Below are 288,358 nucleotides of genomic sequence, written 5' to 3'. Positions count from 1 at the left end.
ACAGGAACCAGAGAAATGGCTAGCATGATGACAATCATACAACCAGAACTCATGTACCGGTAAATCCCACTACCCCTTATAATGAATCTGAGTTCAGCATTTATGATATGAATGACCAAGACCCTTCCGACTTATCCTGGTTGCATGATGGCCACTATCCAACTGTATTTTCTACATCAGACACAGTTGCACAACACAGATCAAACCCAAATGGTGCAAAAAATATTGATGAAAATACTGTTGAGAAATATGTTGCCCTATCTAATGAATGGGAAGGTGGGGGGCAGGCAGGATATTTCCAATACAGCATGGGGAAGAAAGGAAAACACTGGGACGTCTGGGAGGGAATAGAAGGAGGAAAAGGGGGCCGGGACGAAAGAGATATGATGAGTACCCTGGGCTGGGTCTAGATACAATAGAAGACCCACAACAACCACACCAGTCTAACAAATGGTACGCAGACATGAGCACCACCGCAAAACAGACAACCAATGAGAGCTGCTATGTGTGCTCTCTGATACCCCATACCTCGGGTACTCCTAAAGTGCGATTACCACAAGAGTCACATGTTGCAGAGGCACAATATCTCCTTCATCTTGCACTATGCAGAATAAAAGGCACACACTGTTTCATTTGAAATGCTGCAGAATGAGAAGACATGCTATGCAAAACCGAAAGGAGTAATATACCTGAAAGAACCTTTTTTGGTAATTAAAGGAACATTACATTTGGACAATAAGTGGCAAGAAGAGCAAATAACATGAAAGCAGAAGCACTGCGAGGACTGTCAGATGAAAAGCTACAATGGATCCAGAGAACATGCACTCCGATATGGACCCAACACATCACAAAGCTTATGCGGGTAACGGCCCTTGAAAAACCAAACTGCAGAAGGAGATATCTTATGAGCACAAGAACTGTAGCAAAACACTCATCATTCCAGACATGAAAAAAGGAACGGCTGCATTAATGGACACTTACTGGGTTTGCGACAAACAGGCGTACTTGCACCTTCCAGAGTCATGGAGGGGCACGTGCTCTCTGGCAACGCTGCATTCCGCCCTGATGGTGATACCCGAAAGCCATATCCAAGGGGGCAAGGGGCCGTCGACACTCAAAGATCCGGAGACCTTACCAACAACTGAAGACACCCACATATAAGCCCTATCCGAGGAGAAGCTACAAAGCACAGTCTCACAAAAAGGAAGATTGTCAAACTATATCTCCAAGGCATTCTCTGAACTTTTGGCACAGATTCCAGATCGATTCCGACTGTTCAACTCAGCTGAGATGTCTTTGCTGACCTTGTTCCAAGCATCCAAGCATGGGCCAATGCAAAATGTCTCCAAATAGCGTGCCGGGAACTGATCCAATTGGCCAATGACACAGAAGAGGGGTTCAACGCAATAAAGGTGGAGCTAAGGGCCCTGCGGTTGATGACGATGCAGAACAGGTTTGTCCTAGACCTGTTGACAGCTATTGATGGAGGTGTTTGCCGCACAATCGGGAGCACATGTTGCACTTGACTATAAATTCTCTCCCCTGTTAATGTGGAGCTTTCCCCTTGAGATGTAACAGAACGATCAACAAATAGTCCATCTAAATTGATTGCAATGAACGCGATATCTTGATCCACATGGGTGTATTCTATGATACAGGTTACATGTCTTCCAGTACCAAATACTCTTGCAAACGTATTGGATGCTAGGCGACTCATGTGTTATGATGTAAAATGTATAGTCCACATGATTAATTGTTTTTTAGTAGTGTGTATACTCGCAAATGTGCTGAGATGTTAGGAGACTCATGTGTACAATATAAAAGGTGCAGCTACAAGGCTAATGCAAATAGAGCAATTCCGTAGCACAGCGACCAAGGTATATGTGAAGACATAGCTCAAACCTGCTTTTTACCTGTTGCAAATTAAGTGAAAATAAACATGTTCAAGCCCCATTCCAATGGTTTACCTATAATTCCACTAATCAAACTGGGCCAAACATGGAAGAGCCACAAGGCCGTCTCCCCCCTCTCCAGCTGTGCAGCGCACAATGCACAACCACCCCCTCATGATGGTACTATGGCCAAAGGACCATGTCTCACTGATGCCTTAATGCAACAAATGTAGCCTCTCATCCTTCCGCTGTGCCCGCACAGATTGTTCACCCACATGCCCCCTGACACAAGATGACCCCATACCTTTTCCCCTTTCAGGGGAACAAGACAAATGTTTGTTTATACAACATGTGAAATCATATGATTCTTCCCCCAACTGTCATGATGTCAATGATCCTTTTTTATGAATGTTTTAATTGTGTAATTTGAAGTAGTCTTTAGATTAGAGAGTTAGGGCCTCATTACGACCCTGGCGGAGTGGGTTTACGCCAGCGTTATTCGCGGCGGACCCGTCCGCCCTACTACGAGATTCCGTAGCGCCATGGAGCGTTTTCCGCCTGGTTTTTCCGGGCGGAGAAATCCATGGCGCTACGGGACCTTGTCGTTAATTACGCCACCGTATTTTGAGGTGGCGTAATTAACGCCTTCCCCACTCCCATTATACCCTATGGGGCAAAAATGGGAATGGGGAAGGGTAAAATGGGGGATGGGGATTTACCGCCCCGCCAAGGTCGGAATGGGGCGGAAAATCCGCCAACCCCCATGGCGCTATCGGCAGCTTTCCGCCGTGCTCCAAGGTGCATTTTGCACCGCGATTTCCGCCAGGGTCGTAATGAGGCCCTTAGTATTAATCACCTTATCCGGAGCCACATAACCTTCACCTCACACAGACCAGCCTGGCTGAGGCATGTGATGTCCGCCTTCCCGCTAAGCAACTATCCAATCATCTGGAGGTGTCGCCTATGAAGCTATACTGGATGTGCAACTCTTCCAATGAAATGCAATTTTTGTACCACATACATTGTCATCATCAATGATGTTATAACTCTTTTTAAAGTGATGTCAGAGTAATGTTGGGCAGAGCGTTCTCAGAATTTTCAGAGTTCTCTGCTTGCCCTATTTTGGTTTTAGAAAAACGTTACCTTTAACTTCACCCACACTTGGGTTGTGTCCATTATGGACTCTCATTGGGGAGTATGAATTGCATTTTGGGGGACTGCTCACTTTCAGCACCTTCCCAGCAACAGTTTGAAATTGCTGCATCCTGATTTCGAGGGCACATACAGAAAAGCAAGTAAGTGCAGGGACCATATATTTCTGCCATAAATGCTCATAATATCCAGCTATGATAGCAATAGTATGAAGTCTAGCAGCTTGTTTGAGTGAGCATGTACCATTATCAAAGAACTGTGAAGGCAGCACTTACGTCTAACCTTGCCCCAATCCATTGGTAACTTGCACGTCTACTCCTGAACACAGCATTGAAACCTTGGAATAGGAGTTTAGTTCTTTACATACAAACCACACACTGCAAAGAAGCAAGCATGTTGGATTGGACATCTCATTACTGCACACTTACCCAAATGTGCTTGCAATCCAAGAGAACCTGCATTACCCTACAGGAGCTATACCATATGCCACTGAAACCTCCCCTCTCTTGCTGAAACACAGCAGTCACAGCGAATACTAATGTATATCAAGCCAAGGCACTAGTCCATCTTGTCCAGTCCAATTTGTTATCCAAACTAACTATAAATATATATTGTGTATTATATAAATTACCTGTTGCATATAGCCAACTTTCCATGGTGGGAGGGTTGGCAAGTCTAACCGAGAGCAGGAAAAAGGACAAGTGGAAGCAGGCAGATAGACGAGACTCGAAGCTGATGGACCTCAGGAATCATAGAATGTGAGTATATCTGTGCATGAAAATACCTGTTGTGTTTTTGTTTTTGAAGTTGACAAAGAGTATTGAAGAGAGAAATAGATACTTCCACAGTAGTTGGGAAGGCCACGTGGCAGGGCTTAAAGCCCAGCGTGCTTTGGGGAAATAAAGAGATAAGAATAGGAGATACCCCATATAATGGGAAGACAGCTGTGTAGAGCAGATTTGATTGATGTTGATTGTGTCAGCATTGTTTTGGTAAGTAAGAGGATGGTAGAGGTGTTTCTGTGCATTGACAGTGTAGCAGTTAGGATCGTTTGGGGGTAAAAATGGAGTAGATTGATATTGTGTATTGTTGGGGTGAGTTAGGAGGGATACTGTGTTGATATTGTGCGAAATTGTGAAGGAGGGGGGCGCTAAGGGGGAAGGAATGGTGGGAGTGTGTTGAAATGGCAATTGTTGAATTTAATTGGTAAGTTCAGTTTTATTATAGGGGAACAAGACAAATGTTTGTCTATACAACATGTGAAATCATATGATTCTTCCCCCAACTGTCATGATGTCAATGATCCTTTTTTATGAATGTTTTTATTGTGTAATTTGAAGTAGTCTTTAGATTAGAGAGTTAGTATAATGGCGGACACCCCTTTGCTCATTTGTGTTAGTCGTTTCCCCATAATAAATGAACTATTCATTAATACCATGTACAATGTGTCATAGATATGGCAGAAAAATGATCCAGCCATGGACCCACAAAGGGACACACGCAAAGCATCTGCTGCAATACATGCACACATATGTACACACCACACAAGAAATTACAGAGCAGGCTAAGCAAACCTGACATATGGAAGATGTTTGAGGGGGAGTAGCAGATCAAAAAGGAAAGTATGAGTAGAATAGACGATGAAGGGCATGTGCCGCCCACAGCACCTCCTCCCCTTCAACCATGTGCTCCGTATTCAACCGTGCCAGGATTAGACTCATTTCAAGCTGCTGTAGGTTACAATAATCCCTGATATGCACCCCCAGAGTTTGAAGACAATAACAATGAAAAGGGAAAATGTGGTGGCACTAAAAGCACTTTAGCAGAGTGAGTGGAATATGATAAACATCACAGTTTAGAAGCACAGCTAAGAGAACCGAAGGAAGAGTTCAAAAGCGTGAAAATCATAAAGGAAGAGGAACAAGAAGCATCAGTGATACCAGACAAATGGTTAGCATGAAAGATATAATATAATAGACAGAAAGAAAACTGACAATGACAACATGAACATCTTGTCAGAGAGGATGAGCAAGAGAGAAGGAGAGAAGAGTATAGAAGGGAAGTTCATGCCAGCATTAGTAGAAGACTGAGGACAGAGAAAGAGAGGAGAGTGTGTGGGAGACTGCATGTAGCGTTAGCAGAAACACGATAGACAAGATTGAAATAGGAGTGTATGTAAGTGGAGTTATCAGCAGCAAGGTGTTAGAAGAGGTACAGCGAGAGAAAGAAGAGTGGGAAGATGAAGAGGAGGAGGAAGATGAAGCAAAACAATCTCCTCAACAGGTGTGCCCAAAACACCAGAGTAACCACTAATAGATTTGCGGGAAGACAAGCTAATAGGGAGTAGGGCCTCATTACTCCCAGGACATCTCCCAATAAAATCAGGATCTAAAACACTGTATGTGAACAGAGTAAGAAATTTGGCAGACCACGAAGCAAGTCCTGGGAAGGTATGTTTGGTGGCCACAACCAGATGTCTACATTAGCATATTTGACAGTAGGGGAAGGAAAGTTGATTCATGAGTTGGAGAAAAAGACATCCGCAATGACATTAGCCATAGGGGACATACAGAGTTTGCTTGCTTCAACATGGGGAGAACCATCAGATGGAAAAGTGCAGGTTATGCCGCTGCGAATGGGGAAAATAATGCACATGATTGTTGGCCATTTAACAATTACCGAGCAGATGTTTGAAGGGTATTGACGGTGCAATACCCAGATACATCAGATATGAGTGCCTTTATGACACGCAAAATGAGGAAAGACGAGGATCCGGCAGCATATATACAAGAAATACATGAGAAGTGGCATTTAGAAACAAGGGAAGGCTGGGACAAAAATATACATATATTTTATCACATTTTATTCCGGGGTCTTCTCGACAAAGTGCAGAAACAGCTAAAGAAAATTGTTGGTATTGAAATAAAACAATGGCCTGAGATGCAGTTGAACATTGACCATTATTGTCGATTGAGACAAGAGAAGGAGAGGAATAAGATAGAAGAGAGGCAAAGAGAGGAAGTTAAATTGGTACAAAATAAATTGTCAAACATAATGATGAAGGGGGCGATGATAACAAACCTTGGGGGAGAAAATTATAAACAGGAATATCAACAGTAGTGTGTGAGTTGATATATGAGAGGAAGAAGGTGAAGTAGCTACTACCCAATGGGTAGGCTGTATGCACCGAGGGAAGAGAGAATGGGCTTTCAGGTGGTTACGGAGGAGTTTTTGTTGGAAAGGGACCACCATTTAGAGTGCTTGGAGGTTTTGGAGCACAGGTATGGATGTGCAGGAAGGTTGAGCATTATGCACAGGCATGTAGGAGCAGAGTGTCAATGAACGAAGGATGGCAGCCACCTGGTCCAAGAGGCGGGACTGTATTTCCCCTGCAATATTCTGTCAGGAGACAGCAAGAGCAGGGCACATTTCAATATATATGCAGCAGCAACCATTCCCGCAACAGATGCAACCACAAATGCAGTTGTTGCCGCAGATACACCAGACACCACAGCAACATACACCACAGATACAGCAGTTACAACAGCTGCTGCAAACACTGAATCTATTACAAATGCAAACACAACAGTCCGGACAGTGGGATAGGAATACATTGCAGTAAACTACGGTACCCACGACAGGGGGTGTGACAGTGGTGGGAGGGAATTCCTTCTTACGAACAGGGAGGAACATTTATCAACATTAGGACAGCCCACAGAGAAGCTTGTTGTGTCCAGTGCTAAGAGTAACTCCCAACTTGGAAGAGGAACCCTGAGTGGGGGGTGAGAGTGGGGGATAGGATGTTTTCCTTTTTGGTTGACACCCAAGGCAACAAGATCTTGTGTCAGGGAAGGAGGGTTTCCACTGTCAAAAATAACAATGGCTACTGAAGGGTTATCTGGGGCAATGACTAAGGTTCCATTTACAGAATAGCCACTTATAGCAGTGGGAGGAGATAAAATGGCAGCACCATTGATGCATTCTTGGAAAAAACAGTTAATATACTAGGAAGAGTTTAATGACTAGTGAGGAAGGGATAGTATGTTCAATACCAGGAATTCAATATGCAAATGCAAATGAGTTCTTATGGTTATTATGGCTAGAAAGCATTATGAGGAGTACCTTTAAAATCAGAGTATTCCTATATGGAGTACAGGTGTTGCTAGGATGGATTCTGCAAATACAGGATAAATCGGTATGATTACCGGCAGAGTTTCTGTTCAGAGCAAAAGTACCACAGATGTGGCAAAAGGAGGGAATATGATGACACATTTAGAGACAGCAGTGGTGTGAGAGGACATACTAGTGTTACTTGGGACAGACAAAGAAGATGCTAGCTGGTGCGTTGCCTTCTCACTGGACTCAACACAGAGTGACATGATAGATGATGAACTATTTGAAGATGATGGTACAGATGTTAAATTGATTTTTAAAATGTCCATTCCATACCACTTGCAAATACAGTACAGAAAAATATCTCAGATAATACTGTTGGCTAAAAAGGTAACATTCTTTATGAAACCAAATTTGGCAAAAGTACCAAGTGTACTATGGACTAGTGACGCTTATGATGTAGGTCTGATGAATGAGGGAGCAATTTTACCCAAAGTTAAACAGTATTCAATGTCAAGAGAAGCAGGCGAAGGCATGTATGAAATGATCGCTGCCTGGCTGTGAAAGGGTATCATTGGACCATCTGAATCCCCATGCAATACTGAAAGGGGCCCCTAGGGGTCCCTCGTGTTATTGAAACAAGGCAAGTCACCACACACGATAGATACGCCACACACGAGGTTGTATTCCCAAAGCTAGGGTTTATTACAAAGCAAATAGTCTCAGTTTGCCAACTCGGTCTCACGCCACGCGACGTGTATCTCTAGACCTTGAGGGACGCAAGAGAGTGAATTACGTACATCAGTTACATATATACAAAATGCATATCATACAATCAGCTGTGACATGTTTAACACCCCCCTTTATTGGGTTTCTTTGAACTCGGTTTGATGATGGACAATTTCGATGAATATGACACCTTCAAATATCTATTCTAGCAACAGTATGCAACCTTGCAAGTGTAGAGACATCTTTTCTTTATTGAACAGAACACAGTGCTTCTGTTCTTGTAAGCGAGCTACATATGGGGGAAGAGTCACATTCCAGACCTTGCTATCTATGAGGTGCTATTCGTGTCCTGGGAGCCGACACGCTCTACATGGCTTGATAAAGGGGGGCCGTAAGAAGAGCGTAATTCAAGTCTTTAGCTGCTTTATTCTAACATATTCTACCATATAAGGTGACTGGCTGGCAGCTGTGAAATGATTAAATGCCCTGCGGCTCTGCTTCAAGGCTACATTCGGGAGGGAGCCGGGCATTCCTCTCCGGAGCTGCCTACGTTGTGTTTCAACAAACTCTTATTAGCCTCGTGGCCTTGCGGCCTTGTCCTTTCATGTTCAGACAACAATGTTAACAGTTGAGCAGAGTAAGCAGAAATGTGCTGCGAAGCAGTTTGAACAGAAAGCAATGAGCAATCGTTAGAAAACAAAATGGCGATCCTTGTTACATCAAAATGGCCGCTCATTGGTCAAACTCAGAAACCTGTATTTCTATCGTTATGTACATGAGACGGTTGGCCTTCGGCTACCAAAATACATTTGCAGTTAATCGTGAGAGGTGTCCATTTTTCTAGACCGACAAACCCTCCTTTTGGCCGTATGTAAAACGTCTCATTCATTCAGTGTATCCTCCTCTGATGAAGATAAGTCTGAAGTACTTTTGTCTGAATTTTGCATTCTATTATAAGCATCATCATCGTCATCAATATCTATAGCCATTAATTCTTTCACTGTTTTCATTTCATTCGTGTCTCTGTCATCCCGGCCATAAGTTTGTTTTCTTTTTGTTATCATAGGCATACATCCCTTAGTACATCCCTCAGTTATCTCAGTGCAAACTATCGGTAGGCAGTGTATGCAACAACAGCACGTTATGAATATTCCAAACACTACTACTAATATCGCAATCAACTTCCATCCCCAAGAACGCAGCATTCCCCAAAACCAGGACTCTATTCCCCAGCCCCCTTCTTCAGTAGGGAGTTCAGAGCTTAGGACATGCATTTTTTTATTGCTTCAAAAATCATAGGGGAGTAGTCATCTACGAATACGCAGCATGCTGATCCCACAATCTTGCAAATTCCCCCACGATCAACCAGGATTACATCGAGAGCCATTCTATTTTGCGTGTCATTAACCTAATTCCTTTTTCTTCCAACGTTATGTTAAATAGTATATCTGTCGTTGTGTTTATGGTATCTTTTAGTGTTCTGGACAGCTGCCTTATGTTATAGGAGTTCACTATCTGGGACAAGAATGGTACGAATGATTTTGCTACAGCCTTCGCTATCAAAACACCTTTGCTACTCCTTTGGGTTCTAGATCTGGATAGCCTGGCCATGTCTGCTGTTTCTAAGATCAACACTCCCGGGAACATTAGACCTAGGTAACATGTACCTCCCCAGTATCTGTGCAACCAAGGATATGCTTTTTCTCCACATATAAAATAGACAGGATCTCCCACATATACTGGTTCTATTTCCCATTTTAGTACCGCTGTAGTCATGCATCCAGTAAATGTTCCTACTGAATAGGAGCCTTTCTTTTTTAGACAAAAAGGGACAGTACTCGGGTTGTAATTCACTGTGTAAGAAGGGGGGATTGCATCTTTGTTCCCATCCGTCCTTACACGAAACGTCATCACAGATGTTTTAACTGGCGGGGACAATCTATCTTGTCTATTTTGTCGTGTTTTTTTTCGCTTACTTTTTTTGTAGGTTCTGGGATCATCACTTATGCTTTATGGAATATGGAACAACCCACAGGCCTCATAATTATTCATGTGTGTTCTATCTAATTGACCAATACTACTCTTATTCCACTTCCCATAAAACATTGCACTTAAAGATGCACTGCATGCAGAACTTAATGGTAATGGTTGTACATACCAGCTTATTCCTTTCCCCGCATGCTGCGGTAAATGGGCACAAACCCAACAATTATTTTTCTTTAGAATTGCATGCGTCATGTTCATGATGAGTAATAGCGTATTGTTCCCATACCCTTCTCTGTGTCTCTCTTCCATTGGGGACAAGGTATAAGTAATCACCTGAACCGGGCTTTCAGTAGTGGATATATTAACTATTGTAAGAACATTCCCAATGGGTATGTAGCCTCCACATACCATAACACAAAGGCTGTCGTTATTGATGCTATCAAACTCATGAAGCACATGATTATTGTCAAAGCTATCATACAATTTTTTTTTACCATGCGTTTTCCCTAAGTTTACAGTCTTTATAACTAACTCATTCTCAGCAGTGGAGGAGGCTGAAACCGGCCCTGACATTTTTCTCACCGTCCTTCTTCTTCCTGACAAAGTTCATCGTGGATATCTCTCTTCGTTGTACTTGTCCGTATGTCAATAAGTTCAAAGGAATTGTCAACAGTTTAGTCTGCCAGCCCTTTGCAGCCTGGATTGCTTATTCGTTCTAGGCAGGATCACTTATCCTTTCTCACACTGCTCAGAGGACTTCTGCACAGTTGTCTGTTGCCTTTGTACCATGTGCGCCCAGCTTGTCGGCTCTGGTTCAGGACACATGTACTTTTTATGATCGCACCGAGGAGCCGCGTGTCTTGAATTGTCCGACTTGCACAATTCTCACGCTTCGCTCCTCTACACCTCTAGTTACTTCTCGTCCATGAGCGGAACCAGGGGTTAGCATAAACACCAAAGAACTGTGGATCACTCTGTCTTTCGAGGTCGCAAATCAAATCGCCTCTCTCCTGGTATTGTGTGATCCGTGAACAGTGCCGGTGCACTTCCAGATCCAGGCTCAAAGTCAGCCTTTGGCGCGATGGCACATGCTGGTGTGTGCCTCGACAGTGATGCGGATTCGGTCTTTAGCTCGGGCGCAATGGCAAGTGCTGGTGGGCGCCAAAGGGGCATACGTTTAGTGTCTGCCGTTATTTGCAATACAGATGTCATGTCGGCCAACAGTGATGTAGGTTCTGCTGGGCAACATTGGGGCACTCTTTGCCCTTCCCCCTTTTTGGCAATCTTTTCAGGCTTTGTTTCGAGTTTCGCTTCTCGTTCGGACAGATTTAGCGGCGATGGACTGGCAGCAGTTTCTTTCATTTCTGGGACTGTTGTCTCTCTTTGGTCATCCGGATTGGGCAAGTCTTTCAGTGAAGATGGGATCTTTTTGGCATGGGTGGCATGGATCCACGCCTTCCGTCCATCCACCCGTATTGCCGTCTGCATTGCCAGAAGTACTTGATAGGTGCTAACGATGATTTTCTCTCAAAGTTCTTAAGCAGCACCCAGTCTCCTGGCTCCAGTGCGTTCCCCGGACCAGTATATCTTACGGGTAGAGCCTCCTGCACCTGCTGATGAATCAAACGCAATTTTTGCATTAAAAGGCCACAATAAGTGCTAAGTACAGGATGTTCCACTTCACTCAGTCGCTTTGGCTGAAGTGCGCACCAAACATTCGCCGGCCTCCCCATCACAATCTCATACGGGGAGAGCCCAGTTCTAGCCTGTACAGACGTACGTATGCACAATAGCGTTATCGGTAATGCATCCGCCCAACTCAACTTGCTCCCTGCACATATCTTGCTAATTTTTGACTTGAGGATTCTGTTGTGCCAGTTTTTAGTTCCCTTGTCCACCCAACAACCCTCTAAATCTAACTCAGAAGAGCCCTCTGCCCACCCTTGTATCTCATCGGCCATGGCTTCGGCCTGCATTTCTTTGACAGTGGAAATTCCATCTTCTATCATACAGGGTACTTCCTCAGTCTAGACTGTCATCATTTTATTATTCAAATCAGTGGCAGTTTGTTTCGCAATTCTGTCTGCAAATGCGTTTCCCTCTCCCACTTTGCATGTTACCTTTTTATGTGCCTCGCATTTCACTATTGCTAGGCGCTTTGGAAACATGAGTGCAGACAGCAATCGTACAATCAAAGGGCCATGTTGAATTCTGGCCCCATGTGATGTCAAGAAACCCCTCTCAGCCCAGAGTCGACCAAAGTTATGAACCACCCCAAAAGCATAGTGACTATCAGTATAGATATTCACGTTCAAATTTTCAGAAATCTCACGGGCTCTGGTCAATGCTATTATTTCTGCGGCTTGTGCCGAGTTTTAGGGGATTCTTTTGCTTTCTACAACGTGCTCTAGGGTAGTGATTGCGTAAGCGGCAGCTGACGTGCCATCAGGTAGTTTAAAACAAGAGCCGTCACAAAATAACTCTCCATCTGGCTCCTTTTGTGGGATGTCACTTAAATCAACTCTCCCCTTTGTTTCTTCCTCAGTGACCATTAAGCAATCATGGGGTGGTGATTCGTTGGCACCAATTTCTTCTGTGGGTAGTGGCATTAATTCTGCAGGATTCAAAGCGCTACACCTCATAATTTGGATATGGGGCACGAATAAGATATTTCATATCTTGTCAGTCAAGCAGAGGTGAGGTGTTGCATCTGTCTCCTATTTAATAGGACATCTATGGCATGTGGCACCATCAGAATTAAAGTATGCCCCAATACCATCCCTTCCGTTTGTTTCACCGCTGCAGCAGCCACTGCGACAGATCGCAAACATCGTGGTAGTGCACGCTACAGGGTCCAGCGCAGAAGAAAAATAGCCGCACAGCCTATTTATTCCACCTTGTTCCTGTGTCAAAACAGCCAATGCACATCCTTCATTCTCGCATACGAACAATCTAAAAACTTTTTCATAATTTGGTGTGCCCAAAACTGGAGCAGAACATAATGCGGTTTTCAATTGATCAAACGCTCTCTGACAATCTTCGTACCACTGTAAAGGTATCACTGCATCCTTCTTAGTTAATAGCACCATTGGCTTCACAATTAACGCAAAATTACCGATCCACTGCCGGCAATAAGAATCCATGCCTATTATGGCTCTGACTCCTTTCTGTTTCTTTGGAATAGGGATACAAGAAAAACTTTCTATGCGTTCTGGCGTTAGCCTTCTCCCTTCTTTCGAAAGTAGGTAGCCCAAATAAGCTACCTCCTTTCGATTATATTGAAACTTCTTCAAACTAGCTTTATGGCCATGTGCCGCAAGGTGTGACAGTAGTAATACGGTGCTCTTTTTACAAATCTCTTCTGTATCAGCAGCGATCAACAGATCATCTATGTATTGCAATAGTACACACCCCACTGGTAATTCTAGCATGTCTAGCTGCTCTTTTAACGCTCTACTGTAAATACTTGGACTTTCCGTATATCCTTGAGGAATGCGCGTGAATGTAAATGATCGTCCCCCTAATGTGAACGCGAACAAATATCTACTGTCCTTGTCCACCGGAATGCTAAAGAAAGCATTTTTTAGATCAATTACACTAAAGTATTTTTCTGAGGCAGGTATCATTGTCAATATTGTAGTGACGTCTGGGACCAAAGGAAATTGTGGATCTACTACTTTGTTTAGCACGCGCAAATCAATTATGAAACAATATGGTACTTCATTGCCTCCTTTCTTAAACACTGGACGAATCGGGCTGTTACATGTACTGCCTGTAATTTCTTCAATTACCCCTAATTTCACCAAATCTGAAACAATACTTTTCAATCCTTTCTCTCCGTTAGCCGAAATTTTATACTGGGGAATTCTGGGTAGTGTAACTCCTTCTTTCAAAATGATCCTCACTGGCTCTATCTTCAAACATCCTACATCGTTGGCATGAATTGTCCATATACAAGTTGGCACTTTTCTTAACTCTCCTGGCAAAGATTCAGACATGAATTCTGACACAGGGGCATCTTGTGGCCAAATCGTCAGAAACACCCCGTCTGACGTGCAATGTATAATCGCACCTAGCTTTTTCAACAAGCTCAATCCCAACAGGTTTTCCCCACAATTTTCTGTTAGGAGAAAAGGATAATGTTCAGTGAATGGTCCTATAATAACTGGGACTAGTTGGGACACTGGGTTTATGACTGGTGTACCTGCGAACCCTACGGAAACATTCTTTTGCCCTGACAGTGGTATATCCGGAACCAAGTGATGGTCTATTGAACACTTTTGCGCTCCTGTATCTACAAGGAAGCGGTGCTCCTCATTCCCGACTCTCATTTCTACCTAGGGTCCTCTCTGATTCATGGGAATAGACACTGGTTCCAACCCCTGTCCTGGGCTGTCCTGTTGGGGAAATAACACATCATCCGATGTGTAGTCACTACTATTACTGTAATACGTATTTGGCTGCGTATTGAAAATGTTCCCATTCTTTCCTCTATTTCCCCCACTCTGATTCCCATACTGTTGGTTTTGCTGACCCTGACTCTGGTTAGGAGCACTTTGGGTTTGGGCTTGGTTTTGATTACCTTCATTATTGTGGTGCTGCTGCATACTATTCCTATTTGGTCCATTCGCTCCTTGGTGCCCTCTGTGCTGTCTTCGCTGGCCAGTTCCATTTCTATTCTGTAAATGTGGACATTATGCTCGCCAGTGTCCTTCCTCCTTACAGTATGCACACTGATTTGGTCCCAATGCCCCCATGCATATTCGAATTACTCCTCCCTTGTGCGTTCCCTCTTCCTCTATTATGTCCTGCTACTTGCTGCAGTAACACCCTTGTTTTCAAATGTACTCTTTCAAGTTTTCCCCCACCTGTTTTAATAACAATAATTCGTCCACCATCGCCTTTCGCCCCAGCGATGGTAACTGCTGCTGTCGATTGTGTGGCCCTAGCACTTCCTTCTATCTCTCCCGATATCCTTACCCCTGTACCCTGGTGCAGTAAACATTTCAGCATAATCGTTATCCAATTCATTTTTAAGCTCATAAATTCTATACACATGTTCCCTTACTTCTTCATCTCTTTCTCTACAGCGTGCTAATGCATTCAAGTCTAACAATCGCTGCGATGGTAATTTCCCAATTAACTGTTTCCATCTCTCCACCAAATATTCACCAATGCATTCCAACACTACCTGTCTTTCTTGATTCTTTGGAAGTCATACATCGAAGCCAATGCTGCCGTCCCATCATTCCCATCTATATACATTTCTGACTGTTGCTGCAATTCCACCTTCCTTTCTTTGCTGATTGCACGGCGAGTTACCCTTGTGCATCTACTTTGTTCAGCCCTGCCTCTCGCCCCCGTGGTTTCAACTTCAACCCCTGGAGGGACGGACGGTATCGAATCTGTATCTAAGGTGGGAGGTGCGGATGGGACAATGGGAACGGGGAGTGTCTGCTGTGGGCCTGGTTGGCTAATAGGAAGTGTTACATGCGCGGTCTGTGGCTGTGGGAGGGCTTGAGCTACGGAAGGGAGAGTTTGAGCTACGGGAGGGGCTTGAACAATAGTTACTGGCGCGTTTGGCCTTGCTTCTGATCTTGGGCCTTGCTATCTCAAAACTACCATTTATCGGCCACTGATGATCTTGTTGCTTTCTGGTTTGCCTATGCCAAGTCTCACAGAATATTATCGCTCCCACACCATACTTCACATACATCTCATACGCCGGCGTTCCCCCAGGTGGTGCAATTTGGCCATCTTCCAAAGATTGTCTACCGCAGCGGAAAAACCCTGCTAGGGTGGACAATACCCCAGGTATGTTTCAACCTCCCCTTGGTTAATCAACCTTACCCAGGGCGTTTGATTTTGCAAAGTCAACTCTCAACCAATATCATAGTTATTTTGAATCGGGGTATGACTCACCTGATAAATCAATTTGTCCTCCAGGACACAATTTGTCTGTATACTGACGCAACCAATGACGTTGCGTCTGCGTTTCTTGGATTCTGCCTCGTTTCGGGACCCTCGCCTCCTTGTTCTCTAGCCAGATACGTCGATCAGGGATCAGATGTGTGCAGATCTGCAAAGGAATCTCTCATCACTTCTACAGGGTGCCCCGAACACCTCTTGATCCTGCTCGATCGTCCCGTCCTCGTCGTTCTCCGACTTTACTCAATTACAACGTATATTATGGAACAAGTGGGGGAGGGTCCCTATTCGGGTGCCTTCTTGAAAGGGGCCCCTAGGGGTCCCTCGCGTTATGGAAACAAGGCATGTCACCACATACAATAGATAAGCCAGACACGAGGTTGTATTCCCAAAGCTAAGGTTTATTGCAAAGCAAATAGTCTCAGTAGGCCAACTCGGTCTCACGCCCCGCGAAGTGTATCTCTAGACCTCGAGGGATGCAAGAGAGTGAATTACGTACATCAGTTACATATATACAAAATGCATATCATACAATCAGCTGTGACATATTTAACACCCCCCTTTATTGGGTTTCTTTGAACTCGGTCTGATGATGGACAATTTCGACGAATATGACACCTTCAAATATCTATTCTAGCAACAGTATGCAACCTTGCAAGTGTAGAGACATCTTTTCTTTGTTGAACAGAACACAGTGCTTCTGTTCTTGTAAGCGAGCTACATACGGGGAAGAGTCACATTCCAGACCTTGCTATCTATGTGGTGCTATTCGTGTCCTGGGAGCCGACACACTCTACAGGGCTCGGAAAAGGGAGGCCGTAAGAAGAACATAATTGAAGCCTTTAGCTATTAGATATTCTACCATATAACGAGACTGGCTGGCAGCTGTGAAATGATTAAATGCCCTGCGGCTCTGCTTCAAGGCTACATTCGGGAGGGAGCCGGGCATTCCTCTCCGGAACTGCCTACGTTGTGTTTCAATGAACTCTTATTAGCCTCGCGGCCTTGCGGCCTTGTCCTTTCACGTTCAGACAACAATGTTAACAGTTGAGCAGAGTAAGCAGACATATGCTGCAAAGCAGTTTGAACAGAAAGCAATGAGCAATCGTTAGAAAACTAAATGGCGATCCTTGTTACATCAAAATGGATTCTCATTGGTCAAACTCAGAAACCTGTATTTCTATCGTTATGTACATGAGATGCTTGGCCTTCGGCCACCAAAATACGTTTGCCGTTAATCGTGAGAGGTATCCATTTTTCTAGACCGACAATACGGTGGTGTACCCTGTGAAAAAAGCAAAGGGAGGATTTTGGAGAGTCATACAAGATTTATGCCCCTTAAACAATATTGTGGTGGCAGAGTTAACCATTGTGCCTAATGCGTCTACACTAGTGTGTAACATACCAGCTACCACTACACATTTTAAAGTGATTAACCTAAAAAAAAAAAATAATTCATTACATGTAGATTCTCAGAATTTCACAGCGTTTACCTATTACCCGATCCAACTCATAAGACTTCCACAGGGGTACTCTGAGTCCCCCAGTGTTTTCAACAGAGTGCTACAGATGGACTTAGGAAATAGCAAGACACCCAGTAACATAATACAGTGCATCAATGATGTCTTAGTGTGCAGCACCACAAAGTAATTGTGCAGGACAGACTCAGTAATGTTATTAACAGTATTGGCTGAGAAGGGCTACATGCTGGACAAGGAAACATTGCATTATTTCTAGAAAGACGTACTATATTTGGTCCAGATAATATCAAAGGAAGGGAGGAGGGTGACACCTGATAAAGGAGAGGTAATTACAAACACACCCTGTCCTGTGACAGTGAAAGACTTACAGCAATTCCGGGGCCTGTGTAATCAATGTCATGTGTGGGTATTTAACTGCAGCACATATGTTCGGCACATTTTAGAAAGGTTAAAGGAAGCACAGAAAGAGAAACGCTCCCTAATGTGGGCATACAAGATGATCAATGTATGTGAGGCCCTAAAAGAAGTAATAAGCACAATCCCCATGTTCAGGATACCATATTATAAGGAAGAATTGTATTTATTCTCACATTCAAATAGATACATGACGGCTGTGGGGGTATACTCCCATGGCATATTACACTGGGATCTTAGATCCAGTGATGAGAGGACATTTCCCATGTGAATAAGCACTGGCTGCAGCAGCCATTGCAATAGAAAAATCATCTGCAATAGTGATGGGCTTTGTAGTAACATTGTATAAGGAGCACGCCCTGTTTGCATTTCTTGAAAAACCAAAGCCCACGCTCAATACACAGCAATCATTTGGATACAAGGCCATATTGCCCAATACATCAATACACATTGTTTGATATTCCATGCTGAATCCAGCGAGATTCATTGCTGAAACTGTAGAGGGAAGTGAATGGGTTCATGACATTTTTACAAAAACAGACATACATGGTGCTGTACCCCCAGTGAAAAAAAACTAAGAGGAGAAGAGGTGGTCTTCGTTGATGGTTCATCAATGATAAATCAGAGCATGGGATTGAGGCATTCCGGAGCAGTAGTGATGATTTTGAAATTGTGTCAAGCATCAGATTACCTTCACATTTTTCTGTGCAGGCCCCTGAGTTAGTAGCAATGATATTAGCATTTGACCAGCATGAGGACCAGTTAGTGATGATTTATTCTGACTCTGCTTATGTGACGTCTACAGTGTATTCAGGACAGTCACTGTGGAGAATGAGAGGCTTTCAGCGCACAGACCGGCACACCAGTACAGTATGCCATATTACAAGGGAGATTACTAGACACACTGGCATATCCCACAGTGGCTGCCTTGGCAAAGAACCAGCCCACACCAGGGCACATTTTTAGTTTCCTGTGGTAATGAAGCAGCAGACACACAAGCAAAAATGGTAGTATATTTCCCACAGATAGTAGACTTTGCAATTTCCCCGCACAAATGTCTTTTCAATATGAAGATAACAGCGGGCTATAATGCATTACCATTAACAAAATTAGTAGAACTACAGGGACGTGCACCAGAGATGAAGCAATATCTGTGGGTAGGTGGAGGTGCTAACTACCACACCACAGACCAGGTTTGGAGACAAAATCGCACAGGGAAGGGTTATGCACAGTAGTGTTAGAATAGCTGCAATAGCCAGCACACACCACAAGAGAATATGTAGCAGCAGATGTTTCAGAAAACTGGTTTATTCCGAACCTGCATGAGCATGTTGTTAATTGCATTGTCAATTGTGTCACGTGCAATCAATATACTGCTGGGCATACCCTGAGAATGGTAAGAGGAGCAATACCATGTTCTATAGGTCATCTTCGGCATTTACACATTGACTTTGTTGATATACTCCAAAGTTGTAGTGCATGCCGATCTATATAATTGTGGCAGTGTGTCCTTTTTCATGCTGGATAGAAGAAGGACCATGTACCCATGCAGATGCCAAGTCAGCTGATAAGTTGCTTGTACATGAGGTTTTTCCCTGTTGGGGAGTGTGCAAAGAATTGTGGTCAGATAACCGACCTCACTTTGTCAACAAGCTATTTTCTGAAATAACAACTTTGCTCGGCATCAAGCACAGCTTTGTTCCTCTTGCCACACACCAGCCAACAGCATTGTGGAATGCCTCCATGGCCTCTTAAAGGAACGCATTGCAACATTGAAAGATGCTTTGCACAACAATTGGTAGTACTGCCTTCCCCTGGCTCTTTTATCATTACACAATCAACCAGGCTCAGACCACCACCTCACACCACATGAAATAGTGACTGGCAGAAGGATGCACATCCCCATTGCTCCTCCCATGCATGCTTCATTGGATGCAGTGTGTTCTGCTACTGTACTGGGTGATGAGGTGCATAATTAATTATGACTAAATGTTTGAAATGTATTTCTTGACAGATAAAGGTGTGGCGGGGGCTAAGAAGCAACCAACAAAAACAGAGAGGGAGTTGTAGGTGGAAATGCTGTAACACTCTCCTTGTCCTTGTTCCCAGGAGATGTGATGTGTGTGAGAAACTTTGTTTGCAAGTGGCACAAGCCACATTTCGAAGGTCCATTTACTGTCCAGTATGCAATCCCCACCAGAGTAAAAGTGCTAAACAAGAAAGTGTGGGTACATCTAGGTGATGTCAAAAGGTTTGTAGGCACAGACACCCTGTCAGACGAAGAGGAGCCAGAAGGAGAAGAAGAAGAGGGGACCAGTCCCCAGATGAGGGAGAGAGTGAGGGCTGAACAGCAATGTGACACGTGATGCCACACTACCAAGAATGTAATTCTCAATAGATAAATACTCTGTTGCTTTCATATCTCAACATGTAATAGCTGTAAGGTTTTTAGTGATAATTCTACCAATGTAACTGTTAGCTCGAGTGATGGAATTACATGAGTGACAAGAGATGTGAGTGATAATTATTATCTACTGAGACAACACTTTAGGGGCTACACTCCAACAAAAATGAAACATTTGGTATAGGCACATTATGTGCCAAAAATGCATTTACTTAACTATGATTTTTATGCATAAACAAAATAAATAAAAAAGGTCTACCATGACCAATAGGAACCAGTTTTCTGAGGTTGACAGAGGATCCAAAGAACCCACAACGTCTATGCCTTTTCTTGCTAAAGGTTGCGCCTACACACACTTGTGTGCAGGTGGTTTATAAATGCCATATCATATCATATCACTGGAAGTTGAATTAAAGGGGCCTGTGTTGCCCCACGAGTCTCACAGGATGCTTAGCAAACATAACAGGATCTGACAAATTTTCATTTTTACTCTCACCTGTAGCCAGTAAAAATGGTAGACAGCCTGTGAGCTGCCTTGGTCACTTCAAAGTGACCCGCCAAAGCAATGTCAGAGCCATGTCCAATAGCAACCTTGTGTGGTATTGATGCACAACCAGGGTTAGCCCCTGTCTCAGAATGTGTTGGCTCACTGTAAATAAGACAATGTTCCCAGTACAACCTGAAAATCCTAGGGGATACCCCAATGAGGCTGTTATTCTGCCTGCTCATGCAGATGAGCCAGAGTGTGGTGAATTCTCTGCACCCTGCAAAAGTCAGCCTGAATTGGAACTTCAGCTCAGGCCAAAGTCCTCCGTTTTTGCACTCATTTAATGTCTGAAACAACTGAGTCCTCCAATTCGGGTTGTGGTTCTATGCCTGTAGGTAACCCTGAGATCACTGACTCTCTTGCAACTGCAATAAGCACCTGAGTGGCCATGAGGCCTACTCAGGCAGGGGCAGACACCTCTGGGGATCTTCCATGGACAGTACCGGTTTGTCAGGTTTCTTGTGATCTCCAGCTGGAAGAACCCTTGGCCAATAACCTCAAGTAATTCTTCCTGTGCTTGGTGACTAGTGACTGTGACATACGGGTCCGGTGTCCACACACAAGGCTCTGCTTAGGGGCTGAGAAAGTGGGTGTCTGAGTGCTAGGGGTACACTTTCTTCTCCTTTCTGTAGGAGTGGATAAAACATGTGGTTGAGATTTCCTGTCACATTTTGGGGGACCTTTCTTATCAGGAGGATACAGACCTTTTTATGTGTCCTTCTTTAATTACTTTTATCAAATGCCTTATCATCTCATTTAGCTGTAGTCTTCTGAGCCATTTCTGGGTTTGGGTGCACACATACCTGTCAGCTGCCTTTACAAGCCCCCTAGGGTCTGTGATATTCCTGTCCAATAAATGCTGGTGAAACTCATTCTCAAAGTGTTTAAGAGTATTCTCACATGCAACTCAATTATATATGCCCTCAAAAGTGTCAATGCTGTTATATTTGATCAATCCACTCAGATGATATAATAATTAAAGTCATTGCATTTGATCCATCTGCTCAGATACAATGTGCAATTGCCTCAAAGTTTTGACTTCTTGGTGAGCTCCCTAAAGCTCCTGGGGCACTGTTCCATGGTATTGCAGAAGTTCCTGAAGATGATCGCCTTCATTTTGTCATAATGGGGTATCTCCTCAGGAGCCAACTGAATTATTACATTAGTGCCAACTGTCAGTAGGTGGCCCATGAGTGCTGTTCTTTATAACTCTTGTTCTATCTTCTGAAGGGAGAAGACGAGATCCAGTTCCTGAAACCAAAGAACAATGTTATTTCCCCAGATCATATGGTTGGACTAAATCCTTGGGGATGTGGCTACTAGGCTTCCCTTTAATGCTGCTACTGGAGATGCTATCTTCTGTATTGAAAGTTTGCTTATGGGTCTCTTTTCAGTCCGTCAGCTCAGGCTTTTGATGCATCATAAAATCCCTTTATTACTTTTCCTCTGGGACCTTTTTCCGTGTCTCAAACGAGATTTTCATCCAAGTCAGTTCTTCTGCAGAGAGGCTATTCAGGGACCTTTAGGATCTATGTGATCTCTGGGATCTTTGAGAGACTACACTACAAGCAATATGAGACGGACAGTGGGACTCACCATCATTGTCCCGATATATCATCATGTTCCCTCATTGGGTTGGGTGATTGAACTGGAGGCACCAGTTCACTACCAGCACCCAGATTGCTACCCACTCCCTGGGATTCTTCCAACCCCCTAGCTTCCTCAAAAGTGTGGAGCTTTTTTACTAGTTCAGCCTTGTTAACGTTACAGCTATGAATGAGGTTTCTAATGTTGACCATACAAATGTATATTTTCGAAGAACAAGCTGTATGAACAGTCCGTATCAAAACCCAGCTGCTGCCACCAGTGTAACAAAATGACTACTGCCCTGCCGTAGTACAATTATGAGTAGTGGCTAAACTACAAAGTCACAACCAAAAGTGACCTGGGAAGGTGTAGGGAGAACAACTTACCCTTGACGAGGAACGCCTATACTCCCCATGTAGCAGAGGGTTTTGGATTGTACTGCTCTCCCAACACGGTCCAGAAGAATTCTTCTTGATGTAATTAAAGGTCCAAAGGTGAATCAAACAATGTTTGGAAGACCCTTGCTTTTGAAGGTAAGAGATCACACAGGGATTGGAGGAAATCAAGCCTTCTTTAAGGGATTTCATCCCTGTCTCTGACACGAGTGATCTTTGCCTCCTGAAGTCATTCCCAGATTACAATGTTGTGTATAGGGGAAAGGGAGGAGTGAGAATCCCACAGAAAATCATGATGGCAGAACGTTTCCTAAAGCCCCCTTGTGTTGTCTGACCAACGTAGCTCTGCGCCTGTCACACCTGCAGCTTCAAAGGCTCACTGGTGTGCAGAACCTAGGGTGAGTCAGGCCTTTCATATGGATTTGCCTCTTCCAAGTCAGACTTTCAATAGATCTCTTGGGGAGAACTTGGGGAGAACTTTGGGGCCTGGCAGGGAGGAGTTACCCATCCTTCTGGAGAGACAACAGTGGGATGCATCCTGCCTTTTTTGCACATCCAAGTGAATGCAGATAGTCCTGCTGCCTGGTATCCACATAACCTCTCACATCTGGTCTGAGTTTACAGGGTTCAGGCTGGTTTTCTACAAATCAGATGTAGATTTAACTATTATGTGAACTACCAGCCTCCATACCAAAACCTGTAAAGCTTATATTTCAAGATGACCCTGCTACCAGGGGGCATTTTGTCATAATTACGATGGCAGATTTAAATGCAAACTTTCAATGCAGTGATTTTGTTTTCAGCTGCAGCTGTCAAACAGGGCACCTGTGACATTTGATCTTGCTCTTTTCCACTGGAGAGCAGGAGCTGCATATCTAGTAGATTGATGGAGCATGTGTACACTATAGTTTTGGCATGGAGTTAAACGAAAGGAGTTCTGGTTAGCAGAGCACATGTTCTGGTGGTTACATGATTTGCGTATTTTTCTTTGCACTCCCTTTACGAAAATGTGCAAATGACAACTACAATTCATGGCTGTGTAAGGCATTTGCATTTGATTGCAATGGAAACTGCTTGCTTTTACCAGGTGTGAAAAACATATTATTTCATTGGGATCTATTGGTTTGCTGCCAGCATGAGTATTTCGGTTCTATGTCATTTCTTCGATGGGTGTCATTTCGATGTTTTTTTTACAAGTATGTTTACCAAAAAAACTCATCAAAATTGATGCAGTTTTTTATTTGGGGGGAATCCCCCCAAATCCCCATCCCTTATTCTTTGTTAACTAATCACAACCACCCATCCCTTATATACACTTTCCCAACCCACCCACCTATATATTTCAATGTGTTTTTAGGTAACAAATACAAGTTAAAAAAACATCGAAATTAAACCAGTCGATAAAAGAACGTTATACCGAGTATCTCATGCTCTTGGGAATTTTCTCAAGCAGATTACAAAAGCTGGCAGATTTGAAAAATTGGCCGTATAACTTTACCACTACTTTTCCCAAACCACAAGATCTCCAAAATGACCTTCTTTGTGAGCCCTCAGGGGCGAGAGAAAATACAAAACATTCTCAAACAGTGCCCTTGCCCACTCGCTCCTTATTTTACATAGAAAATGGCACCTTGCATAACTAAAGCCACCTGTCCCAAGCAGTAACGCTCAGCCATTAGCTGGAAGTATCTAAATACTGACTGTTATGGAACACAATGAATGCAGGAGGTCCACATTTTTTTCTGAAGTTACCAAATGACAGCTTGAAATGTGTATGGCACACAGATCTAACGAAATAAATTCATAAAAGGGCAAGTGCTGCTAAGAGGCCATTAGGAGACATTTTAGCAAATTTAAAACTCCTTACTATATGAAACAAATAACTATGTTGAAAAAGAAGGCAGGAAAAAAGAAATTATAATAGTCGCCATGCGTGTGATAATTGGACTTGACAATTCACAGACAGGACTGTAAAATGCAAAGCCAAGATCAGCTACTTATAGCTACTCAGAACATGCTTCTAGTTCTAACAAAAGGCATTTGAGATTGTTAAATGACATTGTTGGGAACTTGCTTGAAGGCTAGAAGCAGAGATCAATGAGTTCAGTCTCATTTTAGATTTAAATTAAATTTGCTATTAGCAGCAGAGGCAGATATTAAATGAAAACTTGATGAATTAAAGTGTGAGCATGAGCAATGAATGACATATGTGGAGTTAAAAGATGATTTCATTACCCAACTGACTAATGGAAAGGGGTTATAAATGCAAGTATGGCATTTCTGAATGCAGCAAACTCGTGTTAAGAAGTTGAAAGTAAGAGTAAACGCATGGATAGTCATGCTAACACAGAAGCGTAATCCTTTAGTTTCATTGTATTTTCTATGTATTTTCTTTTTATAGTGCCATCTCAGTACTATCAAACAAGGGAGGGACTAAGAGGACGCCCACTCTTGTTATTCAATTCTATATGGAACATTTGATTTTGGTAGCCCTTTCTGGGGCCTCATGAAGTCACTCTCATGGCTGGATGGTCCTGAGGAGATTTCCAGAAAGGTGGGCTTTCTGTCTTCATGCCTCTTCTGTTACTCTAAGGGAGGTTTTCATGTCAGCATTCCAGGAATATCTGAGGCAGGACAATATAGCATGAAGGTCTACACATATGCACTGTGTGGCTAAGAAACCTTTGAGAAGCATTAATGTCTAAACATGTGCCTCCAGGAAAACTGATGCAGCTACTCTACTCGGCCATTACCTGAACGTTGCTCGCTTAATACCAGAGCCTATGTTCCATTCCAATCTCAAATCCTCCAACCAAGCAAAGCCCCTTTTTGCAAAATGTAGAATAACTGAGATACCAGGCGTTGGAAACAGTAAGACGAGTCAGCCAGTAACCTACCAGTGGGTCTGACGGTTCACCAGCAGACTCGTAATGAGGGCCAATGTATATACAAATATACGTGTCAACTAGAACAAGATAAACATTTACAACCATCATCTCATACACATGATGATATATTACATATTGTCAGATACCTTTATAAAAATAAATCTATATGCTGAATGACCTGATTTCGTGGAGCTGTTTTCCTGCTGCCTTTTTAGGTGTTAAGCAATACCCAAGCTCTCTTCAAGAAACTCGTTATTTCAAACATATTATGCATTTCGTCTGTGGATGTTCAAAGTGCTAAAACCTCCACCTGGGTTCTTAGTCGTCTGCTAACTAAAATGGGTTAGAAACTTGGAATCATGAGTATGTAGTCCAGCTGTATAGTGGGCAAATAATGGAAAATGCAGCATATATATAATCAAACTTACTAGTATGAACACATGACTGTGGGTTGAGCTTTCAATGTTGGGTCATCAAATCAAAAGGGAGAGCACCAGGTGAAATGTTTATATAAATAGAAATATCATATAAAAAGCTCTATAAGTACTAAATAAAAAAAAAAAAACAAGATGAGAAACCGTCTTTTTTTCTAGATGTTGAGAATTGTGAGTGATGCTGCAGTGTTGAACAACTTCTTTGCATGGCCACTCCTAAAAGCTATTTTCGGTTTTGTACGATCAGACTGAAAAAAAAGGTCTGACCGTACAAAACGACTGAAAAATGCTACCACCAAAGGTTCGAACACCAAAAGTTCGAACCTTTGGTGGTAGCATTGCAGGTAAGTAAAAAAGAAAAAAGAAAACACTGCAGGGGCTGCGGGGGTTTCCCCCGCAACTCCCCGCTCACTATACTGTGTGGCATAGTGAGCGGGGTGTTGCGGGGTACTCCCCCGCAAAACAAACAGGGGCTGTAGGAGTGTCCCCCGCAACCCCCACTCATTATACTTTATAGTATAGTGAGTGATATGATATGATATGATATATCATTTATAACGCACCTATACAAAAGTGTTTCAAGGTGCAACGAAGAAAGGAGGGGGACAAAGGGAGGACAAACAATGATCATACTAGGCCAGGTGTCATTCAGATCACGCAAGTGCAAGGGAAGGGGGGAAAGGAAAAGTGCACAGGGGGAAGGGAGAGGGTACAGTGCAGTACATGGGAAGTGGGATAAATAAGACACATAAAAAGCCAGCTAGTGGCAGTGCAAGGAAGTGCAGACGTAAGTGCTGGTAGGGAGACTGAAGGGATACAGAAAACGGTCCCCAAGTGCAGGAGTTGCCAGGGAGGCTTGCAGGTGGGTAATTGATGGGGACTGGGCCAGAGATCAGATAGGGTGGCCAGGTAACCAGTGCAATTTCAGTCAGGAATTCAGCAAGGGAGGGGAGGACAGAAAGCTGAAGCAAAGAGGAAGGTTTTGAGGTGTTTCCGGAACCGGAGATGGTTCTCCTCGAGTTTCAGGGAGGCATGAAGGGTGTTCCAGAGCTAGGTCCCTGCCGAAGAGAGTGATCTACCATCAACTCGTTGCTTGGAGAAGCGACTCACCCTAAGGGAGTTGGAGGCAGATGAGCAAAGAGCTCGAGAAGGGAGATATTTAAGAAGAGAGTTGAAAGTATTGCGGCCTCAGACCCCAGAAGGCCTTGTGAACAATGCAGAGGGTTTTGAACTTAATCCTCGCAGCCACTGGGAGCCAGTGCAGAGATTTCAGTCCTGGAGAGACATGATCCCTGGGCTTGAGGCCAAAGACAAGTCTCGCAGTCCTGTTCTGGATAAGTTGCAGAGGGTGGAGAGTGGAGGCAGGCAGATTTAGATAGAGGCCGTTACAGTAGTCCAGCTTGGAGAGGACCAGGGCTCTGGAGACAGTGAGCTTCTGGGCGGAGGAGAGGAAAGGGGGTATACCTCTAAGGAGGTGCAGCTGGTAGTGCAACTTCTTAGAGAAGTCCGAGATGTGAGGGGAGAAGGAGAGTGCAGAGTCGAAGATGACCCCAAGGTTTTTAGCCTTGCGGGTGGGGGTGGTCGGAGGGCCAAGAGAGGCCGGACAGAGAGCTGCAGGGAAGGAGGGAGTGGGTGTGCCGATGAGTAGAATCTCAGTCTTACTGGCATTAAGGCAGAGGTCTTTGGTGGCACACCATTCCTGGATGGCAGACAGACAGTCAGAGATGAGGGAAGGAGAGGAGGAGGCCGAGGGTAGCCTGAAAATGAGCTGGGTATCATCCGCATAGCACTGAAAGTTGGGACCGAGAGCGGCGATGTGGTGGACAAGGAGTGCCAGGTACTGGTTGAATATCCAGGGAGAGAGGTTAGATCCCTGGGGCCACCACAGGTGGAGAAAAAGATGTCAGAGAGGAAAGACCCAAGTTGGACCTGGCCAGAGCCTGACCAGTGATATCCAGGTTATCACAGAGACGGTTGAGCAGGATGGCATGGTTGACAGTGTCAAAGGCAGATGATAGATCAAGGAAGATAAGAACGCAAGGGGTGTTAGGGTCGAGGTTAGTGAGCAGGTCTTCACGGATGTTCAGGAGAGCAGTTTCTGTGATTCTGGCAGCTCTGAAGCCAGACTGATGGTCATGAAGACAACCAACAGATTCAGTGTGGAGATTGAGCTGGGAGATGGTCAGTTTCTCCAGGACCTTGTCCAGTAAGGGAGTGATGGAGATTGGGTGATAGTTAGCTGGGCAGGAGGGGTCAACAGAGGGTTTCATAAGAAGAGGGTGCACAAGGGAGTACTTCAGGGGGGAAGGGAAGACTCCAGTGGTGAAGGAGTGATTGCAGAAGTCCACCAGGGCAGGAGCAAGGGGATTGCGGGGGAAAGGGGATTCGCATGAGAAAGGTGCAAACCTTTGGTAGTTCACACCTTTCTCATGCAAACTTTCCGGCCACCGCAAAATCAGCCGCGGTCGGATCACTTAGAATCGCTCTTTTCATTTTAGTTTTAGACTCAATTGCAATCTGAACAGGATCATCACATAATTTGGCTAGATTTAGTTCCCTGGCCAGGGAAAAGTTAAAGCTCCCAGGACTCAAAAGGCATTTTGAAGTACGTTCCTATATTCAAACAAATCAAACTGATACCAATGGTTTGAAAAATACACCAGAGGTAGAGACAACCTTGTGGGTTCGCTGTAGCGTGCACCCAGATTTCAATACAAATCATGGGGCGCAGACTCAAAGGATTCCTCATGGGCACATTTTCAGGAGTCACGAGGCAATTTGTTAATGCATAACCCCAAACCTCCATGCTATCGGTTGCTGCAGTGGCTATCTTAGCTCTGCATACAGCCAACATGGAGCTGATGACTTCCCTTCAACCATTACAAAATGCTAAGAACAACCCCCCTCTCTTGCGTGATACTCTTTGAGACTTGGTGGGTGTAGGTACAACTACTATTAAAGCAAATGCCTACATAATTGAATGCCTAAATGATTTTCCTACTTTTGCCTGTCTGCCATAGGTATGGTTGCAGAGATTAAGTTGATCACAAGGTTTGGGTGACCTCTTTCACCTCTTCTGAATCTTCGGAAGTGGATGGTCCTTGTGAACCTGAACATCCTAAGTTCTTAAAAGCCCTCTTTATGCTATGCAATACGATGTTTAAAGAACAGAAGATAATGAAAGAGGGCCTAACTATGATAGTAGATGTTCTTTTATAGAACTCCAATGCCAGAAACAAGAACAGGGTGGTGGAGAAGGGTGGTCCTAGTTATAGTGGACAGCCTGATATCCATAGATCCAAGGTTGTTTAGGAGAATGATGTACTTAACGCAGATGATTCAATACTAACTGTACACAGTGTAGACGAATCAGCCCCCGGCCAATTTAAAGATGCTTCAGTTGCCCGGGCAGGTCGGCCTAATTTGCCAACAAGATGTTGGTAGTGATGCTGCCCTAACAAAGAACAGGAAATGCAAATCTTAAAAGAAATGAAAAGGAACAGTGGACAAAAAAAATCAATGGCACTCAAGCGAAACATCATTAGAAAGAGTTAGAGGTGTCGAATCAGCTGCTATTTTTCAATTGATTAATGAACAAAATATTTTTAAAAACGTCAATGTAGTAGAAGTAAACAGCCTAGCAACAAAGCTGATGGAAAAGGCCCCTTGGAGTCATGCCTAAACAAGATACCTCAGACGACAGAGGGTAAGAATAAAGTCACATTTATACAATGCTATGAAAATAAGGATGAGTTAAGGAACATTGAGGAAACTGAGGAAGTTGATCTTACAGATTGTGAAGATAAAAGAATAGATGATCATGAAAGTTCGGCTATTAACAATAAAATTAAAAAAAATAATAATCTTGTAGGATATCTTATTACTTAGAGATGAACATGTCCACTATTAAAATCATCGATAATTATGCCGCTGATAGCAGTCCTTTCTTAAATAGCAACAACCCACTGGAGCTTACCCATCAAGTCTTTAATTGAAGGTTATAACCAGTAAGGACATAGTTCTTGTTGAGATCTCATTTTCTGCGCAAGAAGCAAACTGGGCAATTAATCATCTAGTTTTGCACATTATCACAGAACCTATTTTGGCTTATGGAAACAAGTTCTCAGAAATAGGTTATGACCTCATAAAATATTTGAACAATGAGGTGGGATTAGATATTAATAATTTAGTCAAATTTATTGTGGAAGTGTTATCAAAACATCTGGAAAATGGTTCAGATTGTGTGAGAACAAATCCTTTATTTGGCACTGATGAAGTGGACTGACAAAAGAGCATCATATAGACAGAATGGATTTTCTATCACGGAATATGAGAGGTTATCAATTGTTTCTATCTAATCAAGAAGGTCTTGCTCACCTATGCTGATATGTTTGCATTACAAGAAACCTTTCTGATGAATGATTTTGCTCTGGACTGATATACTATTGTTCAAAGAAAAGCAAAAAGAAATGAGAGAGGGAGACGTTTTGGAGGTTTGATCTTGGGGGCAAAAAATAAGTTGAAGCTAACTAAATTTCATCTGTTGGATAATTATCCATATCTACCAGCAGCAACAGTTAGAGTTAAAGTTACAGTTGAAGAAAAGGATACTCCAGATTATAGATTTACCTCTGGGGTTATAGAGGGGTTGGAAAATATTCTAGACAGTCAGACTTGTGACAACCCTGAGGCTTTATTCCTTAATTTCGGGTGATTTAAATTACCAATGATCTAATAAACTATCAAAAAAAGATATTGAATATATCACAATATTTCAGAATCAAAGGGGTGCAATGATTATTCATTATTCTGAGAAAGATAATATATCTTGCAAACCTTGGTTAGCTTTCATTGGTGTTAACCCTCTTTATCAGTTGATCACAAAAATGGGTCCCTTTTGCGCCAATTGATTTACATGGTCAGTCAGAAATAGATCCTCCTGGATTGACTATATACTCTTTCTGGTATCAATGTTCAAATTGGTAGATGATTTGCTTCTTATTACAACAAGACTTAGTGATCACATTGTTAAGAAATCTAGCCTGAAAGTGAATATGTGTATTAAAGAAAGAAATGGTAGGTCAGACTATGATACAAATGAAAGAAAAACGAATGCACCGGACAGTCAATAGTAGAAATAAATATATGTTTTGCTTTAATAATATAATTAAGAATATGTGGCCTCTTTCCATAGTACAAGCTAAAGAAATTGAATGGATATCTACGGCTGCCAAACAATATGTGCAAAAAAGAGAAACGCTCAACTAAATGCTCTCTTGTGGAAAAACATTTGACACAATAATAGCAAAATAAAAACGGCTGCTTTATAAAGAAATAAAAAGACTTAAAAGTCAAGGTTTAGAGATGACGTTACTTCATGGGACAATTGCTAACCTAAAGACAAGACATAAAAACGCTGTGAAAAGAAAATCTGCTTTGGAATCTTCTAATAGCTAGTTCCTAATGCCTGGTATAATATGAAACACTGATCTCCATCAATTTTGGAATTTATATAAAAACATATGGCTAAGCGGGGTGATGCAATGAAAGAGATTAGCTGTACCACAGAGCATACCAGGAGAGAATATATAGGGAAACTATATTCTAAGGAGGGGATTATTTCCTTGTCCATCCACTATCAAACTATCAATGACAAAGTTCTACCAGGGGTTGCTGAAGACATAGAGAGAATAATTGTTAAATTTAAAACCTTAATAGAGTGTGTATCTGATGAGATTCCAAATCTTATATATAAAAAAAGATCCAGCTCTGTGGGCACAAACTCTGGGTGATATACACAAGACTATTATAGTAACAGGTATTGGAAAGTGTTGATCTTAATCCCAATATTTAAGAAGGGAAGCAGAAAGAATCCATCAAACTACAGGCTTTTAGCTATGACCTGACCTGTTCTGTGGTTTTTTACTACTTTGAGAGTCCTCAGCCATCTCTAGAGTGGGGTGGCCTGATAGCTTATTTTGTATTTGTGCAAGGAGCCTGAGGTTGGTCATTCTAATTTACCAGGGGGAACCCAGAAATGGACCCCTTGCTCACTGAGCTCAGAGAGGCACAGCTCCACCTCACTGATGAGGCATGACTAGGCAGAAACACATGTCTTTGGTTTGCTGTAGACACTCTTGTCTAAAGGAGGTTTGTGAGGCATTTTGATGCTGGACTGCCCTTGTGGGCAGGACAAAAACTTATATGCAAATGGATATTCCTCATTTGTGAAAAGTAGAGTTATCAAAAAGTGATGGCTACAGACTCTCAAAGTGAGTAAAAACCAAGTTCTTCTAGAGAGTGCCGTCTGCTACCTTTTTGTATTTTTGCAAGGAATTTGGGGTTGGTCACCCTAGGTTACCTAGGGGAACCTAGAGGTGGACCCCTTGCTCACTGTGCTCAGAGAGGCACAGCTTCATCTCATTGATGAGACCCGACTAGGCCAAAACACGTGTCTGGGATTACTGTTGGCACTCTTGTTCAAAAGAGGTTTGCCAGGCATTTTGGTGCTGGACTGCCCTTGTGGGCAGGACAAAGACTGATATACAAATGAATATTCCACCTTTGTGAAAAGTACAGTGAACAAAAAGTGATAGCTGCGACTATCAAAATGGGTAAAAACAACAGAACAGGTTATCATGCCATGTTCTTTCTAAAGAGTTGTGCCTGCTACTTTTTTTGTATTTTTGCAAGGAACTTGGGGTTGGTCACCCTCAGTTACCCGTGGGAACTCAGACAGTGGCCCCTTGCTCATTGTGCTCAGAGAGGCACAGCTCCACCTCAGTGATGAGGCCTGACTAGGCCAAAAAGCATGTGTGGTTGCTGATGGTACTCTTGTTCAAAAAAGGTTTGCTAGGCAGTTCGGTGCTGGACTGTCCTTTTGGGCAGGACAAAGACTTATATGCAAATGGATATTCCTCATTTGTGAAAAGTACAGTGAGCAAAACGTGATGGCTGCAGACTCTCAAAGTGGTTAAAAACCAAAGAACAGGTTATCATGCCATGTTTGTTCTAGAGAGGTGCGCTTGCTACCTTTTTGTGTTTTTGCAAGGTACTTGGGAGTGGTCAACCTAAGTTACCTGGGGGAACCCAGACATGGTGCCATTGCTCACTGTGCTCAAGAGAGGCACTGCTCCACCTCACTGTAGAGGCCCGACTAGACCAAAACATATGTCTGGGGTTGCTGTTGGCACTCTTGTTCAAAGGAGGGTTGCCAGTCATTTCGATGCTGGGATGCCCTTGTGGGCTGGATAAAGACTGATATGCAAATGGATATTCCACCTTTGTGAAAAGTACAGTGAGCAAAAAGCGATAGCTGCGGACTCTCAAAGTGGGTAGAAACCACAGAACAGGTTATCATGACATGTTCTTTCTTTGGAGGGGTGCCTGCTACCTTTTTTGTATTTTTGCACAGAACTTTTTTTCACCCTAAATTAACTGGGGGTAACCAGACATGGACCCCTTGCTCACTCTGGTCAGAGAGGCATAGCTCCACCTTACTGATGAGGCCTGACTAAGCCAAAACACATGTGTGTGGTTGCTCATGGCACACTTGTTCAAAGGAAGTTTTGCAGGCATTTCTGTGCTGGACTGCCCTTGTGGGCAGGACAAAGACTGATATGTAAATAGATATTCCTCCTTTGTGAAAAGTACATTGAGCAAAAAACAATGCTGCTTACTCTCAAAGTGGGTAAAAACCACTGATCAGGTTATTATGCCATGTTCTTTCAAGAGAGGGGCACCTGCTACCTTTTTTGTATTTTTGCAAGGAACTTGGGTTGGTCACCATAAGTTAACTGGGGGAACCCAGACAGGGACCCCTTGCTCTCTGTGCTCTGAGAGGCACAACTCCACCTCACTTATGAGGCCTGACTAGGTTGAAACACGTGTCTTGGTATGCTGTTGGTACTCTTGTTCAAAAGAGGTTTGCCAGGCAGTTCGGTGCTGGACTTCCCTTTTAGGCAGGACAAAGACTTATATGCAAATGGTGTTGCTCCTTTGTGAAAAATACAGTGAGCAAAAAGTGAATGCTGCAGACTCTCAAAGTGGTTAAAAACCAAAGAACAGGTTATCATTCCATGCTTGTTCTAGAGAGGTGTGCCTGCTACCTTTTTTGTGTTTTTGCAAGGTACTTGCGATTGGTCAACCTAAGTTACCTGTGGGAACTCAGACAGTGACCCCTTGCTCATTGTGCTCAAGAGAGGCACTGCTCCACCACACTGATGAGGCCCGACTAGGCCGAAACATATGTCTGGGGTTGCTGTTGGCCCTCTTGTTCAAAGGAGGTTTGTCAGTCATTTCGATGCTGGGATGCCCTTGGGGATAAAGACTGATATGAAAATGGATATTCCCCCTTTGTGAAAAGTACAGTGAGCAAAAAGCGATAGCTGCAGACTCTCAAAGTGGGTAGAAACCACAGAACAGGTTATCATGACATGTTCTTTCTTGGGAAGGGTGCCTGCTACCTTTTTTGTATTTTTGCATGGAACTTGTTTTTTTTTCACCCTAAGTTACCTGGGGGAACCCAGACGTAGACTCCTTGCTCACTGTGGTCAGAGAGGCATAGCTCCACCTCACTGATGAGGCCTGACTAAGCCAAAATACATGTGTGCGGTTGCTGATGGCACACTTGTTCAAAGGAAGTTTGCCAGGCAATTCTGCGCTCGACTGCCCTTGTGGGCGGGACAAAGACTGATATCTAAATAGATATTCCTCCTTTGTGAAAAGTACATTGAGCAAAAAACAATGCTGCTTACTCTCAAAGTGGGTAAAAACCACTGATCAGGTGATCAAGCCATGTTCTTTCAAGAGAGGGGCACCTGCTACCTTTTTTGTATTTTTGCAAGGAACTTGGGTTTGGTCACCCTAAATTACCTGGGGGAACCCAGACAGGGACCCCTTGCTCACCGTGCTCAGAGAGGCACAGCTCCACCTCACTTATGAGGCCTGTCTAGGCCAAAACATGGTTCTGGGTATGCTGTTGGTACTCTTGTTCAAAAGAGGTTTGCCAGGCAGTTCAGTGCTGGACTTCCCTTTTAGGCAGGACAACGACTTATATGCAAATGGATTGTTCCTCCTTTGTGAAAAGTACAGTGAGCAAAAAGTCATGGCTGCAGACTCTCAAAGTGGGTAAAAAACGACAGAACAGGTTATCGTGCCGTGTTCTTTCTAGAGGGGAGCGCCTGCTCCCTTTTTTGTGTTTTTGCAAGGTACTTGGGATTGGTCAACCTAAGTTACCTGTGGGAACTCAGACAGTGACCCCTTGCTCATTGTGCTCAAGTGAGGCACTGCTCCACCACACTGATGAGGCCCGACTAGGCCGAAACATATGTCTGGGGTTGCTGTTGGCCCTCTTGTTCAAAGGAGGTTTGTCAGTCATTTCGATGCTGGGATGCCCTTGGGGATAAAGACTGATATGAAAATGGATATTCCCCCTTTGTGAAAAGTACAGTGAGCAAAAAGCGATAGCTGCAGACTCTCAAAGTGGGTAGAAACCACAGAACAGGTTATCATGACATGTTCTTTCTTGGGAAGGTGCCTGCTACCTTTTTTGTATTTTTGCATGGAACTTGTTTTTTTTTCACCCTAAGTTACCTGGGGGAACCCAGACGTGGACCCCTTGCTCACTGTGGTCAGAGAGGCATAGCTCCACCTCACTGATGAGGCCTGACTAAGCCAAAACACATGTGTGCGGTTGCTGATGGCACACTTGTTCAAAGGAAGTTTGCCAGGAATGTCTGTGCTCGACTGCCCTTGTGGGAGGGACAAAGACTGATATGTAAATAGATATTCCTCCTTTGTGAAAATTATATTGAGCAAAAAACAATGCTGCTTACTCTCAAAGTGGGTAAAAACCACTGATCAGGTGATCAAGCCATGTTCTTTCAAGAGAGGGGCACCTGCTACCTTTTTTGTATTTTTGCAAGGAACTTGGGTTTGGTCACCCTAAATTACCTGGGGGAACCCAGACAGGGACCCCTTGCTCACCGTGCTCAGAGAGGCACAGCTCCACCTCACTTATGAGGCCTGTCTAGGCCAAAACATGGTTCTGGTTATGCTGTTGGTACTCTTGTTCAAAAGAGGTTTGCCAGGCAGTTCAGTGCTGGACTTCCCTTTTAGGCAGGACAACGACTTATATGCAAATGGATGTTCCTCCTTTGTGAAAAGTACAGTGAGCAAAAAGTGATGGCTGCAGACTCTCAAAGTGGGTAAAAACGACAGAACAGGTTATCGTGCCGTGTTCTTTCTAGAGAGGAGCGCCTGCTCCCTTTTTTGTACTCTGGCAATGAACTTGAGGTTGGCCACTCTAAGTTACCTGGGGGAACCAAGACAAGGGGCCTCATTACACGGACGGCGGTAAGGGTTAACGGTCACCGTTAATGGCAACAGTGACCGTTAACCCTTACCGCCGTACTACGAGGTCCCTTTGCGGGTTGGAGGATTTAACGCCTGCTTCTTGCAAGCGTTAAAATCCAACCCGCTAAGGGACCTCGGAGCTAATTACGGCACCGCAAAATTGCGGTGCCGTAATTAGCGCCTTCCCCATTTCCATAGAGCCCTATGGGGCAGAAATGGGAATGGGGAAGGGCAATGGCGGAAAGGGGATTTACCGCCCCTCCAACCTTGGAATGGGGCGGTAAATCCCCTTTCCGCCAAGGCGGTGCCGGTATTTTACCGGCATGAGCCATGGCGCTAATAGCGCCATGGCTCACCGCCTACCGTGTAATGAGGCCCAAGGACCCCTTGCTCACTGTGCTCAGAGAAGCACAGCTCCACCTCACTGATGAGGCCTGACTAGGCTAAAACACCTGTCTGGGGTTGCTGTTGGGACTCTTGTTCAAAGGAGATTTGCCAGGCATTTCAGTGCTGGATTGCCCTTGTGTGCAGGACAAAGACTGGCATGCAAATTATTATTCCTTCTATGTGAAAAGTACAGTGAGCAAACATCAATAGCTGGTGACTCTCTAAGTGGGTGAAGATCACAGAACAGGTTTTCAAGCCATGTTCTATCTAGAGAGGTGGGCCTGGTACGTTTTATGCATTTTTGCAAGGAACTTGGGGTTGTTCACTTGGGGGGAGCCAGACGTGGACTTCTTGCTCGCTGTGCTAATAGAGGCACGGTTCAATCTCACTGCTGAGGCCTGACTAGGCCAAAACACGTGTCTGGGGTTGCTGTAGGCGCTCTTGTTCAAAGGAGGTTTGCCATGCATTTTGGGGCAAGACTGCCCTTGTTTGTGGGACAAAGACTGATATTCAAATGGATGTTCCTCCTTTGTGAAAAGTACAGTGAGAAAAAAGCGAGCTATAGGGCAGCAGTATGGCAAGCACTAAGGGCACAATACCCAGACACAACCGATATTGGGGCGATTACATCTCGGAAGATGAGGGAAGATGAAGACCCTGTACAGTAAAATCTGCAGATACAAGAGCTTTGGCGCCTTGAAACTCGTGAGCCGTGGGACAAACTACCAGCAATATTTTATCACATATTAGTACTGGGGCTACCAGAGCCTGTCCAGAAGAGTTTAGGAAAATTGGTAGGGATGGAAGCAAAAAGCTGGCCAGAAATACAACTCATGATAGTTCATCATTGTAGACTATGGTAGGAAAAGATTAAGAAAAAAGCAGCGGACAGGAAATGAGTACAGAGAAAACAATTGAAGTATGCAATGGAAGGGGTGGTCTCAACCAGCCCCACCCAACAGGCACAGCAGCCGCAGACACAACCAGAGCAGTTCTCACCGCCCATGGGTGGAGGGTATGTGGGGTGAGGTGTACCCAGCAAGGGTTCTGAGTAAGGGGGAGCCAACAGAGAGGATGTGGCTTCTGACCACAGATGCATCACTTCCAAGTGGACGTTTCAGAAGGGTTTTGAGGATATGGGCAGCAGGTGCAGCAGAGCCCAGAGGATTTTTCGGGGGTTTTCCAATAACAATGGAGGGAGCCACTGCAGTGTTGGACATGTGAGCAGTAAGGATATATTTTGAGAGTGTGTACGTACAGGGGGATGCAGCAGAATTGGGAAGTGCAGGGCCAGCAGGATTACTATGCACAAGACCAGCAACAGCAAGGACAGGTGCAAGGCACATATCAACAGATGCAACAAGCACAAGTACAAGCACCACAAGCACAAATGAAGGTACCACAGATGCCAGCACAGGTACCGCAGTATTCTCAAGCATCACAGATTCGATGAACACACAGCAATTAGCAAAGATACAGAGCAATGACGTAGCAGCACATGTGGACTCAATGGCGACAGTTCCCATCAGAAAACTGGGAGGAATTACCATGGTGGGGAACAATCCTTTTACAGGGAATGGGATGTCCCTGTACCCTCAATAGGACAGCCCACAGACAAACTTTATGTGTCCCATCCTGTCAATCACACTCACCCCTGCGGAGGAACCTTGCATATGGGTGGTGATAGGTTAAAAAAACGTTGATGTTGATGCCATGAACACTCAAGGATTATCTGGGGCTCGGGAAGTGATTCCTTTCAGAGACGACATCTCACTTTCTATAGGAGATCACAATCTATCTCTACCTTTATTTTACTCTCGACAGACACCTCTGAACATACTGGGATGAGACATTATGAGCAGACTGAACATGACCATTTAATTTACAGACAACGGAATAGTGTTTCCACTTGCTCAAAGTAAGACAGATAGTACAATCATACTGTGAACACATTATATTCAACAGATGCCTATTTTGGTTCTCCTGCTGTGACTGATGACTGCTTCCTCCCTCTCTAGCACCAAGATTCCTCCGGGTGAATGTTGTGCTTTACAAATTACATTAACATAGCATAACATAACACTGTACAGAGGTGGGTCCCAGTGGACGCAGAAATGTTCCAGGATGGGAATGACATTGCCATTGCATGGCTTCCAGGAATTGCCGGAAGATGTGGCGGGTTCCAAACGAGTACCTATGCAGGCTTGAGCTACCGATGGACGAGGAGGAGGGATCCCTAGTGCCAATAAAAATAGAGGCAGTGGTTGTGAGGGAGAATTGGATTGCAGTGCACAGGATGGATGACACTTGGTGGGCATAGAGAGCAGTGATTGCAGTGGCAGAAGGGTGCAAGTTAACCACAGTGTCAAATGAAGAGCTATTCAGGGAAGGCCTACTAGAAATAGAGATGGTGTTCGAAATAACTCTGACTTATTGGTTACTAATACATTACAGGGAAGTACCACAGAGAATGGCAATGGCACTGGAGGTGCCACTCTCATTCTGGGAGAAGGATATGGCCAAGGTACCCAGTCCCTATGACGTGGGTCACATTAAGAGCATAGGGGAGTGAAGATCAAGCTGAAGCAAGGAGCAATTTTACCAAGAGTGAAGCAGTACCCCCTAACTAAAGACACAAATGAGGGCATTTATGAGACAATAACAGCCCTGATTGAGAGAGGCATCCTTGTACCATCAGAGTCACCATGCAATACTGCAGTTTCTCCGTTGAGGAAAGCAAAGAGAGGGTGGTCATGCCAATTCATACAGGATTTAAGGCCTCTTAACCACATTGTAGAAGCAGAATATCCTTTAGTTGCAAATCCAGCGACAATTTTGTGCAGCATTCCGGCAGAAGCTGCCTGCTTCACGGTCATTGACTTAAAGAATTTATTATTCTCAGTACCAGACTCACAAAACATGACCAGATTTATGTATAGAAACCAGAAGTAGAAACATACTCGTCTCCAACAAGGGTACTGCGAGTTACCATCTATCTTTAACAGAATGATACAGATGGGCTGAAGCAACATACAGATGGAGAGCACAGTTTTACAGTATGTAGATTACATTTTGATTTGCAGCAAGCCAGAAGATCAGTGTAGGAAGGACTCAGTACACAAGCTCTGACTGTGTTAGCTGACAAAGGATACCAAGTGGACAAGGACAAGTTACAGTACTGTCAGAAGGAGGTGATATACATTGGACAGACTATATCCCAAGAAGGCTGACAGATCACCCCAGAGAGAGCACAGACAATACGTAAGACACCTAAGCCCATGACAGTGAGGGAAATGCAACAATTCTTAGGGTTGTGCAACTACTGAAGAGCATGGGTCTTTGACTACAGCACATATACAAGGAAGCACAGAAAGGGAACAGGAGACTGACATGGACCACTGAGTTGACTGAGGCATTCGAGGAACTGGAGAAAGCAATAAGCAGACCACCAGTGCTAGGGATCCCCGACTACAAAAAATAAATTGTTCTGTCTCTCTCATTGACGGTGTAGTGATGAAGACAGTACTTACACAAAAGACAAGCATGGGAGACAGGCCAGTAGTTTACTACAGTGGAAAACTCGACCCAGTAATGAGAGGACACCAACAGTGCAAACAAGCTTTGCCAGCTGCCGTATTTGCAGTGGAGAAGTCAGCAGCAATAACTATGGGGTGCACCACCACTCTTTACATGGAGCACACCCTCTTTGCAATGCTGCAGAAGCCAAAGTGCACTCTGATAACACAAAGAGCATCAGGGTACGAGGTGTTACTACCGAATGTGGGACTGAAGATAGTGAGATGCAGAATTGTCAACCCAGCAACATTTCTAGCAAATGTCCTACAGGTGGTAGACTATGCAGTCAACAGTACAGCAAACATATAGATGTTCAGTAACACTTGCACGGTAGAGGAGGATGCACTTGATGGGGGGAGACGTGTTCTACATTGATGGTTCTTCAACAATTGATCAGACAGATGGAGTCAGGCATACAGGGACTGCAGTAGTAAGACTGAAGGAAGCTGGGACAAGTGAAGTAATAGCCAATGCGCGACTAACATCCCATTACTCAGCACAAGCAGCATAACTAGTGGCCATAATACAAGTACTGGAACACAGCCTAGAGAAGGAGGTGACAATCTACTCTGACTCTGCATTTGTGATGTTCACAGTACACTCTAGACTGCAACGATGGCTCAGGAGATGGTTCAAAGGAGCAGACAGGACTCCAGTACAAGATGCACTTTTACTGGGCAGATTGATTGAAGTAATTGCTTGTCCAAGACTGATAGCAATAGTGAAGTGCCAAGCGCACACGAAAGGGGAAGATCCCATTTCAAGGGGAAACAAAGCAGCATGCCCTTTTTTGAGGCAAAATGCACAGCATATTTTGGGGAGCCATGGGAACTAGGAGGAACTCCTAAAGCGCAAGAGTGCACCAGAAATCTGATACTTAAGGAAGAATACAATGTACTGCCAGAAGCACAGATCATGGAGTTCCGGGAGCTGCACCCAGGGAAGAGAAGGAATTGTGGGCTAGGAGGGGATTGCTACAGGCATTGGTGAAAACATGGTTCTGTCCCCATCAGGCAGAAAACGTGGATGAATTTGTGAGCAATTGTTGGATTTGTCAGCAGATTACATCAGGGCATTGTATTGTATACTGACTTATAAAGCATAGCAAAGGCCCAAAGGCATCAAGGCGCTGAAGCAGTGAACTGCCAGAAAGGGAGAGAAAAAGAGCAGACTCAGAACAAACGTGTTTTCAGTTGCTTACGAAAGGCAGATCGAGTACTCCTAATATGCAACGGAAGTGCATTCCATAGCGTGGATGCCAGCACTGAAAAGGATCTGCCACCCATCCGAGTACGCCGAAAGCGGGGAACAGTCATCAGGAACTGAACAGCCGACTGAAGGTTTCTCTTAGTTTTATAAGGAGTAAACCTTGACTGAAGAATCAAGGCCATTGTAGCGTAGATGGCCCGATGAACAATACATACAATTTTGAACTCAACCCAAGACTTAACCGGGCGCCAGTGAAGGCGCCGCAGAAGGTCTCGAGAAGGAGCATGTCTAGAGGCACCAAGGCCAACCTAGCTGCCACACTCGGTAGAATTTTAAGAAGCTGCAATAATGCTGCCCGTTGACCCAGTTAAATGCCATTGCAGTAGTCAATAGCACCCATGATGGCGGCGGTGACAATTTTACTCCTAGCATTACTAGGAAGAAATCCCAGCACCTTCCTCATATATTAAGATTGGCGAAACCACTGCCGCATACTGCAGAGATATGTGCCTCTCTGGAATAGAACGGCATGATCTTAATGCCCAGGCTTTTCAGTACACTGCCCACAAATCCGCCTGGAACAAAAACCATACCTTAAGAAAAAACTTGGGGGCTCCTCCTTCTCCCACTTAGCTGCAAAAACCTCAAACAACATCCTGAAAGAAATAAGAAACACCAAAGTTTACCTACAATTCAGAAAATTACTAAAAACCTGGCTCTTCAACACCACAGACTAAAACTGAAAAACTGAAAAAACCAAACGGGAAACACAAAGAAAATGGATGACTGAATTTAGAATGACACTGACAACACCCAGAACCGACCAGAGATACTCTTACTACAACAAGAGAGACCATGCTAAGTCAAATAGGACACAAGCGACACCCTTTAGGACAGGAATCACCATCCCGAGCCAACTCAATGCCAACAACCTCATCCGCCCCATAATCCCTACTGTAGTACTTGTATGGAGTTGTATGAATGTTAGCACGGGCACTGACCATATGGGGTCGTGAATGAAAATAGGCATCGCCTCTGGACGTAATATCAACCAATGGCATGTGCCACGTTTCGAAGGGGATGGGAGCGACAGCCTGAAAAAATATGGATGGAGTAGCCTTGGCTAGTCAATGCCGCACACCGACTGGATTGGGAATGGTCTCTGGGCCAGACTGCAATGGATGCATAAATGCCTGCTAGCCCTGCATACAGAGAGGTGCCAAGTAGGTGGCCAAAAACGAACTTAGGTGGGGTTATGAATGTGAGTGGATGCCATGTGTGAAAGGGACTGTATATATCAGACAGCCCAGATCAGGACAGAAGACCCAGAGATGTTCCCGCACCCCATCTGGAGAGAACACAGAAACTCAGCGCCTCACTTCCAGACAGCATTGCCAATTAACCAATCCCATAACAATTTCACCCCTCTGCATACACCTCTCAAACTCTAAACCTACAACACAACAATCCGCACAAACTTCACTACACTGCAACAATAAAACAAATCACACATAGACTCGCACAACAGCACACAATGACTACTTACCATAAAACACCCCAAGCCCAGCCAATGGACCTACCGGGCTGAGGCCACCAACAGCACATCACTGCTCTCTTGCACTTTTCTAGCTTTTGCCCACTAACTGAGCCCCCACCCTTTTCTCCCTTTTTCAGAGCCGCCAGAGTGCCAGGGGACCACTCCATTGGTGATAGTGTGCAGTATAAATATCCTTTAACATTAACATTAACATTAACATTAACATAACACTAGCCGGTTGAGGGCAAGGCCCAAGGCAAGAGGACCAGTAGTCGGGAGTCCAACCCACGGTTGTCTTCCTGATAACAAGAATTTCGGATTTGTCTCTGCTTAGCTTTAACCAATTGTCGGACATCGATTGGCACACAGCAGAGAGACAGTCTTTCAAAAGGGCTGGGGGACTGTCGGCTGGTGCATTTAGAGGAAAGATGATTTGCATACTCTGAGAATTGTGAGAGGAGCCACCCCAAGACCAGTAGGCCCATTCCAGCATTTACATGTGGATTATGTAAATATGATCCAGGTTTGACAAGCATACCGCTACATGATAGTGGTTGTATGCCCATTTTCCAGGTGGATTGAGGCAGGCCCCTGTTCATATGCAGACGCCTTTATAGTGGCTAATTTCCTGGTCAGAGAAGTGTTCCCAAGATGGGGTGTGTGTGAGGTCCTATGGTCTGGCAACAGCCTTCACTTGGCCAATGAAGTGTTTCAGCACCTTACAGCGTTTTTGGGCATTCAACACAAATTTGCCTGTGCATACCATCTGCAAGCAAATGGGGTGCATGACTGGAATGCCTGAAAGGCCTGCCTAAGGAGTGCATAGAAAAGATCCAGCAGAGCACCAACATGAATTGGCTCAACTGCTTACCTCTCACATTGTTTGCATTGTGCAATAGGTCTGTGACCACCTTTTAATGCCCCATGAGGTGGTGCCGGGACGGCGCATGCATCTCCCTCTGGTACCCCCCACAACAGCACTGAAAGATTGTGAGAATAGTGCAGATGTGTTAGGAGGGGAAATGAGAAGAGGGCAAAACAGTCATGAGTATTTGCCCATGATATGGCAAGAGAGTTTGAAATCCTGGACACTGGTTATTTTCCCCTGATTGTGGTTGCTTTTTAGGGCACCAGTAAAGGACACATGGGCACACCCTTGTTTTTTTTGTGGTTGGCAAACCTTGTCAAGTATTTGGATACCAGGATTTTAATCAGGTTGTCATGTTCCCAGTGCAGACGCTTACCCACAAGACCACAAGCACTTGTTTAGTATTGGGATTTTGTTTACCAGGGAATATTTCACAACAGATAGCTGGGTTTAAAAGGTGAGCACCTTTTATAGTTTACCAGTATATTTATAATATGATATGTTATACACCTCTTGTAGAGCGCAACACGCTCGAAGGCCTCAGTGCGCAACAAAAGGCAATGTCTTAACGGCTTTCTTGAAACCTGAAATGCATGATGCATTACTAATGCAAACATGTATGGAGTTGCAAAGAGTTGGGGCACAAACAGTAAAACAACAGCCACCAAAGTTGTTTTACTTGAACCGAGGAACAAAGAGTATAGAGTGATCAGTGGACCTAGGAGTACAGAAGTACAGGTAGTGGGATTCTCAGGTACTCTATTAATTAGGTAGCCAGGTGCTCGATTAGTAAGACATTTATATGACAGGGTCAGAATTTTATGAGAGATACAGTGGTGTATTGGCGGCCAGCTTAGATCTCCTCTTGACTGGGTGACATGGTCATGCGGGCCCAAATTGCAAATTTTCCTCACCGCGTTGTTCTGAACTACTTGGAGACTATGAATATTCTTTTTAGAAGTGCCCGCAAGCAGGTCTTTACAATAGTCAAGTTGAGAATTGACAATGGTACAGCTAATGAGGCAAGATGTTCAGAAGACAAGTAAGGTTTATTCTGCCTCAGAAGTTTGTTAATATAGGAGCAGGAAGATTTAATTTTGGACAACATGATTGGCCAGAGTCCAGGATAACACTAATAGGGTAATTCATAGAATTTCGCACAAAAGTGGCGCACATGGCTGGCGCGCAGTGTCCCCGTGTGATACACTGTGCCAGCCGCGTGCGATAAAATCAATTTCATCGCACAGCGTATTCATGGATTTTAGCCTCCAAAACCAGCCGTGGTGCAGAGTGGCGCAGCGACCCTGCAGCAGCGCCAGTTACGCCCCCAAGAACGCCCTCGCGCAAGGAAAATCCATCAAAATCCCCAATTCATCGCAAATGTCTGCGCTAACCCTGGACCAGTTTACAGGGCTGCCAAACAGCAAATGCCAAGCGGGGTCCGTGTATTACTGGGCTGCGCGGGAAGTTTCACACGCGATTGGCTTGTGCGAGCGGGGTACGTGTATAACTGGGGAGCGCGGGAAGTTTCACACGCGATTTCAGCAGGGTACGTGTATTACTGGGGTGCGCGGGAAGTTTGACACGCAATTTCAGCAGGGTACGTGTATTACTGTGGTGCGCGGGAAGTTTTACACGCAATTGGCCCTGTGCGAGCGGGGTACGTGTATTACTGGGGTGCGCGGGAAGTTTCACACGCGATTGGCCCTGTGCGAGCAGGGTACGTATATTACTGGGGTGCGCAGGAAGTTTCACACGCGATTGGCCCTGTGCGAGAGGGGTACGTGTATTACTGGGGTGCGCGGGAAGTTTAACACGCGGTTGGCCCTGTGCGAGTGGGGTACGTGTATTACTGGGGTGCGCAGGAAGTTTCACACGCAATTTCAGCTGGGTACGTGTATTACTGGGGTGCGCGGGAAGTTTCACACGCGATTGGCCCTGTGCAAGCGGGGTACATGTATTACTGGGGTGCGTGGGAAGTTTCACACGTGAATTCAGCAGGGTACGTGTATTCCAGGGGTGCGCGGGAAGTATCACAAGCAAATTCAGCAGGGTACGTGTATTTCAGAGGTGCGCGGGAAGTTTCACATGCAAATTCAGCAGGGTACATGTATTTCAGGGGTGCGCGGGAAGTTCCACACGCGATTGTCCTGGGTACGTGTATTCCAGGGGTGCGCGGGAAGTATCGCACGCAAATTCAGCAGGGTACGTGTATTTCAGGGGTGCGCGGAAGTTTCACATGCGATTCCATCAGGGCACGTGTATTTCAGGGGTGCGTGGGAAGTTTCACACGCGATTCCATCAGGGCACGTGTATTTCAGGGGTGCGCATGAAGTTTCACACGCAAATTCAGCATGGTACGTGTCTTTCAGGGGTGCGCGGGACGTTTCACACGCGATTCCATCAGGGCACGTCTATTTCAGGGGTGCGCGTGAAGTTTCACACGCAAATTCAGCAGGGTACGTGTCTTTCAGGGGTGCGCAGGAAGTTTCACACGCGATTGTCCTGGGTACGTGTATTCCAGGGGTGCGCGGGAAGTATCACAACCAAATTCAGCAGGGTACGTTTATTTCAGGGGTGCGCTGGAAGTTTCACACGCAATTCCATCAGGGCACGTGTATTTCAGGGGTGCGTGGGAAGTTTCACACGTGAATTCAGCAGAATACGTGTCTTTCAGGGGTGCGCGGGAAGTTCCACACGCGATTGTCCTTGGTATGTATGTTCCAGGGGTGCGCGGGAAGTCTCACACGCAAATTCAGCAGGGTACGTGTATTTCAGGGGTGCGCGGGGAGTACTACACGTGATTTGGCCGCGTGGGTCCTCCCAGGTATTCCCTCTACACCCTCCACGGCCCCTGCAGGCAGCCCACACCACAGGGGACTACCCTGCACCCCTGCTCATGTCCCGCAGGAAGCCCATCCACCATGGGCATGCCCCCCAGCCAAGCCACATGTCACCTTGCACTACTGATCAACAACGCATGTCTCCCAGCACCCCCACCCCCCAGCACTGTGGGGCACCTGCCAGCAGGCCCCCACTCATGTCCAACTCATGTCCCCCTGCACCCCACCCCTCAGCATTCAGGGGCACCCTCCACCAGGCCCCCACACATGTCTTCCTGCACCCCCACCCCCCAGCATCCAGGGGCACCCTCCACCAGGCCCCCACTCATGTCCAACTCATGTCTCCCAGCACCCCCACCCCCCAGCAGTGCAGGGCACCCTCCACCAGGCCCCCACTCATGTCCAACTCATGTCTCCCAGCACCCCCACCCCCCAGCAGTGCAGGGCACCCTCCACCATGCCCCCACACATGTCTCCCAGCACCCCACCCCCCAGCATCCAGGGGCACACTCCACCAGGCCCCCACAATTGTCTCCCAGCACCCCCACCCCTACCCCCCAGCAGTGTAGGTCGCCCTCCACCAGACCCCCACACATGTCTCCCAACACCCCCACCCCCCAGCATCCAGGGGCACCCTCCACCAGGCCCCCACTCATGTCCCCCTGCACCCCCACCCCCCAGCAGTCAGGGGCACCCTCCACCAGGCCCCCACTCATGTCTCCCAGCACCCCCACCCCCAGCAGTGCAGGGCACCCTCCATCATGCCCCACACATGTCTCCCTGCACCCCCACCCCACAGCACCCAGGGGCACTCTCCACCAGGCCCCCACTCATGTCCAACACATGTCCCCCTGCACCCCCACCCCCAGCATCCAGGGGCACCCTCCACCAGGCCCCCACTCATGTCCAACTCATGTCCCCCCGCACCACCACACCCCAGCAGTCAGGGACACCGTCCACCAGGCCCCCACTCATGTCTCCCAGCACCCCCACCCCCCAGCAGTGCAGGGCACCCTCCACCATGCCCCCACACATGTCTCCCAGCACCCCCACCCTCCAGCATCCAGGGGCACCCTCCACCAGGTCCCCACTCATGTCCAACTCATGTCCCCCTGCACCCCCACCCCCCAGCATCCAGGGGCACCCTCCACCAGGCCCCCACTCATGTCCAAATCATGCCCCCCTGCACTGTAAGAGGATTCAATTCAACACTACAGCTAAGTCAACGCCTAGTCTGGGATACTGAATGGAAACCCTTATTGATATATCTTTATGTCCAGTTCATGCGTTCTGGATGACTACCCCTATATAACACCCCTCTCTTGGAATCCCCCTGACCCCACTGAGCCAAGAAGTAGTTCTGTTTTGCAAGTTAAAAGGTTTATTTGAGAATCTAAACAATATATATATATATATATCACACTTTATAATAAATTAATAATTGAATATCACACTTAATCTGAGCAGTAATCAATAATGGATAGTCTGGCACTAGCACACTTGTGAATAGGAACAGAAGAATAAGGTGGTAGAGAATGCTTTATATAAGTTCAGATGGATGCAATGTTGAATGAAAATGCAATACAGAAAATACTCAATATGATTTCAACAAAACAATGTAATCATTTTCTCTGGCAATCCACTCCCCCCTTTATGCAATGCAAGGAAATGGAAGGGAAGCACACAGTTCTCAGAAATGCAATCAAATTTAATTCAGTTCACCCCAGCAAGCTTAGACCACAGAAGTTGGAAACACAGGCCCAAAATGCTTTTATATGTGCTGGCAATGAAGTGAAAAATATGCTAAAATGCTTTTATATGTGCTGGCAATGAAGTGAAAAATATGCTAAAATGCTTTTAATTCCCTCTAGAGGTTCAGGGTGAGTGGTATCAAGTTAATATTAGTCCAGGCTCACTCTAGCAATGATTTAGGGATGGTTCTTAAGAGGCAAACGAATTTTTAGCAAGGAAAGCAAGGAAGCTGCTGTTTTCCCACGTGGAGAAATTTGCAAATCGCGGCAAATTCGCGAGTGCGTTTTTCGCGATGGCGGCAAAAGTGTATGGAATAGGAATGCGGTTCTAGGTTCGTTGAAAAGCCAAGATTCCCAGCTTTCAGAGGAAAGTTAAACCAAGTTCCTAGCACAAGTTTGGTTACAGAGTTATGAACGATTTTGTGAAGGTTGTTTTTCGGATTTGAAATTTTAAAAGTTCAAAGCGACAGGTTACAGCTTGCAGCTAAAAATGACAAGTGACAGCTTTGCAAATGACAGGTGACAACTTCTAGGAGGCAGTTCTGGTTAGATTAAAATAGATTGAATTATATTATTTTAACTAAGAGATTGGTTCTGCACAGTTCTGCTAGGTACTCACAATATATTTAGAAATAGAATGGGCCTCGCCACGGATCTGGTCAGGTTTTCTTCACTCGCCACAGACGGTTTCTGCGCACAGCGTCGGGGTCAGCTCTACTCTGCTGGTCTGGGTCTCTGGTTCTGATCAGGTCTGTTGGTCCGGATACAGCGGTCTCCGGTTCAGCTGGTCTCTCTCTGGATACAACACTGCTCTCTGGCAAATGGCAAGAGTTCTTGCAAAGAATTCAAACAGCTCGCCTGGCTGTGATAATGGCAATGATTTGAGGCCTGCTAAAGAGGGATTTAGCTTGTAGTTGACCTCTCTGCTACAAATTCTGAAGTAAAGTCTTGGTCTCTGAAGGTGGATAGATTGAAGTCTCTATGTTGGCTCTCTGGAGGTTGATGGAGGTAAAGTATGGATTTTCCCGGCAGAGCATCCCGCAGCAGATGGAATTGAATCTCCCTATCTGTCCTGACTGTCTGCTTTTATGTGTTTTGGAAATGGGTGGAGAGGCTAGCTTCCTAGGCCCTACCCCTCTCCACTTGTCATTGGCCACTTCCTCCTCTTCCCCTTGATTGGGGGAATGAAATGAAGTGTCATCATGATGAGGTCTGTTTATGATACAGAGTACCCACCCCTGTCAACTTCACACACAATCTATATTTGCTCAAAAAGACATATTTCATAGATACACAGTGGTTTGAAATTACATGCACCCATCACATATCACATGAGATATACCCTGTCCAAATCTGCTCTTCCTGAGAGCTTGCATTGAGAAATGGCAACATTTGCACTTTTTAACTGGTTTTGCAATATCGGACATTAACCCAAATTTACACACATGTGCGCAAGGAGTATGGACATTAATTGATGAAGTGTCAGATTTTTAACATGCATACATTTTAAGTAATACCCTCTTAACTGCTAGCTTGCCCCCAGATCATACCACCGGTTCTAAAAACCTCTTAAAATGTGGGCAGAAAAATCACAAGAATTATGGCATCATTTATAAAATTTTCACAAGTCCGCTCTATGAATGATCCATCTTTTTAGAGTTATGTTCTGGCCCCAAAGTGGTGTGGTTTCCCCCCAGCACAAGGTTGAATTTCTGGTTTTTCCAGTTCTGCCAAGCCAGCTTGCTCTCACATGCAGTGCTCCTCCCCTTTCCTTCCAGGAGGAAGCCACATTTACGACTCCCACCAATAAAACATTTGCCTGAGTCAGGACAGGGCTTTGTTCAATTTCCTGCAGAGCCCAGGTAATTCAATCAGAGAAGTGTCATATCCCTTTTGGTGGGAACAGCAAAAGGCAGCTAGGCCTGGGAACTGCTGTGGATCCAGTTTCACTCCAATTGGGGGGAAGTTGTCAAGCAGAATCCAATTCCTTAAGCCAGGCCCGAGCTAATGTCACTTTTAGTTACCCAGTTTTCTGCATTCAAATAAAACTAACAATTTTTACATATGCAGCTAGAATGCTGATTCTAAGTTTAAAATTATGACATTTAAACAATTGCAACCTATGTGACACTCAAAAGTAGGTCACTCATTTCTTTTAAACATTTAGGTTTTTAGTGTCTTTCAGTCCAAATTTACTTAAACTGCTGAAATCCACAGCTCAGCCAGTCTTGTTATAAACCTTCAAGTCACTTCAGAATATAACTTTACATTGTATCCACCTCTCAGTAAGTCTTTCTTTGGCCTGCTTTGGGTTCATTTATTCAGTTTTACACAAAAAAAAATCTGGTGTTGTTTTAAAACGCCGGCTTTCTGATAGTGGTGAGTACTGGTAATGCAACCATTTTTGGGATCTTTCTTGGATTAATGCATTCCAAACAGGAATGGTTCTTACATGGTAGTAAATCCTTGCTTAACATTGTTTTGATGGGGCTCCTTACAGTAAGATGGTTATGTGGATTCCCACAAAAGGGTTGAATCTTTAAAGTGGTCCAATGAGTCACGATTTCAGCAACTTTTTGACATCAGTAACAGTGGATTTTGTTAACAAAGATCTTTCTTTACACTGGTGGGTGCCAAGTTAGGTAACCATTTTGGTGTGCGCACAAACGGCGTGGTTCTCCTGGATTCTGGCGCACTTGTGGGCTTTTTGGCCATCTTGGATTTTCTAAGCCCACAGCACCAAATGTTGCAGCATGATAGCTCAAACGTGGGTCAGGACACCCAACAGCACCCCCACACCCCAGCAGTCAGGGGCACCGTCCACCAGGCCCCCACTCATGTCCTCCAGCACCCCCACCCCCCCAGCAGTGCAGAGCACCCTCCACCAGTGCCCCACACATGTCTCCCAGCACCCCCACCCCCCAGCATCCAGGGGCACCCTCCACCAGGCCGCCACACATGTCTTCCAGCACCCCCACCCCCAAGCAGTGCAGGGCACCCTCCACCAGGCCCCGACTCATGTGCCCCAGCCAACACGTCATCACAATCTAGATCCCTGGCCCTTATGGGCTGCCTCCACATGCCAAACACCCACCCCCAAGTATTGCATCCACCCACTTAGAAATGGCAATTACATGATACAACCCCAATGGCAAGTATGTAAATGAACACATGTCCCTCACATACAAACAATGGGTGTCAGTGAATGTCAAAACCCATATCATGATATCCATGAAACCAATGAGATGATACTACACATTGAAGTTTGATGAAGAACATGTATTAAAAGCAACATAAATGGAATCAAAAATAAACAAACGACAATGGGAATTAAAAACCAAAAGCAGCATGTCCGTAAAATAAAGTAAAACCACAAATCATAATCCAAAGGAAAGGTGTCCAAAGTCACAGTTCAAAAAAGTAAATCCAATGGAAAATCCAAACCGAAAACCATTGCTCCATGGGTAAATTCCAAATAAAAAAATAAAATCCAACACTCAACTATATACAGATAAACAATCCAGGGTCCATGATCCCAACAGAATAAATGAAAACTATCTAATAATACTACCTAATAAAAAAACTATATACAAAAAAAGTGGTCCATTGTCCAAAAGGTCCAAAAAAAATTAAAAAGCAAAGGAAACCTAACACTAACTACATAACTATTTACAAGGGCAGCAGGCTAGTCCGATGGCTCACTGGTTGTTGTCATGGGCCAGGGCATCATCGAACTCCTGTTCAATGGCTTGGAGGCAGGCATGTTCCCTGTCCCCGAGGTCTCGCAGGGATAATGCAGTGTCCAGATCCAACTCCCTGCGAATACCCTCGAGGCACTTAGCCCGCCTCAGCGCCCTCCACATGCAGCTCTCCACCCTGACCATTGTGAGCTGTTCCTCCTCTGCCCGCTCCACACCTATCTGCTGGCCCAACCGCTCCCACACGGAAGACACTCCCATTCCAAGGTTCTCCTGCGCTCCGGCCGATGCCTGCACCCCTGATGTTGATGGCCCCGAGCCATGATGCCTCCCACGTCGAGCTTGCCGCTGCCTCGAATGCAACTGCCTGTGCCAGCACGACGGCATCCAGGCTGATGGAATCCACCGACGCCGTCGTGCATGTGCCCTGCCCGATGATGCCGTCACATCCTCCATCTGCTGGGGTCCAGTTGCTGGTGTGTCCACCCCTGCTGGACCTCCGACCCCCGAATGTGGCAGGGATGGGATCCCCACCGAGTTGGCTGCGTTGGTCGGGGCAGGTCCACAGGGGGCCCTGGTGGCATCTGGGCCAGAAGACGGCATGGAGAACGACTGGCGCATAGCCTCCACAGAGGAGGAGAGGGTCGCCAGAGTGCCCGACACATGTACGAATCCTCCGACCATGGCCGCTCCCAACTGGGCCACGTTGGCACAGTGCTCTTTGTGATGACGTGCGTGCTCCCCCTGGGAAGCACGCACCACATCACGAATGACACCCGTGCGCAATGCGACACCAATCAGGACCTTCTCCATACGGCCAGGGGTCCCATCGTCCGCAGGTGGAGGGGAGTCAGATGACATGGACATCCCCCCTACCTGCGGACGGGCCTGGGATGGGGCATCCCTGCTGGTGCATGGTGGTGCAGTCACAGTGTCAGGGACAGTGACATGCACAGGCACCTCCACGGCGACCTGTGCTGCCTCCTACCCCTGGCCCTGGACTGCACCACTTGCACCAGCAGGGATGCCCCCACCAGGCCCCATGTGCGGCTCAGTAGCGGCCTCCTTCTCCTCTGTGGAAACCACCAACCTGGATGTCTCCACCCCGTCTTCCGCCGTTGCAAGCCCCTGCGGGTGCTCACCCACCCCTTCCGCTGCAGCCGTGGGGGCATCCCCGCCGCTTTGCTCCACAGCGCCATCTCCGACCTCTTCTTCACTTTGCGCTGTGTAGAGGGAGACATAGAACACAAGCATCAGGGTACTGTACAATGCTCCCCTAGACAGGAAGCAATAGCAGATGAGTGGCACTGTCAAAGATCCATTCCATCATGTCCCTCCACAACACATGGGTCAGTGCAGGCAAAACACATGCAGTAACAGGCATGGCGCATGCTATGGACATTAGCAAACATGTCCAAGGGACTCTTGAAACATACAATGTTGTTTTTGAACTCACATACATCACGGGTCATGCCTGTCACATGCAAACACTTCACCGTACTTTCATCCATCTGGACTCGTACACCCCAGACACAGTGGCTGCAAGGATAACTAGGCTGCATCAGTGATTCTGAACATTGTCACAGACATGTGTCATGCATCCATGGCATTCACAAGTCACAGACACGCAGGTCAGACACAAAGACATGGACACCATACATGCACATGGCATCAGCACCCATCCCTCACCCCCACCCATGTCCAGGAACAGAGACTGGCATGCTCTCATGTGTCCATTCCGCATAGGGCTCCCCATGTTGCATTTAAACACATACACCAACCGTGTGCTTCACACATTGCTGTTCTCAAATGCATGACCACGATGTAACTGCACACACACATGTGTACATGGCCTCTGTCACACATACAGGCAAGTATCAGACAACCAGCACACTGCAACATGCCCTGTCTCACACAGCAATGCTTTGCCACTTACCGCTCGACTCCAGACGCGTCTGCTTCTCAAGGACCTGGACGTGGAGCGCTGGGGATATGTGTTCCAGGACCCTCATCTGATCTTCCGACAAGTGGCCCCGGCACCCCTTAGTATCCGCTGCCTTCAAGAGGCACCGGGCCTTGTTGAGGGTCCTGGACCTGAAGTCCTCCCAGCGCTTCTTGACATGATGGAATAGTCGGACTGCCACCGCCTCCGCGTTGATGGCAGTCACGATGTCCGTCCAGATCCGAGTCCGTCCTTCCTTGTCGGCGCGTGATGATCCGAAGAGGGCATCATGATGCCCCAGGACAAGCTCCACCAGGACACCAACTTCCTTCTGACTGAAGCTGGTAGCCCTCTGCCCCTCTGGCTGGGGGTCGCCAGTGGTCTCGGATGGTGTTTGCCCCGACATGGCGACCCCCGAGGCAGGCGTTGGTGGGCAACTGGGTCCTGGGGCTGGGCTGTGGAGCGATGGTATCCCAGTCAGGAGTCTTCTGTTCCAGCAGGGGTGGACACAGCAACTGGACCCCTGCAGATGGCTGATGTGCAGGCACCAAATGGCAGGGCACGGTGGCAGCAGGCAGGCAGCAGCAGATGGCTCGTGGGAGGCTGCTCGGGGCTCTGGGGGGCAGTAATTCGGACTTTTGGGCAGGCGCGTGGTCTTCCGTGTGCTTACGCGTGGCCAGCTTGATACAGAGGGATTTGGCACGGGAAAATCCAGCATGTCTGCGTGTAATTCGAGGAAAGGGCCTTAGCGCGTAAGCGTGTCAGCACAAGTATGCGAATTCATTGGCCCAAAGGCCCCCAGCATGGAGGCGCGTCTATGACGTTACGCGCAAGTGCGTTTTCCATTTCGCGTAGAAAAATAAGCACGTCAGAGTGTCATAGCGCGCAATTGGTGGAAAGGGCCTCAGTGCGTATGCGCATCTGTGACGTGCGTGCACGGGCGTTTGCCTGTACACGGGTGCTTTTTTACACGTCCAATGACTGCACGTCAGAGTGTCAGCTCGTGTAATTGGAGGATAGGGCTTTAGCGCGTACACGCGGAAGTGACGCTGGACGTGTGGGCATGTTTAAAAGGTACGTGTAGAACGCCATTTCCTTGTACGTGCTTTTCGTGGAGAGCGAGTGGGTGAAATCTGTAGTTCTTGTCGGTTCACACGCGATTTACTTCACAGCGTTCCAAGTTCATACTCCCTGTTACCTCTGACAGCTTTTTCTCTTTTTGTCTTTTTCCTGGGCCTGTTTCCTCAAACGGCGTTCACTTCTTCTGTTGTCCTGACTCCTCAGACAGCGTACAATTCTTCTTTCGGCGGGGGTGTTGCCAACGCGCACACGCGCGTATTTTTCATGCGATTTTTCCTGGCAGAGGGTGAGTCGTGCACGTATTTAACATCTGTGCTTGCCCCGTGTGTTGTGTACCCCTTCAGAGGTCATTCTAGGCTGCGTGTGACACACATACGTTCATTTTTGTGTTTTTGGGTGCCACAGCATAGTGAGGGTTTATTTTTCCACGCACGTGGTCTAGGAGGGTTTGTGTGCACATTATCTCCCTTTTTTGGGGTGCCTGTGCGTTGCGTGACCCGTCATCTTCCCCCAGGGGTCACATACAGCCTTTCTAGAGCACTAGGGTACAAATTCCATCTAGTACCCTACCCCTTTGACCCCCATTTGCCCAGGACAATAGTTTACTGCAACTCCCATACGCACAACAACATCAGTGCCATGGTTGGGAGGCGAGCACACGGTAAGGGTGGCAAAGGTGGCCGAGCCTCAAGAGGTGGCCGTGGTGGATATGGTAGGGGACGTGGCCGGGACTTGCAGGGTGCCCCTAGCCCCCCATGTGTGGGTGACCAGTCAGGGACACCCATGCCCCCCCACCCCCCGGTTGAGGGTAATGTGGCTGACACCATCCCTGCTCAGCCCTTGTTGGACCAGCCCATTGTGGCACCAGACCTGGCACAGGGTTACTCCATGGCTGACTTCCAGGTCAGCAGGTCTAGGCCACGTGTGGCGGTGCACGTTGGTGTCACCAGGCCACGTGGATCAGGGGCAGCTATGTCATCTGCTGCCCCGAGTAGGCAGGGCGGGGCGGCTGCAGGGGCAGCTGCGGCTCCATCCACCCCAGCTCTGAGTCTCCCAGCCAGGACAGTGTCGGTCCCAGTCCATCCTGCTGACGTTCCCCCTGACTACATCACACTTCAGCTAATGCCTGCACCAAGTCCCATGGTGAGTGTTCATTCCCACACTCCTAGTCCACAGTCTACCGGGGCTCCTGCCCCTAGTGTCCAGAGCGGCGTAGGACACTCAGGATCCCCACCACCTTCCAAGCGGAAGAGGAAGAGTGCTCATCCAGTACAGGCTGATGCCCCAGACACGGTTACACAGTCCGGCCCACTAAGGAAGCCCAGCTTCAATCAGGCCGAACTTGATACACTTGTGGAGTATGTGTCCGCACATGACAGCGAAATGGTGATTACTGCAGGATGCAAGACCACACATGCACAACGTCAGGCACACTGGCAGACCATCGCGGACATCATAAGTGCCCTTGGATTCGTGAGGCGCCCAGCTAATGATTGCTACAAGCGCTGGAATGACCTGAAGCACAGGCCAAAGAAAAAGCTGGCCTCAAGTCATGCCACAACTCTAGTGACTGGAGGTGGGTCTCCAGCAGAGGACATTGAACTCACTCCACATGAGTATGTTGCTGGGACCTACGTCACGGAGTAACAGACCCAAGGCGTGGGAGACCTGCCAGATTACGAGGCATTGTCCAGTGAGTGCACATGCATGTGTGTGTCATCCATGTGCATGGTGTGTGTGTGAGGGCTTCTGATTGAGTGCCAGGTGAGGGTGTGTGTGCCTGAGTGGTTTGGGTCACCCATGTGCTTCATGCAATACATTCTGCGCACCAGGATTTGGGTATTGCAGGTCCCTTCTGGCAACAGTAGACATTTAGCCCAACCTCACGCCAGTTGCCCTTGAAGTGTCATCTTGCCACAACATAGTTGCGTATTATTCTGTGTTAATTTAGGTTGATTGTTTGCATTCCACCACTTTCACTAGGCATTTCTCAGTCCTATTGTCACATGTGTGACATGGCTATGGTACATGCCATCTGTGTGATGGCATGTGTCATGTATGTGTATTGGACATGCCAATCACAGGCCAATGTGTGATGGCACTGCTAGCCAGCATGCAGCAAATGTGTTGGTCTTCCATCATGGTGTCATCAGTGTGCCATTTGCCTCCCCTTCATACGCAGTGACGGTGCATGCATGGGAGGGTTATAGTCATGTGGGACATGTGTCAATGAAGTACTGTTTCTGTTGCTTCTCAGCCCTAATTGTGTGCCATGGTGCTAATGCCTGTTCCCATTTGTTTTCTTTCATGTCTTTGCAGGGGATGACGCACTTGATACTGCTGGGGTTGTGGAGATGGTGCAGACCCAGGAGGGGTCTCAGGCCCGACTGGGCACCAGCGAGGGATGTGGTGTGGTGGTGGGTGAGAACCCACACTTGCTGCAGACCATTATCTCAAGGGGTGTCTCTGGGTGCACCTCCCCCGAGCTCTATTCAGGTGTCGATTCGGATGATGAGACCTATGTGCGGTCGCAGGTAAGTGTTTCTGGGAGGGATTCTGTACTGTCCAACCCACCTGCACCAGGGTAGAACCCTCAATGGGGATGTCAGTGTTGGTAGGTTCACCTTTGGTGGTTACGGATGCAGGGTCACACTCCGCAACATCTGATCCTGTTCCTGGGCCAGCAGATCAGAGGGGGAATGCAGTCCTGCAGCCTCAGGCAGTGCCGGCACAGCAAGGCGCAGTTTTCCTTGCCCCAGACAGGTGTGGTGGCCGCCGACGCGGTGGCCGTACGCTACCTGGCAATGCCGCATCTGAGAAATCCATATACGGTATGGCAAACCAACAGGCAGCATCATCTGAGATGATGGCTCAGGCCATGGATAGGGTGGCCCCTTCCATGGTCCCCCAAGAAAGGCTGATGGAACAACTACAGCAGGCAACAGACTCCATTTGCCAGTCACACAGGGAGGACATGTTGGCGTCCAACAGGGACAGACGGGTGGCACTGGAGACTCTGCGGGAAGCCATTTCTATTGAGTCCCAGGGCCACAGGGAAGCCCTGAGGGTGGAACTCTGTCAGCTCAGGGTGACTCTTGTTGAGATTGAGGCTTCAACTGACACGAGGACAGAACAGCAGCTGCAGCGGCTCACACGTACGCTCTCAGCTGAGATGCAGGCAACTAGGGAGGAGGTCCGGAATTCCCGTGAGTTGTTGCATGGGGACCTCCGCATGATTATCCTCCAGAACCAGACCTTCCACACCTACATGCTTGCTGCCATGGAGGACCAGACTAGGGCTTTGCGTGGGCTGCCTCCCATAGTGCCACCACCTCCTGATGCAGCTGCAGAGGGTGAGGAGAGCGACAGCAGCGAATCTCTCACAATAGGGTAGCCGTGCAGGCCATGAGCCCATGGAGGTGTTTTTTTGTTCGCAAGATCCACACAGGTGGGTTTTGGTGTGCACCCTGTCCTCGGACCTCCTGGGTGGCCTCCCCAACACCCCCTGGCCCATTCATGGCCATTTTTGATTTTTGATTTTTTTGACAGTGTGTTGCCTTGTGTGGCTCCCATGGGCATACGCTGTATTGTGGCTGGGCACATGCAGGCTTGTCTTGAATTTGGGTTAGATGCTTGGGTTTGTGTGACACACACCCCTCCTGCTTCCCGTTTCCATGGGCTTGCAAAGGGTGTGCCCAAGTGACATTGACTTACACAGTACGTTGGACTCCCATTTGATGTGTGGGCAGTCTGTAGTCAATACTGTGTATACATTCCTAGTGCATATTGTTGTTGTATTGTACACTGCATGGTGTATTGATATGTGCCTATGCATCCATCTCATCCTCCTAATTTGCAGGTCCATTTCTCATGTCTTCACAAGGCGTTCTACTTTGGAAATGGAGTCCATGTTGTAAGCAGTGCACCTACACTTTTGCGTGGCGCTAACACTGTACAGCTGGAAGTGTTTGAAGTGCTGGCATTGTCAGGTAGTGAGACTACCAATTTTTAAAATCCGTACTGTCATGTTTATGGTAGGTTGGAGGTTGTGCAGGTGATTAGTATTATTGCTAAATATTTGGTAATGTGCGTTGTTGGTCCTGCGTTACTGTGAGCATTTCATGTGTGGCCAGTTTCCATTAGGGACACTGTAGTTTGTGACACTTGTGTCATGTTGTGGGGATTAATTTGTTTGCTCTCACATAGCATGACATGCCATGGTGTGTTGTGTGGCGGTGCCGGGGAGGGGTTGGGTGACATTGCACTGTTCTCATGTTGTATTTTGCAAGTGGGTATTCATTTTTGCAGTATAGAAGTGTACTTTTTATGACACTGCATTGGTGGTGTTTGTGTAGGTAGGGATGCACACATTGTGACATTTCCTGGTGAACAATCTCAGGCTGCTATGGTTATGACAGTTGACTGTCCCTTAATTCATCAGACTTGTCAGATTGAGTCATTATTGATTGTCAGATGGTATGTGCCAGGGCTGTGTGCACTCCACAGGGGTGTGATTTCTATGTGAAGTAATTAGCCACCAGATGCGTACGGGCTGCCTCCCCCCGTGCCCTTTCCCCTCCCATGCGCAGCGGGCATGCATGTGGTTGGGGATGTGGGGGCACCACCATTTCCACAGCCAGGCCCCGGCGTGTTGCAACATTGTGCAGGACACATGCTGCCACTATGATCCTGCACACTGCTGGGGGAGCGTATAACAGCTGCCTGCCACAACGGTCAAGGGAGCGAAAGCGTGACTTGAGCACTCCGAATGTGCGCTCCACTATGCCCCGCGTTGCAATATGGGCTGTGTTGTATCTTACCTTGGGAGGCATGATGGGGTTCCGAATTGGCGTCATCATGTGGGTGCTCAGAGGGTAGGCACTGTCCCCTGGGGAGGTGGTGATGGGGCTCATTAGTGGGGTAGTGACATTACTCTGTATCTGTCATGCATGCGTGTGCTGTGGCATTTATACTCACCAAGCAGCCATGCATCGCCATGCCGCCCAGCTTCCATGTCCCGGTTTAGGGTTGACATCCTGTAAATTAAGCTGTCGTGGGTGGACCCTGGATAGTTGGCATATACTGAGGTGATGATTCCCTTGGCATCACATACTACCTGGACGTTGATGGAATGCCAGTGCTTGCGGTTTCTATAGATGTGCTCAGATGCCCTGGGGGGACGGAGAGCCACATGGGTGCAATCAATGGCACCTAGCACTTTGGGGAATTGTGCCACCCTGTAGAAATCCTGGCTGACAGCCTGCCTTTCTGCAGGTGTTCTGGGCAGGTATATGTGCCTGCGGACTGATGGGCGTGCAGTGATGATGGCCAACACCTGGTGTAGGCACAGTGACTGCGTGGCCTGTGACACCCCCCCACTATGGCACTTGTCAGTTGAAATGATCCGGTAGCCAAGAAGTGCAGTACATTGAGGACCTTCTCCAGGGAGCTCAGTGCTTGGGAGCACAGGGTGGGTGATGTGAGGTCATCCTCCCACTCACTGACCAGGTCGAGTATTATGTGAGGTGGAAACCTGTACCTCCCATACACCTGGTCATCAGGCATACCAAAAAGGCTGGTTCTGGGTGTGAAGATTCTGGCCCTGACTATCCTCCTCCTCCTCCTGTGGTATCCCACGGCCACTGCTGCTAGGAACGGTATAGTCATCCTGGCGTCTGAGCTTGTTTGTTGTTTGCGCACACTTTTATGCTGCGCGGGACGTGCGCATGCTTCATGCTTTCCGGATGGGACCTTTTTTTTTGGCGCGTTGTAGGCGACCGTGTAAATCTTCCTGCCCACCCCAGGAATACACGTAACACGCTCTCCCAGGACCAGTCGCGAGTGAATATTCCCGTCCACCCCAGGAATACACGTAACACGCTCTCCCAGGCCTAGTCGCGTGTGGAAGTTCACGCGAACCCGTATAACACGTACCCTGCTGATATCGCGTGTGGAAGTTCACGCGAACCCCGTAATACGCGTACCCTGCTGATATCGCGTGTGGAAGTTCACGCGAACCCCGTAATACACGTACCCTGCTGATATCGCGTGTGGAAGTTCACGCGGACCCATAATACACTTACCCTGATGAAATCGCGTGTAAGACTACCCGCGCACCCCTGAATTACACGTACCCAGGCAAATCGCACTGCTGGGGGGTGGGGGTGCAGGGAGACATGAGAGTGGTCCTGGTGCAGGGTACCCCTGACTGCTGGGGGCCGGGGGTGCTGGGAGACATGAGTTGGACATGAGTGGGGCCTGGTGGAGGGTGTCCCTGATTGCTGGCTGGTGGGGGTGCTGGGAGACATGAGTGGGGGCCTGCTGGAGGGTGCCCCTGGATGCTGGGGGGTGGGGGTGCATGGCGACATGTGTGGGGGCCTGGTGGAGGGTGCCCCACAGTGCTGGAGGGTGGGGGTGCTGGGAGACAAGCGTTGTTGATCAGTAGTGCAAGGTGACATGTGGCTTGGCTGGGGGGCATGGCCCTGGTGGATGGGCTGCCTGCGGGACATGTGCAGGGGTGCAGGGTAGTCCCCTGTGGTGTGGGCCGCCTGCAGGAGCCGTGTAGGGTGTAGAGGGAACAGCTGGGAGGACCCACACAGCCAATTCACGTGTAGGACTCCCCGGCACCCCCGAAATACACGTAGGCTGCTGGATTTGCGTGTGGAATTTCCCGCGCACCCGGAGTACACGTACCCTGCTGAAATCGCGTGTGGAACTTCACGCACACACCGAAATACACGTACCCTGCAAATTCGCTTGTAAAACTTCCTGCGCACCTTGGAATACACGTACCCTGCTGAAATTGTGTGTGAAACTTCACACGCACCCCGAAATACACGTACCACGGACAATCGCGTGTGGAACTTCCCGCGCACCCCGAAATATGCGTACCCAGGCCAATCGCGTGTGGAACTTCCCGCACATCCCGAAATACACACACACGCTATTTTTCACACAGCGGGTGTCCGTGTTTGTCGGTACCCCTTTGCACCTCATTTGTTCTAGAGGGCCACAGTATGGATCATTCATCATAGCTGTATATAGGTGCTTTTTGTAAGCGCACATTTTGGCGCATATTTATTTCAGGTGCAGGGACGCTACCGCCTGCTTTCTTGTGGTGGACTTGTTTGGCCCTGTGCGCGTCTTTGACCGTCCGCTGGTTTGCCCTATTCGATTCCATGAATACAAGTTGTAGGTGAGCGTGTGGGCGTTCTGTGGACTTGCCTCCTGTACTTCCCCCGTGACGCCCATATTTTCACTCGTTGTTCTCCATTCCGAGTGTTACGCCCCGTGTTACGCCTACTTTTATTATGTGCGCCGCGCTATGTGCGATTTCGCTGTGGCCGTGGCGCACGCCGTTGGATGACCTGTGCGCTGGCGTGCGCCGCGCACTTTTTCAGCGCACATCCAATATTTTTCTCGCGCACAGACTTCCATGAATCGATGTGCGCTGGTTTCCCTGCGATTTTCGCACTTGCACTGCGATTCGCACATTTTGGCACCTCTGCGCCGGAATTTTCGGCGCACATTAATTCCATGAATCGGCCTGTAAGTGTGTTTACATGAGGACTAACCACAGTAAGACAAAGATAAGAAAGTGGGAAAACCATAGATCAAGTTTCGTAATTCTCTGAGGTGAGCCTATAATCATGAGTTCTGTCTTGTCATTATTTTGTGCTAATGAGTTGAAGATCATCCAGTTTTGAATCATATCATAGATACTGTTAACAAGAGAAAGATCAGAGTTATCTCCGTCATGTTCCAGGATGAACTGAGTGTCGTCTGCATAATTAGTGTAGACGACAGAAGCATTGTCAAACATGTCAGACAGAGGATGGTTGTGTATATTAAATAGAAGAGGCGAAAGGCAGACACCTTGTGTTACTCCATACAAAAGAGATTACGGGGGAGAGGGGGCTTAGAATTACCAATGGCTACCAGTGCTGTTCTAGGACCCAGGAATGAGGCAAACCAAGAGATTGTGCGTTCGGAGCATTTGACCTGGTTTCTCATTCTGTCCAGTAAAAATGAGTGGTCCATCATGTCAAAAGCGGCTGACAAGTCAAAGCATGACCGGGAGGGAAAGCTTGCATTTCACAGCTATTTCCGTGCAGTGCACGGCATGGCATCCAGATTGACAGGCACTGAGTAGGCCATGATGTTCCATGAGATTATGGATCTGCAAGTGCGCATTCCTATCCATTATCCTTAGCAGAATGCCGGTAACTCTCCGACTCCGCCATGGCGGAATGGGGAATTACCACCCCATTCCGAGGTTGGCGGAGTGGTAATTCCCCCTTCCGCCGTGGCCCTTCCCCATTCCCATTTTTGCCCCATAGGGCATAATGGGAATGGGGAAGGCGCTAAGTATGGTGCCGCAAATTGCGGCACTGTACTTAGCACCAAGGTCTCTTTGCGGCATGGTTTTTAACTCCTGCAAAAAGCAGGCGTTAAAATCACCATCCCGCAAAGGGACCTTGTAATCAGGCGTTAAGGGTCGGCGCCGTTTACGGTGCCATAAAACCCTTAACGCCTGACTCGTAATGAGGCCCAATAGTTGTTAACATTTCCCGGATCCAAAGTAGGCTTTTTCAAAATTGGTGTTATGCAAACTTCCTTCAGAAAGTAGGGATCAGTGGATGTATTAAACGAGGAGCTAACCATTTTTGACTGTGAATCGAGTCCTGGATAAGACTGGAAGGACATATATCTGAGGGACATGTTGTGGATTTAGCTCCTGAGCAGCATCACAGGATGATGTGTCTGATCTGCTAGAGGAGTTATCAGTGAGACTCGGCTGCACATGCGACAGATTCTTCTGTCTGTTGGTGATGTTAGTTTGATGACTTTATTTTATTAAAAAAAGCCTTGTTGTAATTCAGCGCATCACGAGTCACTGGTTTGGACAGGATTGTTCTTTCATTTCTTACTTGAGAGGACAGCTCAGAGGCAACGTTCTTGTATTAAAAACAAAACGATGCAGAGCAGCAAAGGTTTGATCCCTGTGACTGTGCTTAGAAACCTCTGGGTAGTAAGCGTGTTATAAATAAATAATTACAATTGCTTACAAGTTTCCTTTAGACATTTTTTTTTTTGTCAGATTTGGCTTTTGCAATTCTATTTTCAAAATATGATTTCTTTGTAGTAAACAAGACTCAAATTATAACAGAAGGCTCTGGTGGCTTTATAATTAGCATGTGAGTCAGAGCATGGATCTTTCCTCCACATCCTTTCCAGGAGCCTTTTCTGTTTCATAGAATCCAATAACTCTGCAGTAAATGTGACATAAGTGGAGGTTACCACTTTCTCTTTTTTCAGGAGGAGAGAGACAAGCGTGTTAATAGCCAATGAAGAGGTGTCAGTAAATTGTTGTACCGATAGATTGATGTCACTGGTCGTAGCACATGATATCAATAGGTTAGAGATAAGAGCCCGAAAAGCAGACTAGGACATGTTATTTAGATTTCTAGAAATATATTTCAGATTGGAAGAGGGAGTCATCATGTTTTGGTAACATGCTGTGTCCAGGTCGAAGAAAATGTGAAAATGGTCTGACCACCTGTGACCCCTTTGGTCTCCCTTGCTACCCCTTTGGTCTCCCCTGCTACTCCTAAAAAGAACACTTTTTTTTCGTTTTACAAATTGAAGCTCCTGGGCTGTGACCCATGCCATGTGACTCTTTGTTTTTAGAGTGGCTGGATTTCTTGTTAAGACTTCTTAAAAAAAAAACAAAAAAAACCAGGGGGTTCCACGAGTGTAACACTGAGCATTGACCCTAAATAAGAAAGAATAGGAATATTGAATAATTTGTGGTTCTGGAATTCTATACAATAATTGCTAGACCCATTAAAGGTTTATATCATGCACACTTCAGGTGGTGAGTAACTGATTTAGTCTGTTCTTAAATACCACAAATTCACAATGCAGACAACCACCTCCTAAAAACAATTAGAGTAAAATAAGCATCCATTTCGGACTATGTATTTTGCTTTTCACAAGTTGCAGTTATAGCATGTTTTTTCCTGCCGTTGTCTCTGTTACGATCATCGCAAGACATTCTAAATAAGTGTCCTCGGTCACTTGAAAAAATCTTTGCGCCAAAAACTTGTGTACAGTGTAGAAATGTTTGACCATAGCACATAAAGTGGCCTTTGATTTCATTGTGCCACGATTAATTATTTGTTGTAATGTGCCTATCTTTCCTATCTCCATGGCATGCTGCTCAGGATGTTTGTATTTAAGAGGCAAAGAGTACCCAGAGTTTGGTATGCCATGTGAGTGCCCTGCTTTCCCTGCGCTACTATACATTCTTTAATACACAGCTGTAAACCCACCCGTTCGGATGTATTTTGCCAGCCTCTGAAGCCTGAAAAGGAGAGTCACGCAGGCTTGCCATGTGGCCAACTTTGCACTGAACTTGCAGATGAAATGGCCTGATGTTAAATCTCAGTTACCAGTTTAATGGTATCCACTACAGAGTGTAATTTGCTTTCTGACTTTGAGAAAATTCAGACAAGTAATTGATCATTTTACTACAGCCAGTACGCTATCTATAGCCAGTAAGATGGCTCAAGAGGTCTAGCGCTTGCTGCTGCATTGTGTGATCTGCTGGTTGCAGGTTCAAGTCCTGGCAAGGGCAACTCAGCCCTTCATCCTTCTGAGGTTGATAAATGAGTACCAACACAGGTTGGGTGATATTGTATGTATATATGTTCTATATAAAGCACTTAAAGGTTAGTTCTATATATTAACACATCATTATCATTTGGCCTTGAATGTCTGCATGCCGTCGCAGTAATTTGGTAATATGGGCCTATACACACTGATATTAATGATAGATATGGTGGTGAATTTGTCTATGAAATGTATATCACATAACAGAGATATTGTTACCACATGTTTCGTAGTGTACTTAGGAACAATGCTATGTGATGCCACTAACTGTTTTGTCAAGGGTGAAATGTTGTGTATCTTCGCTTCCTGTGTTGTCACTTCGGGGTGGTGTCAAATTACATCACTTCTGTTGATGTCATCAGAGGTCATTGGGCATGTGATGGCACTTCCGCTACCACATGCATTATGGTGAAATGACATCCTTGGTGCTACGCCACCGATATTAACCTCAACTACTTGTACAGTGCTCTGTTGCTTTCTAGCTACAACCCAAATGCAAATCCAAAAACACAATGGGCCTCATTACAAGAGTGGTGGAATGGGTTAACGGGTGCCGCAAAAGGATGTGGACCCGTTAACACCATACCACCACATTATGAGGTCCCCTCACGGGACCCGCTCTGCACGTCTGGTTTCACCGAGCACACCTATTTAGAATGTCTTGCGATTATCGTAACAGAGACAATGGCAGGAAAAAACATGCTATAACTGCAACTTGTGAAAAGCAATATGCATAGTCCGAAATGGATGCTTATTTTACTTTAATTGTTTTTAGGAGGTGGTTTCACCAGACATGCAGAGCGGGTCCCGCGAGGGGAAGAGGGAGCTAACAACGGTCCGGTCGTAATCGGCCCATTGTTAGCTCCCTCCCCCATTCCCATTCAGCCCTATGGGGGCTGAAATGGAAATGGGGAAGGTGTGGGCCCGGGTTCCTGGAGGGAGGAAGTACCGGGCCATCCGAACTCGGAATGCCCCAGTAATTCCCCATTCTGGGAACCCGGACCCAATTTTGGCAGCAGCCATGCCGCTAATAGCGGCATGCTACCGCCAAAATCGTAATGAGGCCCAGTATATATGATTATGAACACTTCTATATGTGAACTGCCAGAGTACAAACATTGCTTCGTAGTTTCAGTAGAAAACAAATTGATTGTTATCGGTGCATGAACCTGTCTTTCCTATCTCCCAGGAGTTTAGCTGGACACTAATGGTCAGTGAAATAATATTTTATTGCTGTGGAGCAGAGAGCTCTCATCCTACTAAATTTCATTGCATCTCTCGGTCTCTCACACACCTGAGCAGCAGTTGACAGGGACCCAGAACTACTGGCCTGTTAAAGTCGTTTCTGGACTATAGAGTTCCAAATTTCCATACAATGCATTGTTATTTGAGTCCCTGTATACCTGGGGCAGGGCTACTAACCAGTCAGTTAAGTATTCCATGCACGTCACATGACTCAGCCTCATCAGACTTTCCGGAAGTTGTGGCCTTTTGAGAAATGGAGCTCAGATGTTAATATAACTTTTGCTGGATCTTTGTTTAGCATTCAGGTTCCAGTCTCCAATCCTTTTTTTTTAAATAATGTGGTGGCTTAATGCAATTGTTTTAATAATAAAGATTTAACGAGGCCGTCACATTTCACATCCCAGCTGATCTGAATTCTCTTTACACTTATGAATAAATAGCACAGCTTTGCAATTTATGAGAGGGCCACACACTTCTCGCCAAGTCTATTCCCGTTCAATGGAACAGGACAGCACCTTTTAAAAAGGAATACTGCTTTACCTTTGAAGGAATTTGGCGGAAGGTCTCAGTGGGATTGTTAACATTTAGTGGAACGCAATGACCACTGACCAACCTGCTAACCTCTACATAATAGGCTATTAATGGTCTGTAACAGGTTCCATTTCAAAGACCAATGCATTATTTTTGTGTGGAATACATCACACACTGCCTTTTTGCTTGGGGGATTGTTAGGCAAAGTTTGTATGCAGTTCCCTCTGGGAACACTACACACAACTATGACTACAGGTGTAAGCAAACCAACCTTTGGTATAAGTCTGAACTACACAGTTTTGTTAGCATGTTGAGCAGCCAGGCTTATCTCAAGAGGGGAATGTGAGCAGTAATGATGTTACACAGAGGTCTACAATCACAGGTGTTCAAATAAACTCTTACACTCAAGGTTTCTTGGATAATACATATAAAACATTGATTAGAAGGAGGCAATTATATAATAACACACAAATATACTTCAATACTTTTCAAGAGGAGTAAAAGGTAAAGGTTATCAGAACATAAAAGACTACAATTATTCTTAGACAGTGTAAATACTTAGAGTTCACCAGAAGAGTCAATACAAATCAATAGGCTAGGCCAAAGTCAATGGGTTAAAGTCTTGGATAGGATAATGCGGTTCCGGTAAGTAAACAGAAAAGTTTCTGAACAAGTTCTTAGAAGGAGTTTGTAAAAAGAAGAATCATATGTGGGGTCACAAGCTGATTAGGCCTGCGAGTTTCAAAAGTTACAAACACTTTCAGCACGAGAGGTAAGTACTTGCAGTCTTGTTTTACCTTTCAATGAAGAAAAAGATGCAGCTGATGACTTCTGTTCCTGGCAGTTTCTGCAGATCTCACTGTTCCTGGGCCTCAGTGGTGGGGACAAGAGGGAGGTAGTCGGGGGACTCCTGCACTGCACTGGGACTGGTCGAAAGCTTGCAACTGGCAAACTTCAATTTCAGTGGCTGTTTCGCGTTTCAGCTACCGCACTGGTAACAACACTGGTCTTGGCTGTCAAGGTGGACAGTCCTTGCTTCTGGGAGCCCACACTCAGCAGAGGGGGGTCAGGCTCAGTCGGTCCAATGTCGTGGGAGTCAGCAGGATGTTCCAAGCACTTTAGGCCAGCTTACAAGTAACACACACAATCTGGTGTCCCTCTCCCTGGCTCTAGGGTTTCCTGCAGCACTCTGAGGAGATGCAACCAGCTCGGAGATAGGTGTCCAGGTGGCTTACTTGGGAGATGATTGATCCTACCAACTTAAAGGGAGATGTCGTCCTTTGCAGGGCTTCTCTGTCGATGGGATGTGGACCTGCAGCAGGGCTTCACCGGGCAAACCAACGGTCCAGGAGATGCAATTGTTGTCCTCTTCAAGCTCTTCTTCGGTTTCTTCGTCCAGTGGTCGACTCTGCCTTCCAAGCCAAGAGACTCTCCTTTTATTCAGTTCTCTCCCATTCATTCCAGTCTAGCTGCCACTCACCCAGCTGGGTGGCTGTCCTTGCCGGACAGTCAGCCAGCCAATTAACACAGAGTGCATGTGGGTCTCCGAGGAGACTAAGCACCAGGAGTTTTGGGCACCTCACTCACTTCCTGCCTACCCCAGACACTCTGGAGCCAGAGGCGGTCTTCACTCCTGAAGCCCGCCAAAGACGAATGAACAAAGAGACCATACCTGGTTTGGCGCGCAGATAAAAACTCTAGAAGGACCTTTCCACAAAGAAATGGCAAAAAAAAGACTGGGACCTGTTTTAACAAAGGAGGCTCAGGCGCCATCTTGAAAAACATGGCTCTCGCGATTTAACGTTACCGGAGCTACGAATAGTTAGCGGTCTGTGAAAATCATGGTAGTTCATTGTAAAACCACTGCCATCAGCCATTCTGAGAGGAAAGGGTAATATTTGACTTTTACATAAGTATCTTGACATTGGGTATAGTAAGTAACCCCTCCATCACTCTATTGCAAGAAAGGGAGTGCTGGGTCTAGGAATTTAAAATACTAGTAAAGTCAATTTCACTTTACTTACTCTGGGAAACAGTAGTTCATCCCACAGAAGGTAGTTAAACGTTGGGAAAGCCTGAAAGGCTTCCCTGTGTCACTGCACTGAGTGTGCTGTGTGGCACAATTGAAAAAGATGATGCCTATGGAGTTGGTTAGACTCCATAACCAAGAAAACACAGAGGTAAAATACATATCAAAATAAATGAGAGAGTCGGTAAAAAGGCCACACTCTCTACAGGTAAGAAAATCAAGTCCTCAAAATTCAGCAAAGTTGCTGGGGGTCTCTAAGGTGAAGGAAATTAGCATATTTTTGAGAATTCTCCCTAACAGGGATATTTTAGCCAATCAGTTTGACCTGCACCACAATCTAATGGTGAGCAATGCAAGCAGTCAAAATCCACAACGCCATGAGGCTCATGAATTGCAGACCCCTGCTTCAAGGTGACAGTGTCAGCTGTTCTTAGGACTGCTTCTATGCTTGCCATAATCGTCATCTTCAGAGATGTTGCTTCTGTGTCATGTTGTTGGTTTTTGACACATTAGAAGTGAAATAGATGTGCAGAGAGTTCAGAATATCTCAACACCAAGTGCTTAAACCACCTGAGTTATTTTGCAGTCTTATCATACCGTCCAAGAAGGAATAGCTTTTTTTCCCATTCTGAAAGCTAAGCGAATGGAAGCTTGGAGTGCTGCCAGGCAATGTTTTCTAAATGACACCGATTTAGAAGCAATTTTTGCAATTTCATGCAGAATGGCCGCTTTAAGAAATAGTTTATATTTGAATCCGGTGGAAATATATTTAGTCAGGAAGCAATTTGTGCATTTTCATTTGTATCTCAAACAATGTAATGTAATTTAAGTGCGGATTTCAGATGTTTCCAAGTTCTTTATTGGCACTGTTTATTGGCAAAGTGTCCCCCTGGAAGCCTGTGATATCCAAATTAGGCTAATCCTGCAATGTACATTCAATAAAATGGAATTGATTTGTTTTAGTAAAGGGAAGAGCAGAATGCTGAGAGAGCTGAAGAGGAGGGAGGGGCTGTTGCAGGAGGGGGCAGAATAGGTAGGGTTATGGGGATGAGGGGGTCTGTGTATGGAATGGTGGAGGCTGTAGCAAAGGGATTTACGACATGAGCTAAATTGTGGACTGGGAATAACTCTATTAGCTACATGATAAACCGGTCAAAGGGAAGACGTGGGACAATAGCAAGGATATAGAGGAAGCCATCAATCCTCGGAGCGGTGGAGTAAAACAGCATTCAGATGGACCTGCATAAGGTGGTGTGGGGTGCTTGGGATTCCATCAGGGTGCTTGGGATTCCATCAATCAGAGATACTGTCCAGCTCCTTACTCAATCTGGAGCACCTGAATATACCGGACACATCTTGCCTCTTCATGGCAGAGACAGCGGGCTGTCTGCTTTGCCACTGAGGGACAGAGATGCAGAGTGTGTCATGCAAACTGAAGCCATGGACCAGATTAAGCTTGTTAGTAAGATTTGTAGGAGCTACAGAGAAGGACAGTGAACGTGTGAGCAATGAGGGAATGTGGGGCCTGACTGGCATGCCGGGCCTTCAGAGCACTTGTGGGTGTCCCAGGTAAGTGGTTATGTGTGTGTGGATGTGTGTGTCCATACGTCTATGTGGTGGGGGAAGGTGAGTGTTTGTGATGGGGAAAGGGGAAAAATGTAACTGTGTGTTTGTGTGTGTGTGTGTGTGTGTGTGTGTGTTTATGTGGTAGTTGAAGGAGGGGGAATGCTTGAGGAGAAGCATGAGAGAGGGTTGGGGACTCATGGGGTGAAAACCAACAACATCAAGTACATCCAGCCTGCATGGTTGGGGGTGGCAGCATGTGTGGAGGGGCACGTCTTGCCTGGAAGGTTGGGGGATAAACCTCCAAAAGAATGTGGTATTCCACTTTTTGCGAGCCAGCAAAAATCAGCCAACATAAAAAAAAAAATGTTTTGCAGTTGTTAGGCGGCCTTCAAAAAGCAGAAATATCACATAGCACCATAAATGTTTGGAATTCTGGTGTAGACTTAGTTCCGGGTATTGGAGTCAGGGTCGGACTGGGATAAGAAAGAGGCCCGGACACCCAAAAAAAGAGCCCTCCCCCTTGCCTCAAAAAAGTGACCCACCCCTTGCCTCACGACCAGTGACTTCTGATGAAATAACCGGAAGTGGTGTCATTTGATCCCACCCCAAAGTGACATCACGGGAAGGGATGAAACACAACTTTTCACCACTTGACAAAACAGGAAGTGGCATCAAATAGCATTGTTCCTAAGTACACTACGAAAAATATGGTTATGATTTCACTAATGTGATATACATTTCATACAAGAATGGATCACCATATGTATCATTAATATCTGTGTGTATGGATCCATATTGTCAAATTACTGTAAATACAAGCAGACTTCCAAGGCCAAATGATAATATGTTATGATAATATGTTATTTTATAGCACTTACGATTAAGCTCTTTTTTTATAGAACAAATATGTATAAAATATCACCCAACCTGTGTTGGTACTCATTTATCGACCAAAGAAGGATGAAAGGCTGAGATAGCACGGCTGGGATTCAAACATGCAGATCAGAAGCGAGTGCCCAGCCCACTGAGCTATCATATTGGCTATAGTAAAATGAGCAATTATTCTGTAGTGGAAACCATTAAACTGGTAACCGAGATTTAACAGCAGACCAGTTAAATTCATCTGCAGGTCTGGTGCATAGTTGGCCATATGTCAAGCCTGCATGCATCTACTTTCAGGCTTCAAAGGTTGGAAAAATAGGGAAATCAGCACACCTCATACATGCAAACAAACATCCTGAATGGCATACCAGGGATATGGGAAAGATAGACACATTACAACAAAGCATTCATTGTGGCACAATGCAGTCAATGGCCACTTGATGTGCTATGGTCAAATATGTCTATACTGTACAGAAGATTTTAGCCACAAGGATTTTGTCAAGTGACCGAGGACACCGAGATGGAAGGTCTTGTGATGATTGTAACAGAGACAACGGCAGAAAAAACACCTGCTATTACTGCAACTTGCAAAAGGCAAAATGCATGGTCAGAAACGGATGCTTATTCTACTCTAAAATTGGTAGTTTATCACTGATATCACTAATACATACATATCACTAATACAACAGCACAGCCACTACAGGGGGCACCATTCCCCCTGGAGTGGCAGCACAGAGACAGCCGCCGACCTTGCCGTGGCCCCGGCCCCTCAACTTTGCATGCCGCAGCAGCATGTGAATGATTCATGAATCATAATTTATGAGGCACACATCATGCTGCAAATCAATCAACAAAGCAAGGTAACATGTGTTACCTTGCTTTGATGAAATATGCTGTTGCAGGTGTTTTTTTTTTCTTTCAAAAACGGCCCAGGCATGGGCAGAAACCGGCCCCCACTCTCCAGAGACGATTTTGGCCTGACCACGTGCTGAGAGGCCAAGAGGCCAATGTGATGATTATCGGAGTGAAGGAAAGTGAGAACTTGGATAGCAGTTGAAGTTCAAACAAGAAAGCCTAGAAAACCTCCCCTACTTGAACATTGACTTCTCGGTCACGCAACCAACATTCTTGGATTTTTTTGCATAGTGAGATGGACGTAGGATAAGAAGTGAGGGGAAAGGGTACCAAGAATAATCATTAAGCCAATGAAGAGGACCTTAAAGAAGCAATTTGGTCTTCGAAGGGTTCATTTTTAGCCCTTTAAGAAACATCCAATTGTCCACCTTGTTGAAGTTAGCAGTGGGCTTCTGAAAACTTAATCGGAATTGGGAATGGTATTGTAACCCTGAGTTTACCAAATACAAGAACAAAGGCTGGATGTAAATATTAAACACAGGAGTCGTTAAAAGAGACCACTGCAGAACACCACAAGAGAAGTGAATGGGGTTAGAGACATGGAGGTCTATTTTGTCAGCCTTAGACCTGTCAATTGGAAAGGAAAAGCCAGCTCAGATGCCCCAACCAAGCATTTGGGACAGGAAAGCAGGATGGTATGATAAACATTTGTAGAGAAGCAGGCAGACACTTTCTCACTAGTTCCTGCGCCCTCACTGCCATCCTACAGGAACAGCAGGAGAAGTGGAAGACCCTGTATTGTTCCTATACTGCATCGAGTGTATGAGAGATGGTATGCACTCAGACAGCCATATAGAATATATACCCTCACACTGAAAGCATGGAAGGGTGCAGTGTGGAAGGATGCCGCATGGAAGGATGCCGCATGCAGGTTTGACAGAATGCAACTATGGATATCATGGGTGTACATTAAGCGAAATCTAACAAGGGCAGAGCAATGTCATAAAAAAGATATGTGAACCTATGATGAAACAATATGAACATACTTAAGAGTAATGATGAACTGAAACACCAAGAGAAACATGTAAATAAAGCTAAAGTCATCGTGGAAATAAAGAAGATGAAGTAACAAACTGACCAATAACTGTAAATACGCAGTAACGTAAGGTAGAAAGAAAATATATATAGGCTTTCTATAGAGGAATATGTAACATGGCAAGGATGGCCCTAGTTGGACAATGGACACTGGCTCATGTCGAATTCAACCAAGCTATCTCAGAGACAAACACAGGCTGCAGAATCAGGAGACACAGGTGAACAGCGCTGTGTGCTGAGCCGACGAAGAGTTAAGGTTGGCCCAGAATTAAGGATGCTATTTCGAGGGATAAGCACAGAGCACAAAGGGGGAACATGGATACGCTCTGCATAGGGGATATTCTACATAGATGGAAGAAGAAGAAAACATCTGTGAAAGCCAAACTTCTCGTCAATTAAAAGTGTATAAAATTCATGTGAGATAGAGTGAGCAAACCTCTAGAGGCAAGGCAGAGAAACAGCACCCTGCATAATTAAATCAAAGAGCAGTAAATAGATGGCTGAAATAGATGGCTGAATTGGACAAATTCGTGGTCTCGTCACACGTGACTCAGAAGTTGAAAAAAAAAGGTTATTCGTTAAAGCCTCAAGCTAAGATAGTGATGTGCTCACGCACCCTTGAATGTTCCAGGTGTGATGCTGGAAATGCATCGGAGGGACAGGGCCTCCGCATCCTTGTCCTTTACTGCTTTTTATTGTGTGTTCTGTCGTGTTTTCCGCTCAGGAGTTCATGTGGGACTCCTGGCGGTGCCGCTCTCTTTTAGTTTGGTGAACGGACCCATGGGATACCCTTATGGCACCCATGGGTGGGGGTGCAACCCTGTGCCCCTAGTGTATGTTTTTGGGCACCCGTGGGTGGCCCGCAGAGCAGGGTATGGGCTGGTGGCAGCTCCATGCTAAATTTGACAGGTGCGCGGAGTATCCTCCATTTTGGGAAACCCCAGCCCTGCCATTGGGATCTGTTGATTCATGATGGAAAACAAGATGGCCCCGGTGGCCTCTTGCTTTCTATTACCCATTACCTTGTTTTCCCAAGGTCCTGGGAAGCCCTGACTCTGTCCCTTCCCCCTGACTGGCTGTTGGGTGGAAATGCCATATATGGTGTTGTTGTGAAGGCCCGGCCAGACCAGCTGGAGCCTTCCCGGTGATGTATGTTGTGGGTACCTCCTGTGGGTGGGACCTGGGTGAATAGAGTGTGTGACGAATATGCATTCTGTGTTGTGGGTGTCTAGTATCTGGTGGTTGACACAATGACTGAGACACCCCAGCCCGAAACCGGTATGAATGCAGCTTGGAGTGTTGAATGGCTCGGTACTTGTCCCAATACACATAACTTGTTGTGAGTGTCTGGAGAGAAGTGAATGGCCTGAATACCTCGTGTGCCTGATTGGCTGCCTGCCTGCATGAATGCCCGTAGTCATGATTGGATGCTTGAGTGTGACCCAGCGGAATGAATGGGAGATCAACAGTATATCTGGGGACCTCTCACTGCTAGGAATCGTGTTCAGAAGCTGAAGTCCACTACGATGAGTAACTGGATTAACCGGTGCTTGACCTTGAAGCCCTGCTGGACGAGAAGAATTGCTGTTGCTCTCCTTCACAATCTGAAAGCTGCTGTGCCTCCAAGGACTGACCAAGAGAGGACCTGGTAAGGCACCCTTTTCCCGAGCTACGAGGGACCATCGTGCACAGCTGATCTTTGCCAACTCTCCCTGGTAGACAAACCTTCGACAGGCTGCCGACCCGATACGGGGACTGCTGCGGAACTCCAAGGAGAAGCACTCGGGCTGTTGTCCGCCACTGTCGATGACCTCCATCGCCGACCGGAGCCGCCGTGCTCCTGTTTGCCTAAGAACTTCCATTGATCATCGGACGCTCTCGCCTGCATCGTCACCCGCTTGTCTCCCGCTGGAGAAGGCCTGACTGTCGACGCGCCGAGGAGCAACCACCGGTGGGTTTCCTGCCACCTAAGGACCACAAAGACACCGACGACTCAACGCCCTTGCTGGGCGACAGTTCTTCATCATCTCTTTGCGGTCCAGAACTATCGTCACCGAGGGGCCCCGCACGCCTCTTCCTTGCAGGACGCCAACGCTCTTTCGTCGATGAGCACCGCTAGGAACGAAGCTGCCACTTCCCTGCCGTAGTTCCCCCTGTTCACCGACGGACGTTCGACGACCCGTGACTCCTGACTTAAAGGGAGGGCACTCAAGAAGGGCCGTCGATTCGCTGACACCGAACGCCAAGTTCCCCGACACATCTCGCCGATCCGTGGCTCCCGCCTGAAAGGGAGGCACTCAAGAAGGATCGGTCGATGCATCGTCGGAGAACTCTACTCCACCAGGTACATTGGGGGGGTAAAACCTTAATAGGAAGAAGTGAGACTATCGAACATTATATGGACTGGGCTTGTGCTATATATCTTTATTTACAGGTTGCCCAGGTGGGGGGATCTCCACACAGAACTGTGGCTAGTGGTAGGGGTCAGTTTTCTGCCTATTGTTTCAACCATCTTGCGTTCCTTCCTATCTCTATTGCTGGTTTCCTCGTTATTAATCTGTGTGACATTTTAACCGTACAGTTGATGCACTTTAATGAGATTTGATAACATTAGTGGTACCACTTTAGAATTGTATATATTTATCATTAGTGCCTTATTGTGATCGTGTACATACATTTGAATATTAATTATATAAAGACTGTGTTTTCAGTAATACTGTGTGTGGACATTCCTTTGTGGGGGTTCGGGGACTACACTGTACTTAAGAACCAGCCTGTATCACCTCCTGAGAAGCTAGGCCTTGATTTATCGTCCATTGTTACTGTATAGAGAATCTTGGCTGGGGTATTCTGTGCCTCTCCTCTACCATATAGAGAGCGGAAGTACAGATACCCCCTACCAGTCTTTACACCAGGACAGCAATCAGGCAACAAGGTGAACTACAGATGGAAGAATTTGGCTTATGGCCTACTGATGAGAGATGATGGACTATTTGGAAAAGCATGGAGTAGTCTGATGGGATTCAAACACCTAAGTTTCGTTTCACGTAAGTGCTGCTAAAGAGCCACAAGTCCAAGGTAGTAATAATATGCCAGTAAATCAATGGGTTTGAGGGACAACGTATCATGCAATGTAGCATAGACCAATCCACTGTTGTTTTGTCTGATATCAGTAACATACCTATTTAGAAGTAGTTCAAGGTGTGCCCTACAGATAAGCGGTACCCAATGATGTACTAATCCTTGTTATGGTTAAATTGCTAATCCCATAAAAAGAGCACTTTTTGGGGGGTTTATAACTTTGCTCCCCCTGGACGAATCCTCAAAACAACTTTGCAAAAAAGGTATATGGCCCACTCTGAATGCTTTTGCAAATTTTAGTGAGGTTTGGTTCAGGGGGTAAAAAGTTATAGGGGGGTCTAAACATTTCTTTTTTTCCCATAGACATAATGGGAAAAAACTTTGCGCATGCCTACAGCTCAAACCGCTGGTCGGATTTCCACCAAATTTGCAGCAGGGGCAGGAGCTTAGTCCTGAAAGCGTACAATTATGAGGAGAGTGTTGGCATGCAGAAGTGCTTGGGGAGGGTTGGGGGGTAAGAGATGGGTCAAGTACTGTATTTGTTTATATGACAGGTGCACCTGATGTGTTCGCCATGTCTGTGGTCGTAGCGGCTGTTCGCGGATATAGTCAATGCACTACTGGCTATTTCACTTTATTATGATGTTAGTTTTGGGTTGTTAGTAGAGGATTGATTGTAATTAATATCCCCTATAAGGAGCTCACATACCATAGTCAAAATGTTTGGTATTATAGGTGTGCTATGCAACACTCACACATGGTTTGTTACTTTTAAACATTAGTATTTTTTTTTGTATGTGTTTAATAGAAGGTTGCTATTTGCACAGTAGTTGGTAGTTTGTGGTAAAGCTAATGCATTTTGTAAGTGGCTTTCACTTCCAAAATATTTTCTCTGGATATGCTCTATTTCTTCAAGTAGTTGTTTGACTGTACCATGTAGAAGATTGTTATTTAAATTCACTAGTGCTAAAGGAGGACGTTTAGCATAGTAGAGTTTATGGACCAGATTGATATAGTTGCATGATGTGTTGATATCATTTTGAAATGATGGAAGGTGGTTTTGCAACTAGGTCCTGAAATGCAAGCTAATGAATGTACTTGTAGTCCTGTGTATTTGCGCACAGGACAGGTATCCATATGCTGTAGTAGTTTTATTTTGATTTTGTCTTTGCTTTTAACATACTAATTGAGGAAGTGGCGTAAAGATTTGAAAGATTTGTTGGCAATGTTACACATTGATGTGCACGGCCATTTGTAGACTGGACGTTTTGGTTTATTAGATCAGAGAGGTGATACTGAATTTTTTTGGGGATATTTTTTTGAGCAGAGTTTCCTTTTTCATAATGGTGTTAGTTTGTTTTTCATACCCTCGTCCACTGCTATATATGGCAATTGGTTGTTTGCTTTTGTGTATTTGCTTCTTCATGAAAATATGGTTCTGTGGTTGTGGCGTGACTCTATTCACTTACATAGATGTTTAAGGAGTTATTTTTGTTTATATTAAGTTTATTGAGAAGTGTTTTTTGTAATTTAGTAGTTAGTTTTGTTAGTGGTTTCATTCTGTTTAAAATTAAATAAATAACTTCTTTTTCAGAAGCATTGCACTGTTTATGAGAGCTTTTAGGATTACTTTTCTATCGTAGGTTTTAAGGGTTGTCCATGATTGCTCTCCTGTTTTTATAAGGTTCTAAAGGAGTCTGGAGTGAACACGGATTGCACTGTTTCTGAGAGCTTTTATGATTAATTTTCTATGGTAGGTTTTAAGGGTTGTCCATGTTTTCTCTCCTGTTTTTATAAGGTTTTGAAGGAGTCTGTGGCGGTACATATCTTGGTATGGTTAGTTGCTACTATATCCAGATGTATAGGTGCAGCATTATTAGTAGTGGTAAGTGAAGTCTTGTTAATCACTTTTTGTTTCGTTTTATATTTTGATAGAGGAGGGAAAGTGTCTGAATTGGAAGCTTGTTTTGTTTTGCATAATGACTGTATTAGCTGTTTTGGTTGAACCTTTTGTACAAAATCTGGTAGAGATGGATGATTATTTTCGACACTTTTATTTTGATTTGCTCTAATACTGCGTTGCTTTCTGCAGAGTTGGTTTTTGGTAGGCCTTCTTTGCGGTTTGTTGGAGAAAAAAAGTGTGGGTTGGGTTGTTGTGCAGTGTATGCGTGCTTTGTGCATGAGTGTCTGAGTATGATGTTATGGATGATTGTGGAGGTGTGTGATTGTGCAATGGGCAGCTATATTAAGTTGGGAAGGTTATTCTTGTATTTGTGTGTTAGTATACTGGGCTTGAGATGACAATATAAAGTATGCAACTGATAAGGGGAATCTGTAATAATACATCTAAAGGGAAAGGGTTAATACACTTCTTTGTTCTACAACAGTAAAATGCTAGTGTGTTTCAGTAATAGTTAGAAAATGATGTAAGTATTGCACTTACTTTTTTGTATGGAAAGAGTAGGTTTCTTCGAAGTTGTTGTTCATATTTTAGACGCTGCTGTTTTCCAGGAGAGTGGTCTTAACTGCAATTGTAAAAGAAAGAAGTTAGTGAATATGTGCGTTTATAGCACTTTTGTTAATGTAGACATTGTTTTTTTTTTTTGGTTGTATTAGTAGTGCTTTCTTACAACTGAGCATAGTATGCATATGCACTTTCCTTTGTCTATGTGCATTTTGTATATTTTATTTAGAATCTGTTAGTTGAATATGTTTTACAAATGAGTATAATAGTAAATGTATAGTGCACACTTGTTTTTTAATGTTATGTTATTGGATGGTAAGGGGTGGAAGAAAGAATCATATGCATTTTTTGCTATTTTTACAGGGTAAATGGCACAGATTGTACAGAGAAGCATGCAATGTATGCAATTGTGAAGGTGTGGGAAATAAAGGAGTAGGATTTCATATAGAGGCAGTGGTGTTGTTTGAGCTGGTAGCCTTTGTAATTATATTGTCTGTATTTGTGCTTGAATGAACATCCATGTACTCATCCTGGCTGTGTGTAATTTTATAACATACTGGACAGTCTTTTTTTCATAATTATACTGTTATTTCTCCCATCTTTTAATATGAAATACATTTTTTTTAGATAGCTCTGTGAATAAACACAAATTTGGAGAGGAGACAGGTTTGCAATTGATACATCATTATACCAGATGGGATAAATGAAGTAAGGTCATTTTAAGTTCATTCAGGGTAAGTGGAAGCTTCTCTGTTTATATGTATTCTTAGAAGAGCTGTACTTGTACTGTGGTGAAAATATTCATGCCTGTAGTCTGTGCTCATGCATGTGGATGTGCATGAATCTGCAAGTAGAAATATTGGGCAGTTTTATAGTAGTTGTTGCTGTAGGTCTGTTGTAGTGACAGCGGAATTGTACTGAAAGTGATCAATAGTACATCTAAAATGCTGATGTCTGATGATAGAGTTAGATGTTGAGTTCTTGGATGTGATTGGTGGATGATTGTGTGACTGTTTAACAGAGTACAATGAGGAAATGGTGCAGAGAGTGAAGTGGAAATGGTAGAAGGGTTGCCCCAGTTTTTACGCGCTCCTCGAACATCATGGGTGTTCGCAGGCAGAGTGTGCTACATCCGGGGTTTCTCAGCAAATGCAGTATGTAAAGGGGACTGTAGGGATGAGCCTATCAGGTGTTGAGGTTGTGGTTTGTGTTGAAAGAGGCTGTGTGTAGTGAAGATGGTAGAGGTGGAGAAAAGCAGGGTGTTGGTGGTTGGAGATATGTTTGTGCATGGTTTGGAGTGGTATGCTAAATGTAAGAATGTGGCAATAAATGTTGATATTAAAGGAATGGAGGTGGTGTGGAGCACTATGACTGGTTTTAATGTGCAGGGAATTGTCAAGTTTGTGGAGATATGGGCAGGGAAAACATTGCACATGTAGTTCTTTTGCACTGTGGATGTTTGCATTTGGGGTATATCAGTGCCCCTACTGTGTTGGCAGATTTTGAATATTCGGTTCAGGCAGTAAAGAAAATAGTTCAAAATGTCAAGGTTATTTTTTCTGGTTTAGTACTTAGGGCAATATGGGACAATAGTTTTGTTTTTTGTGCTCAGCAGGTGGAAAGAAGAAGATGTAGGGTGTGGATTATTGATGTAGGTGGCAGAACTTCTTATTCTCTGTTTTACAGTAATGTTGGAATCATTATATTTGAGCAATCTACAATTCATTTCTTTATATGCAGTGTAGTGACGTACATTGGTTGTGGGTGGTGCGTGGTAGAATATACCTAATGGTGTGATAGTTTACTATTTGTAAATCCAGTTAGCGTGCAGTTCTTTTTGGTACCATATACATTCTAACGTGAAAGCATTACTATTATGTATTTACTAAGTGTCTGTATTTGTAAGGTGGTAAGAGGCCCACACCGTTCATTTCGCTAGTGACCAAAAGTGGGATAATACAAACACGTGTGAGCAAATTATAGGCCATTAATATATCAGTGCGGTCATTGGGGTCAGGTTCAGCAGCGTGGGCGGAGGGGGTTGTAGCAGGGTTTGTTTTGTCATTCCTGTACGACCACTTGTTGTCAGGGCTCGAGACTTGCTTCTTTCAAAAATGTTTACCTGAGATGCTGTGTGAAGAGGAGATGCAGTGAGGTGACAGGTGGTGTGGCCTGACTGTGGGAGTCACTGGGAGAGGCGCGATGTTCTCCAGAAGAAAAAAATAAATCCGTACAAATGTTGTCTGCATTGGTGAATGGTAGTAAACAATGTATGTGTTTTTAAAAAATATTTGTAATGCCACTGTGGTGTGAAGTGCTATCGGTTCTCATTCTGAGTGAAGGTCAGCACCGTTGAATTTTTATTTTCTAGCTGAGCAAACCCACGCATGGTACACAGTATAAGGTTCAATTTTTTTTTTTTACCTTGAAACAAAGGGAGGATTGCGAACGGAATGCATGAAGGGAGGGAGGTAAGACTTTCAAATATGATAATGCTGACCATTCAAAAATTGGACAAAGGAACATGTCATTTCATTTTATGAAAATGTGTTGAAGTGAACAGAGTGTGTGTTTTACGCGATACAATGGAAATGCCGAATATTATGTAAGTTTTACTTGGATGATTTTATACACAAACTAATCAAATTATCATTCGGTGACATTATTGGTGCGGTAAATTGTATTTTTTGTTGTGTGTGGTATATTGCAATGACACGCAATTACAGGTTGTGTGTGTAGTTTGTTTTGTTGTGGGCACATGGGCAGTGCAGCATCTAGATGGGTGTAGTTCAGTAGTGGGTTCCCCCAGGTTCACAAACGCGTAATTGAATGCTAATATTTAATTAAAAGTTTGTGTATGTGTTGTTCTTGGTTTTACTTAGCTCTCTGATTGCAGCATCAGCTTTAGAATCCCATTTCGAGCTGACCATACTCCGTAGCAGTAACTTGTACAGCAGACTGAAGATTACTTTGCACTTTTTTTGTTTGAGTGATCATTGTTTGACTTTCGCGTTTATCAATAGTTGTAACAGGGGCCCAAATGAATGGCTAAAATGATAAACTCTAATTAGATCGGTGACTGAGACACATTTATTTATCTTTTTTTAAACAGCTACATCTTGACATTCTTCGATTGTCATGGATTCCAGATACCAACTGATGTTTTTTTTTAACCATCAGAACAGATTAATGTCAGCAGGTGGATCACAGTGACTCTTTTTTGGGATGATCAACACAGGCCCATATGCCTGTACGCCATACTAGCGATAGGGAGCAACTTGATATCGTTTATGGTGGCATAGCGCGAAGATCATGGCAAAGTCTTGCGATTCACAGTGCGTCCAATGCGTTGTTATATCAAGAAGGAACATTGCATGACTGATGATAAACATTTGTGGATCAAGAACGAAGAAAACAATTACCTATTTGCTTGCATATGTAAGTCTCTGGATGTTCTTAGAGCGTTTATTGTGAAACAAAAGTAGTTTATAAATTGTACAGTTTCGCTATTTCATTTAAAAGTATATTTGTTTGTGCCTTTATATAGTGCTACGAACCCTCAGGTATCTGAGCGCTGCTTATTTCCCACGGTGTGTGGTGCTCATTTATCAACCTCGGAAGGATGAAAGGCTGAGTTTGGCCCTGCCGGGATTCGAACCTGCATCAGCAGGCTCTGCATTGATGTCAAAGCGAGTGCTCTACTCGCTGTGCTATCTGACCGGCTTGTATGGTATGGTTTCATATTCAAAATTGGGACGCACTGTGTTGTGAGATGATGTGTGTTGATTTTCCGGGTTCTGCGTCAAGTAGCGTTATGAGGTTGGTGATGATTGGGTGAGTTTTACTACGCTGTATAGTAATGTTCTGGAGATAGGTGAAGCATATCACTAGGTTTGGTGATGGTAGCCTCAGGTGCGGGGCATATGAATTAGTGCCGCCAGTGCAGTCCACCTTGGGTGATGCGGGAACGGATTAGATTATCACAAGATGGCCACACCCTGCTGCTTGATTTCACATGTGTAAAAAAGAGGAAAATTATGGTAAGGTGCCTAGGAAATGTTTGTATGACCGATCAATGTATGCTTAGAAGTACATGTCTGAACACTTGGGAAAATAATATTTCTTAGTGCACTATCATTTTAATAGATCCATTTTTTGGTTCATTCGTTGCAGAAGATTTTCTAAGGTCTGTTTCTGTATTATTTTTAATGTCTGTATGGTGTGTTTACATATTTTTTTTAAAGTACACATAAAGTAATGGGTAATACTTTGTTTATATAGAGAAGTATGTTGTCTTCCATTAGGAGGGCTGTTCTTACACTTGATTGTACCCCAGGCACGAAGCATCATTGGCGCCCCTCCCCGCAACAAAAAATGACAACAAAATAACTTGGGTGCAGATGAGCACAGTCCCTCTTACTATAGTATTTTAGGGGCGTGATTCAGGGCGGGCTATGTTTAGAATTAATACAAGAACTAATTACAACTGCATGACTTTCCCTGCAGAATATTCCCACTATACAATGCATTATTCACCAATATAAATATGTTATCCATTCTCTTGAAAACGGGTTATAAAAAGAGGCATGTTAGTAGGACTTCAATTCTACAGTTCACTATACAAATGTGGATCTTGCACCAACTAAATGTAAGGTTAGTAAGATGGAGAGAGGTAAAAGGTATGGGTAAATCATATTGCTTGGCAATACTGTGATACAAGCGTCATTGCTGGTGTTTGATGGGTCCAATGTCCACATACCTTTACAATGTGCAGGCATTTACAAACAGAATGCCACTGAGTTGTTGGTTGAGAGGGTGCACACTGTGAGCCTACTTAGCAGACTTCTGCTAAGATGTTGTATACAACTGAGTATGCTGGAATTTTCAAACACGACGAATGAGGATTTCTGTGCTATAAAGGAAGTTGTTTCAATGCATAAATAAACACGTTTCCAATCACTGTATCAGCAACTAGTCTGCCAAACATTGGTTTCAGTTCGATATGTTCCACACTACATTTAAAGGTTGTCTTCCTATCCTGCTGTCCAGTCAGTGCACTTTTGAGCCTTGCTTGTATTTCTAAACTCCCTGCCACTACTTGATGTCCAAGTGCATAGCTTCCATGTGAGCCACTAAGATCCATTTCTGGATTTTCTCATTGCATGATTGGATGTGTAGTTTCATGTTTCCCTTGCTAAGTATGGGCCTACAAATTCCAGCTTGTAAAGTCAAACGCAAAGACAGGCTTGTGTTATCGGGCATGATATGGGACCACTTGACAGCTATGCAAGTGTCCATCAAAAACTCATGCTCCCGTCCCGGCAGGTTTTGCGACTGCTCTTCACACTCTGCTATGCCCAGTTGTGTGCTTTTAAATGCTCATGTAGTAGATGTGTTACCACGTGTGCATTTTTAGGTAAACTAAAGCATGTGTGCGCCCTATATTTTTAAGAAGACGGTTCCTTAATTCTGAGAACACCTCATGGTGCCCACAGTTGTGAGACGTTCAGCAAATGGTTATTTCAGTCCTATTAGTGTAAATTCAGGTTCTTAGGGTTTTCAATTCCAGTTATAAATGCATGATAGTACATATTCTAGAAGGCACAGAGATTTAAGTTAAGTGCTACGACACGAGTGACTAGGCTGGTTCAATGTGATGGGGACCCAGTCCTGCTCCCCAGACACTCGTGTGATCTGGTGCTACATCCCGAGTCTCCCCACAGGGTTTTAGTCCTATGCCACAGGCGTGTCTGGGTGTCTGAAAGAGTGTGTGTGTGTGTGTGTGTGATCACGCCATGTATTTTTGAAATGTCAAAATTAATTTGCAGGATAAAATCACTTCTTTTAATCCTGCGTGTTAATTTTGCTTCCCATTCACAGCTCGTTCACACTCCCATTCACACCTACTGGTGGTGGCGCCCTCTAGAAACTGGCACATCAGGCAGCCGTCTGCATGGCCGGATGCAAAGAATGGCCCTAGTATCATTGTTTTTACTTATTTCATCACGAGGAACATTTGCTTCCAGCCATCCCAAAGTAGTAGAGATTTCTGTGTAAAAAGAAATATATATATATTAGTTTTACTGTACCTATTACAGAAAGTTTATAAATATATAAAATCAGTGAAAAAAACTTTGTTAAAGGGATGTTATGTTTAAGTTGCGCTACTAAAAACCTATGAAATTCAGTGAAACAAACTTTGTTAAAGGGATGTTGTGATTAAGTTGCGCTACTGAAAACCTATGAAAATCAGTAAAAAAAACTTTGTTAAAGGGACGTTATGGATCGAAGTAAAACCGGAAAACCCCTGAAGTTCGCAAGTTATGGTAAGTTAAGGAACCATAACTCGCGCCACCACCGTGCATTGCTAAGACTAATACCCAGGACATCAACAATGACATCACAAATGTCATAGATGATGCATATTGGGGTATAAGACCTCTATAGAATCAAGCTACTATGTGAGTGTGCAAGCATAAGTCGGACGTCTGTGCATCCTCCCTACTTTATTATATGTCTACAAAGTAGTGCCTTGCCAAATTCCTTGATTATTTGGCCTTAGATCATTATTTGTAATTCCATCCAGCATATAAGATGCTTCAAGGTGCTAGAGCACATTTGGTAGCAGTGGATGGTTACTGTCTAGTCGGCCTAGGCCAGATCCAGACCCCCAGAAGCTCGGCTGCTCCTGCCATTATCCAGAAGACCGCCATCTTCCTGTGGAGATCGGCACTCAGAATCACATGCAAGAAGATTTGGTGGGCAGATCCTCCTTTCATCAAATTCCTGCCAGGTCCCACAGGTGCCGTCTGGATGGAAGTCAAACTGGTCGATTGAGGGAGAGTCGATGCCAGAAGACTTGAACTGAGTCACAGATGTAACTAGAACAATGAAGGTGTTAAAAATAAGGGGTGGGATTGTGTTGTATATTATCATTATAAAAAGTAACAAGATTTTTTTGTGAGATTGTAAAGAGGAGTAGATACCTCGATTCCTGGTTCCAAGGGGACAGAATGGTACGCACTAAAGTAAAGGGTATTAAGGATTCCTGATGCAAGGCCCACAGAAGAGTGCATATCAAATGCCAAAATGGAGTGAAACAGAGAAGAGATACATTTACTAAGTAAAGGAAGGCGTATGCAGTAACATTTAAAAAGCGCACATGTGTGGGGTTATGAAAATGTCAATATAAATATTTTGTTGTGTCTAGACTAATGACTATAGAACAATAGTAAAAAAGTAAAGAGATTGGTGAAAAGTTGGATTAAGAGATTGACGTAAAACAGGAAGGAAAACATCAAAGGAAAATAATATAAAGAAAGAAGAGACTCCTAAAATACAAATAATAAAAGAACGAGATAATAAAACTTGATAGACAGTGTAAATGAAGAAGCAAATAGAATATCATTGCATAGATTCTTTTAAAGTCACAAAGTGAGCAGTTGAAATATTTCCTGATTAGGGATTATAAACAGTGATCGATGGTGCCTGTGCCAATTGACCTGTGTGGTATATTTGAAAAAATAAAGAATTTTAAAAAAGAATGGGTAAGTATTGATGATCGGAACTGATTACCACTCTTACATTTGTCTAGGAAATTGCCGAGATACACAGCGAAGAGTAAATATCATTTGAAATTTGAAATGTATTCAAGGCTTCACCAATAAGACACTCAAGCTGTGGCCTCAGGAGGTTTCGCTGTCAAAAACTGTATTGCACCACATGACAACATACTTGCATGTCACATATAGGAGGAACAGGTTGGCCATTTTAGATCTGTGGAAAATGTATCAGAGTGAGAAGGAAGATCCAGCCTATATGGAGTGGATGCTCAATCGGCATAAAAGGGAGGATTAAATGCCTTTGACTCCGCTTTCCCCTCCTGAAGAGAAGAGCGTAGATACAGAGGAGAAGGGATTTTATCCTCTAAAGGAATTAAAAGCAACAACAGGGTACATTATTCCAATGTATGCTCCCCCCGCATATCACAGCGAGGATAATGTGGAAGAGAGCAAGAGGAGAGAATGCAAAAATATATCAGCTCGCAATGAAAATAAACAGCTTGATGAGAAAGAACAGACAAGACAGACAAATGGATATAGAGGAAGAAGCAGGGAAACAGAACAAAATAAAGGATAAAGCTAATGGAATAATAATAGCACAGAATGAATGGATGGGAGGACCAAAATTGAGAGCTCACTGTCCCCAAAATTGAGAGCTCACTGGCCCTCTCTAGGCTTGACTACTGCAATAGCCTCTTTCTAAATCTGCCTGCCTGCCTCTTCTCTCCGTCTTCTGCAACGCATCGAAAAAAGGACTGCAAGACTGGTCCTTGGCCTCAAGTCCAGGGATCATATCCTTCCAGGACTGAAATCTCTGCATTGGCTAGCAGTGACAGTGAGGATTATGTTCAAAACCCTATGCATTGTCCACAAGGCCTTCTGGGGCCACAATTCCTTCAACTCTCTCTTCCTAAATATCTTCCTTCTCAATCTCGTTGCATATCCACCTCCAAATCCCTCAGGGTCAATCACTTCTCCAAGCAACAAGTTGGTGCTAGATCTCTCTCTTCGGCTGGAGCCTCCCTCTGGAACAGCCTCGCTGCCTCTCTGAAAATTGAGGAGAACCATCTCTTGTTCCGCAACTCAAGAACTTCCTCTTTGCTTTTGCTTTCTCTCCTCCTCTGCCCTGTTGAACTCCTGACTGAAACTGAAACTGCACTGGTCACCTGCCTACACTCTGTTCTCTGGCCCAGGTCCCCTCCCCGCCAGTTGCACACATGCACTGCCCCCTGGCAACCCTTGAACTTTGCAGCTGTTTCTGTATCCCTACAGCCCCCTAACAGCACTCAACACTGATGTCTGCACTTACCTTTACACCTGCCACCAGCTGGCCACACTTCTTATTATTGTTCTTATTTTTTTTTAAATTGATTTACTGTCTATCTTATGCACTGCGCTTACTCTCCCCAACCCACTTGGGGTTCCCCCCTGCACTTGCGTGATCTCAATATCACCCAGCCTAGTAAGATCGTTGTCTCTGTTTTCCCTCTGTTCCCCTCCCTTGCCTCGTTGTGCCTTGAAACACCTATATAGGCGCGTCACAAATGCCATATCATATCATATCATGGCCAGGACACAGGAGACATAGAGCAAAGGCTTGGGAATGTATAAAGGCAAATGAGGGATGAAGACATGTATAAAACCCAAGATAACGTAGAAGAGTGCCTATGGAGGGAAACTGAAGATAGATTAGATGTCATTATGACAGACAAGTATGGAGCGCTGTCTTTTAATTGACTAGTTCTCGATGATGCAGAGAAGGACAACAGCCAGGTGAGCCCGGGCATAATGATGTCAGATCAAGAAAGAAAAGAGAGTGGGAGGGCAAAAAGAGAGGGTGCATTTGGGTTTTCAAAGGAATCAAGTATAGAGAAAGGGGTAAAATTGTCAGATTTAGAGGACACCAGAACCAACGCTCTATACTGAACGACCACAAGTATGATCGGGTACTGTATGGGATATATCCCTGCCATAAGTAAGCAGGTTAAAATAATAGCAGGAAGGATGACCAGACTGCACACATTCAACTGACATCTTCACCACCTAACACTAGGATGCAGCTACCATCTGGCAATTACATTAGCTGAACACATAACTGGTGCACCCACACACCCTACAACACTTTCTCTCTCTACTGACCTGGACTGCGGTCCCCGAGGGCGTTCAACCTACCAGCGATTTGAGATCATACCAATGACATATAGGGTGCTATATAAATGCCAAATAATATAACATAACATAATATAACGACAAGAATGTACACTGTGGCCGCAGATGGATACAAAAAATTTAAGGTGCAAATTGCCGGGTTTGACTTCTGGTGCCAGAAAATTGATTTATGAGTTAGAGAGAATGACATCAGGAATGACATTAGGTATAGGTGACGTAAAAGGGCTGATAGCAGCTATCCTAGGTGCAATATTTGGAAATGAGCAGGATACGCAGGTGTGACTGCACAGAACACGACACATGATTGAGCGCCATTTAATAATTGCAGAGCAAACGTATGGCGGGTGCTTAAAATACAATACCCCAATACAGCAGACATAGGTGTAATTATGACTAGGAAAATAGGGGAGGACCATGTTGCTTACATTCAAGATATTCAGGATAGATGGCGACAGGAGACTTGTGAACCGTGGGATAAAACGGTAGCATTATTTTTTCAAATTTTGTGTCATGAGCTGTCCAAGCCAGTGTAAGGGTAATTGAAAAAATAGGTGGGAATGGAAGCAAAGCCATGGCCAGAAATATAATTGGCAGTCATGCATCACTGCCGATTAATGCAGAAGAAGAATACAAAGAAAAGCTGAGAACAGAAAGCAGGAGAAAGCAAAGTTAGTCCAGAATACTTTGTATAAAATAGCTATCCAGGGAGTGGTGTTGTTGAGTAATGAAGGAGGGTTGACACAGGAGATGCAGCCATGACAGCAGAAAAAAAACAGCATATCCCACAGACCAGAGTGGGTACAATTTTTGGCCAAGAGGAAGAGGGAATGGAACTAGATGAGTAAGACGAGGTGGATTTCAAAATTCTCAGGAAAGAGGAGGATATAATGGCAGACAGCCACAGCAACGTTGGAATTGCGGAAGAATATGACACATAGCTAGGACATACAAGTGCAGGAGAGGCATGAAACAAAATTGGCAAGCTCCAAGAGGGGGGATAGGTTATGCTCCACAGTATAATACAGCACCACATGGATATTATGGCCAAAATTATGAGCAGGCATAGAGATATGCACTGCAACCAGAACACATGCAGCCAGCACCACTGCAAATACAATCACCACATGGCCAACCACAGCAGATACCCATGAAAACACAACAGGAAAAACCACAGCAAGTACAGACACAGCAGGCTATGGTACCACAATGGAACATGACCCCAGGGGCCCAACAAGTGCCCACAACTAAATTTGGGAGTGTAACTGTGATAGTAGGAAATAATTTCACAGGTACAGGGATGACTTTATATCCACCATAGGACAGCCCACAAATTGACATTATGTGTTCAGTGCTATCAGTGACACCAGTTCCCAAGAGGAACCAAGTGTCAAGGTAATGATAGGAGGCAAGACATTCTAATTTCTAGTAGACACTGGACCCATGTGTGCGTCCATGAGGGAAAATACCTAATGTCGTGGACTGCCATGAATTCTCAGCGATTCTCTGGGGTGATAAGTTTAGTTCCTTTTACATATGAATTTCCAATCTCTTTTGGAGAACACGACATGTAAATGGCATTATTATATTCTAAGCAGACTCCAGTTAACATATTAGCATGTGACTTAATGACAAAGCTTAACATGATGATATCTTTTACTGACAAAGGAATAGTGTGTTCTATTCCAGGGATACACTACATGAATGTAGGAGAGTTTATATTAGCCTTTACAGGTCAGACATCATTATAAAGAGTTCCCTTAGATCCAGAAGTATTTTTGTATGGAGTGACTATCTTATTATCATGGTTACCCAGACTGGTAGGTAAAATATTGAGAATAGCTGATGAATTCTTGTTTAGCTCAGAGATTCGTACTGATGGTGAGAAAGGGCAGACTATTCCCTTAGAGTTAGAAGCAGAAGTGGTCAGAGAAGAAAGGGTGATGCTTCATTGTAGAGATGTTGAAGGAAAATAATTTCCCCCATGATAGCCCTCATTGAAGGATATAGGTTGACAGATTTGACAGACAAAGTTCTGTTTACTGATGACCACCCTAATGATGTACTAGTGTTTTTTATAAGTATCACTTATTGTATCAAAGTAAAGAATATGGGCCTCATTACGACCCAGGCGGTAAGGGGTTAACGGCAGCGTTAACAGTGCCGACCCTTACCGCCTGAGTACGAGGTCCCTTAGCGCCATGGCGCTTTTAACACCTGCTTTTAGCAGGTGTTAAAATCCATGGCGCTAAGGGACCATGGAGTTAATTACGCCACCGTAATTTACGGTGGCGTAATTAACGCCTTCCCCACTCCCATTATACCCTATGGGGCAAAAATGGGAATGGGGAAGGGTAAATGGGGATTGGGGACTTACCGCCCCGCCAAGGTCGGAATGGGGCGGTAAGTCCGCCAACCACCATGGCGTAAACGTAGTTTACGCCATGGTGGTAAAGTCACGGCCCAGGCGGTAACTTACCGCCTGGGTCGTAATGAGGCCCTATGTAAATAACACAGAGAAAGGTGTTGGTAAAGAGAAGATATCATTCTGTCAGGTGGACTAAGAGAAGATGCCAGACGTGTTATGGACCAAAAGCCGATATGATGTGGGACTATTAAAAGGGATAGATTCAGTTAAAATTAAACTAAAACCAGGAGCTATTTTACCACAAGCAAATAAATATTCCATGTCTAGGGAGGCGGAAAAGGTATATTTGAGACCATTTCCACTTTACTAAAACAAACTTTAATGGTGCCATCAGATTCATCAATGTGTGCCCCTTGAGTTAATCAAAGGGGGGATTGTGGAGATTCATTTGGGGCCTTCGCTCCCTAAAAAATACAGTCAAAGTGGAGTTTCATTTAGTTCTAAATCCTGCGACACTACTGTGTAACATTCCATCAAAGGCACAATATTTCAGTTATCGATTTAAAAAATGCATTTTTCTTAATTCCCCTTCATGAAGACTCACAAGTTTTAACTTCCGTTTTGTATAAAAAAAAACACACCTGAAACATATTTGTTTGTCCCAGAGGTACTATTAACAGAGTCCTCCAGATGGACCTGTGTAATGTCCAACTCAAAAGCGTAATCATTCAGTATGGGGAAGACATTTTGTTATGTAGTGATACAGAAGAAAGATGTAGAGACGACTCAGCTAATCGCATGACTATACTCTCAGGAAAGGATACAAGGTAGATAAAAAGACATTATAATATTGTCAAGAAGTCTTGTACACTGAACAGTTGATCTCTCACGAAAGGAGAAAGGTGACACCTGAAAGAGCAGAAGCAATTATGAAAACCATACCACCTAAAACAGTGAGTGAAATGCAGCAGTGTCTAGGCTTATTCAATTATTGCAGGGCCTGGGTTTTCAACTCTAGTACATACATTCAATCACTTTTAAAAGGACTTAAAGAAGCACAGGTAGATAAGAGCACAATAACAGGGACAGATGAGATGACTCAAGGGTTTGAAGATTTAAAAAAGGAAATCACAACAGCCCCTGTGTTGGGATCCCAATTTACATTGAAGAATTGTATCTATTCTCTCATTCAAATGGAGAAGTCAACACAACAGTCCTTGCACAGAAGACAACATTAGGACATATGCACAAACCATTGGTTTATGATAGTGGAATTTTAGATCCAGCTCTGAAGGGACATTATCCCTGTGAGCAGTCACTAGATGTTGCTTCTGAAAATATTTCAAGTATAACAATGGAATGCCCAATAACATTATTTGTAGAGCATGCATTATTTGCAATTTTAGAGAAGCCTAAAAGTGCATTGACCACACAAAGAGCATCGGGGTATGAGGTAATTATTTGCAACCCTGTGATTCAAATTGTTAGATGCAAGATAGTAAATTGTGCAATGTTTATAGCAGAAATAGTGGGAGAGGAAGTAAATGACTGCACAAAGTATACTGAGAAATATGATATTCCCCAGGCTGGAAAAAAATGCCCTCAGGAGGGTTGAAGTTGTTTTTATTGATGGCTCCTCAAAAATTGACCAGTCAACTGGTGAAAGGAATACGGTAGCAGAGTAGTAAAGCTGAATCGAGAAGGTGAATTTGAGGTAGTGACGAGTATGAAACGGTCCCCAAATTATTCAGCATAGGCTGCAGAATTAGTGGTGCTCATCATAGAACTGCTGAAATTTGAGGAGTTGGAAGTGACAATGTACTCAGACTCCTCTTATGTGACGTCTACTGTACATGACAGATGGCACGTGCAACATCCGGCCCTATTGGATGGGCTTACAGAAGCACAAAGTATCCCATTGTCTCTAGCAGTTGTAATATTTTCAGCGCATTCTAATCAAACAGATTTCATCTCCAGCAGAAATGAAGCCATGATTTAGAGGCTAAAAAAGCAACCTATCATCCACCCACATCTTTCTTGGAAAGAGAATTTGTTAAACAGATGATAGGACAATGCATGCTAGCAAGGAGGGTTTTAACATGCTGTCTATTGTCCAGTTAAAGGAAATACAAGATCAAGCTCCACATTAAGAACAGGAATTATGGAAAAATTAGGGGTGTTTTCTATTACCAACTGAGAAAAGTTGGAGACAGGATAGCACTGGGAAGCCAGTTATACCTCTAGTATTATTGAGAGTAGCACTGGAGCAGCTTCATTACACAACACAAATGACTCGATAGAGTTTTGCTGCTACAATTGCAGAATAATGGTTCTCACCAAATCTATTAGAGCATGTGACATAGTTTATTGTGAATTGGTTTGTGTGCCAGATATCTGACAAAGGACCACACTTTGTATACAAATTATTTGAACAGGTAGGTATAAAACATATGCTTATCACCCACCGGTGAATGGCATATGTGAGCGATTAAACAGATTGTTAAAGGAATGCATAGCCAAGTTGAAAATGACTCTGAAAAATGGATTTCGATACATTGCCATCACTTGCCTTGTATGCCTTAAGAAACAACCTGGTTCAGATACCATCTGACTCCTCATGAGTTGGTGACTGGGAGCTGCATGAGAACCCCACTTGTTCCTCCATTTTACAAGGTGCTAGAGCACACATTGTAAAATGGTGCCAAGAAATCTACCAGAACAAGAAGTAACATGGAACCCTCTTTCACGTGACGCAGAATATCACCTAAACAGGTATTAGGGTGCTTTCTTTACAGGGGTGGAATCCAGATTGTAAGATGTTTACATTTTTAAATTTGTCCATGTAGCTCTGTAGGTTACAAGCAGCTAATTTTTGTAAAACCTTGGCAATCCCCGGGGGTCTGGCAATAAGGTCATAATTCATTAATGAACCTGAGCGCTGAGACAAATTGACTTCTGCCCTGTACAAGGATGAATAGACACTAAAATGCCCTCTCAGCCCAAAACAAGAACCAAAACAATCATAAAGGTAAAACAGGCCCAGTCAAGAAATGACCTAATTTTCCTTTTATGGTAATGTGGGCCGAGGGAAAGCTATGCTCTTAAGAGAGCTGTAAATGTGATTCAATACATATCAGTTCAAAATAAAGGAAATGTCCAATCAAGGTTCTATAAAAATAGATATACTTTAACAAAACACACCATCTGCAAAAAAAAGTAAATGGCAAAACACTACACAAAAACAACACCTGAGGAAAGAACTGAGGATAAGCAAAGAAACCACAATGCAACACACTGAGTAATGAATCAGTAGGTTTGAGGCAAGGAAAAAATACAATGGCCTTCATTACGAGTCCAGTGATAGCCGTGCCAGTAAAACCGGCAGGCTGCTGCCAGACCCGTAGTGAATTACCGGTGCAGGACCTGCCGGATTTACTGGGGCATTACAACCCCGGCGGTCCGGTAAATCCAGCGCCGGCAATTCTGTAAATCCCCATTCTCGTGGAGTCCAATAGGACTCCACGGGAATGGGGTCCGCGGAAAAACATGTCGTAATGGTGCCGTTCTTTCCATGCATCTCTGCGGGCAGGTGCCGTTCCGCCCTCGAGGTTAGACATGGCAGGTGGTATGGCACCCGCCCACAGAACTCGCAGTTTGTCGGTCCAGAAAACAGTGCCGGTATGGTTTTATCAGCACCATTAATTCCTTACCAGCAAACATGTAATGAGGGCCAATGTTCTTTAAAATGGCTATTTTTCTTGGATGCAAAAAGGGATTATTGACCTAACCAGTCTCTCTGGCCCTAAATTGAACAAATGGGGTATTTTATAGTCAATAGTACCTTCTTGGGGCTCTTGGGGTTTGACTGCATCAAACCAGGCTCAGAGCTGTTCTACAAGTGGGCTGAACACAGTTTAAGGACTGTCTATTGCAGTTGATCCAAGTGTAGAGTGGTCATGGAGCCAGGTTGAATATGGGAGCTCTGGCGTTCGAAGGCTGCACTTGAGCAATGCAGGTCGGAATGTGCTCCAGGGTCACTTCAAAGTCGAACCGATACAAGACGGGTGTATTTGCTGGTTAGGCTCAATGAGTGATCCTTCAGAAGTTTGCAATGAGGTCAGGTATGGGTGTGAAATGGTGACCTTATGCAGTTTGGCGAGGCAGTGGTTTAAGGTTGAGCAGGATTGTATCGTTTGGGGGAGGAAGTCAGCGAGTAATGTCCCAGCGGCCCAATTCGAAAGTCATCAAGGAGCAGTTGATGCGAGCAGACAGGTGACTATCTCAGCAAGGTATGAGGTGGCATCAGGGTGATTCGATCAGTGCAAGCCCATCAAGTCGAACAGTTCGATTTCAGGTCGTAAGCAGTTGTTCAGATGAGGTGAGGCCGAAGCACATTGAGGTTTGAAATGTTGCTCAAAGAGGTTCAGATCTTGAGGCCCACCAGTGTCAGTGCTGGCAAGGATGCTGGTGACTGGATGTGCAGATAGGTGCGAGGGGTTTCAAGCTGTGTCCGAATATTGCAGTTTGAGTGAGTCCTCCGGGATCTGTTCAGCTGCTGATGAGGATAGAAAATGAAGGTGCTAGCTGGCAATGACGGACTGAGCTGGTGCAGTGCAGCAACAATCCTATTCAGACACGCAGCAAAGTGGTTCAAGGAGGTAGTGTGCCAAAGGCAGATCTGGAGGGTACTGTAGGATCGGAGGTATCATACCGGGCTTGATTCATAGTTCAAAATTCTTCAACTGAAGAAAACAGGATTTCTGGCAGGCTTGAAACTCTGGTTGCTATGCGTCCTTGGGGGCTCAAAGATGAGTTTTGAAATGTGTTCTCATTTTCCAATCACTATGTGTCCTACACCACAGTGAGGTCCTGGATACCACTGTGGCTGGCAGAGAGGCAGATGTTGTCCCAACAGCAGGTCATTCTCAATGGCGCATGGGGATGGTTAGGAGTCAGAGCTTGCCTCTGCCTTGGATACTCAATCTTCACCTCACAGGCAGAGGACTTTGAAGAAATCAACTCCCCCAACCGAGGTCCAATGAAATCTTCTTGAAAGGGCTGAAGTTCAAAATATAATTCAAAGAGGTTGTGTGAGACCCTTCTTTTAAATGTAAATGTTCACAGGTTGTTGAACTAAAGCTAGCCTGATTTAGGGGTTCAATCCCTGATCTTGGAAAAAGTGGACTTTGCCGTTCTGACATCACAGCCAAAGTGCTTTGTGCTAGAGGACGTAGAGTGGGCAGGAAGGAGAGGTAGAGAGAAACAAGATTGTAGAAATCTCTCTCAAATGTAAAGAACTCTCCCTATCTACTATAACCCTGCCACGTCCCTTCCCAATAGGATCAAAGGGCTTTAGGTATGCAGCACCTTATTGTGAGGCCAAGCCTTTCGAGAATGATTGTGCTCTTTGATTCCTGCTTCCAGGACAGTTTCCAGTAGAGTGGCTGTCCATGGAAAAGATTGCTACCTTACAAAGCAACACAGAGAGGCAATCACCCGGGCTACATTCACACCAGTAGGGCAAGGACCATCCTGACTGGGTAGGCTACTCATAAACTTTCCAAAGCTGTACTGGGCCTACAGGGCTGACATAAAATGTTTGGTTGTGGATACGATTGTGAGCAGTGCAATGCCCCTTGCCCTACCTCAAGCCTGACCTGTATTTAGAGTTTTACCCTGCCATCTGTATGGGCGACTTATAACCATCATAGTGTTGGTGCAGGTGTGCATATCTTAAATGCTGCCCCAGTGCTGCAAAGACTTGGCTGTCACTACAGCTGTCAAGTTGGCAACTGTGAACCCTGAATCTGCTCGGTGCCACTGATAGAACAGGTGCTGCAAATCAGGAAACCAATGCAGAAGGTGCAAGTACACATTTTTGGTGTGGATTTTTAGAGAGGGGGGTCTCATCAACAGATTTCCCTTTCAGAGATGGAATTATTTGCATAATTTATTTAAATAAATAAAAGCCAAAAAAGACAGGGCTTCTACACCATTGCCAAATGGAAATCCTTCACAGATCCAAAGAGGATTATTCAATATGGGGATGAACAGAGACTGCTTCATAGTAAAGGGGTCTACAACCTGACTGAAAAAGTGATTTATAAAGTTACCAATGAGAATACCCAAGGGTCTAGCATCTAGACAGGCTTTCTGAAGGGGCAGAACATCAATCCGAATGTGAGTTGGTTTTAATGCAATTAGTAAGGCAGTAACATTCTCAGCCAGCCCAAGCTGAAAGGAACACTTTAGGACCACTGAGGCAGATTCAGTCTACGATGTGTAAGGCAAGTCCCGATCCAAAAATCAATCCAAAATAATCACATATAAACAGATGCACAATATATAAGAAAAAACAAATGTATTATAACTATCTAGGCAGGGAAACAGCTACAAAGACATTCATTTGTAAAAATGGGCAGTTTTATAGTGTATTACAGAAAGGACAAAACAACAAATGTTACAAATCAATTACATTTTACAGGCTTCTAATTCGCCCGCTGTCATTTACACTATAAGTGTTTCCATACATTTCCTATCTCTATTAGTTTACTCTAACCTTGTGACTAAGTTACATTATTAAAAAGGTTAACTCATTTACATTGAGCTCATCTTCTTCCAAACACTTTCTAATTTCGAAAGCTCTCTTTTAAACATGCATTAACTAAATATAACTTACAATTGTTTGCTGTAGAAGAGGTATGAGTAGAGTGAATGATTAAATACATTTCAACCAATCCCTATGTGAGGGGAGTGAAGGCATCACAGACAACAGATACAAAGGAATACTCAACAGTTGTATTTAACTTAATATGTAGGATGGGGTAAGGCCTAGCTTGCACTATGCTAAGGTTGGATTTCCCTACCCAAAGAACACTGAGTACAGTCTGTATCAGAATGTCCAATCAAATAACATTTTGTGTTGAAATCCTATACTTTCCCTCACAACTAACTGTTTACAATGTGTTGGGATGTAAGCATTAAAAGGGATAGTGTTCGAAATAAAGTTCTGAGATTCTTCTAGCTCTTGGCTTGCAATCAGCTTCCCAAAGTTCAAAACAGTTTATAGGATATTGGGGTCCCTTCCCCAAGAGTTTACATCTTCCATCTTTTCAAAACAATACCATTCTTTGGGACACGTCCAAGCTCTCTTGTCATCAGTACTTTTCACTGGTTCACTGGTTCACAAAGGTGAGTCTGTTTCTTGACTTCAAAATCACATAAACGTCTGTTGCAAAACAAAAGCGTCTTTATGGATATGGGCCTTTTCCATAAAGGAGGGTACTCGGTCTAGGCGCAGTTGTCGGACCATGCGGTCCACCCAATACCGGTCACGCAACCGATACCCCTTCTTATCTGGTTTTCATCAACACTTGTCTACTGCTTTCCTTTGTCAGTGAAGCTTGTCTCTTTCATCAGTGTCACACTCTTCCAACAATTTATTTTGGCTTGGTTGGCCACCATGAACTTTGTTAAACCTTTTGTATTCTTCTGGCTCTTGCCTATACAGGTTGTCCCTTAACCTGCAGTTCCTTGAACTTTTCAAGCTTTTCTCAATACTTGGTTTCTTCTCTCATACCCTTCTAGGTATTCTATTGGATTTGCCAACAATTGTGTCTCATACCATTCATTCTGCGGTATCTGCTACTTGCACAAAATTGCTTTCAGTGTATTCACAAGTACTCAGTACTTGTTTTTGCTCTGTGCGGCATTCAAAAAGTGCTTATACTGTCTTTCAATTTGTTTGGTATTCAAAAGTATCTGTTTAAGCCGTCAGAAGTGTTAATAACTTTCAGTTTGTTCAATTTTCTAAAGCACTTGTTTCGGGTTTCAAAAGTGCTGTAAACCATCTCAGTCTCCCGGAGCATCCCAGTAGGAGGGTTTTCCTGTTTTCGCTCACTAACTCCACACGGCAGCTCTGTTTGGCTTCCCTCCTGCTCCTCGTACTACTTTCCGGTTTCTCGTGACTCCGCTCTTCCTTCACAGAGGCAATAGAGAGCATCGCTCGGCCTCCTGGCTCTTGCGGCAACTGGAGTGCTTCGGCGTCCCACCGATCCCGCTGCATTCACCCGGCAAGGAGGGCTTGCTGGGCTTCCAGACCCTCTCACGGCCATCCACTGCCACAGCATCTCTCCATTTCGATACAGCTTTTGACTCCCATTTCACTCGCTCCCCTTTCTCCAGCCAGCTGCTCTCCAGCCAGCTTCTGTGTTCCAGCACCCTTCTGTGTTCTCCTTGTTGCTGTGCGGCCAGGCTTTTTATACTTATGTGAATTGTTAAATGACCACAGGTGTGGGTCATTTAGTTCAATTGTCTGACCATAGAGAAACAGCTGGACATGTCTGGCTGTTACATCAGTACAACTCCATAGCCCTCTTCTTCGTCTCAGTACCAGAGTGGTGTTTGGGGATATCTGAATTAAAGCATGTACATATATACACATATCTGTGTCATTGTAAGAGAATGCAAGCAGCTACTTCCCAGTATGAAAGGGCGAAGGAAGGATATATGAAATCATGAGAAAAGGAAGCAGGCATGTAATGTTTCCAATGACGAGTCGCAAAGTGTACTAACGATGAGAATGGTAAAATGGTGCCAAACCGCTTAGGTCAATGGGGGAGGATGTCAGGTAACAATCTCAATGCCACACTGTCACACCTGTGAAGAACCTGCTGGTGTCCTCACTTCTTTTTCTCCAGGATCCTCCTCTCAGGAGGCCACGGAAAGGCCATTGCTTTTGTATTCCGACCCTGGGGTGAATATGCAAGGGAGGATTTCCTGGTCAAGAATGGGTGAATCCTGGTCCTGTTGCATGTATGAAGATTATGTGCTTTTGATTTAGCTGAGAACTACTTCAAATGAGTGTGTGTGTGGATGTATATATTGAGTTTTATTTATTTTCATTTGATATTTTATTTGATATTTATATAGCACACAAGGCCCAGAGGCATCAAGGCGCTTTAACTTAAGAATATGGTTCCAGTAAGTTCTTGAGGAAAATAGGTTCCAATAGTTACAGACCAGGCATAAATTGGACCTGGATAGTGCAAAATACATACTTGGAAAAGCTTGCCTCTAGTTGCAGGGAGCTACATCAAGAATATGTTTGAAGGACATAACAGGTACATTCGATACATAGTTGGGAAAGCTCACCTGTTTTTACAAGGAACTACTTCAGGAGTACATATGAGTAATACATACTTGGGAAAACTCGCCTCTTGTAGCGGGGAACTAGATCTGAAGTACGTATGAGGGACATAATAGGTACATTTCACACAGATGCAAATGTCAAGCAATGGACAAAATGCAGGGTGCCTACCCCAAGTTACAAGGTGGCAGCAGCACACAGATGCGATAGTCCAGCAATGGGAAAAATGCATGGTGCCTACCCCAAGTTACAAGGCGGCAGCAGCACACCGATGCGATAGTCCAGCAATGGGCAAAATGCATGGTGCTACCCCAAGTTACAAGGCGGCAGCATCACACAGATGAGAAAGTCAAACAATGGGAAAATACATGGTGCCTACCCCATGTTGCAGGGAGGCAGCAGCACACAGATGCGAAAGTCCAGCAATGGGAGAAATGCATGGTGCCTACCCCATATTGCAGGGCGGCAGCAGCACACCGATGCGATAGTCCAGCAATGGGCAAAATGCATGGTGCTACCCCAAGTTACAAGGCGGCAGCATCACACAGATGAGAAAGTCAAACAATGGGAAAATACATGGTGCCTACCCCATGTTGCAGGGAGGCAGCAGCACACAGATGCAAAAGTCCAGCAATGGGCAAAATGCTAATGTTCACACATGGGCCCCTCTCCAGTTGGTCATGTCATCTTCTCCTCCATCTTCTTCACACGTGTGTAACGGCCTCTTCACCTAGCTGGAAAGCATGAGAGAGTTATACAACAAGGGAAATAACAATAGAGTACACTTAAAAAGAAATAACATTAAGTGTATAGATGGAAGGATATGGAGAGAGGAGATACAAAGTCACCACTCTAGAAAAAGCTATGAAACCTGTGACCAGACTGAGTAGGGTCTGAAAAAGAACAAGGGTAGTCAAAGAGAAGGCAGTCATGTCATTTAAGTACCTTCTGCCACTCTACAATGTCCCCTAGACGCAGCCCATCGGGAATTAATCTACCCTATTGCAATACCTGCAGTAGCCAAATCTCGAAAAAAGGAAAAGTCAACATGTCAGATAAAATTGTGTGATGAAGGTGAGCAACCAGCTGAGTTATTGTATCGGGAATAAAATGTGGTCAATTTAATAAATATGTATCTGGACCACGAAAAGAAGATTCTTTCTGCTACCAACACCCACTTTGATGATGATATGGAATTTGGGTAGAATGGCGCTACTTAGATAATGCATGTTTGGTCTTGCCAATGCATGGACTATTAGTGTGACATAATACTCTAAAATAATTAAAGCCCTTATTTGCTTATAGTGGGATGAGGGCTCTTGCAGCATACTTGTGCCTCTCCGACAGTCAATCAAGAATACGCCTGCGCCTCTACCTGAGCCAATCAAGGCCACTTCTGCGCACCTTTCACAGCCAATGAACACCCCCCCTCCCACAGCTAATCAGAGTCTGACCCTTTTGCTGGGACTCACCTGCTCCCGCCTGAGCGGAAAACCACAGGGAACCTGAGACATGCAGTCTGGAATCCAAAAAGCTCTGGAAACGAGAACCTTATTTAGAATTACACAAACCTCAAAGGTGAGGATGCTAGCATTTTTTGTAACCTGTGCTGTGGGGAATACATGCAAGACATCTTTGGATGTCACGCATGGATATGCATGGAGAGCAGTCTATGTGTCACTTGCTTTTGCAGCCCATCACAACCCTTCTTTATACAAATCCCCTGAGTGATCATGTGGGGTCCATCCGGATTGCCATGCCTGACACTGCTCCATCAGGATAATCGTGAGAACACAGCGGAGGGCACCTGGAACGCAGAGGGTGATGTGGTAGGACAATTTCTGCAGGAGCAACAGATGCAGGCCCCCATTTTTTTCATTTCACTTGTACATTTTTAGACCAACTACATATTTGATGTATTTTATTTTGGCCTATCAATACAGAAGATCATGGACTTGTCTCCCTGTGCCCCCCTCGAGTTCTTAACTAGATATTTATTTATTTATTTATTGTTCATTTATATAGCACTTATACACAGGTGAAGTGCTTCAAAGCACTTCAAGGCGGGATGGGAACATGGGAGTACCGTAATCATTCTTAGACCTTGAAGATGCCGAATGATCTAAACAGAAAAACTAGCATACTAGGCCTGACAATATTTCTCCTAGTGCAAGTGCATATGTTTTATGTTCCATCCTGCCTCTGCCAACCTTTTTACTAATTACAAATGTTGGGATGCATGTTCAAATTGCAGCCCCTCTGAAATGATTTGGATTGCCGAAAATATACGAACACACAGTGAAAGTGTAGAGGGTTGTGTAAGGAGTATGGGGAATTTTACACTGGAGGTGACATGCGAGAGGCATATGTAGTAGGGGCCTTTATACAGGGGATACTAACTGTTTGCTTCACAATAGTGTTATCTAGATTACAGTGCATGTGTGCGACATGTATGACCTGAACTAATATCACATTTAAGAGTAGGTCTGAATCCTCACAGGCTCCATTGGAAACACAGAACAATGCGGCCCCTTCTCTTCCTTGCTTTTCATATTCCAATTCCCAGGCATGGTAGGGAAAATGGACATACACTCAAATACAAATGTATCACGTTAAACCTTTGAAGAATTAGATTAGGATGGAATGCAGGTAGTTAAATTGGAGAAGGGCTGCAACCTGGTACGAAGGCAATACACATGTGAACCAGGGCAGAGGTCTCAAGTTGCCAAAACACGAGTCAAAACTTAGGAAACCAGCACCCCACAGAATAATGGTTACTCTATTTGAACTAACAGATGCTTAGGAATAAGACTCTTAAATGATTCATGTATTAGATGGATTGTTGGAACACCAGGCCTATCTCTTGGGAGGGGTAACTGATACTGGGGGAGCAGAGAACAACAAGGACTGTGTTTTGTAGCGGGGAGAGCAAAGAGCGATGTCAAATAAAATTGCATAAAACAGTGCTACCAAAAACGGCTGTGCTTTGCGATCCCTGGCACATGTGTGGCAAGCATTTGAACACTGCAATCCAAAGAATGGCTCTGCATTTGCTTCTATTCCATTGAATGACAAAAGTTAAAAACCTTTCACCAAGGGTGGGCCTGCGCAATTGCTTTTATTACATTTTGAATGACCAAGAGTTAAACATTTCACCCAAAACGGCTCTGCGTTTACTTCTCTTTCATCAGAATAACAAGAAGTTATGCACTGCATTGAAAAACGGCCCTGCACTTGTTTTCTTGTATCTGAACATCAAAGTTATGCACTACATCCAAAACAGCCTTGTCTTACTGTTAAATCACATGAGGGGAAAGGATTTCAATGTTGCAACCTGGCACAGCTTTTGTTTTTCCTTTCATGTGAACAGCAGCGCTCTAAACATTGCAAGTAAAAAACGCCTTGGCTTTTTCTTTTTATCCATGTCAAATCAAAGAGCCATGTGCAGGGGGCTCACCCCTCTGTGTCAATGGTCCAGCAGCAGATGCAAACCCACTCAAAATGATCGCACAGAAACATCAGTGAAATATGTTGTGGGTGGGGGGGTTGGCCTAGAAATGTACATGATATTTTTCCCCACAAGACTTCATTCAACTTGGAGGAGGTTCAGAAAACTGGTAAAAACAGTTTTTGGGCTCAGGTAGGACACTTTTAAATTGAAAGCCTTGCCTCCCACTGGAAGTTGTACTTATAAGTGAACCATTCTGCAATGACAAGTAATGTGGCTAAGGGCATTATAATTCCCGGCTCTGCCAGACTGCAAGGCAGTACTGGCAGGGAGGACAAAGAATACAAGCATGGATAGAGCTTGACCAAGAGGTGTGAGTTCCTTTTGCACCCACTACCCAGGACAAACTGACAAAATACAAGGGGTGTAATACAAGTCTTTTGTTGCAAGCTGAGCCAGGGGGAGACCGTTGGCCAAGGGGGATGAAGCACTGCTGTCCCATATGTGACAGATCCTTTTAATTGACATTTAAAGATTGATTCATTTTAGGCATTTTTCACAGCAATTTCCAGGCGGATGTTAAGAGACTAGTGCATGTTCCTAGGAGTTTATGGACTGAAATGTCCAGTAAAGACTCATTCTGGCTGATTAAAAAATGTGACAAGCATGGAAATTGCTGGAAAGAAGGAAATTGGGATTATGAACATGCTTAATCATTTTTAACTCAGTTATAACTGTTATGCATTTCATGAAAATGACACAAATGTGCCAAAGGGCCATTCTACCTCACACAGAGTTGGCGATCAGCTTGTCTAATTCCCTATGCCCCACTGAAACCGCATATATATTTCTTATGGCAGTGGCTAGGATAAGTTTGAAGTTCTGATATATAACTCAGTTTTGCTAAAAAGTGGACCTGGGAACAAAGAACTATAATACATGACAAACAGACAGAGGATGCTCTCTCCCCTTGAACCAATGATGCCAGGGAGTGGAGAGAGGAATGGTAGGCTGTCCTATCCCAGAGTAGGAGTAATTCCAGAGTACTCCCCCTAGATTGTAAAGTGAATGATGTCATTTAGTCTATTTAAAGGGGGCTGTACTAGACGGAGGGGGAGACACACATTAATTTGGGGTGACAGGAGAAAGAGGACAGAAGGAAATCTGAACCTTACCATCTTGAAGAGTGGAGAGACCAGACCCCTCGCCTAGCTGTCCAGAGAGTCCTGAGATCCATCTGGCTGTCCAGAATCCCATCCAGGCAGATTGTAGAGACCAGGATCCTGCGATCCATCTGGCTGTCCAGAATCCCAGACCAAGGCTCACTTTGTAAGTAGCAAATAACCCTAGCTCCATATTGCATAAACGTCTCCTTTTGTAATAGTGCAGCCAATATTTCCCCCATTGAAACACCACTGAAAATTCCATTGAAACACCATTGAAAATACCATTGAAAATCCCAAATTGCCAGTATACTTCATTCACCTTCCATAGTAGAATCTGTATTAGCCTGTGTATGTTAGCATATTCCTTTGATAAATCTCTCAGATGTCTCCATAAATCCTTAGCATTATTTTGAAGTAAGTCAATGAATTCCGCTATAAGGAAATTCACTGTGTAAGTTGGTTAAAATTCTAAATGAACCCCATGTGCCTAGTGTCTTTCTTTAATAACTGTAGTCATTAAAGTATAGCCTCAACAGAATTAGTCTCTGTGTAACTGAAAACCGAATTTGCCCATGCATTGTGCACATAACCCCACAGACTCCTAAATTGCATCTGTCATTTAAAAAAATAATAATAATAACGTAATCCCATTGAGAGCAACCCCTTTATCTAGAATCTTATCTGTTATGTACCTATGTCCTTATCCGTGAAAACCAATTTCCGATTTTACAAGCTAGGCTCTTTTCCTCAGCTACCTGTCATTGTCAATCCCATGTAATATGAATTTTCATATTCTGTTTGTATTTTATTTTGCGTTTGCTTTCTCCACAAATTCGTTTTACAACCTCATTTCCACATTGTTCTGTGTGCTGATTAGTAGTCTCTAAACATCCCTATCTCCTGTAGTGTAGCAACACGTATTTCCTTTCATTCTGTCCGTTAGCCTTTTGAAAAATAACTGAAATTCAATTCTGCCGTTTTGCTCCGAAAACAGGTTTTCACTTTCTTTTCTGGGTTCCCATCTTGGGGTGGTGAGCTTTATTCTCAATCCGATTACTCCTTGCCACTGCCTTTGATTCCAAGGAATTAAGTTAGCTGATGTTTGGGGTGAGTGTTGCAGGGGGGAGTGCCTAACCCTGGTGCTATTGCTTAATTTAAAACTTTCATTTTTCATGTTTTACCATCAAAGATCTGTGTAGCCTGTATAGGATTTATGAACCAATTGTTATTTAGGAATCATTGCATTTGTGTTGCCACACCATTGGTGGATTTTGTAAAATTGTTTGATTTTGCCTTTTCATTAAACCATAAATTGATAAATACCTTATTGATACACACGAGCCTGGTTCCTAGTCCATTGTGACAGGGGGTGTTTGTGAAGGTTGGGTGCGGGACGAGTTGGAGGCCTACTCAAATAAAAGATCCTGTGGTTTCATAAAGATAAAAAGCGTTTTTATTGTGCGCCACATTCATTGACGGGGAAGGAGTCCCTGGCTGGAGTGTGCCATGTTATAAAACCGTGTCAGCAGCAGGGAGGCATGATGTGGGTGCCTGCATGTGTGGGATGAGAAAAGAGTTGCATTGTTTGCAAGGACCAGGCTGACCTCAAAGTTATCTGCCAAGATCATGTTGATGACCAGATGCACATCACATGGTTAGGAATAAAGGCAGGGTGGTGCCTTTTAAAGTTCAGCCAATTGCCTTGCAGAACTTCAAGGTGAAGAGGCTGCTACACACGTGTGAAGAAGATGGAGGAGAAATGAACACAACCAATTGGAGAGGGGACCATATGTGAAAATTAGCATACAAATAGGCAGCAGCCAATGATGGTGGGGATGAATACTGTTTATTGAATTTGCCATTCATGATGATTTTTGTGTTTGTAAAGTGATGTTCTCTGTGATGAAGGCAGAGAGCTCTGTGGCAGTGGACTCATAACACCCTGGCCCTCATTACAAGTCAGGCGCTGTCGGCGCCGTTAACCCTTAACGCCAGATTCACACTTTAACGCCTGCTTTTTGCAGGCGTTAAAGTCCAAGGCGCTAAGCGTTCTTGGTGCTAATTACGGCACCGTAATTTACGGTGCCGTAATTAGCGCCTTCCCCATCCCCATTATGCCCTATGGGGCAAAAATGGGAATGGGGAAGGGCAAATGGTGAATGGGGAATTACCGCCCCACTCACCTTGGAATGGGGCGGTAATTCCGCCATCCAGCATGCCGGACTCCGGCATGGACCATGGTGCTAATAGCACCATGGTCCACCGCCTGACTTGTAATGAGGGCCCCTGTCATCATTTTCCTCTTGTTCTTCTCGATAAAAAGGGCACACCTAGCCTCCTTCCGTAGCAGGTTGTTTTTTTCTATGTCTGGTTGTTGTGGAGTTACCCTACACATATAAAACCCGACATGAAAAGATACATTATGATTCTAATTTGAAATTTGAAATATCTTATATCTTATAAGATCTGGCAGACCTCATTATTGTATGGCTTTGTTTTAGAGACACTCATTACAAATGTTGACATTGGATGCATGTCATTAGTTTGCAAAGCTTGAAGTGATTTGTGGTGTGTATACACGGATGTATATTTATGCATGGAGATCTGTTCTGCAATGTGGCGCGTATCCACTGTGTATAGGCCTCTTTCAACTGATTTACAGAGAGAGAAATGACAAGCCGCGGGCATCATCGCTGGCACACTGCAGGGTGGCAGGACTGAAGCACGCTCCTATTATCTTTCTAATTGTCAATGGGAAGTGTGAGGCTACCGAAAGAGTATAAACACCACCAGAAGTCCCTAAGGCTGAGAGCAACAGGTGTGTTTGCGGTTCTGCTCATCAGACTTGATGGACAGGCAAGGCTTTGGTAATGGTCATGATGACACAAACATCACAGAACACATTTCAGCTGGGGCTCTGTTCGTACAAAGAGAAATGGCAGCTCCGTGTACAGAGTGAGACGAAGAGTTGACAGAGCTCGTATTTACAGCACAGAACACTTACTTGATTCGGGAGCCCCGCTGAAGCATTATTATAACAAGTACAAACACAATTTATCTTTGTCAAATGTCAGATCCGTCGCCCTCGAGTCTGTTTGCACAGCATTATGACAAACTAAAAAGTACAAAGTATTTGGCAAAACTTCCTTCTGTAGCATGGTACGAAATAACTGCAACTTTATGAGCGAGTTTTCAGCTCTTTTATAATGTTAAACAAGACTGGGCAAATCCAAACGTTTTCACTTTTTAATGGGCATTTCATGACCATTTGCCAAGCATTGCCAACAAATGCCCAGGTCCTCGGGCCATTTGCCAGCTATTGCCATTTCACGGCCAGGTCGGGACATGATCCTCCCACCATTGCTACATGAGGACCCACTGAGTAAGAGGCGAGGTTGTGCTATCCCCACACTCTAAACTGTGTTGGTAACTGGCCAAGTGATGTAATTTCTTGCACATATGTGTGGGCACATGGTCACCATACATACGGTATAGTCCTACTTGTGAAGGTGCTGCTAACACATCCCAAGTGCAGACTCCAATACACTGTCAATGCCACTATATGACTGATATCGTTCTCATATACGAAATATAGCCTCGCAGGTGCTGGCATCAATATCACATGTTGCCTAAAATCCCCCAATAATGCCATTATGAACCTTAAATATGAATTCTATTTTAATGTGTAACCCCATATATACAGCTGCTGCCATCATATGGCAAGTGTATCCTAAATTGCCCCGGGATTGTCATCATATGACTGATAAAATGACCTTGTAAACAGCATAGATTTTTAGGTGCTGGCATCATATTCAAATGCCCAAATAATGCCATCATATGTCTGGTAAAGTCCCCATACGGTAGGTTGTGTTTTTTTTATGATGCAATCCTAAATACTGCACCAAATCACCACAATGGGAATGTTGTGCCCCTGGCAGAGGTAACCAGCCCTGAGTTAATTAAATGAAAAGGAGCAAGGATGAAGTTTAAGAGGACAAGGAAAAAGAGTGAAACAAACGGAAGGAGTTGCAAATAAGGGGGACGCATGAAGAATACTATTTCTAGGACTGCCAAGCCTAGTGGCCTAGTAGAAGCCTGTCCATAATGTACTATGTGTAAGGTGAATGAAGAGTGAGAACACAGTGGGAGGGCAGGCTGGTCGTTCACAGATGGGTGTACATTATTCAGTACTGCTGTGCACTCGACTCATTGCATGCGCCCAACACCACGCATCGCAATCAATCAGCCCACTGCAAATCCACGGACTAGGCCCCATGCAACCCAAAATCCCCAACATGGCCATCGCCTCACCCACTCTGACTTTCACGAGGAACAGATTCATCAGATCTCGCCCCAGTTCATCCCACGCTTCCCTCTCCACGCTGCCTAACCACTGTGAAATCCACAAACATGCAAGCCTGCCAGTCCCAAACGCAGAGCCAACAACTGCGCACTCATCAATGCAAGATCAGTCCCGGCTCACACAGTTGATATCCTTGACCTGATAACATCCAAAGATCTTGACTTGCTTGGCATCATGGAAACGTGACTCCATCCCGCTGCTGGCCCACCCCTTTCCATTGCCATCCCCCCCCTGGTTTTACCGCCCTAAAATATGATAGATCCTCAGAAATAGGAGGCAGCGTCACCCTCATCTTTAAAAACACCTTTACCTTCAGAGTCACGCACACCAATGTCACCCCAAATTGTGAATCCCTACTCACTAAGATCTCCATGTCGCCCAATGACTTCATCACACTCATCCTTGTCTATCGTCCACCAGGCCCCAGCCCCACCTTCGTAGACAACTTAATGCAGAGTATCTTCACCTCCATCAAACCTAAATCCAAAATCATAATCCTTGAGGACCTCAACTTAGTTCTCAACAGCCCAGCTGACTCCAAAGCCACCAGCGTAGCTATGGCACTCAACCACGCCGGCTTCGCACAACGCTCTCTCGAGCCCACCCATGACCAAGGCTGCACCGTAGATTGGTTAAGCGACCTCAACTGCAACTTCCACAACCCCGTCACCTTCTCCTGCGCATGGTCGGACCACCACATCATAGCATTCGAAATCCCCCATTAAGACCGCCCCAGAACAGCTTACCCTGCCAAACCTAAATATGTTTCCCTGTGCACAGAAAACCTCACCCCAACCAGCCTTGCACAGCTACTCGCAACCCTGGCACACCAAACACCTTAATTAACAGACCCAGCAGCACTGGTTGACCTCCACATGCTATCTGTCACACAAGCAGTCAACGCACTCGCCCTTCTCAAACTCGGAAAATCCAAACCCTTAATAAAAAAAACGCAGAAGTAGCTTGGATAAAATAACTCTCCCCCGCTTGCAAAGCCCTAATTTCCTCCCTTGCCAAAAACTATAAAAAGAAAATCCACGCTACCAAAGCCACAGCTACAACTCTACAATTAGTAATCCCTATCCAACTCCTGGGAACTGTTCACCATTCTCCGTGAACTAGACTCTCCCTCCCCATCCAGCCAAACCTGACAGTAAACAGCACCTTGTGCGAAAAACTCCAAGACTCCCTAACTGCAAAGGTCAATTTTCTCAAAGAAAAAATCATTGCCAAGTAACTTACCAAGCTCACCAATCCACCACCGCCCACAGCACTAAACCCATCAGTGTCCCACTCTGGCACTCAATTCAGCTTCCACCCTGTCTCAGACATGCACATCTCCATGATTGTCAAGAGCCTCAACTGTCACACTGCAAAGGCGACACCTGCCCAGCACCAATCATCAAATATTGTTCCGCGACACTCATACCCCTCTTCACAGCCATCATAAATGCTTCTTTCTCCACCAACTCAGTGCCAACTTGCCTGAACGAAGCATGGGACATTCTGCTCCTCAAGAAACCCTCCCTAGACCCATCTATCCCGACAAACTACTGCCCCATTAACACAGTTCCCTACCTCCTGAAGATCATGGATCATGTTGCCTACATCCAGATCCAACAGCATCTTGAAGAAAACCATATTCTGGGCACTTGCCAATCAGGAATCCGCCCCAAACACGGAACTGAAACAGCCCTACTAGATTTAAAAATACAGATTTGATGCTATCAAAGACACTGATAAAAGATTTGATGCTATCAAAGACACGATGATAAAACAGAACTATTGTTAGTTGGCTCACAAGTTAATTTATACAAACTTGGACCGAACTACAACATATTTAACATAGACAGGAACAACATCCCAATTGCCAAAGTAGTAAAAACGCTTGGATTTTATCAAGATGCCGCTCCAACCTTAACAAACAAGTAAATACGACCTTCTCAACTACCGCTTACACAGGCAAACTGATAAGAGCTCTCATAGGTTCTAAATTGTACTATTGTAACGGGCTATACTAAGGCGCCAATAAAACAGTAATCAACAAACTGCAGACACTGCAGAACAACACTCTTAGAGCTGCCCTAAATATACCCCGAAACGAACATATCTCAGCAATTAGGATACAACACAAGTGGATCTCCATAAATGAAAAAATTAAACTCAAATCCTTATGTTTTACCTTCGAAGCACTGCATCACACGCCCCTCCCCCCATCTCACAGAAAAATTCACCTGGAGATCCTCCACATGCATCACTAGATATACAGATACGTCTTGTCTGACAGTTCTCAGGTTTAACCTTAAAAGATCCAGCGGATCTAGCTTCCTGGTCATGGCCTCTCAACTGTGGAACTCACTCCCAGCCAACATTAGTAGGACCATTCAAACATTTGAAAACTTCAGACGAAGCGTCATATCCTGGATACTCAGTGAGAACTAACTACTACTGGATAGTACTTGTGTGTTAACAAATTACCTCCTGTATCTGTCTATCACTGATGCATGTACCTACCGGTCTTTCTCCTCTCCACTACCGATGTATGTACTGAACTCTGCCAATGTGTTATACCCTTATGACTATATGTATTCCACCCTCTGTCTAAGGGACTGCCATTATCATGTAACTGTACTTCAAAGCGCCCAGATACCTCTGGGTCAGTTGCACTATATAAATAGAATAAACAAACAAACAAACTGGCAAACCAGCCCTCCTGATGATGCTAGACCTCTCTGCAGCTTTCGATTTGGTAGACCACCAAAACCTCTGCTCTCAACTTACTTCAACAGAAAACTTCTAACCATCAGCCTCCGATTGGGTGAGTTCCTTCCGAGCCAACAGATCCTTGCATGTCTTCATGAACAACTTCTCTGCTCAACCCACTCATGTCACTTCGGGAGTCCCCGAAGGCTCCTGCCTTTCTCACACTCTCTATATCATTTACACAAAAACCCTCTTTGACCACCTTGACCTACTAGGCATCTCATGCACAAACTACGCTGATGATACGCAAATCCTTATCCCACATTCTGCATCCTACGCACAGGACTCATCAACCATAAACGCCATCTATGAGGGCATTCAACATTGGATGACCTCTTAGTAACTTTGTCTCAATGATGACAAAATGGAAATCCTCACCGTCGGTTCAACCCCCACACTTCGTAACATGGATCCAGCTAACAAAGAATTCATCAACAATTGTAACTGATTCACCACCTCTACTGCTGCCAAAACTCTTGGGGTCTACCTGGATGCCAACCTCAACTTCTCACGCCATGTGAACTCAATCACCTCAGTGGCGGCTTACATGGCCAAATGGCTTCATGCCAGCAGGTACTTCCGCTCCACTCCTAATCACCTTTAAATAGCAAGATCTATCACTGGAGCCAAGCTCGATTATTGTAAAGCCTTATTTACCGGCACCTCTTGCAATCTTGGTTGGGACATTGCATTGGGGCTATGCCCTGTCTGGGGGAAGTAAAGAGCCTGGCTCCTTGTACCATACAGAATGAATGGTGGCCCATCACTTGGCCGATGCTGAGTGGGAGGGAGTATCAGAGTGTGGGAACCTTGACAGAGAAAGAGACATGTAACATTCACATTGAATTGAGGGAAGGGATCACAAAGAGTAGTGCAGCCCCTGATGTCAGTCATCTGTAGTGTTGTCAGTCTGTGAGCCAGTGTTGAAAGAAGTCAAGTCACATCTCTTGGAGGGCCCAGTTGTTGATGCAAATGGCCATGGAGGTGGCGTGTTGCACAATGTGAAGCCATTGGAGCACATGTAGTGCATGAGCCATGTGCACCCTGGGGGTGAGTGTATTGATGAAGCAGGCTGTGTTGTTCAGGATATATAGTAGCTTAATGAGATGATAGGCAGGGCCATACACATAAATGGAACAAGAGCAGTCTAGACGGGAGAGGATAATTTCCAACATTGGCATGAGATTAGGATAGCCAAGGGAAGGATCATTGAAGGATTTTTAGGTGTAGATTAGAGGATATCCGAGCAGTGATCATGTGGTGACCGAGTCTTCAGTCATAATCCTTGGTGCATCTCAGTCACTTTACTGAGCTAGATGCAGTGGGTTTGTGGACTAGGGAGCATAGCCCGGGGGTGGCTTTGTGGAAGTGTGCATTGTCACTACACACATGATTCTGCTCCCAACAATATACATGAGGAGGTGGCTAGCCAGCAGGCAGTGTTTTGAAATCTGTTTCCTCATGCAAGGTCAAAATGGGGAGTATCCGAGGTCTTGGGGATCTGTGAATGGATGTGTGTGTAAAGACGTGTAATATTTAGCAGGACACAACATGTGAGTCAATAAGGGTGTGGAGTGGGCTTAGGCACAGGTTGAAGATTAGGGTGGACAGAGATTACACCTGCAGTGACCCCGTAGGAGACATGGGGGGGAGAAGAAGGACAGTAGGAAGAAACTTGAGAACGGTCAGCAAGGCAAGAGTTGAAAAACCTGAATGCAGAGTCCATGATGCCCAGAGATTGCAGTCTGAGGAAGATGATGCTGTTATTGAATGTGTCAAAGACTGCCAATGGCTCAAGGGGGATGAGTGCCGCACAGTCTCCTGAGTCTGCTGTCTGTTACGGAAGTGCAACAAGAAACACAATGCACATGCATGGATGTTCAAGGGAACATACACAAACAGACATGTTGACAAACTCACATCTGCACTGAAAGCCAACATCCCAAAATCACATGGCCCATGCATACCCTACGTGTGCTACTGCATGCCAATATTGTGGTGCAGACTTAACCAGCCATTGACATGATTGACAGTGCACAAACATAACTGTCCTGATGTGATTCCCTCATCAACTCCAGCTAAACTGTTCCTCCGCATTTGTGAATGGATGGCCAGTGCCCGGCAAAGGGAAATGGAACTAGGGAGGTGAAAGAAGCTGGGTGGACCTCGCAAGGAGTGCAGTCACTGGATGAGTCAGAAACCCTGCAACAACATGGAGCATTGGATTTTACCAGCTATAGGAGTTCATCATTCAGACTGCACATATTAACAATAATGTTTAGTGTGATGTGCACCTGTATGTGTGATCCTTTTGCATTTCTGTAGGACCAGCTCTTCCTTCATAAAGGCCTTGAGAGGGCAACAACACATCACTTAAGGTTCAAATGAAAAAAGCTAAATCTGTACACCCCGTACACAGGGTGAAAAAAAACAAAATACATCCATCCCGGACAGGGGTGCAAGAAATATGTTCAATTTATCCATCCTTAACAGGGGTGAAGAAAATTTAAATGTGTCCATCAAGGCAAGATGAAATAAAAAAAGATGTCCATTTTGGACAGGGGGAAACATATGTCCATAGGGGTGGGTGGAGCATGTGTTTCTGTGTTATGTCCGGTGTCCATATGAGTACATACAAAAATGTCAAGACCAACCAAATCCCCTCCCAAAATAAATAACCCTTCCATGGGCTCCTGGCCATCAGGGCACAGGTGGTTGAGGTAGCTTGGGAGTACTGGGACAGCCATCCTGAGAGGAGGATCTCGGGCTTTCTGGCATTAAGGCAGGGATCATTGGAGGCACACCATTTGCGGCCAGGTATTCTGGTACGAGAAAAGGAGCAGAAGCGACTGAGGGGAGCCTGAAGGAGAGTTGGATGTCATCTGCATAACACTGAAAGTTTGAACAGAAAGTAGAGATGCAGTGGGTGAGAGGTGCCATGTTGTGGTCAAGAGCCAGAGAGAGAGAGGTTAGACCCCTTAAGAAGGGGGGAGGGGAAGGTTCCAGTGGCAAAAGAGTGCTGAAATTGGCCAAGGCTGGACAAGGGTGTCCATGTGGTCGTTGATGGTTTTGGAAGAGCAGGGGAGCACCTACTCTGATGAGACTTTCATAGGTCAGACTTGTCTAGAAACATCGTCAGGGGTGAACAGGGGAAAGGAGGGGAAAGCAGCAGGAGAAATGGCCGAAGAGTAGTCTGGGGTGGTAGAGGGAGAGCAAGAGGAGGTAGAGGAATAGAGGATGTCCAGAGTTTTAGTGGGGAAGTGAGAAGCCAGTGCCGTGCAAAGGGTATGGGAGGGAACAGGAGAGGTGGAGACTTCAGCAGGATTGGCCAGCTCCTTGCAGATTTTGAAAGTGTGGCCAGGTTGTTAGAGGCTGCAGAGAAGCAGCCTTGGATGTAGTCTCTCTTCTTTGAGAGGGTAGAGAGAATGTAATTTTGGAGCAGGCATCAAGACAGTTTGTCAGAGGGTGCGCTTGATGCCCTCCACTTCCTCTCAGCCCCCCTACACTTGCACTTAAGTATGGTGAGGTCGGAATCGTACCACTAGGATGCGTGCTTCAAATGGTTCCTGATGACAGGGGCAAGGACATCAAGAGTGTTAGAAATAGAGAGATGAAGGTTGGAGAGGGCTGTGATAGAGTCTGAGTCAACCAATGTTGTAGTAGGAGGAGAGAAAGTAGCGACAAACACCTCCATTGACACACGCTTCATGGGCCGGATGACAGAGAAGGTGGTGGCAGTGCTGGGGTCAGCTTACCTGAAGGGTAGAGAGAGAAAGGGGGGACGAAAGAAGAAAGCGATCACTCCAAGAGAGAGTGGTAAGACAAGACTCTGTGCGCTGGCACATGCAATTGCCCGCTCCTCCACTTCCTCCTCTGTGCCCCATTCATCCTCCATTGAGCCTTCCTTGCCACATACCACCACAACCAGCTTTGCACCAGTCCCACCAACAGTACCCAGTCTGGTTGTGCCACGTCCCTACCTGATAGGGAAGATGTAAGAACACCACATGAGGTGGTGACATTGCTGCACAGGCACCAATAAAGGAACAGGTAGTGGTGGGACAGCTGCCACTTCTGGACGGTGCAGAAGCGGTGGCCCCAACAAGCATCATCCAGTCAGAGGGTGTACCTACACAGCTTACACTCTGCCAGGGAGCAGCAGATGAGGAGTGTGAGGAGGCAGTTGATACAGGGTCATTCCACCCTGAGGAGGAAAATTAAGGAACACATTGCAAACATCTGGCAGGTGGAAAGGAGGTGGCTGACGCAGATTGTGTGCGTCCGGGCCCTATTTCAGAGACAGATGATGGTGGAGAGGCAGCAGGCTAGGGAGGCAACCATTGCCAGTGAAGGCAAGTCCCTAAACACTCCCACCAAAGAGAATACATCCTGCTAGGAAAGAAAGGCACAAGTCAATATTGTAAGGATGACAAGTTTTTATCTCACATGCAGATGAGAGCAACAGCAAAGAACTCTGCTGCCAAGAATTTTCTGCTGAAAAGTAGTACAAGCAGAATCTTATAAAAAAAACCATTGTCATACATAATGCAATACATCGGGTAACATCCCGAGAGGCTGGTTGGTGCTTGCCTATCCAGGATCCGCCTGCCCCATAAGGGATGCCAAGCCATTGGTTCCAGCCCAATCCGCCCATCTTCTGTCACCTGGGTGCTGCAGTGGTCATCTTCTTCTCACGTTGGAAGGTCAGAAAACAAACTGATTATACTCCTACCATACAACTACTTTAACACTCATACTGTGCACTTAGCAGACCTTAAAACAGACACAAAGGAGGTACTGGGGCACTCTAACTTTCACACACACATTTGACACACTCCCTTCCATGCCATCCAGCTCCAGGTTCTCCAACCTCATTTTGAACTATACTGTATCCCTCCCTGCACCTTGCAATACAAATCACACCTCACTTCAGCAATTTGCCCTGTCCATCCTCTTTGAACATCTCAGCACATGGTACTTTGAAGTTGATGGTCAAAGGGCACCTGGTGCCATGTAATTCAGAAGTCTTAGGTTTAGTCAGTTATATGGGCTCTAACTCGTCGTCGCCTGGGGATGGGGCGTGTCATGCTTTGGCCAGTGTGAGATAACATGCACACCTGGTGCCGGTCTGTGATCGCAGCCTTGTAGGGCGCATTCATCTCGAACATCTTAGCAACACTCTTAGGACAATGAATATGCGTTGTGGCGGTTGGGGTTGTGGGCTGTCCTCATGGTAGCTCGGGCATGGCTGGGGATTTCTCAGACTCACGATTTGGGTCTAGTGCATGCATTGCCGCATTTACCATGCAGGCCTTCCCTTCTACCTATGGTTACTAATATCTATGCAAAATAGTGACGCTGCTTGCACCCTATGCTACACTATGTGGGTTCATTATCTTTGATTCTATTGAAGTGGGGTCGTTTTGTATTGAGTGGTGGTCCTCCCCCCACTGCCCCATAGCCCATGATAGTGCTTCTAATGCATCACGCCTCACTCTAAAGCACTTTGGGGGGTAGGGCGGAACTGCCTCCATCTCAACACAAGGATGAGGGCAGTGGTGGCAGAGAGGCAGACTATGAGACGAACAGCCATCCAGAAGGATGCTTGCAGGGATCCAGAGCTCCGGACAAGCAGATTCATTGCTTACAAAAGGCGCAAAATGCCAGTGTCCGTTTGGGGTTCGGGGTATCTAAAAACACTCCAACCTCAGGCCTGCTTCGCTCTCTACACTGGCCAGCGATGGAGGACCGCATTAAATTCAAGATTGGGTGTTTACATTTTAAATGTCTAAATGGATTGGCACCAATGTATCTGGCAAATAAATTATCAAGGTACCAACCTACTTGGGCTTTATGGTCAGAAGATCAGTACCTGCTCACTGATCCGAGGTCGAAGTGTGTTACAAGAGGTGATCACAATTTCTCAGTCGCTGCCTCCACACTATGGAACAGCCTGCCCTTAAAATTAAGAAGGGTGACCTTTAGAGCAGGTCTAAAGACCTACCTATTTAAATAGGTCTTATGCCCCTCCCAGTCTCTTTATTGGCAATTACTGCGGTTAGTTATAAGTAACCGACTGATCGTCTACTTGTACTAGTTAAATGTTCCATCTGCGCCAATATTCAGTTCATTGTGTGCGCAATGAAATGCTTAACAATTAAAAATTAAAAATTCAGCGTTGGAGGAGAGGTGGATGGTTGAGGGCCCGCAATCCTTCTACTCAAGAACAGAGGGCCACCTCAATGCAGTTGTTGAGGAAAGTGACTCTGCCCTGGTGGAAGCATTGAGAGACATTTGAGTATGCTGCCTGTGCATATAGTTCTATAGTGTTAGGTTTCATTTTGGACTTTTATTTTTTTTTTGTAATTTCTGGACATTTTACCCTTCCCCATATTTGATCATTGTAGTGTAAATATGTTCAATACTAGTTTATGAACCTTGATACCACACTTCTTGCAGTCTGTTTGGTTGATTGCAAAATCACTTTTTTGCATGTTATCCAAATGCATTTCTTCTGTGACTGTCACATGGGTTGGGGCCTCACTGTGGACTTTTAGTGCCCTCGATATTCGATAACTATCAAAGCATGACCACCCACCCACACACATCTGCACTCACCCAATACCTGCTCTCATGTGATGCTACATATCTGCCACTCAAATGCTGTAGGTTAACATGATTGATTAATATATCTGGCTGTACACATTACCTGTCTACTTGACTCGCTCACTCTCTGACAACCTTCACATCACTCAACCACAGGCCTGTTCTACATGTGTCCCTTGATGGGACTTTGCCACCCTGCCTACCTACCTGAATACCTTCCTTCCTACAGGCTACAATGCATACACGCATTACAAATGACTCACACAATCTCAGATGGCTGCGACTTGGGTACTCCATGGGCAGTCACCTACAGCACTTTGAGGCCAATGGAATAGCACATGGGCACAATAAAACGTTACATTGCATTACTATGTCACAAGTAGATGGTGAGATCACAATGTAGCTGGTGCTTTATTATGCTATCCTGTTGATGTGCAAGTGAATATCATGATCCAGGCAGTCCTGTAAGGAGCTACGGACATGGATTCTACAGCAGTGCTCCCAGTTGTTCAGGCTGGAGGAAGATATGTGGCCACTGTTCTGCATGTTGGAGGCAGGCAGAGGAGTTGAGGTAAGTTGTTGTTCAACATTGTACTGGTGGGAGTGTAATCGAGCAGGGCCTGCCTGGGGTTTGTTGTCGAGGACTGGGGGTGAGGGAGTGGGGTGTACTGGCAGTGGACTGTCTGGGGTAATGGGCGGTGGTCTGGGGTGTGCTGTGTGGTGTCAGGGCTTGATCTGGCTGCCTGGGGGTTGTGGCAGAGGTCTGTGAGGTGAAGGTAAGGGGTTGTACTGGCAGGAGTCTGCCTGGGGGGTTGTGGCGGAGGTCGGAGAACCTCCCGATAATTCCAAAGAAACAAACGAGTCCATACTTCCCGATGGCCTCTGCCCTACATTGACCAAGGGCTGGCCCAGATCCAGGGGTCACAGGTATTCACTGCAATAGACCTGACCAATGGATACTGGACTGTGCCTGTCAGTAGGGAGGACCAATACAAGCTGGCTTTTACCTTTGGGGGCCAGCAATACACATGGACCCGGACTCCCTTTGGATACCTTAACTCCGGTAATGAGTTCAATATTTTCCTACATAAGGCCATGCCCGACCTGGGTGCGAGGGGTAACCTGGCTTATGTAGATGATGTCCTCATCAAAAGTTCATCTGTGGAGGAACACATAGCGGAGATCCGTTATGTTCTGACGCAGTTGAGGGCCGCCGGAGCAAAACTTTCCTTTCAGAAAGCACAGTGGTGTAGAACCCGTGTTAATTTCTTGGGGCATGAGATTACTCCTCAGGGTCTCTGTCCCCAAGAAAAGAAAGTGGAAGCACTTCAGAAACTGAAAGACCCCACAACTCTGCGGGAACTAAGGAGCCTCCTTGGACTGACTAATTACAGCAGAAAGTTTATTGAGGGCTACGCAGAAATCACCAGACCCCTGATTCATCTCCTGAAGGGGGGGTCAAGTGGGAATGGGGTCCAGAACAAGCCGAGGCAGTAAGACAACTCAAAAGAAGCCTCTCACAAGCGCCTTGCCTAGCTTACCCTGTCAGAAACAAGGAGTTCTTCCTGGAGACGGGGTTCTCTAATACGTGCTTGACAGCAGTATTATACCAAAAGCATGACAAGGTCAATAAAGTAATCTCCTATGCGAGCAAAACTTTATCCTCTGTGGAGGAAAAATTCAACGATTGTGAGAAGGCACTCCTGGCAACGGTGTGGGCATTGAAGAATTACCGCCCGTTTATCCAGGGGGAACACATCATAGTGGAGACTCCACACCAGCCTCTGCAATATCTCCAAAGTGACAGAATCCGGGCCGGAAATGTGAGTAATTCCCGAATTACTTCCTGGATTCTGTCAATGCAAGGCTTTCCTGTGGAGGTCAGATATGGCCAAAACAAGAAGAGTCCCCTCGCGCAAGGTCTGGCTGACTTGCATGATTGTGCCAGAGAAAACTGTCTTGAGGACGAAAGTCTAAAAATAAAGGACAACACGGAGGCATACCTTAATTCCCCACACAAAGTCTTTGAAGAAGACAAGTGTGAGGGAATGCCCACTGTGTATGTGGATGGATGCTCTTACCATGTTGACAACGACGGGGAGAAAGAACTGGTGGCCGGCGTAGGGAATGCATGGGTGAATGAGTCCCCAGAACCCTCCGCTGGATACAAAATTGGTCCCCGAAGTAGTCAGGTGGCAGAATTGATGGCTGTGCATCAGGCCATCCTCACTGCTGTCCAGCATCAACTCCACGAACTGGTCATAATCACAGATTCGGATTATGTACGGAACGGGTTCGTGGAGCACCTGGTTAATTGGAAAACCAGAGGCATGTTATGTGCTAACAACAAACCCTTGAAACATGGGAAGTTGATCCAAAACATTGATGATCTGGTCACCTCGAATGAGATGACCATCTATTGGAAAAAGATCAAGGGTCATTCCAAAGTAGAGGGACCAGACAAAACTGGAAATGACTTAGCTGATCAGCTGGCCAAAACCGGGGCCATCCAAGGGGATCTAATTGAGATTGAGTCCCTGTTGGGGGAAATCCAGGTCACTGCTATCACTAGGTCCCAGACAAATGCTCACAACGACCTTTCAATTGCACAATGGAGTAAGGAGACCCCTGATGCTGAGTTGATTACCACTCAGAAGGGGGATCCAATAATTGGTAAATTTTACCAGCACCTTGAGGACCCTGAGAACTTTCCCCTGACGGATACCGATTACATTGGGAAAGAGGACCTAAGGGTGTTGATGAAATGTCCAAAAATGTTCCGGATCCAAGACGGTTTGCTGGTAAGGAAATCCAAAGCTGGCCACGATCAGTGGGTGGTTCCTACCTCATTCCGAAGCCTGATGTTAAGTCACGCCCATGATGCGGCCACCGCCGGTCATAGGGGGTTTCATACAACATTGGAAATCTTAAGAGAGGTTGCCTACTGGCCACACATGGGGCAGGACCTCGACCAATACTTGAAGGGGTCTCTTGTGTGTGCACAATTTCAGCCATCATCCCTCACGCACCGTGCGCCTCTCCAAAAGAGGGGGATGACACTGCCATGGTCAGATTTACAAATCGACTTTGTAGGTTTGTGATTCGCTCTGCTAGGGGGAATAAGTACATGTTGACTGTGACATGCTTGTTTACCAAGTGGGTGGAATGTCTCCCAGCCCCAAATTACAAGGCAGAAACCGCAGCTGCCCTGATGATTAACCACATCTTTTCCCGTTTTGGTCTACCTCAAAGGATTGAGTCAGACAGGGGTAGCCACTTCACCAGTGAAGTAATGACAAAGATGTGGGAGATACTGGGGGTCAAAAGGAAGTTGCATATTGCTTACAGGCCAGCTTCTTCTGGGGCAGTAGAGAGATATAACCGAACCATTGTGAGCATATTAAAGAAGTTTGTGGCAGATTCTGGGCCAAGTTGGGATATCCGATTACCTCTGGTCCTAATGGCCATCAGATCTACCCCTTCATCTGCAACCAAAATGTCACCATTCAAGTTGATGACTGGACGCAAGATGGTGCTTCCTCGGCATTTTCTCTACAGGACCCAAGAGCAGACACTGATAAATGCCTCCACTACTCATGAGTATTTGGAGAATTTAAGGAAACACCTCCAACCTGCTTTTGCTTACGCTCAGCGGATTCTAGAAAGATCGGCTGATAGCATGAAGACCCACTATGACCTGAAGACTTCCAGGAAGGAATATCAGGTGGGGGACCGGGTCTATCTATACAACTTCCAAAGAAACCAGGCAAAACAGCGGAAATTCTTGCCTACATGGAAGGGACCCTTTGAGATCCTCGACAAGATCTCCCCTGTGGCCTACAAAATCCACATCCCCAAAGGTCCTTTGGCAGCGGGGGAAGACAAGTGGGTCCACATAAACCAGTTGAAATGTTGCCATCCCAGGCACACTCTGCAACAACTGGAGGAATCCTCTGGAATCCTAGCGGGTACTGTCTCAGACTAATTCAGTTCCAACCATAAAACATACCACATCTAGTCTCTAAAATATTGTGATTTGCATGAAACTGTCTCTTAGTTATACTGTTTTTTTTAAAAATAAGAATGTAATGTTTCGTTATGATGAAATGCATATGCTGCCCCACTATCTCAACAGTGGTGGAAAGACGTCTATGAGTAGGTATTGCCGCTCTTCCTTTGTCGTCCTAGGAGAAAGAAAACCTGGAGACCGGCCAAGGAGGATGATCCGGAGAATGGGAGGATGACACAAGGGGGCCAAGGGTACCGCCCAATATTCCCATCAGGACCGGCGAGGAGAATCGATCGATCCGACCGGATGGAGGAAAAGATGCTGAACTGTGCCATTTGCAGAATTGGAAGAAGATTATGCGGACAGACCAGTGCATGGGTCAAAACCCTTGTGCCCCCGACTCCCCATCGACTCAAATGCAAAGGGCAGTCACGTGGGGGGATTTGTTGGGTGTTCTGACCCACGTTTGGACTATTTGGCTACAACATTTGGTGCTGTGGGCTTAGGAAATCCAAGATGGCCGAAAAAGCCCACATGTGCACCAGAATCTATGAAAACCGCGCAGTTGTGCACACTAAAATGGTTGCCTAACTTGCCACCCACCAGTGTGAGCAGGATGGGCCGGGGTGCCATGAGTGAAATGTGTGCCAAAGGAAAAACCGCACTTTAAAATCACCTTTTGTTTCTCTGAATGCCAGCTCAAAATGCCTATTTGCAACACATCCAAAAATCTCACTGAACACCAGCGGACATCTGGCAGAATAAAGTCTTGTGGGCATACAAAATCTGGAAAGAGGATGAGCCTAAAGCAATGTTCATCACAAGACTGGCTGAGCTGTGGATTTCAGCAGTTTAAGTAAATTTGGACTGAAAGACACTAAAAATCTAAATGTTTAAAAGAAATGAGTGACCTACTTTTGAGTGTCACATAGGCTGCAATTGTTTAAATGTCATAGTTTTAAACTTAGAATCAGCATTCTAGCTGCATATGTAAAAAATTGTTAGTTATTTGAATGCAGAAAACTGGGGAACAGAAATTACATGTGGCTAAAAACTGGCTTAAAGAGATTCCAATTTTTCCTGGCAACTACCCCCATCAGGAGTGAAACTTGATTCACAAGTAACTTCCCAGGCCTGGCTGTTTCCTGCTGGCCACACTAAGGATATGCCATCTCTCTGATAATTGAATTAAGGGGAGCCCCCACAGAATACAGGACTCTGAACAATGCAACCCCCTTCACCCAGGCAGATGGTTTATTGCAGATGTCGTAAAACAGCTTCCTCTTGGCAGAAGCTGGGAGGGGCAGGGTCTCTGAGCTTGGCAGAAACTGGAAAGACTGGTTTCTGTACCATGTGACCTGAAAAGACACATTCCTGTAGCCAGAATATGGTTTTAGAAAAAGATGGATCATTCATAGAGCGGACTTGTGAAAATTATTTAAATGATACCATAATTCTTGTGATTTTTCTGCCCACATTTTAAGACGTGCTAGGACCCGGTGGTATGTTCAGGGGGGTTTTAGCGGAAAAGAGGATATTACTCAAAATGTGTGCGTGTGAAAAATCTGACACTTCATCAACTAATGTCCATACTCCTTGCGCACATGTGTGTAAATTTGGGTTAATGTCCAAAATTGCAAAATCAGTTAAAAAGTGCAAATGTTGCCATTTCTGAATGCAAGCCCCCAGGAAGAGCAGATTTGGACATGGTATACCTCCTGTGATATGTGATGGGTGCGTGTAATTTTAAACAAATGTGTACCTGTGCAAATATGTTTTTTGAGCAAATATAGATTGTGTGTAAAGTTGACAGGGGTGGGTTCTCTGTATCATAAACATACCTCATCATGATGACACTTCATTTCATTCCCCCAATCAAGGGGAAGAGCATGAAGTGGCCAATGGGCAGTTGAGAGAGGGGTAGAGCCTAGTGATGCTGCACACACACCCATTTTAAAAACAGATAAAAGCAGACAGACAGGACAGATAGGGACATTCATTTCCATCTGCTGCGGGACGCTCTGCCGTAAAATCTATACTTTACCTCCATCAATCTCTAGAGAAAGCTGTGCAGAAAGATCCAGACTTCAAATCCATCAATCTCCAGAATCCAGAGAGAGAGAGAGCTGACCCAGATCACTGTGAAGTGCAGAGACCAGACCAGAGTCCAGTCTAAAACCTGACCAGATCCGCGGCGAGGCCCATCTATTTCAAAAATATATTGTGAGTACCCAGCAGACTGTGCAGAACCAATCTCTTAGTTAAAATAATATAATTCAATCTATTTTAATCTAAGTAGAACTGCCTCCTAACTGTCACCTGTCATTTTCTAGTTGCTAGCTGTCACTTGTCTTTCTGAACTTTAAAATTTCATATCTGAAAAACGACCTTTATTCAATCGCTCATATCTCCGTGACCGTTTGTCCTAGAGACTTGCAGTAACTTTCCTCTGAAAGCTGGGAATCGTGGCTTTTCTGCGAACCTAGAAGCACATTCCTAACCCCTATAATTTTGCCGCAATCGCGAAAAATGCACTCGCGAATTTGCCACGATTTGCAAATTTCTCCACGTGTGAAAACAGAAGTTTTCTTGCTTTCAGTTGCCAAAAATTCGTTTAACCTGCTAGTTACTCCTAGATCCTTGCTAAAGTGAGCCTGGACTAATATTAACTTGATACCACTCACCCTGAACCTCTAGAGGGAATTAAAAGCATTTTAGCATATTTTTCACTTCATTGCCAGCACATATAAAAGCATTTTGGGCCTGTGTTTCCAGCTTCTGTAGTCTAAGCTTGCTGGGGTGAACTGAATTACATTTGATTGCATTTCTGAGAACTGTGTGCTTTCCTTCCATTTCCTTGCATTGCATAAAGGGGGGAGGGGATTGCCAGAGAAAAGTGATTACATTGTTTTGTTGAACGCATATTGAGTATTTTCTGTACTGCATTTTCATTCCACCTTGCATCCATTTGAAACCATAAAGTATTGTTGCTATCTTATCCATCCTATAACCACTCATCATTGATTATAAAGAAGTGTGCTAGTGCCAGACTATCCATTATTGATTACTGCTCAGATTCAGTGTGATATTCAATTATTAAATTATTATAAAGTGTGATATATATATCTATTGTTTAAATTATCAAATAAACCTTTTAAACTTGCAAAACAGAACTACTTCTTGGCTCAGTGGGGTCAGGAGGATTCCAAGAGAGGGGTGTTATATAGGGGTCGTCATCCAGAACGCATGAATTGGACATAAAGATATCAATAAGGGTTTCCATTCAGTATCCCAGACTAGGCATTGACTTAGCTGTAGTGTTGAATTGAATCCTCTTACTAATTGGGGGCTCGTGCCGGACGTTTGGATTAGATCTATCACTTGTGCAGATTAATACAGCGTGCCAGCTGACCAGATACACATATCTGGTCGGAGCACACGCTGTGTTACGCTGTAAAGCACTCCTCAAAGGAACGCTCTAAGAAAAAGGTCTGTTTTGCAAAAATAAAATACTAATTTCTGTAAGTCAGGACAGAGACCAATCTCTAGAATGATGACCTTAGTAGACATGAAAATAGCCAGAGAGCACTTCTTACATAAGTTATTTGTGAGAGGTGAGTGGACTCACCAGGACCAGACGGTCTGGTTGCAAGCAATCGCACCCCAGATCACGGAAACAGGGTCAGATACATGGAGAGACCAGGGTCCCTTACATGTGGCCCTGAGTGAACTATACATGGCTCCTAAAGCTAAGGATGAACAAGACAAGATGGTTAGGATAGCGGCATACCTGTACCTATATATGGGAGACATGCAGGATAAATGTACTGAAAGCCAAGATCTGGCGAATAAGCGACAGATGGCGTTAGAGAAGGTCCAATCTGACCTGGTCTCTTTTGAGCAGAGGCTGCAGGGGAGCCAGGAGTCAGAAAATGAGAGTAGACAGCACATCATTAAAATAAAGAGGGATATGGACATCCTGCAACAGGAAAAGGCTGACCAGGATACCAGATTTCTGGCCTTGTAGAAGGAGTACCAAGAAGGTTTGGACTCCCTGCTGCAGAGCAAGAAAAAGCTGGAGCAACAATTAGACTTTAACAGGGCATGCACGGAGCAGGTAGCCACCCTGCAAAGTCATCTAGATAGAGTGAAGGCAGAGAGCAACAAGCTGATTTTGAAAGACCTGGATACACAGGCAGAGTTTGATGAAGAACGCCAGAAAGCTGGTGCCTTTCAAAGGCAGAGGGACGACCTGGCGGCACAAATGCAGGCTCTTAGCCAGGAAAGAGACGCCTTAGGCCAGGAAGTCTGCCATCTAAAAAGAAAAACAGAAGAAAATCACCTGGCCCACCAGGGACTGGGTGACCTCCAAAAAGAACACCAGGACTTGCTAGAGCACACCAGGAGGGTGGAGGAGGCTCTGGCAAGACAGGAGCAGGCCAATAGGGACACAGCTCAGGAGGTAACCCTCCTGCAGCAAAGACTGGCCCAGTGCTCCAGGACCAATCAGGAAACGCAGAGAGAGAATGAGGCTCTCTGCCAGCACAATGATAGACTCCAACAACAGGTAGCGATGCAGGAGAGACTGATAGAGTCTAGTAAGGCCTTAACTGAGGAACTGAAGGCGCAGGCTCTTGCATTGCAACAGGGAGCAGGGGCGGATAGAGATGAGGTTCGCTGGGAAAGAGAAACTCCTGAGCATAACCCCAGGAGCCCTAGTACCAGAGGCCTTTATTTCTCTCAGTCCCTTGACTCTGCCACCCCCATGTCCCCTGGCACACATGAGCACAGGCCACAGGGATGGCAGATTACTATCCAGCCAGAAGCATGGGGCTCATAGGCCAGTACCTCCCAGGAATGGATGGGCGGGCATCCGGGTATGGGCACCCAAGCACAGTGCAATTTGATGGGGAACCCCAGGTGAGTAGGCCCATTAAGGGCATCCTGAAAACCTCTGCCCAGTTAGGTCAGTGGGGTGGGGGGGTGCCCATCAAATCCTGGCAGCAAGGAGGGATCTGAAGACTCCTCTGAGCGGTACAGGACACAGGAGACCAGGTCCCCACATTCTGCCAGCCATTCCCAGGCTCGCAGAATCCGGGAAAACCTGGAAGAACAGACGGGAACCTCTGGGAGCAGTGCCTCTGAGTCAGAAGATGAATGGACCAGGGTTACCCGAACCAAAAAGGCCAATAAGGCAAAAGGGCCTTGCTTAAGGACCCATTGAAGCAAATAAAGGCAATAAGGAGTGTCATCACGCCTTATCACAAGAACGCCAAGTACTCTGTTTGGGAACACTTGGAGCTCTATGAGCAAATGATGGAGACTTTTCATTTGAAGGACAGCCAAAGCTGTATCCAATATGTAAAGTGGACATTCTCCCCAGAGTACTCCAGTTTCTTTGCAGGGCTGGAGGACCAAAATCATTCCAGGTGGTCCACCTATAGGGCGGCCATATTAAAACATTTTTCTGTTCACAGAAATCCCCAAGAGGCTCGCAAGGCAGCCTACAATTTACAATGTGGGGAGGATCAGGCCCCACAAGAGTTCGTGCAAGAGTTAAAGCGTGCTTTTGCACAGACCACAAGAAGGGTGCGCACCGACAGCAGAGAATTTATTCATACGTTTTTCCATGCCTTGCCCAAATACATAATGACCCAGCTTGTGAGGGATTTTCACGAGAAAAGATTTTTAGACTGGGTCATTGAACAGGCGACCCGGATCTATGAGGTGCAGAAGCCCATAGAAAATAAAAGCAATACCCAGAAAAATCCCAAAACCAACAGCACCCCTGCTGCTGCCAAGGTGGCAGAGGTAAAGGTCACCCCCGTTTTGGATTTGGAGATGGGCGGTCTAAAAACCTACCTGCACCTAATAATGCTAGGCCCAGAAGGTCCTCGGGCCAGTCACAGACAGGGGGCCAGGGAGGCAGCCCCACAAATGGGGTCCCTCGCTCTCCTGATTATGTAAGCCCCCGGTACAAGGGAAACAGACCCATCCTGGGTTATGTGTGGACTCCTCCAGCCCAAGAGGGGGGATCCAGCCAAGCACCTAACCCAGAGAACTTCCCTCCCAACTTCTCACAGGAGGGCAGAAATTCTCCAAATCCTGGGCAGAACTTTTTCCCCAGGTATCCACCCAATTTCCAACCCCAAAATCATCCATCCTTCTTTCCCCAATTCGCTGAGCCCAGACAACCTAATCTGGGAGAGGGGAGGCCAAGGGTGGAGGGGTATACAAATCTTCCCAACCAGGGGTACTACCAAAGAAGGGATAGCTACCCTTCCCAGGATCAGCCCAGGGGAGAAAATAGGGCCCCGTATCAGCCTGAGCGGGTTTCCCAGTTAGAGCGCCAGGTTCAAAACATGGCGCGGGATCTGGGTCACATACTGAGGGCTCAGCAGAACCCTCAGATCGGCATGCCGGCGCAGAACGCACCCAACTCTGGACCTGGTGCTCCAGAACAATGACGGGGGCAGCACCCCGATAACTCACCGGTTCCCAGGGAGGAGGCACAAGGGGAAGGGGGGTGTAAAGCCTTGGAGGAAGCTTCCTTCCTCACTTGTAAACAGCACCTGGAAACCCAGGAACCGGAAACAAAATCTCTTGCCCCTGAAAGTCTGCCTCCTAAGGAGCAGAGGGGGGGTAGGAGAAACAAAAGACCCAAACAGACTCAGTTTGAGGAGGAGGTACAGATCTTCCAATTTGAGGGAGAGGCATCCTCAGTAGATCCTGGGAAAAGGATCTTCTCCTTCAGAGATGGGGGAACTCCTCCCAAGGAAAAATGGGTCCCAAAAGATTCCAATATAGACTGGGGAGATGTGGAGACTGAGCTACCGCCGCCCACTATCTTATCCCAGAACCAACAATACCAAAATCCCCTGGTTCAAACCCATCCTGGTGACTGCCTCCAAAAAGGGGGGGCGGCCCAGAACCGGAGCCAAGGGAACCCACAATGGCTCTGATCTCCAGTTGCCAACTTTTTCTTTCAGATTCCCAAGGCTCTCCACAGAATTCTGCCCAAATCTCTTCGCTAGCGATGTCCAAAACCAGAAAGTTAGCCCACCAGTTGTCCAAAAATGTGCATTATCTGTGCCCCCTTGAGGAGAAGGAGGGAAGATACTATGCCCCGGTACAAGTACAGGGGCAGGGTACAATTTTGGCACTGGTGGACACTGGATCTCAAGCTACCCTTCTGTCCAGAAGGGCCTTTGACGAACTGAATGCAGGAAGGGGAGAGAATTACCAAATTCCTCTCACCTCTCTTCCTGGACAACTGCAGAACTTTGACGGGAAGGAAATTCCCGTCGAGGGGACGGCAGACTTGGACATTAAGATTGGGCGACACAAGTTGAAACACCCGGTCATAGTTGTGACTCCAGAGGGCACCCCTTGTTTACTAGGGAATGACCTCCTGAGAAGGTTGTCACCCCTAATAGATTGCGTAAACAAGGTCCTCTGGACCCAGACTAACCGACCAATAAAATTAAAACAGAGTGTCAACCATGTTAGTTTAAACGGCACCTGCCACATGGTTGAACAAAAATCTGACCAAGTAGAATTTCACTTCCAGAATAGCCAAATTCCTGACGTGACAGTAATAGCAGTAGGACAACAGACTGGTGATGGAGGGTCCTCTCTATTTCTGAAAATCAACCTTCTTTCCAGTCTAAAGTGGTACTCCACGCTGGAAGGAAACACTCTGAGATTCTATACTAATCCACAATCAGAAACTCCCACTCCTATAGTCCAGAAAGATGTGAAATCAGCTCAGAGCCTGGCTGATATTCAGCAAGTTGGAGAGCAGTTGTTCATCCCTGTTCAGTTAAATGATGGGAAGGACTCTGTTCTCGCTCGAGTGTGCGTGAACAATGAAGAGCTTCATCAGCGAAGCCATGTTCCGCCAACTCCCAAAAGATCCAGCCATTCCCACATTCAAACTGATAGACAAATGGGAAATGGACCTGGAAGCACCTATTTCCAAACATCTCCTGCCAAGCAGGTGTATGCTCAAAATCTCCATTGGCAACAAGAGCATAGTCCACAATTGTTGGGTCGTGCGAGACGTCCCTGCCACCTTTTACTTAGGCAGTGACATTCTCAATCGCTTTGCCATTAGATTGGACCTAATAAACTTCAAAGCTTGGTCCCGATTAGCGGATAATCTCATGGGCTTTGATGATCCAGAAAAAGCATTTAGGTCAGCTCAATTGCTACCTTATGCAGTTGAAATTCAGATCAAAGAGGAAGTCACCATCCCAGAAAGGACCCAACAATTCTCCCTGGAAGTGAAAGCTAAAAGAGGACAATATCTGCAAAACCCTGATGCTTACATACATCTAAATGCTTCTCTCCAACTGCAAGGGTTAGGGGTAAACCCAACTCCATTAGTCAACATAGAACATGACACCATTCCAATGGAGGTGGATAACAGCGATTTAAAGAGTATTACTCTAGCCGCAGGCACCATTATTGGAATGGCGGTTGATGACCGACATTTTTCCATTGATTTAGGTAATGAACTGTTAGGGCCAATCCCCAAGGACTGCGTTGACAGTGACAGGGATGACAATACAACACCAGCCAGGATGTTTACCCGGCATGGGGGGAACTTCCTGGTGTACACTTCTTGCCCTTATGGTAAGGAAGATGTGACTTGTGACATCAGGAGGGATGAGGTGATTTTCCAGGTCCATGAGGGCTGCCTTTCCCACCTGAAGCCTCCAGTCCAAATCAGCACTCTGACCAGGGACTTCTCCACCCAGCTGGAGGAGGCCGCTGAAATAGCCAAACCAGAAGTCTTTCCAGGCTTCAGGCAGATGGTGGAAGAGAGAGTCAACCTAGCTGATGCATGTGTGACTCTGGAACAAAAGCAAAAGTTGAAACAAGTTTTCTTGGATTTCCAAGATCTCTTTGCGGTAGACTCGTATGACTGTGGCCGCACCGACATCCACACAACAACAATCCCCACGGACCCTGGCATGACTCCTGTGTTTGTGAAGCAATATCGCTTGCCTCTCGCATCAATGGAGTCCCTTACTGAAATAATTAAGAACCTTGAGTCCAGGGGAATAATCCGTCCCGTCCACAGCACCTTCAATAATCCGGTGCTGGGAATATTGAAGCCAAACGGCCAGTGGACACTCTGCGCCGACCTCAGGAAGCTCAACAAACGAGTCCATACTTCCCGATGGCCTCTGCCCTACATTGACCAGGGCTGGCCCAGATCCAGGGCTCACAGGTATTCACTGCAATAGACCTGACCAATGGATACTGGACTGTGCCTGTCAGTAGGGAGGACCAATACAAGCTGGCTTTTACCTTTTAGGGCCAGCAATACACATGGACCCGGACTCCCTTCGGATACCTTAACTCCGGTAATGAGTTCAATATTTTCCTACATAAGGCCATGCCCGACCTGGGTGCGAGGGGTAACCTGGCTTATGTAGATGATGTCCTCATCAAAAGTTCATCTGTGGAGGAACACATAGCGGAGATCCGTTATGTTCTGACGCAGTTGAGGGCCGCCGGAGCAAAACTTTCCTTTCAGAAAGCACAGTGGTGTAGAACCCGTGTTAATTTCTTGGGGCATGAGATTACTCCTCAGGGTCTCTGTCCCCAGGAAAAGAAAGTGGAAGCACTTCAGAAACTGAAAGACCCCACAACTCTGCGGGAACTAAGGAGCCTCCTTGGACTGACTAATTACAGCAGAAAGTTCATTGAGGGCTACGCAGAAATCACCAGACCCCTGATTCATCTCCTGAAGGGGGGGGTCAAGTGGGAATGGGGTCCAGAACAAGCCGAGGCAGTAAGACAGCTCAAAAGAAGCCTCTCACAAGCGCCTTGCCTAGCTTACCCTGTCAGAAACAAGGAGTTCTTCCTGGAGACGGGGTTCTCTAATACGTGCTTGACAGCAGTATTATACCAAAAGCATGACAAGGTCAATAAAGTAATCTCCTATGCGAGCAAAACTTTATCCTCTGTGGAGGAAAAATTCAACGATTGTGAGAAGGCACTCCTGGCAACGGTGTGGGCATTGAAGAATTACCGCCCGTTTATCCAGGGGGAACACATCATAGTGGAGACTCCACACCAGCCTCTGCAATATCTCCAAAGTGACAGAATCCGGGCCGGAAATGTGAGTAATTCCCGAATTACTTCCTGGATTCTGTCAATACAAGGCTTTCCTGTGGAGGTCAGATATGGCCAAAACAAGAAGAGTCCCCTCGCGCAAGGTCTGGCTTACTTGCATGATTGTGCCAGAGAAAACTGTCTTGAGGACGAAAGTCTAAAAATAAAGGACAACACGGAGGCATACCTTAATTCCCCACACAAAGTCTTTGAAGAGGACAAGTGTGAGGGAATGCCCACTGTGTATGTGGATGGATGCTCTTACCATGTTGACAACGACGGGGAGAAAGAACTGGTGGCCGGCGTAGGGAATGCATGGGTGAATGAGTCCCCAGAACCCTCCGCTGGATACAAAATTGGTCCCCGAAGTAGTCAGGTGGCAGAATTGATGGCTGTGCATCAGGCCATCCTCACTGCTGTCCAGCATCAACTCCACGAACTGGTCATAATCACAGATTCGGATTATGTACGGAACGGGTTCGTGGAGCACCTGGTTAATTGGAAAACCAGAGGCATGTTATGTGCTAACAACAAACCCTTGAAACATGGGAAGTTGATCCAAAACATTGATGATCTGGTCACCTCGAATGAGATGACCATCTATTGGAAAAAGATCAAGGGTCATTCCAAAGTAGAGGGACCAGACAAAACTGGAAATGACTTAGCTGATCAGCTGGCCAAAACCGGGGCCATCCAAGGGGATCTAATTGAGATTGAGTCCCTGTTGGGGGAAATCCAGGTCACTGCTATCACTAGGTCCCAGACAAATGCTCACAACGACCTTTCAATTGCACAATGGAGTAAGGAGACCCCTGATGCTGATTTGATTACCGCTCAGAAGGGGGATCCAATAATTGGTAAATTTTACCAGCACCTTGAGGACCCTGAGAACTTTCCCCTGACGGATACCGATTACATTGGGAAAGAGGACCTAAGGGTGTTTATGAAATGTCCAAAAATGTTCCGGATCCAAGACGGTTTGCTGGTAAGGAAATCCAAAGCTGGCCACGATCAGTGGGTGGTTCCTACCTCATTCCGAAGCCTGATGTTAAATCACGCCCATGATGCGGCCACCGCTGGTCATAGGGGGTTTCATACAACATTGGAAATCTTAAGAGAGGTTGCCTACTGGCCACACATGGGGCAGGACCTCGACCAATACTTGAAGGGATGTCTTGTGTGTGCACAATTTCAGCCATCATCCCTCACGCACCGTGCGCCTCTCCAAAAGAGGGGGATGACACTGCCATGGTCAGATTTACAAATCGACTTTGTAGGCCCCGTGATTCGCTCTGCTAGGGGGAATAAGTACATGTTGACTGTGACATGCTTGTTTACCAAGTGGGTGGAATGTCTCCCAGCCCCAAATTACAAGGCAGAAACCGCAGCTGCCCTGATGATTAACCACATCTTTTCCCGTTTTGGTCTACCTCAAAGGATTGAGTCAGACAGGGGTAGCCACTTCACCAGTGAAGTAATGACAAAGATGTGGGAGATACTGGGGGTCAAAAGGAAGTTGCATATTGCTTACAGGCCAGCTTCTTCTGGGGCAGTAGAGAGATATAACCGAACCATTGTGAGCATATTAAAGAAGTTTGTGGCAGATTCTGGGCCAAGTTGGGATATCCGATTACCTCTGGTCCTAATGGCCATCAGATCTACCCCTTCATCTGCAACCAAAATGTCACCATTCAAGTTGATGACTGGACGCAAGATGGTGCTTCCTCAGCATTTTCTCTACAGGACCCAAGAGCAGACACTGATAAATGCCTCCACTACTCATGAGTATTTGGAGAATTTAAGGAAACACCTCCAACATGCTTTTGCTTACGCTCAGCGGAATCTAGAAAGATCGGCTGATAGCATGAAGACCCACTATGACCTGAAGACTTCCAGGAAGGAATATCAGGTGGGGGACCGGGTCTATCTATACAACTTCCAAAGAAACCAGGCAAAACAGCGGAAATTCTTGCCTACATGGAAGGGACCCTTTGAGATCCTCGACAAGATCTCCCCTGTGGCCTACAAAATCCACATCCCCAAAGGTCCTTTGGCAGCGGGGGAAGACAAGTGGGTCCACATAAACCAGTTGAAATGTTGCCATCCCAGGCACACTCTGCAACAACTGGAGGAATCCTCTGGAATCCTAGCGGGTACTGTCTCAGACTAATTCAGTTCCAACCATAAAACATACCACATCTAGTCTCTAAAATATTGTGATTTGCATGAAACTGTCTCTTAGTTATACTGTTTTTTTTTCAAAATAAGAATGTAATGTTTCGTTATGATGAAATGCATATGCTGCCCCACTATCTCAACAGTGGTGGAAAGACGTCTATGAGTAGGTATTGCCGCTCTTCCTTTGTCGTCCTAGGAGAAAGAAAACCTGGAGACCGGCCAAGGAGGATGATCCGGAGAATGGGAGGATGACGCAAGGGGGCCCAGGGTACCGCCCAATATTCCCATCAGGACCGGCGAGGAGAACCGATCGATCCGACCGGATGGAGGAAAAGATGCTGAACTGTGCCATTTGCAGAATTGGAAGAAGATTATGCGGACAGACCAGTGCGTGGGTCAAAACCCTTGTGCCCCGACTCCCCATCGACTCAAATGCAAAGGGCAGTCACGTGGGGGGATTTGTTGGGTGTTCTGACCCACGTTTGGACTATTAGGCTACAACATTTGGTGCTGTGGGCTTAGGAAATCCAAGATGGCCGAAAAAGCCCACATGTGCGCCAGAATCTATGAAAACCGCGCAGTTGTGCACACTAAAATGGTTGCCTAACTTGCCACCCACCAGTGTGAGCAGGATGGGCCGGGGTGCCATGAGTGAAATGTGTGCCAAAGGAAAAACCGCACTTTAAAATCACCTTTTGTTTCTCTGAATGCGAGCTCAAAATGCCAATTTGCAACACATCCAAAAATCTCACTGAACACCAGCGGACATCTGGCAGAATAAAGTCTTGTGGGCATACAAAATCTGGAAAGAGGATGAGCCTAAAACAATGTTCATCACAAGACTGGCTGAGCTGTGGATTTCAGCAGTTTAAGTAAATTTGGACTGAAAGACACTAAAAATCTAAATGTTTAAAAGAAATGAGTGACCTACTTTTGAGTGTCAAATAGGCTGCAATTGTTTAAATGTCATAGTTTTAAACTTAGAATCAGCATTCTAGCTGCATATGTAAAAAATTGTTAGTTATTTGAATGCAGAAAACTGGGGAACAGAAATGACATGTGGCTAAAAACTGGCTTAAAGAGATTCCAATTTTGCCTGGCAACTACCCCCATCAGGAATGAAACTTGATTCACAAGTAACTTCCCAGGCCTGGCTGTTTCCTGCTGGCCACACTAAGGATATGCCATCTCTCTGATAATTGAATTAAGGGGAGCCCCCACAGAATACAGGAGCTCTGAACAATGCAACCCCCTTCACCCAGGCAGAGGGTTTATTGCAGATGTCGTAAAACAGCTTCCTCTTGGCAGAAGCTGGGAGGGGCAGGGTCTCTGAGCTTGGCAGAAACTGGAAAGACTGGTTTCTGTACCATGTGACCTGAAAAGACACATTCCTGTAGCCAGAATATGGTTTTAGAAAAAGATGGATCATTCATAGAGCGGACTTGTGAAAATTATTTAAATGATACCATAATTCTTGTGATTTTTCTGCCCACATTTTAAGACGTGCTAGGACCCGGTGGTATGTTCAGGGGGGTTTTAGCGGAAAAGAGGATATTACTCAAAATGTGTGCATGTGAAAAATCTGACACTTCATCAACTAATGTCCATACTCCTTGCGCACATGTGTGTAAATTTGAGTTAATGTCCGAAATTGCAAAATCAGTTAAAAAGTGCAAATGTTGCCATTTCTGAATGCAAGCCCCCAGGAAGAGCAGATTTGGACAGGGTATACCTCCTGTGATATGTGATGGGTGCGTGTAATTTTAAACAAATGTGTACCTGTGCAAATATGTTTTTTGAGCAAATATAGATTGTGTGTAAAGTTGACAGGGGTGGGTTCTCTGTATCATAAACATACCTCATCATGATGACACTTCATTTCATTCCCCCAATCAAGGGGAAGAGCATGAAGTGGCCAATGGGCAGTTGAGAGAGGGGTAGAGCCTAGTGATGCTGCACACACACCCATTTTAAAAACAGATAAAAGCAGACAGACAGGACAGATAGGGACATTCATTTCCATCTGCTGCGGGACGCTCTGCCGGAAAATCCATACTTTACCTCCATCAATCTCTAGAGAAAGCTGTGCAGAAAGATCCAGACTTCAAATCCATCAATCTCCAGAATCCAGAGAGAGAGAGAGCTGACCCAGATCACTGTGAAGTGCAGAGACCAGACCAGAGTCCAGTCTAAAACCTGACCAGATCCGCGGCGAGGCCCATCTATTTCAAAAATATATTGTGAGTACCCAGCAGACTGTGCAGAACCAATCTCTAAAATAATATAATTCAATCTATTTTAATCTAAGTAGAACTGCCTCCTAACTGTCACCTCTCATTTTCTAGTTGCTAGCTGTCACTTGTCTTTCTGAACTTTAAAATTTCAAATCTGAAAAACGACCTTTATTCAATCGCTCATATCTCCGTGACCGTTTGTCCTAGAGACTTGCAGTAACTTTCCTCTGAAAGCTGGGAATCGTGGCTTTTCTGCGGACCTAGAACCGCATTCCTACCTCCTATACTTTTGCCGCAATCGCGAAAAACGCACTCGCGAATTTACCGCGATTTGCAAATTTCTCCACGTGTGAAAACAGAAGTTTTCTTGCTTTCAGTTGCCAAAAATTCGTTTAACCTGCTAGTTACTCCTAGATCCTTGCTAAAGTGAGCCTGGACTAATATTAACTTGATACCACTCACCCTGAACCTCTAGAGGGAATTAAAAGCATTTTAGCATATTTTTCACTTCATTGCCAGCACATATAAAAGCATTTTGGGCCTGTGTTTCCAGCTTCTGTAGTCTAAGCTTGCTGGGGTGAACTGAATTACATTTGATTGCATTTCTGAGAACTGTGTGCTTTCCTTCCATTTCCTTGCATTGCATAAAGGGGGGAGGGGATTGCCAGAGAAAAGTGATTACATTGTTTTGTTGAACGCATATTCAGTATTTTCTGTACTACATTTTCATTCCACCTTGCATCCATTTGAAACCATAAAGTATTGTTGCTATCTTATCCATCCTATAACCACTCATCATTGATTATAAAGAAGTGTGCTAGTGCCAGACTATCCATTATTGATTACTGCTCAGATTCAGTGTGATATTCAATTATTAAATTTTTATAAAGTGTGATATATATATCTATTGTTTAAATTATCAAATAAACCGTTTTACTTGCAAAACAGAACTACTTCTTGGCTCAGTGGGGTCAGGGGGATTCCAAGGGAGGCGTGTTATATAGGGGTAGTCATCCAGAACGCATGAACTGGACATAAAGATATATCAATAAGGGTTTCCGTTCAGTATCCCAGACTAGGCATTGACTTAGCTGTAGTGTTGAATTGAATCCTCTTACAGAGAACTCCAAATCTGTTAAGAACAAATGAAATTCTAGCGATAAGAGGCGAATCAATTATCAACACATGTCGCTACTGTAGGAAAGACAACCAGATAGAAACGATTAGACATCTGTTATTGTCCTGTATAGGTCCTACCGAAGCTAGAAATATCCACATGACCCATCTTTTCGTCAACCTAGGGATACATGAGGAAGACATTTGGTGGACTCGATTAATAAGTGGTGAGAAAACGAGATGGGTAGTGGCAGTAGTACAGTTTCGCCGATCTATCGACCTGGGAAATAATAACCATGGCAAGAAGATGCAGACACAATAAAAATGATATCCTCGATGAACAGTACACAAGCTAAAGATGATTAACAGAGCTTGTTAAAGAGGATCGCCATTTTAAGGCAGCATCTTGTCTCTGATGGATCGGAAACACCATCGAAAATCTCGTATAAATTATTGATCAAATAAATCAAGAAAAGACAGCTAACATTTTGAGGATGGTTCAGAATGTCAGTGTGCTTGTTAACAGCCAAAGTCCAGGAAGCGTTGTTTGGCAGCCTTTTTGCCCATTTTGGTGTCCATGGTATTTGGTGCTCACGGCAACTGGCAATGCACTGGGCACAATGCCCTATGCAGAATTGGTTACTTGTGCCAGCCTATCACGAAAGTCTATACACTTAAGAGTTACAGCCAACTGTGTGTTCTGAATGAATTTGGCAATGGGGAGTTAAGTTGTGTACATCGTGCATGTTGCTTCACCAGTGCACAGTGATCTGTGCTTATGATGTCAGCCTGCACTTGTGTGCATACATATGCTTCGTTCATGGCAGGTAGGTGCAGTGCAATGGAGTTCAGCCTCTATCTGCAATGGACTGAGCAACTGGAGGAACACAGAAGAGGCTGAGCATGTAATGATTGGTTGGCAGTTCATGGTGAGGGTGCAAGCAGGTGCATTTATTTTATAAGTAATGTGTATGTTTTATGTCATGCATACATGCAGACACATTACATTAAATAAACAATTCTTACCGCATGCCTCCATGCAGTTCTGGTTGTCCCTCTGCCTCCTCTATGCAAAACACATGCTGTGATTCTATTTGAGGCATAGAGGGCCTTCTTATTCTCTGTGGCAGCACGGCACTCTGTGAGGATGCAAGCAGGAGCGTGCTTTTTATGTAGTGCGTTGTGTGTGTTTATGTATGTGTGCATATATTTGTGCATGTATATTGGTGTGTTTGTTTTTAAATATGCATGCCTGCAAAGAGTTGTTTCATGTAAGAATAAACATGTGAAAGGTTGTATGTGTGAACATATTTACTACGCATCAAGGGTAAAGCAAACTTGGCAAGTGTTCTCACATAATTAGACTGGCCTACAGTGAAAGGTGGCCAGTCTGTCCATGTAAGAACACGTATGCATGCTTTACCCGTGATGCACAGTACTCTTCATCAAGGGTAAATCAATCATGATAAGTGTTATCATGTGGCTGGAGAGGTCTACATTAAATGGTGGAATACGGTTGAATGGAGTAACGTGCTGTGGTGGACAGTGTGGTGGAGAAGTTGAGAGTAGGGTGTGGTGGAGTGGAATTGAGTAGTGTTGTATAGCATTGTCATGCCTCCCCCCACACTGTCATTCTTTCCACCCTTGTGCTGGCATTCCTTCCACTGTTCTCTTTTTTTCGTTCCCCCCTGTGCTGTCATGTTTCCCTCATGCTAAATATATAATGTAATATGAAACTACAAACATAAAACCTATTAGCTTTGCCAATGCTTGTTTATATGACTGCCACCCATCAAACAATCTACAGTTGTCCAGCATATTTGATTATTCGACCCCCTGGATTCCCATTGATGTTAGATGCTGGATAATCAAGCTTGTACTGTAAAGAAAACACATTTGCTATGTACCCAAGCAATTATCAGCACTTGAAAATATTGGTTGGCAAATCCTGCAGGGGAAGGAAGGTATGCATAGAGTTCTAGGCACTTATCTAATTATTTTGAAATAACCTTTGGATGCTTTTAAAAGTAGTAGTATTTTCTAAATCTAAACAGAGTGGGAAAGACAAATTAACAAAAAAGAGCAGTGCAATGACATATCTTTGCCCACAACAAATGAGCAATACAATGTGTATGTAGAGGTCTGGAAAGCAGCAATGCAACAGTGCAGATACCATACACCTCACTCCAGGACATTAGGTTTGACTCATCGAGGTGGCGCCTAAGAAATATAAGTGAGCTAAAACTATAAAGAATTGAGGCGGTTCACTTGACTGTTCAACCTATAAAACAGAACATTCATTAGGAAATATCACAAATGCCACCTGGGTACCATGTTTGACCTACATTTCTCCTCACCAATATAACCAGTCAATGTCTGCAGGATTGTATCAAACAAATACATTCTTTCTTCTGTTTCCAAAAGGTTAAGTTTTATATATGTAGTGTAGATTCAGAGAGTTTTTAATGAGACTGGTTGTGTAACGGCGCCGCTACTGCTCCAGGCAGCCACTTGACAAAAGGTAGGTATGTACAGAATGAAAGGGGACTCAGTATTGTCTATCCTTGAAAATGGCCTCATCATGGGTTTAGTGGCATGCTACGGCAGGCCAACCTTGGTATAACATTTCACATAAATGCACTGATGGCGAGGTTTGAACCCAGTGCACAAACACGATACCTCTGTCTCAAAGTCCACTGGTCAAACCTCTACACTACCAACGTTTATGAACATCTACACATGAATATCACGTTACGCAAATAAAAATGCATCATTATGCGCAGACTGCCTTTTTTAAATTAAATATGGTGATTTATTTTAATATCTGATGTGCGGAACCGGGCTGGGCTGATCCATTTACTTCAAATAAGACAAAAGCCTTCATTCTTCTGATATGGTTGAATGTATTGTCGTAAATGCTAACAATGCTACCGTTTACAACTCATCCGATGAGCAACTACAGTTTCATAGCAGTAATGAATTCCAACTAGTGTGTTCTTGGTAGCTGATGTTTTTGGAACCTTAGGGCATTTGCTTCAAGGAGCAGCAGAGGTATTTTTGCCACCGGTCACACCATTGAGGTTCCAAATCCCTCTACAGCTATATCTGTTGTTTTCTGTTTCCCTTGTTTTCCTTTAGTTGTTTCCAAGTGTATGAGCTAAGCAAGGCAGCCAGGGAAGGTCTGTGGCCACAGCAAAACACTGATGCCGTGAGTGTGGAACGATGGCCTTGCATAATCACTGCCACTTGGCAGCTTGTCCCTTTGCTCTTCCCTTTCAGCAACTGCCCACGATGCAAACCTTATTTTATATTTCCTGCTTTATGTTGCAGTCAATCAATCTGTTTGCAAACATTGGTGCACATTTGCATCAGACAGTGGGTTTTAATGTGGCGCCACTGTGCATCCAATGCCATTTTAGGGATAGCATTGAGTGCCAGCTATGCAACACTGATGATAATGAGAAATATTTCGTAGGGGTAATATCTTGCACATAGGAAGAGTCTAGTGACAGACAGTGGTGAGAGTGATGAGGAGTAGTTAATTTTATTTTAAACTAATCGGCTATGAGGAAACAAAATGTAAATACATATGAGGGAGGCGGATCGCCAAGACTCAGGGTGTTCGATTACGGGAAACGGTATATTGTGTGTCAGGTAATATGGCGCATGTTGACGACAAGTGCTATATTCACCGCCATCACAGGTAAAATTTTATGGGTATTTACGTGGTTATGAGTTTACGATCGCAGGAGCAGTAAATTTATAGGCACTTAGATATTTCAGAAATTCTACTTAATACAGTGTTTCCAGAATGTGACAGGTATTGGAAAAGCAGTTGTATCATTGTTTGAGTGACAAAAACCGTGTTGGACAGGTAGTTCTGTGACTCAGCTTTCAATCTGAAGATAATACAATGAAGGATCATTGTCTGATGCGCCGACTGGCTTCCCGGTACCCTCAGAGTCTCATTGGGCTCCAGGCTCCTCCAGGACCAGTCCTCCTTGCACTGCCACCTGGCCTACTGCACACTTAGGGGCTGTAATCTGTAACACCTTTAGCCCCCCCCTGCCGACTTGCACTTACCCAGAGCCGCGCTGCCCTGGTCGCACTTAACCCAGAGCCTTACTAGCCCTGGCCGTACTTCCCCCTACTCTCTCCCTTGCACTTCCCCCACTCCCTCCCCCTCTCGTAGCTGCACTTGCACGATCTGAATGTCACAAGGCCTCGTAAGTTCGATTGTCTTGTCTTCCCTCTGTCATCCCTTCCTTGTCTTGTGGCGCCTAGAAACACTTGAGTACAGGCGCGTTATAAATGACTTATCATATCAAATCCTATCAGAAATGTCCCTTTTGTCAATTATTTATAAAGTGCCTCTCCTATGCCCACATTATCAAACCATTTGATGGGCCACTGCAGAGATTTTCCCACAAGCTAAAGCAATGTGCAAGCACAACCTTCACCTTAAGGACAAACAACTTTTATAATGCCAGGGCACTTTGATATGTGTCAAGTACCTTTGTTTCAAATTACAAATATGTACTGATTTGAGATCGATTTGAACCTCTTAATCATGCAGTATGTACTTCTTGTGGTATAATATGTGGTATACTATGATGTAATTATGAATATGTTGTAAATTATGAATAATGATGTAAATTACTCTTGACCGTATAATTAGACCGAGAACTAAACAAACATTATTTGAAATACTGCCTGCTTCTACCGGTATGGCCCGGTTTATAATGAGGAAACCACCATGCTCAACATTGCATGCTTCCACCCGTTCATGGGAGCCAATCAGATCATGAACCGCGCATTGACAAACGAGTCACACTAATACTATTATACTTGACTTGAAAACTATGAATACTTTATCAAAACACTAACCTGGGTCACAGCCCTATGTACACGCGCAATAAATTACGCGAGTAAGTTGAAACTTAAAATCACGTTAGATCTAAACATAGACAGGTCTATGGAAAGGATAGGGTACAAAATTCACCAACCAAACCTAGTGATACTTACGTTTAATTTCACTATCGCCTCACGGATATATGTTTACTTTTTGACCAGCCGGGATTCTAACCCATGACACACCCGTACTGCAATTACGCAGATTACTGGACTGAAGAGAAAGGGTAAGAGTTTTCACATTTTTAAAAATATCTAAGATATAGAGGGAATACACATGGCTTATAAAAAGACATCTGCAAGTTTACAACCAATACAGTCATTTAAGGGGAAAGTGAAAAGGAAAAGAAACAAAATATATGGTATTTGAGGACACCAAGCCCCTGATTCATGGAATTATTTGCGCGTAAAACGCAGATTTGCGCGCCATTCTGCCCGAAACTCCCCATACCTCAAACAGGGATTTTTGGGCAGAATGGCACGCAAATTTTCATTTTACGTGCAAATAATTCCATGAATCAGGCTGCAAAGGTGGAAAAAGAAAAAGACTTAACAATAATAAAAACAGGTAACTGACACAAGACGCTTCATAGTAAAAAGAGTTACAATAAGCTGCCAGATGCACAGAAACTGCTCTCCTGAACATCCGTGAAGACCTGCTCTCCAACCTTGACTCTAACACCCCTTGCATTCTCATCCTGCTTGATCTCTCTTCTGCCTTTGACACAGTCAACCATGCCATCCTGCTCAACCGTCTCCGTGATAACCTGGGTATCACTGGTCAGGCTCTGGCGTGGCTGACTTCTTTCCTCTCTGACCGAACCTCCCAGGTCCAAATTGGGTCCTTCCTCTCTGCTATCTTTTTATCTACCTGTGGTGTCCCCTAGGGGTCTAACCTCTCTCCCTGGCTCTTTAACCAATACCTGGCACTCCTGGCCCACCACATTGCCGCTCTCTGCCCCAATTTTCAATGCTATGCGGATGACACCCAGCTCATCTTCAGGCATCTGTAAGTTACTTCAATCCAGCACTCCAACTAAGTCAATGCTTATTATGGAATACCCACTGGAAGCCCTTATTTATATATTTTTATGTCAAAGTTCTTTAAATTTGGATGATGAACCCTTATATAACGCCCCTCTCTTTGGATCTCCCCGACCTCACTGAGCCAGGAAGTAGGTTTGTTTTGCAAATTAAAAGGTTTATTTGAAAAACTGAACAATATATATATATGTAAAGAAGCCGCAAGCCAAGGTAAGTAGGAAACAGTTTATTTACTTAGTTTCCAGCAGTAAATCATAAGATCCCCAATACAGTCAGCATCCAGGGTACAACTGAATAAAGCCAAGCATAAACATCGATGACATATCATTCCAGAATGGTATAAACACAAGGGATCCAATCTAGAATCACAGATGCCCCGCCTGTCAGAACACAGAAAAGGCATTAGCACTTAGCAACAACAATAACAATACATAAAGCATTAGTCCCTTTATATAACACATCCCCCTCCCCCATAAAATAAAATTCTTTATTGATAAAAGCAAATAGCAGTCAAATGAACATCAAGAAGAATAAAATGAAATGTGAATGCTCTATCACTTTACTTTTGCAATTCTGGACAAACACCATATTTGTCCACTTTCCACACACACAGCATTCTTGAAAACTCGTGTAACTCTAACTGGTTCCGTGTAAAGTGGCTCCCCTTTCTTGGAGATGACCGCCTTCCTTATCCTCACCAAATCTCCAGCTACGACCACAGTGGTTTTCCTAAGTGTCTCTCATTCACTTTTTCCAGCCATTTATCCTTTCGAACACCCATCTTTTTCTTTACGGCATCCACAACCACATCTGTCGCTCTTGCCTTGCCCAACCAAGCTGGAGCCACACAGGTATTCACCTTTCGGCCTCTCATAAGTTCAAATGAACTAATTCCAGTTTCTACTCACGGAGCCATCCTCAATGCATACAACCTGTCTCTCACTGCAACTCTTTTGTCCAAACCACATGCATTGGCTTCACGAATGGCATCCATAATGCATCGATTCACTCTCTCAATCATGCCGTTGACTTGAGGACAATACAAAGGCTTTCTTTTGTGTTTAATTCCACATTTGGGAAGATACTCCATAAATAACTTCCCCACGAATTGTGGACCATTGTCAGTGAGTATACTTCTAGGTAAACCCTCCCTCTCAAACACATCCTCCATGAATTCAATGATACTCCGGCAAGTAACTTTCCTCAAAATCCTAAATTCCGTCCATCTTGAAAACATATCAACCATGACTAAAATGAATCTTCCTCTACCAGCACCCATGTCAACTGGACCTAGCACATCCATGGACAAATCCTGCCACACTCCCTCTGGTATACTTGTTTTTCCCATGGGCTGTGTTACAGCTATCACATTTTTACCTGACTTGATACAATCAATGCACGCACCAACTACCTTCTCAATTTCACAATCAATCCCTGGCCACCAGTAATCAGCTTTAACAACCTCTTTTGTCTTACACACTCCAATATGTCCTTGGTAGGCGCAATTTATTAACTTCTTCCTCAGACTATCTGGAACCACCAATTTATCCCATCTATATAGAAGCTCTCCTTTTACGGACAGTTTGTTTCTCACTTCCCACATTGCCCTTTCTTTGCCAACTAAAAGTCTTTTCTCTGGCCATCCTTCCACCACAAAAGCCATAATACGCTTCCACATTTCATTTGATTTAAGAATTTGAATCCACTCTTGTTTCTGTATTATACCTTCAACGGTTGCAAAAAACGTTTCATTCTCACCACACATATTACTTCTCTGTCATCATCTTTATCTTCCAACTTCACCCTCGAGGCATGTTCGGCCTGTACACTCTCTTTACCAGCGACTACTTCTATCTCAAACTTATGACATTGTAGTCTGGTTACCCAGCCCGCAACTCTTCCTGAAACCTTGTCAAGACCTTTACTTTAAAAGATCGCCTTAAGTGGTCTATGATCTGTTCTCAGGATAAAATCTTGACCCCAAACAACATTTTCATTTTCTCTATCCCCCAATGGCATGCCAATGCTTCCTTTTCCAGTACCGAATAGTTCAATTCTGCTCCCCTCAACATGCGGGATGCATGCATTACAATCATTTCTGTGCCATCCACATCCGGCTGCAACATAACTACTCCTATTCCTGTGTCACTGGCATCAACAGCCAGAATAGTTTTCTTTCTCGTATCAAACATTGATAAAGGTTTAGCCATGTCAATTTTTTTTTTATTTCTTCGAATTCTTTTTGTCATTTGTTACTCCATTCAAATTCAACACCTTTCCTTAACAAAGCTCTTAAATTAATTATGGAGTCAGCAAGTCTGTCCAAAAATCGGTGATAAAACTCAATAGTGCCAAGAAATGATCTCAGTTCAGCCTTATTCACAGGTGTTTGTGTTTTCAAAATTGATTCAACCAAATTTCTTTTCGGTTTTAAACCTTTCTCAGAAATTTCATGACCTAAATAATCCACAGTTTGTGTCATAAAAACACATTTCTCACCCCTCAATGTTATTCCTCTCATTTCTTAAGGACCAGGTTCAATCTTGTCTTCAACTCAGACTCATCCTTCCCACATATCAAAACATCGTCCTGAAAGCACCACACTCCACCAACATCCTTCAACAATCTGTCCATAACCTTCTGGAATACAGACGACGCTGATACCAATCCAAATGGCATGCGCTTGAACTGATAGATTCCCTCATAAGTAATAAAAGCTGTCAATTTTCGTGAGTCTTCATCTAAACTGATTTGATGATACGCACTCGCCATATCAAGTTTAGCAAAGTATTTTGCACTCCCTATCCTACTCAATAACTCTCCCATATTGGGAAGAGGGTGGTGATCCGCTACCACACATCGATTAAGTTCCCTCAAGTCGATGCATACTCTCAAATCCCCATTACTCTTCTTCACCACTACAACGGGGGATATACATTCTACCGCTCTAGCCAGCTCAATGATTCCCTCTTTCTCCAGTTTTATCAACTCATCACGCGCAGCCTTCCGCATAGACAGAGGCAACGGTCTAAGCTTAGAGGCAACGGGACTGCTCCCTCCTTTTATCTCAATCTTGTGAACCATCCCCTTGAGGCATCCCACTTTGTTACAGAATACTTCAGGATATCTAGCTACCATCACACATTTGGCTCTATTGCTGTTAAGCACAAATGGATCACTTACATTGAGAACTTGCTCCTCACTATTGGGATCTAATTTGATATCCAAACCCCTTTGTTCCTTCCAACCCAAAAGAGTTTCACCTCTTTTTGTGACATATATTTTCCCGTGTGTCATCCTACCTTTGAACTTGAATTCCGCTACAAAATATCCCAAAATTTCTATTTTATCACCATTGTATCCTCCTGGTGTTTTATCGGAGGGAACTAAACGCCTAATATCACCTCCAATTACATTTTCAAAGACAATTTTGGATACCAACGTAATTTTTTAACATGAATCAGCAAGCATTTTAACTGAATGACCATTTACTTCTATCCATGCTGAGGGATGCTCACATTCATCAGACCCTGAGCACTTTACCATGTGGACTGTAACTATCTCGTTTTCAGAAACATCAGCTTCTTCAGACGACATACCATCATATTCTTCAATTAAAAGTGTTCCCTTCCCACCACCACTTCGATAATTTTTACAGCAATTCTCAAAGTGCCCCCATTTCTTACACAAACTACAATGCACACGTCTTCCAGGGCAAATGGGAGATGTGGATAGGTGTCGTGAACTCCCATAACGAAAACACAATCTATCCTCTCTCTTTACATTAAATTGGGTAGTATCTCTTTGAGAATGTTTGTTGGGTTGCTCACCACCTCCACCTTTGGTTTGGGTATTCTCATGACGTTTATTGGGCTTGGTTTTAAATTTCTTCTTCTCCTTCGAGCAACCACCCTTCTTGTCGCCAACACCCAGTGATGGCTTATTTTCTTCAAGAGACAGTTTCACTACACACTGCAGGGTATGCTCAATTCTCTTCGCTATACTAATAACCTCATCTAAATTGTGATCATCCTTCAACCAAATTTCCTCTCGTATTTTATCATTAGAGCAATGAATCATACATTGATCTCTTATATGTTCTTCCAGTCCACCCCCAAATTTACAATTTAGTGCTAAATGCCTCAAAGCAGTTACATAGTCTTCAACAGATTCTCCCTCATGTTGGCACCTCATGCCAAAGTAATATCGCTCCAATACAGTGCTTGCTTTTGATTCAAAATGCTTATCAAGTTTGATTAACGCTAGATCAAAATCTTTTGTCCACTCTTCCAAATCTAACTCAGCAATATCAGGAAGAGTGCCTCACCTCTGACCTCATAGCCCAAGAAATGCATTAACATAGCTACTTTGCGCTCTACTGACATTCCATTTCCACACGTGGCTTTAACATAATGAAGAAAACCTTTCTTCCAAGGGGCCCACTTGATTTTTGGCGGGCCTGGTGTAGGCATAAACACCTGAGGACCAGGTACCCCAGACAAAGCCATGTCTGTCTTTCGCTCTTAGAAAGTATGAAAAGCAGTAACTTCTATTGGGATTAGAATGCAAGGGAATGCACTCACTGCACCAGCGTCCAAATATTAACTAGGAACTCGTGGAGGTGTGTCAGATGTCACTGAGAGCCCTAACTCTCCCAATTGAGGAAACTTCCCATGACAGATCCTCGGTGGGACTAGTTTTCCCAGTCAAAAGTAGAGTAGTCTTCTCATTTTAAGAACACTTGCTCATCTGAGAAATCACACTTCCTGCAAAATGTTTTAGGAACACTTCCTCATCTGAGAAATCACACTTCCTGCATAAGTAAAGTAGTTTCCCAATTTTAGGAACACTTCCTCATCTGAGAAATCACACTTCCATCCTCAGGGAACGCACACTTCCTCACCTGCGTTGCATCTGAGTATCATTCAACTCGCTCGCCTTCCCACAGAGGACCTGGGCGAGCCTTCGTTATTTTCCTGTATTACACTACTGCCGGCGCCATATCCACGTTCAGGCAGTCAGACTTTTGATACTGGCAACTCCGTTTCGAGCCAAACTTGAGGCTGGCACGGGGCTCCTCCAAGCCCTGTGCGGCAGGGCTCGCCTAATCCCCCTCAGACAAACTTTTCCAGCGTCTGATGGTGTGAGCTAATCCACAAGCTCAGGGGATAGTCCTTCTGTATGCCGGGTCCCGCAGGCCACCCTGGACTGTTCTTCTCCAGCACCTCTTTTGGGCAGTTGGGGGTCTTGGCTTCAGCAGGGATTCATCCTTACCCCATCCTTGTTGCCATTGTAAAGAAGCCACAAGCCAAGGTAAGTAGGAAACAGTTTATTTACTTAGTTTCCAGCAGTAAAGCATAAGACCCCCAACACAGTCAGCATCCATGGTACAACTGAATAAAGCCAAGCATAAACATTGATGACATATCATTCCAGAATGGTATAAACACAAGGGATCCAATCTAGAATCACAGATGCCCTGCCTGTCAGAACACAGAAAAGGCATTTGCACTTAGCAACAACAATAACAATACATAACGCATTAGTCCCTTTATATAACAATATATATCACACTTTGATGAATATAAATAATATCTGAATAGCACACTTATGAATATGAACAGTGATCATCAAGGGGTAATATTACAATATCAACAATCTCTTTAATCAGTTAGGAGTAGGAATAGGAAGGATAAGGTAGCAGAGAATACTTTATATGATTCAAGGAAATGCAATGCTGGGAAAGAATGCAACACAGAAATAAACTTGATATGATTTCAATCAAAAGATAATATGATCACTTTTTCCCCTGTTATTACTCACTCCCCCAAGTATGCAATATGAAGAGGAGGAAATGAGGGCACACAGGTTTCAGGAACATTAATCAACAATGCAGTTCAATCCCAGTTCCCCCAGCAAGCTTAGAGAAAACAGGTATGATTTTAAAACAGGTCAATATGCTTATGAATGTGATTGCAATGAATGTGAAAATATGCTAAAATGATTTTAATTCACTAAAGGAGATTCAGAATTAGTGAGAGTTACTTTGGATTGGTTCAGGTCAACACTAGCGATGATTATGAATGATTATCAGATTAAAAACCAAATCAGCAGTTGAAAACAAGAAACAGCTATTTTGACATGTGGTGAAATGGAGCTAAATTGCAATTTGCAGCAATTTCTCTGCGTGCGGGAAATGTGATTACAGCAAAACCATAAGGAATTGGAATGCCGTTTTGGGTTTGTTGAAAAATTTAGGATCTTAGCTTCGAAATGACAGTTTCCGTTCTAGGACATGCGGTTCAAAAGTTACAGAGGATTTTATGAAGGTAGATTTTTCAGAAACAGAATCAAGATTTCAAAAGAGACAGATGCGCTTTAAAGATTAGAAACAAATATTTATTATCACTAACGAGATATATGGAGCTGCAAACTACACAACAGCCCAGCCACCTATCCAGAGGCGCCAGGTTCTGGTCTCAGCACTGCACTGCAGTCTGCACGGTCTCTTGGACTGGATCTGACGGGTTCTGGATACAGCTCTGCTTTCTGGGTCTGGATCTTGGTTCTAGCACAGGGTTCTTGGCTATAATCGCAAAACAGCACAGCCCGGCTGTTGAATGTGAGAGCCCCTTGGAAGTTTAGGGGTTAGAGTCAGGTCACTAAAGATACTGCAGGCCTGCTGAGAAGGGTTCAGATTTTGGGTTAGGCCTCTTTGCTTCAAGTTCTGGAGTTGGGTTCTAGAGTTGGGTCTGGATATTGTCTGGAGTCTGGATCTTCTTGCAGGGTGCTTCGCCAAGAAATCAGTTGACTAGTGGAAAAGTGCGTGTCTTGTCAGTCCTCAGCAGTCCCTATTTACGTATTTCCAAAGTGGGTGGGGAGGCTGATTCTCTATGCCCAACCCTCTAAGGATCTGATAGGTCATAGGATTCCCTGTCCCCTGATTGGAGAAAGGATCAGCGTGTCATCCTGTGTCATCTTTATGGCTTAGGGGAAAAACCTCCCCTTTGCCTCTGTACAGAGTATCTTATTTTTCATAAAACACATATTTAGAATATACACAACTTGTCAATACTACATAAATCACATGACAGATTAGCTAAGGTACATTTCTGTTCAACTCTCATCTTCCTAAGAGCTTTGGTTCAGAAATGACCACTTTTTGTGCTTTTGGTGGGTTTCTCAATATTAGTTCTGCACCAATTTTTATACATGCTCTGCACCATTTTTTATACATGCATGCAGCCCCCATATGGGCACATTTCTGTAATTTGTCAGGTTCCTGGCATAAACACAGTAGCTACAATATGAATAATTCCGGGGTTTGGTCGCAGAACATCGCACAGTCCAGCTTAGTCTTCAACTGTGAGCGCATTTTTCATTTTAACAATCTCAAAGTTTCACATTTTTGTCAGTTCGGTACAATGTTTTATAAGCATTTTTCAAAAACATACATTTGCTGTGCTTTCTGAATCCACACAATGGTTTGTCTCCACCTCCAAGGTCTGGGCTGACTCAGAGGTCACATGTCTCTCCTTCCTACCAGCAGTTTGCTGTCAGTCACACCCGAATTAGCATTTTCTATTCAGCCCAAGGATTCCTTTGTCTGCACTGAGAGCAACAGGCCAGGGTGCCCCTCCTAGTTCCTATTCACAACAGCCTGTCAATCTCTTAAGGGTAGGGGGAAGTCTCTTTTGTCCAGGGAGAAGGTGTGGAATTCGTTTGAACACAGTGTGGGATACTTTCACTCTTAACCCAATGTCTAAAAATTGTCTTTTCTTATAATATAACTCACATTTTTAACACATACATTAAACAATTTCTTGCTTTAAGCCTTTTCAGAATATGGTTTTAAATTATATCCACCTCTTAGGCTTTTGATAGCAAGTCTTTCTTTGGCATAGTTTGAGTTCCATGTCCAACTTTACCCAAAATGGTTTTAAAACGCTGGCTTCTGGTAGAGGTGAGTAACGGTATTACACCCATTTTTGACATATTTCTTCCAGAAAGCAATCCTCAAAAGTATACTTTGTTCAGATATATATATACTTCTGTGGAACTTATATTTATGTAGATTCTTGCAGGAGAATGATGTTGACCACCCAAAAAGGAGGTTAGATCTTTTTGGGTGGTTTGTAAGCCATGATTTCTACAAATTTGACATCAAATAAAAACGGATTTTTGAAACCAGCTCTGTTTCTTTTGCAATGATGTTGCTATGTGAGCAGCCAAATGATGGGTTTTGGCAGTGGTCTCCTGTGTTATCACTGACATAGGCAAAAGTAGATGGTGTCCTATTTTTCAGGTTTTCACTGCGCAGTTTCTGGTGATTTCTAGCGAGCAGCATGCTTTCCGGCGGCCATTCTGATGTTTCTGCTGCCAGCAATGCACAGTGATGTTGCAGGGCTTGGATCAGTGGGTTAAGACATCCCACACTACCCTCTGCCTCCTCCTCCATTTCCCTCATCGCTAATGGTCTGTCTGCTATCCAGGAGTGGTGTGCTGCCAATGACCTCTGCCTTATGGCCAGTAAGATTGAGATTCTCCTCATCGGCACACCCTCTCTCTCCTTACCTTCAGCTCTCTGGCCAGCCTTCCTTGGCTCTTTTCCTGTTCCCACCAGCAAGGCTAAAAACCTTGGGGTCATCTTCGACTCTACACTCTCCTTCTCTCCTCACATCTCTGACATCTCTAAGAAGTCACACTACCAGCTGCACCTCCTCAGAGGTATACTTCCTTTCCTCTCCTTCCCCCAAAAGCTCACTATCTCCAGAGCTCTGATTCTCTCTAGGCTGGACTATCGCAACAGCCTCTTTCTAAATCTGACTGCTTCTACTCTCCGCCTTCTGCAACATATCCAGAACAGGACCACAAGACTTGTCCTTGGCCTCAAGCCCAGTGATTGTATCTCTCCAGGACTGAAATCTCTGCACTGGATCCCAGTGGCTGTGAGGATTAAGTTCAAAACCCTCTGCATTGTCCACAAGGCCTTCTGAGTCCTGGGGCCTCAATACCTTGAACTCTCTCTCCCTAAACCCCTTCCCTCTCGAGCTCTTCGTTCATCTACCTCAAACTCCCTCAGTTTCAGTCGCTTCTCCAAGCAACGAGTTGGTGGTAGATCTCTTTCTTCCGCTGGTGCCTCCCCCTGGAACAGCCTCCCTGACTCCCTGAAACTTGAGGAGAATCATCTTCGATTCCGGAAGCACCTCAACACCTTTCTCTTTGCTTCTGATTTGTCTCCTCCTCTCCATTGCTGACTTCCTGGCTGACACTGAATTTGCAGTGGTTACCTGGTCACCCTCTGATCTCGGGCCCAGGTCCCATACCCTGCCAGTCGCACTCCTGCACTGCCTTCCTGGGACTGGTTCTGTATCCCTACAGTCCCACCACCAGCATTTGACACCTTATGCCTGCACTTATCCTTGCACTTGCCACCTGTGGGCCGCACTTTAACTTACTATATATATATATATATATATATATATATATATATATATATATATATATATATATATATATATATATATATATATATATATATTTTGTTTGGTTTTTATCCCATGTACTGCACTCTCCTCTTCCCATTCTTCCTCGCACTTCTCCTCCTACCCCTTCCCATGCACTTGCGCAATCTGAATGACACCTGGCCTAGTAGGATTGTTGTCTGTCCATACCTGGTTCCCCTCCCCTGCCTCGTCGCACCTTGAAAAACTTGTTTAGAGGCACGTTATAAATGCCATATCATATCATAATGTAAAAAATGCCCAAACTTATGACTTTGTTTTCTCTTTTCTCTTTCTTTTTGTGACTATCTTAAACCCATACAAACCACCCTGATCCCCATCCCGATTCTGGGTCTGTATCATGTGTTTTTTGAACATATTGTTTCTGTTTCAGTTTTGATTATTTTCACTTAATTTGATGTCATGCTATCTCACCATACAGGCACATGAATCATATTGAATGTTAAAATGTGTTGAATATAAATGTGCTACTATTTTGTTTAAATATTATCCCTGATTTGAGAAAGGCACAGCAAAGTGCCGAAACACGTGTCATCACAAAGGGCAACAAACAATAAATTCTTCAGATAAATACTATATGGGTACTTTGAATCTACTCATACCAATAAGGAGGGGGATAAAAACCCACATCAACCAAATGTGTTTGTGGCACAGTAAAAGGTGGAGGTGAAACACAAATCTGTTCTTATCCTGTAAAAGCGCCTTGCAAGTTTAGCTGTTGGGATCAGAGTTAGTTATATCACTACAAAAACAACTTTGTTGAGGGGACGTTATGGTTAAGTTGCCCTACGAAAAACCTTTGCACTTCACAAAAAGAAAAATGTTCTCCCTCCCCAATGATGTCATCAATGATATTTGTGATGTCATCTTTGATGTCCTGGATGTTAGTCTTAGCAATGCATGTAGATGCTGCAAGTTATGGTTGCTGAGCTTACCATAATGGGGGAATGTGCAGTGTTTTTTGGTTTCACTATGAAGTATAACATCCCTTTAACAAAGTTTTTTTTACTGAATGTACATATATATCTCAGTCTGCCATAACTGGCGAATTTCAGGGGTTTTTCAGTTTTAATTTGAACCATAATAGTGAAGTGCACAGGTTTTTTGTAGGGCAACTTAACCATAACGTCTCCTCAACAAAGTTTTTTTTGTAGTGAATTTTACAGGTTTTTGGAGGGCAACGTAACCATAACGTCCCTTTAACAAAGTTTTTTTAACTGAATGCCATAGGTTTTTAGTAGTGTAAATACATTATAACAGTACTTTAACAAAAATGTTGTACTACATTTATCAGGGTTCTAATAGTAACACATAAGCATACTACTGTAAAGGAACATTAGAAGTAACTGCCCACCTTCCGAAGAATTCCACATTATCATATGCTGGTGCACAGCATGGGGGCGTGTTCGAAAAGTCATACCCACTTCACAATGACATGCGTAACTGGGTGATAGTGCGGAAGTACATTGTATATTCTTGTAGTAACTTGTAACTGGAAAATTTCCGGCACAGAACTCCACAAGGCAAGCATGCAACACAAAATAAGCAAGTGCATACTGACTTATCTGGATCATTAACCCCCATTCCTCCCCAAAGAGTGGGGAATGAATGCCATAAGCAATCGAGATTTTACAGCAGTAACCCGTGCTACCAAGAAAGAGGATTTTTTGTCTTCAACTGGAATGCCTCCGGCGTTCCCGGCTGAAGAAAACAAATCCTTTTTCAAGATGGCCACCATAGAAAGGGAAGACAGTTGTTGGATAGAAACCCTTCTTCGCTTTCCATTGCAGACACAGAAAACAAAAATGAAACTGTGTGACCGTAAAGGCAGCACCACATGTGTGTTCCTTGAGAAATGTATGGTTATGAGCAAGACCTTTACCAGAAAAGCAGTCCCCGGTGGTCATGGCGACCTCAATGCAATGTTTTGTCCCTTCCAATAATGGCCAGTAGCCACATCCCCGACATTGTGGCCACTAACCATACATAGAGGCTACCCTTCAGAGCGGAACCTGTACAGTTGATTTGTTATGTACATGACTACACTTGTTAAATATCAAAACACTATCACATGCACAACATAAACCTTTTCGGGTGTTGTCAATGACCTTTACATACATGTGTTGTACATGTAGTCATTTTTTTCTGTAAAAATGTGCTTAAAAAACGCAAAGGAGTAGTCTACTTACGTTTACATAAAATCTCAAACAAACTCTGTGATAGGAAGCGCAATGACGTTAGAAATACTGGAAGCAACACCATTACCACTCACCTTCCGACACATAATTTCGTAAGTGGCACAGGTCGAAAGGTGTGAAGATATGTGTATTGAGAGGGTGTAACCATGTATTATTTTACAAACATTTCTGTGCACCAAACACTTTCAGTGCACCTTACCTCATTTTCCCGCTTTTAAGAAGATAGTAATCATTCTGAACTAATGTTGGTTAATAGGGCATCTGGGTGACAGAAATTGGTCTGACGGTGACAGAAATTGGCCTGAGGGCACTAAAGCATTTGAGATGGGCCTGACCCTCCCGTAGCCAAAGCAAGTGGTATGCAGTACCTTTCGACATAGCGTTCCTTGGCAGCTTAAACAAATGCATCCATATTGACGTAAGTGCTGTGATGTAGCACCTACAAAAGAACACATTACAACCTGCAAAGTAGCATGCCACATTGTGAAAACAGAGAGTAAATTTGTAAAGAAAACACTAACATTTAAGAATTAGTACAGTAGTTTTATTTCACAATAAACTGAGCGAAATCATCGCCCTAAGCAATTAGTAAAGTAGTTGTGTTTCACAATTAACTGTGCGAAATGATTGCCCTATTCACATTTCCATACAAGTAGTAAGTTTCTGTCTTTGGTCGACAATGAAAATGGTAATGGTCACGTTGGTTTCTTTCACACACAGAAAGTACGCGTTGCCACCACAGTAGTCATTTTCCTCCCACATTGATCTGCAAGACGATGTCAACCGCTATGATCTACACCACCAGAATGGATGGAATGTTACTTCTTATGGTGACAGCAGCGTAAGAACATAGAGGTCCAACACGGTCGTCCCACTGAATTATGACGCACAGACAACCAGTAATGAACAGTTGCAATGGTTAAAAAAGCCTTCACTCGGCAGCTGTAATCTGTGACAATCACAATAGGGAAGGAAGTATCTGAGAGGAAAAACGTAAATAAAACGTTTATCAATATGCAACCTCTGCACAAAACAAAGTTGTGACACATCATTTTATTACTAAATATTAATTTAATTGGGGCAAATGTACTGGCACCCTACAAACAGCGACAATGAGCAATGTCCATAATGGGGAAAAAAATTTCAACGGTTAAAAAAGTATCACTCGCCAGCTGTAATCTGTGACAATCACAATAGGGTAGGAAGTATCTGAGGGGAAAAGCGTAAATAAAATGTATATCAATACGCAACCTCTGCACAAAACAAAGTTGTAACACATACTTTTATTACTAAATATTAATTTAATTTGGGGTAATGTAGTGGCACCCTACAAACGGCGACAATGTGCAATGTCCATAATGGGGAAAAAAAAATTAACGGCACATAGACCTTGTAATTCATTAGGAAAAAATATTTTTTTTCCCCCAAAGTAAAAATGTAATGTCGATTCAGTATATAGGCGGAAAAAATACACTTACATGATGTGGACCGGCTCCATTGCGTTGGCTGCAGTCAGACAGTAGTGTAACAAATATTTCATGGTCGGTGCAAACGTTTTTGAAGCATAACCTTATCAAACTATATGTTTTTCTAACTGTTAATCCCTACATTCTTTCTGCTCTTTCCCTATACCTCAAGGTTAAAAAACAACAGACCCTTATGGCTGTCGACAAATATGCGGCTGTACTGAGCTCGTATTTCAAACAGAAAATGAAGTGGCCTTCACTTCGAATGCAAATACATTCTCATTTTGCAACAACATATCAGCAGCTATTCATGAGAACCGCTACTCGCGTACACGTGCGGAACTGCTGGGTGTACGAAATACAGCAGGTGGCTGCCTCTGATTCCCACCAGTCTGACCGCAGTAATGTTGTTTATGTATTGTAAAATGGACGCAGTAAGTTCATTTCGTACAATGAGTAGCAAGTTTCACTGTACCGTACGACAGTGCTAACAAGAATACTTCAATGTTTCACTTTCTACTACCAAGTCTCATTAACGCTCACCTTTCGAAACAGTATTCTATAAGTGTAACAAGTGCATTGGTGTCTTATTCGTTTAGGTATATTAGCGGCGATGTCCGCGTTCAACAGAAAACAAAGTAAACATGGTGGACGTATCAAAAGATAAAGATGAGCTTCAAGCTGTGCCACAACCAATCGATGAAAGCGCAACATGGTCATGGCCAGCACGCCACGGAATAGCCAATTGCAATCTTCTCCACAGAGCGAACAGGGAAGTGTGACCGTGGAGCAGACATAGATATCACTAATTTGTAGAGACATACTTTTTGATCGTTTTTAAGGGAACTACTGGATGGACTGTCACAAAATTTACAAAGGCACGCTTTCGCAACCAAGCGCCTGCCACTGCCACTAATTTAGTTGAAATCCGTCCAGCGGTTTGGCATGTAGCCGTGCGCAAATTTTTCCCCCATTCATTCTATGGGAAAAAAAGACGTTTTGGGATCCCCCTATAACTTTGCCCCCCCGGACCAAACATCACCAAAATTCAAAGTAGCCCATATACTTTTTTTGGAAAGTTTGGTGAGGATTTGTCCAAGTGCAGTGGAGTTATAAGCCGCCCAAAAAGTGTTCTTCCTATGGATAAAGCAACTTAACCATAACTACACAGCCACTACTGTGGCTGTGTAATGTATATATATATATATATATATATATATATATATATATATATATATATGTACAAAACAGCAAAGTTGCTTATTATGATGGCTTCGTAAGTGAAGACACAAAGAGACCGTGTCCGGTTAGGCAACTTGTTTACTAAGACACAAGTTTCCAGGAGAAAGTTGTCAGGTAAGTACATTAGGGTCTTCAGGAATCGAAAGACAGAGACATCCACCAGCACTGTCTCAGTCCAGAAGCCCACCTCCATCTGCCTCTCAAAGAACACTCGATTACCGCCACTCCCTCAACATTCCAAATCATTCTGTGGGATGTATTGACCCACTCAGCTATACTATGCGGCCTCAATCTGCTATCTATGGTACGAGAAACAGTAAAATGGCAGAAAAACCCTTGTGCGTGCCAAAACCTCCAAAACCGTGTTTTGCAATATACAAAAAGATGGTGCCACAACCTGCCACCTTGGTGCATGGGTGGTGGAATAGAGATCACGCTGCAGAAAAATTTCCAGTCGGCTCCATGACAAGTAAACATAGAGTGCATTGGGAGAAGCAGCGCATTGCAAGTGAAACTCAACAATGTGCCTGTAAATGACATTTACTTTGTTGCTGAAACTTCAAAATGCCTGTTCATAACAATTTCCAACACTCAAAATCTTGCTTGGCACTAAAATTCAATTAATCTAATGAAGCACTGTGAATTTATAAGGTCCTGAAATGTTAAGAGCAAAACACCTTCTCAGCAAATCTGGATTGCCTGTGAATGAAAACTCCTGTGAAAAATATCTTTGTGCAGCCACACTAGGCTACCTATGAGTGACAGCCGCTGTCAAATGGGCTCTCCTGATTAAACTTTAAGGTTGTCTAAAGTAAAGGTCTGCCGGATTAGTAAATATAAAAGGACTGTTGCTGAAAGGAACACACATCTCAGTTGTTTGGATCCCACAGGTTTAAATCCAGAATGTAAATCATATGTTATCTAATGCAACAAGTTTGTTTTATGCTGGATTTCAGGTCAAGAAATTAAGAATTAACCTAGGATGGCTGGGCCTGCAAGGGGTTGAAAAACAGGTTTCCTCCCAAGGGGAGGGCATTGCTCTCAGCAGATGCTCACTGACACATGATAATTGTGGGGTATGCCAGACTTGTGTCAGCTGCCAGGAACTGAACAATGGCAGATTCTCCAGGCCAGGAAATGGACGTGTGAAGAGGTCATAAACTAGGCTTGCAGAAGGAAATCCCAAAGATGGGGGATGCTCCTTGCCTCCAGAGAAAGAGAAACTCTGACCATTTGCTGCTAAAGAATATGTAATTAACATTGCTTAGAGATTCATAACTCGCTATCAGAAGTGGTGAAAAATATAAAACAGGCAGATTTGTTAATCTAATTTTTGGCCCTACATTTGAAAATTTAGTGGAACTGTGTACCATATTCTGAACAGGAATGGCAATATATGTGGTTTATGTGAACTGTATTTATGCTAAATTCACAGCTGTGGGATTTTGATGAACAGATACTCCATAAAATATGTAATCCTTGTATGTGATTTTTGTAGAGGATACAAATGTATAAAAATATATTCAGGACAAAATTCAATTTTGATACTAGTGGCGAGGGGGAGGTTTCTAAGTATTTTAAAAATCAAACCATAAACCTGACATCATCTATCTTTGATCCAATCACCCAGATGCAAGGAGGAGATGAGGCTCTGATACAATCCCATTTCACAGGGGCAAGTTTAGTTAAGCCGGCCCATACACCCATTTGGTGATGTCATTTGACAGGATAAATAGGGACATCTGACAAAACAGACAACTCTCTCTTCTGATTCCAGCGAAGCACTTTGATCCAGCATTCACCATCCAGCCTTCAACATCCTTCTAGATCCAGATGCCAACCACCAGGCCAAGCATTAACTGAACCATTTTCAGCTAGGCCTCAATCCTCAACTAATCCTCACAACTCAGTGAAGTGCTGTGGTGGGGGGATGCATCCTGAAACTATCTGGCTTGCTACCATAAATGCTTGCCTGCTGAACTTGCAATCCCGCTGATCTGAAATATCCAGAGACAAGAAGGGCAGATCTCGTGCAGTTCCGGCGACCAGCCTAGCTGATGTGCCGTCTTTCCCTGATAGACCGACCCAATTGACCAGAACTTTAACGGTCCAAAATCTTAAATCCCATTGGATTGTGAATATTAACAAGATGCTATAGAGCTATTGTATACCTTGCCTTATTTTGTTCCACCCTAATCTCTGAACTATCACTACTTTCATAACCAGTAACAGTGTCAAAATATTTAGTGCTATCCTATCCTGTCTATTTGCTAAAGCGTCAGTTTCATAGTCATTTTTATGTATGTAACTCTAATCCATAAATCCCACTTCCAGTGTTTGGAGTGGCTCCGCCAGGGGAGGCACTGGGCATCTGTTACTGAATTCATGAATCAGTCTCAGAGCCTAAGTTGTCTAGTTTGAATGCTCTAGTCTTGAGTAAAAGCATAACCCATATTTTCTGGTTTTAAACTGAAGTCCTTGTCCAAATTCACGTCTTTATTTTCGAAAAACACCTCTCACTAAAACCTCTATAACTCCCTCAGTTCTAAAGATAGAAACAAAATTTCAACTCCCACTGATACCTAACATCCTTAGCTATCTCAATAACATCAACAGTGTATTTGTCCAGTTTTTCTTCAATATCGCATAGTAAAAGTTTGCCATGAATTTGCAAATTCAGCCAAAGTACACGTGTCTTTTGCCCATTTCAAAGTGCTTTTTCCATCCCATCCTGATCTGAAGTGTATATTGTGGTTCATATTATAGCCCATGCATGTTAGGACCTGATTAGTGTTGCATGCTTTAGAATTTGTCTCCATTTGAGCATTTTGACCATTTTGCAGTATTGCACCAAGCCATTTTCACCTGTCATTTCAAAGTGTCATTTGCCAAAATAAGGTTTTCTCTCTTGTGTGGGAGGGAGGATTGCCTATAACTCTAGACATATTTCATTACCGAAAACCTGCTGATTACTCACATCGGTGTAGGATTGCTCATTTGTATTTAAAAAAAACTTTGCAAGGGGAACATTAACCTAAATGCTATCTGTTTGCAAAACAAGACTGTTCTTTTTCCCTGTGTTTTCTATTTTGCCTCCTTATAAGTGAATTAAATTGCTTGACTTATATTCCTGAATTGTTTTGTCACCCTTTGGGTGATTGCTGCCACATATACCTATCTATAGTAAACCTATGTGTGATTTGAATATTAAATAAATAAATACATATGTACCTTTGCAAACTAGCCTGATTCATGGTTCAGTGTGACCTGGGGGGTATTTTGAGAAGGGTATGATATGAGTGGTATATCATTCATAATATTGAACTTATAGACAAAAATAAACAAGGGTTTCATTTGCACACTACATGCTATGCGAGACTTGGGTGTGTGCCTGATTGAAATTCCTTACAGCTTGGGGGCTTGTGCCAGGATCCTGAATTTGACCTACAACTCGTGACAGTGTAACACAGCATACTAGCCGGCAGGGTACAGACGCCTTGCTTGGTTGGCATACTTTGTTACACTGTACAAGCACCTCTCAAAAGAAATACTTAAAAGAATTGGGCCTGTTTGCAAAAGTAAATTAACCCTTAGATAAGCCATAAGGAAATTGATATTTCTAAGATAGCGACTGTAAAGACGCCGGTGGGGGGTGTCTGTATTTCCTCTCTCTATATGGTAGAGGAGAGGCACAGAGGACCCCAGCCAAGATTCTCTATTATTGGTGGTGGTCGAGCAATCAAGGCCTAGCTTCTCAGCAGGTGATGTGGGCTGGTTCATAAGTACAGTGTAGTCCCCAAGCACACACAAAGGAATGTCCACACACTGTATCGGTTACAACACAGTCTTTATATAATTAATATTCAAAGGTATATACAATATCACGATAACTCACTTTGTACTCCAAAAATCAACAATGGTAAATATGTACAGTTCTAAAGTGGTACCACTAACGTTATCAGATCTAATTAAAGTGCACACGGTCAGAATGACACACAGATCAAAATAAAGAGGAAACCAGCAGTAGAGAGAGGAAGGAAAGCAGGATGGTTGAACAATTGGCAGAATACTGGTCCCGCTACCTAGACACAGTTCTGAGTGGAGATCCCCCCACCGGGGCAACCTGTAAAGCAAAGATGTATCACAAGCCCAGTCCATATATTGTTACCACTAGACTTTCCAATAGTTCTGCAACTCCCAAAGTTCCTTGGTGTTGTAGCGTTCCTCATCAGGGAATCGACGGACCTTCTTGAGTGTCCTCCCTTTCAGCAGGAGTCACGGGTCGTCAAACGTCCGACAGAGAACCGGTTGAGCTACGACGATGAAGTGGCCGTGTTGTTCCTAGCGGTGCTCGTTGACGGGGAATCGTAAACATCCTGCAAGGAAGAGGCGTGCGGCGCACCTCGGTGTCGATAGTTCTGGACCACAAAGAGTCCAGCAAGGGCGTCGAGTCGTTGGCGTCTCTGTGGTCTTTTGGGTGGTGGGAAACCCACCAGAGGATGCTCCTCGGCACGTCGACGGTCAGGCCTTCTCCAGCAGAATACAGCGGCGACGATGCGGACGAGAGCGTCCTTGGATCAATGAAGTTCTTAGGCAAATGGGAGCACGGTGGCTCTGGTCGGCAATGTCGGTCGTCGACAGTGGCGGACAACAGTCCGGGTGCTTCTCTTTGGAGTTCCGCAGCAGTCCCCGTAACGGGTCGGCAGTCTGTCAAAGGTCTGTCTACCAGGGAGCTTAGGCACAGATCAGCTGTGCACGATGGTCCCTCATAGCTCGGGAAGAGGGCGCCTTACCAAGTCCTCTCTGGGTCAGTCCTTGAGGCACAGCAGCTTTCAGATTGCGAAGGAGAGCAACAGCAATTCTTCTCATTCAGCAGGGTCAAGCACAGTTACTCCAGTTACTCGTCGTAGTGGACTTCATCTTCTGAACACGATTCCTAGCAGCGAGAGGTCCCCAGATATACTGTTGATCTCCCCTTCATTCCGCTGGGTCATACTCAAACATCCAATCACGACTAAGGGCATTCATGCAGGCAGGCAGCTAATCAGGCAGACGGTGCATTCAGGCCATTCACTTCTCTCCAGACACTCACAACAAGTTATGTGTATTGGGACAGGTACCGAGCCATTCAACACTTCATACTGCATTTATACCGGTTTCGGGCAGGGCTGTCTCAGTCATTGTGTCAACCACCAGATACTAGACTCCCAGAACATAGAATGCGTATTCGTCACACACTCCATTCACCCAGGTCCCACCCACAGGTGTACCCACAACATACGGTCGTTGAGAAGGCTCCAGCCAGTCTGGTCAGCACTTCCCCACACTACCATATATGGAACTTCTACCCAACAGCCAGTCAGGGGGAAGGGACAGAGTCAGAGCTTCCCGGGACTTTGGGAAGATCAAGGTAACGGGCGTTGGAAGGCAAGAGGCCATGGGTGCCATTTTGTCTCCATCAGGAATCTACTGATTCGAATGACATGGCCTGTGCATCTCAATATGGAGGACGCGCAGGGCACTAGTCATTTCAGCACAGAGCTGCCACCAGCCCCTACCCTGCTCTGTGGGCCACCCACAGGTGCCCAAAAACATACACTAGGGGCACAGGGTTGCACCCCTACTCATGGGTGCCATAAGGGTATCCCATGGGTCTGTTCACCAAACCAAGAGAGAGAGCTGCACTGCCCGGAGTCCTACACGAACACCTGCGCGGAAAACATGACAGAACACGATAAAAAGCAGTAAAGGACAAGGATGCAGAGGCCCTGTCCCTCCGATGCATTTCCAGCATCACAGCGACCCCAGTGGAAATTAATATTGCTTGGGAACCCTTTCTGCACAAAATATTTGTCAGGGGTGAGTGGCCAGAACAGGATGAACAGGTATGTTGCAGGAAATAAAAGAACAAGTCACTGCAATAGACCTGAATACATGGCAGGACAAGGGTCCATTACATCAAGCGCTTAACCAACTGTACATGGCCTCAAAAATAAAAGAGGGACAGTGTAAAATTGCCAAAATAGCGGCCTACCTGTACCTCCATACAGGAGTCATACATGAAAAACATGCAGACAATATAGATTTGGCAAAGAAGGAAGGGGAAACACTGCAGAAAATCCATACTAATCTGGACTCTGTAGAACAAAACCTCCAGAAGAGCCAAGAATCAGGAACAGAGGCTAGGCAGTACATCACCAAACTAAAAGAAGATCTGGCTCTCTTACAGCAAAATAATGCAGAGCAAGAAACCCAGGTACAGACACTGCAAAAAGAATGTCAGGAAAGGGTTGACTCTTTACAACAGAGTCAACAGAATCTGGAGCAGCAATTAACTTTTAACAGAGCCTGCGCAGAGCAGGTAGTTACCCTACAAAACTGCCTAGAATCCTTGAAAGAGGAACATAATAAATTAATTATTAAATACATCTACTCTCAAGAGGAATTTGATGAGGAGCGCCAGAAATCTAGTGCATTTAAAAAACAGCGGGACGACCTGGCTGCACAGAGGGGCACTCTAACTCAGGAGATGGACGCCTTATGCCAGGAAGTCAGCCAATTAAAAACTAAGTTGGAGGAAAGAAAGCTGGCCCTTCAGGAGTTTAGTGAAATTAAAACTGAATATGAAAAGCTACTAGAGCACACCAGGCGGGTGGAGGAGGCTCTGACAAAGAACACTCAGACCAATAAGGACCAAACTCGGGAGGTGAGTCTCCTGCAGCAAAAATGGGCCCAGCATTCCCAATCCAGGCAGTAAGCACAGAGAGACATTGAGAATGACACATTCCACAAACAGATAGCTGTGCAGGAGCAAATCATTGAGACCAGTAAGGCCTTAATAAAGGAGCAAAAGGGTCAGATTTTGGCATGTAACCAGGGAATAAGGGCTGAAAGAGATGAGGTAAGAAGGGAAAGAGAAAGCACTGAGCATAATCCCAGGACCCCTGTCATCAGGGACTTTAATCCCTTCAGTTCCATGGACAATTTCACCCTTATGTCCACTGGCTCATATGAACCAAGGGCCACGGGGTTCGTAGACTTCAGCAGAATGGGAAATATGGGACTGACAGATCAGCGCCTCCCAGAAATGGACAGGCAGGTGTCCCTATACAGATTCCCAAATGTTAGGGCTAGCCTCTCCGATCAGGAAGACTCCAGTGAGGGGAGAATCAGAGAATTGGATCCTCAAAAATATTGCCTACCAGGGGATCAGTCTGTCAAATTTGGTGGGAACTCCAAGAACCTAGACCCACCAAGAGTATCTTAAAAACCTCTACCCAGCTAGGGCAGTGAGGGGGGATACTCATCAAATCCTGGGAGCAAGGGAGAGTCAGAAGACTCTTCTGAGCACCACAAGTCTCAAGAGACTAGACCCCCACATTCTGCAAGCCATTCCCAAGCTTGCAGAATCAGGGAGAGCCTAGAGGATCAGATAGCTGACCTCCTGTAGCCGTGCCTCTAAGTCAGAGGATGAATGGACAAGGGTGACTAACACTAAAAAGGCCAATACAATTAAGAGGGCCCTACTGAAATATCCCCTGAAACAAATCAAGGCCATTAGGAGCATCATAACTCCCTATTATAAAAATGCCAAATATTCAGTTTGGGATCACCTCAAGTTGTATGAGCAAATTATGGATACCTTCCACCTGCAAGATAGCCAGAGTTGCATTCAATATGCCAAGTGGACATTTTCCCCTGAATACTCCAGCTTCTTTGCGGGGCTGGAGGACCAGAACCACTCAAGATGGTCCACCTATAGGGCGGCCATCTTAAAGCATTTTTCCATACACAGGAACCCTCAAGAGGACCGCAAGGCGGCCAACAATCTGCAATGTGGGGAAGACCAGGCCCCACAAGAATTTATACAAGAGTTAAAATGTGCCTTTGCACAGACCACCAGTAGGCTGCGCACAGACAGTAGGGAGTTCATTAATAGCTTCTTTCTTGCACTCCCTAAATACATCATGACCCAGCTGGTGAGGGACTTTCATGAGAAGAGTTCACTAGACTGGGTCATTGCACAGGCAACTCTCATTTATGAAGTACAGAAAACGGTAGAGAACAAAAATACAAATAAAAATCCCAAATTAGCCAACACCATGCTGCTGCTAAGGTGGCGGAGGTGAATGTTGCCCCCATTTTAGATTTGGAGATGGGCTCAACCCCCAAAACAACCCTTCTTTCTTTCCCCACTTTCCTGAGCCCTGACAACCCAATCAGGGAGAGGGGAGGCCAAGGATGGAGGGGTACCAGAACTATCCCAAACAAGGGTATTATGGGAGAAGGGACAGTTAAACTTCCCGTGATCAACCTAGGATGGACCAGAGACTCCCGTACCAGCCAAAGCGGGTGTCCCAACTGGAGCGACAGGTCCCGATCTTGTTACAGGATCTGGGTTGCATGTTGAGGGCTCAGCATAACCCTCAGATGAACATGGCGGCTCAGAACCCCTCAAATCAAGGGTCTGGTACTCCAGAGCAATGACTGGAGAGAACCCCGACAACCCACCGGTTCCCAGCAAGGCGGCACAGGGGGAAGAGTGGTGTAAAGCCTTCGAGGAAGCTTCCTTCCCCACTTGTGAAAAGCCCCTGGAAACCCAGGAAATGGAACAAAAATCTTGTGCCCCCGAAAGTCTGCAATCTAAGGAAGAGAGGGTGGGTATGAGAAATAAAGGGTCTAAAAAGACCAATTTTTTGGAGGAGGTTAGAATCTTCCAATTTGAAGGAGAAGCGTCCTCAGAGGATTCTGGGAAAAGGATCTTCTCCTTCAGGGATGGAGGAACTCCTCCCAAAAATAAGTGGGTCCCAATAGATCCTAATCAAGACTGGGTAGATGTGGGGACTGAGTGGAAACCGCCCATCATTGAACCCCAACATGACAAACCAGAAAATCACCTTGCCCAAACCAATTCTGGTGACTGCCTCCAAAAAGGGGGGGAGACCAGAATCAGAACCAGGAGAGTTCAAAACTTCCCCAAAATCCAACTGTCACCTTTTTCTTACAGGTTCCCAAGCTCCCAAAAAAAATCCTGCCCAAACAACCCCTCTGTCAGAATCAATAGTAAATAAATTCACCCACCAATTGGGCCAAAATGCATATTATCTTTGCCCCCTTGAGGAGAAGGAGGGAAGATTTTATGCCCTGGTCCAAATACAGGGGCAATGTACATTTTTGGCACTGGTGGACACTGGATCCCAAGCCACCCTTCTGTCAAAAAGGGGTTTTGATCAGCTGTATTCAGGAAGGAGGGAGAGATACCAGATCCCTCTCACCCCTCTTCCTGGACAACTTCAGAACTTCGATGGGAAGGAAATTCCTGTCGAGTGACCTGCGGATTTAGACATTGAAATTGGGCGACACAAGGTGAAACACCCGGTCATAGTTGTGACTCCAGAGGGCACACCATGTTTATTAGGGAATGACATCCTGCGTAGAGTTTCTCCCCCATAGATTGTGTAATCCTCTGGACCCAGACTAACCGACCAATAAAATTAAAATATAGTGTCAACCATGTTAGTTTAAATGGCATATGCCACATAGTTGAACAAAATCCTGACCAAATTGAATTCCATTTTAAAAACAACCAAACCCCTGATGAGTCAGTAATTGCAGTAGGACAACAAACTGGTGATGGGAAGTACCCTCTATTCCTGAAAATCTGAAATTATATACAAATTCACAATCAGGAAATCACACTGATACAGTCCTAAATTATGAGAAACCAGCTCAAAGCTTGGCTGACATTCAGAAAATTGGAGAACAGTTGTTCATCCCCATTCAGTTAAATGGGGGAAGGACCCTGTGCTCGCCCGAGTGTGCGTGAACAACAGTAAGAGCTGCATCAGGGAGACCGTGTTCCGAAAACTCCAAAAAGATCCAGCCATTTTCACATTTAAATTGATAGACAAATGGGAAATGGACTTGGAAACACCCAATTCCAAACATCTCCTGCCAGGTGTATGCTCAAAATTTCTATAGGCAACAAGAGCATAGTCCATAATTGTTGGGTCGTGCGAGATGTCCCTGCTGCTTTTTATTTAGGCAGTGACATTCACAATCGCTTTGCCATTAGTTTGGACCTAATAAACTTCAAAGCCTGGTACCGATTAGCGGGTAATCCCATGGACTTTGATGACCCAGAGAAATTGTTTCGGTCAGCTCAATTGCTGCCATATGCAGTTGAAATTCAGATTGGAGAGGAAGGCACCATCACGGAATGGACCCGACAATTCACATTAAAAGTAAAAATTAAAAGAGGACAGAAACTGAAAAATCCTGAAGCATATGTTCACCTCAATGCCCATTTCCAACAGCAAGGGTTGGGGTTAAACCCAACACCACTAGTCAATACAGAACACAACACCATTCCAATAGTGGTGGATAACAGCGACCTTAGGAGTATCACTCTAGGCACAGGCATCATTATTGGACTGGCGGTTGATGACTGACATTTTTCCATAGATTTAGGTAATGAACTGGTAGGACCAATCCCCAATGGCGGTTTTGACAGTGATTGTGACAATGACACAACACCAGACAGGATCTTCACCCGGCATGAGGGGAATTTCCTGGTGTACTCTTCCTGTCCCATCTGAAGCCATCAGTCCAAGTCAATACTTAAACCAGGGACTTCTCCACCCAGCTGGAGGAGGCCGCAGAGATAGCCAATCCAGAAGTCTTTCGGGGCTTCAGGCAGATGGTTGAAGAGAGAGTCAACCTAGCTGATACCTTTGAGACTCTGGAGCAAAAGCAAAAGTTGAAACAAGTTTTCTTAGATTTTCAAGATCTCTTTGCAGTGGACTCATATGAATGTTGTTGCACCGTCATCCACACAACAACAATTCCCACGGACCCTGGCATGACTCAAGTGTTTGTGAAGCAATATTGCTTGCCTCTCGCATCCATGGAGTGCCTTACAGAAATAATTAAGAACCTTGTGTCCCGTGGGATAATTTGTCCAGTCCACGGCACCTTCAATAATCTGGTGCTGGGGATTTTGAAACGAAACGGCCAGTGGAGACTCTGTGCTGACCTAAGGGAGCTAAACAAATGGGTCCACACTTCCCAATGGCCTCTTCCCTACCAAGGGCTGGCCCAGATCCAGGGGTTAAAGGTATAAACAGCCATTGACCTGACCAATGGGTACTGGACTGTACTGTCCTTAGGGAGGACCAATACAAGCTGGCCTTTACCTTCGGGGGACAGCAGTACACTTGGACCTGGACTCCCTTTGGATACATCAACTCTGGCAATTAATTTAATATCTTTTTGCATAAGGCCATGCCCCACTTGGGTGAAAGGGGTAACCTGGCCTATGTAGATGATGTTCTAATCAAAACTCAACTGTGGAGGCACACATAGCAGAGATCCGTTATATTCTGACCCAGTTGAGGGCTGCCGGAGCAAAACTCTCTTTCCAAAAGGCACAGTGGTGCAGGGGCATGAGATAACTCCTGAGGGTCTCTGTCCCCAGGAAAAATAAAATAGAAGCACTCTAGAAACTAAAAGACCCCACAACTCTGCGGGAGCTAAGAAGCCTCCTTGGACTAACCAATTATAGTAGGAAGCTCATTGAGGATTATGCAGAGATCACAAGACCTCTGATCCATCTGTTGAAGGGGGGGAGAATCAAGTGGGAGGGGGGTCCAGAACAAGCCGAGGCAGAAAGACAACTCAAAAGAAGCCTCTCACAAGCGCCTTGTCTAGCTTACCCGGTCAAAAACAAGGAGTTCTTCTTGGAGACAGGGTTTTCAAATACATGCTTGACAGCAGTATTATATCAAAAGCATGACAAGGTCAATAAAGTTTTCTCCTATGAAAGTAAGACTTTATTCTCGGTGGAGGAACACATCATAGTGGAGACTTCACACCAGCCTCTGCAATATCTTCAAAGTGACAGAATCCAGGCCGGAAATGTGAGTAATTCCCGAATTCCTTCCTGGATTCTGTCAATGCAAGGATTTCCTGTGGAGGTCAGATATGGCCAAAACAAGAAGAGTCCCATCATGCTAGTTCTGGCTGACTTTTATGATTGTGCCAGAGAAAACTGTTTTGACGACAAAAGTCTTAAAATCAAGTACAACATGGAGGCATATCTTAATTCCCCATGCAAGATCTATGAAAAAGACAAGTGTGAGGGAATGCCCACTGTCTATGTGGGTGGGTGCTCCTACCATGTTGACAACAACGGGGAAAAGGAACTAGTGGCCGGCGTGGGGAATGCATGGGTGTATGATGCCCCAGAACCCTGCGCGGGGTCCAAAATTGGTCCCCGAAGTAGTATACTGGCAGAGCTGATGGCTGTGCATCAAGCCATCCTCACTGCTGTCCAACACCAACTCCACAACCTGGTCATAATCACTGATTCAGATTATGTACGGAACGGGTTCGTGGAGCACCTGGTGAATGGGAAAACCAGAGGCATGCTATGTGCTAACAATAACCCACTAAAATATGGAAAACTAATACTAAATATTGATGGTCTGGTCACCTCAAATGGGATGACCATCTACTGGAAAAAGATTAAGGGTCAGTCTAAAGTAGTGGGACCAGACAAAACTGGAAATGACCTAGCTGATCAGTTGGCCAAAACCAGAGCCATCGAAGGAGATCTACTTGAGATCGAGTCCCTGTTGGGGGAAATTGAGGTCACTGCTATCACTAGGTCCCAGACAAATGCTCACAATGAACTCTCAACTGCCCAATGGAGTAAGGAGAATGCAGATGCTGTTTTGATTACAGCTCAAAAATGGGATCCAATAATTGGCAAGTTTTATCAACACATTGAGGCCCCTCAGAACTTTCCCCTGACAGATACCGATTGCATTGGGAAAGAGGACCCCATATTGTTGATGAAATGTCCAAGAAATGTTCCGAATCCAAGACGGTTTGTTACTGAGGAGATCCATATCTGGCCATGACCAGTGGGTTGTCCCTACATTATTCCAAAGCCTGATGCTAAGTCACACCCATGATGCGGCCACCGCCGGTCACTGGGGGTTTCATATGACATTAGAAATCTTGCGGGAGGTTGCATACTGGCCACACATGGGGCAGGACCGCGAGCAATACTTGAAGGGGTGTCTTGTGTGTTCACAATTTTAGCCAACATCACTCACACACCATGCCCCCCTCCAAAAGAGGGGGATGACACTGCCATGGTCAGATTTGCAAGTCGATTTTTCGGGCCTGTGATTAGCTGCTCTAGGGGGAACAAGTACATGTTGACCGTAACATCCTTGTTTACTAAATGGGTGGAATGTCTCCCAGCACCAAATTGCAAGGCAGAAACAGCAGCTGCCCTCCCGATGATCAATCAAATCTTCTCACGATTTGGACTACCCCAAATGATTGAGTCAGACTTCACCACTAGCTAGCCACTTCACTAGCAAAGTGATGACAAAGATGTGGGATATCCGGCATATTCGACCCCCACAGGTCACCTATACCTGTTTTTACTTTCATTCCAGACTTGGGTCCATTTACGTCCCACTCCGGCACCGTGAGACTCTGTACCACGTCGGCCCTTAGGAAACTGCAGCCTTCCACCAAGTGCTAACCCAGCACCGGTTATCCCGCACTCCTCGTGGATTTTCTGACAGCACCCACCTGCTCTCTTAGCAGTAGGTAAGCTGTTTTGTAGATACTCCACATGGTGTATCGCCTGGGCATAAGTTTGGCCCGTATTAAATACATTTAGTACTTAAAGAACAACTACCCGAGATCCTAAATAGTTCTATTTTACCCACAGATACCACGGACAGCACCACTACTGGTGCCTTTTCCTGACGAAGGCCAGCACAAAGACGGCTACAACCAAGCCACTTTCTTTGGCCGAAACACACCCTGTGTCACACCCTGTGTCGAACTACGTGTCACAACTGCATCACTACCCTGCACCTGTCAAAATTCAATGATTGTTGTGTGCACTTTCTGTTTTGTGTAACAGCGGGTTCTTATACCCCCTCGATATATGAGGAAACATGTATCTAAATGTAGTGCTGACCTCTATATTCCAGAGGCCTACACCTATTTGTGTCACCACTGCATAACCAACCTTGTTTGTGTCTTTCAACTATCTTTCATGCTTATCGGAAGAAATGTAAAGTAAATTGTGGAGTTACTTACTACTTCCTGTGTGAGTACATAATAAACATTCACACTTAGCACTTCTGTGCCTCTGTTTTGGATCTCCTCATCCTGATTATTTTGTTTATGAAACGTATACCCACCTGGGTAAATCGGGACCTAGCCAGGTGCCCTAAGATTTAAATAAAAAGATGTGGGAGATACTTGGGGTAAAAAGGAAACTACACATTGCCTACCGGCTTTCCTCTAGTGGTGGGGTAGAGGGGTACAATAAAACTATTGAGAGCATATTAAAAAAGTTGTGGCAGATTCTGGGCCAAGTTGGGACATTCGATTACCCATTGTCCTGATGGCCATCAGATCTATCCCTTCTTCTGCAACAAAATTGTCTCTATTTGAGCTGATGACTGGACGAAGGATGGTGCTACCCCAGCATCTGCTCTACAGAACCCAAGAGCAGTCCTTGATAAATGCCTCCACATCTCATGAGTATGTTGAGAATATGAGAAAACACCTTCAACATGCTTTTGCGTATGCTCAGCGGAATCTAAAAAGATCTGCAGACAGAATGAAGACCCACTGAACCCTTAAGACAACTAAAATGGAATATCAAGTAGGAGACCGGGTTGACTTGTACAATTTCCAAAGGAACCAAGCCAAAGAGCGCAAATTCCTCCGAAGTTGGCAGGGTCCTTTTGAAATTGTGGACACAATCTTACCAGTCGCCTACAGAATCTGCATCCCCAAGGGCAGTTTGACAGAGGGGGAGGACAAGTGGGTCCCCATAAACCAGCTAAAGAGTTGCCACCCTAGGCAGAGCTTACCGGAAACCCAGAGGCGGAAAATCCGGACCTCTAGAAAAATTATTAAATAATAATTGATTACACCTTTGAAAATGGGTAAATTATCTCTGAATGTAGGCAGGAATATTGCCAATTGTTAAGGAATGCAAGTATCGTTCCCACTGCTGAGATCCCCCGAAGATGTGTGGGTACAGTAGTGGGAACATTTTCATAACTGTGTTATGTTCTGTTTTCTAGTATTGGCAATAAATCCCAATAATCACCATGGAGGACCACTCGGGGACCGGGAGGAAAAACCCAAGGAATCCAAAGTATCGTCCCATCCCAACCCGAACCGGCGAGGAGAGCGTGACACCTCAATTGCTGACAGGAGAAGCATCTGAATGTCTCCACATGGACAGAAAAGAACATCCCACTCCCCCTCGACTGGAAGTCAAAACAAAGGTGGGAGGGGGAATTTGTGGGATGTATTGACCCACTCTGGTATGCTATGCAGCCTCACTCTGCATTCTATGGTGCAAGAAACAGTAAAATGGCGGAAAAACCCTTGTGCACGCCAAAACCTCCAAAACCACATTTTTCAACACACAAATAGATGGCAGCACAACTTGCCAAACTTGGTGCATGTGTGGTGGAACAGAGCACATGCTGCTGAAAAAGTGCCAGTGGGCTCCATGACAAGTAAACATAGAGTGCAGAGGGAGAAGCAATGATTTGCAAGTGAAACTCAGAGATTTGCCTGTAAATGACATCTACTTTGCTGCTGAAACCTCAAAATGCCTGTACATAACAATTTCCAACACTCAAAATCATGCTTGGCGCTAAAATTAATTTAATCTAATGAAGCACCGTGAATTTATAAGGTCCTGAAATGTTAAGAGCAAAACACCTTCTCAGCAAAATTGGATTGCCTGTGCATGAAAACTCCTGTAAAAAAAATCTTTGTGCAGGCACACTGGGCTACCTGTGAGTGACAGCCCCTGTCAAATGAACACAATGCTCAGTTGTTTGGATCCCACAAGTTTAAATCCAGAATGTAAATCATATATATTATCTGATGCAGCAAGTTTGTTTTATGCTGGATTTCAGGTCAAGAAATTAAGAATTAACCTAGGCTGGCTGGGCCTGCAAGGGGTTGAAAAACAGGTTTCCACCCAAGGGGAGGGCATTGCTCTCAGCAGATGCTCACTGACACATGATTATTATGGGGTATGCCACACTTGTGCCTGCTGCCGAGGACTGAACAATGGCAGATTCTCCAGGCCAGGAAAAGGACGTGTGAAGAGGTCATAAACTAGGCTTGCAGAAGGAAATCCCAAAGGTGGGGGCTGCTCCTTGCCTCCAGAGTCAGACAAAAGGCTGACCACTTGCTGCTAAAAAATATGTAATGAACATTTTTTGAGAGATTTATAACTCGCTATCAGAAGTGGTGAAAAATATAAAACGGGCAGATTTGTTAATCTCATTTTTGGCCCTACATTTGAAAATTTGGTGGAACTGTGTAGCATATTCTGAACAGGAATGGCAATATATGCGGTTTTATGGGAAATGTATTTCTACTAGAATTGTTAAACTTTGCACACACATTCCTATGGTAAAAGTGCATATTTGTGGAAATTTGGAGAAATTTTGGAAAATGTTTTCATGGCGAAATGGACAAAATGCTGCAGAAAGGCAAAACAAGGTCTCACAGCTGTAGGATGTTGATGAACAGATACTCCATAAAATATGTAATCCTTGTATGTGATTTTTGTAGAGGTTACAAATGTATTAAAAATGTATATAGGACAAAATTTGATTTTGATACTAGTGGCTAGGGGAGGTTTCTAAGTATTCTAAAAATCAAATCATCAATCTGACATCATCTGTCTTTGATCCAATAACCCGGATGCAAGGTGGAGATTAGGCTATGATCCAATCCCATTTCACAGGGGCAAGTTTAGTTAAGACGGCCCATACACCCATTTGGTGATGTCATTTGACAGGATAAATAGGTACATCTGACAAAACAGACAACTCTCTCTTCTGATTCCAGCGATGCACTTTGATCCAGCATTCAACATCCTTCTAGATCCAGATGCAACCACCAGGCCAAGCAATAGCTGAACCATTTTCAGCTAGACCTCAATCCTCAACTAATCCTCACAACTCAGTGAAGCGCTGTGGTGGGGGGAAGCATCCTGAAACTATCTGGCTTGCTACCATAAATGCTTGCCTGCTGAACTCCCCATCCCACTGATCTGAAAGCTCCAGAGATAAGAAGGGCAGTTCCCGTGCAGTTCCGGCGACCGTCCTAGCTGATGTGTCGTCCTTCCCTAATAGACCGAACCAATTGACCAGAACTTTGACGGTCCAAAAATCTTAAATCCCATTGGACTGTGATTCTTAACAGGACGCTAGAGAGCTATTGTATACCTTGCCTTATCTTGTTCCACCCTAATCTCTGAACTATCACTACTTTCATAACCAGTAACAGTGTCAAAATCTTTAGTGCTATCCTATCCTTCTATTTGCTAAAGCGTCATTTTCATAGTCATTTTTATTTGTGTAACTCTTATCCTTAAATCCCACTTCAAGTGTTTGGACTGGTTCTGCCGGGGAAGGCGCTGGGGAACTGTTACTGAAGTCATGAATCAGTCTCAGAGCTTACTTCATCCCAACCTGGTTGTCTAGAACAACATCAACAGTGTATTTGACCAGTTTTTCTTCAATATTGCATGGTAAACATTTGCCGCAAATTTGCAATTTCAGCCAAAGTACATGTGTCTTTTGCCCATTTCAAAGTGCTTTTTCTATCCCATCCTGATCTGAAGTGTATATTGTGGTTCATATTATAGCCCATGCATGATAGGACCTGATTAGTGTTGCTTTCTTTAGAATTTGCCTCCAAATTAGCATTTTGACCATTTTGCAGTATTTCACCAAGCCATTTTCAGCTGTCATTTCAAAGTGTCATTTGCCAAAATAAGGTTTTCTCTCTTGTGTGGGAGGGAGGATTGCCTATAACTCTAGACATTGTATTTCATTCCCGAAAACCTGCTGATTACATTGGTGTACGATTGCTCATTTGTATTTAAACAAAACTTTGCAGGGAGAACATTAACCTAAACGCTATCTGTGTGCAAAACAAGACTGTTCTTTTTCCCTGTGTTTTCTAGTTTGCGTCCTTATAAGCAAATTAAATTGCTTGACTTATATTTCTATTGTATTGTCACCCTTTGGGTGATTGCTGCCCCATATAACTATCTATAGTAAAACTATGTGTGATTTGAATATTAAATACATAAATAAATATTTACCTTTGCAACCTAGCCTGATTCCTGGTTCAGTGTGACCTGGGGGGCATTTTGAGAAGGGTATGATATGAGTGGTATATCATTCACAATATGGAACTTATAGAATACAGTAAGGTCGGCATCAGCCTATACCTGCAAACTCATCACTGCCTGCAGACTTTTTTTGAACCTCCACAGCTGCACTACCTTGGCAAGAACACTCATTATGTCTAAGATCGACTACTGCAGTGTCCTCTACCTGGGGACTATTCAGTCCAACCTCAACAAACTGCAAACTATACAGAACAATACATTAGGGCGGCTCTCAACATCCCTGGGCGCTCCCATATGTCCAACGTCAGATCCGATCTTCACTGGCTCCCAGTAAAACAAAGAATCACCTTGAAAACACTAGCCTTGACTCATAAATGCCTGAACAACAAAGCCCCACCGTACCTCTCCATTTGTCTCACTCTCCATACCTCCACACGACCCACTAGAACTCCACAAATTCACAGGTTCATTCTGCCCAGATTTAAACTCCAAAAAGCTGGTGGTGTGAGTTTCCCTGTTCTAGCCTCAAAGCTCTGGAACTCCCTGCCTGTTCCCATTAGAACTGAGCCCTCCTTTCAAACCTTCAAGAATAAAACCAAAACCTTGCTGCTCACGCAGAACTCATGAAGCACTTCTTTCAAGGCCTAGCCTACCTCAGGGTCGCCTTGCTTCCTTGTACATGTAGCCTACTTACCTGCTTACTTCATTGATTATGTCCATATACCTTGTACAGCTACCTGCTTATCCACATTGCCTTTGCCTGTACATTTCATGACTCTGTTATGAGAATTCTGCTCCCCTGCTTCTTCCTGTAAACTGGGAGGCTTGAACATCTTGACACTGACCTTTACTGTAATGTACTGTAACTGTGTATTCAAGAATATGCGCCCGGATGCCTTCGGTCCTGGCTGCGCTTTACAAATAAACTAAATACAAATACAAATAGACAAAAATAAATAAGGATTTCATTTGCGGCTTAAATGCTAGGCGAAACTTGGGTGTGTGCTTGATTGAAATCCCTTACAGCTCCAAATCACCTAAGGTCACAGCACAGAGAAACGAGAGAAAGCAAGACATAACAGTGCTCTCAAGACAATGGTAGATGTGAAAAACCAGAAGGTGTTTCACTTCCTAGACCACGGGGATCCCTTACTCAGGTGGCCATCCTCTTGGACCCAGACCCTTGGGGTGGACAAGTGTGGGAGGATCACCTGGGTAAGAGACATGGTATTCCCCCTTTACAAATACCCCTGTCCCATCCTTTTGTATAGGATATTCCAACTTTCCAGATCCCCCCTTTTCTAAACAAACACTAAGCTGCGGAAGGAGTGTGAGGCTGAAAGGAATACCATCCATGCTATACATTAGACATGCCCCACGATTACGATCAGGCAGGGTCAGGCACTTGATCTTAATTACAAACACCTGGTACCTATTAGCTCTACCCAGAGGGTTAAAAGGTGGCCCACTGAGACACACTCTGAGCAAGGAGATGCATGAGAAGGAGCAGAGCGACAGGCCAAGTGACAGAACCAAGGTACGGATAAACCTTGGACACCCCAGCGAAAGATTGTTACCTCCAAAGGGCCTTGAAGGTTGCGCAAGTAAGCCTCGCTGGAGAGAAGACAAACCTCGCTGGAGAGAGACAAACCTCTTACAAGTAACTCTCCTGGTGAACGGCAGAGTTGGGAGGTGCAGCAGCAGTTGTGGGATCAGCCTTGACTTCAGGATCAAAGCCGCAAAAGACGAAAATTAATTAACACAGCCGGTGAGTTGATGAAAACAATGAAAGTCTGGTCTGTGTTAAATGAAACTTGGCGGAAACAGTATCCTATGAATGAAGGTTGCGGGTGTGCTGGTAAGACGCAAGAGAAAGCAACACAGTGTAAAGAACTGCAAATTAAAGATACAAAGTAACAGAGTGGTCCGGTGAAAAAAGATTTCCCAATCGAAAGTCTCTGTGAAATGTCTGATTTGTAATTATATTTGTATTTATTTAGTTTTTATATAGTGCTTTACACCAAAGTGCTGTACAAAAGAACAGAATGGTACATTAAAATGGAGGAAAAATAGAAAATGCAGCAGAGTTCTATGTTTACATTAACCTTCTTAAGCAGTAGAAAGAAGATAAAATCTCAAAGAGACACAGAAAGTATGATAGTGAGTAATGGAGCGAAAAGAGAGTGGGAGAGCATTTTAGTGAAAAGGCGCAAGAAGAGAAAAAGAACCAAAATGAGAATGAGCACAGGGAGGGCGAGGAACAACAAGAAGGGAATGGGAAACAGAGTGAGCGAGAAGGAGTATACAAAGAGGTAAGAGAGGAGAGATATGGGGGTGCAAGGTCATGGAGAGATTTAAAACTAAAAACAGAAAATTACATTTTACACAGTGATGAAAAGAACACCATCCCAGATCAACCAGAGCGGACAAATAGAGTCACGAGGACCAAGGAGACATATAACACAAATAGAGGCATTGAATACAGATTTCAGAGGAGCTAGACGAGATAAATCAAGTCCAAAGAGGCTATAAGAGGAGTAGAAGAGACACGAAAAGATTAAGGCAGACATCCGGATTTGAGTGGCCTTAAAAGTTCCACAGAAGCGGCAGGAAGAGAAAGAAACTGTGATACAATATTTGAATTGTCACTTGGTTTGATCACGGCAAAGAGAAACTTGGATGTGAGAAATGTCTTTGAACTGTTAGGTTTGATCCCGGTAGAGGGAAACCTGGATGTGAGACATATCTTGAAACTGTTAGGTTGGATCCAGGCAGAGGGAAACATGGATGTGAGAGATTTATTTGAACTTTGCAATAAGTACTGTGCTCGAAATTACATTTGCCAAGAGGCCTTGGGGTAGGAGAGAAAAAGTGATCTTTGAGGAAAGAAGGTCGAAGTGGTCATGCTGAGGTAAGAGCAAAAGCCTTGCAGTTTCAAAAGTCAAAATTGAAAGGAGGCTCGTGCCCGATGGAGGGAATCCTATGAAGGTGTGATTGAAGCTTGGGGAAGGGAACCCCCACAAATTGTTATTGAAAGGTTTGAGTCCAGTGAAGGGAAACCTCTACTGAATTGTGGTAACCAGAAGGAAACAAACTATTTTTAACTGTATTATAAACTAAAAGGTGACCTGGACTGGAGTGAAAGAAAGCCGAGGGTCCAGTGCATAAACTACAGACGGTTGCCAGTGAATTCGTCGAAAAAAATTGGTCGACCAGACAAATGGTCGAATCAAATTGGTCGAAAACCATTTCGTCGAATTTTTTTTTTTTCTATTTTAACCCTTTTTTTTTTTTTTTTTTTGGGGGGGTCCCCCCCCCAACCCTCTTTTTTTCTCTAAAAACCCATTTTTTAACAAAACGAAAACCCAAAAATAAATATATAAATAAAAAAAAAATTTCGACGAAATGGTTTTCGACCAAATTGCGTCGACCAAATTGCAGTCGACCAGTTTTTTTTCGACGAGTTGACTGGACACCACTACAGACATTTTGTGGAAGGTCAAGTGGCCTCTGGTCCCCGAAACAAACTGCATCCTTGTGTTTTAGATGTTCTCTTGTTACCACTGACCTTATCTATTCCCTTGTGTCTTTTACTGGGCTCTGTTCAGGGGGCAGGGGTGCTACATGGGTTCTCTGCTATTGGGCGTTTTCTGGAGTGCACTTATATTTCCTTTACCTAGTGATCTAGGGACAGAGATATAATGGACTGCTGTCATTCATTTGTATTTGGTGCTGTCTGAGCTGCACGGCTACTAATCCTGTGTCTACCGTTGGTGTTAGGGAAAACGGACACTGTGTGTGGTTGCCTTGCATCCCATTCTATCTGTGGGTGCAAGCGAAACAAATCAGTCTCGGATATAGTCCTGGCATAAAGTACTGAAGCGCGCAGAACTGAGGACAGCTTACTTGTATTTGATGTTAGAGCCTTAGTAGTCTGTGTAGCCGTTGGTAGTGTATTTGTGGCGTGCCTGTGCATTCGGTCATTAAGGGTTGTGTATTGATCATGCGCATGTAGTGGAAGTGTCCACAGGCTGTGTTGCCTTCTTTTGCGAGAGCGTTGTAGTAGTCAAGGAAACCCAGCCAAACAGTGAGGCTGCTGTCTGAGCATGTTGCAATCCTTCGCCCTGGCGGTAGATGTACGGGTGCTAATGACTATTATAGCAGGTTAACTCATGAGCAAGCGATTGAGAAAAGGAACTGCTCTAATGTTGCTGATGTTTCATATTTTCTGGACTTCCACCCATTTGGAGAATTTCTCAATCGAGAAACAGCTGTACTTTTCTTCTGAGCCATTCCTAACCCGATCCAGACTTCCAAACTCAACTCCTTCCATTGGACTTCTTGAGAAACTCAAAGACCTCATGGGAACATTATGAACCATTGTATTTGCCTCAATAAACGTGCATGGTATACAATTTCTCATAACCCTTTCTATTTTCATGTTCATGTCAGACGACCACAAGTTTTGGAACAGTCTCTCTTCTGGTTTTGGGAACGTCCAGCATCCATCATGACCTTGCTGTATGATTTACCCACTCATTCCCTCCAAGGGTACCATAATTTCGCAGCGCGTAATGTATTTCTAATCAAAATGAAATCTGTCATTGTCCATCCACAGAGTTCCATAATCTGTCAAATTCCAACCCTGTTCTTTTATCAGAAGATCAGGAAACAAACACAACTTTTTATCTTGCACCATGCCATGCTTGTTCTGTGACCACACTCCAGCAAACCTTAATACCGGTTATTCCAGGTTGACAGGGTTCACTTCATCATCACTCCAGTACTGTGTAAGTGACTTCAATCCAGCACTCCAACTAAATCATTGCTTAGTATGGGATGCCCAATGGAAGCCCTTATTTATATATTTCTATGTCAAAGTTCTTTAAATCTGGATGACGAACCCTTATATAAAGCCCCTCTCTTTGGATCTCCCTGACCTCACTGAGCCAAGAAGTAGGTTTGTTTTGCAAATTCAAAGGTTTATTTGAAGAATTGAACCATATATATATCACACTTTTATGAATAAAATAATATCTGAATAGCACACTTATGAATATGAACAGTGAACAGCAATGGGTAATATTACAGTCTCAACAATCTCTTTAATAAGTAAGGAGTAGGAATAGGAAGGATAATGTAGCAGAGAATACTTGGTATGGGTTCAAAGAAATGCAAGGATGGGAAAATGCAACACAGAAATAAACTTGATATGGTTTCAATCAAAAGACAATATGATCACTTTTTCCCCCGTGACTACTCACTCCCCCCCACTATGCAATATGAAGAGGTGGAAATGAGGGCACACAGGTTTCAGGAATATTAATCAACAATGCACTTCAATTCCAGTTCCCCCCAGCAAGCTTAGAGAAAACAGGTATGATTTTAAACAGGCAAAAATCATTTGAATGTGATTGCAATGAAGGTGGAAAATATGCTACAATGATTTTAATTCACTAAAGGAGATTCAGCACTAGTGAGAATCACTTTGGATTGGTTCAGATCAACACTAGCAATGATTCATTAATGATTATCAGATTGAAAACGAATCTCAGCAGTTGCAAACAAGAAACAGCTATTTTGGCATGTGTCGAAATGGAGCTAAATGGCAATTCGTGGCAATTTTTCTGCGTGCGTGAAACGCGATTAAGGAAAAACTATAATGAATTGGAATGTCGGTTCGAAAGTTACAGATGTTTTTGTGAAGGTAGGTTTTTCAGAAATAGAATCAAGATTTCAGAAATGACAGATGCGCTTTAAAGAGTAGGAATAAATATGGACTTATACTAAGGAGCTATGAAGAAGCAAGACACTCAACGGGCAGCCCCCAGAACAGCGGCGCCACCGCTCTGATCTCTGTCCGTCAAAACACTTGTCCCTCTTCAGAAATATCAGTGCAAAGATGATTATTGCTACAATTATCACAGACTTATGTGGAGGAGAGAAAGGTTTAGGATAGACATTAGGTTCTGTAATGCAGTTCTGGACATGGAATAAGATTACTTTAAACTAAGAGATGACTAGGGACAGTTCTAGACTAAATACTCACTCCTAGGCTTTGGAACTGGACAGGTCTCAGGCACTCTGGGTTCTGCTCTCAGCACTGCACGGCAGTCTGGGTGGCCTCTTGGACTGGATCTGACGGGTTCTGGATACAGCTCTGCTTTCTGGGTCTGGACCTTGGTTCTAGCACAGGGTTCTTGGCTAGAACAGCAAACCAGCACAGCCCGGCTGTTGGATGTGAGAGCCCTGGGAAGTTTAGGGGGTAGAATCAGGTTGCTAGATTCTGCAGGCCTTCTGAGAAGGGTTCAGCTTGTGAATTAGGCCTCTCTGCTTCAAAGTTATATAGTTTGGTTCTAGAGTCTGGTCTCTGGATATATCTGGAGTATGGAGTCTTCCTGCAGGGTGCTTTGCCAAGAAATCGGTGAGTAGTGGAAAGGTGTGTGTCCTATCTGTCCTAGCAGTTCTTTTTTTGTATTTCCAAAGTGGGTGACGAGGCTGATTCTCTATGCCCAACCCTCTAAGGATCGGACTGGTCAAAGGATTTCCTGTCCCCTGACTGGAGAAAGGATCAGCGTGTTACCCAGTGTCATGTTTATGGCTTAGGTGAAAACAGTCCCCTTTGTGTCTGTACAGCATATCTGATTTTTCATAAAACACATATTTACAATATACACCACTTGTTAATGCTACCTAAATTTCATGACAGATTGCCTAAGGTACTTTTCTGTCCAACTCTTATCTTCCTAGGAGCTTTGGTTTAGAAATGACCGCTTTTTGCGCTTTTGGTGGGTTTCCCAATATTATTTCTGCCCCCATTTTTAGACATGCATTCATAATCTCTCTGGGCATATTACTGTAATTTCTTATGTTCATAGCAACAACACAGCAGCTACAAGATGAATACATTCCGGGGTTTTGTCTCAGGACATCACACAGCGTCCAGCTTAGTCTTAAATCGTGAGGGAATTTTTCATTTTAAGAACCTCAAAGTTTCCCATTTTTGTCAGCTTGGTACAATTTGTTATACTCATTTTTATAAAACATACATTTGCTTTCAATTCAATTCACATCTCAGTCTGGTCCGCCTCCTAGAGCTGGGCTGACTCAGAGGGTCACATGTCTTGTTTCCTGCCAACACTTTGTTGACAGTTACACCCAAATTTAGCATATTCCTATTCATCCCAAAGAATCCATTGTCTTGAATGAGAGGAACAGGCCAGGGTGCCTCTGCTAGTTCCTGTTCACACCAGCCTGTCAATCTCTTGGCCAAGGGCAGGGGAAGCTTCCTTTGTCCAGGGAAAAGGTGTGAAGGGTTCTCAGGGGAAGCAAGCCTTTTGGAGTTTTAACTGCATCAGGTTACTTTCTGATCAATTGTAACATAGTTCCTTGTGAAAGGAAATAACATTTATAAACTTAAAATAAGCAACATATCTTTAAATCAAGTCTTTTTCAACATGAGATCACTGGGTGGCGCTCCATATGGCATTTCAATGGAATTCTCTTCTTTTGGCATAGTTTGGGTTCAATTGTTCAACTTTACACAAATGGTTTTAAAACGTCGGCTTTCTGGTAGAGGTGAGCAACGGTATTACACCCATTTTTGACAGCTGTCTTTCCATCAAGTATCTTTAAAATAGGATTTTGGTCTGAGAACATATGATTTTTGCTGACATTGTATTGATGTGGATTCTTGCAGTAATAATGTGGAACATCCAACAAAGAGGTTGGATCTTTTAGGTGCTTTGTGAGCCATGATTTCTACAAATTTTACACCAAATAAAAACGGATTTTTGAAACTAGCTCTGTTTCTTTTGCAATGATTTTGCTCTGTGAGGAGCCAAGTGTGGGGTTTTGGCAGCGGTCTCCTGTGTTACCACTGACATAGGCAAAAGTAGATTTTTCAAGTTTTCACTGCACGCTTTCTGGTGATTTCTGACAAGCAGCCTGCTTTCCAGTGGCCATTATGATGTTTCTGCTGCCAGCAATGCACAGTGATGCTGCAGGGCTTGGATGAGTGGGTTGATACATCCCACAACTGTCAACCTACGTTGACCACCAGCAGAAACATGTTTAACCCCCAGCATATATGAAATATTATGTGTCCTGATTGCCTTGCACCCTACTACCACTGCCATTAGTGAGTAAAATGTCATTAGTGAGTAAAATGGTGCATGTGGTTAGTAAGGATTTAAAATTTGGCTTGCCATAATAAGCCTAGTAAATTGACCAATTCATAGCAAGCATTTCCTTTCAATTATGGCAAGAGGACTATTTAGACCAGTTTAGTCATCTGGATGCAAATGTCATAGTCAGTCTTGACAATTCACCAATTGAATGATATGGTTCCAAGGGCCACGTTGCTTGTGTCCATCACTAGAACTCCTCAAGGCAGACATGTTCTCTAACACAGATTTCTCTCATTTACATGTTTACATACATGTGTTGCTCTGCCTAAACTCTTTTCTAATAATGCATTTAGGGCAATGTGTTCCTTAGAACCGATGCAAAACAGTATTCACACTAGGAGACAAATGGCCTAATTCATAGAATGTGGGCCAAAGTGACTGTGCACTGCAAAAATACACTTTGCACCGGGCCTTATTTACAGAGCGGAGAAAAGTGACTTCCCACTGCAAAAGTACTTTTTGCACCATGCTAAATGGGCCTAATTCACATAAAATAGCACTATGTGCCTGATTCACACACAGCCTTATGGCCACACTATTCTCTTGGTGAAAAACATGTACTAAAAGCATATGTGTTTAGCACTTGAGAGATTTTTGCACTAGTGTGTATCCGGTGCAAAAGTGCACTAGCACCAGTATAAAGTTTCTGTTAGTAGGCCCAGGCTTTTAATTCAGTTGCTTATTACCACCAGCGATTACTTGAACTAAGTAACATATTTAGATACTTCTAATGATACATTTGGTTATACTGATGGTAAAATCACATTTACCTAACAGTCTCGGGCACTTACTAAGAATCTATGTGATCACTGCACCACCTGTAACTGCGGTGACAAAAATCTCGACGCCAATTACGGGCCAGCGCAGTGATCAGATAGATCACTTTGCCTACGTCCCCCAGTCCGTATTCCCCTTCCCGACTCATTCATCACCCCACTTACCTTTATGCCGGCACACTTTTGTGTGCGCCGCCTACACCCCACTATACCTGTGACATCAGTTCCTCCCACTAACGTGGGTCGTAGCTGACGCCGCCGGGTGCTTTTCTTTTTTCTTTTTTCTTTTTTTTTTCTTTTTTACTTTCTTGTCCCCCGCTTACCATAATGGTAAGCAGGGGACACTCCCACAACCCCTGACTCCCGTTACTGTGCCCAAGGAGAGCAGGGGATACCCTGTAACCCCCGCTCTATTTGGAAGTAAGTATGTTGTGCTCCCCCCAAAGTGAAAGTGACTACGGGGCGTATTAGTAGAGTCAACCTTTTGGTACGATTCCCTTACTAATCTTCCATCATGCTGGACATCACTACTCCCATGCACCAGTGAATCAGCAGGCTCTAAGGCAAATTTTATGAGCCCCAGATTACAAAAGTAAGGTGTTAAGACAAGGCGCGAGCTATGTACACCTTACATGTACACTCCAGTACATTTTACAGTCATTTGGAGACCAAAATGCAATCAGCTTTTACACCATGCTTTCCATCTCTAACTTCAAAGAGTACATGGTTTAATGCAAGCATGTATTTTAATGCTGGTGTTGGCCCACGTGGAAAATAAATGAACTTAAATGCCACCCTGCGTGGTTGTCATAGGGGGGGCATTCAACAAACACAAGAATGGAATGTTAAGACTGCACGAGTGGAGCGCTGTTGGCGGACAGTTGGAAAAATAGCCCTCTTCATACCAGAGTGTATAGGACAGCATTCTGTCTGCGGTAACAACATCCCATGCTTGGTTGATCCTGCTTAATCATTTTCAGGAGGGGCACCCCTGACCAAAGTTGTATCATGGCCCAGTCTATGCATAGGCATGGCACCCCTTTGCCGGCAGCGACACCACACCGGACTTTATCATTGTGGCCTGGCACAAATGTTGGCCGCTCCCAGTGGGGACAGATAATACTGGTCCATCACTGCCGCCTCCCAGTGGCCATGCTACCCGCTGCTTCACGTGAGAGCTAGGGGAGTGCTTTGTGACTGTTGCTGAGACTGCGCCTGTGAAGGTGAACTGCTCTACATCCACGGGTTGCTGCTGTCAGCGCAGCCATGTGTAAGACTTGACGGGGCCCCACCTGCTGCTGCAATCAATGCTTGGCCGTTCCTTGCATACATGGCCCACCCAGGCCACCATGCCTGGTACCCCCATGCCTGCTGCTATCACACCGGGCCGCACTTGCCATATGCAGCCAGGCTTAACAAGACTTTGGGGCCCCCTACACAATGCTGCTGCTTGCACCATCTATAAACACCTGACAAGATAATCTGAACCACTAAGGACTTTGGTAATGCCCTGGCTAGGCTGTCTCCCAAGTAAGGGTTGTGTGTATATTTTGGTTATCTGAGGTGCACTTTATAAGGACTTTTTTTTAGTAAATTTCAAAGGACAATTTTTTTGTTTTTTTAGTGCAGCCATTTAGGAATAGTTACAGTGTATGTAACCTCCTTTTTAAACAAAAACTAGGAACCTGCAGGTTTACTGGGGTTGAATGAAAAGATCTTGCTTTCTCTCTCTCTCTCTCTCTCTCTCTCTCTCGCTCTCTCTCTCTCTCAGTTACGTTACTCAACCCATAAGAAGAGCACTTTTTAGGAAGCTTATAACTTTGCTCCCAGTTGACAAATCCTCACAAAACTCTGATAAAAAAGTATATGGCCCTGCCAGATTGGTTTTGCAAAGTTCGGTGCGGTTTTGTGCAGCACGGGCAAAGTTATAGGGGGGACCCAAAACATGTGTTTTATCCCTCAAACACAATGGAAAAAAAAATGTGCTCACACCTTCAGCCCAAACCAATGCACTGATTTTCACCAAATTTGCAGCAGGAGTGGTGGCTTGCACCCAAAATTTGGTGTAAATCCATCCAGTGTTTTTTTTATTAAAAAGGCCAAAAAGTAGGTCCCAAAAATGCATGTTATCTGGGTTCGGTCCGCAGACTGACTTCCTTGCTCGGTCACTGGACGGTTCTCCGAGTGGTCCAGAGGGCGGCATAATTTTTGCAGACAACGGATGCACCCGCTGATTGGATTGTGAAAAGCCTGAAGTGCGTCATATTTTTGGAAACGCCCTCCATGCTGGATTTGCAGACACAGGTTGGTGCCCGCAAACACCACAGTGCAAACACATTAAAAAACAAAATATTGCACTTATCAATCTAATCAAACACTCTCTGGGGATGTAAGGGGGATGAGGATGGGATGGGATATGGCCTTAAAAAGGCCAACAATGTGGCTGTTTTCCTTCTCTGATGTCCACAAACAGTCTGGATGTTCGGGGCAGTCCTGTGATGTCCGCGGACATCTGAGATGTTCTTGGGCATCTATGCTTATTTCTGCATTATAGGATTGGTGAAAATCAGTTTTTGCACTGTTTATAACTTTTCAACCACTCAATGAAACTGCATGGAATTTGTGAATTCTATTTTAGACCTGATTTTGAATGGTTTTGCAAAGTGTGATACTGTTTTGTCAAGAGGGAACAAACTTAGAGCGGAGCCCAAAGTATTGTAAAGACTTAAAATTGTAGTGCCATTTGGTGTATCTGCACTCAAGTTTGCAAAAAGATTGTAGATCTTGATATAAATGTTTTGGGAAAGTTTGGTGTGATTTTCTCAAAAGGGGCAAAATTAGAGGGGTCTCAACATTTTTAGATGGCTTATAACTTTGTACCCATTTGACAAATGTGGGAAAAGGCTATCAAAAGGTTATGGAGCCAACCTTGAATGTTTGTGCAAAGTCTGAATGGATTTTGTCAATAGGTTATGTGACTATTGTATGTACGTATATTTTGACACTTTTTTAAAAATAAAACATGGGCGGACTTGCAGCAAACTCATTTAAGTAGCATTGGCAAGGACCTGAAAGCATGGTTTTGCAAATGTGTCTGTTTTATTTTTTTTTAAGTGTCATAATAACGGTACAAAAAATAATGATAAACCTTTGGTAAATTAGGTATAGCCTGTGGTCATCGGCAGTGGCCAGATTGTCCAGGTCATGGCATAAGGCCATTACTCAGACAACCTGGCTACTGGCCATGACCATGAGGGACCAGCAATGGGGATAAAGTGGGCATGGCCACCAGGGACCGGCCATGTGGTAAAGTTTTCTGAAATTGGGATAGGTTTGAAAGGGGAACAAAATTTGCTTGTGGGTACAGGTTGAAGTCCTGGATGGAATTGCAGCAAATATGCATGAGGATGGTCAGCAAGAACTGGAAAGCATGATATTGAAAATGTGTCCTGTGTTTATTTATGTTTTTAGAGTGTAAAATATAAGTACACACCACATTGATATAACATTGGTATCTAGGCAATGGCCTTGGCCATCAGCAAGGAGAAATGTGTACTGTAATTTGCTTATTGGGGCATGTGGCATGGCCGAAGTGATAGGTTTGAAAGGGAACAAATATTCTGCTTGCTGTTACAGCCAGAAGTAGTGGACTAAATGCATGTTTATGGAAATATGTCTTGTGTTTTATTTTTCAAAGGTGTAAGAATGTAAGTTGAAAAACTAGTCATATATAAGCTTGGTGCCTGGGCAGTGGGCCTAGCCATTGGCAAATGTAAATCTGTACTCTGATTAGCTTACTGGGGAATGCGGCATGGCCGAAGCTTATGCCCCATGGATTTGGAGAGTGTGCATGGCTGCAAGCCATGAGTACTTGCAATTGGTTACATTATTAGGGTACAGTGGAAACTGAGGTAGGATGCAGGGTAGGTTCAGTGAAAGTTTCTTTTTGTAACTATGGACGTGGTATCTTTATATACCAGTATTGAACATTTAAAAGGGCTTGAAACAACAGATTTCTTTTTGAAAACAAGATCAATTTTGTTCTTTCAACAAAATTCAATGATTTTAGAAATGTTGCATTTTGCTTTAACCAACAATATCTTTTTGTTCAATAAACAAATTTACATACAAGAACGAGGCACAGCAATGGGGGCCAAGTTTGCACCGTCCTATGCAAACTTATTCATGGGACACTTTGAGATCAACCATGCATGGCAACATACAGCATTTACGAATGGATACATAACCTATTGGGGAAGATATATCGATGATATTCTTATGATATGGAATGGAGATAAAAAATAACTTTTTGACTACATCAGATATTTGAATGCGAATGATTATAATATCAAATTTACTGAAAAAATGAGTTCTGAGAAAATTGAATTTTTGGATCTGCTAATCTATACAGATGGGGAAAAGATCCTAACAGATCTATATATAAAGCCAACTTCAGTAAATAAAGTACTACATGCTGAAAGCAATCACGTGAAGCACATAATCAAAAATATACCATATGGTGAATTTCTGAGAACAAAACGTAACTGCAGTTCAAATGAAAAATACGAAAATCATGTTAAATCGCTCAAAGAAAAATTTATCCAGAGAGGTTACAAAAATCAAGATGTGGACAAAGCTATCTACAAAGCTGAAAAAGTACCTAGAACTGAACTACTAAAGGACAAACCAAGAATGGTGAAGAAAAGTGAAGAAAAGGTAGACTTCATAACGACTTTCAATAGTGAAGCTCACCTTTTGAAAAAATTCCTGACAAAACATTGGAACATTTTGCAAAGCGATGAAATGCTGAAACAGTATATAGAAGCTAAACCCAGGATAATTTATAGAAGGGCACCAACTTTAAAGCAAAACATTAGCCCCAGCCATATGAAAGAAGAAAAAACCGAAGTGCTAAGTCAATTTTTACAAGTACTAGCACCAACAGGAACCCACAAGTGTGGGAGTTGTGGAATCTGTGACCAAATGGAAAATGGTGTAAAAGAGATAAGGTTACCAAATGGAAAAATTCACAAACTAAAGCAATTCATTAATTGTAACACTAAGTATGTGATTTATACAATTACATGTATATGTAATAAGAAATACGTGGGAAGTACTATCAGAGTACTGAAAATCAGATTACAAGAACATATTAGAGCCATTAAAAATAAGGACACAAGATACCCTATGGCAATTCATTTTGATCAAGAACATAAAGCAATGGATATTAAGGGTATCAAGTTTCTGGGTATAGAAAAAATTGAAAGCATGGAGAGAGGAGGCAACAGAGAGCTACAATTAGGGAGAAGAGAAGCGAAATGGATCTGTATTTTGGATACTTGCAATATAGGGCTAAATTCAGACAATGAATTGGTTGTAATGATTTGTTTTTTGAAATTCTGTTTGAAATTTAAAAATTGTTCGGGGGTTGTGAAAATGTTTAACTAACTTTAAAAGAATTGCTGATATAGTGAAAAGTAAAATCGGAACTTACTTTTGGTAAAGTGCCATGATCTTGAATTATTGTCTTTGAAATAAAGTAAAAAACATAGTTTATTCAAACACTAAGATGGTCGCCGACCGTGTAGGAAAAACGCGTGTCATCATTACGCAACGTAACGCATGACGTCATCGCGTTGCGCGGTGTGATGAAGTCACACGTAGCGGGCCCGCAAGTATAAATAAGAGGATTCAAAACACTTTCACAGTAGCATGGACTGAGAAGGATTGAAGGCAATCGTACCGGGATAAATAAGGTGAGGAGAGCAGACTAAGGGATACTGTATGTTACCAAAACCATAGGGATTATTTAATCTTACCCTAAGCTTAAAAACTTTGTTTATTTTACTTCTGGTTTTCACAGAAATCCCATATAATTTTTCTGGAAGATAAGAAAGGATAAATGTTTGCTATAAGTGGGAAAAAAATAACTTTAACAAAAGGATTTAAAAGTTGAGAATATTATCGAATTTGAAAAAATTGGTGAGTATGTTAAATGAATATTTAAATTGGTGGTTTGCCTCTACCACCTAATTTGTTGTATATAAACAATGTATTTGAGTTGATATAGCTAAGCAAAAAAATGTTTTTTCTTGTTTTATATTAGAAAACTCTCCTGATGAACCACGTGCGTTAAACGTGGAGAAACACGTGTTGAGAGACAAAAGGGATATGGTTATTTGAAGAAGAAAGTTTGTTTGAAAGGAAATAAAAAACAAAGATGTGCATAACCAATCAAATATGTATCTTTGTATGATTTAAAGTTCAGAAAAGGAATACCGGAAGCGCACTCCAAGGAACTGTACAGTTAAAAATAATTGTTTGTTTAATATTGCAGCAGCCGCAATATACACTTCAACAGGTGCAGCATCCAGGTAACAAAGAAATCATTCATTACTGCACAGTAAGAAATCGCCAATTATAGGAAATCAAAGCCGCAAAGAACTGCAACATTTATACAAAAATTAGGTTCAGTGAATAATAGGGGTGGTTTGTTTTGTCTGGGATCATGGTGGTGCCTTATGTCGCAGGCATCTGAATGATGATTTTCATTCCCAGCATGCACTGCTGATAACAACTGACATTAGTATGTGTTGCAAAAAATATGTTTCTTAAAAGGAGGTGTATAGTTCTTTTATATATCTGAATAGAGGAATTATTAATAACTTATATACACTGATGTAACACGATTAAACCTTTTCACATATAAAAACCTATTAAATTGACAGAAACATCTTTGTTAAATGGATGCTATGGTTAAGATGCAGCCCACCCTTGTGACTGATCTTCTCCAGTAGTTACCCAGTGGCGTCCCACCTTGGCTAACCTTTGCATTTCCCTTGTTGTTCTCATGAGCACTTGCCCATCTGTTCTGCCCATTCTATGTATGCACCTCTCTCACTGCACAATACATATGTGCATTTATGGGAGCATTGTGTAAAATTGTTTATATAAGTAAGGGAAATGCAGTTGTAAACGATTTGTAAAAGATTGTTAAGTGGCAGTTGGTGTGTGAAAGCTTCATATGGTCACAGGGTTCTTTGTAAAGTTTTTGGAAGTGATTGGTGGATGGATGTGTGACTGTTTGAAAGCAGGCATTGAGGGAGTGTTAGAAATATAAAATTAGAAAGGGTTGAAGGGCTGCCCTTTGCGATGGTGTGTATGTGACATCCAGGTCTTTTAATGATTCATGGCATGGAAAGGGGATTGTGGACACCGTGGCTAGTTATAAAGGTCCATCGATTATAGAATTATTTTCCTGTTCTTTTATATTTTTCTGTAATATACAATTGTACATTAGCACTGTGGGCTGGGGAGGCAGCCAATCAGGTGACTAGGAATGCAGGCTTGAGGCTCCGGTACAAGCCTGCGTTCCAAGCCTCTCCAAGCCATCTTCCTCCTCACTCTCAGTCCCATTTCATATTTTATTTTTCACCCCCACCCACAATACTTACCTTATTTTAGCGGCAGTGAATGCTGCCACTGCATTTGCTCCTTCTGTTGGCCTCCCGCCAGCCGCCATGAAAAGAAAAGGAAGGGGTGCTCCGTATGGCAAGCTGGCACTAAACTCTTCCGGGAAATCCGGAAAATCAGTCAATCAAGAGTTTGTTCAATAATGTTCTTTTTTGTGCAACCATGTCGATTATGTCCATATTTTGCAATTGGACAAGCACATTCCGCTCCACAGACATGAGCAATAGTCTTCGAGGTTGTCCTGGCTGTGGTGGTTTCTTAGGCGAGTTTTAATATTCTTCAATTTCGAAAAAAACCTCTTTCACATGCTACTTGTGTACAAGATAGGTCAAGATGAACTTGTATTCCAAATACAATTGCTGGTAAGCACTACTAATAGGTTTATACTTGTTTCAGAATTGAGTAGGAACATACTGCACAGTATTGCATTGCATTTCTGCACTTAATATTTAGGTTGTTCTCCAAATTTTTCTTGTAGTGCTGGATCTTCACTACGTAGGGCTTCAAAGGTATACTCATCAGTAGTGTCCTCCTCAGTTTAGTCCACTTAGTTGCAAACTCCAAGAGTTCTTCCTTTAACCCCTGTACCATTATGGAGTCATCATGTCTTTCAAGCAAGGAGCAAATATTTCTAAGAGCATTGTCGGGTAGACTTTCAATGAAATATTTGGGATCCAGGCATGCTAGATCTGCAGCAAGAGATGAGTGGGCTTTACAACGACTAGTTAGGCTTTCAATAATGTTGTCTATAATGGCATTATGCACACTAACTGTAAACCGGTCTTTAGCCAAGGTGATTGGCTCATCCCTTGCACTGATTCCAGGCATCTTCTTTTTGTGGGACACTCTCCCCTCTGGAAGTACAGTTTCCACTTCTTTATCATAGCCTCTTCCTCTCAAGCTCATGTTGGCCCATTCTGCAAATGTTTCTGCTGCACAGTACACAAAATCAACATTTCTTGACTCTGTAGTGTCCGAGAGCATTCTTTGTGCCTGGAGGATGTCCATTCCACTTGTCTGAAGGTAATTAGATAATGGGCTTGTTGAATTAAATACTCAGAGATATAACTGGGCTGTGAGCACTATTTGGAATTTGCACAGAGCCTCAGAAAAGTTTAAAGCATGGTAACAGACATTTGAATTGAATTTATCTGTATTTGAGCCAATATTATTGAGTGCTACAACCACATCAATGAACATTGCTTTGTTTGGGTTATTAAAGGAGTCAAAAACTTTCTGTAGTGTTGCATCCTTTTCCCACCACCTTGTTTCTCCTATTATTCGGACTGTGTAGCCTTCCACAGACAGCTCACCCCACACTTCCTTCCTTTTGTAGTACTCTGTGTAAAAAACGGCACAGGAGTTTAACAGGCCAAACAAAGACATGGATTCATTGGATGCTTGTGTCCCTTCTACAAGTACACAATTTAATACATGTGCATAGCACCAGACATGTATTTGACCAGGGGATTCATTACTGAAACAGGATGTGAGACCATTGTACTGGCTCTGCATATTGGATGCACCATCGGTTGAATTTCCAATACCCTTGCGTAGGCAATGACTATTATCTTTAATAACACTCTGCACCAATTCAAACAGCCGCTTTCCAGTAGACAATATACAGTTGGTTACTGCTAGCAGGCATTCATGTACAATATCTGTAGCATATCTGATAATTATAGAGCACTGATCAGTAACACTCACTTCTTGGGTTGAGTCTATCTGATTGGAACATAGTCCTGCTTCCTTTATTTCTTGACTGATTACCATTTTAATCAGTTTGGAAACGGCTTCAATCACATACCCAACTGTAGCCTTTGACATGAAGGTCACAGAAGCACCCCATCCTTGCCCAGTTTTTTGGGGGGGTTTGATTTTATTAGCCTCAATATGTTCCTTTAGAAGTCTGTCATATTTACTTAAGAGCAGAAGGATTTCAAGGAAGTTGCCACGATCCAGCTCTTCATTATCCATCTCAAACATGGGCTCTGATTTCCCACGAAAACTGAGCCCCCTTTTCCCAATGACTTTTGCGACGTCAATGACATGCTCCAATATGCCTCTCCTTTTTCTGATTTTTCTCACTTTGAGCTGAATTCTGTCAGTGAAAGAGTAGACCGCCTGTGTCGACCCCTAAAAAGGTCAACATATATGGATCCGTGCACCTCCGATTACCTTGGCTTGCATCATTTTCTATAATGTGCTGATAAGCATGCCTTCAGTTTTTCATCCCGTTGATGAAAGGACCTGTCTCTTTATCTTTAGTAAAGGCTAAACAAACTGGAAAAAAACGGCCTTTTGTATTTCTGAGTAACTTAAACAATGCCATTTAATCCCATTTTTCCTCCAAAATGCTAATTCTGCTTTAATATATTTATGTTTGGGAGGTTGAATTGGATGGTGCTGAAAGAAATAGGAAAGTTGATCTGGTTTTGGACGTTGAAACTAATAGTGTGCCACCTGTGTATCATCTTTCGGTGGTCTGTACTGCACACCCCAGTTCCCTGATTCTTCAGTATGTAGTAAAATAGATAAAGATTATTCCGAATGACTAGTACCTGGCACTTCCTCTGGGGGGATGATGATGCCTCCAATTATTTCAGACACACTGGCTTCTGCAACTTCCTCCTTGGGGGAATCTTCAATTGTTTGTGACAAACTGGTACCACCAGTGGCTGCCACTTTCTCGAAAGGGATATCCCCAATTCTTTCTGACAGAACTGGTACCACTTGTTTCTGCGTCTTCCTCTGTGGTGTATCTTCGGCAGTTCGTAAGAGAAAGGCACCACTGGCTGCCACTTCCTCTAAAGGGACATCTTCAATGTTTTCTGGCAGACTTGTTTCCGACACTTCCTCTAGGGGGGTACCTTCCATGATTGCTGACATTGTAGTTGCTGCTTCATCCACCCCTGTTGAGATGTCCCCAATAACTGCAGAGTCTCTGGCTTCTTTCACTTCCTCTCTTTTCAAATCTTGAGCTCTTGTCGATGGCTCCAGTGAAGAACCGGGTTTAACACTTGTACCTGAAGAAGATGCCCGTTTCACCCTCCTCCACTTTTCTCCGAGCAATGCCACGTGACATTTTGATGATCTGATCTGTAAAACGATCTTCAATTTTTTTTCCATACTTCCTCTTCAATCTGTTTTTTCTTCTTTTCGCATAGTTTTCCTGCTCCCCCTTTATTTATTTTTGATCAATTTCTCTCCTTAAAAATACAATTACCTTAAATGGGCATCACATTCCTGCCTTTATCACAGTAGAAAGTAACCTGGCTGCCAACATCCAAACCAGCATTTAATTAAGAAGAAACATGTGCTTTCCATTTGAAAAATGTGAGCATTTTCAGATTTGACTGTTCCCCAGCCTCACCATAATGTCACTCCCTAAAAAGAGAACAATATCCAGCTGGGTCTATAACATGCTGAGTCTAATAGTAATCCAGCCCCATGGCATGGTAAATTAAGTGGATGCAAGATTGTTATTTCTCCTGCCCAGTGACCTGAACACTGTATTATGGTCTGACGTCTCAGAAAAAATAGCCAAAAAGGAAAGCTGCATTTTAATGAACTTATGATAAACACAAAGATCCATACAGCAATGCATACATATATAGCAAGCAAATTCCTGCTGCATGCACACAAATGCACACATTTGTGCAGTGGTGTAACTTTGCTGAAAATGTTGGGGGGACATGACATCTGAAGAAAAGGTGCCCCAGCCAAATGAATGGGGACAAAATTGTGTGCCATGAAAGTTGGGGGGACAAACACCCATGTTGCCCCCTAAAATTTGTGTAATAATTCTATCCTCCGCCCTAGTGTGTGCGCTGCTACAGGGCCTTTGAGAGAGGTGTAATACAGGTTTTGCTTTTGCCCTGGCGCAATTTTGCCCGGATGCAAATTCACAATAACAAAACATGGCCAGATTGAAAGAGCAGAGCGACTGATTCTCTAACTCTAATTTGGGTGTGGTGGAATAGGATACTTCTGCTTATAGGCTGGACTGGAGGGTAGGATGGCCGGGCTCCTGGGGTTGGCAGAAGGTGTGCATAATAAAGGCCATCCGTAGTTTTGGTGTATTATACAGGACCACCTTACATTACACTGCATTAAAGATGTACAATTACTAGTGGTTACTTACCCCACAGGGATAGGCTGGCCTGGCTGGCTGTTGGTAGCTCTGCTAATGCCTGGCGAGAGTGCATACTTGAACAGTGAGCTGCCTACAAAAACAAAGTAAAGATGATGAAAACCCAATAAACACAGTATATATCATATAAATACAGTGCAGGGCTTGTAACAAAGATATGATGAGCAGTGAAGCATCCCCAAATAGCTTAGGGCTATATCATAGATAGTCTGTCACAAAAAAAGGAGTAGAGCATCCAGGACCATAAAAGCTGTATACACATTGAGCTAAAAAACAACAGAGGATGATTTGTAACATGTTGATGTATTTCATGTTTTATTTGTAGGATGCAAATTGCTCAAGAATTTCCAGATAGTAACCTGCTAGTGCAGGGAACTGGGATTGCAGTAAATTGAATATAAACTTTCAAATAGACAGCAATGGTTTGTAAAAAAAAACAGAAAAAAAACAATGTGTGTGTGTGTGTGTGTGTGTGAGAGAGAGATAGAAGAAACAATTGGGGCACACAATTTACTTGATGCATGAGCGCCTTACAAATGCACAATAAATAAATAAATACATAGATAAATAAATAAATAAATGGAATGAGAGCGGAAGAGAGAGGCGTAGAGAGTGGGACAGAAAGAGAGACAGGGAGAGAAAGATGGTAGTAGTGGGAAAGAGAAAGATAGGTGAGAGGGAGAAATAGAGGCAGGTGGTAGAGAAAGAGAGGAGGTGGATCCGTACGCGGGGAATTGTTCTGGTGAAATCCACATGCTCATTAGGTAAATAAAACTCTTTTCAAGAACCCATGCATTGCAAGACACAAGCTCCGATTTCCAGTACAGCAATCATCAGGTTGGCTCATTTATTGGAAATTGTACCGGCCTTAACAATCTGCCCTTGCATTACCACCGTAACAAATGTCCATGCTGCCTCTTGTCCCAGTTCTGCCTCCCCCATGTCACTCTTCTTGTCCAAGTATTGCTGAAAGCTGCTAATCCCTGCTCGAATTCCACCCGGTGGCTGCCATTGTACTGCCCCTTATGAAATTGACTGGAAACTTGTTCCACTAACACACATGCATAACAAATACAGGCTAGTACTTCTATGAATGCAAGTATGTTCGTAGGCAGTAACAAACTAACATGCTATTGCCAACTGTGTATGTTCCAACTTAACTGTAAAGTACGTATCCTTCTACGTGGAGTCCTATGAAGGCACTAGCAAGGGAACAAGGACGTTTCACACAGTTTCTGGCTTGAATGATGATGCTCTTTCGCCCAATCATGTAAAAGCAAGCATGCAACAAACTTTTCTCACAGCACAATACTCACTGCTCCTGTGCAGTGTCCTCCAAGGCTGAACCAAAAATGCAAAATGCTGGGGTGGGCCAGTTTTTTTGGTTAAAGTGGGCCAATATGGCCCAGTAACAATTTTATATGTTACTTCACTATGCAGCTAGTAGTTGAGAGCATAGTTGTTGAATCAATATTCTTTAAATTGCAGAATTTCCATTACTTTTTATTTAAAAAAAAACCCTTGGGTATTATTTGAACACTCCATCACAATCACAAGGAATGAATTGCTATTGTAACTGAGCCACTTTTCCGTTGGTGACCGAGACAATTGTATGCCCTGCCAGGCCAACCCAGTCCGACTCTAGACCCCCTGTCCCCGTGTAGACTAGTCATAGTTTGTGTGACAAATCCTCAATCACCCCCACTTACTTGCTGGCGGTGTGACACAGTGTCACAGATTGTAGAGTCATCGACGTCTCGTCGACGAGGAGCGTGCCACTGCCAAGCCAGCCCAGTGGTGGACTGTGGCGAGTAAGTGGCAGCAAAGACTAAAGAAACAAGAAAGAATAGAGAGAGGGAGTGAGGGAAAAAAGAAGTCCTGAAAGAGAAGGGAGGGAAAAGTGAAAGAGAGGAATAGAGCGGAAGCGAGAGAGCACGAGACAGCAAGAAAGAGTGAGAAATAAGGAGAGATAAAGAGAAAAGGAGAGAAAGAAGAAGAGAGTAAGGGAATAAGGAGAGAAACTGAAAGAGGAAGAGCGGAAGAGATTGAGAAAGAGAGAAAGTAGGGGAGAGAAAATGAGAGGGAGAGAAAAAGAGAAAGTGAGAGTGAGAGAAAAAGGGTTGGGGAAAAAGTAGATGGGAAGGAAGTAAAGACAGGGTGTGAAGGAAAAAGCGAGAAGGAAAAGAAGTAAATGGAAGACGGTGGCTGGGGCAGACCTGAGCTCGGTTTGTGGTGCAGCCTCGAGAGGCTTGGAAATGTTTGTTCAGTCAGTGCAACAGAAATTCTAGGACTGGCACACAGCTCCGATGGCGTTTATAAACAATTCTTACATAGTCGAGAAGATGACAAAAATCATCATCACATTATCACTTCAGAATGGAGGCAATGCTAAGGTGTTTTATGTCTGGCTCGAGGCGTCTGACCATGTGGACATTAGTCAGGTTATGATTATCTCGCCTGCATGAAGCTTGCCTGCCCTGTCAATAAGCTGTCAGTCAGCCAGAGGTACCGAGAGGGGCAGTGCATTGTGTTAATGTGCCCGGCCCCGTGCCACTGGCAATGTGAAAGATAAAGACTCACACCTGTTATTTGCAGTGCCAAAACACGGTGCCAGTAAGCACTGTGTAGAAAACGAGTTATTAGCACAGCTTCGAGGCTGTTGCGAGCTAGTGCTACGTTCAAGATGAAAAATCAGGAGATGGGCCTGATGCCCAGTGGTAGCTCTTCTGGGCTAGGGCAACCCGCACCTGTGCCGTGCGACATGGGTTCGGTCGACTCCAGAGGCGTTGCTAGTGGGGTCTGTGGGGGCTATAGCCTCGGGTCTTTTGGTTGTAGCCCCGGATAGAAGGTCAGGGGTTACAACCAAAAAGGCTAGCTAGCCCCCAGCCCCGACAGTCCCAAAATTAGCATAGCCCCGGCAGGGACGTCATTTCACCAAAATGCCAGGGGTAGCGGAAGTGACATCACACGACCCTTGACCCCTGATGACATCACATGAAGTGATGTCATTTGACCCCACCCCGAATTGATATCGCGGAAAGCGATACAACACGACCTTTCGCCCGTTGACAAAACAGGAAGTGCCATAACATAGCATTGTACACTACAAAAAATATGGTTACTATAACACTATAATGTGATGTACATTTCATACAAGAATGGATCACCATATGTATTGTTAAGATCAGTGTGTATAGGCCCATATTACCAAATTACTGTAATGCAAGCAGACGTCCATGACCAAATGATAGAAAAAATACAGACCCAATATCACCCAACCTATTGGTACTCATTTATCAACCTCAGAAGGATGAAAGGCTGAGTTGAGGCATTTAAGAACAGACTAAATCAGTGACTCACCCCCTGAAGGGTGCCTGAAATAAACCTTTAATGAGTCTAGCAATTACTGTATAGATTTCCAGAAAATACACATTATTTTGTATTCTTATTCTTTCTTACTTAGGGGCAGTGCTGAAAGTGTTAAACTTGTGGCACTCCTGTTCTTATTTTTCTTCTTTTTTGTAAGGGGCCTGAACAAGAAAGCCAGCCACTCCAGAAGTAAAGAGACACCATTTTTTTTTTCATTTTTTTAGAGGTCGCAATCGAGTCCACAGAGGTCGCAAGTGAGACATCAGAGGTCGCAGTTACGACCTCTGGCAACCCCTAAATGACATCCCTGAGCCCCGGATCCTTACCAGACCTAGCAACACCCCTCAGCCCTCATGCCGTTTGATGTGGGTTTCATTGACTCCATTTGAGACAGACTCAGTTCTTCAACTTCCCGGGTAATGGCAATGCTGAATATTACAGAGATATTAGAAACTGCAAGAATGCGGTAATGGTATGAGGCCAGGGTTCAAGTTCTAGAAAATAGTGGGGGGACTCTGACATCTGCAACAGGAAGTGACGTCACAGGAGGTGAGCATTTCCTAAAGTGAAATATGCAAATGTCATTCAATTAAAGTGACCCGGACAAATACGCATTTGCCAACAGAAGATATTTTCCTGCAACAACATAGCTAGCTAAGTATAAAAGGTACCTAAAAATCTGTAACAAAACATGTCCTGTATATCAGAATGTGAATATGAGGTTTTTCTGTCCATCATGGTAAGACATTTGGTATCATGTATTAATATTGCCACATATATGGTCGTCGGGAAAATGTTGTGGCGATATTATTTGGGTGACCATATATGTAGCGATAGGGGCAACAAAAAAAAAATTTAAAAAATAAAAATTAAAAATAAAATTGAGTGTTGCGTGGGTGTCCCCCGCATGTTCCATGCAATAATGTCTCCATTATTACATGGAACCAGACATTTATGTGATAACTGAGTGTCTGGTATGACAGCCACTGTGAACTGGTTCGAATCCCGACCACAACATTGTTTACTTTAAATGGGTGCACAAATGATTACCTTTTGAAAAATCCTTTAAAAACACATTGCGGATGGCAGAACGCTCTAGAAAAAGTGGGCAACGAATTCCACCCCCGTGTTCCCACAACATGTGCCCTGTATGAAGTGCTGTTTAAATCAGCAAATTATTATTAAAACTCTTGGTTTTTGGGAGAGTGAAAGATTGGGAATGTCAGAAAACATATCAGTGATACAATCAGGAAAGGTGGCGTTCGGCAAGACTTTAGCATTGATAACTGCAGTGGCGCAGAAACTAGAAAACTAGAAAAGGTGTTTTAATTTAAAACAGATATACTGACTTTATGAACTAATATTGTATCTCTAAACATGTAATATGTTCCCATCTCTCAAGGGTTTTAATGCCCCTGTCTAATTTTCATTATATATCAGAGCCTGAGCAGTCTATTGGGAGATCCTGGAAGTACAGTCGCAGAGCATGCTGCGCAGAGCACAGTAGGGCTGGCTAGCATGATATGAAAATAAATCTGCCCAATGCATTGTGGGTTCTCGGAGGGCACCAGGAATATGATTGACTGCCCCAGGCTTTATGGATATTCAGAAAGATGCATGCTTGGCTGCCCTGGCATGTGACTCATCCCCAGGCCTTCTGGCCTTTCAGAAAGATGTTTGATATGTGAATGATTCTTCACTGCTGGTTAGTTCTTACCTGTCCAAATGATGAGGAGCCAGCCAGCAACAGGTCAAAGTGGTGAGGTGGTACAATTCACACAGGAGTGTGAGTGCAGCCTGACTGGCGCCAGCCAGATCATCGCCGGCAGATCGGGTGCCAGGCCTGAGGCCACTGGTCCTGCGAGCGTGGCGGCGGCAATCACGGCCCCTCTTGTCTTCTACTATGCTGCAGCATGCATGAGCAAATGAATCAAAGCAAGGTAACAACATGTGTGTGCTACCTTACTTTGGTGAATGCTGCCTGCTGCCATCCAATCCGCTGCGGCGAGCTGGCTGGGGCCGTGGGAAGCCAGAAATTAACTTAAGTTACTTAAAGTAACGTAAGTTACAAACAATATATTTTACTCCAACAAACTGCCACAGAGGTGGCTTGTTCTAAAACCGGCCCTCAGGTCCTCAAGGTATAGGCCCTGTCCAACCATGCAGGTGGACATGGAAAGATGTTGTGCACATATTACATCGAAGGCAGGGGACAGTGTTTCTCATGATCCTTGATTACAGCTTCAAAACCACTTTGAAATTTCTCACGCTGCACAGTGGTGTTTTGCAGTATATACAGAGTACTGTTGTCTTCTAAAGATATGGATCAACAGCCTCTTTTATCCCTTGCAAGTAGCTGGTGGGATTTTGTTTCCCACAGAAGTAGGCTGTGTGGTTACAGTATTGCTTGAGGAAGATGAGGTGAAGAGGATGCCTCCTACTTGCTAAGACAGGAACAACCTTTCTGAGAGCATAGCAGTGGTTGGATTTGGTGTGGTGGCACATCAATGTGGTCCTGTAGGAGTACTGAAACTCTCATAATCAGGGGAGTACAATCATTATTGATATTGAGTAATTCATACTTCATGAATCTGAATTATTAATCGTATCTGTATGAATTACTTAGTATCAAGACTTGTAGAGAATTGATTGATCTATTTATTTATTAGTGTTTGAATTTCTTAATAGAAAATAATGATTGTACGCCCCTGATGAAGAGTTTCTCGAAATGCTTTCGGCCAAATGAACAATACATTTTGTTTGAATTAGTCATTGAATTTTGATCTATAAATATCTTGAAATACTACTGAGGACATTCATTTGTTCATAAGAGTAAAAAGAAATAACACAACCAAATGTTATTAATCTTCATTAATAGGCAATGTATGTCCTCTATAGAAGAGACAATTCGTTTTCTTAACAGTTTAGCTTATTCTTGAGCCCTAGATAGTGTGCAGGGGATGGGAGTTCCGTAACCCGTAGGAGTACTGTCCAGGTAGTCCTCGACTGAGTACACTCAGTGCATTTCACTTTGGTAGCGTTAGGCTTTGGTACATTCCCAACAATGGTAAAGAACTGCCAGACCCCAGATTCACTCTCGGTGCTAGAGGTAGGCATTTCCTCTACCTCATCTTCTTGGTCATATTCATTGTCTTTGGAAGCACTACACTTTTTTTGTTGTGTAGGTCCTCCAGCTGGTGGTGGTGGCTCTTGGGGAGGAGGGATGGCAATAGCTGATGCCATTTTTATGATAAATAGCAGTTTTGCTAACATGCTTCAAAGTAAGTGCTCTGTGCTAGATTGTTAATGGATAATGAGTAAGAATAGGTGTAGGAGCTATGCAAAGGTACATTTTGAGCTGCAAAGTTCCTAGATCAGCTGACAACGTAGTTCTGAAGTGTTTGCGAAGCACAGATCCTTTTGCGAACTCGTCATCATGCCGCAAGTATGATATTAGTAAATTGTAGAAAATTTGCATGCGCTGGTAAACATCCATGCAAGTCAGTGAAAAAATGTTGTTAAAGGGACATTATAGTTAAGATGCACTAATAAAAACCTATGAAATTCATTGAAAAAAACATTGTTATAGGGACATTATGGTTACAAGTATAACCAAAAAACCTCTGAAATTTTCCAGTTAGGTTAAGCTAAGCAACTGTAACTTGCGCCGCCACTGTTCACTGTGTGGACATCAAAGATGACATCACAGATGTCATTGACACAAAAAAAGATGAAACACTTGATAAAACCAATGTTGCTCAGCTTAAGAACATATCTTGATAACAAATGATAATCAGGTATTTTATGAAAAAAAGACATAATTACAGGTGTTGGTAGTTATAGTATAAAACCCTTTTAATTCAGTGAAAACACTTTAGTTAAGGGACAGTTATGGTGAATAGATTCAGTGTAACAAAAACCTTGAAACTCAGAGAAATACATTTTATTGAATTGCCCTTAAGGTGAAACAATCAGATGAAACAAAACCCTTGAAATTCATTGAAAAAACGTTAGTTCAAGTGATGCTAAGGTGCCAATTTAATGCAACAAACCCCTTACAATTCGGAAGCTATCACACCTTAACTATGAGCCCTGCATTGTGCAGACCCTCAGAACCCTCAGGACATCACACATTACATCACTGATGAAATCACATATGACATCACGTATGGCATCATGAGCTTCTATGATTATTGAAGGTAGTTGCCTGGGTGCACGCGTGTATCATGAGCCACAAAACATGAATATGTTTCAGCCATGCTGGTCAGTTTTGCATTTAAACCCTTGGAGTGTCATTCAGTGCAATATGGATCATCCTTGTGGTTTTGGTAAAATCCTGTCACTGAAGTCATTCTCTATCTTTTAGAAACTTTACACCTCCTGCAGGAAACATTAATGAATTTCTGTAAGATCTGGTGGATCTTACAGAAATCTTTGGAGTGTAGGTTTCTGTTTAACAGCCTGATTTCGTTTGACTGGTATTGGCATGTGAACGCTGAACTAGCATAAGGTCTGGCAGAATCTATGGGCAATAAAGTGACGTTTTGCATAAGAGCAGTGTAATGTGCAGGGGATCACGATTAACAATAGGGCATTTAAAGGACGTTTTGGAGGGTACTGTTGACTCCGCTCAATGGTGTTTTGTCCTGAGAAGTGTTGGGCTTCCTTTTACTTAGTTCTTTCTTGAAGGCCAATCATCTTTTGGCGAAGAGTAGAGCAACAGGGTGGAAGTAGTGGACATGTGCACATGTGCAGGACATGAACATAATTTCATGCAACTTGTTCTCTTTTGAGGTGGACAGCTTCTGGCCTAGTTACGGTTTGGTTATGATGTGTGATGTGTGCATGTGCCATAAACTAGGATTTGGGGGCTGAATAAGACTGGGTACTTTGCAATGTAGGTAAAAAACACTTCTGTCGAAAATAGAACTGTTAGCCATAGGGAGTCTATTCAGAGTAACTGGACTAGTTCTGATGTAAGGAAACCGTTACATGCATTACTGTTCATTGCGATTTGTAATAACACAGGGCTTAACTTCTTTGTGTTGGGACCATCACCGGTCACTGCATTTTGGAAGACGGGGTCTGTGGCATTACCAGGCCCCAACACACCGCCGCACAAACAATTATACCATATGAGTGCAATTGTTAGAAGAGTAAAATGCACATCTCGATCCCTGAATACTTCCATCGGCCCCACAGTTCCAATGTTCAATGACGTGCAGGTGCATGTATTTATATGAGGAAATGACCAAGTTGGCAGATAAGAGCATCTGGCTTGACAGGCTTCCAGCCTTAGTACATTCCAAAGCTTTTAAGTTGACGGAAATCAATCACCTCACATGAAGACCGCCTGATTAATAAAAGCTGCCATCTTAGGCGGATGACCAGAATGCATTGTGTAGCTTTCAGCGGCAGACACTTCAACATGTCCCAGGGCTTTCACGTGATCTGTGAGGCTGTCGTCAATCTCTCTTGCCTTCCGAACTCAATCCGCAGAGGGGGTAAAGGGCATGTCCGGGTGTTGCAAGGATGGCATGCATTTGGGGTGCACTGTACACTCTTCGTCATGCCCCACTTCCTGTATGATATCAGTGGATTGACATGAAGAACAGTCGATTAAAGAGGAACTTTCATGGGGAGCAATGTTTCTATTTTAGGGCGAACCCTGTGAGTGTGGCTGTTTCATCCGCTCACCTTTTAAATGCATTTGAGACAAGTATTGGATAAGATCGCTGTGGCTATTGGATTAGATGCTTATGTATGCCTCCTATTTATTTATTTATTTATTTATTTTTATTTGTCCATGGTTTAAAAAGAAACCTTTACAAACATCAGTAGAAATAAACAAACACGTTTGTTTAACAAAATAAATACGAATTGCCATGTCATAACACTGGCGTATGCTTTCAAAGCGTAAGAGATATATAAAACAGAATAAAACAGAATACGTTTATCATCATAATACAACTTTGTTTATCTGTGCCATCTGGTATCCATTTGAACACATTAAATTAGTACACCTTTAAAACAATTGCATAGACAAAACCATGATACGATTATAGATGACAGCGGGTAAAAAGAAAATTGAACAGATTTTACCAATAGCAGATTTTAGCAATAGGCCACTTTGCATTTAGAATCATTTGTGTTGAACCTGATTCATTTTCAACAGCAGTTCTTCGAGTTTGAACACTTGTCTCCAGAATGCCAATGAGAAACGTGCACAGTCCCCTCTCAGCAAACTTTCCCAGAAGGACTGTCGGGCGACCAACGTGCGGTCGAGATAAAAATAACCCATCATGCTCTATGCCTCCTATTTAAAGACAACCCTCCCTTGGTGACCATATGACGATATATTATGTGGGCCTGAATTATGTCAGACATCTCTAAAGAATTGTACATCATGTCTGTCACACATGGCATTTGGATGGAAGTACCACGTTGCATCCTGTGATCTCTGATCTGTGCCCTGGACTATACGTGTACCAATATCTTTGGAGTAAGCTACAGTATGGGACTGGTCTCAGACTTCCCCAGCTCAGCTGTGGACAAGCTCACTAGCTTTGCCATCACAGGCGCCCTTTAGCTCCACGAGTGTCTATGACTAATGAAGGTTGCTCACTAAAGACTGGTGATCAGGTGCACCTTTTAGTGGACTGTCGCGCTAGAATCATGAGCCACAATGCCTGCATATCTTTTAGCCATCCTTGTCGATTTTAAACGCTTGCAGTTTCATTCAGTGCAGTGAGCATCGGCGGTTTTGGTAAAATCGTGTGACCCAAGCCATCCTCTTTTTGTTTTTCTGTTATCAAACTTTTTATTAAACATTTAAAGAGACAAATAACACTTCCAACAGTACATACAGAACAAAACAACTGTCACATCACAAGCCCCCTCTTGATTTTTCCACCTCCCTCCCTGCCACCCCCGAGCTTCACGGGATCCTTCCCCCCGCCTTCCACTACCACCCGTGCCGGTGCCCCATCCTCCATCATTCCATCTCCCGTTATCCCGTCCCCTACAATCTACCTACCATCTGGATGGGTACCCCCCTCCCCCGCACCCCATTTCCTCTTGTGTTTGTTTGGGCAGCCCCTGCACTTGTATACTAGCTCTTAATGGTGTCCATCCCTCTCTGCCAGGCCGCTATGGAGCGGCACTCTGGTTTAATCTAATCTACCGCTATGCCCTCTCTTTGCTATGTACATGCTATGTTTAAAAACATCCTCGGGCTTTTTGAAACCTCAGACATCATACTGGAAGTTTTAAAAACATGAATCCATGTACTCTCTAGTGGATCTTACAGACATAATGTTTGCATAAAATAGTCTTGTATTTACATCTTCTGTTTTGCAGACTAGGAATGTAATATGCATGGGTTCAGGATTAAGAATAAGATGTTTAAAGCTCTTTGGGGGGCCGGGGGGTGAGTTGTCGATGGTGTTTGGATGTGAACATTGTTGGGCTTAATTTGACTCTGTTCTTTCTTTTCTTGAAGGCCATACGATATTTGGAGAAGAGGAGAGCAATAGGATGGAAGTGGTAGATTTGTGTAAATTTGCATGACCTGTACACAATTGTAGGTGTGAGTTTGGTGTTCTATGTAAGCCTATGCGCTTGGTTTATTAAATCTAATAGGGTTGGTTATTCAATAAATGAGTGTAAACTTGTTAGTTATTCACAGTATTTCGTAGTTTATTCAGATTGCCAGTACGTACAAACTCTGCAAGGAGGCACGAGCATGTGTTTTGCCCTTACTCTGGCTTTTTTCAAGGCACAAGTAAAGCAGTTCATACAACAGCTATATGTTAATTTCTAACATACGTCTTTTGACATAATGTCCGCCTTATCTAAATCACATTCATATTGGATAAACGCTTCTCTCTATGTTTTTGGTAGTTTTTGGGATGTTGAGTGGACGAGTGTCCTGTGGTTCTTGTATGTAAGATAAGGATGTCCCGATCGCGGGTTGAAGAAATTGGCTGTAGTCCATTGCTTTTAGCGTTTTGTGGTGTTCAGTTTCCTCTGCGGTTGTTTCAGTTGAAAACCTAAGTACTGATACTTGGTTGATTTGATTTCTTGTCCTGGAAGTACCTTGTTACCATGGTATGAACTGCTTTACTTGTGCCTTGAAAAAACCTGAAGGGGAGGGAGAGACCTCCAGGGATGTCTAAGGGAACCCTATTAGCAAGGAAGTATTATTGGAAATCTTTGGAAAGAAGACTAGAATTAAAGTTAATGTCATTTATGTCTGAGGAAAGCTGCTAGTGACTTCAACATTACTAAGATGTTCATTCCAGCATCTCATTCTCTAGTTCAAGGTCACCCAACCATGGGGCATAGGTAAAGAAATGTAAACATACTATAAGCATGAAAGGCGGAAAGAGTGAGACACATTGATAGGGAGAGAGTGAGATTGAGGGAGAGCAAAAACGGGAGAGATATAGAAAGAGACAGTGAGAGGGAGAAAAAAAGAGAGACCGGGAGACATAGAGGAACCTAAGTGGCTGGATAGCAAATTAGCATACCATTTCCAATGTCCCGCTGCTTACTGGTTTTTTGGGGGACAAAGCACAATAAGGGGCACAGAAGAGTAGAAGAGTTAACTCTTATAAAGTTATCCTTTATTTGGTTTTTGTTCACCATCATTAGAGCATATTTTCTGTTCATTCTTTGTGCCAAGTACCCTAAAATTCAAAATAAAGTCAATTTCCTGGACTCAAGCTAATGTATGTGATGCTGTTTCCCAATGTCTTCCTTCTGTATTCAGGTCATTACCCATTCAGGGGAGGGCACTTCTGTTCCAGACGAAAGGGGGAGACCTTAGTGAGACAGATAGAGAGACATACACACAGAAATGACAATGAATGCACGGATAAAGAGAAGGCATTATAGGGAGATACTGACAGAAAGAGGATGACCGTGAGTTTGAGAAAAAGGGAGAAAAGAGCTAGGCATAGAGAGAGAGAGAGAGACATCGAGAGGTAGAGTGAAAGAGAAACACAGAGAGAGAGGAAGAGAGAAACAGAGAGCTAGAGAGACAGAGATATCTTAGTGGCTGGACAGCAAACTACATGCCATGTTCAATGCCCCTGAGCTCATTGGTGCTTTCAATGCCTCACTACTTTAGACGGTCAACTTTGGGGCCGCTTCTGCTAAAGAAGAAAGAGTGAAGGTTTAGCAAGATGGAAAGCAAGATGGAGGGGAGAGAGAGCAAGTGTCACACAGAAAGGACAAAGGAGAGAAAGGAGAGAGAGAGAGAGAGACATAGAGAAATGAGGGGTTACTGGGTGTCTGTTAGTGAGCATTAGATTGCATGGTTGTGTAAGAGGATTCAATTCAGCACTACAGCCAAGTCAACGCCTAGTCTAGAATACTGAATGAAAACCCTTATTGATATATCTTTATGTCCAGTTCATGCGTTCTGGATGACTACCCCTATATAACACCCCTCTCTTTGAATCCCCCTGACCCCACTGAGCCAAGAAGTAGTTCTGTTTTGCACGTTAAAAGGTTTATTTGATAATTTAACCAATAGATATATATATCACACTTTATAATAATTTAATAATTGGATATCACACTGAATCTGAGCAGTAATCAATAATGGATAGTCTGGCACTAGCACACTTGTGAATAGGAACAGAAGAATAAGGTGGTAGAGAATGCTTTATATAAGTTCAGATGGATGTAATGTTGAATGAAAATGCAATACAGAAAATACTCAATATGATTTCAACAAAACAATGTAATCACTTTTCTCTGGCAATCACCTCCCCCCTTTAGGCAATGCAAGGAAATGGAAGGAAAGCACACAGTTCTCAGAAATGCAATCAAATGTAATTCAGTTCACCCCAGCAAGCTTAGACTACAGATCGGAGTTTTAAACACAGGCCCAAAATGCTTTTATATGTGCTGGCAATGAAGTGAAAAATATGCTAAAATGCTTTTCATTCCCTCTAGAGGTTTAGGGTGAGTGTTATCAGGTTAATATTAGTCCAGGCTCACTTTAGCAAGGATCTAGGGTGTAACTAGCAGGTTAAACGAATTTTTGGCAACTGAAAGCAAGAAGCTTCCGTTTTCACGCGTTGAGAAATTTGCAAATCGCGGTAAATTCGCGAGTGTGTTTTCCGCGATTGCGGCAAAACTATAGGGGGTAGGAATGCGGTTCTAGGTTCCTAGAAAAGCCACGATTCCCAGCTTTCAGAGGAAAGTTACTGCAAGTCTCACGGAGATATGAGCGATTAAATAAAGGTCGTTTTTTCAGATTTTAAATTTTAAAGTTCAAAAAGACAAGTGCAGCTTGCAACTAGAAAATGACAAGTGACAGCTTTACAAATGACAGGCGACAGTTAGGAGGCAGTTCTACTTAGATTAAATAGATTGAATTATATTTTTTTAACTAAGAGATTGGTTCTGCACAGTTTGCTAGGTACTCACACTATATTCTTGAATTAGAATGGGCCTCGCCACGGATCTGGTCAGGTTTTAGACTGGACTTTGGTCTGTGCACTTCACAGTGATCTGGGTCAGCTCTCTCTGGTTCTGCTAACAGCGGTCTGGTCTGGGTCCCTGAAGGTGGATAGATTGAAGTCTCTATGTTAGCTCTCTGGAAGTTGTTGGAGGTAAAGTATGGATTTTCCCGGCAGAGCTTCCAGCTGCAAATGGATTTGAAGGTCCCTATCTGTCCTGTCTGTCTGCTTTTATGTGTTTTGAAAATGGGTGTGTGTGCAGCATCACTAGGCTCTAACCCTCTCCACTTGTCATTGGCCCAATTCTCCCCTCTCCCATGATTGGGGAAGGAACTGTGAGTCAGAGTGATGCTGTAGGTTTTATGGGTCAGAGGATCCTCCCCTGTCAAATTGCACACAATCTATATTTGATAAAAAAAAACATATTTGCACAGGTACACATTTGTTTAAAATTACATGCACCCATCACATATCACAGGAGGTATACCCTGTCCAAATCTGCTCTTCCTGGGGGCTTGCATTCAGAAATGGCAACATTTGCACTTTTTAACTGGTTTCGCAATATCGGACATTACCCCAAATTTACACACATGTGCGCAAGGAGTATGGACATTAGTTGATGAAGTGTCAGATTTTTCACATGCACACATTTTGAGTAATATCCTCTTTTCCGCTAAAACCCCCCTGAACATACCACCGGGTCCTAACACGTCTTAAAATGTGGGCAGAAAAATCACAAGAATTATGGTGTCATTTACATAATTTTCACAAGTCCGTACTATGAGTTATTCATCTTTTTAGAGTTATGTTCTGGCCCCAAAGGGGTGTGGTTTCATCCCAGCACAAGGTTGAATTTCTGGTTATTCCAGTTCTGCCAAGCCAGCTTGCTCTCACAGGCAGTGCTCCTCCCCTGTCCTTCCAGGAGCAAGCTCCATTTACGACTCCCGCCAATAAAACATTTGCCTGAGTCAGGACAGGGCTTTGTTCAGAGCTCCTGTATTCTGTGGGGGCTCCCCTTAATTCAATTATCAGAGAGATGGCATATCCTTAGTGTGGCCAGCAAAAGGCAGATAGGCCTGGGAACACAGCTGTGACTCAAGTTTCACTCCTGATGGGAGGTAGTTGCCAGGCAAAATTGGAATCTCTTTAAGCCAGTTTTTAGCTACATGTCATTTCTGTTTCCCAGTTTTCTGCATTCAAATAAAACTAAACATTTTTACATATGCAGCTAGAATGCTGATTCTAAGTTTAAAACTATGACATTTAAACAATTGAAACCTATGTGACACTCAAAAGTAGGTCACTAAGTCAATTTAAACATTTAGATTTTTAGTGTCTTTCAGTCCAAATTTACTTAAACTGCTGAAATCCACAGCTCAGCCAGTCTTGTTATAAACCTTCAAGTCACTTCAGAATATAACTTTACATTGTATCCACCTCTCAGTAAGTATTTCTTTGGCATGTTTTGGGTTCATTTATTCAGTTTTCTACAAAAAGTAAAATCTGGTGTTGTTTTAAAACGCCGGCTTTCTGATAGTGGTGAGTACTGGTACTGCACCCCTTTTTGGGATTTAAGAAAATGAATTCCCAACAGTTATGGGTTTGCTTTTGGCAATCAGCATTGCCATTCCCAATGGTTTCAGACTACTGTGTGGGTAGTCCACTGGTGGTTTTAGGCAGTGTCCTTCTGTGCCCATAACATCGGCAAAATGGGTGGCAGCCTATTCTTCATGCACTTCCCTGTGCATTTTCTGGGAAGCTCTGGCCATCATGATGTTTTCCATGTCAGTACTGCACAGTTTTGAGGTAGGGCTCGGATGCATGGGTAAATACATCCCACAGTTGTTTGGATGATGGGGTGGAGGTGATTAGTGGGTTGTGAATGTGGTTGTGCAGGTTTGAAGAGAATGGATATTAGGTGTTGGGTAGGTGCTGCACACATGGTTATGGTGGGGATTGGATGGGTAAGTGAAATGCGCTTTGAAGATCATGCTCTTGGTGTGAATCAGAAAGCAATGCACAATATGATATAAGTCCCAGTAGCATAATGCAAGATAACACACTATAATCCAATGAATTGGATTAACTGAAAAGGAATTTTCGCGAGAGTGTTGCGTGTAGAACTGGGATGCATGGATCAACACTAATGGCATCCTACGCAAATACCAAACGGGGTATAGAAATAAATCCCATACGTCGCATAGCATTCTTGATGTTGGCATCCTCAGTCGGATATTCCTCGATACGAAGGCAACCTGCTGTCTATGGTGCTTTCATAGATTTCAGTTCCGCATTCGACACTGTCCCACGGAATAAACTGTGGAAGGAACTTGTGGTCTGGAATTTTCCTATGGCGTTGCTTAGGATGATAATGCTGCTCCACTCTGAAACCAGTGTCCAAGTACGCGTAAATGGTAGAGGCCAATTGTCTGCTTCTATCCCCACTGGTCGAGGCGTAAAGCAAGGATGTATAGTTGCTGCCACCTTATTTAATTTATACTTAGCAGATTTGCTATCCTCATTTGTTAACACTAATATATGTCCTGTAAAAGTTGGTTCTCATCGCCTCAGCTGGTTAGCCTATCCTGAAGACTTATTGCTTTTGGATTATACACCGAAAGGACTTCAGTCTTTGATTGATGGACTTGGTGTTTTTGTAAAAGAAAATGGCCTGAAAGTAAACATTGATAAAAGCAAGGTTATGGTGTTTGGTGGACCAGCAAAGTCAAAGGTGAGAACTAACTGGTACCTTGATGACACAAAAGTGTGAAATCATATAATTATTTAGGTCTCTGTGTGGATGTTGGTTTCAATTGGAAACTACACTGGGATGAAACAAAGCAAATGGGCCTCATTCCGAGATTGGAGGTAGTCATGGTGCTATTTGCGCCATGACTGCCTCCAATAACGGTACCGGCACCAGTATGGTTCAATGGGGACTTACCGGTGTAGTCCAACCTTTGCGGGACCGGTAAGTCCCCATTGAAAAAGCCATTCCCCATTCCCATTGAGCCCCCCATAGGGCTCAATGGGAATGGGAAAAGTGCTAATAACAGTACCGCAAATTGCGGTACCGTTATTAGCTCTGAAGTCCCTTAACGGGTCCCGTCCATAACGCTTGGTCAGACAAGGCGTTAAAGGAGGGACCCGCTAAGGGCCCGCATAGTAGGGCGGTAAGGTATTACCGGCACCGGTCTCCTTACCGGTGCCAGTAATCCCTTACCGCCCTACTCGGAATGAGGCCCAATGTCTGAAATTGGTAGGCGGAATTAGTGCCTTCATTGGGAGGAATGGAGGCTATTCCATCAAGACAATTGTGTTTTTATATACATAAAAAATTGTACCAGTATTAAACTGTGGCATTGACATTTGGGGACATGGTTTTGCGAAGGAGCACATTAAATTTGAGGCAAACATGTTGTGTAAACTGTTTCGTATGCCACAAGCATTACCGATTGAATGTCGCTATCTTGAGTTGAATTTGATTCGGATTGCTTCTACTGTTACATCCAGAAAGTATATACGTTTTGTAAATAAGCAGGCGCTAAATAATGGAACAACTATGGTGACTGTGTCAAGGCATTTTTTAATCTTGAGAATTGTAATCGGATTGGCACTTTTGGAAAATGTATTTATATTTTTAACCAGTGGACAAATGGTTGTGATCTACCCTCTGAACCAATGAATGTTTATAGGATTAAATGTTGGCTGAGGCGGAAGATTAGCAGCTTCAGCCAAGACAATCACATGGTCACATGATCTACTAAGGGTAATGGTGCAATGGTGCATATTTGTTGTACTGAAATGATCGTAGTTGCAATCCAAAATGTATTGCAGCCTTTCCAGACTGTCAGATTATCAGACAGTATTTATGTTTATGTTTATGTTTAAGTATTAATGCCACGATACCATGACCCGAGGGCTTATGAGCTCAACAATACCAACACATAGAAACAGAAAGTCTAACAAGACAGAATCCAGTATGTCCATAAAATAGACTTTTCAGTTTGTCCAGACACCATCTAACAAAAGCGACATTTTTTAAATCTCTTTTTAAAAAAGGTCAACTGACTCTATTTCTCTCAAGTCTGCCGGCAGGGCATTCCAAGCCATAGGAGCAGCATTAAAAAAATATCTGGTCTCAGATTTGTGGTTTTACATTTGGAATATTTGATTGATTTGTGTTATTGGATCTTAAGGTCCTTACGCTATATATGATAGCCAGACGTTCTGTGAGACACAGAGGCATGAGTTCCAGGCGACATTTTTTAGTTATTAGCAGGAGCCTAAACTGAATTCTGGCTCTCACCGGAAGCCAATGCAACGAATGTCTCGCATCAGAGACATGATCTCGCCAATAAAGTCCTGTGGCAACCCTCACCGCAGTATTCTGAATCACCAGAAGGTGATCATAGTCAGATTGTGAACTACCAATCAGCAAGCTGCAGCAATAGTTAAGTTTTGACACAATAATTGGCCAGGCTATTGTCTCGCCATTCTCCTGTGAGATGAAGGGGCTTAGTGATGTCAGTAGTTTAATGTGATAGGCGGATGCTGAAACCATCCCACCTATTTGAGCTCTCATCATTAGGTTCTGATCAAGGATAATACAGAGTGTTTTAACTTTACGTTTTACCTCAATTTTTTAGTCCAATATGGAGAAACTATTGTAGATCGGTCCCAAATTCTGGATTTTCTTTGAAGTACCCACAATCATGAGCTCTGTATGCTCTTTGTTGAGCGCAAAGCCATTTTGAACTATCCACAAGCGGATGATCTCATAGACCTGATTAAATTTACGCTCATCCTCCTCATATGTTCCAGTGAGCATGATGACACATTACATGTCATCCGAATAGTTTGTAAAAGAAATATCATAACTTGTCAACATATTGAAAAAATTGACCATGAACACATTATACAGTGAAGGCGAAGCACATGCCCCCTGTGGGTCACCATACAGTAGAGTAAGGGGATTAGCCTCAGCATCACAGCTCACTACTCTACATTGACTGTTGGTTGAAAAGGAATTTATCCATAGGAGAGCATTGCAAGAAAAATGTGCCTCTTCCCTCAACCTGGTGGACAGTAATGAGTGGTCCACCAGGTCGAAAGTGGCAGACAAGTCCAGAATCATAAGAAGGGAGGTATGGCACTTATCCATAGACTCCAGCAATTTAGCCTTCAAATCAAGGAGGGCTGTTTCCGTCCCATGGAACTGTCTAAACCCGGATTACAAATTATTAAAAATTTGATGTTGATTAAGATGTTCTGAAATGTACCTATAAGCAATGTTATGCACAATTTTCAACAAGAAAGGAATATTTGTGATTGGTCTATAAGTACTCGCTGTCAAAGGACATAACCAGTTTTTTTTAGGAGTGATAAAATCCATGCCTTTTTAAATGTATATGGAACCAGATTTTCGGCAAAGTAGAGATCTACACATCTACAGATTGCCGATAAGAGAGGCAGCGGGCAGGTTTTAATTATCATAGAGGGCCCAGGATCACCATTGCAACTGGAGCCTTTGAGCTTAGTAATGCCCTGCAATAGATCTTGTTCAGGGATAGGGTAGAAACTACATTCAAGTTTAGCAGCTGTTACGTCTAGGCTATGCTGTATCTGCTTACCTACCATAGCGTCATTAATAGTATTATACCAGGTATTATCTTTACAAATAGTTTCTTTCTCCGGCCCTTTTAATATTTCTTGCTTGCACAAGATCTTAAAAAGTTCCATGGTTTCTGAGCCAGCATTGGAAATGCGTTTGTTTATCATTTCCTTTTTTACAGGGATCAGCACAATTTTATAGTGCTTCGCTGCTTGCTTATATCCAACAAGGCAGAGAGCATCTGATTATTCCTCCACACATGAAGCATTTTGGATTGACCTGCTTTCAACTTATAAAGATCTGAGTTAAACCAACTATTGCTTTATGAGTGTTGCAGTCATGTTTTTTTTTTCCTGAGGGGAGCCACAGTGTCTAGCATATCCTGTAGTGTGCTAAGGATTTGATTGGTTGTGGTTTTTGTTTTCTGTTACGACTGAGGCATTGTGGGGAGGTATGCTATCTAGTATGCCTACTGTATATTTGATGACTTGAACATGCAGTTGCCATGGTGTGTATGAGGGGTGGCGTGGGCCACGACTTATCCCAGATCCTCAGCCTCAGCTTGCACGTTGCTAATAGCAAAGCAGCCTCAGCCCTTGCTAAAGAACTCACTGACTTGACTGCGGACCACAACTGTTCCTCATCCATCATGAATATAACAGCTCTCCCTTGGACAGATCATCATGTGTCCTGTTTACCATCCCTAACATCCCTGCTACCAAAACCCTCCTGCACACCCCATCTACTACAGCTAGAAGCTCCAAAAAACTCACCTCAAACAATCTACTTCCCTTTCCTGACATCACCGAGCTCACGCCACCATTTGTCAACAACCCCACTGTTCTGGCTAACATATACGCCCACACCCTTTCCGTAGCCATTGAAACCATAGCTCCTATGGAGAAAAAAAAGAAAAGAAATCCCTGCATACCAATTCCTTGTTTACAGAACAACTAGCAATCCTACGCATAGCCAAACGCAAGGCACTAGCCAGATGGCAATCCTCGCCGAATCAATCCACAATAGCAAACGTCAAAGCATCTCCTCTACTTACAAAAAAGCGATATTCATCGCCAAATCGGAATCATTCAATTTGAGAATCTCCACAGCCAGCTCCAAATCCAAAGAAATATTCTCAATTTCAAAGAGCTTATCAACTCCTCTACCAGTCCTGATGAAATAGTCAAAGACGAAGTCTGGTGACCAAGCATCCAAGCTGCCCTCTTAAAGAAAGTCAAGCGCCTACAGGAAAAGATTTTATCACAGCGCAAGGCACTCCCTAAACAAAGCAACACCCATCATATCCCCCCACCCAGTCACCTACCAGAAACCCTGCTCTTCTCATTCAGAGACGTCACTGAAAAGGAAGTGGCCGACCTCCTCCATCACATCAAACCATTTACATGCAAAGGAGACATCTGCCCACCTTCTGTCATCAAAGAATGCTCGAATGCACTCACCCCTATCATCACAACATTTATCAATGTGTCATTCTCGACATGAATGGTCCCTCCTACCCTCAAAGAAGCCTGGGTGCACCCGCTCATCAAAGAAACACCCCTAGACCCCATATGCCCTAACAACTACTGCCCCATCACCACCGTCCCCTTCCTCCTCAAAATTCTTGACAAAGCTGCCCACATCCAAATCCAACACTACATTGAATCTAACGCCATCCTAGGTAAGAGACAATCAGGCTTTCGCAAAGGGCATGGCACATATTAACTGCCCTCTTAGACTTAGAAAATCCAAATTACCAAAATAATGGACAAGGGAAAACCTGCTCTACTATTTCTTTTAGATCTTTCCGCAGCGTTTGATCTTGTCAACCATGAGATTCTTACCTCACATCTCTCCAACACAGCGCACTTTTCCAATAATGCCACATCCTGGATCACCTCCTTCTTAAAATGAAGGGTCATGAAAGTCTACACAGATTAATCCAATGCAACTCCCACCACCATCCACTGTGGTGTGCTACAGGGCTCCTGCACTGCGCCAACCCTCGACAATCTTTTCACTAAACCACTTTTTGACATGTTGGACTCGCTCGGCATAGCCTACACGAACTATGCCGAAGTCCTACTCCCACTCACTGGGTCTTATGACCAAGACTCAGCTGCCCTCCTTCAAATCGACTCCACTATCCAAACTTGGATGGATGATAATTGCCTGTGCCTAAACAGGGACAAAACGAAGCTCATCCTCCTAGGCCCCAGAAAAATACTTCCAAAACTCAACCAAAAATATAACCACTTCATCATTGACAACACTATCATCCCAGTCTCCACAACAGCCAAGACACTTGGAGTCCACATTGACTTAACCCTCTCAATGACACGTCAGGTCAACGCCATTGCTTCGGCCTCAGCCCACACCACCAAATTAATAAATGCCATAAAACCCTTTCTCACAACCCACAGCAGACTCTCCATCGCCAGAGCCACAATAGGAGCAAAATTGGATTATTGCAATGCCCTTCTGGCAGGCACTTATGAAATAAAAACTAAAAAAAAATCGAAACAGTTCAAAACAATGTGCTTCGAGCATCCCTCTCCATCCCAAAAACAGATCACATCTCTCAAATCAGAAGAGACGCACATTGGCCCCCAGTAAAGGAGAGGATCAACTTCAAGACCCTAACCATTACCCATAAATGCACCAATCTCTCTGCCCCTTCCTACCTATCAGAAACCATTCTCAAGAACACCTTGACTTAACCTAAAAGAAGCCACCATGCAAACCAACTCCTTGTCCCCACTATCAAAAGAGCTAATACTGGCGCCATTGGCTTCCCTTACATTGCTCCCAAACTCTGGAACTCCCTTCCTAATGCTCTCAGAGCTGAACCCTCATTATCCATATTTCGCAAATCACACTGTTTAAATAGCCACCGCCAACCGCTGAGCATCCACTCAGTCACCCTCGTTCCATCCTCACTGCTGACCTTGTTCCTCGTGCTACTACCTTTACAACGGCATCTCTACTGTGTGACCACCTGTGGGAAGGTACCCATGAAATTCCAATCACTATGTAACCACTAAGCAATTCCATGTAATATTTCCAATGTGTTCCAATGTTTTTTTTACATGTAACCACAAAATCCTTCCTTTGTAACCAGTAAGAATTGTGTGTAACAGCGCCACGATGCCTCAGGGCTGTTGTGCGCTTTAAAAATGCGAATAGATAAATAAATAATAAATATTATTGACATAAGAATGCAATTTATGTACCATTCTATATTATATTTGGCTGGCAGAGACAAAGTCAGTCACTGTCTTTTAGAGTCCTTCATTACGTTTCTCACCGGCAGGCAGTTTATAGGGTATTAGCTAAGTTTGCAGAAGGTTTAGACATTCAATCTCAGGGGTCCCACAATTGATTCCCCAGGTCTGCAAGCATGATACATATTAGCAAAAATCAAGAATTTGTCTCCGGGTCCTCAACATGTGACTTTCCTTATATTATTGAATACAAATCAATGACACATCCCTCACCATTTACCATGCTGGCTAGGGCTGATAAGAGTTGCAGTCCAAAACGCCTTGCAAGCCAAATGTTCCAGAACCCTTTGTTATTGTAACAATATGTGCCTTATGCTGCACCACATAAATAGGGCTAAGAAAGCCCCTAATGTGGGATAAAAAGAGACATAAAACAAAATGTGTGCGCCTCCTCCTCAGCTGTGCTGTAATGCAGTGCACAAGAATAATGTGGAATAAGTTGCCAGTGGGTTGTTGTTAAGATGGATTTCTAAACTCTGACCTGGTGGGCAGAAGTTTAGAAGGACACCCACGGTTCAGTGAAACCGAGGAACCTTCTGGACAAGCCAGACCAATCTAGGTAGCTTGGCAGACAGTCAAGACTAAGTCTCAGGAGGGGTGAGAGTGAGAGTGATCGGAAGCCCTCAATGAGCACACACAGAAACAAACCACAGATTACTCTTAGACAAGTGTATATGAAAAATATCTATACATTTATTGTCAGCTGGACCAATCAACACAAGTAACTTTAGTAATACGAAAAAAGTTATCACACAAAATCCTTAAACTACACAATATATATGTACATTACATTTCCTGATGCGATTCAGTAATAAAATACAGCCACAACCTGTGAAGAGAGGATTGAATCAGATCATTAATGGCATTAGGCAATTTGATCCCTAACTTTTAAGTTGACCCCTAAGAAGTGTGGAGCCTTGTGTCCAACAGTACAGTTGTGCGTAAAAACGCACGATCACGCTGTGAATCAAAAAAGCAACTCGTTTTGAACGGCCTGTAGCAAGTCAGGAAGGGGCTTGAGGCAATGAATAATTAGTTCCAATTATTCGGCTAGGCCCTGCCCTTGGCGGCAAAGCAGAGTTCAAATGGTGAGGATAGCAACAAAGTTATAAGCCATCTAAAATTGTTGAGAACTCCCTCTAATGTTGCACCGTTGTGACATAATTCCACCAAATGTTGGAAAAAAATTTATTTCCAGGTCTAAACTCTTTTTTCAAACTTTTCTGCACATTTATCAAATGGCATTACATTTGTAAGCCTTTAAAATAGTTTGGGACTACCCCTCTAACTGTGTTCCCTCTTGACAAAACATCACCACACTTTTCCCAACCATTAAGATTCAGGTCTAGAATAAAATTCCAAAATTTCATGCAGTTTTATTGAGGGACGCTAAAGTTATAGGCCATCCAAAAACTGCATTTCACCAACCCTGTAATGAAGAAATAGGCATTGATGTTGCAAATATCTCACATGAATGGACTGTCCCAGACATCTGGACTGTTCATGGACATCGGAGTTGAAAAGACACCAATTTTGTGGCCTTTTCAAGGCCATATCCCATCCCAAGCTCATCACCCCTCACCTCCCCAGACATCGTTTCATTAGTTTGACAAGTGCAATGTTGTGTTTTTTAACATGTTCTCACTGCAATGTTTGCGGACAATGGGCGCTGTACATGAATCCAACATGGCGAGAGTTTCCAAAAATATGATGCACCTCACACTTTTCACCATCCAATCAGAGGAAATTCCGATGTCCGCGGACATCATGCTCGTCCCTGGACCAATCGGAGGCCCGTCCGCAGACTAAACAGGAAAGTGACTCCGCTGACTGAACCCAGTTATAATATATTCTTTTTCTTACCTACTTTCATTTAAAAGAAACTACTGGATGGATTTACAACAAATTTACAAAAGCATGCTTTTTGGACCAAGCTGCTACTCCTGCCACAAATTTGGTGAAAATCCGTTGAGTGGCTGTAGGCGTGAGCATTTGTTTTCTTTACTTTATGTCTACGGGAAAAACCACACATTTTGAAACTCCCCCTATAACTTTGCTCTCCCTACACAAAACCCCACCAAACTTTGAAGAATCACTTTGACGGGCCTTATACTTGCTTTGCAAAGTTTTGTGAGGATTCGTCCGGGGGGGCAAAGTTATAGGCCGTCCAAAAAGTTCCTATGGGTTGAGCAACTTAACCATAACTACAGGGCCACTATCGCTATATTCAGCGAAAAAACTTTGATAAAGTGATGTTATGGTTATGTGCGATGTTTTGACCCACTTTTGCTCTGCTATGCCACATCACTCTGCTATGATGGTGCCAGAAATAGCAAAATGGCCGCAAAACCCTTGTGCGTGCCAAAATCCCTGAAAATCGTGCTTTTCAACGCAAAAAAGATGGCTGCCCAATCTGCCACGCATGTTGTCAGTGGTGGAACAGAGCTCTCACAACCGGAATGTGTCACTGGGCCCCAAAACAATTGAAAGTGGAGTACAGAAGGAAAAAACAGTGCTTTGCTAAATGAAACCCCAAATCTTGCTTTAAACCATCATTTTCTTGTTGCTGAAACTTCAGAATGCTGGTACAGAACACCTTAAAATATTCAAAATTCCTGCTGGGTGCTACAATTCACTTAGCTTAAGAAATCATTGTGAACCTGCAAGGTCCTGAAAAGACAAAAGCATAAAGAGATTTTCACAGCAAAAGTGGCCTGTCTGTGGATCTGTCAAAAATCTCTGTGCAGCAGAGGGCTGCTGGGATGACAGCTGGCAGTGGCCTGACTGATTAAAATTTAACATGTATAAACTGAAATCAAATGTTTGCAATCTAAGAGGCCTGTTACTGATATTAACCCATATTGTAATTGTTTTGATCCCATGGTTTAAAATCCTGAATGAGAATTCTAGCTGTGATTTCATACAAGTTTGTTTTGTGCTAAGGAAAACGGTCACAGAATTTAACAATTAATTTAAACCTGGCTGAAAGCTGCAGACCTTGAATAACAGGCTTTCTCACAGAAGGAAGGTCTTTCCCCCCAGCATGTAATCACGCAAAGGTGTGAATTACAGGGCAGGAAAGAACCTGGTCTACAGAGGCAAAAGGGAACAATGGCCAGCTCCAGCTCAGGAAATGTGCAGTGCGAAGACAGTCGGAAAGGGCATCTTCCAGGAGCAAACATGGGGGATGGCTCCTGGGCTCCCAGGGAGAGATCAAAGGGGTGGAGCTAAACAACCATTTGTTGCTTAACAAGGGCAAAGGACACATTTTAAAAATACTGATAACTTACTATGTACATTTGTGAAAAATATAAAAAATAACAGCATTTTTAATGTAATTTCTGGATGCACGGGTGAAGAGGCGCCAGAACTGCGTGGCATGTTCTGGACAGATATGGCAAGAAATATGATTTTACGCAAAATGTATTTCCGCTAGAACTGTGAAACTTTATACACTTATGCCCATGTTAAACATGCACTTTTGTAGAAATTTGCTTAGAAATTGGACATTGTGTTCCGAGTGAAAAGGGGAAAAAGTCTGTGAAAAGCAGAGATACGATCCCACAGCTATGGGGTTTTGAGGAGTAGCTGCTAGGTAAAATATGTAATCTGTATATGTGATTTTTAGAGAGGTTGCACATGTGAAAATATGTATTTTGCCAAAAGTAGATTTTGTGTTCCAGGGGCTAGGGGTGGATTCTCAGCCTCATAAAATCACACCATAAAGATGACTCTCTGTTTCTCTCCTCCTATCAATGTAGAGAGTAGACTCTGACCCAACCACCTTTCAAAGGGTCAAGCTTAGGCTAAACTGGCCCACACTCCCCCTTTAGCATAAATAGAGACAGCTCACCACACATAAAGACAGACAGATTCACTCACTATCCTGATGCTGGCGGAGTACCCTGCTGCTGAACTCTACATCTTCCTTGCTCCAGACTCCAGAAACTTGGAAAAGCAAAAGGCCCATTGTATACTTGTACCATTCTTAGCTAGGCCTCAAATTCCAGAACAGAACCCCACAGGCCTAAGGGGAAGCATCATAAAACAGCCGGGCTGTGCTGTTACCGTTTGCCTGCTGAAAATAAATCTCATCAGAACCAAGAAGGGCCGACCCGATCCAGTGCTGTGCCGTGCTGTGACCAGAGTGCATTGCAAATCCAGTCCATTCCTGTGCCATGCTGTGACCAGAGCGCCTTGCTGACGTTGCCCGTCCGATGTGCCCAGCTATCTTTCCTTAGCCAGATCTCATCCCCTGACCAGAATTGACGGTTCCATTTAAAAAATATCCAGTGAGTATAAATAGGAAGAAATTGTGTCACTAGCATATGTACTTTGCATAGTCTTAGCCCTATCTTAGACCCATCCTATGTTGTATTCAGAACCTGTATTGTAGGAGTATCTTTGCATTGTCTGAACCTCTCTCCAAACCATTCTATCTTTTCTCCATAACCAGTATTGTTAAAACTATCTCTGTGCTGATCTTTTTCTCATCTGAAGAGGGCGAGTTCCTTAGCAGGCAGTCACCCTGATCAAGTGCTGTGTTCCTGTGGGGTATTCGTTCTGTTCATAGTCATCCTCTAGTGTCAGAAACCCATTTGTCATTTCAAAAGTGCATTCCTGTTTTCCCTGCTCGCGCCTATCGTGAAAAAACGACCTGTACTAAAATGTCTGTAACTCCCTCAGTTTTTGTGAAAGAAACAAAATATCAACTTTTGCATGTAGCTAGCATCCACACCTATCCATCGCACTGTTCTCCCGTTATCGTGATTATCACGCAGTGAAAAGTTTGCCGCAAAATTTCATTTTGTGAACCTTTTACACGTGTAAAACAGCTTTTGATTGCTTCCGACTTGAATTTTAAGATTTCAAATTTTGCCCAGTTTTTTTCACCTATAAAAAGAGTTCTATATAAACATTTGTTCCACTCCCTCACCCTTTCCAGGCCCTCCATTATCCACAAAATAACCCCAAATATAATTTTCATACTTCTTTTGCTCATTGCGCTGTCCACGGACAAAAGCCATCAACCGGCCATCCAATATGGCGACCATTCCTAAAATGATGACACACCTCACATGTTCAATCATCCAATAAGCTGCCAAAACAGTACTCTTTCTATAAGTTGAGCAACTTAACCAAAGATGTTATTACCATTCATTATATAATAAATATTTCTCATAAACAAATATCACCATTTCCTATTTTGACAGAAATTGCAAACACACTTCAGTAGCTAGAAGAACATTTTCCCAAAGAAGAAATGAGTGAAGATAACATCTCTAATGGTAAACAATACATCTTTCAATATCAACAAATGTTATAATTTACGGAGAGCTCATTGAAATAATAGTTTCTTCTTTTTGTATAACACATAGTTTACATGAAGAAACTACAGCACAGATTTACTATACATAATCCCAACCCCCAACTGTACAGAATGAAATAATGATCTTGTCTTCAAAATTGGATGAATTTAGCAATGAATTTAAAGAACTTTTAAGCTATGCTAATCACTCTCCTACTTGTACCTGTCGCACTTACCCCCAGCACTCACCCCTATCAAATCCACAAAGCATAAATCAAAGACGGTTTGATGAAACTTCTCTCTCTCCCTCTCCAGATTATGACTTTATTGAAATTCCAAACTCTCCCATTTATGGTTCCCATTCTGAAACGCCATCCCTTTCATAAATACATGTATTTGTACTAATATATATATATATCTTGTATATTATTGTGTAATAAATTCTTATTTCTTTTTTAAAACTCCAACCAATAGTCTGCAAACATCTCAACCATTCAGAGGGTGCGTTTGTGCAATTGGGCATTTACAGACATTGTACTCTATATGTGAATTTCTGGACTTGCATGACACATTTTAAATTAGTCCACAGAGAAAGTGCCCATTTGCAGACATCGCCGCACATGATCCCAGCATCTGGACATGGTCATTACTATTACATACCAAAGAGAGAAAGATTTTGCGAAAATACAGCACTTGTAAATGCAAGAGATGAATTATGGGAGATAAACACAGAAATTGATCAATTTAAAACCTCAGCAATGAAAAAGAAATCCAAAAAGCTAGCAAAGGATATAACAGATTTTACATTTGAGATGGTGTTCCTCTACTTGGCAGAACATTCCCTAAAGAATAGTATAGCAGAAGGAGGTCAGTCACAGTACTATACACAGAGAGACCCCGAAGAAGGTGGGTGACATTTTTAGGGTCCTCAAGCTCAGACTCACCAGGAGAAGAACTGTGTGGAGTATACCCAATAAAACTACACTCCAAACAGAGAACCACTCAGGGCTTTTGTAGGCAGAGGGGAACCCAGAGGGCACCAATGGTGTCCCCAACTGACTGAACCATATTGGAGCCAGGGTACCAGGACATACCGAACATGCAGGAGATACAAACATGGAACTTCCAGTTTTTAATCTATCAGGCATTGAGCTGTCGCAAGAGGAACATACAGTACCAGTAAAAAGCTGTCATTAGTTTCAACAAATCCAACAACTTGGTTTCTAGCAGAAACAGAGATTAAGAAGTTCTTTAGAAAAATATGATTGAAGGTATTTTTCAAGAATCAAGGTATTTGTGAATGTTTGGGTGTGTACGCATTTAGAGAACCTGTTGCGTCGTTGTGGTTTAATCCTGCTATTCGGATCAATGGTAATGTGCTTTTTTGGGCGGATTGGTTTTTGGGTGGAGTGCGGTGGGTGGCTGATCTGTTTGAGAATGGTATTTGGAGGTCTGCAAGGGAATTGAAGCGGCACTTTGACATAGAGAATTTTAAGATCTCAGATTATATGAAGCTGAAACGGGCAATTGGGGTTGTGGACTTTGACAGTAAAATTGATCTGTGTATGTTTACTAGGAAACCGATTGGGAGGGAAGGTGGCCTGGCCAGTCGAGTCTATAAAGAGATTGTGTCGCACTACAATGGTAATGACTTGCTGAGAGAGGAGTGGGGTAGGAGAATTGGTTCGGATATTTCTGAGGATTCGTGGCACAGGATGTGTGAAAATGTTAAGTTATGTTCTTTGGGGCTCACAGAGAGGTTGAGACAGATAAAGATTCTTAATCAGGTTTTTTGGACACCGAAGAGAATGGTGAGTAGGGGGATGTCGGAGAGCTTGGATTGTTGGAGGTGTATTCATGTGGCAGGTACGTTGGAGCACATGCTGTGGGACTGCAGGTTGGTGAGATTGTTCTGGGGTGAGGTTGGTCGGGTGTGCGATGTGGTGATTGAGGGTTTACCTGCTTTGGATTTCAAAATGGTGATATTGGGAGGTGATGAGTCTCTGGAGGATCTTACTCAGAATCAGAAGAAGTGGTTGTTCCGAGGGGCAATGATCGGTAAGAAAATTGTTTTGCGGAACTGGAAGTCGGTATTGACTCTGAATATTGAGACGTGGTTGACTGAAATGCATGACTTGGCGGCTATGGAGAGGACACTTTACAGAAGGGAAGGGAAATTGGTTTTATTTGAGAACATTTGGGGTAAATTTCTTCAGCTATACTAGACTTGGTGTTGTACTTATGTAAATAGGGGCTGCGGGGAGGTGACTGGGGATGTGGTGAATTAGGCCGGGGGCTATGTGTGGTTATATGCTTCAATGTAATTAGTTGTTTTTAAAAAAATGTGTTTTGATGGTTTCAAGTACTTTAAATGTCTTATGGAGTGTATTGTAATGTATGTGATTTTATAGTTTTGGAAATAAAGTTTCCAAAAAAAAAAGAATCAAGACAGCATTGCAGACATGGAGAGCAGGGGCTGTGCCAGACATCTAGTTGTACCCCTATGGAAAACCAAATGCCCAAATAGGTGGTCACCTTTTAGAGGTGGGTACTGAAGGAAACCCAGGACCTGAAAACAAAAAAACGAAATATGAGGCATACTCTGATAAACCAAAAAGTGCTAAGCGCTTAAAAAGTTGAGCTCCAATTCAGAGCTAATAATAAAAGGAGGCATTGTGGTCCACACAATGGACCAGTACGTATATATGGTAATGGAACTTCGAGGGCAATTACCAACTGTAAGACGACAGAGACCAGACAACAGCCATCAGACAATACATTCTGGAAATTACAGTTTGGCCTAAGCAGGAAGTGGAAATCTCAAGAAGAATTCGATTTTCTAAACAAAGAGGTGAAAACACAGCTTTTTATTCAATACCCAAGAAACATAAATCCAAGAAAAATAACTGGGTTGCCCCATCATTTCCATATTGGAACCAATCTATACGTGTATTGATTTTCCAAAAGCCAATCATACTTACAGGACACCATGACTACACTCGGCTGTTTTGAGGAAGAACCTCATGATCCCCAAGTGGAATTGCTTCTGACAATGGATATTACAGCTTTGTACACAAGCATTTATTTATTTTTTATTTTATCGTTCATTTAAAGCGTGCTTAATACCAGCGAGTGGTTTCTAAGTGCAGCATCGGGATTCGAACCTGTGTTGCGCTGCTTTGTCTTGCTACCAAGACAAACACATTGCACCTGAGCTCTCCTTCCCCCATTCAACAGCAACAGGCTTTCGAATGTAATAGGCAGTAACTCTCACACACTGAATTACTGCAAAGGGTACCTGTAGAATGTATCATATATCTTCTACATATAGCCTTGACCCAAAATGCCATCAAGTTTTACAAACAAATCTGCGGGACCGCAATGGGATTGATGTTTGCTCTAAGTTTAGCCAGCATTTATATAAGTACAGACAATTGGAAAGCAATCCCTATGTCCAGAACATTTACAAATGGAAAAGATGTATTGACAATGTCATCTTCATTTGGAAAGGCAGTTATGATCAAGTGGAAGATTTCTCCACTGATGAATGTGATCAACATATCAAATGCACAATAAACTTGAACAAATATGAAATCCATTGCCTAGATTTGAACATTCACCATGAAAATTGACAAACTACAATGCACATTGATAAAAAAGGAAGCATACAGAGATGCTCTGCTTCAGTATAAATGCTTTCATCTACTGCCCCTCAAACACAATCTCCTGGTTGGTAAATATCTCAGGTAACAAATAAATTGGTCGTCTCTTAATGATTTTTATGCAGACCTGACAGCTAGACTCACAGCAAGGGGATACCCAAAAAACATTTAAACCCATCCAAGAAAAGAGACAGGTTTACTCTCGGAGAACACTCCTAGTACCCAAGGAAAGACCAGCAATGCAGGACCAACAGAAAATTATATATGTAACTACATTTTGTCACAACAATATTTCCCACTTTAGGGGTCTGATTTAAAAATGCTGTTGCTCCCAGGAGATGTACCACAGAGGATGGCATTGAAGAGGTCGAAGAACCTCAAGGAATACCTCACACCTGCACAATTTCAGAGACAATGGATTACAATGACCTTGTGGAACCTCAGACAAATAATAGGACACCACCCATTTGGGTCGCGCACAGTCTGTGCTTTCACTAGAACAATGACTTCCTTCACAGTGGAAGAGAATGCGCAGGCGCTGAAGACATTTTCGAACTGCAAAACCCCCAATGTGATTTATTGTATTCAAGAAATACAAAGGCCAAAACGTCGAGACCAGTACACTAGAGAATTGTGGAACACTAATCAAAAATACAATGTAGGACCCACACAGATTCACTGGTGACACACTATATAGCACACCAACACACAGTGGACAACATGATCTGGTGGGTCATAGACGGAATAAAAAAACTCTTCAAATAGCGCCAGGACGATTTAACATAAAGAATCTTGGTGGATCCACAAACTTGGATCCCAAATTACAGGACTCTATGAGGAACTCCCTTGAATTCAGTGAATCATACACCATTGACAGGTGCATAATCCATATTAACCCAAGGAATGACACAAACTGCTGTTCGTGGCACACTTTCACAGGTTGCTTACTGTGGGCATAATCCGAATAGGATGTTGGTATAGAAGAGGTTTCATCCAAAATAGCCAACAATTTTATGTTGAACTTATGCAAAAAAATAGATTATGCAAGGACTCTAAGTAAGCAGGCAGGTGGCAGGCTTCATTGTCAAGAACCAACAGCACCCAGAATGGAGGGCCATTTACCCCTCCGGCAGCTCGATCAAACAAGACCTGTAGCCCCAGCTATAGGGCTTCACCACTAGCCTAGCAAAGCTGTGATGCAGAATCCACAAGCCAATGCATGCAAAGCTTACAGAGCGGCTGCCAGAGAATTGTCAAACAGTATATGCGAGATAGGCAAATGCCGCATCACAAAGATGAGCGATAAATGGATGAGTAATTCCGATAGGCAGACATCTATAAGATAGGATCACGATCACCTGCATAGACGCTTAAAACAATATATATACTGGTTTGTTTTTAAAGCGACCACATTCGCACAAGCACACTAAAAAAAGATGAATCAGATCTGATTCAGGAAAGAAGGGAGATAACCTAATCAGACTGCTAGGCAGGTAAACACCGCCTCACAGAGACAAGCAACCAACGAGTACGTAACTGTCACACAAAGACATTTACAAGATAAGATTGTGATCATGTGCAAAGAAACTTACATTAATATACATGAACGTTTCACGGCAACTGTGATCAAGCGAGCATGCCAACAGAAGATGAACCAGTGCCGATTCAGAAAGGAAGGGAGACAGTTTAATCAGACTGCATAGGTCAGTTACAATTGAAATGCTGTGCCTATTGAGTAGATATGGAGTCCCATAACGCAAAACAAGGTCATAACTCTTCCACACATTCATTTCTTATCGGTAAAAATGTTAGTACACAACAATTGAAGGCCACAGTCATCTTGGGATCCGGAAATATAGCTGAGGATTCAGCTCATACTCTCTTGCACTGACACAGGGTTTGGGAAGACAACAAGCCATGTAGGGGAAGACAAATCAATTTATTGCCATATATATGAATCATCTGATAACAAAATTCCATTTGGATTTAGTCACTAACTTTAAGATTCATGGAAACCTTGATTTGACTACAGCAGAAATAAATTCTACAACATCAAGGTAGAAGCAGAGCTAAACAGACACGCCCACCTGGGACCCATGAGAGGAATGCGCAAGAAGGCACAGTGGTGAAAGGTCACTTCATTATGATAACTTCACACCTATGGGTAGGGACACGAGATACCTGACCTTTTTATTCCTAGCTTTATAACTTTTTAAACATGATAGTGATCAATTTTCCCTGAATGTGATTTGTTAGGAATTGTACTTTTTGACCGACAATAAAGGTGAGCAAGGAACAAAAGTTCTAAAAATGCTACCATCAAAGGTTCGAACACCAAAGGTTTGAACCTTCGGGGGTAGCATTACAGGTAAGTTAAAAAAAAAAAGAAGGTGAACAGCGGAGAGAACTGCCAAAACGACTTACTGTGAGCAGGGATTGAAATACCCTGCCACTCAGGATATAGAAAACGGAACCCCATTTCCACATAATTGGAGTCGTAAACCCTGTTTTAATTTAAAATTTATTGTGGGGATTAATAGTGGTTTTCACAGCACGTGGTGTCTTTCTTTTTATGTTTGGCTAGGATGGACATATGATTAAAAATTGAATAGTTATGTTTTCACAATCAAAATATATTTGAAAAAGGGAAAAAAGTGTGTACACTGATTTAAAAATCATAATTGAAAAGGTGCATCATTTAACTGCTGTGCAAAAATAAGAACCATTTACAAATTGGAATATTGGTTGTCCCGTGAAATAATTTTACATTAAATGTACTTAGAAACTGCAATAAGCAGCCTTTGAGCAAAACCATTGGATGTAATTTTGTAATAGCATTTTCTCTAAACCCAAGTACTCAACAGTAGTGGTTTCCCTCTTGTATAGCAAAGGAACGTTCCAAGTGCAGGGCAAATGGGATATACATGCTCGAATAACCTGTTTATCATAAGTACAGTGACAAAGTTTGATTTGGGAGAAAACATTGGGAATAAGCATACATTTTCCTCCACAGTCATAGCATTTATTACATGAGTCTCTCCCGCCCAGTAAATACACAGCTGTCCTCCCTTCACATTTCGGTCCCTACTAGCCCTTCGTCCTAGAAGTGGAGGCCCACCTTAAACTTCCACCCCTTGTTACAACAGGCCGGAAGGGGGACTAAAAGAAATATGCTCTTTACCAATTTATGAGTGATTGAAGCTCTGTCTTCGGTGCTGCACCTGGTATTCACAGCCACCAGCTTCCTGTGGTGTACAGAGAACTGCATAGATTTGATTTTCACTCAAATTCCAGGGCGTATGTATGTGCTGAGTTAGGATACTTATAAAATGTGTTTTTCCTATAGCGCTATAATCTAAAGCACTTTACAAAGGACACATTTACTTACATTACTAGTATTACCAAATCGAAATTGGTACTCATTTATCAACAGTGGAAGGATGAAAGTCTGAGTTGACCTTGCTGGGATTCGAAGCTGCGACCTGGAGAACAAACACAGATCACAGCAACGAGTGCATAACCAGCTTACCAGTTTACTTAATTCTTACACTCTCATCCAAGTAAATGGTCAATTTGTTCACACATCTAACTTACCAATGCCACCTTTTCAAAAGTAACAAGGAACATAGAAGACACTGCTAATCCATAGGTACACTCTCCTGAAACAAATACTCCTTGAGAGTGGGCGACCATTTAACCAGCAACAAAAGAATGACAAACGTTTTAAAAGTGTTAGCATAAGCTTTGTAAATTGTAGTGTGGGCTTGTATCGCATAAGGCAATGCAAGCCATGGAATGTTGGTCAGGTTGGAACCTTGTATTCCCTAAGTGTTCCAGGGACTACCGTTGGGTGTTCAGGATGGGAGATGGGAGATGCTACTAGAAGGATGCCTATACATATACCATCCTTGATAAAGCCCTTAGAGTTGCGAAACATTCTCATTGTTGTATTGAATATGGTTCTGTAAACTATCAAGAAAGAATAATCTGAAACTAAAGTCTGTTCCTATGTGTCCTCTCAAAGGCTTTATATGTGAGAAATCCATGGTGGATGGGTGCCTTGCCATGCCAATCTATTTCTGAGCATTTGTTAATGATGTTTTCTCAACAAACACACTGACGACTTTTTCCTTGTCAACTGGCACACAGCAAATTCTGCTCCTTCTTTATTTAATGTAATAACTACTCCATAAGAAAGTCTGACAACCCAGCATTTCCATTGTATAGTTTTCCTACCTTATATATCCTGAAGAGGAAAGGTTATGTATGTGGGACTTTGCTACTCCAATCCTCACAAAAGTGATTGAAATGCTTCAGAGGTTGCTTGCTGTCTCCTGCAGGTGAGGAGGTTGGAGAGCAGTTTGGAACACATAGCTTCTGTTTTGACGAGTATAGAATGATTTTCATTTGGTTGCAGCAATTCTTCAACTCTTTAGTTCATCTACTACAGGAATCTGTTTTTGACCTCATGGTAGCAGGTCTGAAACCTACTAGGTACACCCAGCCCTCCATCTTTCCCATGTATGAATAATTAGTACCCTTGAGGGCACCCTATGAGTTGTGTAACAACAAATATCTGTTACCAGCTCCAAGAGACCACCCTCATAGTGGTGAACATGCATCCTGTAAATACATATGCCATTCTATGCTAAAGGTGCCACAACATTAACAATGCTAATCTGTGGTTTGTTTTCTTAATTTTTGTTACCATGTGTATTCTCTTGTGAGTCTTCCTTATTTACGTTTACTTTATTTTTACTGTAAGGTATTTGTATAGCAAAACCATGAACCCATAGGCACCAGGGCACAGACAAAAACATTAAACGAAACAACAAAAAGGCAATAAGATAGTCATTACCTGCAAGCCTCAAGATAGCATGCACTGAGGATTTTAACAAACAACCAAGTTTTCATTTATTTCTTAAAAAGATTCAAGGAAACCTGGCCTCGGAGAACAGAGGGGAGCAAATTCCAAGCTTTTGGGCTGTGATAAAGAAGGCTTCACTTCCTACCTTCTTAGTCCTACATCTGGGGAGGATAGATAATACTGGTTACTAGATCTGATAGTTGTGTTATTCACCTTATTAGAGATAATATCTTGCAGATACAAAGGCATAAGACCAAGTCTGCATTTAAAAGTGATAATCAGAAGTCGGAAAAGGGCCGCTACAGGGAGCCAATGCAAAGATCGTCTGGCTGCTGAGATGTGGTCCCGGCAAGATAATCCAACGACCACCCTGACAGCGTCATTATGAAAAACTTGTATTCTACTGGTATCTGCTTTACTAAGTCTGACCAAAAGACTACTACAATAATCTATTTCTGAACCAATAATAGCTCTGGCAAGAGTCTCTGCATTAGTCTGAGATATAAAAGGTCTAAGATGAACCAGAAGCTTACGATAGTAGGCTGCCGCTGAGACAAGACTCCCAATGTGTGCTTTCAAATTCAACTGCTGGTCAAAAACCACTTCAAGGATTTTAACTTTCTTTTCCGGAATTATTTTTACCTCCTCCAGTTGAAAACAATTATAGGAAGGTCCAAGCTTGCCCATCATTGAGAGTGTGTCCACAATTAGCAACTCTGTTTTGTCGCTGTTTAAAGCAAGATTATTCCGTACCATCCAATTCTCCACAAGAGTATATACTGTATTAAATTGTTCCTCGTCCTGTGAGTGCAAATAATGAGGACAACACACTGAGTGTCGTCTGCATAGTTCGAAAACATGACCCCATCCTTCTCCAGGAATGCAGAAAATGGGGCCATAAAGATGGTTTACAGGCAGGAAGAGATACACGCTCCCTGTGGAACTCCAAAATTAACTAAAACCAGAGAGGCCTCTGCCTCCTCAAAGAAAACCTGACTTACTCTGTTGTCTTGGAAGGAACTAATTAATTGAACCACAATTGGGAAAACATTGGCTACTTCAACCATTCAAGTGACCAGAATGGTGTGGTCAACCAAATTGAATGCGGCCCACAAGTCTAATCATATTAACAAAGATGATAAACCCTTGTCAGTACGCTCCAAGAGCCTCAACTTCAGCTCATGAATTGACGTCTCCGTTCCAAAACCTTGTCTAATTCCTGATTGATAGCGATTAAGGATAGGAAACGTATTTAGATGTTGAGAGATCTGGCTGTATTGGGGGTCGGAATGCCTACTCTCGGTTGAACATATTCTTTAATTGTAAGATCACCTATCACCCTTCTCCTGATACATGAGACTCACACTACATCATACCAATGAAGCCCTACGAGAAAATCAGCCTTTGTGGTTGCTTGGTATCTCATGCTAGGGAGATGTGGTTTTGGAGTTGGGATCTTCCTGGCCCTGATGCGGCAGAGTTGCCAGGAACTACATAAAGTTGGTCTCCTTTTGTAATAATAATAATAATAATAATAATAATAATAATAATAATAATAATAATAATAATTTTGATTGTTGAAGAATCTGGGCCGAGCCAGACTGAATAGCATTTGAACTTGCATATTGTAGGATTGCTCCATGTGTTATAGGTGAGCGCCTAACTCAATGAGCTATAGTCTCAGACTATGGCATATGCATGCAAAAATATGTATGGCAAAGTCATAAAAGTTAGACCTCTTGGTGCAGAATTATTAGATGAAATCATTACCATCACATTTATGTTGTGAAAATCTTTTATTTAAACAATGAGTACAATCATCCTTCCAAAATGTTTATTTCAACAACACCTGGTACCACATTTCAAGTATGGGTCAATGAATATTCTTTTATGCAACATTTGTGATGTCATCTTTGATTTCCTGGGTGTTCATTTTAGCAGTGCATGGTGGTGAATCTCATAGGTTTTTAGCAGTGCACCCTTAATTTGCTACAAGTTCCCTATAGTATACTAACCCCCAATGCAGCAGCTGTAGAGTCCACGGACAGTACGAATGTCCGCTGACATCAGGTAGCATTTACAAAGCCCAGAAGCACAGGGGAGAACAAAGAATTTTCTAACCTTCAACCAAGAAAGACGTATACATAAAACAACATTACATACATTAACTACACCCAAATCAACCTTTTTGAAAATGTACAAATATTTTTTTTCATGCAGCAAACAACATAATGGAATGCACCAAGCATAAACCATAACTGAACACCTCATATTATCACCTCAGTACAATGCTGCATATAAACTCAAATACACCAGGCACTTATTGAAGGACAGGCTCTTACTAAATAGTAAGTACACTGTATTTATTTCTGTTTTATTACTATTTATTGTATAAACATTTCTTATAATCAAAAAGCACTATTTTTTTTTCTCACAGAAATGTCAAGCACATTTGAGTGGTAGGAAGAAAACTTCCAAAAAGAAGAAATGAGTGATGATTACCTCTTTAATGGTATACAATACATCTCTTAATATGAACAAATAATGTAATTTGTACATACCTCAATGACATAATACAAAATAAATGTCTTCTAGTAAACAGTGTTCTCGAAGGAAACAACACACACATTTAATTATGCAGAATCCCAATAGTCAGAACTGACTTTAAGGATCTTTTAAATTATGTCAAAATCTCATGGGGTTAAAAATGTTATATTAATGTCCGTCTCACACCTGTCCTCCTTGTCGCCCGCAATTATCCCAAACAAATTCCCAAAATGTCAATGAAAGACTTTTTGATGAAAGGTCACTCCTTTCCTCCCCTGATCATTATTGTACCGGAATTCCTAATTCTCCCATTTATGTTTCCCATTCCAATACTCCATCCCTTTCTTAAATCATTTTATGTTTTATACTATAAATATCTTGTGCATTGTACTGTCATATTTTTGTATTTTAAAAGCCCAATTAAGAGTCTGCGGACACCGCAACTGTCTGGGGTGTCTGCACTCAAAATGGAGGCGCACCCGGAAAGACACAGTGTCTGGACATGTCAGTTTTTGGCATGATGCACTTTTAATTTGTCTGTGGACAGCGCGCCTGTTCTATGGACACTAATGCGCATGCTCCCTGCGTCTCCTGCCTGATTGAAGTCTGCGGAAGGCGGTTGTCACTGCTAACATCCCCGGACGACATCATGTGACCGCACCCGTGCGGAGTGACATCTGACCTATGCTCGATGGACAGTTTAAAACTGGATTTACCACCAATCTAGAGTGTTTCAAGTGTCAAACATTCTTGGTTGATCTGGCAACTTTTTACAACTTTTTAAGGCCTATTTGTGACTCAGTAGTCTGTGGACAGCATGACTGACCACAGACGGTTCCTCTGAAGGGACTCACCCATTACTTTTCCTGATCCCCAATCTGGCTTTTCAGGAGGGAGCACCAGGACACACCTACTTTGGAGATAACCTACAATCCTGCTTCAATGGCGTCTGCTATGCCATTTCTGCTCCCCAGCCACCACCACCACCCTCACCATCTGGAGTTCCTGGATAAGGGTACGGGCGCGGAGCTACAGATGAGGATCAATAGGAAGATGAAGATGAGGTAGAGGAAGTGCCTGTCTGCAGTATCCAGAGTGAGTCATGGGTGTGTCAGTTTTTCACCACCGTTGAGGGTGTACCAAAGGCTTGGGCAGCCAAGGAGAGATGCACTAAGTGCAAGGTTGTACTCACTCACAGAAATCCTGTGCTGTATTCCAACGCAACCACCTCCATGCAGCACCACACCAGATCCAACCACCAGGATGTTCTGAAAAAGGCTGTTCCTTTTTCAGGGAGAAGTAGGCTAACTTCCTCTACCCCATCTTCCTCAACCGCTCCTGCTAACACACAGGGTACTCCTTTGGGGCAGAGGATCCCACCGGATACCTCGCAGGCCATACGAAACACCCTTACCTTTTGAGGGTCACAGTTTTAGGTTGTACTGTGACTCACCAATCTGAAGGGGGAGCAATTTTGTAGTGCTTTCAAGGCTGTGGTCAAGGAGCAGAAGAAAAACTGCCGTCCACCTTAAATTTAAGGCCTACCCAACATCTTCTTTCTCTTCCCTCCCCCACCTAACCTACCTCTCCTGAAAAAATATTTATAAAAGCCATAAAAAATACCAAATAAAAAAACACACAAAATGGTTCCTTTAGAAGCCATGTTTCACAGTTGAAAGATAGAACTTGAGAAAAAATAAAACACAGGGCTCGTGTCAGCATGCATAGTCCACAGCCAGGGCAGTAGTCCGCAGCCATCTTGAATATTCCAGGCATGTGTGGGTGTTTGAAAATCATTTTTATTGTTTTTTGCACACAAATTGTGGTTATGAAAAGAACCTTTTTTTCTATTTTTGACTTTTAAATATTTGTTTTAATTTTTATTTAATACATTTGTGTTTAATGCAACTTCTAATGAATACTTTAATCCATGTTTTATGTATTTACAGAAACTGCTTCAATGCATTTAGAACATTTTTTTGAAAAATCTGATTGCCCACATCAGTGAGATGTACCCTCACCTCCATCTCTTTGAAAAATGTTAACATTATCAAATGTAATGTTTTCATTATAAAAACATTATAAAACATGTGATACCTACATCTCACATGAAAGCACATACAGCTTTATTCACATTGTGCCTTGCTTTTTCCATTTGTGGACAAAATAAGTTTGAACGCATCCATATTTGTCTCTGAGCAATCCACGAAAAAATAAATGTTGAATGTGGAATCAGTTCCATCAACTTTCGAAATGTATCTTTCATTGCAAACTGTAAAGAAATTCTGATAACATAGCCCAAACTATTCCCTCCACAGTGAACCATATTCTCACAAAACGGGAGGAACTCTGCCCACTTCATTCCTCACACTCCCTCTCCCAGCTCCCTCTCCCCCCAGCTACAGCAGCAGCCACATGCAGCTTCAAGCACTGCCTGGTTTAACGTAAGCCTGGAGGCTACACCTTTCACTATTAGGCACTGCCTACTACCACCATCCCAAAATCCTATATTTTCGTTTTAATTAAGGCACTGTCCAAGCATTGCCTTTGAAAGCATTCTGCCCTCTGCGCTGCCTGAAAGGAAAAACGAAATGAACTTAATCCAAATTCGAATCTGCAAAAACACGAGGTTTTTGCCACTCTTAGATGGCCACCGGCGCTTTATCTGATTGAAATCTACATTGTTCAAAAGGCCAGAAGCCCGCCTTGCCTTGTGATTGGCTGGCCGCATTCCCTTAGCCTATAGGCGAGCACCGGCGGGCGATGCCGGCCCCGACGAAGGCAACCGACAAAGGCTGCATCCTGACTGAGCTTAGTCGTGCTCGAGTGTGCCTATCGTCCTACTTCAACATAATAAGGTGAGATCCCTCTGATTCGCCGCCCGCACCATTGAACTCACTGTCGTCACTCTAGCGATCAACCCTTTGTTGGGGAGAAGCTGGACCCCGACCAGGGCTGTGGGGGTCCAGCAGCTATGGGAGACCCAAACACCTCCCATTTGGCCCACAGGAATGCAACAGAGACCCCAGCAGGCAGCCACATGTTCCAAACTGCGTTTATTCCTGGGCAGCAAAAAAGAAAAAACTCGCAGAGCTTCGTGCACATCGAAAGTCCAGGCGCCGTCTCCCCCGTGGCTGGCTTGCAAGCCAGATTTGTAATCACACTTCAGGCTGACCTCACAGAATTGGATCAGCTCCCAGAAACCTATCTCCTCCTGTTATTGGCTGCTAAGTAATAGGTTACCTATGTAGATCTTATAGAGAGCCTGATAATTGGACATTGGACTTTTGCGTCAGTGGGTTGGTTTAGCTGCGCCCCCCCATTACCTAACTCTGAAATTGTTGCAGTATGAATCTGTTCCCATCAGTTTTTAGCTGAAACAGGTTTTTTTCGCCCCTGGACTCTCAGTGTTCATTGGCCAGAGCTAAGCCATTCTTGTTACAATTATGTTTCAAATGGTGTGCGAGTCTTGCAAAAATGTCTTTCGTTCCCATAGAACGAAAAGAAAAAAAAAACACACTGGGCTCTGCATGCTCTGCCTTGGCTTTACTCGTATTTGTGGAGAATTAAACATTGTTTGTCTGCCAGGGTTTACTGTCGTTCAAAGAAAGCAATCTTATCTCACTCTGTGACATTGGCTGCTCCTGGGTTTGCGAGGAGTATTGATGAAGTCAGCACGGCTGGTGTTCAGTGAGGCAAAATGCACTTGGCTGTGATTTTCCTGAAACATGGCTTTACACTGTGCAATTAGTTCATATTAATTACTATAGGCATCTGCAGCCTTTAAACAGGGGTTTTTGTGATTTGTAGATTATGGTATTGCTGCATTGATTCTAATGTAGCATGGAAGTTGCAATGTTGGTGGAGTGGGTGTCTTTCAGCATGTTTGTCACCCATGGGTGCGCTGGGGCCTGGTTCAAATGATAAGTGCGCTCCTTGTTCTTCCTGCTTTTCTTCTGTATATGCGCCTGGGGTCAGGAGGCAGGGGTTTGATCTCGCTTTTCCCTCTTCAGTCCCCCCTCTGGTCGACATATCTTTGTCAATTCTTTGAAGTGTCCATGATTGTCCACATGGTTGTCGATGAACAGTACATGTAGGAGTGTTCTCCTTCTGCGTTCCACCACACTCACTTCCCTTCGTACTTCCTTGTATTACAGGGAGTGTCCACCTTTATTACTGCTGGAACCATGTTGCACACCGCTATCTTCTCCCTTAGTCCGGCTCTTCCTTTTACCATGTCTCTTGTTTGCATTCCGATCTCTTCTTCTGCTGTTCTCTCACATCTTGCAATGTATCTTGATCTTGCACAACGTTATCACCTTCAATCGACCAGCCAGTCATGATGTCATCCATTACCATGCAAGCACTAGCCAGTTCTTTCCTTTCTCTGTTCAGATGTATTTCTTTGCTGAGCATTCCTTTGTGTGCTGGTACTTTATCCAAAGTTGCTTCTGTCTTGCTTGAGAAGTAATTCCCCCCTCTTTACACTCCTCTGTCTGTTTCTCCTCTTCCGTTATTTTCCATCTTGGGCATCACTAATAAGGGCATGCTGATGTGCACCAACGAACAGTCGCCCCCCAATTCGCTGGCAGTTTCTCTTGAGCTTTAGATACATGTGCACAATAGTTGTCCATAAGCAGTGATGTTCCTGCTCCACATACAATTGTTCTTCAATCAGCTGCTTTATGTAATCATCTTCCATAGGGGATTACCCCCCCTTTTTTTTTTCATCAATCTCAATGTTGCTGTCTTCCCTTGCAATCTTCTTCACACCTTGGGATACATGGGCGTCGTACTCTGCTGTAGTAATTTCTGTTGTAATCAATTCTCTCACAGCATATGTTAAAGAGCAGTCAGGACAGCTCTCTCCATTGGTGTCCCTAACAATTTTGTACATGTGTGCATGTTGTTGGTCACTTCTACTATGTGTGTTATGTGTATGTTTTACTCCCTTTGTGTCTGCCCTTACCTCTCCTTACTTTAGCAGCAGCTTTTCCTCACCCACTGATGCCGTAAGTCTTCCTGCTTAGGTTAGGGAATGTTAGCAGGGGATACAGCGGTAATGCTCACTATTACATATAATTTTCAAATGACCACCCCCATTATTTCGTTCATCATTAATAGTCCCATCATAATAATAAAAGTCCATATTTGCTTGCCCATAACCACTTACGCTGTGGGTCCTTGCAGCTGATGAGATGATAAAGTTGCCCGCCTGAAAATCGCAAGAAAGGCGTTAATACATTAGTACTTGTTAGTAACCTCAAGCTGCGTGAACTAAACAATCACTAAGGGCAGAAATGAAACCTCCCCCTGGACATTTCGTGTTGATGTTTTCTCAATGTCGGTTGGATATTATATGTACTTTATTCAAGTTGGGGAAAAATGTGGGCTTTGTATTCAATGGAAGGAAGGAAATATACTTCAGGGGAATGTGCTCTAAGGGGTCTGATGTTCCTGATATAGTGGGCAATTGAGTGGCAAATGCTTCACGATGGTTCAATGAGTAGGCCTCAGGGTGACTAATGGAAGATAACATTAAGGCAATTTCCTACACAATTTTAACAGTATACATACGCTACAACCTGCATGTGCGAGGAAAAGAGAAATAACAAAATAGTGTTACAGCTGTAGGAGTGTTAACATAACTACTATTAAGCAATCCAAAGAATTAATGTTACAAAAAAATGTCCAACATAGAGTACTTCACAATATTATAGGAAAAGCTAAATAGTGCACCAACGAACAGTCGCCTGCCCAATTCGCTGGCAGTTTCTCTTGAGCTTTGGATACATGTGCACAATAGTTGTCCCTAAGCAATGATGTTCCTGCTCCACATACAATTGTCCTTCAATTAGCTGCTTTATGTAATCATCTTCCATAGGGGATTACCCCCCTTTTTTTTTTCATCAATCTCAAACTTCAGCTGGAGACTAACCCTTGAAGCTATAATTGACAGAGCATTTCTCAATGTGTAACGTACGCCAACAATCCTTTAAATCTTTATGACAATTCCTCAATCACTATGTGAAACTAACAGACAAAAGTACAATTAAAAATGTACAAACCATGGACTCTTCCAGTGCACAGAAGACATTCCTTAGCCTGTATTTTAGGAAACTGCTTGCAAAAGCACCTTCCACCACACCAAAATGTTAGCAACACACCATTCACTATACGGAATCTTGTGCATAGAATATACTATGCAAAAAGTCCTGCTTTAGAACTGCAAAATTTAAATAACATTATCCTACATGGAGCAGCCAAAGAACTCCTTCATAAATAGAGCACATCAAGAGTAAATACTTTGAAACTGAAGTTGATTTAGGACATTCAGTACTTCAGAAAACATTACCGAAAACCTCACTAACAGCAATCTCCTAGCAAACACACACAAAAGAGAAATAGTTAAGTTTCAAAGCACATCTGCTGAAATACCAGACCAAGTATGTGTCTGTTGTCACAGAACATTTTTATAAAAAGAGCACACAAATAGTAGATATGGCCTACAAAATAGAGGACAATGAGGAATCCCAATGGTTCCAATTATCTTTATATCTAACCGCAGAATATGTATACAAAATAACTAACCCCTTAAAAACAAAGCTTGACAATAACCAAATGTGTTCACGTGCTATTACTAATAACTTAGAAACATTCCCACTTCCAAAGGCTCTCCAACAATTTAACTGGTATGAAAGCATTATAATCCAAACAGAACACACATTTCAAGCTATAATATGCCTTTAACCGAAAAAAGGCCACATTACCTCCATATGAGTTACTAAATGGCATCTGTGGCAAAGCAGTATATTTGCCATTAGATCCTAAAGAAAATGTACAAACGCTAGTAGTACAACAACCAAAATATCATTCTTTGATTGTACTAGTTAATGATGCAACAACACAAGACAACAAAAATTGGTAACAACTAGTCAACTTAAACTAAGTTAGACAAGCCCTACAATATCTGAAAGAGAACAATGCATACTACAAAAATATAAACATAGAGGAAAATTTAAGAGAAACCACTCAAATAATTCAAGATTCACCAGAAACTGGCCTATTTCAATGTGTAGATCCTGTTACTGTAGCCAACATTTTAGAGCAGTATCCAATTCACCCACTACACTGCAGAAACACCATTGAAGATGCATTAGAAACATATCAAATGCGTCAGGCCAAAGGATCCCCAGTGAGCATATGGGAAAAAAGTGTAGACGCATTTTCTTTTCCTCTGCTCTTTCCTACAGGAAAAGGTGGAATAATTGATGAAAGGTCTACACAAATTAGTGCATCAGAATATAGTTCCTTATGAATGTATTCTGAAGTCCCTATTCAGACAACATGTAGAATACCTGTTCCACCTCCTGTTCAAAACTATCAACTCTATGTTATGGATTTGCACACAAATTAAAAACAGGCTTTACTTTTGTAAACATCCGCTACCCAACTCCTTCAAAAAATAAAAGAGAAAGATGAAGTTTTGCAGTCAAGTATCACACATCTCTTGGCAAACATGCATAGTTCAAAATAATACTGGATCCAATGTCACTCTGATGTACGCTGTATGCTAAGGAACCTAGGCCCACCCACACAGTTTGTTACTAGGTTGTGCAGAGTATGCATGGGGTGACTTGTTCTACTACATACGCACTGCAAACCCAAATAAGGATGGAATACATATGAAACCATCAGGAGAACTGTTTTCTCTTGACCCTGTCAATGGATCAAGGTACTTTCACCATCGCTTCATTGCCATGCTGCACTTCATCTGCAATAAAACTACTCCTCAGTGTAACATTTCTGGAGAAAAAAATATCAATCCAGAAGAGAACCACGCATCCACATGCTTTTGTGGATAAATAATGCTCCCAACTTTGGCTATCACAGTGATGCCAGTGTTTTACAGTTTACTGAAAATTACATGTGACATCCCTTCAGAAACCACATAGAGTGTCCTACATACACAAATCTTACTCTGCAAAAACATAAATGGGGCATATACTGCTGATGTAGATATAACAACAAAAGGTAAATACTATACCAAGTGTAGTGTTGGCTTCCCTAGACCAGTTTGCAAAAAAGGACAAGTACATAGCATGATGTCTTCCGTAACACACAGTGTAAAAGGCAAATCCCCTAAAAACCTATACAACATCGAAATGGTTGAATCATTCAAGTACATCAATGATTACATTGCAATCATTGCCCTCTTGTGTAATGCAAACATAGACATGCAATACATTGCAGACAGTTCCACTGACATTTCAAGATATGTCTCACCAAAGCTGAAAAAAGACCTCTAGGATGACATATCATAAGACAAAACAGTGTCACAAAAATTATACAGCTTCAGTATATACATGCTGTCCAATAGAGAATGTGCACGCTTGGAAGCTGCATACAATTTAAAAGGTACATCCTTATATGGCAAATCTGAACACATTGGGCCTCATTACGAGGTTGGAGGTAGCCATGGCGCCATTAGCGCCATGGCTGCCTCTAAAATCGTACCGACTCCGGTCTAGTAGATGGAGCAATTACCGGTCCATTCCGAGGTGGGAGGGACCGGTAATTCCTCATTCACCAGAGCCATTCCCCATTCTCATTTGAGCCCCCATGGGAAGGGGGAAGCCGGCAATAATGGTACCGCAAATTGCGGTACCGTTATTGACCCCGGTATCCCTTTGTGGGTCCCGTCCTTAATGCCTGGTAAAACCAGGCGTTAGGGAAGGACCCGCATAGGGAACTCGTAGTAGAGTGCTAAGGGATTACCGGCACCGGTGCCCTTACCGGTGCTGTGAATCCCTTACCGCCCACCTCGTAATGAGGCCCATTGTCTGGCTAAACCTTGGTCCAACATCATCCTAAAAAAGAGTACTAATATCCTACCAAGAGATAGAAACAATAGCCACAAATGATCCCAACAGCCAGGCCATTTTAAAAAAACAATTTAATTGACACATACTACCCAATCTTTTTTCTTTACGAAGATTACTTTGCTTGGTCAGAATTCATCTAATAGGGAGGAGGAACTGATTCCTCGATCCAATGAAGTCCATTTCTAGAGTGACAAGCTTTCAGCTAGTTCAATTGGACCCAAAATTTCTCTGCCTGCTCCCCTTTTGGGATAGATATTTTGTATTCAACACAATAGATCTTTTCAATTAGCTCACATGATCCCTTCCAGCTAGTCAGGAACCTACATTCCTTGGAATGTGTTCTCTTGAAATTATATAGATAAACTATATCACCTAACTCATATTCCTTTTTGGATGTCCGCAGATCACAATATGTTTTAGTACATAGCGCTGATTATCTAGGTTCCTCTGAGCATAGGAAAAGCATGTTGGATGTGCTTTTGCAGGTTGTCCACATATTAATGAGTGATAGAGATGCTCATCAACATATATTCTTATGTTTGGTATAACATATGATGAGGCAAGACGATTGACCTACCAGTCATGAGTTCAAAAGTGTACATTTTAGTTGCAGAACTAGGTGTATACCTCAGAGCCATCAGGACTAGTGGTAATCAAAAGTTCAAACTGGATCCAGAATGCACTACTTACGTTTCAAGAATTCGGCTATAGTGTCATTATATTGCTCTACCCTGTACCCACCCGCTGAATGCCTAGTGCTAGGCAATATGTTCTTTTCTATTAACCATGACATTTTCCCAAATTTCAGTCATTACCTCACTGGTAAAATGACTCTTTGGGAAAGATCAAAATGAGAAAATAAGTGTTTTGTTAGTAACATAGATGCCGTTTTTGCCTTGCAACTTGGAGTGGGAATACCTCAAACCCACTTGGTAATGAGACACGTAATGGTCAACATGTAACAGAGGAACTCCATTGTCTTTTGTAAACCCTGATGACCAGCTGTTACTGCATCTTGGGCATGTTTTAAATGTGTTCTCTGGATCGAGATAGGTACCATGAACTAATCATAACCAAATTGGGATTTCCTAAACAAAAGTCTCTCTAGAATTTTGAACACCCTGTGGAGTTGCATTAATACCCACAGATCTTCCTACCCAAGTAAATCCAGTTCAGATAAGGGAACGTTATCTAGATCTTGCAGATATTTATAGAATTGTCATATAATTGGGTCTTATTTTTGTACAGTAATTAAAACTTGGTCTGAAGTACCTCTAATCCAATGCTGAATAGAAGGCACATTCCCAGCTTGAGTCTGTAATCATGTTACTGCTATTACTTGTATTTCTCAAGGGAGATGTTCCATGTGAATATTTTCATCTTACATTATTCTGGTTTTGGTGGGTTAATCAGCCAAACAATTCCCAGTTTTATAAGGACATTCAAATGTTGATTGACTCTTTATTTTCCTTCCAAATTCGGGTCATGCTGTTTTATGTTACTAAATTGCCTATTGTTTGGATCAACTTCCCATGTTTCAGGTGTTTGATGTTTTCACAAAGTATATATCTGGCTTTCCCAGTTTACATAATGCTGAGCCAATTCATTTCAGGTATAGTCTAAATCAGTTCAGGAATCCAATTTGATAACAGGCTGTGGGATAAGGGGTGTCATTCACCCATGCATTCCCATCGTTAGCTACTAATTCTTTCTCATCATTTTATTTAGCATGATAGAATATTCTTCCATATAAACTATGGGAATTCCTTGACAGTTGTTCTTGTCATATACTTTATGCTGAGAAGCTAGATATGCCTCAATAATATTGGTGGTTTGAAATCTTTATCCTCTGCACAATTGTCTTGGACACAATCATGTAGATAAGTGACTCCTTGTTCCATTGGATTATTCATGTTAATCATAAAGTGAATATAAAAATCCAACACTGCATCAGGCATAACCTATTGTTTAGTGAAGTCTTCTGAAACACACAGGGGGCCGACTAAAATGGCCAGCTGGTAACATCAAATTATGTAATACTCTTGTGTATAGGTACTTGGAAAATTATGTTCCTGATCTTAAAAATTAGAACTCAAAGTATTGTAGTTGGACCTGGTTAATCCTGCATTGCATATATTTATCAAATACATATATTAAGAATAGTAACATCATGATTAACCCGGTCATTCAGGTATAGGTGTATCACTATTTATAATTGCATTGTGAAATCTCTGCCTTTCTTCCTCTATTCAGGATTCTATAACTTAGGTGTTGACTCGTCTGCTTGCTCCCTACTCTGTGTCCTTCCCTAGTGTTCTTCCCTTCCCTCTCCCTCCCACCTTTCTCCTCACCCCTCCTACTCTATATTGCTCTCTGTCTCTCCTATATTTTCTAAATGCTTCTCTATCAACTATCCTGTCCTCCTCACTAAATCTGGTAGGCAGAAGTTTAAAAAGGATATCCTGGTCTCCAACCCAGGCCTCCCTATCGCTGACATCTATATCAGTGCCTCCTCTAGGGAAACTCTCACTGACATCCTCTTTGTCGTTCCCTTGCCAGATCTATGGACCCTGCATATGGTCTCTGTGCTCTCTCCCTTCTCTTCCTCTCCTATTAATGGTGGCACCCGGTGGGATGCCCCCCTGGCCTCCTTCCACTCCTCCAAGGTCATCATTAATGTTTATGGGAATGGCACCCTCCTGGTCCAAGGCCCTCAGGCCAAACTTCACCTCAATTTCCTTTCTTTTCATGCTGTCCCCTTTCCCCTCTCCACTGCTTCCTCACCTCCCCCTGCTACCTACTCCTTGGCTACCTTGCCCTCTCCATCCCTTTCTGCCCCCCCTCAGGCTCCTTCTACACCTCTGCAGGGCATACCTCTGATCTGTACCCCCCTGGGAAGTTTTCAAGGATGGCAACCTTCTCGCATTTCCACTCTTAACTCTCGCTCAACTGTCAAACACTCCACCGACATCTGCCGGCTTCTTGAGGAACTTCACCTCAATGTCATTGGTCTCACCGAGACATGGTTCATGGACAGCTCTGTCACAAGCTTTGACAAGCTCCTCCCGGATGGCTACAAGATCCACTCTGCGCCAAGGTCCAACCGGTCCGGAGGGGGTGTAGCCCTGATTTTCCCCAAGTGGATGCCTGCCGCTGTCATTCCTACGCAGGCCTACTCCTCTTTTGAATACCTCATCTGCAGGCTCTCCCTCTCTCCTAGCCATTCCCTTACAGTGGCTACTATCTATCAGTCACCCGGTCAGATCTCCCCCTTCCCTCTGAGTGGGCAGACCTCTCCTCGTCACTCCTGGTCTCGACCACTGAACTACTCCTTGGAGACTTCAACATCCACCTGGATGCCTCCTGTCCTTCCTCTGGACTCTTTCGAGACCTCTGTGACTCTCTCTCACTCTCCATTCTCCCCTGTGGCCTGACTCACTCTGCAGGGCACACTCTGATCTCATCAGACCTTCCCCTTTCTGCCCCTATCACCACTCCTCTCCTGGAGTGATCACTTTCTCCTTTCATCCCATCTTCCCTCTCACCCCCCAGGCCAAGCCACCTCCATCACTGCCACCCACCTTCTCGGTCATCCGACCCATGAAGCACGTGTCAATTGAGGCTTTCGTCGCCTTCCCCTTTGGCTAACTCTCACCCTTATTTAGCCCTTTCCATGCTCCACTCTGCTATATCTGATACTCTAGATATTCTTGCACCTGTCATGAGAATCCTCCTGAAGCCCAATGCTAAGTGCAACTCCTGGAACGTCTCTGATCTCACCACCCATAAACGCAAGTTCAGGGTGGCCAAGAGGAAATGCCGTGCTCATGTACATCCTCTGACAAACTGGCCTGCCGCCTGCTCCAAAGGCAATACCGGCTCTCAGTCCTCACCAAGAAGAGAGCTCATATCTAAGCCCGCCTCTCTGCAGCATCTAACAACTCAGCTGAACTCTATAAAATCTGCAAGGAACTGGCCAATCCGGCTGCAGTCGCTACCTCTCCTGTCCCTTCCCAGGCCCTCTGCAGGTCACTGGCTTCTCATTTTATCTCATAGACTCAGGACATCCTGACTCTCCTCCTCTCCCCTCCCTTCCCCTACTCCCATCTCTTCCTCTCGCCCTTCTGGTGCCACCTCTCATCCCTCCTTCTCTGCCTTTCCCTGTTCTCCGCTGATGAGGTTTCTAGACAAGTCCGATCTATGAAAGTCTTGTCAAAACAGATCCACCCCTGTTCCTCCAAAACCATCAAGGACCACATCGACTCCCGAGCTCCTGCCTGGCCAACTTCTGCAACTACTCCTTCACCACCGGAGTCTTCCCATCCCCCCTGAAGCACTCCCTTGTGCACCCTATTCTTAAAAAACCCTCTGCTGACCTCTCCTGCCCGGCCAACTATCGCCCAATCTCCATCACTCCCTTCCTGAGAAAACTCCTAGAAAAGCTGGCCATCTCCCAGCTTAATCTCAACACTGAAACAGTTGGTTGTCTTCATGACCATCAGTCTGGCTTCAGAGCTGCCAAAAGCACAAAATCTGCTCCCCTGAACATCCGTGAAGACCTGCTCTCTAACCTTGATTCTAACAACCCCTGTGTCCTCATCTTTCTGGAGCTCTCCTCTCCCTTTGACACGGTCCACCACGTCATCCTGCTCAAATGTCTCTGTGATAACTTGGGTATCACCGGTCAGGCCCTGGCTTTGCTGACCCCTTTCTTCTCTGACTGACCCTCACAGGTCAAACTGGGGTCCTTCCTCGGTGCTACCTTTTACTCTACCTGTGGTGTCCCCCAGGGGTCTAACCTCTCTCCTGGCTCTTCAACCTCTACATGGCACTTCTTGCCCACCGCATTGCCACTCTCTGCCCCAACTTTCAGTGCTATGCAGATGACACTCAGCTCAATTTCAGGCTACCTTCAGCCAACTCTTCTCCTTCCCTCATCACTGACTGTCTGTCTGCTATCCAGGAGTATTGTGCTGCCAATGACCTCTGCCTTAATGCTAGTAAGATTGAGATTCTCCTCATCGGCACACCCACTCACTCCTTTCCTGTCACACTCTGGCCGGCCTTCCTTGGCCCTCCTCCTGCTCCCACCTGTGAGGCTAAACACCTTGTGGTCATCTTCACACTCTCCTTCTCTCCTCACATCTCTGACTTCTCTAAGAAGTCACACTACCAACTCCACCTCCTCAGAGGTCTACTTCCTTTCCTTCCCTTCCCCCAGAAGCTCACTGTCTCCAGAGCGCTTGTTCTCTCTAGGCTGGACTATTGCAACAGTCTCTTTCCAAATCTGCCTGCCTCTACTCTCCGCCCCCTGCAACTCATCCAAAACAGGACTGCGAGACCTGTCCTTGGCCTCAAGCCCAGAGATCGTATCTCCCCAGGACTGAAATCTCTGCACTGGCTCCCAGTGGCTGTAAGGATTATGTTCAAAACCCTTTCCATTGTCCACAAGGCCTTCTGGGGCCTGGGGCCTCAATATCTTCAACTCTCTATTCCTAAATATCTTGCTTCTCGAGCTCTTCGCTCATCTGCCTCCAACTACCTCAGGGTCGTTCGCTTCTCCAAGCAATGAGTTGGTGATAGATCTCTTTCTTCGGCTGGGGCCTCCCTCTGGAACAGCCTCCCTGCCTCCCTGAAACTTGAGGAGAACCATCTCCGGTTCCGGAAGCACCTCAAAACCTTTGTCTTTGCTTCTGCTTTTTCTCCTCTTCTCCCCTGCTGACCTCCTGTTTGAAACAGCAACTGCACTGGTTACCTGGCCACACTCTGATCTCGGGCCCAGGTCCCTCCCACACCAGTCGCACACGCCCGCACTGCCTGCCCGGCAACCCACGCACTCAGAGACTGTTTCTGTATCCCTACTATCACAGTACCAGTACGTGAAACCGAACGTCTGCACTTCCTTGCACGTGCCACCTGCTGGCCATTTTTTTTTACTTGTTATTATTCTAATCCCATGTATTGCACTGTCCCCTCCCCTCCCCCTGCACTTTTCCCCTTTCCCCATCCCACACACTTGCAAGATCTGAATGACACCTGTCCTAGTAGGATCGTTGTCTGTCCTCCCTTTGTTCCCCCTCCCTTGCCTTGTCGTGCCTTGATACACTTGTATATAGGCGCGTTATAAATGCCTTATCATATCATATCATATCATATCATATATAACACCAACTTTGATGTTAACATCACAGAGAGAAGGAAACTATCCAGATCTTCTGAAATCAAGAAAGATATGCATATTGAACTTTTAAGTAAAATGAGAGCAATTACTAATCAAAAACCCAATTTTATTAAATAGGGTTATGTCAGATACACAATACCGACACGATGTTCATTGGGAGACTATGTTTGAGGCTCTACAGCCTAGGAACAACAAGAGTTTCTGGTCTTGTGTCAATAGGCATATGTCAAACAATGCTACTGAGTATAATCCTATATCTGGTTGTACTTGGTTAGAGTAGATTAAGATCTTATAATTCAAAGGTGATTTGTTATATGTAAAAAGGCCTATTGACAGGTTTTGTCTTGTGCTCCAGGGCAACCGACTATTTTAGTTAAAGAGCAACCTGAGTTGTGGGCAGCCATTTTGTACAGGGCATTTATGGACATAGCCAAAATGTGGAATATACCAGTCTTGGAAGAAGGCTACATTGGCTCCCATTTTTTAAAAAAGGCTCTTGAATCAAACATGATAATTATTAGGTCCTTGCTTTATCTCAAGTATCTAAAAAATGTTTGCTACTTGTTTATTATAGAGACTTACAGGTTAATTCATAGAAATTCGTACAAAAGTGGCGCACGCGACTGGCGCACAGCGTGCCCGTGCGAATGTCTGCGCCAACCGCGTGCGCTAAAATCGATTTCCGCGCACAGCGTATTCATGGATTTTCGCATCCAAAACCAGCCGTGGTGCAGCGTGGCGCAGCGACCCTGCAGCAGCGCCGGTTACGCCCCCAACAACGCCCTTGCGCAAGGAAAAACCTTCAAAATCCCCAAATAATCGCAAAGGGCTGCGCTAACCCTGGACCAGTTCACAGGGCTGGCAAACAGCAAACGCCAAGCGGGGAACGTGTATTTCAGTGGTTCGTGGGAAGTTCCACATGCGATTGTCCTGTGTACGTGTGCATCAGGGGTGCGCGGGAAGTATCAAACGCAAAATCAGCAGGGTACGTGTATTTCAGGGGTGCGCGGGAAGTATCACACGCGATTCCAGCAGCGTATGTGTATTTCAAGGGTGCGCGGGAAGTATCACACGCGATTCTAGCAGGGTACGTGTATTACAGGGGTGCGCGTGAAGTTCTGCACGCAATTTCAGCAGGGTACGTGTATTTCAGGGGTGCGCGGGAAGTATAACACGCGATTCCAGCAGGGTACGTGTATTACAGGGGTGCGCGGGAATTTCCACATGCGATTTCGGCAGCGTATGTGTATTTCAGTGGTGCACGGGAATTTCCACACGCGTTTGGCCCTGTGCGAGCAGGGTACGTGTATTTCAGGGGTGCGTGGGAAGTTCCACATGCGATTGGCCCCGTGCGAGCAGGGTACGTGTATTCCAGGGGTGCGCGGTAAGTTCCACACGCGATTTCAGCAGGGTACGTGTATTTCAGGGGTGCGCGGGAAGTTCCGCATGCGATTGGCCCCGTGCGAGCAGGGTACATGTATTTCAGGGGTGCGCGGGAAGTTCCACACGCGATTGGCCCCGTGCGAGCAGGGTACGTGTATTTCAGGGGTGCGCGGGAAGTTCCACATGCGATTTCAGCAGGGTACGTGTATTTCAGGGGTGCGCGGGAAGTTCCACACGCGATTCCATCAGGGTACGTGTATTTCAGGGGTGCGCGGGAAGTTCCACATGCGATTGGCCCCGTGCGAGCAGGGTACGTGTATTCCAGGGGTGCGCGGGAAGTTCCACACGCGATTTCAACAGGGTTCGTGTATTGCAGGGGTGCGCGGGAAATTCCACACGGGATCTCAGCAGGGTACGTGTATTTCAGGGGTGCGCGGGAAGTTCCACACGTGATTTCAGCAGGGTATGTGTATTTCAGGGGTGCGCGGGAAGTTTCACACGCGATTTCAGCAGGGTACGTGTATTTCAGGGGTTCTGGGGAGTACTACACGTGAATTGGCCGTGTGGGTACTCCCAAGGTGTTCGCTCTACAACCTCCACGGCCCCTGCAGGCAGCCCACACCACGGGGGACTACCCCGCACCCCTGCTCATATCCCGCAGGCAGCCCATCCACCATGGGCATGCCCCCCAGCCAACCCACATGTCACCTTGCACTACTGATCAACAATGCATGTCTCCCACCACCCCCACCCCCCAGCAGTGCAGGGGCAGCCTCCAACAGGCCCCCACCCATGTCTACCACCACCCCCACCCCCCAGCCACCAGGGGCAGCCGACATCCAGGCCCCCACTCATGTCTTCCACCACCCCCACCCCCCAGCAGTGCAGGGGCAGCCTCCACCAGGCCCCCACTCATGACCCCCTGCACCACCACCCCCCAGCAGTGCAGGGGCAGCCTCCACCAGGCCCCCACCCATGTCTACCACCACCCCCACCCCCCAGCCACCAGGGGCAGCCTCCACCAGGCCCCCACTCATGTCTCCCACCACCCCCACCCCCCAGCAGTGCAGGGGCAGCCTCCACCAGGCCCCCACCCATGTCTACCACCACCTCCACCCCCCCAGCCACCAGGGGCAGCCTCCACCAGGCCCCCATTCATGTCTGCCACCACCCCCACCCCCCAGCAGTGCAGGGGCAGCCTCCACCAGGCCCCCACTCATGTCTCCCACCACCCCCAGCCCCCAGCAGTGCAAGGGCAGCCTCCACCAGGCCCCAATCCATGTCTACCACCACCCCCACCACCCAGCCACCAGGGGCAGCCTCCACCAGGCCCCCACTCATGTCTCCCACCACCCCCACCCCCCGGCAGTGCAGGGGCAGCCTCCAGCAGGCCCCCACTCATGTCTCCCACCACCCCCACCCCCCAGCAGTGCAGGGGCAGCCTGCACCAGGCCCCCACTCATGTCTACCACCACCCCCACCCCCCAGCCACCAAGGGCAGCCTCCACCAGTCCCCCACCCATGTCTACCACCACCTCCACCCCCCCAGCAACCAGGGGCAGCCTCCACCAGGCCCCCACTCATGTCTCCCACCACCCCCACCACCCAGCAGTGCAGGGGCAGCCTCCACCAGGCCCCCACTCATGTCTCCCACCACCCCCATCCCCCATCAGTGCAGGGGCAGCCTCCACCAGGCCCCCACTCATGTCCCCCTGCACCCCCACCCCCCAGCAGTGCAGGGGCAGCCTCCACCAGGCCCCCACCCATGTCTACCACAGCCCCCACCCCCCAGCCACCAGGGGCAGCCTCCACCAGGCCCCCACTCATGTCAAACTCATGTCTCCCACCAACCTCACCCCCCAGCCACCAGGGGCAGCCTCCACCAGGCCCGCACTCATGTCTCCCACCACCCCCACCCCCCAGCAGTGCAGGGGCAGCCTCCACCCATGTCTCCCACCACCCCCTACCCCCCAGCAGTCAGGGGCACCCTCCACCAGGCCCCCACTCATGTCTATCACCACCCCCACCCCCCAGCTACCAGGGGCAGATTCCACCAGGCCCCCACCCATGTCTCCCACCACCCCCACCCCCCAGTAGTGCAGGGGCAGCCTCCACCAGGCCCCCACTCATGTCCCCCTGCACCCCCACCCCCCAGCTGTGCAGGGGCAGCCTCCACCAGGCCCCCACTCATGTCCAACTCATGTCTCCCACCACCCTCACCCCCCCAGCAGTGCAGGGGCAGCCTCCACCAGGCCCCCACTCATGTCTCCCACCACCCCACCCCCCAGCTGTGCAGGGGCAGCCTCCACCAGGCCCCCACTCATGTCCCCCTGCTCCCCCACCCCCCAGCAGTGCAGGGGCAGCCACCACCAGGCCCCCACTCATGTCTACCACCACCCCCACCCCCCAGCTGTGCAGGGGCAGCCTCCACCAGGCCCCCACTCATGTCCCCCTGCACCCCCACCCCCCAGCAGTGCAGGGGCAGCCTCCACCAGGCCCCCACTCATGTCCAACTCATGTCTCCCACCACCCTCACCCCCCAGCCACCAGGGGCAGCTTCCACCAGGCCCCCACTCATGTCTCCCACCACCCCCACCCCCAGCAGTGCAGGGGCAGCCTCCACCAGGCCCCCACCCATGTCTACCACCACCCCCACCCCCCAGCCACCAGGGGCAGCCTCCACCAGGCCCCCACTCATGTCTCCCACCACCCCCACCCCCGAAGTGCAGGGGCAGCCTCCACCAGGCCCCCACTCATGTCTCCCACCACCCCCAGCCCCCAGCAGTGCAGGGGCAGCCTCCACCAGGCCCCCACTCATGTCCCCCTGCACCCCCACCCCCCAGCAGTGCAGGGGCAGCCTCCACCAGGCCCCGACCCATGTCTACCACCACCCCCACCCCCCCGCCACCAGGGGGAGCCTCCACCAGGCCCCCACTCATTTCTCCCACCACCCCCACCCCCCAGCAGTGCAGGGGCAGCCTCCAGCAGGCCCCCATTCATGTCTCCCACCACCCCCACCCCCCAGCAGTGCAGGGGCAGCCTCCACCAGGCCCCCACTCATGTCTCCCACCACCCCCAGCCCCCAGCAGTGCAAGGGCAGCCTCCACCAGGCCCCAATCCATGTCTACCACCACCCCCACCACCCAGCCACCAGGGGCAGCCTCCACCAGGCCCCCACTCATGTCTCCCACCACCCCCACCCCCCGGCAGTGCAGGGGCAGCCTCCAGCAGGCCCCCACTCATGTCTCCCACCACCCCCACCCCCCAGCAGTGCAGGGGCAGCCTCCACCAGGCCCCCACTCATGTCTACCACCACCCCCACCCCCCAGCCACCAAGGGCAGCCTCCACCAGTCCCCCACCCATGTCTACCACCACCTCCACCCCCCCAGCAACCAGGGGCAGCCTCCACCAGGCCCCCACTCATGTCTCCCACCACCCCCACCACCCAGCAGTGCAGGGGCAGCCTCCACCAGGCCCCCACTCATGTCTCCCACCACCCCCATCCCCCATCAGTGCAGGGGCAGCCTCCACCAGGCCCCCACTCATGTCCCCCTGCACCCCCACCCCCCAGCAGTGCAGGGGCAGCCTCCACCAGGCCCCCACCCATGTCTACCACCGCCCCCACCCCCCAGCCACCAGGGGCAGCCTCCACCAGGCCCCCACTCATGTCAAACTCATGTCTCCCACCACCCTCACCCCCCAGCCACCAGGGGCAGCCTCCACCAGGCCCGCACTCATGTCTCCCACCACCCCCACCCCCCAGCAGTGCAGGGGCAGCCTCCAGCAGGCCTCCACCCATGTCTCCCACCACCCCCTACCCCCCAGCAGTCAGGGGCACCCTCCACCAGGCCCCCACTCATGTCTATCACCACCCCCACCCCCCAGCCACCAGGGGCAGATTCCACCAGGCCCCCACCCATGTCTCCCACCACCCCCACCCCCCAGCAGTGCAGGGGCAGCCTCCACCAGGCCCCCACTCATGTCCCCCTGCACCCCCACCCCCCAGCTGTGCAGGGGCAGCCTCCACCAGGCCCCCACTCATGTCCAACTCATGTCTCCCACCACCCTCACCCCCCCAGCAGTGCAGGGGCAGCCTCCACCAGGCCCCCACTCATGTCTCCCACCACCCCACCCCCCAGCTGTGCAGGGGCAGCCTCCACCAGGCCCCCACTCATGTCCCCCTGCTCCCCCACCCCCCAGCAGTGCAGGGGCAGCCTCCACCAGGCCCCCACTCATGTCTACCACCACCCCCACCCCCCAGCTGTGCAGGGGCAGCCTCCACCAGGCCCCCACTCATGTCCCCCTGCACCCCCACCCCCCAGCAGTGCAGGGGCAGCCTCCACCAGGCCCCCACTCAAGTCCAACTCATGTCTCCCACCACCCTCACCCCCCAGCCACCAGGGGCAGCTTCCACCAGGCCCCCACTCATGTCTCCCGCCACCCCCACCCCCAGCAGTGCAGGGGCAGCCTCCACCAGGCCCCCACCCATGTCTACCACCACCCCCACCCCCCAGCCACCAGGGGCAGCCTCCACCAGGCCCCACTCATGTCTCCCATCACCCCCACCCCCCGAAGTGCAGGGGCAGCCTCCACCAGGCCCCCACTCATGTCTACCACCACCCCCAGCCCCCAGCAGTGCAGGGGCAGCCTCCACCAGGCCCCCACTCATGTCCCCCTGCACCCCCACCCCCCAGCAGTGCAGGGGCAGCCTCCACCAGGCCCCCACCCATGTCTACCACCACCCCCACCCCCCCGCCACCAGGGGGAGCCTCCACCAGGCCCCCACTCATTTCTCCCACCACCCCCACCCCCCAGCAGTGCAGGGGCAGCCTCCAGCAGGCCCCCACTGATGTCTCCCACCACCCCCACCCCCAAGCAGTGCAGGGGCAGCCTCCACCAGGCCCCCACTCATGTCCAACTCATGTCTCTCACCACCCTCACCCCCCAGCCACCAGGGGCAGCCTCCAGCAGGCCCCCACTCATGTCTCCCACCACCCCCACCCCCAGCAGTGCAGGGGCAGCCTCCACCAGGCCCCCACCCATGTCTACCACCACCCCCAGCCCCCAGCCACCAGGGGCAGCCTCCACCAGGCCCCCACTCATGTCCCCTATTACCCACAGCCCCAGCAGTGCAAGGGCAGCCTCCACCAGGCCCCCACCCATGTCTACCACCACCCCCACCCCCCAGCCACCAGGGGCAGCCTCCACCAGGCCCCCACTCATGTCTACTACCACCCCCAGCCCCCAGCAGTGCAGGGGCAGCCTCCACCAGGCCCCCACTCATGTCCCCCTGCACCCCCACCCCCCAGCAGTGCAGGGGCAGCCTCCGCCAGGCCCCCACCCATGTCTACTACCACCCCCACCCCCCCACCACCAGGGGAAGCCTCCACCAGGCCCCCACTCATTTCTCCCACCACCCCCACCCCCCAGCAGTGCAGGGGCAGCCTCCAGCAGGCCCCCACCCATGCCTACCACCACCCCCACCCCCCAGCCACCAGGGGCAGTGTTAGGCGGAAACCTGTGCAGTTCCCTCTGGGACCACTGCAAAAGATTTAGGACTACAGGTGTTTGGCGGTGAACCCACTTGGTAGCAGTCTGTACCACACAGATTCACTTGGTAGCTGTGGCTGAGCAGTCAGACTTCCCTCAAGAAGAGTTGAGCAGTATGTGGAGTATACAAATAGGGCAATTCTTCCCAGCAAGACAAGCAAACATGCAACGAGGCTTAGTGTAAAGATATTAAGGTATTTATTTATAACGAAACATCTATGAAAAACACTATGCCACTTTCACGGCAAACAAATCAAACACAATTACTCTACGAAGAAGAAACGATCAATCCCCCTAGCAATATTTCGACAAGTCTAGGTTCTACCGGCACCACTTATTTACAGACAGAGGTGTATACCTCAACCTAGATGACACTCTAATATTAGTTAGGACGGGAGAGAAAAAGATAGGCAGGTTACGAAATCAACACAGTTCAATACTTCACGGGCAAAATGTACGGTAAGAAGGCAAGAACAACAATAGATCATCAAGTTCAGAGGCCAGGCCCACTCGGAGAGAGGCAAAACGATATGTTCCAAAAAGTCTCTAGTGGAGATGCATTCAAGTCTTCGTAGCAAATTGTTATCGGCAGATTGAACCAGTTCAGAACAATAAATGAGAAAAGCTTGGAGGCGACCCAACGGAAAGGAGAGGATTAAGACACCTCACTCGAACCGATCTAAAGGGAAGCCAGGCGGACACGGTACCTTGTTGTGGAGGGCAGCTGCGGCGGGGGCAGTTGTTCCTGGTGGTGGATGCACGTCGGGTCTTTGCCAAGAGTAGAGAGGTTCTCGTCGTCGAAGAAAAGTGAAGTCCGGTGCACCACTAGGGAAGAGACCAGCCGCGGAGTGCTCCGTCACAAGGCACCACCTTTTGGTCGCGGTACAGGGGTAGTGGCTATCCGGTTGCCGAGGTGCGCTGCACGGGCAATTCGACCACTGCGTCCTGAGGTGAATAAAAAGCAAAGGGGACTGGTTGTTCCCACCAGTCAGGAGAAGAGACTCTCCGGTAGTGAGATCTCCTCTGTCGTCCGGAAGTGGTGAGTCGGCTCAGCAGGGCTCCACCGGAGGTGTCGTCGTTGCAGGTCGGCTCAGCCTTACCCTCGTCGGATTCTTAGGTCCTGAGGCGACTTCTCAAGATCCAGTCCCAAAAGCCCTGCTTTTATGCAGAAAACCCCCATTCATTCAGCCTAGCTGTCAATCAACACATGCTAAGTGGTGAGCGGGAAGGCTCACCACTTGGGCCAATCACTCCAGAGTGCGACCGGAGTTGGCAAGGCAACTCGGTCCAGGGTGCCTAAACCCCCTCCCACACCCCTGTGGTAACCCAGACAGAATGGCACCACTTTGGAGGGTCTCTGTACAGAGCCCGCCAAAAGTGGAACAAAGGGCTCAACCTTTGGTTTAGGAGTCACAGAGACGAACACAGACGCCATTTTAAAAACCGAGTTCTGGCAGAAAATACCATCCGATAAACTTATTTACGATAAGTAGACCGGTGGTACGTTAGAGATTAACGAGGAAAAGTATCAATCTCCAACAATGGGATGAATCCCATAGGGTTATGTTCGGGGTCGAACATAACAAGTAGTTTCCCCTGCCACCAGCCAAAACTCGACGAGGGGGGACGGGACAGTGCCCCCTCGAGTATCAGATCCAGGAGTAATCAAATTACTCCTACTAGTATGTCCACAATAAGATGGTTTCTACTAGTTCTGTTACTAAATTTAGTTCTAGTAAAGCCAATGGTGACTTTACATGCCCGGGGAGACAGTAGTCAGTCCCCGGGTATGGAGTCTACGGTGGAGGTCCGCTAGGACGCCCCAGTGTAACACACATAGAAAAACATATGAGACCCTATGGAGTAAAAGACCCCATAGCCCATAATTCCTTTGACATTCAAAGGAATTACACACATACATGTCCAAGAGTGGGAGGAAAAGAGTCTCACTCTTGGCAGGATGGAAAAAAAAAAACTCCCGAAATCCAGCAAAGCTGCTGGGGGACTCACTAGGTTAGGAAATTCAGCCTAAACAGAGAATTCTCCCTAACAGGCAGCCTCCACCAGGCCCCCACTCATGTCTCCCACCACCCCCACCCCCCCAGCAGTGCAAGGGCAGCCTCCACCAGGCCCCCACTCATGTTCCCCTGCACCCCCACCCCCAGCACTGTGGGGCACCTGCCAGCAGGCCCCCACTCATGTCCAACTCATGTTCCCCTGCACCCCCACCCCCCAGCACCGTGGGGCACCTGCCAGCAGGCCCCCACTCATGTCCAACTCATGTTTCCCTGCACCACCACCCCCCAGCACTGTGGGGCACCTGCCAGCAGGCCCCCACTCATATCCAACTCATGTTCCCCTGCACCCCCACCCCCCAGCACTTTGGGGCACCTGCCAGCAGGCCCCCACTCATATCCAACTCATGTTTCCCTGCACCCCCACCTCCCATCACTGTGGGGCACCTGCCAGCAGGCCCCTACTCATGTCCAACTCATGTTCCCCAGCCAACATGTCATCACAATCTAGATCCCCGGTCCGTATGGTCAGCCTCCAAATGCAAAACACCCACCCGAGTATTGCATCCACCCACTCAGAAATGGCAATAACATGATATAACTGCAATTGCAAGTTTGGAAACGAACACATGTCCCTCACATACACCCAATGGGTGTCAGTGAATCTCAAAACCCATATCATGATATGCATGAAACCAATTAGATGATACTACACATTGAAGTTTGATCAAAAAATATGTATTAAAGAAAACATGAATTGAATCAAAAATAAACTAACAGAAATGGGAATGTAAAAAAAGTAAAAAGAAGCATGTCCATGAAAAAATGCAAAACCAAAAATCAGAATCCAAAGGAATGGTGTCCAAAGTCACAGTCCAGAAAAGAAAATCCAATGGGAAATTATAATTGAAAGCCATTGCTCCATGGGTAAATTGTAAAAAGAAAAGAAAATCCAACAGTGAACTATGTACAGGTGAACAAGCCAGGATCCATTATCCCAACAAAAGAAATGAAACCTATCTAACAACACTACCTAATAAAAAATAACTATATACAAAAATGTGGCCCATTGTCCAAAAGGTCCAAAGAAAATGCAAAAAACAAAGGAAACCTAACATTAACTACATAACTATTTACATGGGTAGCGGGCTAGTCCAACGGCTCACTGGATGTTGTCATGGGCTAGGGCATCATCAAACTCCTGTTCAATGGCTTGGAGGCGGGCATGCTCCCTGGCCCCGAGGTCTCGCAGGGATAAAGCAGTGTCCAGCTCCAACTCCCTGCGAAGACCCTCGAGACACTCAGCCCGCCTCAGCGCCCTCCACATGGAGTTCTCCGCCCTGACCATTGTGAGCCGTTCCTCCTCTGCCCGCTGCCGCTCCGCACCTATCTGCTGTCCCAACTGCTCCCACACGGAAGCCACTCCCATTCCAGGGTTCTCCTGCCCTCCGGCCGATGCCTGCACCCCTGATGTTGATGGCCCAGAGCCATGATGCCTCCCACGTCGAGCCTGCCGCTGCCTCCGACGCAACTGCCTGTGCCAGCACGACGGCATCCAGGCTGATGGTATCCACCGACGCCGTCGTGCACGTGCCCTGCCCGATGATGCCGTCACATCCTCCATCTGCTGGGCTCCAGTTGCTGGTGTGTCCACTCCTGCTGGACCTCCGACTCCCGACTGTGGCAGGGATGGGATCCCCACCGAGCCGGCTGCATTGGTCGGGGCAGGTCCACAGGGGGCCCTGGTGGCATCTGGGCCAGAAGACGGCATGGAGAACGACTGGTGTATAGTCTCCACAGAGGAGGAGAGGGTCGCCATATTGGCCGACACATGTAGGAAACCCCCGACCATGGCCGTTCCCAACTGGGCCACGTCGGCACGGTGCTCTCCGTGATGACTGATGACGTGCATGCTCCTCCCGGGAAGCACGCACCTCATCATTAATTTCACCTGTGCGCAACACGACTCCAATCAGGACCTTCTCCATACGGCCAGGGGTCCCCTCGTACGCAGGTGGAGGGGAGTCAGATGACATGGACATCCCCCCTACCTGCGGACGGGCCTGGGATGGGGCATCCCTGCTGGTGCATGGTGGTGCAGTCACAGTGTCAGGGCCAGTGACATGTACAGGCCCCTCCACGGCGACCTGTGCTGCCTCCTGCCCCTGCCCCTGCACTGCAACACTTGCACCAGCAGGGATGCCCCCACCAGGCCCCATGTGCGCCTCATGAGCGGCCTCCTCCTCCTCTGTGGAAACCACCAACCTGGATGGCTCCACCCCGGCTTCCGCCGTTGCAAGCCCCTGTGGGGGCTCACCCAACCCTTCCGCTGCAGCCGTGGGGGCATCCCCACCGCTTTGCTCCACAGAGCCGTCTCCGCCTTCTTCTTCACGTGGCGCTGTGTAGAGGGAGACATAGAACACAAGCATCAGAGTACTGTACAATGGTCCCCTAGACAGGAAGCAATAGCAGATGAGTGGCACTGTCAAAGATCACTTCCATCATGTCCCTCCACAACACATGGCTCAGTGCAGGTAAAACACATGCGGTAACAGGCATGGCGCATGCTATGGACATTAGCATACATGTCCAAGTGATTCTTGAAACATACACTGTTGTTTTGGAACTCACATGCATCATGTGCCATGCCTATCACATGCACACACTTCACCCTAGTTTCATCCATCTGGCCTCGTACACCACAGACACAGTGGATACAAGGATAACTAGGCTGCATCAGTGAACCTGAACATTGCGACAGACATGTGTCATGCATCCCTGGCATTCACAAGTCACAGACACGCAGGTCAGACACACAGACATGGACAGCATACATGTACATGGCATCAGCACCCATCCCTCACCCATGTCCAGGAACAGAGACTGGCATGCTTTCATGTGGCCATTCCACATAGGGCAACCCATGTTGCATTTGAACACATGCACCAACCATGTGGTTCACATATTACTGGTCTCACATGCATGACGTCCCTGCACACACACATGCATACATGGCCTATGTCACACATACAGGCAAGTATCAGACAACCAACACACTGCGACATGCCCTGTCTCACACAGCAATGCTTGGCCACTTACCGCTCAACTCCAGACGGGTCTGCCTCTCAAGGATCTGGGCATGGAGCGCTGGGCCTACGCGTTCCAGGACCCTCATCTGGATGGTACTCATGCGGCCCCGGCCCCCTCCACGAGGCATCGGGCCTTCAAGAGGGTCCTGGACCTGCAGTCATCCCAGCGCTTCTTGACATGTAGGTAGTCGCGGACTGCCACCCCCTCCGCGTTGATGGCAGTCACGATGTCCGTCCAGATCCGAGTCCATCCTTCCTTGTTGGCGCGCTTACTTCCGAAGAGGGCATCATACTGCCCCAGGACTTGCTCCACCAAGACACCAACTTCGGTGGCAGTGAAGCTGGTGCCCCTCTGCCTCTCTGGCCGGGGGTTGCCAGTGGTGCCAGATGTTGCAGTGCCTGACATGGCAACCCCAGAGGCAGGAGTGGGTGGGCAACTGGGTCCTGGGGCTGGGCTGTGGAGCGATGGTATCCCAGTCGGGAGTCTTCTGTTCCAGCAGGGGTGGACACAGCAAATGGACCCCTGCAGATGGCTGATGTGCAGGCACCAAATGGCAGGGCACGGTGGCAGCAGGCAGGCAGGCAGGCAGCAGCAGATGGCTCGTGGGAGGCTGCTCGGGGCTCTGGGGGGCAGTAATTCAGCCTTTTGGGCAGGAGCGTGGTCTTCCGTGTGCTTACACGTGGCCAGCTTGATACGGAGTGATTTGGCACGTGAAAATCCTGCACGTCTGCATGTAAATCGAGGAAAGGCCCTTAGTGCGTATGCACGTCAGCACGCATATGCAATTTCATTGGACCAAAGGCCCTTAGCGCGTGAGCACGTCTGTGACATGAGGCGCGTGGGTGTTTCCCTCATTACACGTGATAACAGAGCACACGTGGATTTCCACCAATCGCGTGTGGAACTTCCTGCGCACCCCAGAAATACACGTACCCAGGCCAATCGTGTGTACGCTCAATTCCCTCCGATTAAACGCGATGACACTCGGACGTGCAGTTTTACCACATGTGCTTGCATATGCGATTTCATTGGCCCAAAGGCCACCATGCGCAGCTGTGATGTCACGCGCATGGGCGTAGAGAATCGCGCGTGTAAAAATGAAGAGATACACGTCCATGTGCCAAAGCGCGTAATTGGAGGAAATGGCCTCATTGCGTATGCGCATCTGTGACGTGTGTATAAAAGGTACGTGTAGAACGCCATTTCTTTGTACATGCTTTTCGTGGAGAGCGAGTGGGTGAAATCTGTACTTCTTGTCAGTTCACACGCGATTTACTTCACGGTGTTTCCAGTTCGTACTCCCTGTTACCTCTGACAGCTTTTTCTCTTTTCCTCTTTTTCCTGGGCCTGTTTCCTCAAACAGCGTTCCCTACTACCGCTGTCCTATCTCCTCAGACAGCGTACAATTCTTCATTTGGCGGCGGTGTTGCCAAAGCGCACACGCGCATATTTTTCACGCTTTTGTTCCTGGCGGACGGTGAGTCGCGCACGTATTTAACATCTGTGCTTGCCCCGTGTGTCGCGTACCCCTTCAGAGGTCATTCTAGGCTGCATGTGACACGCATACGTTCATTCTTGTGTTCCTGGGTGCGACAGCGTAGTGCAGGTTTATTTTTCCACGCACGTGGTCTAGGAGGGGTTGCGTGCACCTTACTTCGCTTTTTTGGGGTGCCTGTGCGTTGCGTGACCCGTCATCTTTCCCCAGGGGTGACATACAGCCTTGCTAGAGAACTAGAGTACGATTACCATCTGGTACGCAACCCCTTTGACCCCCAATTGACCAGGACAATAGTTCACATCGACTCGCATATGCACAATAACATCAGTGCCATGGCTGGGAGGCGAACAAGCCGTAAGGGTGCCAAAGGTGGCTGAGCCCTAAGTGGTGGCCTTGGTGGATCCGGTAGGGGACGTGGCCGTGACTTGCAGGGTTCCCCTACCCCCCCATGTGTGGAGGAGCAGTCAGGGACACCCATGCCCCCCCCCCCCCCTGGTTGAGGTTACCGTGGCTGACACCATCCATGCTCAGCCCTTGTTGGACCAGCCCACTGTGGAACCAGACCTGGCACAGGGTGACTCCATGGCTGACTTCCAGGTCAGCAGGTCTAGGCCACTTGCGCCAGTGAACGTTGGTGTCATCAGGCCACGTGGATCAGGGGCAGCTAGGTCATCTGCTGCCCCGCGTAGGCAGGCTAGGGAGGCTGCAGGGGCAGCTGCGGCTCCATCCACCCCACCTCTCAAACACCCATCCAGGACAGTGTCGGTCCAAATCCATCATGCTGACATTCCCACTGACACCATCACACTTGAGATAATGCCTGCACCAACTCCCATGCTGAGTGTGCAATCCCACGCTCGGGCCCCTAGTGTCCAGAGCGGTGCAGGACACTCCGGATCCCCACCACCTTCCAAGCGGAAGAGGAAGAGTGCTCGTCCAGTCGAGGCTGATGCCCCAGACACGGCTACACAATCTGGCCCGTCAAGGAAGCCCAGCTTCAATGAGGCCGAACTGAATGCACTTGTAGAGTATGTGTCCGCACATGACCGCAAAATGGTGAGTGTTGCAGGATCCAAGATCACACCTGCACAACGTCAGGCACACTGGCAGACCATTGCGGACATCATAAGTGCCCTTGGAATCGTGAGGCGCACAGCTAATGAATGCTACAAGCGCTGGAATGACCTGAAGTGCAGGGCAAAGAATAAGCTGGCCTCAAGTCATGCCGCAACTCTAGTGACTGGTGGTGGGTCTCCAGCAGACGACATAGAACTCACTCCACATGAGCAGGTTGCTGGGACCTACGTCACGGAGGAACAGATCCAAGGCGTGGGAGAAGTGGCAGATTACGAGGCATTGTCCGGTGAGTGCACATGCATGTGTGTGTCATCCATGTGCATGGTGTGTGTGGGAGGGCTTCTGTTTGGGTGCCAGGGGAGGGTGTGTGTGCCTGAGTGGTTTGGCTCACCCATGTGCCTCTTCCTATACATTCTTGGCAACAGCATTTGGGTATAGCAGCATCCCTTCGGCCAACATTAGACATCCAGCCCAACACCACGCCAGTTGCCCTTGCAGTGTCATCTTACCACAACACTGTTGCTTATTTACCTCTGTTTATTCAGGCAGATTGTTTGCATACCACCACTTTTACTCGGGATTTCTCAGTCCTATTGTCACATGTCTGACATGGCTATGGTACAGTGGACTGGCTCGGTTTCGTGGACATGATTAGTTTGGACATGTCCCTGTGCTATAGGACCATTTTTGACTGGCAGCTGCATGTTAAACATTTGAACCATTACAATGAAAATAATCAATCATATGAACAAACTGGACTGAATGAACAATTAGTGACCTCCTCTCCCTCTTCACTTCATGGCTATGGTACATGCCATCTGTGTGATGGCATGTGTATTTGACCTGCCAATCACTGGCCAATGTGTGATGCCACTGCTAGGCAGCATGCAGTAAATGTGTTCATCTTCCATCTTGGTGTCAACAATGTGTGCCATCTGCTTCCCCATCACACGCAGTGACTGTGCATGCATGGGAGTGTTGTAGTCATGTAGGACATGTGTCAATCAAGTACTGTTTCTGTAGCCTCTCAGCCCTCATTGTGTGCCATAGTGCTAATGCCTGTTTCCATTTGTTTTCTTTTATGTCTTTGCAGGGGAAGACGCACCTGATACTGCTGGGGTTGTGGAGATGGTGCAGACCCAGGAGGGGTCTGAGGGCTGACTGACCACCAGTGAGGGACGTGGTGTGGTGGTGGGTGAGAACCCACAACTGCTGCAGGTCGTGCTCTCAAGGGGTGTCTCTGGCTGCACCTCCCCCGAGCTGTACTCAGGTGTTGATTCGGATGATCAGACCTACGTGCCGTCGCAGGTGAGTGTTCATGGGAGGGATTCTGTTCTTTCCGACCCACCTGCAACAGGGTTAGAACCCTCAATGGGGATGTCAGTGTTGGCAGGTACGCCTTTGGTGGTTACGGATGCAGGGTCACACTCCGCGACATCTGATCCTGTTCCTGGGCTAGCGGATCAGAGGGGGAATGCAGTCCTGCAGCCTCAGGCAGTGCCGGCACAGCAAGGCGCAGTTCGCCTTGCCCCAGACAGGTGTGGTGCCCGCCGACGTGGTGGCCGTACGCCACCTGACAATACCGCATGGGAGCAATCCATTTACGGTATAGCAACCCAACAGGCAGCATCATCAGAGATGATGGCTCAGGCCATGGATAGGGCGGCCACTTCCATTGTCCCCCCCGAAAGGCTGATGGAGCGACTACAGCAGGCAACCGACTCCATCTGCCAGTCACACAGGGAGGACATGTTGGCGTCCGACAGGGACAGGCGGGCGGTATTGGCGACTCTGCAGGAAGCCATCTCCAGAGAGTGCCAGGGCCACAGGGAAGCCCTGAGGCTGGAACTCCTTCACCTCAGGACGACTCTTGTTGAGCTTGAGGCGTCAACAAACCGAAAGACAGAACAGCAGCTGGAGCGTCTCACCCGTACGCTCTCAGCTGAGATGCAGGCAACTAGGGCGGAGGTCCGGGCATCCCGTGAGTTGTTGCATGGGGACCTCTGCACACTTATCCTCCAGAATGAGACCTAACACACCTGCATGCTTGCAGCCATGGAGGAACAGACTAGGGCTTTGCGTGGGCTGCCTCCCATAGTGCCACCACCTCCGGATGCAGCTGCAGAGGGTGAGGATAGCGACAGCAGTGATACTCCCACAATAGGGTAGCCGTGTAGGCCATGAGCCCATGGAGGTGATTTTTTTTCGCAAGATCCACACAGGTGGGTTTTGGTGTGCACCCTGTCCTCAGACCTCCTGGGTGGCCTCCCCACCCCCTCTGGGCCCATTAATGGCCATATTTTTTTTATTTATTTATTTATTTTATTTTATTTTTTTGGGACAGTGTGTTGCCTTGTGTGGCTCCCGTGGGCATACGCTGCATTGTGGCTGGACACATGCAGGCTTGTCATGGATTTGTTTCAGATGCTTGGGTTTTTGTCACACACACCCCTCCTGCTTCCCGTTTCCATGGGCTTGCAAAGGGTATGCCCAAGTGACTTTGACGTACATGGTGACATTGGACTCCCATGAGCTGTGTGGGCAGTCTGTAGTCAATACTGTGTATACATTCATAGTGCATATTGTTGTTGTATTGTACACTGCGTGGTGTATTGATATGTGCCTCTGCATCCATCTCATCCTCCATATTTGCAGGTCCATTCCTCATGTCTTCACAATGCGGTCCACCTTGGAACTGGAGTCCAGGTTGTAAGCAGTGCACGTACACTCTTGCGTGGCTCTAACACTGTATACTTGGAAGTGTTTGGAGGGCTGTCATCATCAGGTGGTGAGGCTAGCTAATTTTTAAGTCTGTAACGTCATGTTTAAGGTAGGTTGGAGGTTGTGTAGGTGATTGGTATTCTTGGTAAGTATTTGGTAATGTGGGTTGTAGGTCCTGCATTACTGTGAGCATTTCATGTGTTAACATGTTTCCATTAGGGACACTGTAGCTGCTGACACTTGGGGCATGTTGTGGGGATTCATTTCTTTCCTCTCCATTGCATGACATGCCATGGTGTGTTGTGTGGCCGTGCCGGGGAGGGGGTGGGTGACATGGCACTGTTTTCATGTAGTATTTTGCAAGTGGGTATTCATTTCTGCAGCATGGAAGTGTCTTTTCATGACACTGCATAGGTGGTATTTGTGTAGGTAGGGATGCACACATTGTGACACTTCCACATGAACAATCTCAGGCTGCTATGGTTCTGACAGTTGACAGTCCCTTTGTTCGTCTTAATTGTCAGGTCGAGTCATCATTGCTTATCAGATGGTATGTGCCAGGCCTGTGTGCACTCCACTGGGGTGTGATTTCTATGTGAAGTAATTAGCCACCAGCTGGCTACGGGCTGCCTCACCCCGTGCCCTCTCCCCTCCCATGCACAGCGGGCGTGCATGTGGTTGAGGATGTGGGGGCACCACCATGTCCACGGCCAGGCCACAGCGTGTTGCAACATTGTGCAGGACACATGCTGCCACTATGATCCTGCACACTACTGGGGGCGCATATAACAGCTGCCCGCCAGAACGGTCAAGGGAGCGAAAGCGTGACTTGAGCACTCTGAATGTGCGCTCCACTATGCCCCGGGTTGCAATATGGGCTGTGTTGTATCTTACCTCTGGAGGCGTGATGGGGTTCCGAATTGGCGTCATCATGTGGGTGCTCAGAGGGTAGGCACTGTCCCCTGGTGAGGAGGTGATGGCTATCATTAGTGGGGTAGTGACATAACTCTGCATCTGACATGCATGCATGTGCAGTGGCATTCATACTCACCAAGCAGCCATGTATCGCCATGCCGCCCAGCTTCTAGGTCACGGCTTAGGGTAGACATTCGGTAAATTAAGCTGTCATGGGTGGACCCTGGATAGTTGGCATATACTGAGGTGATGATTCCCTTAGCATTACATACTACCTGCACGTTGATGGAATGCCAGTGCTTGCGGTTCCTATAGATGTGCTCAGATGCCCTGGGGGGACGTAGTGCCACATGGGTGCAGTCTGTGGCACCTAGCACTTTTGGGAATTGTGCCACACCATAGAAATCGAGGGTGGCAGCCTGCCTTTCTGCAGGTGTCCTGGGCAGGTATATGTGCCTGCGGACTGATGGGCGTGCAGTGATGATGTTCAAGACCTGGTGTAGGCAGCGTGACTGCGTGGCCTGTGACACCCCACCCACTATGGTACTTGTGAGCACAGGGTGGGTGATGTGAGGTCATCCTCCCACTCACTGACCAGGTCCAGTATTATGTGTGGGGGAAACCTGTACCTCCCATACACCTGGTCATCAGGCATCCCAAAAAGGCTGGTTCTGGGAGTGAAAATTCGGGCCCTCACTATCCTCCTCCTCCTCATTTGGTAACCCATGGCCACTGCTAGTAGGAATGGTATATTCATCCTGACGTATGAGCTTGTTTGTTGTTTGCGCGCACTTTTATGCTGCGCGGGTCGACGTACGCCTGCTTCATGCTGGCGTACGTGTCTCAGGATTGGACCATTTTTGCCACGTCGTAGGCGAACGTGTGAATCTTCCTGCCCACCCCAGGAATACACGTAGCACGCACTCACAGGCACAGTCACGGGTAAATATTCCCACACACCCCTTGAATACATGTACCCCACTCTCAAAGGCCCAATCGCGTGTGGAAGTTCACGCGCACTCCGAAGTACACGTACCCAGGCCAATCGCGTGTGGGACTTCCCGTGCACCCCAAAGTACACGTACCCAGGCTAATCGCGTGTGGAAGGTCACGCGCACCCCGAAGTACACGTACCCAGGCTAATCGCGTGTGGAACTTCCCGCGCACCCCGAAGTACACGTACCCAGGCAAATCGCATGGCTGGGGGGTGGGGGTGGTGGTAGACATGAGTGGGTGCCTGGTGGAGGCTGCCCCTGCACTGCTGGGGGGTGGGGGTGGTGGGAGACATGAGTGGGGGCCTGGTGGAGGCTGCCCCTGGTGGATGCTGCCCCTGGTGGCTGGGGGGTGGGGGGGTGGTTCGACATGAGTGGGGGCCGGTGGAGGCTGCCCCTGCACTGCTGGGGGTGGTGGGAGACATGAGTGGAGGCTTGGTGGAGGCTGCCCCTGGTGGCTGGGGGGTGAGGGTGGTGGTAGACATGAGTTGGACATGAGTGGGGGCCTGGTGGAGGGTGCCCCTGACTGCTGCGGGGTAGCGGGTGGTGGGAGACATGAGTGGGGGCCTGGTGGAGGCTGCCCCTGGTGGCTGGGGGGTGGCGGTGGGGGTGGTGGTAGACATGAGTGGTGGCCTGGTGGAGGCTGCCCCTGCACTGCTGGGGAATGGGGGTAATAGGGGACATGAGTGGGGGCCTGGTGGAGGCTGCCCCTGCACTGCTGGGGGGTGGGGGTGGTGGGAGACATGAGTGGGGGCCTGGTGGAGGCTGCCCCTGCACTGCTGGGGGGTGGGGGTGGTGGGAGACATGAGCGGGGGCCTGGTGGAGGCTGCCCCTGGTGGCCGGGCAGTGGGGGTGGTGGGAGACATGAGTGGGGGCCCGGTGGAGGGTGCCCCTGACTGCTGGGGGGTAGGGGGTGGTGGGAGACATGAGTGGGGGCCTGGAGGAGGCTGCCCCTGGTGGCTGGGGGGGTGGTGGTAGACATGAGTGGGTGCCTGGTGGAGGCTGCCCCTGCACTGCTGGGGGGTGGGGGTGGTGGGAGACATGAGTGGGGGCCTGCTGGAGGCTGCCCCTGGTGGCTGGGGGGTGGTGGTAGACATGAGTGGGTGCCTGGTGGAGGCTGCCCCTGCACTGCTGGGGGGTGGGGGTGGTGGGAGACATGAGTGGGGGCCTGCTGGAGGCTGCCCCTGGTGGCTGGGGGGTGAGGGTGTTGGGAGACATGAGTGGGGGCCTGGTGGAGGCTGCCCCTGCACTGCTGGGGGCTGGGGGTAATAGGGGACATGAGTGGGGGCCTGGTGGAGGCTGCCCCTGGTGGCTGGAGGGTGGGGGTGGTGGGAGACATATGTTGGTGATCAGTAGTGCAAGGTGACATGTGGGTTGGCTGGTGGGCATGGCCATGTTGGATGGGTTGCCTGTGGGACATGAGCAGGGGTGCAGGGTAGTACCCTGTGGTGTGGGCTGCCTGCAGGGGCCGTGGAGGGTGTAGAGGGAACTCCTGGGGGGACCCACATGGCCAAATCACGTGTAGCATTCCCCGGCACCACCGAAATACACGTACCCTGCAGAAATCGCGTCTGAATCTTCCGCGCACATTGGAATACACGTACCCAGGCCAATCGCGTGTGGAACTTCCCGCGCACCCCGAAGTACACGTACCCAGGCCAATCGTGTGTGGAACTTCCCGCTCACCCTGAAGTACACGTACCCAGGCTAATCGCGTGTGGAACTTCCCACGCACCCCCACCTACCCAGGCCAATCGTGTGTGGAACTTCCCGCTCACCCCGAAGTACACGTACCCAGGCTAATCGGGTGTGGAACTTCCCGCGCACCCAGGAACACGCGCACACGCTATTTTTCACACAGCGGGTGTCTGTGTTTGTCGGTGCCCCTTTGCACCTCATTTGTCCTAGAGGGCCACTGTATGGGTCATTCATCATGGCTGTATATGGTTGCTTTTTGTTAGCGCACATTTTGGCGCACATTTTTTTCAGTCGCAGGGGCGCTACCGTCTGCTTTCTTGTGGCGTACTTGTTTGGCCCTGTGCGCGTCTTTGACCGTGCGCTGGTTTGCCCTATTCGATTCCATGAATACGGGTTGTAGGCGAGCGTGTGGCCGTTCCGGGCACTTGCCTCCTGTACCTCCCCCGTGACGCCCATATTTTCATGCGTTGTTCCCCATTCCGAGTGTTATGCCCCGTGTTCCGCCTACTTTTGTGATGTGCGCCGCGCTATGTGCGATTTCACAGTGGCCGTGGCGCACGCTGTTGGATGACCTGAGTGCCGGCGTGTGCAGCGCACATTTTTAGCGCACATCCAATGTTTTTCTCGCGCACGGACTTCCAGGAATCGCTGTGCGCTGGTTTTCCTGCGATTTTCGCACTTTTCCTGCGATTTTCGCACTTTTCCTGCGATTCGCACGTTTTGGCACCTCTGCGCGGGAATTTTCGGCGCACATTAATTCCATGAATCGACCCCATAACCAATGGGTCAAGGATATTGACATTGTATCCCCCCAAAAAACAGGTTTTAGAAGGGGGATGGGGACACGGTTTTACATATTTTTCCTTCTTCATCTGATGCAATCCTGTTTGGCTAAAAAATAATATAAACGATTTATCTGTTTTATATATTTTACAAAAGCTTTTCACACAATGTCACAGAGCTTTTTATGGGAACAAAATGATGAGACTTGGCTGTGACCGATCCATTCTTCTTATGATGAAACAACTTTACCAAGACACGACTGTGTGTGTGAGATAGGATCCTGGGGGTTTCATTTCTTCTGACATTAGAACAGACTGCGGAGTAAAATAGGGCTGTGTTTTGGCACCCCTGCTTTACAATTTGTGAAAGATATACGCTCTGTTTTGAGGTATGTCGCATTATCCCCACCCCCCCCCCACAGTCCTTTAGGTTGGCTTGCTTATGATGGTGATGATAGAAAGCTTATGGATAGCAGCGCTATTGGTTCACAGAGAAGAATAGCAGCCTTAGAGAAATATTCTATATACAACGGGCTCCTAAGTAATTCTGGAAAAACTAAGATCTTAGTAATTGGAAGAGAGAAGCTGAATCAAAAAGCTGGTGATCTTCCTATGGAGGCCAGCCATAAATATGTATATTTAGGTGTCTCTTTTCATGCTAGATTATGTTCAGATTCCCTCGTTGACTACGTATATTCCAAGACTGTGAAAGAAATACGGGTAATTAAATCTTTTGTGTCATATTAGCTGTATAAATCGTTGCTTGGCTTTCTCTATCGGTTGCAACCCTATTTTGAAAAGGAAATAAAGTGGATACATCAACTCGAGGGACATGTTTGGAAATATTTTTGGGGAATACCACAATTGGTCCCTATAGAAACATTGAAATGTGAACTAGGTTTATCTTCCTTACTAAGTTGATGGAAAATGTAATAGAAGCATCTTTTATCTTAAACTACTTAATATGCACAAGGAAAATACAACGTTGCACACTTGTTTTTCCTTCATGTCTAAGAATGAGATTTAAAAAAAAGAGGGGATCAACAGAGGATGCCCTCCTGTCTACAGAACATTTCTGACCTACCCCCCGCCCCCCTTCAGCTCCTCCAACTTAGGCTCCCTCTCTCTACGTTTCCCTCTCCACTGACATTACATCTGCCTCATGAAATTAGCTGGCACATCGGTGGATCGGTGGAACTCTTTAAGAGCATATTTAAGATCACCTACTATCCTGAAAATAGTTGGCTCTTCCCCATACCACTACCCTTTAACTGACACCCGTCTTCTCCTTCAGATAACATCGTATTTGTTGCATAATAACTTACATATGTAGTAGCCGTAGCAGGCATATCATAGGCTGATCAAGCTCCCTCCCTCTCTGTCGCTTTCTTCCTCTCTCTCAAGTTCTTTTCTGACTTTCTGTCTCCTCATGGGTGAAAGTTGTGTTGTCATGTGTGTGGTGTGTGTGTGTGTGGTGTGTGTGTGTGTGTGTGTGTGTGTTATATCTCCACAGCTGTTGCTGGCAGCAGGGACACTAGAGAAAATCACAGATATCTTAAAATGAGGAGTATTTCTTATAGTTAAAATCAGAATGACAGCATCTTTAAGAATACAAGTGACACCCCCAAAGTGGGTCCATCCTGGAATTCAGAGACATATAATATTACTGAGTGTGCCCTGAAGTAATGTCACCATCACACTGAGGTCTTATTGTCTATAGGGGGAGTCTGTAATCATAAGTGAAGTGCCTAATTGTCAACAATGCTTTTTGATTTCCATGTTCTTTTTACTTCAATGTTGTAATCGCTGTATTGACCCCTATTGTGACTCAACACAACAGTAGGCTTTGTATTGTCCCTACCTAATTGTATTGAATTTTGAGTCTGAAATTACCTCAAACTGTTTGATAACGTCACATATTTGTTTTATGTCTTGAATTGGATAATTCTATATTCATGTGTGCTATCAGACCATTAAGTCTTTACCTTTAAATACATATACTCTGTATCAACTCAACAAGGTGTGTCTTGTACCTCATATAGAACTAACAATTGAGACACAGGTAAAGGAAAAGCAAACCCATTAATTTGTTCTAATATTGATTATACAGGGTCAAAAGCTGCTATAGCTATTTTCTAGTGTTTGTTGATTATTACTGTTTGTGCACACGGTAAAAGATGCCTGCACTCGCACCACTACTCACGATTCAGTGGCCAGCTAGCAACATTAAACATTGCCTTGGTGCTCCCATATGATACAGACCTTTCTTTAAATCCTTCTTTCTAAGAAGAAAGGACATGTTGGAGACATAATGGTGGTTTATATGGATTGTATTAAGATTGTAAACTGGCTAACTGTACAATTTTACAATGCACATTGTAAAGATCACTTCCAGCACATAGTGTAGTCATAATAATACTTTTACACGTGCCTTACTGTCAGGTGTATCGACCCACGTTCAAGTTAATATGCTGCAACATTTGGTGCTGTGGGCTTAGAAAATCCAAGATGGCCGAAAAGCCCACAATTGCATCAGAATCCAGGAAAACCTGCAGTTTTTGCGCACACCAAAATGGTCGCCCGACCCGCCACCCACCAGTGCGAGTGTGATGGGCCAGAAGTGCCATGAGTGAAACGTGGTGCCAAAGGAAAAACAGAAGTGCCTGTTAGCTCAAAAAGCGCTTTGAAATCACCTTCGTTTCTCTGAATGCAAGCTCAAAATGCCTATTTCAAACATTGCAAGATATTCAAAAATCTTACTGAACACCAGCAGACGTCTGGTAGAATGAAGTCTTGTGTGCATACCAAATCTGGAAAGATGAAGAGCCTAAAATAATGTTCATAACAAAACTCGCTGAGCTGTGGATGTCAGCAGCTTAAGTGAAATGGGATTTAAAGCCACTAAAATCGAAATGTTTAAAAAAAATTAGTGACCTACTTTTGAGTGTCACATAGGTTGCAACTGCTTAAATGTCATGGTTTTGAACTTAGAATCAGCGTTCTAGCTGCATGTGTCAAAATTGTAAGTTTGATTTGAATGAAGAAAAATTGGAACAAAAGTGACCTTTGGCTGAAGCCTGGCTTAAAGGGACTGAATTATGCCCGGCAACTACCCGCGACAGGAGTTGAAACTCGCCCAGCAACTGTATTCACAGGCCTGGCCTGCCTTCTGCTGCCCCACCAAAAGGAGATCACACCTCTCTGATTGAATCAGGGGTACCTGGGACTGCAGGGAAACAGAACAATGAACTGCCCTTTGCTCCAAGCAATTGCTAAATCAGGGGGTTGTAAATGGCTTCCTCTTGGAAGGAAATGGGAGGGGCACTTCCTCTGTGAGCCAGCTGAGCTTGGAGGAAGTGGACAAACCAGAAATTCCCCCATGTGCTTTGGGAAACCTCACCCCTCTGGGCCAGAGTAACATTTTAGAAAGATGGATAATTCATAGTACATAATTGTCAAAATTAAATCAATAATATCATTATTCCTGTGATTTTTTCTGTGCACATTTTAAGAGGTGTTAGGTCTCTGTGGTATGTTCTGGGGGGTAGTAGCGGAAAATAGGGTATTACTCCAAATGTCTGTATGTTAAAAATCTGATGCCCATATTCCTTGCGCACATTTGTGTAAATTCTGGAAAAGTTTAGAGATGTGTGTTCTGGATGAAAAGGGCAGAATTCTGTCAGAAGTGAACACAACATCTTACAAAGACAGGGATCGGATGGTTTGGCGCTACAGAAAATATGTTAACCGGACATATAATATTAGAAATATTGTACAGCCGGGTGAGCTGTTTGATTCTGGCTAGAACATTTGCCGGAACCAGAGACCCAGACCAGACCGCAGTGCCAAGAACTTTTGCCAGAACCAGAGATCCAGACCCGCAGAGCAGAGAGAACCGCAGCTAAACCTGTTGACCAGATCTGTGACGAGGCCCATTCCTTCCAAAATGAGGAGTGAGTATCCAGCCAGAGCTGTGCAAAACCAATCTCTTAGTTTAAAATAATCTAATTCAAACCATTTCTACCTATTTAGAACTGCATGGAAATCGTGTGTCCATTCTGTGATTTCAAACCTGCGAAAGTGTCATTTGTCTTTGAATCTTACTTTATTTCTGAGAATCTACCTCCACTAAATTGTCAGTATCTTTTGAACCGCACGTCCTAGGAGCGAGATTTAACTTTAATTGTATAGCTAAGAACCTAAGCTTCCCAACAAGCCTGACTTTCTACTCCTTATAGTTTTTTTCCGTAATCGCGCTCGACGCACTCAGAAAAAGTGCCGCGAATTGCAATTTGACTCAACTTCTTCACCTGTCAAAAATAGCTGTCTTTTGCTTCCATTGCTGAAATTCGTTTTCAACCTAATAATCCCTCATGAATCATTGCTAGTGTTGACCTGAACTAATTCAAAGTAGCTGTCACTTACCTTGAATCTCCTAGAGGGAATTAAAATCATTTTTAGCATATATTCACTTCATTGCAAATCACATTAAAAGTATTTCTGCATGTTTTAAAAGCATACCGGTTGCTCCAAGCTTGCTAGGGGGGAACTAGAATTTGTATTGCATTTGATTGTATTCCTGAAAACTGTATGCTCTCTTTTCCATCTCTTTATATTGCATGGGGGGAGTGAATTGTCAAAAGAAAAAGTGATCATATTATCTCTTGTTGAAACCATATCAGTTTATTTCTGTGCTGCATTCTTTTCCATCATTGCATTTCCTTTAAACCATAAAGTATTCTCAACTACCTTATCCTTTCTATACCTACTCCTAAGTGATTAAAAAAAGTATGCTAGTGAAATATTACCCATTGTTGATCACTGTCATATTCATAAGTGTGCTATCAAATATTAATTTATGTATAAAAGTGTGATATATGTATATTGTTTAATTTTTCAATAAATCTTTTAATTTGCAAAACAAACCTACTTCTTGGCTCAGTGAGGTCAGGGGGATTCAAAGAGAGGGAAGTTATATAAGGGTTTATCATCCAGATTATAACTTGTCATAAACATATATAATAAAGGGCTTCCCTTGGGCATCCCAGACTAGGCATTGACTTAGTTGGAGTGCTGAATTGAAGTCACTTAACATTACTAAGCAAAGCTCATGATCAAAACCAATAATAATTAGCTATATCAGTTTCTGCCAGAAGAAACCTGTTTGAAGATGCACAGTGAGCTCCACTCCTGTTATATTCATTCAAAATACCCTGATAAGAAATAGCAGTGGACACATAGCACCAATGAGGGCCCCTAAATGAGTTGCATGAAGTCAAAGTCAAAAATGTCTTTGATAAAATAGTTGTATGCTTTAATCAAAGTCCACAATGCACACTGCTCTTGGTACACATTTCATTTCTCACAACACTCATCTTAAACTTAAAAGTTTGAAAACATATCTCAGATAGACTCCTTAATACAGGTCTGTGTTGTGAAGATAAAATGCTTGTGACATCTTTCACTTTCTGTGCTCCGACATCTGTTTTGAGGACTGAGTGGGGAAGCCGTACACTGGTATTCTTATATCTATAGCACATAGAACAGTACTTGCATTTTCCGGCTCTGGGCCCATGTTTATGTATTTTACTTGGTCTCCACACCAGTTTCTGTATCATTCCATGTGCTTGGGCTCAATCAGAGATCCAACTCCGACTGTAAGGGCACCCAACACAGGCACAGACTCTCTGTCTGAATTGTCTCCAATTGCTGTCATTTCTGGTTGATGGCATGGGGTATGATTTGTAAATCACGCCCCAAGCCAACAACATTTCTTTCTTCTGACCATAGGTTCAACTATCCTTCCGTAACATACATTAGATGATGTTTTTATAAATTGTTCTATAAAACACAAATTATTTTAAAATAATTGTTAATGTATTCATGAAATATAATACAAATATTAAAGTTAAATTAGGGCAAGGAAAATGATAAACCTCAATAGTCCTTTTTTGTTGTTTCTAAAAGGTTTTCAGGGCAAAAGGACCACAGGACTCACAAAACTGTTTATATAATAAGGACTCTCATTTCAACTGTTTGTTGCCTTTCCTCTGTTTCAATATAGTATAATGGATGGGAATAAATCAGCAGTATCTAATCCAAACGGCAGGGAGTTATGGGAATGAAAGTAAAGGGTCGCCAGGGGTCGCAACTGCGACCTCTGAGGTCTCCCTTGCTACCCCTTTTAAATTGAGGCTCATGGGCTGTGGCCAGCAGAATGTAGCTCTTTGTTTCGGGAGTGGCTGGTTTTCTGATAGATATAGCCTGTAAGAAAGCTCAGTGGGTTGAGCGCTGACTGCTACAATGTGTTTGTGATCTGCAGGTTGCAGGTTCCACTCCCAGCAAGGTCAACTCAGCCTTTCATACTGCTGAGGTTGATAAAAGAGTACCAGCACAGGTTGGGTGATATTGTATGTATATTTGCTCTATTTGAAGCGCTTAAGCGTAAGTGCTATATAATAACACATCATTATCGTTTGGCCTTGGACGTCTGCTTGCATTGACAGTGATTTGGTAATATGGGCCTATACGCAGTGATATTAACGATACATATGGTGATCCATTCTTGTATGAAATGTAGATCACTTTACAGTGATATCGTAACCATATGTTCTGTAGTGTACTTAGAAACAATGCTATGTGATGCCACTTCCTGTTTTGTCGAGGGGTGAAAGGTCGTGTTCCATCGCTTCCTGTGATGTCACGTCAGGGTGGGGTCATCAGAGGTCAAGGGTTGTGTGATGTCACTTCTGCTACCCATGGCATTTTGGTGAAATGGCGTCCCTGCTGACCTGCTTCTGGAACATGAATGATAGGTCCTGGTTAGATAATTTAAAACTCAATAGGACTGTGGAGGAAGCAGGAAGCTCGGCAATCCCACAGACTTCATTAAGATAAATAATTCTCTCCTGTGGAGCCTTACATAAAAATCATATCCTCTACATGTACAAAGCTGGACCAGTTGTCTTTGTCAATGCATGCATTTTTGTTATGTTATTGTGTCTTCATTAAGTGCTGATGATTACACTTTCTGGTAACTTTCATACCGTGCTTTAGCAAATGCTGGTGTCATTTGCAAAACTTTAAAAGTACATGCAATTAGCATCTCGGATGGTGGTACTGCTATTTTCACGGGCGGAGAGTCACTAATGGCCCTGATGCTTTGGTTCTTTCCTGCAGTTTCCTTTGTGTTCCAAACACGCTGCTGGTAATTGCTGCTGCCAGGCCCTCTCCCTGCCTTTCTCTCAGCACTTCCATGGCCCCTCCCTGACGATCACGCCAGCTGCGATAACAGCTGAATGCCACTGGTAACATTTCTGACATGGGGCCGCATCTTCAATAATACGATTTCTGTTCGTAATGGAGGGAGCGCGAGATAGCAGCGATTTCTTCCCAGGCAGAAGGTGTGATCGTTATGTGTCATAGGGACGCCGGAGCTATCGGAGTGAGGCAAATTGCGGGAACATCTCCTGCAGCTGGAAAAAAACCCAGCCATCACCTTTCACTCAAGAGATAGGATGTTTTTGTAAAGAACCTGAAAGGTGACTGCATTCACGTGGCAATGTCAGTAAGATAAACCGAATAGCTAGTAGTCTCCAGGGAAGCACGTATGTGTGAAAACTCTGGAGTATAATGCAGTCAGCTCCGGCAGAGGTGTAATGTTACAGCGATGGTGCAGGAGTATATACCTGTCTGCATACTTCTGTCTTAACAAGGGTCTTTGTCAGAGATGCGCAGGCATATGAAAGGTCTGTTGTTTCTTAATTATTTTACCATTTTCCAGCGTAGCAGCATTCAGCCCAAAACACTGTGGAACTCATTTTGCTCGAGATGTAATGTTGATGAATGACGTAAAAGCCGTACGTATAATTAGAATACATTTGACGTGCTTCATATCATGAGGTTTCTAAACGCAGACCCGGCGATCGTACCTGTGTTGCTCTGCGTCATCTTGCTTCCAAGTCTAGCGCGTTGCCTCTGAGCTATAGTCCCGGGATTTTTACGCCCAGGGCCATCTTAAGCACTTTGGGGACCCTGGGCATAGATATATTTGCCAAACTAAAGAAATGAATTGATCAAGAAGATCTGGTCGTTTCCTTGTCGTAATCACAACCCATGGGTTGATATGCCACCTCGCAGCATTCAAAATAAGCATGTTTACTCCCTTCAGGTCCCCTTACCCTCTTAATTCTTGCTCTAATCAGAATGATAAACAAGTAGCATTTGACGGCCAACATTAGCAGCCTACAAATAGGTTACTTCTGCTCCAGTATAGATACAGGAGACTTTTTATCAGTAGCATGCAAGAAGGTATGCAGCATGTAGTATTAATGCAGGAACATATGCAAAAGGGACATGTAGCTCAGAATAGACCGAGAACTCACATAAACTGCCTCCCAGAAAGCAAAAGTGCTCGGGCATGGATAGAGGAGTCCATTTGGAAGGAAGGAGAACGCTTCCCCGACCGTAGCATGGATAGTGGATGCAGATTAGAAGCTACCAGGAAGGCGTATGTATCCATACAGACTGAGATTAGAAGTGGGACATGGTTTTCAAATTGTGTTGCCATTAGAAATCAAAGGAACAAGTGCCTGTGTTGTGCAAATCTATTATAGTGGACACAACACTATAGCTAGTGACACAATGAGTGAGGCTTTTTTGAAGATCAGACCCTGAGAGGAAATATCTCTGAAGGGCTGACAATTTTGAAAGGTTTAGGGACTGGGAATTTTGAGAGGTTAGGCAATACATGATTACATAAAATACCCACGATCACACAGTAGTTAAGGGTGAAGCTGGGATTTGTGCCAACTGCGCAATTCCTGCATTTGAACACTTTCATTTCCAGTTTTTAACATGATCTAAAATAATTTCAGTTTATAAAACTGACGTAGAAAGTACACAAATCACAATATGAAACATGACAATTATTAAAAGCAAAATATTATAGAAGGCTGTTACGCAAAATGGGAATGAGTATAGCTTAATTTTATCCATCATCAAGGGAAGTATATAAGAACCAGCATATCAACCAATGTGATTTGACAGATTTAGGGCCTGATTCACAGAGCGTTTTCCAATGGGGGTTTTGCCATTATAAAACGCTTCTGTGAATTAGGCCCTTAATCTGGGTTTTCATTTGAATTTTAAAGCTCTAAATATTTCCAAAACATTGGCTTGTGAAATTGTCATTTATAAATATGCAGAAAACCTTTTGACTTTTACAAAAAAGCAAACCTTTTTTTGTGTCATGTGAGCAGTCCTTAAAATATGCTTGCCTGAGGCCGTCAACATCTGGCCTGCTATCTTCTGTCTACCACCCCTTCCACTCAAATGGCCTACATAAGAAGAAAGATCAAGTAATGGGCTAAACAATGCCACCAGCATGTGAGAAGACAAACCTCACAGAAGACAGCACAGTAATGTAAGAGATATTAGATGATTTGACCAGGATCACTGTATCATCTGTTGGCAGAGCCAAGAAACAAGCATTAATGTTGTTGTTCCACAGTCTTGAATTTGGATACTTATTCACCTTTTGGACTAACAATATTTGCTCATCGTTGGAGGTGAATGCCTGGGTTTTACAACACCCCATCTGAACAAACCAATTTCTAGACCTACATCATACGGATGGCATGTCAGTTGTTATAGGAACTCTTATCTGGTGCAGGTACATTGCTGATAATAGCACCTGTTTTTCTACAAAAACAAGTACATATGCAGGCAGGTTTATAAACTTCAGACATTGGTACAGCTCAGCTAACCTTGCTGGATTTTTCTATTCTAATCTTGCATATAAACACATCTCTCAGCAAGGAGTGCTTAACACACTGAGCTAACCTCTGAACCATTGTGGCACTCAATTGATCAATATTCATTTCAACTTTGGCTATTGCACATGATCAACATAATTCACACAGGAAGGAAGCAATGCTATAGGAGCTGTGCTGTAAGGAAGACACAAACTATGTATACCACAGTGAACATCGAAATAATTACATGATGAATTGATGAAGGCAGAAAATACTTGTCAAAACAGGAAGACAACAGATTTAGAGCCTCAGCAGCAAGCAATAAAATATGCTGAGGTGTGCTATTTAAGTCTGATGAACACTAGACTCTTACTTCTTCAGATCAGGCAGCCTTATGGGGGCCCCCTCCAAGCTGGGGAGCTGGGGCAAGTGCCCCTTTAGCCCTCGCATAAAACGTCTCTTTACGCCATACATTTACGTTACGGCTCATTTTCTTTATTTTGTATGGCGGTGAGGAGGGGTGGAACGCAACCTGTGTTTCCGCCACTTCCATACTCTCTGCCATACAAATACTCCAGCATTTGCGCTGGCTTGCATTTTCATGGCGACGCTAAAGCTGGGTACCCCTATGGAGTCCACCTGCTTTTCGCAACTGCGTACTCCATAGGGATCTTTCGTAAACGCCACCAGCCATGCATATATAGCAGGCAGTGTTTACTCTATTTTCAAGGCGGAGTGCCGTTTAAGTTGAGTTGTTAATGTAACACCGCTCCCCGCTGACAAATTACAGGCTCATTCAAAATGGAGCTAATTTTTGAGTTCCTATTAAATACATGGAGGTGACCTCTTTCGTGTACACTTTGCCATATACAGGTCTCCTCTGGGTAATCTTCAACTTTTGCACGACATAGTGAAACAGGGCTGTGGAAAATGGTGGCCTACTCGTTTTTACCTTTAGCAGACAAGGTGGGATTAAATGTACTTAAACATACATACATTACAATATTTTATTATTTAAAGATTTATTTATAGCTGTAATTGCTGGCTGGCTAAATTGCCAGCAATCGTGTTCCACAATATTACAAATTCATGTTACGTACTTATGAATAACATCAGACATTGTAAAAACTACATAACACATCTATATTACTTAACAACAATGATGCAATGAAGAGCAAAGTGAAAATCCATTATCAATTAAAAACAATCTTGAATAGAGTCCCATAATGCAAGAGCGTGGTAAACATTAATATAATCCCTCTTTGAACATCAACTAATGCATAAACTAAACCATTGCCATTGTAGGTAACCTTGAATGCAAAAACCTGGGTGAGACAACTGTTAATATTCCAAGTCTCGTCTACACAGATGAGCTCTTGAAAGGGTGCAGGATAAGACAATCCTCCAATCAATAATTAGGGTGAGTTTTCATCAGGACGAAGTGACAATATCTACAGTTAAAGTGACATATCTTAGTTTCAAAAATTTGTGTAGCAAATTACTGCAATAACATGTTACATCCCCCAATATTTGAGACACTTACTTAATTATCTTAAGTGGGCCTGGCTCGTGTAGGCAACTCTTGCTCAAACAGACCTATCAAACAAGTAATGAAAGGCTTGTAGTCCTACAGTTTCGTAATGCAACACCTATATTAAAACCATATTAAATGTAGCCACTCACTGTGTGCTGTATATCCAACGTCATCTCAATGTGCTTAAGACAGCCGTGACTTGGGTTCACGCGTACCGAGAGTAAATGCTCTATAGATGATTAGGTACGATCTTCATTGCAATGATACATTTTACTGACCTGTGTCAATCCCAGAACCTTTTTGTTTTGCTAGTGGATTATTTTTCCCTATAGCTCAGTGAGTGGGAACTTTTTTCCACACTCAGATAATCTCTTACTCTTTTTTTCTAGGTGTCATTTTTAACACTCTCTGTAGTGCCTTTTTAAGTTCAGTTTTGGCACATCCAGCCTATTGTTGCTGGTTTGCCCTTGGGGCTCCCCTTTTAACTTCTCTGCCTGACCTTGTGAGAACTACAGTTCCCGTCGGTAACAAGGATCTGTGGATCCCTTTTACATTTTATTAGATTAATTCAGCACACCCCACCTTATGTGGAGTGCTGTGGGGATACAATGTATCCCCTCTCTCCTTTTAACTGTAACATTTATTACCTTTAATGGCTGGTGGCACTGAACCTTTTAACTAATTTGGTGCACCCTTACTGCAGGCTGTTTCCACAGCCCTGGAAAAGGCACCCATGGGTGCTCATTTTATGAAAATGGCCCATGGCTTCTTTTTTTCATCATTTCAGTGTTCTTTTTCCTTTCTTTTCCTTCCTCTGACCTCCAGGGTGGGAACATCCTGTGTACCATTGTCTACGGCGGGAATCCTGTGGATTCCCCGACCAGGATCCAGAGTGTCTGTTAAGGGATGAAGCGAGGGAGGAGTCTAAAACTTGACAGCCCTTTGTATTCTGGCCTGATTGCTAGAATCCAGTTCAAATTGGGAGGGTGGCTGTCCTGAAAGGACTGCCAACCCCCAAGTTTGATTGTTGGAAGTCTGTTTGATTGGCTGGGTTCTTGCATAAAAGTCCAATCCTGGAACTGAAGAGGTAGTCGACCACTGGAACCGAATCCAAAGAGGATTATGAAGAAAGCACGGCTGAGCCAATTTTCAGCAACCGGAGAGCCTGCTCTATAACCGTAGTCTGCCGTTACCCTTTTTTCCAATCTACCTGAGGACTCCGAAAATGATGACCCAGAGCCTAGTGAGATCCACCAGACTCAAGAATACCTGCATTTTGAACCATCCCACATTGTGCTGTCCCCTTGTGGGACTGCAATACGCCAATACCCTGGGAGCTCAAGCCATTGTGCGGTGCACATTCTATCAAATTCCGAATATTGCTGAAACTTTGTGGGCATCCTACTGGACCTCCAGAGATGTGAACTGAGTATGATGATTCCCCTCAGCAGAGTAGTGGACCTTGCAAATTAAGAGATTCCGATGAGCGATATTCAGTCTTCTTTTGGCTCCGGAAAAGGGTGCCGAAACCACAGAAACGCATCCAGACATGAAGAAACTCTTGCATGGAGCCTTCCCCATGTATTCTTGTTTCAAAAGTCCTTCCAGGCCCCTGTCTTCAGTCTTCATGACAAGGAATCCATTGACCGGGCTTTTGGCCACAGATCCTGATGTCCTCCTGTTGCAAACTCTTCTTCTGTACTGAGGTACTGCGTTAGCTTGGGTATTACTTACCTTAAGTCTATTTTGATTCCTGTGTAGCTTTGGGGTGTTTTCTGCGAATGTGAGTCCTATCGCCCAGTTCATCTAGTGCCCTGCTGAAATAATCCTAGGATGTCTTCTCTGAAGTCCCTGGACCCTCAATTAACTGCCTTGGGAACTCTGACTTTGCCTGCAACTGAGCCCTAACTCACCCTGCCTACCACTAGCTCCTAGACCACTAGGGTCCCTCTTTTGTATCTGAGAGAATTCATGTCATAGAATTGGGAAGGGCTGGATAATTTAAGGGTTCTGCCTTGAAAAGTAAAACAAGTGTTGACAAGTTTACTTGCTTATAAAATAGTTAGTTGGTAACTATAACTCTGAGCGTGAACTGTTCCAAAAGTTCTTAATTACCTTGAAAGTGTTCTGTCTCTTGTAAAAGTATATGTAAGGTTATTTTACTTACCGTGGAAATGTTCTGCCATTCTGAAGAGTATGTATAGGTTTTACCGACCTGGAATAGATTTGTGCCGTTCTGAATATGTTTAGTCAAAGCCTGTCCTTAGAAATGTTCTTGCCATTTAAATGAAAGTAAAGAATAGCTTAATTTACTCACCTGTGTATTGGGTCCCCCTCTTCCAAAAAGTAATGCCGTTGGTCACTCTGTACTATTCCTGTTAGGATATAAATGTATGAGTGTCCCCCTTGGTTCCCCTGACTTGCTGTTACCCTGTCCAGAATAAGTCTACCTCAAGTTATACTGTTCCTTAAGTTGCTTATAGCTCCATTGAAAAGTATATATGTTTTACCTGTGTGCCAAACTTGAAAAGAGTTCTTTAGGTCTAGCTGACCTTGGTATGCATGACGCAATCCTCAATTAGTGTAAAATGTTGTTACTGATATTAAACTGTGTTCCGCTTAGCTGAAAATCAAGTGTAATTGTATATTACACCCCAAGGTCCAACTCCCCTAGAATAAATGTGTTATCCTGAATCAGATTAATAGGTCTTTACTGTTCCTAGAATAAGAGTTCTCACTATTCAGAAAAGTGTATTGTCCAGTTGATTTATTATGTGATTTCTTGCTGAGCGTCATGGTACAACTGCTAAGGTCCACTACCCTGTATTACAGAAAGTAATCAAAAAAGTAACTAATGGTTTTTACTCCCCAAGAATAGGTGTAACCTATACAGAATGTGTATGAAAAGGCGTGCCTTACCTAGACTCCTGTTCGTTTTCTAAACAAGATCTATGCTTTAGTCTATACTTTGATTTGTGTTGTGGTTTTTATAATGTGTTTATATGATCTGTGATAGTACATATTTCCCTCAAGATTTATCTGGGCCTACTTGTATTGAAATAAACCATTTGTTTTTTTTTAC

The sequence above is a fragment of the Ambystoma mexicanum genome, chromosome 6p (genome assembly GCF_040938575.1).
Source record: "Ambystoma mexicanum isolate Mex_15411 chromosome 6p, UKY_AmexF1_1, whole genome shotgun sequence".
Taxonomy (NCBI): Eukaryota; Metazoa; Chordata; class Amphibia; order Caudata; family Ambystomatidae; genus Ambystoma; species Ambystoma mexicanum.
The sequence above is the reverse complement of the archived record's forward strand: the minus strand, read 5'-3'. Positions refer to the sequence as shown.